The sequence below is a fragment of the Dendrobates tinctorius genome, unplaced genomic scaffold (genome assembly GCF_039654945.1).
Source record: "Dendrobates tinctorius isolate UK_male_01 unplaced genomic scaffold, ASM3965494v1 ptg000182l, whole genome shotgun sequence".
NCBI lineage: Eukaryota > Metazoa > Chordata > Amphibia > Anura > Dendrobatidae > Dendrobates > Dendrobates tinctorius.
In genome coordinates, this window is record NW_027361849.1 from 4,144 (window position 1) to 292,501 (window position 288,358).

At 45.9% G+C, this 288,358-nt stretch overlaps 1 protein-coding gene and 2 pseudogenes across 1 annotated transcript; 2 read left to right on the top strand and 1 right to left on the bottom strand.

Moving 5' to 3' along the window:
• Positions 1 to 10,896: 10,896 nt before the first annotated feature.
• Positions 10,897 to 181,810, bottom strand: EN1 (engrailed homeobox 1). Its single transcript, XM_073551888.1, has 2 exons — positions 181,356 to 181,810; positions 10,897 to 11,394 (listed from the first exon to the last, which is right to left on the bottom strand). Exons 1-2 carry the CDS (start codon positions 181,675 to 181,677, stop codon positions 11,078 to 11,080), a joined length of 639 nt encoding a protein of 212 aa, XP_073407989.1. The 5' UTR covers positions 181,678 to 181,810; the 3' UTR covers positions 10,897 to 11,077.
• Positions 181,811 to 183,892: 2,082 nt separating this feature from the next.
• On the top strand, positions 183,893 to 187,922 carry LOC141055004 (uncharacterized; annotated as a pseudogene).
• An 845-nt stretch (positions 187,923 to 188,767) lies between these two features.
• Positions 188,768 to 192,419, top strand: LOC141055005 (uncharacterized; annotated as a pseudogene).
• The last annotated feature ends 95,939 nt before the right edge of the window (positions 192,420 to 288,358 follow it).

The window sequence follows — 288,358 nt, forward strand, 5'->3', positions numbered from 1 at the left end:
TTCCTCCATTATCTCTATATATACCGGGTTATCTGTGATTATTCCTCCATTATCTCTATATATACCGGGTTATCTGTGATTATTCCTCCATTATCTCTATATATACCGGGTTATCTGTGATTATTCCTCCATTATCTCTATATATACCGGGTTATCTGTGATTATTCCCCATTATCTCTATATATACCGGGTTATCTGTGATTATTCCTCCATTATCTCTATATATACCGGGTTATCTGTGATTATTCCCCATTATCTCTATATATACCGGGTTATCTGTGATTATTCCCCCATTATCTCTATATATACCGGGTTATCTGTGATTATTCCTCCATTATCTCTATATATACCGGGTTATCGGTGATTATTCCTCCATTATCTCTATATATACCGGGTTATCTGTGATTATTCCCCCATTATCTCTATATATACCGGGTTATCTGTGATTATTCCTCCATTATCTCTATATATACCGGGTTATCTGTGATTATTCCTCCATTATCTCTATATATACCGGGTTATCTGTGATTATTCCCCCATTATCTCTATATATACCGGGTTATCTGTGATTATTCCCTCCATTATCTCTATATATACCGGGTTATCTGTGATTATTCCTCCATTATCTCTATATATACCGGGTTATCTGTGATTATTCCCCCATTATCTCTATATATACCGGGTTATCTGTGATTATTCCTCCATTATCTCTATATATACCGGGTTATCTGTGATTATTCCTCCATTATCTCTATATATACCGGGTTATCTGTGATTATTCCCCCATTATCTCTATATATACCGGGTTATCTGTGATTATTCCCCATTATCTCTATATATACCGGGTTATCTGTGATTATTCCCCCATTATCTCTATATATACCGGGTTATCTGTGATTATTCCCCCATTATCTCTATATATACCGGGTTATCTGTGATTATTCCCCCATTATCTCTATATATACCGGGTTATCGGTGATTATTCCTCCATTATCTCTATATATACCGGGTTATCTGTGATTATTCCTCCATTATCTCTATATATACCGGGTTATCTGTGATTATTCCCCCATTATCTCTATATATACCGGGTTATCTGTGATTATTCCCCCATTATCTCTATATATACCGGGTTATCTGTGATTATTCCCCATTATCTCTATATATACCGGGTTATCTGTGATTATTCCCCCATTATCTCTATATATACCGGGTTATCTGTGATTATTCCCCCATTATCTCTATATATACCGGGTTATCTGTGATTATTCCCCCATTATCTCTATATATACCGGGTTATCTGTGATTATTCCCCCATTATCTCTATATATACCGGGTTATCTGTGATTATTCCCCCATTATCTCTATATATACCGGGTTATCTGTGATTATTCCCCCATTATCTCTATATATACCGGGTTATCTGTGATTATTCCCCCATTATCTCTATATATACCGGGTTATCTGTGATTATTCCCCCATTATCTCTATATATACCGGGTTATCTGTGATTATTCCTCCATTATCTCTATATATACCGGGTTATCTGTGATTATTCCCCATTATCTCTATATATACCGGGTTATCTGTGATTATTCCTCCATTATCTCTATATATACCGGGTTATCTGTGATTATTCCCCCATTATCTCTATATATACCGGGTTATCTGTGATTATTCCTCCATTATCTCTATATATACCGGGTTATCTGTGATTATTCCCCCATTATCTCTATATATACCGGGTTATCTGTGATTATTCCCCCATTATCTCTATATATACCGGGTTATCTGTGATTATTCCTCCATTATCTCTATATATACCGGGTTATCGGTGATTATTCCCCCATTATCTCTATATATACCGGGTTATCTGTGATTATTCCCCCATTATCTCTATATATACCGGGTTATCTGTGATTATTCCCCCATTATCTCTATATATACCGGGTTATCTGTGATTATTCCTCCATTATCTCTATATATACCGGGTTATCGGTGATTATTCCCCCATTATCTCTATATATACCGGGTTATCTGTGATTATTCCCCCATTATCTCTATATATACCGGGTTATCTGTGATTATTCCTCCATTATCTCTATATATACCGGGTTATCTGTGATTATTCCCCCATTATCTCTATATATACCGGGTTATCTGTGATTATTCCCCCATTATCTCTATATATACCGGGTTATCTGTGATTATTCCCCCATTATCTCTATATATACCGGGTTATCTGTGATTATTCCCCCATTATCTCTATATATACCGGGTTATCTGTGATTATTCCCCATTATCTCTATATATACCGGGTTATCTGTGATTATTCCCCCATTATCTCTATATATACCGGGTTATCTGTGATTATTCCCCCATTATCTCTATATATACCGGGTTATCTGTGATTATTCCCCCATTATCTCTATATATACCGGGTTATCTGTGATTATTCCCCATTATCTCTATATATACCGGGTTATCTGTGATTATTCCTCCATTATCTCTATATATACCGGGTTATCTGTGATTATTCCCCCATTATCTCTATATATACCGGGTTATCTGTGATTATTCCCCCATTATCTCTATATATACCGGGTTATCTGTGATTATTCCCCCATTATCTCTATATATACCGGGTTATCTGTGATTATTCCTCCATTATCTCTATATATACCGGGTTATCTGTGATTATTCCTCCATTATCTCTATATATACCGGGTTATCTGTGATTATTCCTCCATTATCTCTATATATACCGGGTTATCTGTGATTATTCCCCATTATCTCTATATATACCGGGTTATCTGTGATTATTCCCCCATTATCTCTATATATACCGGGTTATCTGTGATTATTCCCCCATTATCTCTATATATACCGGGTTATCTGTGATTATTCCCCCATTATCTCTATATATACCGGGTTATCTGTGATTATTCCTCCATTATCTCTATATATACCGGGTTATCTGTGATTATTCCCCCATTATCTCTATATATACCGGGTTATCTGTGATTATTCCTCCATTATCTCTATATATACCGGGTTATCTGTGATTATTCCTCCATTATCTCTATATATACCGGGTTATCTGTGATTATTCCCCCATTATCTCTATATATACCGGGTTATCTGTGATTATTCCCCCATTATCTCTATATATACCGGGTTATCTGTGATTATTCCTCCATTATCTCTATATATACCGGGTTATCTGTGATTATTCCCCCATTATCTCTATATATACCGGGTTATCTGTGATTATTCCCCCATTATCTCTATATATACCGGGTTATCTGTGATTATTCCTCCATTATCTCTATATATACCGGGTTATCGGTGATTATTCCCCCATTATCTCTATATATACCGGGTTATCTGTGATTATTCCTCCATTATCTCTATATATACCGGGTTATCTGTGATTATTCCCCCATTATCTCTATATATACCGGGTTATCTGTGATTATTCCCCCATTATCTCTATATATACCGGGTTATCTGTGATTATTCCTCCATTATCTCTATATATACCGGGTTATCTGTGATTATTCCTCCATTATCTCTATATATACCGGGTTATCTGTGATTATTCCCCCATTATCTCTATATATACCGGGTTATCTGTGATTATTCCTCCATTATCTCTATATATACCGGGTTATCTGTGATTATTCCCCCATTATCTCTATATATACCGGGTTATCTGTGATTATTCCCCCATTATCTCTATATATACCGGGTTATCTGTGATTATTCCTCCATTATCTCTATATATACCGGGTTATCTGTGATTATTCCCCCATTATCTCTATATATACCGGGTTATCTGTGATTATTCCTCCATTATCTCTATATATACCGGGTTATCTGTGATTATTCCCCCATTATCTCTATATATACCGGGTTATCTGTGATTATTCCTCCATTATCTCTATATATACCGGGTTATCTGTGATTATTCCTCCATTATCTCTATATATACCGGGTTATCTGTGATTATTCCTCCATTATCTCTATATATACCGGGTTATCTGTGATTATTCCCCATTATCTCTATATATACCGGGTTATCTGTGATTATTCCTCCATTATCTCTATATATACCGGGTTATCTGTGATTATTCCCCATTATCTCTATATATACCGGGTTATCTGTGATTATTCCCCATTATCTCTATATATACCGGGTTATCTGTGATTATTCCTCCATTATCTCTATATATACCGGGTTATCTGTGATTATTCCCCATTATCTCTATATATACCGGGTTATCTGTGATTATTCCCCCATTATCTCTATATATACCGGGTTATCTGTGATTATTCCCCCATTATCTCTATATATACCGGGTTATCTGTGATTATTCCCCCATTATCTCTATATATACCGGGTTATCTGTGATTATTCCCCCATTATCTCTATATATACCGGGTTATCTGTGATTATTCCCCCATTATCTCTATATATACCGGGTTATCTGTGATTATTCCCCCATTATCTCTATATATACCGGGTTATCTGTGATTATTCCCCCATTATCTCTATATATACCGGGTTATCTGTGATTATTCCTCCATTATCTCTATATATACCGGGTTATCTGTGATTATTCCTCCATTATCTCTATATATACCGGGTTATCTGTGATTATTCCTCCATTATCTCTATATATACCGGGTTATCTGTGATTATTCCTCCATTATCTCTATATATACCGGGTTATCTGTGATTATTCCCCCATTATCTCTATATATACCGGGTTATCTGTGATTATTCCCCCATTATCTCTATATATACCGGGTTATCTGTGATTATTCCCCCATTATCTCTATATATACCGGGTTATCTGTGATTATTCCCCCATTATCTCTATATATACCGGGTTATCTGTGATTATTCCTCCATTATCTCTATATATACCGGGTTATCTGTGATTATTCCCCCATTATCTCTATATATACCGGGTTATCTGTGATTATTCCCCATTATCTCTATATATACCGGGTTATCTGTGATTATTCCCCCATTATCTCTATATATACCGGGTTATCTGTGATTATTCCTCCATTATCTCTATATATACCGGGTTATCTGTGATTATTCCCCCATTATCTCTATATATACCGGGTTATCTGTGATTATTCCCCCATTATCTCTATATATACCGGGTTATCTGTGATTATTCCCCCATTATCTCTATATATACCGGGTTATCTGTGATTATTCCCCCATTATCTCTATATATACCGGGTTATCTGTGATTATTCCTCCATTATCTCTATATATACCGGGTTATCTGTGATTATTCCCCCATTATCTCTATATATACCGGGTTATCTGTGATTATTCCCCCATTATCTCTATATATACCGGGTTATCTGTGATTATTCCTCCATTATCTCTATATATACCGGGTTATCTGTGATTATTCCTCCATTATCTCTATATATACCGGGTTATCTGTGATTATTCCCCCATTATCTCTATATATACCGGGTTATCTGTGATTATTCCCCCATTATCTCTATATATACCGGGTTATCTGTGATTATTCCTCCATTATCTCTATATATACCGGGTTATCTGTGATTATTCCCCCATTATCTCTATATATACCGGGTTATCTGTGATTATTCCCCCATTATCTCTATATATACCGGGTTATCTGTGATTATTCCTCCATTATCTCTATATATACCGGGTTATCTGTGATTATTCCCCCATTATCTCTATATATACCGGGTTATCTGTGATTATTCCCCCATTATCTCTATATATACCGGGTTATCTGTGATTATTCCCCCATTATCTCTATATATACCGGGTTATCTGTGATTATTCCCCCATTATCTCTATATATACCGGGTTATCTGTGATTATTCCCCCATTATCTCTATATATACCGGGTTATCTGTGATTATTCCTCCATTATCTCTATATATACCGGGTTATCTGTGATTATTCCCCCATTATCTCTATATATACCGGGTTATCTGTGATTATTCCCCCATTATCTCTATATATACCGGGTTATCTGTGATTATTCCTCCATTATCTCTATATATACCGGGTTATCTGTGATTATTCCCCCATTATCTCTATATATACCGGGTTATCTGTGATTATTCCCCCATTATCTCTATATATACCGGGTTATCTGTGATTATTCCTCCATTATCTCTATATATACCGGGTTATCTGTGATTATTCCCCCATTATCTCTATATATACCGGGTTATCTGTGATTATTCCCCCATTATCTCTATATATACCGGGTTATCTGTGATTATTCCTCCATTATCTCTATATATACCGGGTTATCTGTGATTATTCCTCCATTATCTCTATATATACCGGGTTATCTGTGATTATTCCCCCATTATCTCTATATATACCGGGTTATCTGTGATTATTCCTCCATTATCTCTATATATACCGGGTTATCTGTGATTATTCCTCCATTATCTCTATATATACCGGGTTATCTGTGATTATTCCCCCATTATCTCTATATATACCGGGTTATCTGTGATTATTCCCCCATTATCTCTATATATACCGGGTTATCTGTGATTATTCCTCCATTATCTCTATATATACCGGGTTATCTGTGATTATTCCTCCATTATCTCTATATATACCGGGTTATCTGTGATTATTCCCCCATTATCTCTATATATACCGGGTTATCTGTGATTATTCCTCCATTATCTCTATATATACCGGGTTATCTGTGATTATTCCTCCATTATCTCTATATATACCGGGTTATCTGTGATTATTCCCCCATTATCTCTATATATACCGGGTTATCTGTGATTATTCCTCCATTATCTCTATATATACCGGGTTATCTGTGATTATTCCTCCATTATCTCTATATATACCGGGTTATCTGTGATTATTCCCCCATTATCTCTATATATACCGGGTTATCTGTGATTATTCCCCCATTATCTCTATATATACCGGGTTATCTGTGATTATTCCTCCATTATCTCTATATATACCGGGTTATCTGTGATTATTCCTCCATTATCTCTATATATACCGGGTTATCTGTGATTATTCCCCCATTATCTCTATATATACCGGGTTATCTGTGATTATTCCTCCATTATCTCTATATATACCGGGTTATCTGTGATTATTCCCCCATTATCTCTATATATACCGGGTTATCTGTGATTATTCCCCCATTATCTCTATATATACCGGGTTATCTGTGATTATTCCCCCATTATCTCTATATATACCGGGTTATCTGTGATTATTCCTCCATTATCTCTATATATACCGGGTTATCTGTGATTATTCCCCCATTATCTCTATATATACCGGGTTATCTGTGATTATTCCCCCATTATCTCTATATATACCGGGTTATCTGTGATTATTCCTCCATTATCTCTATATATACCGGGTTATCTGTGATTATTCCCCCATTATCTCTATATATACCGGGTTATCTGTGATTATTCCTCCATTATCTCTATATATACCGGGTTATCTGTGATTATTCCTCCATTATCTCTATATATACCGGGTTATCTGTGATTATTCCCCCATTATCTCTATATATACCGGGTTATCTGTGATTATTCCTCCATTATCTCTATATATACCGGGTTATCTGTGATTATTCCCCATTATCTCTATATATACCGGGTTATCTGTGATTATTCCCCCATTATCTCTATATATACCGGGTTATCTGTGATTATTCCTCCATTATCTCTATATATACCGGGTTATCTGTGATTATTCCCCCATTATCTCTATATATACCGGGTTATCTGTGATTATTCCTCCATTATCTCTATATATACCGGGTTATCTGTGATTATTCCCCCATTATCTCTATATATACCGGGTTATCTGTGATTATTCCCCCATTATCTCTATATATACCGGGTTATCTGTGATTATTCCCCCATTATCTCTATATATACCGGGTTATCTGTGATTATTCCTCCATTATCTCTATATATACCGGGTTATCTGTGATTATTCCCCATTATCTCTATATATACCGGGTTATCTGTGATTATTCCCCCATTATCTCTATATATACCGGGTTATCTGTGATTATTCCCCCATTATCTCTATATATACCGGGTTATCTGTGATTATTCCCCCATTATCTCTATATATACCGGGTTATCTGTGATTATTCCTCCATTATCTCTATATATACCGGGTTATCTGTGATTATTCCTCCATTATCTCTATATATACCGGGTTATCTGTGATTATTCCCCCATTATCTCTATATATACCGGGTTATCTGTGATTATTCCTCCATTATCTCTATATATACCGGGTTATCTGTGATTATTCCCCCATTATCTCTATATATACCGGGTTATCTGTGATTATTCCTCCATTATCTCTATATATACCGGGTTATCTGTGATTATTCCTCCATTATCTCTATATATACCGGGTTATCTGTGATTATTCCCCCATTATCTCTATATATACCGGGTTATCTGTGATTATTCCCCCATTATCTCTATATATACCGGGTTATCTGTGATTATTCCTCCATTATCTCTATATATACCGGGTTATCTGTGATTATTCCTCCATTATCTCTATATATACCGGGTTATCTGTGATTATTCCCCCATTATCTCTATATATACCGGGTTATCTGTGATTATTCCCCCATTATCTCTATATATACCGGGTTATCTGTGATTATTCCCCCATTATCTCTATATATACCGGGTTATCTGTGATTATTCCCCCATTATCTCTATATATACCGGGTTATCTGTGATTATTCCTCCATTATCTCTATATATACCGGGTTATCGGTGATTATTCCTCCATTATCTCTATATATACCGGGTTATCTGTGATTATTCCCCATTATCTCTATATATACCGGGTTATCTGTGATTATTCCCCCATTATCTCTATATATACCGGGTTATCTGTGATTATTCCTCCATTATCTCTATATATACCGGGTTATCTGTGATTATTCCCCCATTATCTCTATATATACCGGGTTATCTGTGATTATTCCCCCATTATCTCTATATATACCGGGTTATCTGTGATTATTCCCCCATTATCTCTATATATACCGGGTTATCGGTGATTATTCCCCCATTATCTCTATATATACCGGGTTATCGGTGATTATTCCCCCATTATCTCTATATATACCGGGTTATCTGTGATTATTCCCCCATTATCTCTATATATACCGGGTTATCTGTGATTATTCCCCCATTATCTCTATATATACCGGGTTATCTGTGATTATTCCTCCATTATCTCTATATATACCGGGTTATCTGTGATTATTCCTCCATTATCTCTATATATACCGGGTTATCTGTGATTATTCCCCCATTATCTCTATATATACCGGGGTTATCGGTGATTATTCCCCCATTATCTCTATATATACCGGGTTATCTGTGATTATTCCCCCATTATCTCTATATATACCGGGTTATCTGTGATTATTCCCCCATTATCTCTATATATACCGGGTTATCTGTGATTATTCCCCCATTATCTCTATATATACCGGGTTATCTGTGATTATTCCCCCATTATCTCTATATATACCGGGTTATCTGTGATTATTCCTCCATTATCTCTATATATACCGGGTTATCTGTGATTATTCCCCCATTATCTCTATATATACCGGGTTATCTGTGATTATTCCCCCATTATCTCTATATATACCGGGTTATCGGTGATTATTCCCCATTATCTCTATATATACCGGGTTATCTGTGATTATTCCCCCATTATCTCTATATATACCGGGTTATCTGTGATTATTCCCCCATTATCTCTATATATACCGGGTTATCTGTGATTATTCCCCCATTATCTCTATATATACCGGGTTATCTGTGATTATTCCTCCATTATCTCTATATATACCGGGTTATCTGTGATTATTCCCCCATTATCTCTATATATACCGGGTTATCTGTAGTGTTTTCTGCCTCTCAGTTCTTTGTTGTCATCTTATATCACTCCATCTTTATTGATGTATCTTGGGGGCTTATATGTAATCTCTCATAACAGATTCTCATGTTTCTTTGTCGCTCACCTGACCCTACAGATGACATCAATCTCAAAAGTTTGTTTGTGTCCTCCTTTTCATTCTTTGTGGCCCTGCCACTGTCCCTTGTACCCCTTTTGCCTTGTAGCCTCGGTCCCGTGTAGCCCCTTGGAGCAGAGTCGCTCCCCAGCCTGTACATGTGACGGGGTATGGGCAGAGCAGGAAGAGGCAGCTGTGGCTGGATCCTGGTATCATGTATGGAGCTTGGAGATTATTTTGCCACATGGAATTGTGATGTCTCCCCACCCTGCTGGATTTGAGGAATCTAAAGACTGTTGTTGTGTGGTGACCTGCGAAGGGCTGTGATCTTATGCTGAGGCGAGATCCCAGTGACCGTGTGTATTTTAGAACCAGCCACGTGGGACTGTGTTGGTCCCTCACCTGCTGTATCCATTAGATTCACCCAAGGACTATTTCTATTTTCCTGGCGTTGGATGGTCGGGTGGCGCCACCGGATCTGCGCTCTTGGTGTGGACTCGTTGTGTACAAATTAAGGACGCTGCAGAATTACTATAATTTATATTGTCCAAGTTCCCGGTCCCAATAAATCTGGTTGGATTGTTTATTGGCCTGGTGTCTCTTCCTGCTCTGTTGCATACCCCATCACACCCGTTCCCTGTAGCTACTACACCCTGTGGCCTCTGTCCCGTTTAGTGTCTGTCCCTGTTGCCCCTGTCCCCTGCAGCTGCTATACCCCTGTAGCCCCTGTCCTGTGCAGCCCCTGTCCTTGTAGCCCTCTCTCCATTCCTTGCTTCAGGGTCAGTCACAATGAGATCAGGAGTCCTGGAATAATTGCTTTATTAGAAAATAAATTACAGCCTCCGATGACCGCCAGTACAATCATCTCCTTATTATCCTCCTGATCACCCTCATCATCGTCCTAATAAAATCTTTGGCTTGTTAGGACAGTTGCGCCACGAGTGGTCTCAGTCTATACAAGGTCTCTGAGCCATGGTGCCACCCTAGTCGCTGTCCTCTTTGTCCTGCACGGTGGTCGTGGAGTGGTTGTACAGCCCCTGTGCCATCAAGTGCAGTGCAAGCCCATTCTTCAGACCAGATGCTTTCTTGATCTTAGCCCGCTTATTCTGGAACCAGATCTTGATCTGAGACTCGTTGAGGTTGAGCTCTTGGGCCAAGGTCTGGCGCCGCTGCTCCGTGATATAGCGATTGGCCTGGAACTCCGCCTTCAACCGCTGCAGCTGTTCCGCAGTGAAAGCCGTGCGGGGCCGCTTATCCTCCTTATCGCTCTTCTTCTTCTTCAGCTTTCGAGTGCGAGGTCCTGTGAAAAAGAGGAGGGGGACACTGATCAAGGGTCTGCAAGAAAAGAGGGAGACATTGATGAAGGGTCTGCAAGAAAAGTGAGGGACACTGATAGGGGCTACAAAAATAGAGGGGGACACTGATGAAGGGTCTGCAAGAAAAGAGGGAGACACAGATGAAGGGTCAGCAAGAAAAGACAGATGTCATGATCCAGGACGGATTTTTGTCTTGTCTCTCCTTTCCCGGACTGGTCATGTTAGGGGTTAATTTTCAAAGCCTGGTTCCTGTGTCCGGTCTGCTGTATCTCTGTGCTGCAATCTGTGTGTATTGCCAATTATATTGCTTGCCTTTGGCGTGTGTACCTGGCTTTGGTGAGTTCCTGATCTGTCCTGCTGCATACATTTGACTCTACTCGTGTCTGGTGTCCTTCCTCCTAACCGCCCTGCTCCTTAGTTCCCTGTGTGTTTGGATTCCCTGGTATTTGACTTTAGCTCGTCCCTGACCTGATCTGTCTCTCCCTTCTGATACCTCTGCTATTGACCGGCACTGACCTTTTGTTCTCTCTACTGACTCTGCGTTTTGGATTCCCCTTTGTACTGCATTATTTCTGGTATCGACTCGGCTCTCTGACTATTCCGCTGCCATCTAGTGGTTTCTTTGCTATAATTCTGCTGGTCTGCTTCATCTCAGGATAGTCAGCTCATTCTCCACTCTGCTGCCATCTAGTGGAGTTTGTGTTACTCAGCATTAATTTTTAGTTTTACAGCGTGACATTTTAACTGGCCACACATTTTTTTTCCTCTCTCCATGGATTCCCTTTGTATTCTTGCGGATCAGATGTCGAATTTGACCCAAATGATGCAAGATTTGTCAATGGAAAATAGAGCCCTTGCCACTTCCCATAACCAACTTCAGAGGGAGCTTACGGAAGCTTTTAAATCTTTTCAGGGTGGATTCATAACTGGCTTAGTGATCGGACCCAAAGAGTGGTCGTAAATGGCTGCACATCCAGTTGGAAGAATGTCTCAAGTGGGGTACCACAGGGCTCTGTCCTGGGCCCTGTATTGTTCAACATCTTTATCAACGATTTAGATGAAGGAATTGAGGGTAAACTGATTAAATTTGCTGATGACACAAAGCTAGGAGGGATAGCTAATACTAGAGAAGAGAGAGAGAGGTTTCAAAAAGATTTAAATAAACTGGAGACGTGGGCAGCAACTAACAGAATGGTTTTTAACAGGGAGAAATGCAAAGTACTACATCTGGGCAATAAAAATGAAAAAAGCATATATAGAATGGGAGGAATAGGGCTAAGTGACAGCACATGTGAAAAAGACTTGGGTATACTAATAGATCACAGACTGAATATGAGTCAACAGTGTGATGCAGCAGCAAAAAAGGCAAATGCAATTCTAGGATGTATTAACAGAAGCATACAGTCTAGATCACGTGATGTCATTATTGCCCTCTACTCCTCTTTGGTCAGACCTCATCTGGAATATTGTGTCCAGTTTTGGGCACCACATTTTAAAAAAGACATCAACAAACTGGAGCAAGTTCAGAAAAGAGCGACCAGAATGGTGACCGGTCTGCAAACCCTGTCTTATGAGGAAAGGTTGCAGGATTTGGGATTGTTTAGTTTGCAAAAGAGAAGACTGAGAGGAGACTTAATAGCTGTCTACAAATATCTAAAGGGCTGTCACATTGTAGAAGGATCAACTTTATTCTCATTTGCACAAGGAAAGACTAGAAGCAATGGGATGAAACTGAAGGGGAGGAGACACAGATTAGATATTAGAAAAAACTTTTTGACAGTTAGAGTGATCAATGAGTGGAACAAGCTGCCACGAGAAGTGGTGAGTTCTCCTTCAATGGAAGTCTTCAAACAGAGGCTGGACAGACATCTGACTGGGATGATTTAGCGAATCCTGCTTTGTGCAGGGGGTTGGACCAGATGGCCCAGGAGGTCCCTTCCAACTCTACGATTCTATGATTCTATGACACAATCCGACCCCTTTGATATTTCTTTACACTCTCCTGAACCTCCGGCCAGGCTCCCTCATACTTTCTACGGAGAGGAAAGGTTTCATACATTCAGAGAGAACTAGTTGTAAGCTACTTTTCTCCCTTAGACCCAGATCCTCAGGAGATGAGTCAACAGGTGGGGATAATTATTTCTTTACTCTGGGAGGGTCCTCAAACTTGGGCTTTTTCTTTACCTGCTACTGCCCCTGAACATATATCTGTGGATAGATTCTTTGAGGCTTTAGGACTGATTCATGATGAACCAGACCGGGTCAGGGTGGCAGAGGACACGATCATGGGACTTTCCCAGGGTAAACTCACAACTGAAGGGTATTGTTCTGAGTTTAGACGATGGTCCACCGAGGTGTCCTGGAATGACTCTGCTCTAAGATGCCAGTTTAGGAGAGGACTTTCGGATGATCTCAAGGACACTCTGGCTCTCCATTCGCCACCCAGTTCTTTGGAGGAAGCCATGACCCAGGCCATTCGTATGGATCGAAGATTGCGGGAGAGAGGAGTAATCGAGCGAGAGGTTCCAGTATATTCTGCTAAGTCCAATGTGATGCCATATATGGAACATATGGAGGTAGGGGCCACTAACCACAAGCATAAGGAGAGGAAGCGGCGATGCGAAGGGAAATTATGCTTCTATTGTGGAAGTCCGGGACATTGGAATAAGGACCGCCTCTCTTCCCCATCAACTAACAAGTTGCCAGGAAATGCTTAAGTCTGGGTGATTGTCGAGGAGGTCACCCAGACTCTCAGGTACCGTTTTCCTCAATTCAAAAAATTCTGTTAGAGGTGAAACTTTGTTGTGGAGATTGTTTCGCACCAACTTCAGCTTTTGTGGACTGTGGGTCATCCATGAATTTTATTGACTCTGGTCTGGTGTCCAAGAGTAAGTTAGGGACAGTTAGGCTAAAGAATCCCATCCATATCATTGCCATTGATAAGACATCGTTGGCTAAAAATGTGGTGAAGTTTGTCTCAGAGGAGTTTCTCCTCAAGGAGGGTTCCCTGCACCAGGAACAAATTTCATGTTACTTCTGGATAACCTTCAAGCGGGACTGGTGTTGGGATTCCTCTGGTTACAGTTGCATAATCCTGTTATTGGCTGGGTCCTTCCCTGGAGGAAGATCTGGCTAGTCCCGTGTTTGAGACTCTTAAATGAGGCTCCATGGACTTTATTTGCATATTTGTATTTCCCAGGGAGCATTGCACCTAGGATTTCATTGATTGAGCGCCTTTGCCAGCTGCCACAGTGTTTTCTTTGACTGGTCTCCCTGAGGTCAGTGATTGTTTCGTGATGATAATCCTGTTATTGACTGGGAATCTCGTGATATTGTTAAATGGGGTCCTAATTGTTCTAATGGTTGTCTTTCTGCTGTTCTGGTGTCTTATGTTAATCTGGAGCGTATTCCGTAGTACCTGAAAGATTTTGGAGATGTGTTCTCCGAAAATGAGGCTGAGTTCTTGCTACCACATCGCCCCTATGATTGTACTATTAATCTGATTTTTGGTGCTAAATTGCCCAAGGCCCATTTGTACAATTTTTCTGGCCCGGAACGCATCGCTATGAAAAATTATATCTCAAAGTTTACGCAAAGATCACATCGGTCCCTCTGTCTCTCCTGTGGCTGCTGGATTCTATTTTTGTTAATAAGAAGGATGGTGGTTTACACCCTTGCCTCGATTTTCAGGAACAAAATAAGATTACGATGAGAAATACCTACCCCCTCCTGCTCATTCTGGATCTGTACAGCCAATTATCTGGGGCTAAGTGGTTTTCCAAGTTGGGTCGCAGGGGAGCGTATAACCTTATCCGCATTCAGGAAGGGGATGAATGGAAAACGGCATTTCTCACCTTTGAGGGTTTGTTTGAAAATTTACTCATGTCCTTTGGTCTCATGAACGCGCCTGCGGTATTTCAAAACTTCATTAATGTATTTTCTGATTTTATTGGGCGCTTTATGGTTGTGTATCTGGATGACATTTTTTTACCTGACAAAGAATCTCACATAGGTAATTTACTTGCGGTTCTTCATAGGTTACGGGAGAACTCCCTGTTCGCTAAACCTGAGAAGTGTTCATTTTGTGTCCCAAGAGCTTGCCTTTCTGGGGTTCATCCCCTCTGCCAATGGGTTTCGTATGGACCCTGGAAAGGTACAGGCCATTGTTAATTGGGTGCAACCCAGAGACCTCAAGGGTCTTCAGCGTTTTCTGTGTTTCGCCAACTATTATCACAAACATATCCAGGGGTTTTCTCAGGTGGTCAAGCCACTCACCGATCTCACTCATAAAGGGGGCTGATCTTAGTCTGGTCGTCTCTGGCAGTTGAAGCAATTACAACTTAGAAGAAGTGTTTTATGTCTGCTCCTGTGTTGGTTCAGCCCGACCCGTCGAAACCATTCTTTGTGGATGTGGACACATCGAAGGTAGGAGTGGGGGCGGTGCTGGCTCAGGGACCCGTCACTTTGACTAATTTTAGACTATGTGCCCTTTTCTTCAGGAAATTTTATCCTGCGGAAATTACAATGTTGGTAATTGGGAATTATTGGCCATAAAATTGGCTTTTGATGAATGGAGGCATTTTTTGGAGGGGGCTGTTCATAGGATCACGGTGATTACAAACCATAAGAACCTGTCCCACATTGAGTCTGCCAAACCTTTAACTCCTAAACAAGCTAGATGGTTGCTTTTTTTCACGTTTTCATTTTTCTATCACCTTTCGGCCCAGTTCCAAGAATGTCAAGGCCGATGCCTTATCTGCAGCTTGGATCTGATATCACCGCCAGAAAATCCTTCCTCTATTCTTCAGCACGGTGTGGTCATTGCTGGGGTGTCCTCCGAATTGGAGCTGGAAATTTGTGAGGCTCAGTCGCTTGCTCCTCAGTCATTGCCTGATAAGTTCTTCGTCCCAGTTCAGTATCGGTTGATAGTTCTCCGGGAGTTCCACGACTCTGCTCTCAGTGGGCACCCTGGAGTCTCGGCCATCCGGATGGCTATTGCTAGACTGTCTTGGTGGTCCTCCATGTCTTCTAATATCGCCGTGTTTGTGTCTGCTTGTTATACGTGTGCTCGTGCTAAAGTCTCCCATAACCGGCCGGCCGGGGAATTGGTGCCATTGCCAATTCCGGATAGACTCTGGACTCATTTGTCCATGGATTTTATCACTGATCTCCCTCTTTGCAATGGCAAAATAGTGGTCTGGGTAGTGGTTGACAGGTTCAGCAAACAGGCGCATTTTGTTACCTTGGCACAGGACTACCTTATGCTGAAACACTGTCTAAATTGTTTATTGAGCACATTGTACGGTTGGATGGCGTGCCTCTGAACGTGGTGCCTGACAGAGGGGTGCAATTCATGTCCAAGTTTTGAAGGGTGTTTTGCAAGAGATTGTGTATATACTTGACGTTCTCCTCTGCCTACCATTCCGAGACCAACAGTCAAACGGAGAGGACAAATCAGTCACTAAAACAGATTTTGAGGTGTCTTGCCCGTCTCAGCAGGATGATTGGTGTTCCTTGTTGCCCATGGCTGAGTTCGCATTTAATAATCGGGTTAATCAGTCCACTGGCACCTCTCCGTTTTTCTGTAGTTACGGTTTTCACCCCCATTTTGGTGAATTTTCCAGGCTGGATTCCGGATGTTCAGGGGCTGATGTGGCAGTTCAATGGTTGGGGAGGTTTGGGGTGGCTCAGAGCAGACAAACATTTTGCTGATAAGCGATGATCTGTAGGACCTAAGTTTCTGGTAGGAGATAAAGTGTGGTTGTCTACAAAGGACATAAGTCTGAAACTTCCCTCCATCAAGCTGGGTCCCAAGATTATTGATCCGTACAAGATTATTGAGGTGGACAACCCAGTTGCCTTTCGCTTACGCTTGCCTCCGTCGCTTCATATCCCCAATGTATTTCACAGGTCCCTTCTTAAATCCTTTGTACCTTCCTCTACTGAGTCTCCACATCCTGTTTCTGTGGATGGACAAACTGAGTGTGAAGTTGAACGTATTGTCGACTCTCTGATGGTTCACATTCGCTTCAGTACTTGGTACATTGGAGGTGTTACGGTCCGGAGGATCGATCCTGGGTTCCGGAGCAATCACTTCACGCTGTTCATTTGGTTCATGCTTTCCATATACGTTTTCCTGGGAAACCTGGGGGTCCGGTGGCCCACCCTTGAGAGGAGGGTACTGTCATGATCCAGGCCGGGTTTTTGTCTTGTCTCTCCTTTTTCTATCTGGTCATGTCAGGGGTTAATTTTCCCTGCCTTGTTCTGTTGTCCTGTCTGCTATATCTCTGTGCTGCAACCTGTGTGCAGTGCCAGTTATATTGCTTGCACTCGGCGTGTGTAGCTGGCTCTGGTGAGTTCCTGATCTGTCATGCTGCATACATCTGACTCTACCCGGGTCTGGTGTCCTTTCTCCTAACTGCCCCGCTCCTTAGTTCCCTATGTGTTTGGATTCCCTGGTATTTGACTTTAGCTCATCCCTGACCTGATCTGTCTGTCCCTTCTGATACCTCTGCTACTGACCGGTACTGACCTTTTGCTCTCTCTACTGACTCTGCGTTTTGGATTCCCCTTTTGTACTGCGTTTTTACTGGTATCGACTCAGCTCTCTATTCCGCTGCCACCTAGTGGTTGTTTCACTGTAGATCTGCTTCATTGTAGGATGTTCAGCTCATTCTCCACTCTGCTGCCATCTAGTGGACTTTGTGTTACTCTGCATTAATCCTCAGTATTACAGCGTGACAACAAAGACACTGATAGGGGCTACAAAAGAAGAAGGGGACACTGATGAAGGGTCTGCAAGAAAAGTGGGGGATACTGATAGTGGCTACAAAAATACAGGGGGACACTGATGAAGGGTCTGAAAGAAAAGAGGGGGACACTGATGAAGGGTCAGCAAGAAAAGACGGAGACACTGATGAAGGAGGCTGGCTACAAAAATAGAGGGGGGCACTGAATATGAGGAAAGGCTCTATTACTATAATTGTTATGTTTTTAAGATATCTACAGTTGCAATCATTTTGGCTTTTTGGGACATCACCCGTTTGCTGTGAAGTCATAGTGCCACATTTGTATTGGGCGGATTAGATATAACTTGATTATATTGTCAGCAGAGAGAAAATTCATTTATTGCAAGAAGGGTGTTTATAACATGTACGTTTATTATGTCAAAGATACAGAATCGAAGGGGTCATGGAGTATGCCACCGATATGTCACAAAAAGCCAAATCCGCTGCCTCCAATCGTCAGGACAAATACGTAATTGAGGAGTGATGGATGAAGCTGCGGCTGCTTCCACTAATAGGCCGATTAGGGAACACACAGAGAATGTATGGTATATAACACATACAGTAGTAACATAGTGAGTAAGGCCGAAAAAAGCCATTAGTCCATCCAGTTCAGCCTATATTCCGTCAGAATAAATCCCCAGATCTCCGTCCTTCTAAAGAACCTGATCACTGTAAGATACAATATTGTTACGCTCCAGGAAGACATCCAGGCCTCTCTTGAACCCCTCGGCTGAGTTCGCCATCACCACCTCCTCAGGCAGGGAATTCCAGATTCTCACTGCACTAACAGTAAAGAATCCTCTTCTATGTTGGTGGAGAAACCTTCTCTCCTCCAGATGCAGAGAATGCCCCCTTGTGGCTGTCACCTTCCTTGGTATAAACATATCCTCGGAGAGATATTTGTATTGTCCCCTTATATACTTATACAGGGTTATTAGATCGCTCCTCAGTCGTCTTTTTTCTAGTCTAAATAATCCTAATTTTGCTAATCTCTCTGGGTATTGTAGTTCCCCCATCCCCTTTATTAATTTTGTTGCCCTCCTTTGTACCCGCTCTAGTTCCATTATATCCTTCCTGAGCACCGGTGCCCAAAACTGTACACAGTCCTCCATGTGCTGTCTTACCAGGGATTTGTACAGAGGCAGTATAATGCTCTCATCATGTGTATCCAGACCTCTTTAATGCACCCCATGATCCTGTTTGCCTTGGCAGCTGCTGCCTGGCACTGGCTGCTCCAGGTAAGTTTATCATTATCTAGGATCCCCAAGTCCTTCTCCAGGTCTGATTTACCCAGAGGTTTCCCATTCAGTGTGTAATGGTGATATTGATTCCTTCTTCCCATGTGTATAACCTTACATTTATCATTGTTACACCCCATCTGCCACCTTTCGGCCCAAGTTTCCAACTTATCCAGATCCATCTGTAGCAGAATACTATCTTCTCTTGTACTGACTGCTTTACATAGTTTTGTATCATCTGCAAATATCGATATTTTACTGTGTAAACCTTCTACCAGATCGTTAATAAATATGTTGACGAGAAGAGGTCCCAACACCGACCCCTGCTGTCCCCACTGGTCACAGCGACCCAGTTAGAGAATATCCCATTTATAACCCCCCTCTGCTTTCTATCACTCAGCCAGTTACTTACCCATTACACACATTCTCCCCCAGACCCGGCATTGTCATTCTGTGTACCAACCTCTTGTGTGGCACGGGATCAAACGCTTTGGAAAAATCAAGATCTACCACATCCAATGACTCACATTGGTCCAGTCTATAGCTTACCTCTTAATAAAAACTAATTAGATTGGTGTGAACGGAGCGATTCCTCATAAACCCATGCTGATATGGCGTTACCCAGTTATTCTCAGTGAGATCATCCAGAATAACGTCCCTCAGAAACCTTTCACATATCTCACCAACCATAGAGGTTAGACTTACTGGCCTATAATTTCAATGTCACTTTTAGAGCCTTTTTGAATATTGGTACCACATTTGCTATGCGCCAGTCCTGTGGAACAGACCCCGTCGCTATAGAGTCCCTAAATATAAGAAATAATGGTTTGTCTATTCCATTACTTAGTTCTCTTAGTACTCGTGGGTGTATGCCATCCGGACCCGGAGAGTTATCTATTGTAATCTTATGTAGCCGGTTTCGCCCCTCTTCTTGGGTTAGATTGGTGACCCTTAATATCGGGTTTTCTTTGTCTCTCGGCATTTCATTTTCCATCGTGAATACCGTGGAGAAGAAGGTGGGTAATATATTCGCTTTTTCCTCGTCATCTACAACCATTCTTTCCTCACAATTCTTTAAGGCTCCTACACTGTCACTTATGATTCTCTTACTATTGATATACAGTGGGGAAAAAAAGTATTTAGTCAGTCAGCAATAGTGCAAGTTCCACCACTTAAAAAGATGAGAGGCGTCTGTAATTTACATCATAGGTAGACCTCAACTATGGGAGACAAACTGAGAAAAAAAAATCCAGAAAATCACATTGTCTGTTTTTTTTTTTCATTTTATTTGCATATTATGGTGGAAAATAAGTATTTGGTCAGAAACAAGCAATCAAGATTTCTGGCTCTCACAGACCTGTAACTTCTTCTTTAAGAGTCTCCTCTTTCCTCCACTCATTACCTGTAGTAATGGCACCTGTTTAAACTTGTTATCAGTATAAAAAGACACCTGTGCACACCCTCAAACAGTCTGACTCCAAACTCCACTATGGTGAAGACCAAAGAGCGGTCAAAGGACACCAGAAACAAAATTGTAGCCCTGCACCAGGCTGGGAAGACTGAATCTGCAATAGCCAACCAGCTTGGAGTGAAGAAATCAACTGTGGGAGCAATAATTAGAAAAAAGAAAGACATACAAGACCACTGATAATCTCCCTCGATCTGGTGCTCCACGCAAAATCCCACCCCGTGGGGTCAGAATGATCACAAGAACGGTGAGCAAAAATCCCAGAACCACGCGGGGGGACCTAGTGAATGAACTGCAGAGAGCTGGGACCAATGTAACAAGGCCTACCATAAGTAACACACTACGCCACCATGGACTCAGATCCTGCAGTGCCAGACGTGTCCCACTGCTTAAGCCTGTACATGTCCGGGCCCGTCTGAAGTTTGCTAGAGAGCATTTGGATGATCCAGAGGAGTTTTGGGAGAATGTCCTATGGTCTGATGAAACCAAACTGGAACTGTTTGGTAGAAACACAACTTGTCGTGTTTGGAGGAAAAAGAATACTGAGTTGCATCCATCAAACACCATACCTACTGTAAAGCATGGTGGTGGAAACATCATGCTTTGGGGCTGTTTCTCGGCAAAGGGGCCAGGACGACTGATCCGGGTACATGAAAGAATGAATGGGGCCATGTATCGTGAGATTTTGAGTGCAAACCTCCTTCCATCAGCAAGGGCATTGAAGATGAAACGTGGCTGGGTCTTTCAACATGACAATGATCCAAAGCACACCGCCAGGGCAACGAAGGAGTGGCTTCGTAAGAAGCATTTCAAGGTCCTGGAGTGGCCTAGCCAGTCTCCAGATCTCAACCCTAGAGAAAACCTTTGGAGGGAGTTGAAAGTCCGTGTTGCCAAGCGAAAAGCCAAAAACATCACTGCTCTAGAGGAGATCTGCATGGAGGAATGGGCCAACATACCAACAACAGTGTGTGGCAACCTTGTGAAGACTTACAGAAAACGTTTGACCTCTGTCATTGCCAACAAAGGATATATCACAAAGTATTGAGATGAAATTTTGTTTCTGACCAAATACTTATTTTCCACCATAATATGCAAATAAAATGAAAAAAAAAACAGACAATGTGATTTTCTGGATTTTTGTTTCTCAGTTTGTCTCCCATAGTTGAGGTCTACCTATGATGTAAATTACAGACGCCTCTCATCTTTTTAAGTGGTGGAACTTGCACTATTGCTGACTGACTAAATACTTTTTTTCCCCACTGTAGGTGAAGAACAGCTTGGGATTAGTGTTAAGCCCCCGTTACACACGGCGAGATCGATATCGCTGAAGCGACAACGATTTTGTGACGCAACAACGACATCGCTAGCGATCTTGCTAAGTGTGACATGCGGAAACGACCGGCGCCCTGCTGTGATGTCGCTGATTGTGTGCGAATGTTCAGGATCATTTTTTGATCGCTGGCGTCACGCTGACCAGCATGCATCGCTGTGTTTGACGCCCCTTATCAACGACGAGCGACCTCGTTGGCGACTCCGAACTCATATAGATAGCGCTGAAGGACGCCTATTCAAAGTCTGAGTCGCTATTATAGACAGTGTGTGACACGGTACCAACGATCGCCGTGGTCGTTAGTGACATCGCTGATCGCTGATGCGTCGTTATGAAGATCGGCCTGTATGACTGCTTACTAGCGATGCACAAACGATCTTAGCCAGATCGTATCGTTGTCGGAATCGTTGGTGCGTCGCTACGTGTAACGGTACCCTTACTCTCCTTTGTGCTTCTCTGTCTCCTTTTTGGCAGCTGTTATTAGTTTTTTAGATAAAGTATCTTTCTCCCTATAGTTGTTAGATCCTCAGCAGGGCCGTCCCGCTTTAGTAGTGTAAATGCTTTCTTGTTACTGGTAATCGCCCTCTTACTTCTTTGTTTAGCCACTTTGGGTTTTTCCTATTTCTTCTCCTTTTATTCCCACAAGGTATAAACCGCTTACAGCGCCTATTAAGGATGTTCTTACACATTTCCATTTATTTTCTGTATTCTTATTTCTGAGGACATTGTCCCAGTCAACACCTCCAATTCCATCACATGGAATATATACATACATATACAGTGGGTACCAAAAGAAAGACCTTTAAATTTATCACTCTGTTTCATTGCTGCCATTTGGTAAATTCAAAAAAGTTAATTTTTTCCCATTAATGTACACTCTGCACGCTATCTTAATGGAAAAAAACAGAAATGTAGACATTTTTTCAAATTTATTAAAACATAGAACCTGAAATCTCACATGGTCATAAGTATTCAGCCCCTTTGCTCATACACTCATATGTAAGTCACATGTTGTCCATTTCCTTGTGATCCTCCATGAGATGGTTCTACGCCTTCATTGGAGCCCAGCTGTGTGTAATTAAACTGATAGGACTTGATTTTTTAAAGACGCACACCTGTCTATATAAGACCTCACAGTGCATGTCACACCAAATGAGAATCATGAGGCCAAAGGAACTGGCCAAGGAGCTCAGAGACAGAATTGTGGCAAGGCTCAGATCTGGCCAAGTTAAAAAAGAATTTTTGCAATACTCAAGGTTCCTAAGAGCACAGTGGCCTCCATAATCCTTAAATGGAAGAAGTTTGGGACCAGCAGAAGTCTTCCTAGACCTGGCTGTCCAGCCAAACTGAGCAATCGTGGGAGAAGAGCCTTGGTGAGAGAGGTAAAGAAGAACCCCAAGATCACTGTGGCTGAGCTCCAGAGATGCAATAGGGAGATGGGAGATAGTTCCACAAAGTCAATTATCCCTGCTGCCCTCCACCAGTCGGGCCTTTATGGCAGAGTGGCCTGACAGAAGCCTCTCCTCAGTGCAAGACATATGAAAGCCTGCATAGAGTTTGCTAAAAAAAAACACATGAAGGACTCCCAGACTATGAGAAATAAGATTCTCTGGTCTGATGAGACGAAGATAGAACTTTTTGGTGATAATTTTAAGCGGTATGTGTGGAGAAAACCAGGCACTGCTCATCACCTGCCCAATACAGTCCCAACAGTGAAATATGGTGGTGGCAGCATCATGCTATTGGGGTGTTTTTCAGCTGCAGGGACAGGACAACTGGTTGCAATGGAAGGAAACATGAATGTGGCCAAGTACAGAGATTTCCTGGATGAAAACCTTTTCCAGAGTGCTGTGGACCTCAGACTTGGCTGAAGGTTCAGCTTCCAACAATACAATGACAGTAAACACACAGCTAAAATAACAAAAGAGTGGTATAACAGAGTCACCCCCCAGCCTGTACACGTGGACCATACCGTAATCAGGCTTACATTAGCAGTCCTTGCCCTCTATCCAGTGGGGCCATGCTTGTCTTTTTCCACTCTGCAGGGGGCATCTCCAATACACAAACCTGTACAGAGACTGCAGACAAGGTTTCTGAAATGTTCTTAGTCCTTAGAGCTATGGTTAAGGGGTGGGTGTTGGGATCAGCCCCCTTGTTGGGCAGAGTTACTAAGAGTGGTAGGACAATAAGCGACATGGTCAGTTAGTTGATGCTGTAGGCTTTGAAGGTCAGGGATCTGCAGCTGTGGCTGGATCCTGGTATCATGTATGGAGGTTGGAGATTATTTTGCCACATGGAATTGTGATGTCTCACCACCCTGCTGGATTGAGGACTGAATCTAAAGACTGTTGTTGGGTGGTGACCTGATAAGGGCTGGGATCTTATGCTGAGATGAGATCCCAGTCACCATGTGTATTGTTAGAAGCGGCCACGTGGAACTGTGTTATCCCTCATCTGCTGGATCCATTAAATTCACCCAAAGAGTATTTTTGTATTTACCTGGTGTCGGATTGCCGAGTGGCGCCCCCGGATCTGCTCCCTTTGTGTGGACTCATTGTGGACTCATTACGGACGCTGCAGAATTACTTTCATTTGTGTTGTCCCAGTTCCCTGTTCCAATAAATCTTGTTGGATTGTTTATTGGCCTGGTGTCTCTTCCTGCTCTGTCTCATACCCCATCACAAGTGGCTTCAGAACAACTCTGTGTCCATTCTTGACAGGCCCAGCCAGAGCCCTGACCTAAACCCAATGGAGCATCTCTGGAGGGACCTGAAAATGGCTGTCCACCAACGTTCTCCATCCAACCTGACGGAACTGGAGAGGATCTGCAAGGAAGAATGGCCGAGGATCCCCAAATCCAGGGGTGAAAAACTTGTGGCATCATTCCCAAGATAAATCATGGCTGCACTAGCTCAAAAGGTGCTTCCACTCAATACTGAGCGAAGGGGCTGAATACTTATGACCATGTGAGATTTCAGTTTTTCTTTTTTAATAAATTTGCAAAAATTTCTACATTTCTGTTTTTTTTTCAGTCAAGATGGGGTGCAGAGTGTACATTAATGAGAAAAAAAGAACTTTTTTGAATTTACCAAATGGCTGCAATGAAACAAAGAGTGAAAAATTTAAAGGTCATTCCGTACCCACGGTATGTATACCCCAGTACGGTCACTGCCAGCTCCACAATAACAAAATGAACTTGCTGCCATTACCAATTGTTTTATACAGGCCAAATGGACGTCCGTTACAGGTTGCGTATGGCTTCAAGGTGCGGTTTATAGAGCAAGAGGAAGAGCGCTGTTACATTTTATGTTTAATCCAGAAAGATGGACAATGTTTATAAAAAGTATATAAGAGAATAAAAAATGGGAGCCAAACGATATATACAATTACATAAAAGAGATAGCGAAGGAGAATTACTAATCCTGATGTCATGGAAAAGGCTAAAAGCTTAAAAGAGGCAGGCGCTATAATTGATAAAATAGTACGAACCGACAGCGAACTCTCAAGCACTGAGAAATTACCCAAACCCAAATAATGCTGTTTATTAGCTCAAAGTTACGCCCAGATACCTTACTGAGCACATGTGGGGACTGATGGTGGGATGTGCTGGGTCTGAGTGAATTTTATGAAATTCTCAACTTACACAATGTCTTCTCCCCCGGAGGTCCTAGGTAGGAGATATTATCATCATAATTTTTATGATGATTTTACATTTATGTAGGGATAAAACATGGAGTGGATCGCATCACATATGGGACTGTAATTAAGGGGTTCTAATGTTCCCATGGTGATGTAAATGCGTCACGTCCATACCTTCACTATGACGCCAAAAATGTAACTCCCATAATTATCAATTCGATGCAAATTCCTATGTGGACCCTGAAGATGGAATGTGTTGCTGCAATTGTTCAGTTTTCTTTCATCATAGGAATTCCTTTCTCGGGGAACCATTTTTCTCCTCCTATGTGTAAACAGATCTCAGAGTCAATGTCTGTTTTCCCCAGCAGTTATACCAGGAGGAGTGTCCAGATATATATAATGGAGAGGAGTATACAGATATATAATGAGGAGGAGTGTACAGATATATAATGAGGAGGAGTATAGAGATATAATGAGGAGGAATATACAGATATATAATGGGGAGGAGTATACAGATATATAATGGGGAGGAGTATACAGATATATAATGGGGAGGAGTATACAGATATATAATGAGGAGGAGTATACAGATATATAATGGGGAGGAGTATACAGATATATAATGGAGAGGAGTATACAGATATATAATGAGGAGTATACAGATATATAATGAGGAGGAGTATACAGATATATAATGAGGAGGAATATACAGATATATAATGGAGAGGAGTATACAGATATATAATGAGGAGGAGTATACAGATATATAATGAGGAGGAGTATACAGATATATAATGAGGAGGAGTATACAGATATATAATGAGGAGGAGTATACAGATATATAATGAGGAGGAGTATACAGATATATAATGAGGAGGAGTATACAGATATATAATGAGAAGTATACAGATATATAATGAGGACGAGTGTACAGATATATAACGGGGAGGAGTATACAGATATGTAATGAGGAGTATACAGATATATAATGAGGAGGAGTATACAGATATATAATGAGGAGGAGTATACAGATATATAATAAGGAGGAGTGTACAGATATATAATAAGGAGGAGTATACAGATATATAATGAGGAGGAGTATACAGATATATAATAAGGAGGAGTGTACAGATACATAATGAGGAGGAGTATACAGATACATAACGAGGAGGAGTGTACAGATATATAATGAGGAGGAGTATACAGATATATAATGGGGAGGAGTGTACAGATATATAATGAGGAGGAGTGTACAGATATATAATGAGGAGGAGTGTACAGATATATAATGAGGAGGAGTGTACAGATATATAAAGAGGAGGAGTGTACAGATATATAAAGAGGAGGAGTATACAGATATATAATGAGGAGGAGTATACAGATATATAATGAGAAGGAGTATACAGATATATAAAGAGGAGGAGTATACAGATATATATAACGGAGAGGAGTATACAGATATATAAAGAGGAGGAGTATACAGATATATAACGAGGAGGAGTGTACAGATATATAAAGAGGAGGAGTATACAGATATATAATGAGGAGGAGTATACAGATATATAATGAGAAGGAGTATACAGATATATAAAGAGGAGGAGTATACAGATATATATAACGGAGAGGAGTATACAGATATATAAAGAGGAGGAGTATACAGATATATAACGAGGAGGAGTGTACAGATATATAATGAGGAGGAGTGTACAGATATATAATGGGGAGGAGTGTACAGATATATAATGAGGAGGAGTATACAGATATATAACGAGGAGTATACAGATATATAACGAGGAGGAGTATACAGATATATAACGAGGAGGAGTGTACAGATATATAACGAGGAGGAGTGTACAGATATATAATGAGGAGGAGTATACAGATACATAACGAGGAGGAGTATACAGATACATAACGAGGAGGAGTGTACAGATATATAATGAGGAGGAGTATACAGATACATAACGAGGAGGAGTATACAGATATATAATGAGGAGGAGTGTACAGATATATAATGAGGAGGAGTATACAGATATATAAAGAGGAGGAGTATACAGATATATAAAGAGGAGGAGTATACAGATATATAACGAGGAGGAGTGTACAGATATATAACGAGGAGGAGTATACAGATATATAACGGGGAGGAGTGTACAGATATATAATGAGGAGGAGTATACAGATACATAACGAGGAGGAGTATACAGATATATAATGAGGAGGAGTGTACAGATATATAATGAGGAGGAGTATACAGATATATAAAGAGGAGGAGTATACAGATATATAAAGAGGAGGAGTATACAGATATATAATGAGGAGGAGTATACAGATATATAATGAGAAGGAGTATACAGATATATAAAGAGGAGGAGTATACAGATATATATAACGGAGAGGAGTATACAGATATATAAAGAGGAGGAGTATACAGATATATAAAGAGGAGGAGTATACAGATATATAACGAGGAGGAGTGTACAGATATATAATGAGGAGGAGTGTACAGATATATAACGGGGAGGAGTGTACAGATATATAATGAGGAGGAGTATACAGATATATAACGAGGAGTATACAGATATATAACGAGGAGGAGTATACAGATATATAACGGAGAGGAGTATACAGATATATAATGAGGAGGAGTATACAGATATGTAATGAGGAGTATACAGATATATAACGGAGAGGAGTATACAGATATATAATGAGGAGGAGTATACAGATATATAACGAGGAGGAGTATACAGATATATAACGAGGAGGAGTATACAGATATATAACGGAGAGGAGTATACAGATATATAACGGAGAGGAGTATACAGATATATAATGAGGAGTATACAGATATGTAATGAGGAGTATACAGATATATAATGAGGAGGAGTATACAGGTATATAATGAGGAGGAGTATACAGATATATAATGAGGAGGAGTGTACAGATATATAATGAGGAGGAGTATACAGATATATAACGGAGAGGAGTATACAGATATATAATGAGGAGTATACAGATATGTAATGAGGAGTATACAGATATATAATGAGGAGGAGTATACAGGTATATAATGAGGAGGAGTATACAGATATATAACGAGGAGGAGTATACAGATATATAACGAGGAGGAGTATACAGATATATAACGGAGAGGAGTATACAGATATATAACGGAGAGGAGTATACAGATATATAATGAGGAGTATACAGATATGTAATGAGGAGTATACAGATATATAATGAGGAGGAGTATACAGGTATATAATGAGGAGGAGTATACAGATATATAATGAGGAGGAGTGTACAGATATATAATGAGGAGGAGTATACAGATATATAATGAGGAGGAGTATACAGATATATAATGAGGAGTATACAGATATATAATGAGGAGTATACAGATATGTAATGAGGAGTATACAGATATATAATGAGGAGGAGTATACAGGTATATAATGAGGAGGAGTATACAGATATATAATGAGGAGGAGTGTACAGATATATAATGAGGAGGAGTATACAGATATATAATGAGGAGGAGTATACAGATATATAATGAGGAGGAGTATACAGATATATAATGAGGAGGAGTGTACAGATATATAATGAGGAGGAGTATACAGATATATAACGAGAAGGAGTATACAGATATATAACGGAGAGGAGTATACAGATATATAACGGAGAGGAGTATACAGATATATAATGAGGAGTATACAGATATGTAATGAGGAGTATACAGATATATAATGAGGAGGAGTATACAGGTATATAATGAGGAGGAGTATACAGATATATAATGAGGAGGAGTGTACAGATATATAATGAGGAGGAGTATACAGATATATAATGAGGAGTATACAGATATATAATGTGAAGGAGTATACAGATATATAATGAGGAGGAGTATACAGATATATAATGAGGAGGAGTATACAGATATATAATGAGGAGGAGTATACAGGTATATAATGAGGAGGAGTATACAGATATATAATGAGAAGGAGTATACAGATATATAAAGAGGAGGAGTATACAGATATGTAATGAGGAGGAGTGTACAGATATATAATGAGGAGTATACAGATATATATAACGGAGAGGAGTTTACAGATATATAACGGGGAGGAGAATACAGATATATAATGAGGAGTATACAGATATGTAATGAGGAGTATACAGATATATAATGAGGAGGAGTATACAGGTATATAATGAGGAGGAGTATACAGATATATAATGAGGAGGAGTATACAGGTATATAATGAGGAGGAGTATACAGATATATAATGAGAAGGAGTATACAGATATATAAAGAGGAGGAGTATACAGATATGTAATGAGGAGGAGTGTACAGATATATAATGAGGAGTATACAGATATATATAACGGAGAGGAGTTTACAGATATATAACGGGGAGGAGAATACAGATATATAATGAGGAGTATACAGATATGTAATGAGGAGTATACAGATATATAATGAGGAGGAGTATACAGGTATATAATGAGGAGGAGTATACAGATATATAATGAGGAGGAGTATACAGGTATATAATGAGGAGGAGTATACAGATATATAATGAGAAGGAGTATACAGATATATAAAGAGGAGGAGTATACAGATATGTAATGAGGAGGAGTGTACAGATATATATATCTGTATACTCCTCATTATATATCTGTACACTCCTCCTCATTACATATCTGTATACTCCTCCTCTTTATATATCTGTATACTCCTCCTCATTATATACCTGTATACTCCTCCTCATTATATACCTGTATACTCCTCCTCATTATATATCTGTATACTCCTCCTCATTATATACCTGTATACTCCTCCTCATTATATATCTGTATACTCCTCATTACATATCTGTATACTCCTCATTATATATCTGTATTCTCCTCCCCGTTATATATCTGTAAACTCCTCTCCGTTATATATATCTGTATACTCCTCATTATATAACGGAGAGGAGTTTACAGATATATAACGGGGAGGAGAATACAGATATATAATGGGGAGGAGTATACAGGTATATAATGAGGAGTGTACAGATATATAATGAGGAGGAGTATACAGATGTATAATGAGGAGTGTACAGATATATAACGGGGAGGAGTGTACAGATATATAATGAGGAGGAGTATACAGATATATAATGAGGAGGAGTGTACAGATATATAATGAGGAGGAGTGTACAGATAAATAATGGGGAGGAGTATACAGATATATAATGAGGAGGAGTATACAGATACATAACGAGGAGGAGTGTACAGATATATAATGAGGAGGAGTGTACAGATATATAATGAGGAGGAGTATACAGATATATAATGAGAAGGAGTATACAGATATATAAAGAGGAGGAGTGTACAGATATATAATGAGGAGGAGTGTACAGATATATAATGAGGAGGAGTGTACAGATATATAATGAGGAGGAGTGTACAGATATATAATGAGGAGGAGTATACAGATATATAATGAGAAGGAGTATACAGATATATAATGAGGAGGAGTATACAGATATATAATGAGGAGGAATATACAGATATATAAAGAGGAGGAGTATACAGATATGTAATGAGGAGGAGTATACAGATATATATAACGGAGAGGAGTTTACAGATATATAACGGGGAGGAGAATACAGATATATAATGGGGAGGAGTATACAGATATATATAACGGGGAGGAGTGTACAGATATATAATGAGAAGGAGTGTACAGATATATAATGAGGAGGAGTATACAGATATATAACGAGGAGTATACAGATATATAACGAGGAGGAGTATACAGATATATAACGGAGAGGAGTATACAGATATATAACGGAGAGGAGTATACAGATATATAATGAGGAGGAGTATACAGATATATAATGAGGAGGAGTGTACAGATATATAATGAGGAGGAGTGTACAGATATATAATGAGGAGGAGTGTACAGATATATAATGAGGAGGAGTATACAGATATATAATGAGAAGGAGTATACAGATATATAAAGAGGAGGAGTGTACAGATATATAATGAGGAGGAGTGTACAGATATATAATGAGGAGGAGTGTACAGATATATAATGAGAAGGAGTATACAGATATATAAAGAGGAGGAGTATACAGATATGTAATGAGGAGGAGTATACAGATATATATAACGGAGAGGAGTTTACAGATATATAACGGGGAGGAGAATACAGATATATAATGGGGAGGAGTATACAGATATATATAACGGGGAGGAGTGTACAGATATATAATGAGGAGGAGTATACAGATGTATAATGAGGAGTGTACAGATATATAACAGAGAGGAGTATACAGATATATAATGAGGAGGAATATACAGATATATAACGGGGAGGAGTGTACAGATATATAACGGGGGAGTAGTGCACAGATATATAACAGAGAGGAGTATACAGATATATAATGAGGAGGAATATACAGATATATAATGCGGAGCATACAGACAATACTGTATAATGAAGAAGAGTGTACAGATATGTCACGGGGTCCTTCTCGGGTATCACACAATCAACAGAGCGAGGGAAGTGTAAACAATCCCAAGACCTTTATTACAGGCAAAATTAGAAGGTCCATAAACAATCCACCACACTGAGGATACAATAGTCCAGAACATGAATGCAGTCCTGTAACAGGATAAAATGTCCAGGGAGATGAGATTCCAAAACTCTAGCACCAGAGGATAAAATGGGTCCATTCGCTTCCTTCTCTCTGACGTGCAGTCTTCACACAATGCTCTCCACACAGGAGCTGACTTGTCCAGCTGCTGTCCTCCCCACCCCCCTCCTTGTGTCCAGGGGTAGTCAGACAGGTTGGGGCATTTTGCAGGCCTCCCAGAGGAGACAAAGGAGCCTTGGGGATTAAGGAACTACAGGGGGACATCAAGAGACAGATACAGCCAGGCTATAGACATACAAGGTGTCACGGGGTCCTTCTCTGGTATCACATAATCAACAGAGCAAGCGAAGAGTGAACAATTCCAAAACCTTTATTCAGGCACAAATATGAAAAGGTCCATATTCAGTCCACCACACAAAGGATAAGATAGTCCAGAATAAGAATGCAGTCCAGTATCAGGATAAAATGTCCAGGGAAACAAGATTCCAAAACTCTAGCACCAGAGGATAAAATGGGTCCTTCTCTCTCTGAAGTGCTGTCTGTACACGATCCTGTCCACACCGGAACTGACTTGTCCAGCTGCTGTTCTCCCCACCCCCTTCCTTGTCCAGGGGTAGTCAAAACAAGGTGGGGCGGTTTCCAGGCCTCCCAGAGGAGAACAAAGGGCCTTAGGGATTAATGCACTACAGGGGGTCATCAAGAGACAGATACAGTGAGGCTGTAGACTTACAATGTAATAAGAATAACACTATGAAAATAACTGAAATAGAAAAATAGGAATATACAAAAAAATGACATCCACATAACATATCACACCATCACAACCTCTTCCCCCCCATAATAAGTGAGCATAAGGTCTACACAGACCTCTGGCCTGCTCACTTTAGTCCACATTGCTCAGTTATTTATAGTTCCTTGTACAGTGGCAGGGGTAGGTCAGCCTGGGGAGCCTATGGTTATTCTTGTCGAGACAGTCCATCGGCGTTCTGGTGTTGGCTTCCCCGCTTGTATTGGATGGAGAAGCTGTAGGGTTGTAAGAACAAGCTCCACCGCAGCAATCTTCCATTGTCCCCTGATACGCGGTTCAGCCATGTGAGGGGGTTGTGGTCTGTAACAATTGTAAAGTCTCTGCCATACAAGTATGGCTGCAATTTTTTTAGCGCCCATACGATGGCAAGGCACTCCTTTTCAATAGTGGCATAGGCAACTTCCCGATCCAGTAGTTTCCGACTGGCAAAAGCAACAGGATGTTCTTCTCCGGCGGCGTTCACTTGGCTAAGTACTGCCCCAATCCCAAAGGTGGATGCATCTGTCTGCACGAGGAACCTGCATTTATAATCCGGGGCAGCCAAGACAGGAGCAGTGACGAGGGCGGTCTTTAACGCTGAAAAGGCAACCTCGCATGCAGGCGTCCATGTCACATTCCTAGGCATGTTCTTGCGGGTCAGGTCGGTTAGGGGCTTGGCCAAGGTGCTGAAGTTAGAAACAAATTTGCGATAGTAACCCGCAGTTCCTAAAAATGCAAGTACCTGCTTTTTAGTCTGGGGCCTACACCAGTTGCTAATGGCTTCCACCTTGGCAGGCTCAGGCCTTAGGGTCCCACCCCCTACTCTATGCCCGAGGTACTGCACCTCAGCCATCCCTATTATTTGGCACTTATCAGGGCGAATGGTTAGTCCTGCAGTAAGGATACAGTCCAGCACTATGCCCAAGTGTTTAAGATGTTCCTCCCAGGTTGTGCTAAAAATGGCGATGTCGTCTAAGTAAGCACAGGCAAAGTCCTGACATTGTTGTAACAGTCGATCCACCAGTCTCTGGAAAGTAGCGGGGGCAGTTTTCATCCCAAAGGGCATTCCCAGGAACTCATAAAGCCCAAATGGAGTAATGAAGGCTGAGCGCTCCCGAGCGTCCTCCGTTAGGGGTATCTGCCAGTACCCCTTGCTCAAGTCTAACATGGTCACAAATTGGGCACTGCCCAGACGATCCAATAGATCATCAATCCTGGGCATGGGATAAGCATCACTCTTGGTGGCATCATTTAATCGTCTGTAATCAACACAGAATCGTGTTGTACCATCCTTCTTGTGGACCAGGACGACAGGAGAGGCCCAAGAACTGTGAGATGGCTGAATAACTCCCAGTTGTTTCATCTCCTCAAGTTCTTTCTTTATCATGCCTTGAACAGCCTCTGGAACCCGGTAGGCAGCCTGCTGGATGGGGCGTTGTCCGGGTGTTTCCACATGGTGGCTGGTGAGAGTAGTCTTCCCCGGCTTTGAGGAGAAAGCAGCAGCCCTCGGCCTTAGTACGGCGACAATATCGTCCTTTTGTATATCCGATAAATGGGAGCCCAGGGGCACTTGTTCCAGTGATCCTCCTGCTTGGGCAACCTGGAGGAGATCTGGGAGATACTCGTTGGCGGTATCACTAGGGGGGTGGCAGACAGCTAGAACAGGCAGAGATCGGTCGTGGTAGTCTTTCAGCATGTTAATGTGGACGGTTTTCTGTCGTCGACCGCTAGAGTCCAGGGCAATAACATAGTTAGTGTCATTAATTTTCTTGACAACCTGATAAGGGCCTTCCCACACTGCTTGAAGCTTGTTGGCAGGGGAAGCAGTAATCATGAGCACTTGCTGTCCTTCCATAAATTCCCGGGTCCTGGCATTACGGTCATTTTTTTTTATATATAACGGGGAGGAGTGTACAGATATATATAACGGAGAGGAGTATACAGATTTTATCACGGGGAGGAGTGTGCAGATATATATAATGAGGAGGAGTATACAGATATATAGCGAGGAGGCGTGTATAGATATATATACAGAGATATAATGAGGAGTATACAGATATATAATGAGGAGGAGTGTACAGATATATAATGGGGAGGAGTATAGAGATATATAACGGGGAGGAGTATACAGATATATATCGGGGAGGAGTATACAGATATATAACGGAGAGGAGTGTACAGATAGATAACGGAGAGCAGTAAACAGATGTATAATGAGGAGGAGTATACAGATATATAACGAGGAGTGTACAGATATATAATGAGGAGGAGTGTACAGATATATAATGAGGAGGAGTATACAGATATATAATGAGGAGGAGTATACAGATATATAACAGGGAGGAGTATACAGATATATAATGAGGAGTATACAGATATATAACGGGGAGGAGTGTACAGATAAATAACGGGGAGGAGTATACAGATATATAATGAGGAGGAGTATACAGATATATAACAGGGAGGAGTATACAGATGTATAATGAGGAGTATACAGATATATAACGGGGAGGAGTGTACAGATATATAATGAGGAGGAGTATACAGATATATAATGAGGAGGAGTATACAGATATATAACAGGGAGGAGTATACAGATGTATAATGAGGAGTATACAGATATATAACGGGGAGGAGTGTACAGATATATAACGGGGAGGAGTGTACAGATAAATAACGGGGAGGAGTATACAGATATATAATGAGGAGGAATATGCAGATATATAATGAGGAGCATACAGACATACTGTATAATGAAGAAGAGTGTACAGATATGTCACGGGGTCCTTCTCGGGTATCACACAATCAACAGATCGAGGGAAGTGTGAACAATCCCAATACCTTTATTACAGGCAAAATTAGAAGGTCCATAAACAATCCACCACACTGAGGATACAATAGTCCAGAACATGAATGCAGTCCAGTAACAGGATAAAATGTCCAGAGAGATGAGATTCCAAAACTCAAGCATCAGAGGATAAAATGGGTCCATTCGCTTCCTTCTCTCTGATGTGCAGTCTTCACACAATGCTCTCCACACAGGAACTGACGTGTCCAGCTCCTGTCCTCCCACCCCCCTCCTTGTGTCCAGGGGTAGTAAGACAGGTTGGGGTGGTTTGCAGGCCTCCCAGAGGAGACAAAGGAGCCTTGGGGATTAAGGAACTACAGGGGGACATCAAGAGACAGATACAGCCAGGCTAAAGACATACAAGGCAATAAGAAAAACACTATGAAAATAAGTGAAATAGAAATATACACAAAATGATATCCACATAGCATATCACACCATCACAACCTCCCCCCACTCATAATAAGTGAGCACGCCATGAGGTCTACACAGACCTCTGGCCTGCTCACTTTAGTCCATATAGCTCAATCATTTATAGATCCTTGTACAGTGGCAGGGGTAGGTCGGCCTGGGGAGCCTATGGTTCTTCTTGTCGAGACAGACCATCGGCGTTCTGGTGTTGGCTTCCCCGCTTGTATTGGATGGAGAAGCTGTAGGGTTGTAAAGACAAGCTTCACCGCAGCAATCTTCCATTATCACCTGATACGCGGTTCAGCCATGTGAGGGGGTTGTGGTCTGTAACAATTGTAAAGTTTCTGCCATACAAGTATGGCTGCAATTTTTTTACGCCCATACGATGGCAAGGCACTCCTTTTCAATAGTGGCATAGGTAACTTCCCGATCTAGTAGTTTCCGACTGGCAAAAGCAACAGGATGTTCTTCTCCGGCGGCGTTCACTTGGCTAAGTACTGCCCCAATCCCAAAGGTGGATGCATCTGTCTACAAGTGGAACCTGCGCTTATAATCCGGGGCAGCCAAGACAGGAGCAGTGACGAGGGCGGTCTTTAGCGCTGAAAAGGCATCCTCGCATGCAGTCGTACACGTCACATTCCTAGGCATGTTCTTGCGGGTCAGGTCGGTTAGGGGCTTGGCCAAGGTGCTGAAGTTAGAAACAAATTTGTGATAGTATCCAGCAGTTCCTAAAACTACAAGTACCTGCTTTTTAGTCTGGGATCTACACCAGTTGCTAATGGCTTCCACCTTGGCAGGCTCAGGCCTTAGGGTCCCACCCCCTACTCTATGCCCGAGGTACTGCACCTCAGCCATCCCTATTATTTGGCACTTATCAGGGCGAATGGTCAGTCCTGCAGTAAGGATACAGTCCAGCACTATGCCCAAGTGTTTAAGATGTTCCTCCCAGGTTGTGCTAAAAATGGCAATGTCGTCTAAGTAAGCACAGGCAAAGTCCTGACATTGTTGTAACAGTCGATCCACCAGTCTCTGGAAAGTAGCGGGGGCAGTTTTCATGCCAAAGGGCATTCCCAGGAACTCAAAAAGCCCAAATGGAATAATGAAGGCCTAGCGCTCACGAGCATCCTCCGTTAGGGGTATCTACCAGTACCCCTTGCTCAAGTCTAATGTGGTCACAAATTGGGCACTGGCCAGACGATCCAATAGGTCATCAATCCTGGGCATGGGATAAGCATCACTCTTGGTGGCATCATTTAATCGTCTGTAATCAACACAGAATCGTGTTGTACCATCCTTCTTGGGGACCAGGACGACAGGAGAGGCCCAAGAACTGTGAGATGACTGAATAACTCCCAGTTGTTTCATCTCCTCCAGTTCGTTCTTTATCATGCCTTGAACAGCCTCTGGAACCTGGTAGGCAGCCTGCTGGATGGGGCGTTGTCCGGGGGTTTCCACATGGTGGCTGGTGAGAGTAGTCTTCCCCGGCTTTGAGGAGAAAGAAGCAGCCCTCGGCCTTAGTACGGCGACAATATCGTCCTTTTGTATATCCGATAAATGGGAGCCCAGGGGCACTTGTTCCAGTGATCCTCTGACTTGGGCAACCTGGAGGAGATCGGGGAGATACTCGTCATCGGTGGTATCACTAGGGGGTGGCAGACAGCTAGAACAGGCAGAGATCAGTCGTGGTAGTCTTTCAGCATGTTAATGTGGACGGTTTTCTGTTGTCAACCACTAGAGTCCAGGGCAATAACATAGTTAGTGTCATTAATTTTCTTGACAACCTGATAAGGGCCTTCCCACACTGCTTGAAGCTTGTTGGCCGGGGAAGCAGTAATCATGAGCACTTGCTGTCCTTCCATAAATTCCCGGGTCCTGGCCTTACGGTCATTTTTTTTTTATATATAACGGGGAAGAGTATACAGATATATAATGAGGAGGAGTGTACAGATATATAATGAGGAGGAGTATACAGATATATAATGAGGAGGAGTGTACAGATATATAATGAGGAGGAGTGTACAGATATATAATGAGGAGGGGTGTACAGATATATAATGAGGAGTGTACAGATATATAATGAGGAGGAGTATACAGATATATAATGAGGAGGAGTGTACAGATATATAATGAGGAGGAATATACAAATATATAATGAGGAGGAGTATACAGATATATAATGGGGAGGAGTATACAGATATACAGTATAACGGAGAGGAGTATATAGATATATAATGAGGAGGAGTATACAGATAAATAACGGGGAGGAGTATACAGATATATAACGGGGAGGAGTATACAGATATATAATGAGGAGGAGTATACAGATATACAGTATAACGGAGAGGAGTATATAGATATATAATGAGGAGGAGTATACAGATAAATAATGGGGAGGAGTATACAGATATATAATGAGAAGGAGTATACAGATATATAATGGAGAGGAGCATACAGATATATAATGAGGAGTATACAGATATATAATGGAGTATACAGATATATAACAAGGGGAGGAACGTACAGATATATAACGGTGAGGATTATACAGATATATAATGAGGAGGCGTATACAGATATATACCGGGGGCATTTATGCACATGTAATCTAAGTACATGTATCAAAGTACTGGCAGTTATAACATGGATGAATGTGACACGCATCTCTATTCTCTTAAAACAGGTAACCAGCTCTTTCAATCTCTTTCAATCTCTGCTCTGAATCAACCTGTGTTTCTCCACTCCATTCAATGTCAGCAAGCAGTTAATCCTGAATGCTATATATGTGTTTTCAACTATGCAAGCCTATATCTGGTATATAGTTTTTTTAACTTACTCTGCTTGTCCCTTTATGTTGTGAGGTCAAGAAACTTTTCAAAGTGCTTTATGATCCATGTAGTGCTGGACATCTGTTTATTTGACCACAACGTTTTATTGGGTCCTTCTGTCTCAATTTAGTTTGATTAACCAGAAGAGCGAGAGCACAAAAAAAAAATCTAAGCCTTAGCCTCCTATATATTCATAGCTTGGGGGAGCATTTATGCACATGTAATCTAAGTACATGTATCAAAGTACTGGCAGTTATAACATGGCAGTTAGACAGGGCAGGAGACAGGTAAGACATTTATATACATCTATTCCCTGTACCTTTGGAGTACAACAAATATATACCATATGCATTTGTGTAATTTATATCCTGGCCGCTGCATTCACACACATCAACCGCCCTGGCATTAACTCTATACACTCCATCCATATCGGCCCCTCGCTCCTTTCCCCTCCTATGTATAGCACTCACGCTCTTTTCACATTGTTAAATTGCACAGATCCAGTCAATCCCACCACTCAACATCAGAGACGCTCTCACAAATCACTTAACCATCTGCTCACTTTCTATCCTCCTCCTAGTCACAGGAGACATTGCTCCCAACCCTGGTCCCCCATGTTATAGAAGGTCAAACCCCCCGACTGCTACACTCAGAAACCCCTCTAATCTTATTAATATTCCCTGCATGCCATCTGTCTCTCTTAATTGTGCACTTTGGAATTCTCGCTCAGTGTGTAACAAACTCTCCTTCATTCATGACTTTTTCCTTTCTAATTCTCTTAACCTCCTGGCTCTTACTGAAACCTGGATCCAGCAGTCAGACACCACCGCTGCTGCTCTTTCATACAGGGGACTACATTTCTCTCATACCCCAAGATCAGACAATAGAGCAAGTGGAGGCGTTGGTCTGCTCCTATCACCAAAATGTACCTTTCAGGTTATCCCTCAACTACCCTCACTAGTCTTCCCTTCTTTTGAGGTCCATGCCGTCAGACTCTACACCCCCTTCTCCATGCGAGTGGCGGTGGTGTATCGTCCTCCCGGCCCCTCCCATCAGTTGCTGGATTATTTTGCCACTTGACTTCCACATTTTCTCTCCTGTGACATCCCTACCCTCATCATGGGAGATTTCAACATCCCCATAGCTCTTCCCCTCTCCCCATCTGCTACTCACCTTTTATCTCTAACCTCCTCATTTGGCCTTTCGCAGCTTACTAATTCTCCAACGCATGAAGACGGAAACTCCCTCGACTTGGTCTTCTCTCGGCTTTGTGCAGTGGATGATTTTGCAAACTCCCCTCTCCCGCTCTCTGACCACAATCTTCTTTCATTCTCTATCAAGAACTGCCAGGCTGCTCAGGTCACCCCCATTGTCAATACTTATAGAAACATACAGGCCATTAACACCCAGAAACTTATGAGGAACTTACAGTCTTCATTGGCCCCTATCTCCTCCCTCTCATGTCCTGATTCTGCATTGAAGCATTACAATGAAACACGTCAAAGTGCCCTGGATGAATTTGCACCCTCTATAAATAGAACACCACAACACAGACGGCGACAACCCTGGCACACCCTGGAAACACGTTTCCTGCAGCGGTGCTCCAGGTGCGCCGAACGTCTGTGGAGAAAATCCAATCTACACGAAGATTTCATCCATTATAAGTTTATGCTTAGAACATACAACACTGCCCTTCACCTCTCCAAACAAACCTATTTCAACACCCTCATCACCTCACTGTCCAATAACCCTAAACGTCTCTTTGACACTTTTCATTCTCTACTCAACCCAAGAGTACAGCCCCCAACCACGGAGCTCCGAGCTGACGATCTGTCCAATTACTTCAAAGAAAAAATTGACCAGATTCGACAGGAAATTACCTCCCAATCACCTCATACCATGCACTGTCCTCCCTCCCCCACTGCATCTAGCTCACTCTCTGATTTTGAACCAGTCACAGAAGAAGAAGGAAGCAGGCTCCTTGCATCTTCTCGCCCAACCACTTGCACCAGTGACCCATTTCCGTCACATCTCCTCCAGTCCCTTTCCCCTGCTGTCACCCCTCACCTAACTAAAATATTTAACCTCTCTCTCTCTTCTGTTATCTTTCCCTCCTCATTTAAGCATGCCATCAAACATCCACTACTTAAAAAACCATCCCTCGACCAAAACTGTGCCGCTAACTATAGACCTGTCTCTAATCTTCCCTTCATCTCTAAACTCCTGGAACGCCTGGTCCACTCCCGTCTTATCCGCTATGTCTTTGATAACTCTCTTCTCGACCCTCTCCAATCCGGTTTCCGCTCTTTACACTCTACTGAAACTGCCCTCACTAAAGTCTCTAATGATCTACTAACAGCTAAATCAAATGGTCATTACTCCATGCTAATTCTCTTGGATCTCTCCACAGCATTCAACACTGTGAATCATCAGCTCCTCCTCACTATGCTCTATTCCATTGGCCTCAAGGACACCGTTCTCTCCTGGTTCTCCTGCTATCTCTCTGACCACTCCTTTACTGTATCTTTTGCCGGTTCCTCCTCCTCTCACCTTCCCCTTACTGTTGGGGTTCCTCAAGGATCGGTTCTAGGCCCCCTCCTCTTCTCCTTGTACACTGCCCCTATTGGTCAAACAATCAGTAGATTTGGTTTCCAATACCATCTCTATGCTGATGACACCCAATTATACGCTTCTTCTCCTGACATCACGCCAGCCTTTCTAGAAAGCACCGGCGATTGTCTAAATGCTGTGTCTAACATCATGTCCTCACTATATCTGAAACTGAACCTGTCAAATACTGAACTCCTGGTGTTTCCTCCCGCTACTAATGTACCTATACCCGACACTGCCATTTCCGTGTGTGGTTCCACTATTACTCCCCAGCAACATGCCCGCTGTTTTGGGGTCATACTTGACTCCGAGCTTTCCTTTGCCCCCCACATTCAATCACTGGCTCGCTCTTGTCATCTGCACTTCAAAAACATTTCTAGAATTTGACCTTTTCTTACTTTTGACTCTGCAAAAACTCTTACTGTTTCTCTTATTCATTCTCGTCTCGACTATTGTAACTCTCTTCTAATCGGTCACCCTCTTACCAAACTCTCCCCCCTCCAATCTGTCTTGAATGCTGCAGCCAGGATCATATTCCTCACCAATCGTTACACCGATGCCTCTACCTTGTGCCAGTCATTACACTGGCTACCCATCCACTCCAGAATTCTGTACAAACTTATTACCCTCTCCCACAAAGCCCTCCATGGCTCAGCACCACCCTACATCTCCTCCCTTGTTTCAGTATACCACCCTACCTGCGCCCTCCGTTCTGCTGATGACCTGAGGTTAGCATCCACAATAATCAGAACCTCCCACTCCCGTCTCCAAGACTATACACGTGCTGCATCAATTCTTTGGAATGCACTTCCCAGGTCAATACGATTAGTCCCCAATCCCCACAATTTTAAGTGTGCCCTGAAAACGCATTTATTCAGACTGGCCTACCGCCTCAACACATTAACCTAATCTATCCCTGTGTGGCACAGCCAAAAGTTTTACCATAACCAGGTTCCCTGCATCATGTTCCCACATGCTTTATGCATCCATTAGCCCTCTGTGTCTGTACTGTTACACACTTAACATTATGGCTGGTCCAAACAATCAGGGCAATTGTTACTGTGGCGCCCCTGAGGCTCAGTCGCCACAGAGGTACTGCACCTTCTCCTAAGGTGTAGTGCCCCACCATCCAGGTAGGGTGGGAACTCCCTGCCACACTCCATCACCTGCATTCCACACACAGGATAGTTCAGCAGGGACACCTAGCAGCTTCTGGCTGGGGGTAGCAGAGCACCCTTCGTGGAACCTTGCTTCGTAACACGAGATGTGCTGGGAGGTGGGTGGAGTTAGTATAAAAGACTGGGAAAGATAGAATTACAGGTCAGTCTCCCAGAGGGGAGTCGAGATAAGTCCCTTAGGGGGCCGTCAGAGACAGCTAAGACAGGCTGACAGAAGGTCAGTCGGGACGGAAGCCACTCAGAGAGGAGTGAGGGTCCCTGGAAGAAGAGAGAGAGACGTAGAACTGTAACCTGCACTTCCATAAGAGAGAGAAAGACAAGTACGGAACAAAGTGGAAGGAGAACAGAGAGGAGGAGTGGGTTGGATAGGAACCATGCCTATAGGTTCTCAGTGCACGGCCGGGGCCCGGTCCCCGAGGTTGTATGGACACTTATGGTTCTGCAGCAGACACCGGTGGAGTAGTTGGCTGTAAATGCACTACTCCCATCCAAGACTTGGGACACAACAGCAAAACGGATAGAGAGCCGGGACTCAGGAGAAGGGAGTCCCCGAAGTAGGCTACAGCTGTCTGTCATACAAGTGAGAGAGTTGTTAGGAACATCTGACAGGAGGAACTTCAGAGAACCACGGTGCTGGAGTTCTTCACACTAATAGGCGCTATAGAGGAGTCGTTCAGCAAAGGCACATGTTGGAGGGGTGCTGGCGGGGAGAGCCCTATCTTGCCTGGAGGTCGGCTGGGCCTCTGTCCCGGAGGACACGGTACCGAAGTGGGCATCTGTGTGCAATACGAACTGTGAGTAAAGCTTTGAAACTGCAAGCCCTGGCGTCCTCCATTCATTCCCGCATCAGCACCGCTACATTGGGGGTATCAACATCCACACCATTCCGTGCCCCTACTCCTCCATCGCACCTATACACGGCCCTGGGACTACAGCTCCACCTGTGGGGAGCTATACCATCTTAGCTGCATCACACCATCAGTCCCAGTGGATCTGCAAGCAGCGTTGGCTTACCATCTTACTTGCCAAATACCACGGGTGGCGTCACAAACTTTACATTACAACCAAACACCACCGCCATTGATATTGGGACCCAGGGCCACGGACTGGGTCACCGCTGCTGTGACACATCATCCCCCTGACACCGGCCCGGTACCGAGTACCCCACAGCCCTGGGTGAAGCCAGCGACGGGGCGACCCATTACCACCCACCTTTCGTGTCTACCTCTTTCCTCATAGATTGTAAGCTTGCGAGCAGGGCCCTCATTCCTCTTGGTATCTGTTATGGTCTATGTGATTATTGTTATGCTGTAATGTCTATTGTCTGTACAAGTCCCCTCTGAAATGTAAAGCGCTGCGGAATATGTCGGCGCTATAGAAATAAAATGTATTATTATTATTATAACGGAAAGGAGTATACAGATATATAATCAGGAGGAGTATACAGATATATAACGGGGAGCAGTATACAGATATATAACGGAGAGGAGCATACAGATATATAATGAGGAGTATACAGATATATAACGGGGAGGAATGTACAGAAATATAATAAGGAGGAGCGTACAGATATATAATGGAGAGGAGTATACAGATATATAACGGAGAGGAGTATAAAGATATACAGTGGGGAAAAAAAGTATTTAGTCAGTCAGCAATAGTGCAAGTTCCACCACTTAAAAAGATGAGAGGCGTCTGTAATTTACATCATAGGTAGACCTCAACTATGGGAGACAAACTGAGAAAAAAAAATCCAGAAAATCACATTGTCTGTTTTTTTTTTTTCATTTTATTTGCATATTATGGTGGAAAATAAGTATTTGGTCAGAAACAAGCAATCAAGATTTCTGGCTCTCACAGACCTGTAACTTCTTCTTTAAGAGTCTCCTCTTTCCTCCACTCATTACCTGTAGTAATGGCACCTGTTTAAACTTGTTATCAGTATAAAAAGACACCTGTGCACACCCTCAAACAGTCTGACTCCAAACTCCACTATGGTGAAGACCAAAGAGCTGTCAAAGGACACCAGAAACAAAATTGTAGCCCTGCACCAGGCTGGGAAGACTGAATCTGCAATAGCCAACCAGCTTGGAGTGAAGAAATCAACTGTGGGAGCAATAATTAGAAAATGGAAGACATACAAGACCACTGATAATCTCCCTCGATCTGGTGCTCCACGCAAAATCCCACCCCGTGGGGTCAGAATGATCACAAGAACGGTGAGCAAAAATCCAAGAACCACGCGGGGGGACCTAGTGAATGAACTGCAGAGAGCTGGGACCAATGTAACAAGGCCTACCATAAGTAACACACTACGCCACCATGGACTCAGATCCTGCAGTGCCAGACGTGTCCCACTGCTTAAGCCTGTACATGTCCGGGCCCGTCTGAAGTTTGCTAGAGAGCATTTGGATGATCCAGAGGAGTTTTGGGAGAATGTCCTATGGTCTGATGAAACCAAACTGGAACTGTTTGGTAGAAACACAACTTGTCGTGTTTGGAGGAAAAAGAATACTGAGTTGCATCCATCAAACACCATACCTACTGTAAAGCATGGTGGTGGAAACATCATGCTTTGGGGCTGTTTCTCTGCAAAGGGGCCAGGACGACTGATCCGGGTACATGAAAGAATGAATGGGGCCATGTATAGTGAGATTTTGAGTGCAAACCTCCTTCCATCAGCAAGGGCATTGAAGATGAAACGTGGCTGGGTCTTTCAACATGACAATGATCCAAAGCACACCGCCAGGGCAACGAAGGAGTGGCTTCGTAAGAAGCATTTCAAGGTCCTGGAGTGGCCTAGCCAGTCTCCAGATCTCAACCCTATAGAAAACTTTTGGAGGGAGTTGAAAGTCCGTGTTGCCAAGCGAAAAGCCAAAAACATCACTGCTCTAGAGGAGATCTGCATGGAGGAATGGGCCAACATACCAACAACAGTGTGTGGCAACCTTGTGAAGACTTACAGAAAACGTTTGATCTCTGTCATTGCCAACAAAGGATATATCACAAAGTATTGAGATGAAATTTTGTTTCTGACCAAATACTTATTTTCCACCATAATATGCAAATAAAATGAAAAAAAAAACAGACAATGTGATTTTCTGGATTTTTTTTTCTCAGTTTGTCTCCCATAGTTGAGGTCTACCTATGATGTAAATTACAGACGCCTCTCATCTTTTTAAGTGGAGGAACTTGCACTATTGCTGACTGACTAAATACTTTTATTCCCCACTGTATAATGAGGAGGAGTATACAAATATATATAACGGGGAGGAGTGTACAGATATATACCTGTATACTCCTCATTATATATCTGTGTGGCGCCCGTGAGGCTCAGTCGCCACAGAGGTACTGCACCTTCTCCTAAGGTGTGGTGCCCCACCATCCAGGTAAGGTGGGAACTCCTGACCACGCTCCAACACTCACACCCCACACAACAGTGTAGTTCAGCAAAGCCACATTGCGGCTCTTGCTTAGAGTGTAGCAGAGCACCTTTGGTGGCTCCCTGCTTGGAACACGAAAAGTGCTGGGAGGAGGGTGGAGTTAGAGTACATAAAAGAGTGGGAATATTTAGGATCTAGGTCAGTGAGTTGTCAGTCAGTCAGTCGGAGAGACTGAGGGAGGAAGTCACTCAGAGAGGAGTGAGGAAAGGAGATCCCTGAGAGAGGGATGGAGAAAGGAGTGCTGCAGCAGGCCTGAGTGACCCAGGTCTACTGGCACGGGAAAGGAAAGAAGGAGACAGACACTGAACTGAAGCGTGAGCTTCCATAGGAAAGAAAGACAAGTACGGAACGAAGGAGAATAAGAGAACACAGAGGACGTGGGTGAGGAGAGAACCCTGCCTAGAAGTTCTAAGCGCAAGGCCGGGGCCCGGTCCCCGAGGTTGTATGGACAACCTAGAATGGTGACCGGTCTGCAAACCCTGTCTTATGAGGAAAGGTTGCAGGATTTGGGAATGTTTAGTTTGCAAAGGAGAAGACTGAGAGTAGACTTAATAGCTGTCTACAAATATCTAAAGGGCTGTCACATTGTAGAAGGATCAACTTTATTCTCATTTGCACAAGGAAAGACTAGAAGCAATGGGATGAAACTGAATGGGAGGAGACACAGATTAGATATTAGAAAAAACTTTTTGACAGTTAGAGTGATCAATGAGTGGAACAAGCTGCCATGAGAAGTGGTGAGTTCTCCTTCAATGGAAGTCTTCAAACAGAGGCTGGACAGACATCTGACTGGGATGATTTAGCGAATCCTGCTTTGAGCAGGGGGTTGGACCAGATGGCCCAGGAGGTCCCTTCCAACTCTACGATTCTATGATTCTATGACACTAATGGTTCTGCAGCAGACACCGGTGGAGTAGTGGGCTGTAAATGCACTACTCTCATCTAAGACTTGGGGGCACAACAGCGACATGGATAGAGAGCCGGGACTCAGGAGTAAGGAGTCCCCGAAGCAGGCTACAGCTGTCTGTCATACAAGTAGAGTTCTTGGGAACATCAGTTAGGAGGAACTCCAGTGTAACTCAGTACTAGGAGATCTTCACACTAAAAGGAGCTATAAGAGGAGACGTTCAGAAAGGCACATGTTGGCGGAGCGTTGGAAGGGAGCTTTCCATCTTGCCTGGAGGTTGGCTGCTTCCCTGACCCGGAGGACATGGCACGGAGCTCGGCACCTGTGTGTGTACTACAGACTGTGAGTAAAGCTTTGGAACTACAGGCCCTGGTGTCCTCCATTGATTATTGCGCCAACACACTCAGCACCGCTACATCTGGTTACCAGCTTGTCACGATGCTGGTTACGAGGGCAAGAGTGGACCCACTGGACCGTGATGCCGAACTCTCCCCGAGCGAGCGCACCAGGTGGACCGACCCCTATACAGGGACCGGGAGCAGGCTCAGGAAGCTCAAACATCACTGCGGCCAGGACCAGGGGTCGGCTCAAGAGGGTGAGCAGCGGAGAGGAGGATGAGAGATCCGGGGTAACCAGGGTCCAGGGAATGGAGGTTGTTGCAGAAGGGTGAAGGAGAGCAGCGGGAACCAGACGGAAGCAGGGCACAGGGAGCTGTAAAAGGAAGACACAGGAGGGTTAGCAGGGAGACATAGGCTGAAGCAGCTACGGGAGCCGGGAGAGCGAGCGAGAGCTGGGGACCAGCAAGAGCAAGCAGGGAGAGCGAGCGAGAGCTGGGGACCAGCAAGAGCAAGCAGGGCACCTGAACGCAGCGAGGAGAACTCGATAGTCAGGCGCCTCCCCTAAGGGAGGGCGGCCTGAAATACCTGATGGTATCCCCCGATTGGCCAGGCGGTGGGTCTGGATCAGGTCAGGCCAGCGGGCGTCCATACAGCAGGGACGCGCGGTCAGGCCCCCTGGCGCGTGCGCAGAGGCACAGTGCGCGCGGCCGAGGGCAGAGGAGGAGCGCGCCGGGAGGCCGCCCGCCGGAATGGAGGACGACGGGAGGTGCGCGCTGGGAGGGAGAGGCAGGAGGAACCCGGACCGGAGGCCGAAGCAGCGGCGGTGAGTATGGGGACGGCAGGGACAGCGGGACCCGTTGTGGCGGTGCTAACAGTACCGCCTCCCTTACACCCCCCTCTACTGTGTCTGGAAAGGAACCTCTTAAGAATACATGGAGCATTGATGTTCTCGGATGGTTCCCAAGACCTCTCCTCGGGACCGAAACCCTCCCAGTCGATGAGAAAAAATGTTTTACCTCTTACCCTTCTCGAGGCCAAAATATCTCTCACCTCAAAAATATCATCAGAGCTGACTGGTGGAGGAGAAGAGTTTGGAGCTGGGTGGAAATGATTCAGGACAACTGGCTGAAGGAGAGAGACATGGAAGGTGTTGGGAACTCGGAGCGAGGCGGGTAACTCCAGCCGGTAGGACACGTTGTTGATGCGTCTGAGAATCTTGAAAGGCCCAATGTAGCGGGGTCCAAGCTTGTAAGACGGGAGCTTTAGCCTAATATACTTGGCCGACAGCCAAACTTGTTGTCCCGGGAGGTAAGTCGGGGAGTCCAAGCGCCTCTTGTCAGCATGTCTCTTCATGCGCTCCCCGGACTTCTTGAGAGCTTCTTTAGTCTCGGACCAGACCTTGGAGAATTCTATGGCCAGGGAATCCGCTGCAGGCACACCGGAAGCAGTGAATATCGGCAGTGGAATACCGGGATGCATCCCAAACACTACAAAAAATGGAGACTTAGCTGAGGACTCGCTGGAATGATTATTGTAGGAGAATTCTGCCCAGGGGAGGAGATGGACACAGTTATCCTGGTGCGCATTCGAGAACAGGCGTAAATATGAGGCTAGCACCTGAATGACACGTTCCACTTGCCCGTTGGACTGAGGGTGGTAGGCAGAAGAAAAGTCCAATCTGACCTCCAGAAGTTTGCATAAGGCTCTCCAAAATCGAGAAGTGAATTGTACACCACGATCCGAGACAATATGCTGCAGGAAGCCGTGAAGGCGGAAGATATGCTGGATAAAAATCTTCGCCAACTCTGGAGCAGAGGGCAGCGCTGGAAGAGGAACAAAATGGGCCATCTTAGAGAAGTGATCGACTGCCACCAGGATAGTCGTACATCCGGAAGAGTTAGGCAAATCGGTGACGAAATCCAATGCTATATGTTGCCACGGAACCGAGGGGATCGGCAAAGGAAGCAGAAGACCGGAGGGTGGCCGTCTAGGAACTTTGACCTTGGCACACGAGGAACAAGACGCCGTGAAGTCAACTACATCCTGACGAAGTGAAGGCCACCAATAAAAACGAGCAATGAAGTCCAGTGTCTTCTTGACTCTGACATGCCCGGAAAGTTTAGAGGAATGTCCCCAAAGCAGCACCTCTCTTCTGTCCGCCTCAGAAACGTAGGTCTTGCCTGGAGGAGGAGTGATTAGACTCACAGGAGCCACCGTGATGATCTTGGCCGGATCGATGATGTGAGTCGGTTCCTCTACCAAATCAGGAGACTGCAGAGAGCGGGACAATGCATCAGCCTTGACGTTTTTAGGTCCGGGACGAAAACGCAGCTCAAAATCAAACCGGCCAAAAAAGAGAGACCATCGGGCTTGTCGGGGATTCAGTCTGTGGGCTGACTGGAGGTATGCCAAATTCTTGTGATCGGTAAAGATGGTAAACGGGTGGACCGCTCCCTCAAGAAGATAGCGCCACTCCTCCATGGCCAATTTTATGGCTATCAACTCGCGGTCCCCGATGGAGTAATTACACTAGGCAGGGGAGAAGGCCTTCGAGAAAAACCCACAGGAAACCAGTCGTCCGGAGGAAGATCTCTCAGAGAGAACTGCACCCGCTCCTGTGGATGAGGCATCGACCTCCAAAACGAATGGCTTGTTGGCCTCGGGTCGGTGGAGCACAGGGGCTGTTGCAAAGGCCTGTTTTAACCTGGAAAAGGCCTCTTCAGCCTCGGAAGGCCAGGACGAGGAGTTGGTGCCCTTGTGAGTAAGACTGGAAATGGGTTTGATGAGAGATGAAAAGTGTGGCACAAACTGACGATAATAATTGGCGAAGCCGAGAAACCGTTGAATCGCCTTGACCCCTACCGGACGAGGCCATTGAAGAATTGCCGACAATTTCTCAGGATCCATCTCCAGCCCAGAATCCGAAACAATGTAGCCTAAGAAGGGCAACGATGACTGCTCAAAGAGGCTCTTCTCAAGCTTCGCGTAGAGGTGATTCTCCCGCAGGCGCTGCAGTACCAGACGAACACTCCTCCTGTGGGATGCCAGATCCGGAGAAAAAATAAGGATGTCATCTAGGTACACGACCACGCAGGAGTACAGCAGATCTCGGAAGATGTCATTAACGAACTCCTGAAACACCGCGGGAGCATTGCAGAGACCGAAGGGCATAACAAGATATTCATAATGCCCATCCCGGGTGTTAAAGGCCGTTTTCCATTCGTCGCCGGAGCGGATGCGGACGAGGTTGTAGGCTCCGCGCAGATCCAACTTCGAGAAGATTCGGGCTCCACGTAAGCGGTCGAAGAGTTCAGGAATGAGAGGCAAGGGGTATTTATTCTTTATCGTGATATTGTTTAATCCTCGGAAATCGATGCATGGGCGGAGCGAACCGTCCTTCTTTTTCACAAAGAAGAAACCGGCACCGGCAGGAGAAGAAGACTTCCATATGAACCCTCTGGCAAGGTTATCACGAATGTACTCGGACATGGCAGTAGTCTCAGCTGGAGTCAGAGGATAAATTCAACCCCTGGGCGGAGTAGTCCCGGGCCGTAGATCAATAGGACAATCATACGGGCGATGCGGGGAAAGTGTCTCTGCCTCTTTCTTATTGAAGACGTCCGAAAACGACCAGTATGCGGCAGGCAAGCTTGCAGGACCCGAGGAAACTGGATGAGGAGTGACAGGAAGAACGGAAGCTAGGCACCTCTCTTGGCAAGGATGCCCCCAGCGGAGAACTTCACCGGAACGCCAATCCAATACGGGTTCATGTGTCCTAAGCCAGGGGAGGCCAAGTAGCAGAGCGTGGGACAGGTTGGGTAGGACATAGAACGAGATCCGCTCCTGGTGCAATGCCCCGATGCACAGACGCACCTCTTCCGTAACCAGAGGCACCGACACTTGTAAAGGTCTCCCATCAACCGTGGCGATAACCCGTGGAGTCCTCAGAGTAATAACGGGAATCTGGTACTTCTTCACCTCCTTCAACCGGATGAAGTTCCCCGCCGCGCCCGAGTCCACATAGGCCACCTCCCAACCACATCTCTGACCAAAAACCAGCTGCACAGAAAGAGTAAGAGGATGAGAGGAGTGAGACACACCTAGGACAGCCTCTCTTACCTGGCCTAGGTGGAGGAGTTTCCCGGCTTCTCAGGACAAGAACGCAGGAAGTGAGACGCGCTGCCGCAATACAAACATAAGCCATCCGTCAATCTTTCCCTCCGGCGCTGTTCCGCTAACTTGACCCGATCTACTTGCATCGGCTCTGGCGCCGGACTGGAGGACGACCCAAGGGAACGTGGACTGGATGGCCTGTGGAGAGAAGCAGAAGGTCTAAGCGGTCTCCTCTCCCTAGCGGCCTCGCGGGTGCGTTCCTGAAACCGGAGGTCAATCCGTGTAGCCAAGGAAATGAGATCCTCTAAGGTAGTCGGGGTATCTCGTCCCGCCAGTTCGTCCTTAATCTTGCCCGAGAGACCACGCCAGAAGGCCCTGACCAAAGCCTCATTATTCCACCCCAACTCAGAGGCCAAGGTGCGGAACCGGATGGCGTATTGTCCGACCGTAAGAGAACCCTGAGTGAGGCAGAAAAGGGACTCTGTAGCGGAAGCCAACCGGCCGGGCTCATCAAAAACTTTACGAAAAGTGTCCGTGAAGGTCTGGAGACTAGAGACAATGGGGTCGTCCCGCTCCCACAGGGGATTCACCCAGGAGAGGGCCTCTCCCTCCAAATGGGACACAATGAAGGCCACCTTAGCCCAGTCAGTGGGATACTGCTGAGGCAGGAGTTCAAAATGCAACCTGCACTGATTCAAAAAACCCCTGCATAGCTTAGGGTCGCCGCCATACCGCGGCGGTTTTCCAAGCCTAGGGGATGGGACAGGATCTGGACTGCGAGACGGATCTCGTGCGGCTGCAGACTGAAGGGAGAGCAGCCGATCGTCGACCGAAGCCATATAGGACAGAATATGGGCCTGGGTATCTCGCTGTTGACCCAGCTTCTGCTGGAGACTGGCCAATTGGGAAGCGTTGCTGGGTTCTGCGGCCTGCAAGGCCGAGAGGCGGGAGTCCATAGTCTTCATAAAAGACATTATACGGGTCTGGTTCTCCCGTACGAACACTAGCTCCTTTTGGGCGGCGGCCCCAGCAGGGTCCATGGCCTGACTATTCTGTCACAATGCTGGTTACGAAGGCAAGAGTGGACCCACTGGACCGTGATGCCGAACTCTCCCCGAGCGAGGTGGACCGACCCCTATACAGGAACCGTTTGGGAGCAGGCTCAGGAAGCTCAAACGTCACGGCAGCCAGGACCAGGAGTCGGCTCAAGAGGGTGAGCAGCGGAGAGGAGGATGAGAGCTCCGGGGTAACCAGGGTCCAGGGAATGGAGGTTGTTGCAGAAGGGTGAAGGAGAGCAGCGGGAACCAGACGGAAGCAGGGCACAGGGAGCTGTAAAAGGAAGACACAGGAGGGTTAGCAGGGAGACATAGGCTGAAGCAGCTACAGGAGCCGGGAGAGTGAGCGATAGCGGGAGAGCGAGTGAGAGCTGGGGACCAGCAAGAGCAAGCAGGGCCTGAACGCAGCGAGGAGAACTCGATAGTCAGGCGCCTCCCCTAAGGGAGGGCGGTCTGAAATACCTGATGGTATCCCCCGATTGGCCAGGCGGTGGGTCTGGATCAGGTCAGGCCAGCGGGCGTCCATACAGCAGGGACGCGCGGTCAGGCCCCCCGGCGCGTGCGCAGAGGCACAGTGCGCGCGGCCGAGGGCAGAGGAGGAGCGCTCCGGGAGGCCGCCCGCCGGAACGGAGGACGACGGGAGGTTCGCGCTGGGAGCGAGAGGCAGGAGGAACCCGGACCGGAGGCCGAAGCAGCGGCGGTGAGTATGGGGACGGCAGGGACAGCGGGACCCGTTGTGGCGGTGCTAACACAGCTTCTACACCGCCTGCGCCTCTCCTCTTCCCCTCCATCTACACTGCCCTGGGGCTACAGCTCCACCTGTGGGGAGCTTCACCATCTTGGCTGCAACCTATCACCAGCCCCAGAGGATCTGCAAGCAGCGTCGGCCTAATATCTCACTTGCTGAACACCACAGGTGGCGTCACAAACTATTCCACCATACACAATTTCCCCATTACTTGGGAGCCAAGGGCCATGGTCCGGGTCACTGCTGATGTGACACATCCCCCTGACACCGGCCCTGTACCGAGCACCCCACAGCCCTGGAGGGCGACCCATCTATACACTCCTCCTCATTATATATCTGTATACTCCTCCTCATTATATATCTGTATACTCCTCCCCGTTATATATCTGTATACTCCTCCTCATTATATATCTGTATACTCCTCCTCATTATATATCTGTATACTCCTCCTCGTTATATATCTGTACACTCCTCCTCATTATATATCTGTATACTCCTCCTCATTATATATCTGTATACTCCTCCTCGTTATATATCTGTACACTCCTCCTCATTATATATCTGTATACTCCTCCTCATTATATATCTGTATACTCCTCCTCATTATATATCTGTATACTCCTCCTCATTATATATCTGTATCCTCCTCCTCATATATCTGTATACTCCTCCTCATTATATATCTGTATACTCCTCCTCATTATATATCTGTATACTCCTCCTCATTATATATCTGTATACTCCTCCTCATTATATATCTGTATACTCCTCCTCGTTATATATCTGTACACTCCTCCTCATTATATATCTGTATACTCCTCCTCATTATATATCTGTATACTCCTCCTCATTATATATCTGTATACTCCTCCCCATTATATATCTGTATACTCCTCCTCATTATATATCTGTATACTCCTCCTCATTATATATCTGTACACTCCTCCTTATTATATATCTGTATACTCCTCATTATATATCTGTATACTCCTCCTCGTTATATATCTGTATACTCCTCCTCATTATATATCTGTATACTCCTCATTATATATCTGTATAATCCTCCTCATTATATATCTGTATATTCCTCCTCATTATATATCTGTATACTCCTCATTATATATCTGTACACTCCTCCTCATTATATATCTGTATACTCCTCCTCGTTATATATCTGTATACTCCTCCTCATTATATATCTGTACACTCCTCCTCGTTATATATCTGTATACTCCTCCTCGTTATATATCTGTATACTCCTCCTCATTATATATCTGTATACTCCTCCTCATTATATATCTGTATACTCCTCCTCATTATATATCTGTATATTCCTCCTCATTATATATCTGTATATTCCTCCTCATTATATATCTGTATACTCCTCCTCATTATATATCTGTATATTCCTCCTCATTATATATCTGTACACTCCTCCTCATTATATATCTGTATACTCCTCCTCATTATATATATGTATACTCCTCCTCATTATATATCTGTATACTCCTCCCTCATTATAATAATAATAATAAATTTTATTTTTATAGCGCCGACATATTCCGCAGCACTTTACATTTCAGAGGGGATTTGTACAGACAATAGACATTACAACATAACAATAATCACATACAGTAGATTATAACAAATACCAAGAGGAGTGAGGGCCCTGCTCACAAGCTTACAGTCTATGAGGAAAGAGGGAGACACGAAAGGTGGGTGGTAACAGTTACCCTGATTGTATGGACCAGTCATAATGTTAAGTGTGTAACAGTACAGACACAGAGGGCTAATGGGTGCATAAAGCATGTGGGAACATGATGCGGGGAACCTGGTTATGGTAAAACTTTTGGCTCTGCCACACAGTGATAGGTTAGGTTAATGTGTTGAGGCGATAGGCCAGTCTGAATAAATGCGTTTTCAGGACACGCTTAAAATTGTGGGGATCGGGGACTAATCGTATTGACCTGGGAAGTGCATTCCAAAGAATTGGCGCGGCACGTGTAAAGTCTTGGAGACGGGAGTGGGAGGTTCTGACTATTGAGGATGCTAACCTCAGGTCATCAGCAGAACGGAGGGCGCGGGTAGGGTGGTATACTGAAACAAGGGAGGAGATGTAGGGTGGTGCTGAGCCATGGAGGGCTTTGTGGGTGAGGGTAATAAGTTTATACTGAATTCTGGAGTGGATGGGTAGCCAGTGTAATGACTGGCACAAGGTAGAGGCATCGGTGTAACGATTGGTGAGGAATATGATCCTGGCTGCAGCATTCAAGACAGATTGGAGGGGGGAGAGTTTGGTTAGAGGGAGACCGATTAGAAGAGAGTTACAATAGTCGAGACGAGAATGAATAAGAGAAACAGTAAGAGTTTTTGCAGAGTCAAAAGTAAGAAAAGGTCGAATTCTAGAAATGTTTTTGAGGTGCAGATGACAAGAGCGAGCCAGTGATCGAATGTGGGGGGCAAAGGAAAGCTCGGAATCAAGTATGACCCCAAGACAGCGGGCATGTTGCTGGGGAGTAATAGTGGAACCACACACAGAAATAGCAATGTCGGGTATAGGTACATTAGTAGAGGGAGGAAACACCAGGAGTTCAGTCTTTGACAGGTTCAGTTTCAGATATAGTGAGGACATGATGTTAGACACAGCGTTTAGACAATCGCCAGTGTTTTCTAGAAAGGCTGGCGTGATGTCAGGAGAAGAAGCGTATAATTGGGTGTCATCAGCATAGAGATGGTACTGGAAACCAAATCTACTGATTGTTTGACCAATAGGGGCAGTGTACAAGGAAAAGTGGAGGGGGCCTAGAACCGATCCTTGAGGAACCCCAACAGTAAGGGGAAGGTGAGAGGAGGAGGAACCGGCAAAAGAAACAGTAAAGGAGCGGTCGGAGAGATAGGAGGAGAACCAGGAGAGAACGGTGTCCTTGAGGCCAATGGAATGGAGCATAGTGAGGAGGAGCTGATGATCCACAGTGTCGAATGCTGCAGAGAGATCCAAGAGAATTAGCATGGAGTAATGACCATTTGATTTAGCTGTTAGCAGATCATTAGAGACTTTAGTGAGGGCAGTTTCAGTGGAGTGTAAAGAGCGGAAACCGGATTGGAGAGGGTCAAGAACTGAGTTTTCTGAGAGATAGCGGATAAGACGGGAGTGGACCAGACGTTCCAGGAGTTTAGAGATGAAGGGAAGATTAGAGACAGGTCTATAGTTAGCGGCACAGTTTTGGTCGAGGGATGGTTTTTTAAGTAGTGGATGTATGATGGCATGCTTAAATGAGGAGGGAAAAATACCAGAAGAGAGAGAGAGGTTAAATATTTTAGTTAGGTGAGGGGTGACAGCAGGGGAAAGGGACTGGAGGAGATGTGACAGAAATGGGTCACTGGTGCAAGTAGTTGGGCGAGAAGATGCAAGGAGCCTGCTTACTTCTTCTTCTGTGACTGGTTCAAAATCAGAGAGTGAGTTAGATGCAGTGGGGGAGGGAGGACAGTGCATGGTATGAGGTGATTGGGAGATAATTTCCTGTCGGATCTGGTCAATTTTTTCTTTGAAGTAATTGGCCAGATCGTCAGCTCGGAGCTCCGTGGTTGGGGCCTGTACTCTTCGATTGAGTAGAGAATGAAAAGTGTCAAAGAGACGTTTCTGGTTGTTGGACAGTGAGGTGATGAGGGTGTTGAAATAGGTTTGTTTGGAGAGGTGAAGGGCAGTGTTGTATGTTCTAAGCATAAACTTATAATGGATGAAATCTTCGTGCAGATTGGATTTTCTCCACAGACGTTCGGCGCACCTGGAGCACCGCTGCAGGAAACGTGTTTGCACCGTGTGCCAGGGTTGTCGCCGTCTGCGTTGTGGTGTTCTATTTATAGGGGGTGCAAATTCATCCAGGGCAGTTTGAAGTGTTTCATTGTAATGCTTCAATGCAGAATCAGGACATGAGAGGGAGGAGATAGGGGCCAATGAAGACTGCAAGTTCTTCATAAGTTTCTGGGTGTTAATGGCCTGTATGTTTCTATAAGTCTGGACAGTGGGGGTGACCTGAGCAGCCTGGCAGTTCTTGATAGAGAATGAAAGAAAATTGTGGTCAGAGAGCGGGAGAGGGGAGTTTGCAAAATCATCCACTGCACAAAGCCGAGAGAAGACCAAGTCGAGGGAGTTTCCGTCTTCATGCGTTGGAGAATTAGTAAGCTGCGAAAGGCCAAATGAGGAGGTTAGAGATAAAAGGTGAGTAGCAGATGGTGAGAGGGGAAGAGCAATGGGGATGTTGAAATCTCCCATGATGAGGGTAGGGATGTCACAGGAGAGAAAATGTGGAAGCCAAGTGGCAAAATGATCCAGGAACTGATGGGAGGGGCCGGGAGGACGATACACCACCGCCACTTGCATGGAGAAGGGGGTGTAGAGTCTGACGGCATGGACCTCAAAGAAGGGAAGACAAGTGAGGGTAGTTGAGGGATTACCTGAAAGGTACATTTTGGTGATAGGAGCAGACCAACGCCTCCACCAGCTCTATTGTCTGATCTTGGGGTATGAGAGAAGTGTAGCCCCCCGTATGAAAGAGCAGCAGCAGCGGTAGTGTCTGACTGCTGGATCCAGGTTTCAGTAAGAGCCAGGAGGTTAAGAGAATTAGAAAGGAAGAAGTCATGAATGAAGGAGAGTTTGTTACACACTGAGCGAGAATTCCAAAGTGCACAATTAAGAGAGACAGATGGCATGCAGGGAATATTAATAAGATTAGAGGGGTTTCTGAGTGTAGCAGTTGGGGGGTTTGACTTTCTATAACATGGGGACCAGGGTTGGGAGCAATGTCTCCTGCGACTAGGAGAAGGAGGATAGAAAGAGTGAGCAGATGGTTAAGTGATTTGTGAGAGCGTCTCTGGTGTTGAATGGTGGGACTGCCTGGATCTGTGCAATTTAACAATGTGAAAAGAGCGTGAGTGCTATACATAGGAGAGGAAAGAAGCGAGGGGCCAATATGGATGGAGTGTGGAGAGTTAATGCCAGGGCGGTGGATGTGTGTGAATGCAGCGGCCAGGATATAAATTACACAAATGCATATGGTATATATTTGTTGTACTCCAAATGTACAGGGAGTAGATGTATATAAATGTCTTGCTTGTCTCCTGCCCTGTCTAACTGCCATGTTATAACTGCCAGAAGTACTTTGATACATGTACTTAGATTACATGTGCATAAATGCTCCCCCTAGCTAGGTCTGAATATATAGGAGGTTAAGGCTAAGTTTTTTTGTTTTTTTTTTGGCTCTCTCTTCTCGTTAATCAATCACACTAAATTGAGACACCAGGACCCAATAAAATGTTGTGGTCAAATAAACACATGTCCAGCACTACATGGATCATAAAGCACTTTGAAAAGTTTCTTGACCTCACAACATAAAGGGACAAGCAGAGTAAGTTGAAAAAAGCTATATACCAGATATAAGTTTGCAGAGTTGAAAACACAGAGATAGCATTCAGGATTAACTGCTTGCTGACATTGAATGGAGACACAGGAGTGGATTCAGAGCAGAGATTGGAAAAGCTGGTTACAAGATATAAGTTTGCAGAGTTGAAAACATTATATTATCTGTATACTCCTCCTCGTTATATATCTGTATACTCCTCCTCATTATATATCTGTATACTCCTCCTCATTATATATCTGTATACTCCTCCTCATTATATATCTGTACACTCCTCATTATATATCTGTACACTCCTCCTCATTATATATCTGTACGCTCCTCCTCATTATATATCTGTATACTCCTCCTCATTATATATCTGTATACTCCTCCTCATTATATATCTGTATACTCCTCTCCATTATAAATCTGTTTACTCCTCCTCATTATATATCTGTATACTCCTCCTCATTATATATCTGTATACTCCTCCTCATTATATATCTGTATACTCCTCCTCATTATATATCTGTACACTCCTCCTCATTATATATCTGTATACTCCTCTCCATTATAAATCTGTTTACTCCTCCTCATTATATATCTGTATACTCCTCCCTGTTATATATCTGTATACAGATATATAATGAGGAGGAGTATATAGATATATAATGAGGAGGAGTATACAGATATATAACGGGGAGGAGTGTACAGATATATAATGAGGAGGAGTATACAGATATATAATGAGGAGGAGTGTACAGATATATAATGAGGAGGAGTATACAGATATATAATGAGGAGGAGTATACAGATATATACTACCGTTCAAAAGTTTAGGGTCACTTAGAAATTTCCTTATTTTTGGAAGAAAAGCAGTTTTTTCCAATAAAGCTAATATTAAATGATTCAGAAATACACTCTACAGCCCGCGGTCACCACATGTCTCACCCCCTAGGCAGGTAGAAGGGGGAAGGCACGCATTCAGTAGCATGCGATGGCTGTTCTGGGTGACAGGACCTTTGATGTCACAGGAGGGGGAGGCGTCAGGGGTCACATGATCAGGGGCCTCAGTGTATGCAGGACACTGCTGTCTGTGTCTGTGCTGGTTGCCATGGTGCTGCTTGAGGTAAGTTTATATGTGGGGTCAGGAGGTGTTTACAGGGTGGATGTAGCGGAGCCGTGTGTGTACGAGGTGTACGGAGCGGAGCCGCGCGTGTACGAGGTGTACGGAGCGGAGCCGCGCGTGCACGAGGTGTACGGAGCGGAGCCGCGCGTGCACGAGGTGTACGGAGCGGAGCCGCGCGTGCACGAGGTGTACGGAGCGGAGCCGCGCGTGCACGAGGTGTACGGAGCGGAGCCGCGCGTGCACGAGGTGTACGGAGCGGAGCCGCGCGTGCACGAGGTGTACGGAGAGGAGCCGCGCGTGCACGAGGTGTACGGAGAGGAGCCGCGCGTGCACGAGGTGTACGGAGAGGAGCCGCGCGTGCACGAGGTGTACGGAGAGGAGCCGCGCGTGCACGAGGTGTACGGAGAGGAGCCGCGCGTGCACGAGGTGTACGGAGAGGAGCCGCGCGTGCACGAGGTGTACGGAGAGGAGCCGCGCGTGCACGAGGTGTACGGAGCGGAGCCGCGCGTGCACGAGGTGTACGGAGCGGAGCCGTGTGTGTACAATGTGTACAGAGCGGAGCCATGTGTGTGTACAAGGTGTACGGTGCAGAGCCGTGTGTGTACATAGTAAAAGGAGAGGAGCCGTGTGTGTATGAGGTATACGTGAGGCTGATAAAGGGGGAATCTGGTTATTTGGCCTATCAAATTATATCTTGATGAAGCTAAAAGACAATAATCAAACTCTAACTGTTACCAGGTTCTCCCCTCAGACCCCTCTTGTGCCTTTAAAGCTAAACTGGACCGCCCATTGGACTCGGCATTCACCTGCAACATTATCAACACGAGGGAAAAGGAGTTTATGACGAACCACCATCCCAGGACACCGACCTTCTATATGTTACCCAAGGTACATAAATCTTTACAGGTGCCGCCTGGGCGGCCTATCGTGTCCAGGATGGGTGGTTTATTGGAACGACCGTGCATCTATGTTGACTTTTTTCTTCAGCCACTTGTGTCCTCCATCAATTCTTTTGTAAGGGACTCCACTTTTCTCATCCAACAGCTACGAGATCTTGATGTCCCTCGGAACACCTGGCTTGTAACGCTTGATGTTGAGTCATTGTATACATGTATACGGCATGACTTGGGGATCCAGGCGGTCTCTTTCTTTTTGGACCAAAATACATCGGGCGATCGAAAACATGACTCGTTCTTGCTGGACTTGTTACATTTTATACTCGATAAAAATCGTTTTGTCTCCGATCGGGTCCACTACAGGCAAGTGACAGGCACCGCGATGGGCGCACGTTGTGCGGCCGCGTATGCAAATCTGTTTTTGGGGTGGTGGGAGCTCACTAGGGTGTACTGTCTTGAGTCCTTCTCCACCCATGTCAATAGATGGTATCGTTACATTAAAGACATTTTGTTTCTCTGGACAGGCACCCTGGATGAATGTCAGCAGTTTGTTGAGACATTAAACAACAATGTTCTGAATATACGACTTACCTCCCACTTCTCCAAAACAGAAGTGGGATTTCTGGATCTGAAGCTTCGTTTGGATGGTTCCCGCATTTTGTCTACCCTATACAGTAAACCAACGGCTACTAACAGTTTACTGCATTTTACCAGTTTCCATCCACAACACCTTAGGAATGGCATCCCTAAGGGGCAGTTTTATCATGTCAAAAGGAACTGTAGCACGCAAGAGGATTTTTTGGCCCATGCACGGGACCTAACAAGGCGATTCAAGAACAGAGGCTACCCCAAAAAGGTGCTATCACGGGCCTTTATGGCAGCAAGGGATGCTGATAGGGATGATTTGCTTGTACCTCGGGTGAAGGGACCGCCTAAACCACTTGGGGTCATTACCACATATAATAACCAGTGGCGGGATATTGGAAGAATTCTTACTAAACATTGGGGGATCCTCCGAAGCGAGCCGAGACTAAAACCTCATATCTCAGCACAACCAAGTTTGGTTGCAAGAAGGGCCACTAATCTTAAAGACCGTCTGTGCCATAGTCACTTTAGATGACCGGTTACTAGATTGAAGAGGGGGGTACGCTTGACTGGCACGTACCCCTGTGGCAACTGCAACATTTGCCCATTTACAACTGGCTCGAATGTTCTTACCCTACCTGTTTTTCCATTCCAGGTCACTACACGGAGCTATTTTAATTGTAAATCTTGTAATGTGGTATATGCTCTGGTGTGCCCGTGCCCGAGGATTTATGTTGGGCAAACGACGCAGGAATTGAGGAGGAGAATACAACACCATTTCTCGGGTATTACAACAGCCAAAGAGGATTTGGAGAAGGGCAAAAGACTCACTTCGGTAGCATCGCACTATCTGGATCTGCTTAATTCTCGGTGGAATGGTACCAAAATCCTAGGACTTGAGACTGTTCAAATGGACATAAGGGAGGAGATATTACTCTTGAACTTTTGAGACGAGAATCAAAGTGGATCTTCAATCTCGGAAGTCTGACTCCTTCAGGCTTAAATGAAGACTTATTATTCACTGGCTTTTATAAACAGATCTGATCATGCGCGGTCCAGATGTCTTGTTTTTCACCCTAGTCCATGGAACCATCAATAGTATGGCCCAGGTCTAGATAACATCTACTTTATGACTACTTTTCTCTACAGGTTTCCTGTGGTGGCTACATGACAGTGGGGCGTGATTACCCATATCGATCCTTTTTCTGTCCACCCTTAAGATGTTTTAGTTTTTGACTTACTATGTGGGGCCTCTGCTTTATCAAGGTGATTACTCGCTTAGTATTCCTTACTGGCGTTTTTACTCTTTTTTGGGGGGCCCTGGGTGTGGAACTTTCATTCTTCCATGCTGTCTCGATCTTTGGGGTGTGCGTGAGAATAATAATAAAATGTGAACTGACTATGACTATATCTTACTTTTGCTTGGTCCCTTTATCCTGACTGGGACTAGCGGGACGCTCTGGTACAAGTTGGGTTCGGCTGCGCTCATTCTAATGTCGCGATCTCTATCATTTATATGTCCTTACTTGTTGTCCATAGTTGTGCACCGTGTAATCGTGCGTTTGGGGATGGGCCGTTTACTCTGTGTTCGATCAGCTTATTGAGCCACTGCCTAGTTGGTGATTTATTTCAGTTTTGAGTGATTTTTTGTGCTTGCGACTATTTCTAGTCCAGCACATATAACAATATCTGAGCGCCTGCGCACCATTGATAAGGAGTTCTTTTACCCCTTTATTTGTGGTCGCCGCTACTATAATTACTGATTGTAGCACTGGGACTAACAAAAAGGTCAACAGTTACCTTCTGGTCTCTTTTGTATAAGATTTGCATTAGTGTGTTAGCCCCGCCCACTTGGCTGAGTATAAAGATCTTTATCATTCACATACTGTAACTTTTGGTCCACACTTGCTCACGGGGTATGTGTGTGTCTAGGATAGAGAAAAAGGTCAATAGTTATCTTCTGGTACTTCTTTTATAAGATCTGTATAAGAGTGTGTTAGCTCCACCCAGTTGGCTGAGTATAAACAGTGTCCTGTGTTAGCTCCGCCCAGTTGGATGAGCATAAAGTGTCCTGTTTATTTAACTGATCATCATGGCAACTGAGCCCCGAACCAGCACGGTCTGTGTATAAGTACAGGCGCTTTAGATCACAGGTATTGCGCCTTACCATTGTTTTCTCCAGCGATGTGTGTTATGATTGAGTCACCGTAGGAGGCAAAAATAGAAATGCTAGCTAAGTCCAGAAAACCAGAGAAGTTGGCAGCTATCGGATTGCAGACCCCTGAACCTATCAACACAACTAGCAGTAGCCGTGGGGGGTTCCTACGATGCCCTAGACCCCTCGATCACAGCCGGAGAATTAAATAGGCCTAAAGAAAGAAAGGGGAAATCTAAACTGCCCCAGAGCAGACCCCAAAGCAATAGGCAGCCCCCAACATATAATGACGGTGAAGCAAGATGAAAATACTAACACAGACAGAAAGATAGACAGAGCAAAGAGGGGCCCAAGCTAACTTGATAGGAAAAGGACAGGAAGGCTGCTGTCTGCAATCCGTGAAAAACCCTATGAAAATAAGAGCCAACAAACTGACAGTGAAAAAGGCCCTGAAGAGGCTAGGCTTGAAAAAGCTATGTCAGCACTCAAGAATATACTGAAGACAGAGCTACAGGCAAAAGGAGATTCAGCTCACCCCAGCAGGGGATGGCAGAATACTGAAAAGCAAGGAAAACAAAAAACAAAACAAAAAGGCTAACAGCCAAAACAGAAAACTTAGCTTTAGGGAGCAGGAATCAGACTGGTGTCCTAGGAGTCCACAGAGAAATCACCCGCAGGGCAGAAGGGCGTCGGCAGCCTTATATCCAGTCTGTGACTCCACTCAGCCAGTCATCCTCATTAGACTCAGGTGCTTGATAATCAGGCTTACTACCTTCCTTCACCAGAAGAGGGAGTTCACCAGACCCCAGTGACGAAGGGGAAAATGAACTCACAACAGTTCCTCCCCCTTGAGGAGGGGTCACCGAACCCTCAACCACGCCACCAGGGCGATCAGGGTGAGCCCGATGAAATGCACGCACCAATCTTTTGGCATGAATATCAGAGGCAGAGACCCAGGAATTATCCTCCTGACCATAACCCTTCCACTTAACCAAATAATGGAGTCTCCGTCTAGCCAGACGGGAATCCAGTATTTTCTCTACCTCATATTCCATGTTACCTTCAACCAATACAGGGTCTGGAGGTGCCACCCCAGGAACAACTGGTTCAACAAACCTCTTCAACAAGGACTTATGGAACACATTATGGATTTTAAATGTGACAGGAAGAGCCAAATGAAAAGAGACCGGATTAATAACCTCCAAAATCTTGTAAGGTCCAATAAATCTAGGCTTAAACTTAGGAGAAGCCACCTTCATAGCAATATTTTTTGATGATAACCACACCATATCACCAATCTTAAACTGAGGACCAATGGTCCTATGTCAATTGGAAAACCGCTGGGCCTTTTCCTGGGAGAGAGATAACTTATCCACCACTTGGTCCCAGATCTGGTGCATTCTCTCCACCACAGTGTCAACACCTGGGCAGGCAGAAGGCTCCACCTGCCCTGAAGAAAATCGAGGATGAAACCCAAAGTTACAAAAAAAAGGTGACATCAAAGTGGCAGAACTAGCTCTATTATTTAAAGCAAATTCGGCCAAGGGCAAAAATGAAACCCAATCATTCTGATCAGCAGAAATAAAACATCTCAAATACGACTCCAAGGTCTGGTTTGTTCTCTCTGTCTGCCCATTGGTCTGAGGGTGAAAAGCAGAGGAGAAGGACAACTGAATTCCCAGCTTGGAACAGAAAGTCCTCCAAAATCTAGACACAAACTGAACTGCTCTGTCAGATACAATGTTCTCAGGAATCCCATGTAAGCGAACCACCTGTTGCAAAAACAGGGGCACTGTTATGATTGAGTCACCGTAGGAGGCAAAAATAGAAATGCTAGCTAAGTCCAGAAAACCAGAGAAGTTGGCAGCTATCGGATTGCAGACCCCTGAACCTATCAACACAACTAGCAGTAGCCGTGGGGGGCTCCTATGATGCCCTAGGCCCCTTGATCACAGCCGGAGGACTACATAGCCTAAAGACAGAAAGGGAAATCTAAACTGCCCCAGAGCAGACTCCAAAGCAAAAGGCAACCCCCCACAAATAATGACGGTGAAGCAAGAAGAAAGAACAAAACACAGACAGAAAGATAGACTGAGCAAAGATGGGGCCCGCGCTAGCTTAGATAGGAAAGAACAGGAAGGCTGCTGTCTGCAATCCGTGAAAAACCCTATGAAAATAAGAGCCAACCAACTGACAGTAAAAAAGGCCCTGAAGACGCTAGGCTTCAAAAAACCTATGTCAGTACTCAGGAATATTCTGAAGACAGAGCAACAGGCAAAAGGGGATTCAGCTCACCCCAGCAGGGAATGGCAGAATCCAGAAAAGCAAGGAAAACAAAACACTAATGCAAAAAGGCAAAGCAGAAATCTTAGCTTTAGATGAGCAGGAATCAGACTGGTTTCCTAGAAGTCCACAGAGAAATCACCCGCAGGCCAGAAGGGTGTCGGCAGCCTTATATCCAGTCATTAACTCCACTCAGCCAGTCATCATCATCAGCCCCAGGTGTTTGACAATCAAGCTCACTACCTTTCTTCACCAGAAGAGGGAGTTCCTCGGGCCTCAGTAGTGAAGGGGAAAATGAACTCACAACAGTTCCTCCCCCTTGAGGAGGGGTCACCGAACGCTCAACCACGCCACCAGGGCGATCAGGGTAAGCCCGATGAAAGGCACGCACCAATCTTTTGGCATGAATATCAGAGGCAGAGACCCAGGAATTATCCTCCTGACCATAACCCTTCCACTTAACCAAATACTGGAGTCTCCGTCTAGCCAGACGGGAATCCAGTACTTTCTCTACCTCATATTCCATGTTACCTTCAACCAATACAGGGTCTGGAGGTGAAACCCCCGGAGCAACAGGTTCAACAAACCTCTTCAACAAAGATTTATGGAACACATTATGGATTTTAAATGTGACAGGAAGAGCCAAACGAAAAGAGACCGGATTAATAATCTCCAAAATCTTGTAAGGTCCAATAAATCTAGGCTTAAACTTAAGAGAAGCCACCTTCATAGCAATATTTTTTGATGATAACCACACCATATCACCAACCTTAAATTGGGGACCAATGGTCCTATGTCGGTTGGAAAACCGCTGGGCCTTTTCCTGAGAGAGAGATAACTTATCCACCACTTGGTCCCAGATCTGGTGCATTCTCTCCACCACAGTGTCAACCCCTGGGCAGGCAGAGGGCTCCACCTGCCCTGAAGAAAATCGAGGATGAAACCCAAAGTTACAAAAAAAAGGAGACATCAAAGTGGCAGAACTAGCTCTATTATTTAAAGCAAATTCGGCCAAGGGCAAAAATGAAACCCAATCATTCTGATCAGCAGAAATAAAACATCTCAAATACGACTCCAAGGTCTGGTTTGTTCTCTCTGTCTGCCCATTGGTCTGAGGGTGAAAAGCAGAGGAGAAGGACAACTGATTTCCCAGCTTGGAACAGAAAGTTCTCCAAAATCTAGACACAAACTGGACTCCTCTGTCAGATACAATGTTCTCAGGAATCCCGTGCAAGCGAACCACCTGTTGTAAAAACAGGGGCACCAATTCAGAGGAAGACGGCAACTTAGGGAGTGGTACAAGATGAACCATCTTAGAGAACCTATCACAAATCACCCAAATAACAGTCATCCTTTGAGAGACAGGCATATCAGAGATGAAATCCATTGAAATATGGGTCCATGGCCTCTTGGGGACAGGCAAATGCATCAACAACCCACTAGAACGAGAACACGATTTAGACAGGGAGCACGTCCCACAGGACTGCAGAAAATACCTGACATCACGAGACAAGGAGGGCCACCAAAAAGACCGACTCACCAGATCTCTAGTACCAAAAATACCTGGATGACCAGCCAAAGCAGAGCAATGAACTTCAGACATCACTCTCTTCTTCCACTGGTCAGGAACATACAACTTTCCACTGGGACAACGCTCAGCTTTGTCCTCCTGAAACTCTTCCAGAGCACGTCTCAAATCGGGCGAGATGGCAGAAAGAACTACCCCTTCACCTAAGATGGTAGCAGGCTTGGTCACCACAGGAGAATCAGCAAAGAAGCTCCTAGAGAGGGCGTCAGCCTTGACATTCTTAGTTCCAGGAAGAAAAGAAACCACAAAATCAAAACATGTAAAAAACAAGGCCCACCTAGCCTGTCTAGGGTTCAAGCGCTTAGCCGACTCTAGGTAAATCAAATTCTTGTGGTCAGTGAGGACCACGACTTGATGCTTAGCTCCCTCCAACCAATGTCTCCACTCCTCAAATGCCCATTTCATGGCTAACAGTTCCCGATTCCCCACATCATAGTTACGTTCAGATGGGGAGAACTTTCGAGAAAAGAAAGCACAGGGATTCATTTTAGATGTTACAGGATCCTTTTGGGACAAAACAGCTCCTGCACCAATCTCAGAAGCATCCACCTCTAGCTGGAACGGAAGTGAGACATCAGGTTGCCGCAAAACCGGGGCGGAGGTGAATCTTCGCTTCAGCTCCTGAAAGGAAGAAACAGCCTCCGGAGACCAATTTAACACATCAGCACCCTTCTTAGTCAAATCAGTCAATGGCTTGGCAATACTAGAAAATTTTGCTATAAATTTCCGATAAAAATTAGCAAAACCCAAAAACTTCTGGAGGGCCTTCAAAGAAGTGGGCTGAACCCAATCGTAAATGGCATGTACCTTGGCCGGGTCCATTTCAATAGTTGACGGGGACAAAATAAATCCCAAAAAAGAAATCCTCTGTACTCCAAAAAGGCATTTAGATCCTTTGACATACAGGGAATTCTCCCTCAAGATCCGGAACACAGTCCGAATATGTTCCACATGAGAATCCCAATCCTTGGAGAATATCAAAATATCATCCAGATAGATAATCAAAAATTTATCGACAAAATCTCGGAAAATATCGTTCATGAAGCACTGGAAGACAGAAGGGGCATTAGTGAGCCCAAAAGGCATCACCAGGTACTCAAAATGTCGCTCCGGAGTATTAAACGCCGTCTTCCATTCATCCCCATGCTTAATGCGAATAAGATTATACGCCCCCCTAAGGTCAAGCTTGGTAAACCAGCAAGCACCTTTAACTCTGGAGAATAGATCCGAAATCAGGGGTAACGGATACTGATATTTAACAGTAATTTTGTTGAAAGCACGATAATCAATACAAGGTCTTAATGATCCATCCTTTTTGGCCACAAAAAAAAAACCGGCACCTAAGTGTGACGAGGATGGTCTAATATGACCCTTCTCCAATGCCTCCTTAATATAGGATCGCATAGCCTCGTGCTCGGGTACAGATAAATTGAAGAGCCGACCCTTGGGAAATTTACACCCCGGGCTCAGTTCAATAGCACAGTCATAACTCCTATGAGGAGGCAGAGACGCAGACTCATTCTCACTAAATACATCATAAAAGTCCGCCAAATAATCAGGAACATCATGCGACTGAGGAGAGGTGGAAAACACCGGAGCCTCACTAAAGGCACACCGACAACCCCAACTCACCACAGACACAGATTTCCAATCCAAAACTGGATTATGAATTTGTAACCAGGGAAACCCCAGAACAATAGTATCATGCAGATTATGTAACACCAAAATCCTGCAATTTTCTTGATGGTCTGGGGCGACCCGCATTACCACCTGGGTCCAAAACTGAGGTTTATTTTTAGCCAAAGGAGTAGCATCAATCCCCCTCAAAGGGATAGGCGTCTGCAGAGGTGTCATCGGAAATCCACAACGTTTAGCAAAATCCAAGTCCATTAGGTTTAGAGCTGCTCCCGAATCCACAAAAGCCTTGGCGGAAAATGTGGACAGGGAGCAGATCAGAGTAATAGCCAGAAGAAACTTAGGTTGAACACCACCAACAGAAAACGTGTGTGCAAGGCGTTTCTCGCATTTAGGACAGACAGAAATAATATGCGAGGCATCTCCACAGAAAAAACACAACTTATTACACCTTCTGAACTCCTGACGCTGCTCTCTGGAAAAAACTCTATCACATTGCATAGGTTCAGACATCTGTTCAACAGGTGACAACACCTCTCGTGCAGCTCTGCGTTCGCGTAAACGCTGATCAACCTGAATGGCTAAAGACATAGAATCGTCAAGACCAGAGGGAACAGGAAATCCCACCATATTATCTTTTATGGCTTCTGACAACCCCTTCCGAAAGAGAGCAGCCAAGGCATTATCATTCCAGGTAGTAAGTACTGCCCACTTTCGGAATTTTTGACAGTACAATTCTGCAGAATCACGACCCTGGTTCAATGCCAGCAGGGTCTTTTCAGCCTGATCAATGGCATTAGGTTCGTCATACAACAACCCCAAGGCCTGAAAAAAATGCGTTCACATTAGTCAGAATAGGATCATCTGGTTTCAAAGAAAACGCCCAATCCTGGGGATCGCCACGCAACAAAGAGATGACAATTTTAACCTGCTGCGCGGAGCTCCCTGACGAGTTAGGCTTCAAAGCAAAAAATTATTTACAATTATTTTTGAAATTCAAAAATTTAGACCGATCCCCAAAAAATACATCAGGTGTAGGAATCTTTGGTTCAGCAGCATGTGAATGAGCAAGGTAGGCGGAAATTCCCCGCACTTCCGCAGCGAGCTGCTCCACATGATCAGACAATTGCTTTATCTCCATTGAGAGAAGCAAAAAATTCCCCCTACGGCCTCAGAGATATAGAGGAAAAAATATACACACTTTTTTTTTTTTTTTATACAATTCTTTCCTGCTATTGAGTACCCTAGAATCTGCGGTATGGCGGGTGATTCTGTTATGATTGAGTCACCGTAGGAGGCAAAAATAGAAATGCTAGCTAAGTCCAGAAAACCAGAGAAGTTGGCAGCTATCGGATTGCAGACCCCTGAACCTATCAACACAACTAGCAGTAGCCGTGGGGGGCTCCTACGATGCCCTAGGCCCCTCGATCACAGCCAGAGGACTACATAGCCTAAAGACAGAAAGGGAAATCTAAACTGCCCCAGAGCAGACCCCAAAGCAAAAGGCAGCCCCCCACAAATAATGACGGTGAAGCAAGAAGAAAGAACAAAACACAGACAGAAAGATAGACTGAGCAAAGATGGGGCCCGCGCTAGCTTAGATAGGAAAGGACAGGAAGGCTGCTGTCTGCAATCCGTGAAAAACCCTATGAAAATAAGAGCCAACCAACTGACAGTAAAAAAAGCCCTGAAGACGCTAGGCTTCAAGAAAGCTATGTCAGTACTCAGGAATATTCTGAAGACAGAGCAACAGGCAAAAGGGGATTCAGCTCACCCCAGCAGGGAATGGCAGAATCCAGAAAAGCAAGGAAAACAAAACACTAATGCAAAAAGGCAAAGCAGAAATCTTAGCTTTAGATGAGCAGGAATCAGACTGGTTTCCTAGAAGTCCACAGAGAAATCACCCGCAGGCCAGAAGGGCGTCGGCAGCCTTATATCCAGTCATTAACTCCACTCAGCCAGTCATCATCATCAGCCCCAGGTGTTTGACAATCAGGCTCACTACCTTTCTTCACCAGAAGAGGGAGTTCCTCGGGCCTCAGTAGTGAAGGGGAAAATGAACTCACAACAGGGCACCAACTCAGAGGAAGATGGCAACTTAGGGAGTGGTACAAGATGAACCATCTTAGAGAACCTATCACAAATCACCCAAATAACAGTCATTCTTTGAGAGACCGGCATATCAGAGATGAAATCCATTGAAATATGGGTCCATGGCCTCCTGGGGACCAGCAAAGGCATCAACAACCCACTAGAGCGAGAACAAGATTTAGACCGGGAGCAAGTCCCACAGGACTTCACAAAATTCCTGACATCATGAGACAAGGTGGGCCACCAAAAAGAGTGACTTACCAGATCTCTAGTACCAAAAATACCTGGATGACCAGTCAATGCAGAGCAATGAACTTCAGACATCACTCTCTTCTTCCACTGGTCAGGAACATACAACTTTCCACTGGGACAACGCTCAGGTTTGTCCTCCTGGAACTCTTGCAGAGCAAGTCTCAAATCGGGCGAGATGGCAGAAAGAACTACCCCTTCACCTAAGATGGTAGCAGGCTTGGTCACCACAGGAGAATCAGCAAAGAAACTCCTAGAGAGGGCGCCTGCCTTGACATTCTTAGTTCCAGGAAGAAAAGAGACCACAAAATCAAAACGTGTAAAAAACAAGGCCCACCTAGCCTGTCTAGGGTTCAAGCGTTTAGCCGACTCTAGGTAAATCAAATTCTTGTGGTCAGTGAGGACCACAACTTGATGTTTAGCTCCCTCCAACCAATGTCTCCACTCCTCAAATGCCCATTTCATGGCCAACAGTTCCCGATTCCCCACATCATAGTTACGTTCAGATGGAGAGAACTTTCGGGAAAAGAAAGCACAGGGATTCATTTTAGATGTTACAGGATCCTTTTGGGACAAAACAGCTCCTGCACCAATCTCAGAAGCATCCACCTCTACCTGGAACGGGAGTGAGACATCAGGTTGCCGCAAAACCGGGGCGGAGGTGAATCTTCGCTTCAGCTCCTGAAAGGAAGCAACAGCCTCAGGAGACCAATTCAACACATCAGCACCCTTCTTAGTCAGATCAGTCAATGGCTTGGCAATACTAGAAAATTTTGCTATAAATTTCCGATAAAAATTAGCAAAACCCAAAAACTTCTGGAGGGCCTTCAAAGAAGTGGGCTGAACCCAATCATAAATGGCCTGTACCTTGGCCGGGTCCATATCAATAGTTGACGGAGACAAAATAAATCCCAAAAATGAAATCCTCTGTACTCCAAAAAGGCATTTCGATCCTTTGACATACAGGGAATTCTCCCTCAAGATCCGGGACACAGTCCAAATATGTTCCACATGAGAATCCCAATCCTTGGAGAAGATTAAAATATCATCCAGGTAAATAATCAAAAATTTATCGACAAAGTCTCGGAAAATATGGTTCATGAAGCACTGGAAGACAGAAGGGGCATTAGTGAGCCCAAAAGGCATCACCAGGTACTCAAAATGTCCCTCCGGAGTATTAAACGCCATCTTCCATTCATCCCCCTGCTTAATGCGGATAAGATTATACGCCCCCCTGAGGTCAAGCTTGGTAAATCAGCAAGCACCTCTAACTCTAGAGAATAGATCCGAAATCAGGGGTAACGGATACTGATATTTAATAGTAATTTTATTGAGGGCACGATAATCAATACAAGGCCTTAAAGAACCATCCTTTTTGGCCACAAAAAAAAACCGGCACCTAAGGGTGAAGAGGATGGTCTAATATGACCCTTCTCCAACGCCTCCTTAATATAGGACCGCATAGCCTCGTGCTCGGGTACAGATAAATTGAAGAGCCGACCCTTGGGAAATTTACACCCCGGGCTTAGTTCTATTGCACAGTCATAACTCCTATGAGGAGGCAAGGACGCAGACTCATTCTCACTAAATACATCATAAAAGTCCAACAAATAGTCAGGAACATCATGCGACTGAGGAGAGGTGGAAAAAACCGGAGCCTCACTAAAGGCACACCGACAACTCCAACTCACCACAGACACAGATTTCCAATCCAAAACTGGATTATGAATTTGCAACCAGGGAAACCCCAGAACGGCATCATGCAGACCATGCAATACCAAAAATCTGCAATTTTCTTGATGGTCTGGGGCGACCCGCATGACCACCTGGGTCCAAAACTGAGGTTTATTTTTAGCCAAAGGAGTAGCATCAATCCCTCTCAAAGGGATAGGCGTCTGCAGAGGTGTCATCGGAAATCCACAACGTTTAGCAAAATCCAAGTCCATTAGGTTTAGCGCTGCTCCCGAATCCACAAAAGCCTTGGCGGAAAATGTGGACAGGGAGCAAATCAGAGTGATTGCCAGAAGAAACTTAGGTTGAACACCACCAACAGAAAACGTATGTGCAAAGCGTTTCTCTCGTTTAGGACAAACAGAAATAATATGCGAGGCATCTCCACAGAAAAAACACAGCTTATTACGCCTTCTGAACTCCTGACGTTGCGCCTTAGACAATACTCTATCACATTGCATAGGTTCAGACGTCTGTTCAACCGGTGGCAACACCTCTCGTGCAATCCTGCGTTCACGTAAATGCCGATCAACCTGAATGGCTAATGACATAGAATCGTCCAGACCAGAGGGAACAGGAAATCCCACCATAATATCTTTTACGGCTTCTGACAAACCCTTCCGAAAGAGAGCAGCCAAGGCATTATCATTCCAGGTAGTAAGGACCGCCCACTTTCGGAACTTTTGACAGTACAACTCTGCAGAATCTCGACCCTGGTTCAATGCCAACAGGGTCTTTTCAGCCTGATCAATAGCATTAGGTTCGTCATACAACAACCCCAAAGCTTGAAAGAATGCGTTCACATTAGTCAGAATAGGATCATCTGATTTCAAAGAAAACGCCCAATCCTGGGGATCGCCACGCAGCAAAGAGATGACAATTTTAACCTGCTGAGCAGAGCTCCCTGACGAGTTAGGCTTCAAGGCAAAAAATAATTTACAATTATTTTTGAAACTCAAAAATTTAGATCGATCCGAAAAAAATACATCAGGTGTAGGGATCTTTGGTTCAACAGCATGCGAACGAGCAAGGTAGGCGGAAATTCCCCGCACTTCCGCAGCAAGCTGCTCCACATGATCAGACAATTGCTTTATCTCCATTGAGAGAAAAAAAAAAAATTCCCCCTACGGCCTCAGAGATATAGAGGAAAGAATATACACACACCTTTTTTTTTTTTTTTTTTTTTTTAAACACAATTCTTTCCTGCTATTGAGTACCCTAGGATCTGCGGTATGGCGGGTGATTCTGTTATGATTGAGTCACCGTAGGAGGCAAAAACAGAAATGCTAGCTAAGTCCAGAAAACCAGAGAAGTTGGCAGCTATCGGATTGCAGACCCCTGAACCTATCAACACAACTAGCAGTAGCCGTGGGGGGTTCCTACGATGCCCTAGACCCCTCGATCACAGCCGGAGAATTAAATAGGCCTAAAGAAAGAAAGGGGAAATCTAAACTGCCCCAGAGCAGACCCCAAAGCAATAGGCAGCCCCCAACATATAATGACGGTGAAGCCAGATGAAAATACTAACACAGACAGAAAGATAGACAGAGCAAAGAGGGGCCTGTCATGATATGTATTTTTCCCCAATACTTTGCAATGTCTTGTGTATACCTGTAACAATATGTTTCCTTTCCCCATTGCCTGTGTCTCTGGGACTATAATGTAATTATGTAAGTAACCTGTCTCCTTTCCACAAGACTTGTGTATCTAGACCATAATTGAATTCAGGCTTGGGTCAACACAGCTAGGGGAATCACCATTGTTCTCCTCAGCAGGGGGAGGACTCACAATACACATCCTTGTAGACACCTCGGAGCCGTGCGATGGACCAAACCATTGACTAGGAGGTGGGAACTTCTACTCCCCTACACTTGGGCTGATCCCAGGAGCCCAAGACAATGGACTTATGTGTGACCCAGCAGATGTGAGTTGGATGCTAAAAGAGAAGGATGAGGCTGTCTGAGGAAGCCTCAGCCTCTGTGTGATCGTGGTGGATTTCTGGGACTCTTAAAGGACTATGGTTTTGTGATCTGGCACAAGGATTGTCGGGAGGTGCCCCCGAATCAGTTTCCTGTGGACTTATTTTGGGACTCTGCAAATTACCTTCGTGTTGTTCCTGTTTTCTGGTCAATAAATCTGTTGGATCGTTCCCAGGCCTGTTGTCCCTCCTTGCTCTGGAGAATACTCCCGTCACAAACTGGTTGGCAGCGGTGGGATCAGAGCAGAAGAAATGGAGGACAACGGCCCATCAACTTCTGGAACCAGAGCCTCAGAGTACAAGAACTGGACTGCGAAGAACCTACAAACAAAGGCCCGTGAACTGGGAGTCATCTGCAAGGGACTCTCCAAGGAGCAGCTGATTGAAGCTTTGGAAGCAGTTCGCCTGCAAGATGATGCTGAGGAAGGATCCTCACAGCAAAGAGAGGAAAGACAACAGCCGGAGGAAAATACCCAAAAAAGTCAGTGGGTTGTGTGGTACGAGGAGGAGATGGCCTTGCTGGGAGAAGAAGCTACCATAGAAGATAAGAGGGAGGTCATGCGCACAGCCAAGGAGAGGCAGCGCAGGATGGAGGAGAGGGCAATGCTGGAGAGGGAGATCGCTTTGGAGGCAGCGAGAAGCTCCAGACAGACTGTACCCACAGCATCCCCCATGAGGGAACTCCCCAGAGTGTCCCACAAAGACTTCAAGCCGTTTAATGAGGCGACCGGTGACATTGAGGGCTTCTTCCTGGACTTTGAGCATCAGTGTCGATTAATGGAAGTCCCGGAAAGGGAGCGCGTCCGACATCTTGTGGGGCTCTTAGAGGGTGGAGCTGCCGCAGCCTATAGAGCTATGGACCCTCGGTGGAACTGTGAGTATGCAGAGATTAAACGGACTGTTGTAGAACATTATGCTGTGACCCCAGACACTTACAGGACCCAGTTTCGTACCTGTAATGAGGAAGTGTCTTTCAAGATGTATGCCCACAGACTCAAACAAATATGTAATCGCTGGCTGGAGGCAGAGGAGGCCTTAACCTGGAACACCTGTCTCCAGGTTATCCTAAAAGAACAATTTTTTGCCCAGTGCCCCGCTGAGATCAGGGAATGGGTGCGTGAGAGGAAACCTGCTACAGTGGAAGAAGCTGCATCTCTCGCTGATGAGGCTCTCACCATCAAGCCTCGGTGGAGAGTTCTGTTGGAGGATGGAGAGAGGCCTACCAGCTCCACAACACCGGTGGCCCCCAGTTCTTCTGTCCCCATTGTTCCCCGTTCCTCTGAGCCACCACCTCGTGTTGATACCTGTGTTAATGTGCCTCCTGTTGCTTCCACTGCGTATTCTGGAATACGACGAGGAGAGGAAGTAGCAGAGCGCGGGTGTTATGGTTGTGGGCATCCGGGGCATCTGCAGGCCTCATGTCCAGCCAGCTCATGGAGGAATCGTCCTCAAACCCCTACAGCACCTTCAGGTGGGAGCCGACCGGCAGGTTCCCTTACTCCTCGCCCAAGAGGACGCATTGGATGGAGTGAGACACAGCACAGATGCTATCGATGTGGGCAGCCGGGGCATCTGCAAGCCTCCTGCCCAGCTGTTCAAATGAGGATTGATCCTGTACCCAATCATATTATTAATTATGTACAGCCAAGTGCCATGGAGGAAGACGTGTCACCACTACGTGAGGACTGGCCTAGTGCCTCACCCACCCATGTTGCACCACTAGGAGTTTATGGTGTGCGACCCGCAGCTATGACGACCTCAGCTCATCGAGGTAAGCACTTGCAGGAGGTCGTGCTGGATGAACAAAGACTTGTTGGATTTTGTGACTCAGGGGCTTTCCTCACGCTGGCTGATCCCCGAGTGGTTCGGCCTGAGGCAATCCATAGAGGACCTGGGATTGTCATTGAACTGGCTGGTGGACAATGGAGGACTATTCCCACAGCCACTGTGGATCTGAACTTTGGTTTTGGGGTCAGGCGATGTTTGGTTGGGGTGATGGGTGGTCTGTCTGCAGCTGTTCTCCTGGGCAATGATGTGGGAAAGCTACGATGCCAATTCGTGGCTGCATGAAGCCACATGTAAGTTACGCCATGCCTGTGTGTACTTAACCAGTGACCTGTAGAGGTCCCTAGTACGTACACAAATTAGGAGGGGAAGGGATTGTCATGATATGTATTTTTCCCCAATACTTTGCAATGTCTTGTGTATACCTGTAACAATATGTTTCCTTTCCCCATTGCCTGTGTCTCTGGGACTATAATGTAATTATGTAAGTAACCTGTCTCCTTTCCACAAGACTTGTGTATCTAGACCATAATTGAATTCAGGCTTGGGTCAACACAGCTAGGGGAATCACCATTGTTCTCCTCAGCAGGGGGAGGACTCACAATACACATCCTTGTAGACACCTCGGAGCCGTGCGATGGACCAAACCATTGACTAGGAGGTGGGAACTTCTACTCCCCTACACTTGGGCTGATCCCAGGAGCCCAAGACAATGGACTTATGTGTGACCCAGCAGATGTGAGTTGGATGCTAAAAGAGAAGGATGAGGCTGTCTGAGGAAGCCTCAGCCTCTGTGTGATCGTGGTGGATTTCTGGGACTCTTAAAGGACTATGGTTTTGTGATCTGGCACAAGGATTGTCGGGAGGTGCCCCCGAATCAGTTTCCTGTGGACTTATTTTGGGACTCTGCAAATTACCTTCGTGTTGTTCCTGTTTTCTGGTCAATAAATCTGTTGGATCGTTCCCAGGCCTGTTGTCCCTCCTTGCTCTGGAGAATACTCCCATCACAGGGCCCAAGCTAACTTGATAGGAAAAGGACAGGAAGGCTGCTGTCTGCAATCCGTGAAAAACCCTATGAAAATAAGAGCCAACAAACTGACAGTGAAAAAGGCCCTGAAGATGCTAGGCTTGAAAAAGCTATGCCAGCACTCAGGAATATACTGAAGACAGAGCTACAGGCAAAAGGAGATTCAGCTCACCCCAGCAGGGGATGGCAGAATACTGAAAAGCAAGGAAAACAAAAAACAAAACAAAAAGGCTAACAGCCAAAACAGAAAACTTAGCTTTAGGGAGCAGGAATCAGACAGGTGTCCTAGGAGTCCACAGAGAAATCACCCGCAGGGCAGAAGGGCGTCAGCAGCCTTATATCCAGTCTGTGACTCCACTCAGCCAGTCATCCTCATTAGACTCAGGTGCCTGATAATCAGGCTCATTACCTTCCTTTACCAGAATAGGGAGTTCACCAGACCCCAGTGACGAAGGGGAAAATGAACTCACAACAGATGTGCGTCTATTGGTGACTATCTGCATGACTAGTAATACAGCGGTGATCTACGCCTCGCTCTGGCCGGGAGCGCCTATGGGGGAGTGGTTTTGGTCATCGCCTACTCAGATAATTACTACAGTGAATGTGCTGCATATCTTTAGAATGTCCCCTTAATTGTTTCTCCTCACCTATTGGTGACGCGCGCTTTGGTTATTATATACCGACGCTTGCGCAGATCATCATCACAGCAAGTGAGCTGTATATCTTTGAGGGTTAATCGGTCACATGACCACAAGCGTCCCCTTGATTGGTCTTTCTCATTTATTCGTGACGCGCGCTTTGTCTACTATACACCGACGCCTGCGCAGTAGGCTACTCTAGGCGCCTGCGCGGTAGCAATATTGCGCTCTCTCTCACCTCAGGATGCGTGCCTTGTCTCCCGGACACCAACGCTTGCGCAGTTGGCATTCTGTGACGTCACACGCCGCTGCCGTGAGCTGTCAGCCACAGCTATGGATCAGTGACTAACCACTGACTCTCAGGTATATTGGATGTTAACCCTGTCATGGTCAGCAGCGGCGCAGCTGCTCCCTATCTACTAATTATGAAACCCTATATATTGACACAGCTGACTGGCAATCTGTCCCCCTGACGAAGCCTCCTAGAGTGGCGACACGCGTCGGGTCTCTGGCTCTCCCTGCCCCACTTCACTTCTCATGGGTTTTGTAATGTGCTGATTTGTATGTGTGGTTATCATTTGGGGTGGTTATGGAGATTTTCTCTGTCCACTTAGACCCTCTCTAGCCCCTAATGGTCTGGCTGAGCTGGTCCTTGATGCTCCCTATGCCTGATCTTGGGCTGGGGCACCTCTACGCATATATGAGGTCTATTTAGTGGGCATTTCTGTGCACCTCATAGTGATCAGCATCTTCTTGGGTTTACATTATCCCTTGTACTGTTTTTTGTAATTTTTGGGTTGGAATTGCATCATTTGTTCATTGTATTTGTATATTCTTGGTGTTTCTGACTCCTATGCTCTATATTCCCTAGGTGTGGACTTACTAATTCTCCTATTGAGCATCCTGTGTACATGGACCTGGGGATACAGGCATCATTCTCGGTGAGGGTGATAGTTGGTAGCAGGTGGGCTGCTCTACTATGAGCATTGGATTATTTGTGTATGTGTCACATCTGTGACCATTTTTAATGTTTTTAAGAATTTCTGCTGTGTTTAATAAAATTAGTATTATATATGCTATGTCCTATTCAGGGTGATCCCCTGCTCATGGCCTATTTCTTTCTCTCCTTTTTGTCAAACATATATACTATTTAGCCATGTGCACACGATGCAGATATCTAGCGGATCCGCAGCGGATTTTACTGCACAGAAACGCTGCATATCCGCATTGTGATGTACAGTAGCATGTTAATCAATTGAAAAAAAAAACGCTGTGCAGACGCTGCAGATTTTTCTGCGCGGTTTTCTTGTGGTTCAAAATATGCAGCATGTCACTTCTTTTGTGCGGTTTTCCACCTGCTCCATTCTCCAAATCCGCAGGGGGAAATCCGCAGGGGAAAACTGCACAAAAACCGCAAGAAAAATAGAAGAAATCTGCAGGAAAAATACAGGTCATTTGACCTGCGGATTTCTTCAATTCTGTGCAGAAAAATCCGCAGGGCTAAAAAGTCCGTCTGCACTTAGCCTTTAGGTCTAGGTTGGATCCCCTTAATTATCCTTTCGGTGGTGCCCCCATTTCTTTGTGTCTCTGTACGAGGTGTACGGAGCGGAGCCGTGCGTGTACAAGGTGTACGGAGCAGAGCCGTGTGTGTACAAAGTGTACGGACTGGAGATGTGCGTGTACGAGGCGTGCTGAGTGGAGATGTGTGTGTACGAGGCGTGCCGAGTGGAGATGTGCGTGTACGAGGCGTGCCGAATGGAGATGTGCGTGTACGAGGCGTGCCGAGTGGAGATGTGCGTGTACGAGGCGTGCCGAGTGGAGATGTGCGTGTACGAGGCGTGCCGAGTGGAGATGTGCGTGTACGAGGCGTGCCGAGTGGAGATGTGCGTGTACGAGGCGTGCCGAGTGGAGATGTGCGTGTACGAGGCGTGCCGAGTGGAGATGGACGAGGCGTGCTGAGTGGAGATGTGCATGTACGAGGCGTGCTGAGTGGAGATGTGCGTGTACGAGGTGTGCTGAATGGAGATGTGCGTGTACGAGGCGTGCTGAGTGGAGATGTGCGTGTACGAGGTGTGCTGAGTGGAGATGTGTGTGTACGAGGCGTGCTGAGTGGAGATGTGCATGTACGAGGCGTGCTGAGTGGAGATGTGTGTGTACGAGGCGTGCCGAGTGGAGATGTGCGTGTACGAGGCGTGCCGAGTGGAGATGTGCGTGTACGAGGCGTGCCGAGTGGAGATGTGCGTGTACGAGGCGTGCCGAGTGGAGATGTGCGTGTACGAGGCGTGCCGAGTGGAGATGTGCGTGTACGAGGTGTGCCGAGTGGAGATGTGCGTGTACGAGGCGTGCCGAGTGGAGATGTGCGTGTACGAGGCGTGCCGAGTGGAGATGTGCTTGTACGAGGCGTGCCGAGTGGAGATGTGCGTGTACGAGGCGTGCCGAGTGGAGATGTGCGTGTACGAGGCGTGCCGAGTGGAGATGTGCGTGTACGAGGCGTGCCGAATGAAGATGTGCGTGTACGAGGCGTGCCGAATGGAGATGTGCGTGTACGAGGCGTGCCGAGTGGAGATGTGCGTGTACGAGGCGTGCCGAGTGGAGATGGACGAGGCGTGCTGAGTGGAGATGTGCATGTACGAGGCGTGCTGAGTGGAGATGTGCGTGTACGAGGTGTGCTGAATGGAGATGTGCGTGTACGAGGCGTGCCGAGTGGAGATGTGTGTGTACGAGGCGTGCCGAGTGGAGATGTGCGTGTACGAGGCGTGCCGAGTGGAGATGGACGAGGCGTGCTGAGTGGAGATGTGCATGTACGAGGCGTGCTGAGTGGAGATGTGCGTGTACGAGGCGTGCCGAGTGGATGTGTGTGTACGAGGCGTGCCGAGTGGAGATGTGCGTGTACGAGGCGTGCCGAGTGGAGATGGACGAGGCGTGCTGAGTGGAGATGTGCATGTACGAGGCGTGCTGAGTGGAGATGTGCGTGTACGAGGTGTGCTGAATGGAGATGTGCGTGTACGAGGCGTGCTGAGTGGAGATGTGCGTGTACGAGGCGTGCTGAGTGGAGATGTGTGTGTACGAGGCGTGCTGAGTGGAGATGTGCATGTACGAGGCGTGCTGAGTGGAGATGTGCGTGTATTTTGGCATGGGGGGCCCCATTTGAAAGTTTGCACCAGGGCCCATAGCTTTGTAGTTACGCCACGGCTCACGCTAGAAGAGAGGAGTGTGCCACTCCGTAGTGGCTGTGGCCCTGTGTGATGACATCCCTCTGGCGCTATGTAATGACATCACGCCAGCGCGCAGAGAGCGGAGACGTGACTTTCCCCCATTGTTGGATTTTGCAGGTGACTGTGGCTGTGCATGTACAGCGAGATGATAGCGCCGGCTCACATGCAGAGCCGAAACTATCATCCACTGAGGTAAGGGGTACATCGCAGCTGACAACCTATTTAAACGGCCATGATCGGTATTAGCACCGATTGCGGCCATTTAACCCCTTTGATACCACTATCAATTGTGACTGTATTAAGTTTGAAAGGAATGCGGCCCGCTAGCTTAAATTTTTTTTTTTATGTGCGGCCCATTTACTCTGCCGAGTTTGAGACCCCTGCTCTACAGTATACATTGTTAATGTGGTAAATGACTATTCTAGCTGCAAACGTCTTGTTTGTAATGCAATATCTTCATAGGTGTATAGAGGCCCATTTCCAACAACCATCACTCCAGTGTTCTTATGGTACTTTGTGTTTGCTAACGGTGTAAGAAGGCTAATGGATGGTTAGAATACCCTTGAAAACCCTTGTGCATGTATGTTAGCACAGCTGAAAACAGTTTGGCTGATTAGAGAAGCTATAATCCTGACCTTCCTTAGCGCTAGTTGAGAATCTGGAGCATTACATTTGTTGGTTCTATTAAACTCTCAAAATGACCAGAAGCAAAGAACTTTCATGTGAAACTCAACAGCCTATTCTTGATCTTAGAAATGAAGGCTATTCCATGCGAGAAATTGCCAAGAAACAATAGATTTCCTACAACGGTGTGTACTACTCCCTTCAGAGGAGAGCACAAACAGGCTCTAACCAGAGTAGAAAGAGAGGTGGGAGGCCCCGCTGCACAACTGAGCAACAAGACAAGGACATTAGAGTCTGTAGTTTGAGAAATTGATGCCTCACAGGTCCTCAACTAGCAGCTTCATTAAATAGTACACGCAAAATGCCAGTGTCAATGTCTACAGTGAAGAGGCGACTCCGGGATGCTGGCCTTCAGGGCTGAGTGGCAAAGAAAAAGCCATATCTGAGACTGGCTAATAAAAGGAAAAGATTAATGTGGGCAGAAGAACACCGACATTTGACAGAGGAAGATTGGAAAAAAGTGTTATGGACAGACGAATCCAAGTCTGAGGTGTTTGGAGCACACAGAAGAACATTTGTGAGATGCAGAACAACTGAAAAGATGCTGGAAGAGTGCCTGATGCCATCTGTCAAGCATGGTGGAGGTAATGTGATGGTCTGGGGTTGCTTTGGTGCTGGTAAAGTGGGAGATTTGTACAGGTGTAAGGGGGTGAAGTGTTACGATTCGGTCACCGAGGAGGATTACCGGGGAATTAGCTAAGCAACCAGGAAACCAGAAAGGTTGGCAACTTAGCGGATTGCAGACCCCTAAACCTAACAACACAACTAGCAGTAGCCGTGGAGCGTGCCTACGATGCCCTAGACGCCTCAGCACAGCCAAAGAGTTAACTAAGCCTAAAGCAAGAAAGGGGAAAGCTAAACTGCCCCGGAGTAGAACCTCAAAAGAATAGATAGCTCCCAAACATATATTGTCAGTGAGACATAATGAGTCACAAATGCAGGCAGAAAATAGAGTGAGCAAATGATGGGGCCCAAACTGTCTAGATAGGAAAGGACAGAAAAGATACTGTCTGCAATCACGCAAAAACCCTAAAAAATCCAACACGTCTGATATACAAAAACACTGAGGCCACACGACCTCTCCCCCACTAGATCAGCATTCTGGTGTGAACAGGAAGAAAAGCAAAAGATACTAATATAGCAGGGAATTAGCAATACTGAACAGAATTACATAAGCTGTGACATATGAGCGGGGTCCAGCACAAATCCCAGTAGAGAATAATGCCGAACCCACACAGCAAAGCAGAAAGCAGAGAAAGGCAAAAACTATATCAAATGCAAAATATTCAGCAAACAAATAACTTAGCTGAATGATGCAAGACCAAGGAGGGGCAAAAGCAGACTTCACAATGCACAGGAAGAGAAACCAAACCACCAGCAGCAACTGAAGAAAGCTTGCTCTCTTAAATCCTCCCAGTCAGTAACCCCTGACTTCCAATCATCGTCTTCAGGTGATAGACCTCTGTCAATACGACCAGCTCCACTAGCCGCGGCAACCACCAGAGGGAGCCCGACTCAGAAGTCAGATCAAGAGAGTTCACAACAGTGAAGCATAAGAAGGACAAGAAAGGGTTTACCTCCTCTGCTCCATGCCCGGAACCATATAGCTGTGCAGTAGGGTTGCCGGGGGAACCTGGACCGACTGCATCAGGGGCCTGTCAGTAGCAGTAGGGAGGAGGAAGTGGCTCTGCAACGGAAGGAAGCTGGGCAGAGAGCGGGAAAAGCGCGCACGCAGACCTCAGGGCAGCGGTCAGGACAGGACACAGCCGCGCTCCGGGGAGGAGAGAGAGCCCCTGTTCAGAGGGCAAATACCGGAGGACTGCACAGAAAGACTGCATCTCGTGACTACGTGGAACCGGGGTCTGCAGTGACAGTAGAGGTTCGTCCTGACCCCCGTGCAGAGATAGTGGCTAGTGCAGAGACAGCGGCCCGTGCAGAGACAGTGACCCGTGCAGAGACGGTGGCCCTTGTGCGGAGCCCCAGTGCCCACGGTGTTAGTGCAGAGCCCCTGATTCCTGTGGAGAGACTTAACTGTAGTGTTGGAGCGAAGGACTCAGAGCAGAGGGGACCCCGTTTGCCTTGTACCCCCTCTGGCTCCCACAGTAACCCCTGAGACTCCGGCTGGGGATTATTAAAGACCATAGAGTTCACAGAGACTGGAGACGACAAGTTCCGCTGTTGTTCGGCACCAATGTGGGAGAAGTTCGACCCTTCAAGCAAGTCCCTTTCAGACTGATAAGTTCTTTCCAAGAAATACCGTCTATTACTGTTTATACTGTGTGCCTGTCTGACAACCTGTTTCACTCTTCTAATACTCGCACAGTTATATTGCCAGTGTTAAACCCTGTAAATAAACCCCCATTTAACAGTTGGTCCGTCTGTTCCGTGGTGACATACCCAACACCTGCACTTTGTTACATTTGGCGTAGTCGGCAGGATGTCACACGGTGGCGTGGAAGGGGTGGACCAAGCAGTTAGGGAAGGCCCCAGGTCTATCATTCCCCTTGGAGCCATGTTGAGAGGGGGGTACTGTCATGATCTCAGTGCAGGTTTTGACCTGCACGTCAGGGGTTAATGTCTTGAGCCCAGTGCAGGCTTTGACCTGCATGCCTGGGGTTAATTATTGTGGCCTCTCTTTGGTTCAGGGAGAGCTTTTTATAGCCCTGGGAAACTCCAATCCCCGTCAGTTATACTTTTGCCTTTGGCTGAGTGTGGTGACCCCTGTGTGCCTGTGCCTGTCTTCTAGCTTGCTTATATGGTTCTGACCCGGTTCTGTCCCCTGTTGTGAGTTTGTCACTTGAATCTGCTTCTCTGGTTTCTGACTGCTGCTATGTCCTGATTATCCATTATGTCTAATCCTTTGGAACTGTCATGCTATCTCGTGCTTTGACCCCGGCCTGTTCTGTTTACGTCTCTGTCTATGCCCCTTGGCAACTTTGTCCTGTAGTTACCATTCTAGGAGTTTTCCTGCAGCTCCTAGCTCTCTGGAGTTTAGGCCATGCCCCCAGCAGTCACGTGTTTCAGGTCCTGCTGGTCTGAAGCACGCACCTTCTCTGCTGCCCGCTCCACAGGTATCTTAGAGCACAGTTTGTCTTACTCAGGACACACGCACTGGCTCAGTGAGCAAGTGCAGTGCGGTGTTCCTGACATAACTGACCATACTTTGTCTGAGCAGGTGAAATTCTTAACTCAGTCGCTGCAGAAGCTAAGTGTAAGGCTAAGTGCACACGTTGCAGAAAATTTCTGCTCAAAAACCGGAATCCCTTCCCAGAAACCGCACCTATTTTTCCGCTGCGTTTTTTGCACGGTTTTGATGCTTTTTTTTTTCCGCAGCGGTTTCTAAAGCATGGGAGAAGCCTAAACCACGGAAAAATCTGCAAAATTAATGTGCATGCTGCGTTTTTTACCGCGATGCGGTTTTTTCAAGGTGAAAAACGCATCAATGTGCACAAAAAGTGCAAAATGCATAGAAATGACTGTGCAGCTTATTTTTAGCGGTTTTATAGCAGTTTTCTAGTGAAAACCGCTGTAAAAACCGCTAAAAAAACGCTGTGTGTGAACACAGCCTTACACCCGGTCCCTGTCCTGGCACGGCGCCCAGGTCTGCTACTCTTACACCTGGTCCCTGTCCTCTTGCTGCGTCCAGGTCTGCCGCTGCTCCCCGTTCTGGGCACTCACCTCATGCCTCGCACGCTGTCCTTAAGCAGCAGTCTGCCTCCTCTGTGTCTCATGCTGCTGCTCAGCATTCAGGTTGCTCCCCTGCCTCCACCTCCTGGCGTCCTGTCGGCAGATCTGAAACTAGAGCTATTAGGGCCCACCCGCGTGCTCTCCTGTCTTCTTAAAGGGACAGTGTGCATTTTTCAAAATGTGCAACTATCCAATGGCAGCGCACTGGCTGCTATTTCTGGCCTCCCCTCCAGAGGGAGAGCACCGGAGCAACAAGTATCAATCATTGCTACATCCGGTTCTCATGCTAACCTGTCTGCACTGCGTCTGCAGTCTCTGTGCATTGTCTAATGCTATCTGTCTCCACAGAGTATCAGTATCCTGTGCTTTCTGGTTATATTGGCAACCATCTGGGTGAAAGCCATCCCGTTCCGCCAACAGCCATCCAAGTCCAAGGACTGTGTGAAGGTCACTGGAACCGACTCCTTACCAACAACCCGGATCCAGGACCCGTCTCATTACGGACTCTGCTGTAACTACTGTTATACCTTTTGGTCCCACTGGGACAGCTGCCACGTGTTCGGGGTCTAACTGGAGGTAGCATCTGTGTCCTCCGGGTATTCCATTCTGGCCCTGTCTGAGGGGCTTTACTATGGGTACCCGGGGCTCACTAGTCACGCCCCCTTCAGAGCCCCCCCGGACCGTGGTCCCGAGGTTCCACTTTAAAAATGAATGTGAACTTCCCATCTCTGCCTCGGCTTCCATATGTTACACTAAGTTTGGAACATCAAACTCTGGCCCAGTCCCAACGGCAGGTTGCGGACTCGGTTCAGGGGGTGCTTTCCGCAGGCTTTCAGCAGGTGGGGACTAGAGATGTCATTTTAGTCCCACCCGAATCCGCGGTTAAGTTACCAGATACGTTTGCTGATAGCAAAAATGAATTTAGAGTGTTTAAGGAGGGCTGTAAGCTTTTTTTTCTCTTTGAGACCCCGTTCCCCCTGGGGATGAGAAACAAAGGGTGGGGGTGGTTATGTCCCTGCTTAGGGGGGCCCCACAAGCCTGGGCATTTTCTCTTTCCTCTTCTGCCTCAGAGGGAATGACTGTGGATGCGTTTTTTGAGGCCTTAGGGCTTATTTACGATGAGCCTGATAGAGTGCATTTGGCTGAGGACAAGGTGATGAGTGTCTGTCAGGGGAAGCACTCGGCCGAGTGGTTCTCTTCTGAATTTAGACGTTGGGCAGCCGAGATTTCTTGGAGTGATGCCACCCTTCGGGGGCTGTTCCATAGAGGCCTGTGTGAACATCCGAAGGATGCCCTGGCACTCCATCCTCCACCTGACTCCCTTGAGGATGCCATGACCCAAGCGGTTCGCATGGATCGCAGACTGCGGGCAGGAGGAGTTATGCAACTTGAAACACCATTATTCTCAAGTGGAGGTGAGACCCGGACTCCTCCTGTGGCTAGGGAGGTGAGCGCTTTCATCTGTGAGGAGAAGGAAAGAAGACACCGCCGGGAGAAGCAGTTGTGCTTCTATTGTGGGGAATCTAGACATTGGAAAAAAGACTGACCCTCCTGTCCGTCATCCTCCAAGATGGCGGGAAACTACTAGGTCTGGGTAGTTGTCGAGGAGGCTACCCAGACCTTCAGGTACAATTTTCCTCACTTGCAAAAATTGTGTTTCAGGAGGAACTGGAACTTAGTGATGGTCCTGTTCAGACTACCGCCTTTGTTGACTGTGGCTCTGCTGTTAAGCCTGATTGATGCCCGGATTATGACTCTTAATAAGATAGGGACAGTTAGAGTACCGTTACACCTAGCGATGCACTAGCGATCACGACTAGCGATATGACGCTGTCAGGATCGCTGGTGCATCGCTAGGTGGTCGCAAGTGAGCTGCCACACAGGCAGATCTCACCAGTGACATCGCTGGGGACGGGGGTCGCTACTTACCTGTCAGACATGGCGATCCTGCGTCCTCCCGCCCGGCTCCATGTGTCGCTCGTCGTCACAGCAGGAAGTACCGCAGGAAGCGCCTGACGAGGAATGGTTCAGGAGCTTCTCGCGCGATCAGCGATAACCAGCGGGGGAGCCGGTCGGAGATAAGTATCACATGTAGCGATATCGGTAGCAATATCGCTGCAACGTCACAAAATCGATGACTTTACAGCGATATTGCTAGCGATATCGCAGTGTGTAACGGGGGCTTTAGGCTAGGCTTCAGGATCCTGTTAAACTTGTGGCAATTGATTCGTCCCCTCTTACCCAGGACGGTATCTGTTTCAGGTCTGAATTTTATTCTCTAAAAGCGGGTCCCACTCATGTGAAAAAACTAAGCTGTCTTGTGCTAGATAACTTGCCTGCAGGACTGGTACTGGGGTGCCTTGGCTTCAACACTATAATCCTACCATTGATTGGGTAACAGGGGAGATCACTCAATGGGGATGCAAGGATAAATGTTGTAACCTGGGACCTCCTGTTAACTCTGTTAAATTCGTATCTGTGTCGTCTGTCAGTCTGGAAGGTATTCCGGAGTACCTGAAGGATTTCGAAGACGTTTTTTCCGAAAGTGAGGCTTTGGCGCTGCCACCACAATAGACCCTACGATTGTGCCATTGAGTTAGTACCCGGGGCCAAGTTACCTAAGGCTCGGTTGTTCAATTTGTCTGGGCCTGAGCGTCAAGCCATGAAGGAGTAAATAGCTGAGAGTCTCCGCAAAGGGCATATCAGGCCTTCTGTGTCACCCGTGGCAGCAGGATTCTTCTTTGTGAAGCAGAAAGATGGTGGTTTGCGGCCGTGCTTCAACTTTCGGGACCTTAACATGATAACGGTTAGGAACACCTAACCGCTTCCCCTCATCCCAGACTTATGTAACCAGTTATCTGGGGCCCAATGGTTCTCCAAGTTGGATCTCCAGGGGGCCTATAACCTGATAAGTGTTCGGGAAAGGGACGAGTGGAAAACTGCCTTCCTCACATCAGAGGGACTCTTTGAAAACCTAGTTATGCCATTTGGGTTAAGTAATGCCCTTGCTATTTTCCAGAACTTTATCAATGTGTTTTCTAACCTGATAGGCCGCTTTGTTATCATTTTTTTGGATGACATTTTGGTGTATTCCCCGGACAGTCAGTCTCACTTGCAACACCTATGGACAGTTCTCCAGAGACTCAGGGAGAACCAATTGTTTGTTAAATTGGAAAAGTGTTCGTTTTTCGTACAGGAACTGTCTTTTTTGGGGCTGATTGTGTCCTGTGAGGGGTTTCGTATGGATCCTAAGAAGGTGCTGACGATTGCTAACTGGGTTCAGCCTCGAGATATCTAGGGGCTCCAGCGCTTCTTAGGATTTGCGAACTATTACCGGAGATTCATTAAAGGTTTCTCACAAGTGGTTAAACCACTCACAGATCTTACCCGGAAGGGGGCTGATGTAAAAAATTGGTCTGTACTCGCTAAAGAGTCCTTCTCAACTCTTAAGAAATGTTTCATGTCCGCCCCGGTGTTGGTCCAACCAGACCCGTCCAAACCATTCATTGTGGAGGTGGATGCTTCTGAAGTGGGAGTGGGGGCTATGCTGTCCCAGGGTCCGGCCACCCTTACTAATCTCAAACCCTGTGCCTTCTTCTCCAAGAAGTTCTCTTCAGCCGAGAGAAACTATGATGTAGGCAATAGAGAACTTCTTGCAGTCCAGCTGGCATTCGAAGAATGGAGGCACTTTTTGGAAGGGGCGGCTCACCCTATCTTGAAAAATAGGAAAAGGGATTTGTGCTCACCAAAAATAGTCCTGTAAGCCGGTCATGTCTATGGATCAAATGGCTTACCACCATGTGTAGCAAACATAAGAAGAGAAGGAAGATCCGGCACTGAAGACTTGATAAAATCCACAGAAAAACTTTATTCACATATTTTCATAATAAAAACAGAAAGAGGAAGAAGACCCCCACGCCTTACGTGTTTCGAACCTCACAACAGGTTCTTCTTCAGAGGCTCACCCTATCACTGTTATCAGGGATCACAAAAATTTGGCATACCTTGAATCTGCTAAGAGACTTACTCCTAGACAAGCCCGTTGGTCACTTTTTTTCACGATTTCAATTCTCCATTACTTTTCGTCCGGGGTCCAAAAATGTTAAAGCGGATGCCCTGTCCAGAAGTTTTGACCCGGTGTCTCCCCCCGAGCCGCCATCCTCCATTCTTCCCCCAGGGGTGGTAGTGGCGGGGGTCTCATCAGAGTTGGAACAAGAAATTTTGAGGGCTCAGTTCCTTGCTCCGGTGACCAGGCCAGGGGATAAATTGTTCCAGATTTATTGCTGCCTAGACTTCGGCAGGAGTTTCATGAGTCTAGGCTGAGTGCTCATCCCGGTATCACGGCCACTAGAAAGGCAATAGCCAGGGTTTTTTGGTGGCCTTCACTGGGGTCCGATGTCAAGAAATTAATTTCTGCTTGTGGTGTGTGTGCCCATTCCAAAAGCTCGCATAACCGGCCGGCTGGGGAACTCATACCTTTGCCTGTTCCTGATAGGCCATGGACTCATCTCTCCATGGACTTTATTACCGGTCTTCCACCTTCCAGGGGCTATACCATGATCTGGGTGGTGGTGGATAGGTTTTCAAAACAGGCCCATTTCATTCCCTTGGCAGCATTACCCTCAGCAGAAACATTGTAAAGGTTGTTTGTATAGCATGTGGTCCGATTGCATGGGGTACCCCTGAATGTGGTGTCTGACAGAGGTGTGCAGTTTGTGGCACACACATCTCACTCTCCTTCTCGTCGGCATATCACCCGGAGAGTAATGGTCAGACGGAACGCACCAATCAATCCCTGGAACAAATTCTCAGGTGTCTGACCTCCACGAGCCAAGAGGATTGGTGTGATGCGTTACCGTTGGCGGAATTCGCTTTTACCAACATGTCTCCATTCCTGATCAATTATGGGTTTAATCCTCATTTTGGGGAGTTTTCACGGGTGGATTCTGGTTGTCCCGGGGCAGAGGGGTCCGTTCAATAGTTGAAAAACCTCTGGGCTGAAGTCCAGCGTAATATCTCTTGGGCCCAGGGGAGGTACAAATATTTTGCTGACAAAAAGAGGGCCCCGGGACATATGTTTCAGGTGGGGGAGAAGGTTTGGCTTTCCACACGTAACATCAACTTGAAGGTACCATCAGTTAAATTGGGACCAAAGTTCATTGGTCCGTACGAGATTATGGAGATAGTCAACCCAGTGGCATATAGGTTGCGTCTCCCTGCCTCCTTAAAAATATCCAATGTGTTCCATAAATCTCTGTTGAAACCCGTGGGGTCTGTCAAGGAGGACCCCGAGTCTGTTGTTCCCCCAGTGTTGGTGGAGGGTCACTTGGAGTATGAGGTCGGACATATTGTGGACTCTCGGCGGGTTCGCCACTCCTTGCAGTACCTGGTCCACTGGAAGGGATATGGACCAGAGGATCACTCATGGGTCCCTGCTCACTCTGTACATGCAGATCGCCTGGTTCGGGCTTTCCATGCCAAATACCCAGAGGCCCTCCGTTGAGACGGGGGTACTGTCATGATCCTAGTGCAGGTTTTGACCTGCATATCAGGGGGTTAATGTCTTGAGCCCAGTGCAGGCTTTGACCTGCACGCCCGGGTTAAATTATTGTGGCCTGTCTTTGGTTCATGGAGAGCTTCTTATAGCCATGGGGAAACTCCAATCCCCGTTTGCCTTTGGCCAAGTGTGTTGACCCCTGTGTGCCTGTGGCTGTTCATTGTCTTCTAGCTTGCTTATATAGTTCTGACCCGGTTCTGTCCCCCGCTGTGAATTTGCCTGTTGATTCTGTACTGTATATCGGTTTCTCTGGTTTCTGACTTCTTGGCTACATCCTGACTATCCGTTCTGTCTAACCCTTTGGTATTGTCATGCTATCTTGTGCTTTGACCCCGGCCTGATGTTTACATCTCTGTCTGCCTTGGTAACTTTGTCCTGTAGTTACCCTTCTAGGAGTTTTCCTGCAGCTCCTATCACTCTGGAGTTCAGGCCACGCCCCCAGCAGTCACATGCTTCAGGTCCTGTTGATCTAGCACGCATCTTCACTGCTGCTGCCCTCTCCACAGGTATCTTAGAGCACAGTTTGTCTTACTCAGGACACACGCACTGGCTCAGTGAGCAAGTGCAGTGCGGTGTTCCTGACAGTGATGTTGTGAGGTTGGATGGACCGTATCTGGGGAATGATGCGATGCATCCCATGACATCAGCCCTGGAGGCAGAGATTGCATTGATGGCCCTGGAGGGGGAGGCACGGGATTCTGTCATGCATAGGTCCCCCTGGGAGAGAGATACCATGGACAAAGTATTATGGATTCTTTAAGAGACGCATAGGGATCCCACTGACGTAAGGGAGCTGCGCATGCGACTGTTTCACAAGGTACAAAGAGAGGGGGAGAGCGTGACGCAGTTTATGAATGCCCTGCAGGAACTCCATACTGCCATCATACGGAAGGACGGGATAGGTGTAGGGCCAATTGACGTTGTGCTACGAGATCAATTGGTGACGGGCTAGGGAGATGTGTTGATGAAGCAGGCCCTGTGAGAGCGCATGCGGGAAAATCCAGACAGGACTTTCTCTCAGGTTGGGAGTGAGGCACGCACGCGCGAGCAGGAGCAGGGAGTGATAGCACCAGTGGGGAAGGTATGGAGCAAGGAAGTAGCTGCCCCTCAATGGGTAGAAGACTTGAAAGAGGAGATTAAGCGGGTCCATGAGGAAATGGCTGATTATAAGAGGGCCCCTCCTGTAGAGACCGCCCCCCAATGTGAGGCTAGTGCTGCTCGGCGAAGGAGACCGTCTACATACTACAACTGCGGAGTACTCAGCCCGAATGAAGAAGAGACGGCATGGACCCAGGATTCCCGGCTGAAGATAAGAAGACACTGGAAGGAGACTGAGAGTCTGGGAGAAGCCCTTTCTGCTGTCTTGGGGACCAGCGGCATGTCCCAAGGTAACATGTGGAAGCAGACAGAGAAAGATAGAGAAGTGAGGAGCATGAAGAAGATTTCAGTGGCGTTCCCAGAGCGTAACCACATATCCTAGAGAGAAGAGCAACGATGAGAGATGCTTCCCACTGAGGTCGACGATCCAGACCAAAGCGCCCCTCAGACAGACGCATACGTGAGTGCTGGGCATGCAGAAGAGTGGGACACCTGTTCAGAAATTGCGCTACCCAAGAAAGGCGGAGTCAGAGGTCCGCTAACCCCTCTGAGGCTCCTACAAATTGGAGGGAGCGTCGCCCCTGGAGAGAATGGTACGGAAGGAGAAGGAGAGCTCCACTCAGCGCAAGACAGTGTTACGGTGTCAGACGCCGAGAAGAGGTAGAGAGGATGTCGACTGTCCATGAACAAATGTCTGTACTGTCCCGACATGTGGAGGCCGGATTAGTAGAACCCCAACCTGGGTCTAGAGGTCGCGACGGTGAGGTTTGACCCAAAGAGAAGGAAGAGACGATTGCCTGAGTAGCCCATCGAAGTAAGTTACTAATAGGCCCGCCACAAGGTACTGACAAAGGAGAAGAGGTGATAAGAGTTTCTGAGACACACGTTCCTACAGTTCTGGTCAATGAGAAGAAGGAGCCACTAGTGTCGTCTTCTGAGGTGGAGAATGTGCCAGCTGTCAGCTCACAAGATCCTGGCTGGACAGAGGAGATGGAACAGCTGAGTGAGACAGGGAGTGTAGCTGAGAAGCCCTGGGAAGTGACGCCCGCAGAGCCCGGTGCAGTTGGTGAAGGTTCCCCCTTGCATGTTCTAAATCCATCCGGTCCTAGTTTGGACGAGAGTGCCCCTGTCAAAGAGGTGGGGAGCTGTGTAGAAGAGTCACTCGTACTAAGCTTCCAGACAGAGGGACCCGAGCAAGGAACCCCTGAGGTTGTTAACAGCGACAGAGGAAGGGACGAATCGTCTACTCAAGCGGCTGCCAGCAGCAAGGCAAAAAGTTAGAGGAAAAAGAAGAAGACAAAGCCAAGTTCTTCCAAAATATTTTCCTCTGCGGCTGATGATGAGGATGAAGACGGGGATATCTTTGACCGGCCTCACTTGAAGAATTTAGAACCAGAAGAAAAAGAGGAGTTGCGAAGAATGTGGGCAGTTGTCCGTTCTTGGCAGAACATAGTGGAGTACGACGACCCCTCGCCTGTGGAATGGCGAGATTTAAGAGAGGGAGAATGTAAGGGGGTGAAGCATAAGAAAGACAAGAAAGGGTTTACCTCCTCTGCACCATGCCCTAAACCATATAGCTGCACAGTAGGGTTGCCAGGGGGAAGACTCTTGGACCTGGACCGACTGCATCATGGGCCTGTCAGTAGCAGTGGGGAGGAGGAAGTGGTGCTGCACAGGAAGGAAGCCTGGCAGAGAGCGGGAGTGGTCAGGACAGGATGCAGCCACGCTCCAGGGAGGAGAGAGAACTCCCATTCAGAGGGCAAATACCGGAGGACTGCACAGAAAGACTGCATCTCGTGACTATGTGGAACTGGAGTCTGCGGTGACAGTAGAGGTGCATCCTGACCCCCATGCAAAGACAGCGGCCCATGCAGAGACAGCGGCCTATGCAGAGACAGTGGCCCTTGTGCGAAGCCCCGGTGCCCGCAGTGTTAGTGCAGAGCCCCTGATTCCTGTGGAGAGAATTAACTGTAGTGTTGGAGCGTAGGACTCGGAGCAGAGGGGTCCCCGTTTGCCTCGTACCCCCTCTGGCTCCCGCAGTAACCCCTGAGACTCCTGCTGGGGATTATTAAAGACCATAGAGGTCACAGAGACTGGAGACGATAAGTGCCGCTGTTGTTTGGCACCAACGTGGGAGAAGTTCGACCCTTCAAGCAAGTCCTTTTCAGACTGATAAGTTCTTTCCAAGAAATACCGTCTATTACTGTTTATACTGTGTGCCTGTCTGAGAACCTGTTTCTCTTTGCTTATACTCGCACTGTTATATTGCCAGTGTTAATCCCTGTGAATAAACCCTCCTTTCACTGTTGGTCCATCTGTTCCATGGTGACATACCCAACACCTACACAAGGTAAAAGGGATTTTGAATAAGGAAGGCTAGCACTCCATTTTGCAGCGCCATGCCATACCCTGTGGACAGCGCTTGATTGGAGCCAATTTCATCCTACAACAGGACAATCACCCAAAGCCCACCTCCAAATTATGCGAGAACTATTTAGGGAAGAAGCCGGCAGCTGGTATTCTATCTGTATCGGCCAGCGCAGTCACCAGATCTCAACCCCAATGAGCTGTTGTGGGAGCAGCTTGACCGTATGGTGCGCAAAAAGTGCCCATCAAGCCAAACCAACTTGTGGGAGGGGCTTCTGGAAGCATGGGGGAAATGTCTCCAGATTATCTCAGCAAATTAACTGCTAGAATGCCAAAGGTCTGCAATGCTGTAATTGCTGCAAAGGAGCATTCTGTGACGACAGCAAAGCTTGAAGGAGAAAATTATTATTTCACATAAAAATCTGTTTTTCGAACCTTGTCAATGTCTGGACTAGATTTCACATTCATTTGGCAACTCATGTAATTAATAAAAGTATGAGTTTTCAGGGAAAACACAACATTGTCTGTGCGACCCCAAACTTTGGAACGGTAGTGTATAATGAGGAGGAGTATACAGATATATAATGAGGAGGAGTATACAGCTATATAATGGAGAGGAGTATACAGATATATAATGGGGAGGAGTATACAGATATATAATGAGGAGGAGTATACAGATATATAATGAAGAGGGGTGTACAGACATATATTGAGGAGGAGTATTCAGATACAGAATGAGGAGGAGTATACAGATATATAATGCAGAGGGGTATACAGATTTGACCCCCCTTCCTTTCCCCCTGCCTGCATTTTCACTCACAGCTTGTATCACTACATTCTTTCCTCACTCGCGCCGTCCTGTTCCCCCTCCCCACTAATGAATGCTAATTAGCCAAGAATGTTCTTTGTCTAAGCCCATGTGCTTGCATATATGTGTGGGAAATGTTAAAGAAGCCATAACTCGGACCCAATCAGTGACAGAAATATGAAATTACATATTTGGAATGTTCTTTGACGGGACTCTTTAGCCTGTGTTATTCCAAATTCTAGCTTCAGTGGAATCCGAGAAGTAGATTCCTGCGCAGCCGGGACAGCCCAATGCTTTGTGTTTGGCTTTGAATGAACGCCAGTGACAAGCTGAATAAGATGATACTATGTGCGTTTCAACACACAGTACCCTCTGCGAGATATGATTATTATAGTTTTCTTAGCCAAATTATAACTCTGAAAGCAGAGGAAGGACAGCCACAAACCAGCCCCTTTAGTGATGTCACACGTCCAGACGTATAAGTCACTGCAACTAAGCCCCCCCCAGTTAGTTCCTTCCTGGACGCTGTTGTCTCAAGACCCCCACATGCATTGGGATGCGTCGCCCATCCCCCCAGCCTGGTTTGCTTGAGATGATCTAAGTAACATGTGAGTGTTCATTTCTGTTTTAAAACTCTCTTTTATTTGTAATCACTTTGTACATAATTTAATTGTCTCATTTTGTAAAATCTTTTTATACCTTCTGTAAACACTGCCTACCTTTTTTTGGAGTAAAATATAAAATTAAAAGTCTCGTATCTCCTTGCTCTATAACGAACTTTCACGTGCCTAGAAGTTTATTGCTCTACTAATTTGAGTTGGCTTCGTACCCGTTTATTAATTTAAATATTGATAGAGAAATCAGAAGCTGGTGGCAGCGAAGTGTGCTCTGGGCTAGGTGGGCTAGCTGGCAGTGATGGAAGGGGTTTTATACGCTAATTGTCAGGCTGCAGCCAGAGCCTTTATTCCCTCACTGCGATGTGCCTAATAGCCAGTGCACAACAAGTGGCCCGTCCAGCGACTACTTATCCTAGGTGAAGTTCCCTGACTGACCTGAAAGTAAAGGGGGAGTGGGAGAGCTGCACGTTCCAAAGCAGAACCAGAAAGTGGGATATACATAAAACCCGGCAGTTTGTAACACAGTGTTAGCAGCGGTGGGATATTGATAGGTCAAGACTAGCTTGCTGTTTTCATCACATTGTGGCAGCAGTGGGATAACTAAGATAAGCCCCCCTATACATGTGATAGCCGTGTGCGGCCAAAGGTCTAAAACCCCATATCGTGAAATATTGGTGGCAGCGGTGGGATCATAGAGCATTAGTGATCTGGTTTGAGCAATCATTCCTCTCACTAAAGACTTGCACAGTTCTTCCGAGGACCCTGCAGCAAAAGTTTTGGAGAACGAACTCGGTGTTTATTAGTCCTGAGACAATTGTTTGTACTTGCAATTACCCCCTCCCTTCTCTTTGTTTTTCTAGCCTATCTTTTATTTGGCAACCATGGCTATGATGGGAGCAGAGTGGTATAAGCAGCATAAGAAGGACGCTCTTATTGCGGGTTGTGGCAGATCGACAACACGAACAAAATCAAAGACCAACTGATCGCGGCTCTGGTGCAACGGGAAAACGACCAGAGCCCAGCGAGCGAAGAAGCCGGCCCCAGCGACAGTGGTGCTGCAGCAGAGGCTCCACCCCTGAACACTGACCCACTTACACCCAGGGCAGATTGGACCCCTACCTAGATAGACATCTGCAGCTGATCATGCAAGCTCAAGAGAGAGCTGAGCACCAAGCACAGGCTGAGAGAGCCGAGTGGGAGGCTGAAAGAGCCAAGCGAGAAGCCCAGCATCTGGAGGCCCAAGCTCAGAGAGACCATGAACTGAAGATGGCCCGGCGGGGGGAAATACCCTCCACAGCCCGGAACCGTGAGCCCAAAATGCTCCGATGCCGAAGCCCCGGCCAGAGCATTTTCCCGTGATGGAAAAGGACGGGGACTTGGACATTTTTCTGCGGGCCTTTGAAAAAGCCTGCAGACAGTACCAGCTGCCTATGGACCAATGGGTCAGGTACTTGACCCCAGGGCTAAAAGGCAAAGCTTTGGAGGCGTTTGCTTCTCTCCCGCCAGAACGAAATAGCAACTATGACGCCATCAAGCAGGCCCTGATCGCCAAATACTGGCTGACCCTTGAGGTGTACCGCAAGAAGTTCCGAAACCTCCAATGTGGCCCACACGACAGTTATAGTGATGTGCAAGGACTCAGGAACCACTTTGACCAGTGAACACCTTTGAACTGCTGAGAGACCTGATGATCAAAGACCAATTCTTACATCTTTGCCCAGCTGAGGTCCAACAGTTCATACTGCACCAAGAGCCAATGAATGCGGACAAAGCAGTGCAGATCGCCGACACCTATGAGGCCAAATGGAGACACGGAAGCCAGTCACGGCCAGCTGGAGAGGAGGTAAGCCTGAAACCAACCCCAGTGCCCCTGCCAGCTGTCCCTCCAGAGGCCCTGTCTCTTTTGCCAACCCCAGGCCTACTTCAGACACTCGCAGGTGTTTTTCCTGCAATCGGACTGGTCATATCAGTGCCACCTATCCGGAGAGGCAGAAGAACCCCCCAGCCAAGGCCCCCGGGCCCAACGCCTCTGTTCTTTTGGTGGGTGGGGTGGTTGGGGGGAATGATGACAAGGTGCAGCACGTCCGTGTGGGGACCAGTCTCACTAGAGGCCTCAAGGACACTGGGGCCAAACGAACCCTCATCTAACCTGGACTGGCGACCCGTGAAGAGATGATTGATGGAAAAACCCTAACCGTTACCAGGATTGGGGCCGTCCACTGCCCCTTGCCGATGGCCCGGGTTTTTCTTTTTTGGGGTGCCGGGAGAAGGGAAGTGGGGGTATCCGAAAACCTGCCCATGATGTTTTATTGGGGACTGATTTGGGAAGGATGGTTGCATACTATGTCCTTGACACCCCTCCCCAATCTGATAATAAGGGTAACGTTAACCCTGTTGATGTTGATGATGGGAAACAGAATGTGTTACCTGACAATGCTTTATCAAATAATGATGCATCTGATGACCATTTTTTCCCTAAGAATAATGCTGATAATGATGTATCTGTACCAACTGAACCTGATAACCATTTTTTTGAAATGATAGATGTGTCCACAGGTACAGGAGTGCTCAGCTCTGTCGCTCTGCGGAGAGAGACGGCTGAGGAACCCCTAGCAGGAGCAAGTGTCGGTGCTACAGGAAATGGGGAGGTGCATGGGAACCGTGAGGAAGGTGATGCCATGCCACTGACCAGTTCTACCAAGAAAGGTAACTGGCCCATAAGTAGCCCTGCTCCTGAAGTGTTGGGGGTAGATGGAGAGATAACGCCCATAGCAGCACCAGCTGATGGGTCTGTAGAAATCCCCGGGGAGACAGCCTACGTAGCCGCTGTCACCCGCACTCAGGTAGTGCCCTGCCTTCTGGACACTCCTCCGCTACAGGAGTGACTGAACCAGAGTTGTACCCAGAGCAGGTCCCAGGGAGGAGGGGACCTTGTCGTCACTTCTGGCTGCCTCCATAAAATCATAGAATCCAGCCAGGAGTTCCAGGCCGCTTAGCGCTCAGATGCGAGCCTGAAGAAATTGAGACACCTCGCCGAGGCGGCCACCTCCACGACTGATAAGGAGAGAGTGTTCTGGGAGCAAGGAAGGTTGTACTGGGAGACAGTACCCGGAGAATCCCAAAAGGAGTGGTTGAGGGAAAGACAGTTGGTCATCCCCTATCAGTTTAGGGCTGAGTTGTAACGGATTGCCCATGAGATTCCACACTTGGGGATCAGCAAAACTAATGCCCGGCTGTCTCAACACTTCTATTATCCCAAGATGGGGACAGACGTGACCCAATACTGCCGCTCCTGTGTCACCTGTCAAAGAGTGGGGAAGGCGGAGCCTGCTCTTAAGGCTTCCCTGATCCCTTTGCTAGTGATAGAGGAGCCTTTCCAGAGAATCGCGGTGGACATTGTGGGCCCGCTGGCCATCCCCAGCAGATCTGGAAAGCGATACATTCTCACCGTGGTAGACTACACTACCCGGTACCAGAGGCAGTAGCTCTGTCTTCAACCGGGGTGGATAAGGTGGCGGATGCACTGGTGACCATGTTTTCAAGGGTAGGATTTCCCAGGGAATGCATACTGATCAAGGGACCCAATTCATGTCTTGCCTAATGGAAGCTCTCTGTAAGAAAATGCAGGTGACGCAGCTGGTATCGAGTGCGTATCACCCACAGACCAATGACTTGTGTGAATGCTTTAACGGTACCCTCAAACAGATGCTCCGCATGCTGGTTGAGACCCAAGGGCGCAACTGAGAGCGGTACCTCCCACACCTGCTATTCGCTTACAGAGAAGTTCCGCAGGCCTCGATGGGGTTCTCCCCCTTCGAGCTCCTGTACGGCAGGCGAGTCTGTGGACCCCTTGGGTTGGTAGGAGAATCTTGAGAAGATGAGCCGAACCCTTCTGAAGTGTCCATCATGAATTATGTCATGCGCTTCCGTGACAAGATCCAGACCTTGATGCAGTTGGTGCATGACAACATGGTGCAAGCTCAGGCTGACCAGAAGCACTGGTACGACCAGAACGCCCGGGAGGGGACCTACCAGGTGGGTCAAAAGGTGTAGTTGCTGGTCCCCGTACCAAAGGATAAGCTTCAGACAACCTGGGAAGGCCCGTACGTCATCCAACAATAGCTCAAACCGGTCACCTACGTGGTCACGTTTGACCACGCTCGGGGTAGGCGCAAGGCCTTTCATGTCAACATGATGAAGGCCCATCACGAACGTGAAGCCTGTGTCCTACCGGTCTGCAACCTGCCCGAGGATGGGGAGGAAGACCCCGTCCTGGACATGCTGGCCCAAGCCAAGGCCAGTGGGTCCATCGAGGACATGGAGGTAAGCAACTTGTTAACCGTTCCCCAGCGTTCGCAGTTGTTGACCACATTGAAACTCTTCCGGGCGCTGTTCTCCAACCGCCCCGGGTGGACTGAGTTAGCGGTCCACGAGGTGGACACCAGGAATCACGCCCCACTATGACGAACACCTTATCGGATCTATGAGGAGGTGCAGCAGGTTATGCGCCAAGAGATCGATGAGATGTTACAGCTGGGGGTTATTCAATGATCCAAGAGCACGTGGGACTCACCTGTAGTCCTCATGCCCAAAAAGGATCGGAGCACCCGGTTCTGTGTGGACTACAGGGGGCTTATCGCCATCACAACCTCTGATGCACACGATGCCGCGCATGGAGGATCTGCTTGATGGATTTGAGTCGGGGATACTGGCAGATTCCCCTGAGCCCTGCGGCGCAGGAGAGATCAGCCTTTATCACCCCCCTTTTCACTGTACGAGTCCACGGTCATGCCCTTCTGCATGAAAAATGCCCCTGCCACTTTCCAACGGATGGGCAACCACCTGCTTTGGGGACTGGAGAAGTACACCGTGGCATTCCTGGTCGACATTGCCGTCTTCAGTTCCACCTGGGAGGAACACCTTCAGCATCTCCAGAAGGTGCTCAAGCATATTCACCAGGCATGAGCAAGGTCCACTACTAGGCAGGGGTTCCATGAGTCCAGAGCCGGAGAAAGTGGACGCAATCGTGTCCTGGCCTACCCCCAGGACCTAGAAACAGGTGATGTCCTTCTTGGGGACTGCAGGGTACTATAGGCAGTTTGTACAGGACTATAGCACCCTTGCAAGACCCTTGACGGACCTCTCCAAACGGAAGCTACCCCTAACAGTCAGCTGGACAGACGGCTGTGAGGTGGCCTTCCGAGTTTTGAAAACTGCCCTGTGCAACTCTCCAGTGTTGAAAGCAGTCGACAGCAGTCGCCCACTCCTGGTACAGACCAACGCCAGTGAGTTTGGCCTCAGTGCTGTGCTCAGCCAGGTCGACTCGGGGAACCAAGAGCACCCCGTGTTGTACCTGAGCCAGAAACTTCTGCCGAGGAAAGTGGCATACTCCACCATCGAGAAGGACTGCCTGGCCATGGTCTGGCTGCATACAGTGTCCGGAACCAACGGAAGGTTGCTACGCTGGAGCCTTGCCCTCCAGCAGTACGACTTTACCGTACAACACAAAAAGGGCAGTGAGCATGGAAATGCCGAAGGGTAGTCCCACCAGGGTGAACCCGCTGAGGTGCGCATGGACGAGTACCAATAGGTCCTGCCTCCGCAGCGTACATCAAAAGGGGGAGGTGTCACAATAATGGAAAATATGACGTAAGATTTCCCTGATTATCACATTTTCTAGAACATTCCAGACTTTTCTATTCACACTTACACACGCTGCAGATTTGACCCCACCTTCCTTTCCCCCTGCCTGCATCTTCACTCACAGCTTGTAATACTACACTCTTTCCTCACTTGCTCCTTCCTGTTCCCCCTCCACACTAAGGAATGCTAATTAGCCAAGAATGTTCTTTGTGTAAGCCCATGTGCTTGCATATATGTGTGGGAAATATTAAAGAGGCCACAGCTCAGGACCAATCAGTGACAGAAATATGAAATTACATATTTGGAATATTCTTTGATGGGACTCCTTAGCCTGTGTTTTCCAAATTCTAGCTTCAGCGGAATCCGAGAAGTGGATTCCTGTGCAGCCGGGGCAGCCTGATGCTTCGTGTTTGGTTTTGAATGAACGCTAGTGACAAGATAAATAAGATGATACTATGTGCGTTTCTATACGATTTACCCTCTGCGAGATATGATTATTATAGTTTTCTTAGCCAGATTGTAACTCTGAAAGCAGGGGGAGGACTACCACAAACCAGCCCCTTTAGTGATGTCACAAGTCCAGACGTATAAGTCACTGCGACTAAGCTCCCCCAGTTAGATGCTGCCTGGATGCTGTTGTCTCAAGACCTCCACATGCATTGGGATGTGTCGCCCATCCCCCCCAGCCTGGTTTGCTTGAGATGATCTAAGTAACATGTGAGTGTTCATTTCTGTTTTAAAACTCTCTTTTTTTTGTAATCACTTTGTACATAATTTAATTGTCTCATTTTGTAAAATCTTTTATACCTTCTGTAAACACTGACTACCATTTTTGGAATAAAACATAAAATTTTAAGTCTCATATCTCCTTACTCTAAAACGAACTTTCACGTGCCTAGAAGTTAATTGCGCTACTAATTTGGGCTGGCTTTGTACCCCTTTATTAATTTAAATATTGATAGTGAAATTGGAAGCTTGTGGCAGCGAAGTGCGCTCTGGGCTAGATGGGTTAGCTGGCAGTGACGGAAGGAGTTTTATAAGCTGATTGTCTGGCTGCGGCCAGAGCCTTTATAATTCCCTCGCTGCGGCGTGCCTAATAGCCAGTGCACAACAAGTGGCCCGTCCGGCGACTAATTATCTTAGGTGAAGTTCCCTGACTAACCTGAGGGTAAAGGGGGTCGCCGGAGACCTACAAGTTCCAAAGCGGAACCAGAAAGTGGGATATACATAAATCCCGGCAGTTTGTAACACAGTGTTGGCAGCGGCAGGATAACTAAAATAAGCCCCCCTGCGGTAAATTGATAGGTCAAGACTAGCTTGCTATTTTCATCACATTGTGGCAGCGGTGGAATACCTAAGATAAGCCCCCCTGTACACGTGATAACCGTGTGCGGCCAAAGATCTATAACTGTGTATCGCAACATAGACATATGATGAGTAGGAGTGTACAGAAATATAACGGGGAGGAGTGTACAGATATATAATGAGGAGGAGTATACAGATATATAATGAGGAGGAGTATACAGATATATAACGGGGAGGAGTATACAGATATATAATGAGGAGGAATATACAGATATATAATGAGGAGGAGTATACAGATATATAATGAGGAGGAGTATACAGATATATAATGAGGAGTATACAGAAATATAATGAGGAGGAGTATACAGATATATAATGAGGAGGAGTATACAGATATATAATGAGGAGTATACAGATATATAGCGGGGAGGAGTATACATATATATAATGGAGAGGAGTATACAGATATATAACGAGGAGGAGTATACAGATAAATGATTAGGAGGAGTGTACAGATATATAATGAGGAGGAGAATACAGATATATAATGGGGAGGAGTGTACAGATATATAATGAGGAGGAGTATACAGATATATAATGAGGAGGAGTGTACAGATATATAATGAGGAGGAGTATACAGATATATAATGAGGAGGAGAATACAGATATATAACGGGGAGGAGTATACAGATATATAAAGAGGAGTATACAGATATATAGCGGGGAGGAGTATACAGATATATAATGAGGAGGAGAATACAGATATATAATGAGGAGGAGAATACAGATATATAATGAGGAGGAGAATACAGATATATAATGAGGAGGAGTGTACAGATATATAATGAGGAGGAGTATACAGATATATAATGAGGAGGAACATACAGGTATATAATGAGAAGGAGTTTACTGGTATATAATGAGGAGGAGTATACAGATATATAATGAGGAAGAGTATACAGATATATAGCGGGGAGGAGTATACACATATAAAACGAGGACGAGTATACAGATATATACTGAGGAGGAGTGTACAGATATAAAATGAGGAGTACACAGATATATAATGAGGAGGATTATACAGATATATAATGAGGAGTATACAGGTATATAAAGAGGAGGAGTGTACAGATATATATTGAGGAGGAGTATACAGGTATATAATGAGGAGGAGTAAACATATATATAATAAGGAAGTGTATGCAGATACATAATGGGGAGGAGTATACAGATGTATAATGAGGAGGAGTATACAGGTATATAATGAGGAAGTGTATGCAGATATATAATGAGGAGGAGTATACAGATAAATAATGAGGAAGAGTTTACAGATATATAATGAGGAAGAGTATACAGATAAATAATGAGGAGGAGTGTGCAGATATATAATGAGGAAGAGTATACAGATAAATAATGAGGAGGAGTGTGCAGATATATAATAAGGAGGAGTATACAGATATATAATGAGGAAGAGTATACAGATAAATAATGAGGAAGAGTTTACAGATATATAATGAGGAAGAGTATACAGATAAATAATGAGGAGGAGTGTGCAGATATATAATGAGGAAGAGTATACAGATATATAATGAGGAAGAGTATACAGATAAATAATGAGGAAGAGTTTACAGATATATAATGAGGAAGAGTATACAGATAAATAATGAGGAGGAGTGTGCAGATATATAATGAGGAGGAGTATACAGATATATAATGAGGAAGAGTATACAGATAAATAATGAGGAAGAGTTTACAGATATATAATGAGGAAGAGTATACAGATAAATAATGAGGAGGAGTGTGCAGATATATAATAAGGAGGAGTATACAGATATATAATGAGGAAGAGTATACAGATAAATAATGAGGAGGAGTGTGCAGATATATAATGAGGAAGAGTATACAGATAAATAATGAGGAGGAGTGTGCAGATATATAATAAGGAGGAGTATACAGATATATAATGAGGAAGAGTATACAGATAAATAATGAGGAAGAGTTTACAGATATATAATGAGGAAGAGTATACAGATATATAATGAGGAAGAGTATACAGATAAATAATGAGGAAGAGTGTACAGATAAATAATGAGGAGGAGTGTGCAGATATATAATGAGGAAGAGTATACAGATATATAATGAGGAAGAGTATACAGATAAATAATGAGGAAGAGTGTACAGATAAATAATGAGGAGGAGTGTGCAGATATATAATGAGGAGGAGTATACAGATATATAATGAGGAAGAGTATACAGATAAATAATGAGGAAGAGTTTACAGATATATAATGAGGAAGAGTATACAGATAAATAATGAGGAGGAGTGTGCAGATATATAATAAGGAGGAGTATACAGATATATAATGAGGAAGAGTATACAGATAAATAATGAGGAAGAGTTTACAGATATATAATAAGGAAGAGTATACAGATATATAATGAGGAGGAGTATACAGATATATAACGAGGAGGAGTATACAGATATATAACAGGGAGGAGTATACAGATATATAACGGGGAGGAGTATACAGATCTATAATGGGGAGGAGTATACAGATATATAATGAGGAGGAGAATACAGATATATAACGGAGAGGAGTATACAGATATATAATGAGGAGGAGAATACAGATATATAACGGGGAGCAATATACAGATATATAATGAGGAGTATACAGATATATAATGAGGAGTATACAGATATATAATGAGGAGGGGCAAACAGATATATAACGAGTAGGAGTGTACAGATATATAATGAGGAGGAGTATACAGATATATAATGAGGAGGACTATACAGATATATAATGAGGAAGAGTATACAGATAAATAATGAGGAGGAGTGTGCAGATATATAATGAGGAGGAGTATACAGATATATAATGAGGAAGAGTATACAGATAAATAATGAGGAAGAGTTTACAGATATATAATGAGGAAGAGTATACAGATAAATAATGAGGAGGAGTGTGCAGATATATAATAAGGAGGAGTATACAGATATATAATGAGGAAGAGTATACAGATAAATAATGAGGAAGAGTTTACAGATATATAATAAGGAAGAGTATACAGATATATAATGAGGAGGAGTGTACAGATATATAATGAGGAGGAGTATACAGATATATAACGAGGAGGAGTATACAGATATATAACAGGGAGGAGTATACAGATATATAACGGGGAGGAGTATACAGATCTATAATGGGGAGGAGTATACAGATATATAATGAGGAGGAGAATACAGATATATAACGGAGAGGAGTATACAGATATATAATGAGGAGGAGAATACAGATATATAACGGGGAGCAATATACAGATATATAATGAGGAGTATACAGATATATAATGAGGAGTATACAGATATATAATGAGGAGGGGCAAACAGATATATAACGGGGAGCAATATACAGATATATAATGAGGAGTATACAGATATATAATGAGGAGTGTACAGATATATAATGAGGAGGAGTATACAGATATATAATGGGGAGGAGTATACAGATATATAACGGAGAGGAGTATACAGATATATAACGAGGAGTAGTATACAGAAATATAACGAGGAGGAGCAAACAGATATATAACGGTGAGGATTATACAGATATATAACGAGTAGGAGTGTACAGATATATAATGAGGAGGAGTATACAGATATATAATGAGGAGGAGTATACAGATATATAACGGGGAGGAGTATACAGATATATAACGAGGAGGAGTATACAGATATATAATGAGGAGGAGTATACAGATATATAATGAGGAGTATACAGATATATAATGAGGAGGAATATACAGATATATAATGAGGAGCGTACAGATATATAATGAGGAGGAGTATACAGATATATAACGGGGAGGAGTATACAGATATATAACGGGGAGGAGTATACAGATATATAATGGGGAGGAGTATACAGATATATAATGAGGAGGAGTGTACAGATATATAACGAGGAGGAGTATACAGATATATAATGAGGAGGAGTGTACAGATATATAATGAGGAGGAGTGTACAGATATATAATGAGGAGGAGTATACAGATATATAACGAGGAGGAGTGTACAGATATATAATGAGGAGGAGTGTACAGATATATAATGAGGAGGAGTATACAGATATATAATGAGGAGGAGTATACAGATATATAATGAGGAGGAGTATACAGATATATAATGAGGAGGAGTATACAGATATATAATGAGGAGTATACAGATATATAATGAGGAGCGTACAGATATATAATGAGGAGGAGTATACAGATATATAACGGGGAGGAGTATACAGATATATAATGGGGAGGAGTATACAGATATATAATAAGGAGGAGTGTATAGATATATAACGAGGAGGAGTATACAGATATATAATGAGGAGGAGTGTACAGATATATAATGAGGAGGAGTGTACAGATATATAATGAGGAGGAGTGTGCAGATATATAATGAGGAGGAGTGCACAGATATATAATGAGGAGGAGTGTACAGATATATAATGAGGAGGAGTATACAGATATATAATGAGGAGGAGTATACAGATATATAATGAGGAGTATACAAATATATAATGAGGAGGAGTGTACAGATATATAATGAGGAGGAGTATACAGATATATAATGAGGAGGAGTGTACAGATATATAATGAGGAGGAGTGTACAGATATATAATGAGGAGGAGTGTACAGATATATAATGAGGAGGAGTATACAGATATATAATGAGGAGGAGTATACAGATATATAATGAGGAGGAGTGTACAGATATATAATGAGGAGGAGTGTACAGATATATAATGAGGAGGAGTGTACAGATATATAATGAGGAGGAGTGTACAGATATATAATGAGGAAGAGTGTACAGATATATAATGAGGAGTATACAAATATATAATGAGGAGGAGTGTACAGATATATAATGAGGAGGAGTATACAGATATATAATGAGGAGTATACAAATATATAATGAGGAGGAGTGTACAGATATATAATGAGGAGGAGTGTACAGATATATAATGAGGAGTATACAAATATATAATGAGGAGGAGTGTACAGATATATAATGAGGAGGAGTATACAGATATATAATGAGGAGTATACAGATATATAATGAGGAGGAGTGTACAGATATATAATGAGGAGGAGTGTACAGATATATAATGAGGAGGAGTGTACAGATATATAATGAGGAGGAGTGTAGAGATAGATAAAGAGGAGGAGTATACAGATATATAATGAGGAGGAGTGTACAGATATATAATGAGGAGGAGTGTACAGATATATAATGAGGAGGAGTATACAGATATATAATGAGGAGGAGTGTACAGATATATAATGAGGAGGAGTGTACAGCTATATAACGAGGAGGAGTATACAGATATATAACGAGGAGGAGTGTACAGATATATAACGAAGACGAGTGTACAGATATATAATGAGGAGGAGTATACAAACATAAAACGGGGAGGAATATACAGATATATAATGAGGAGTGTACAGATATATAATGAGGAGGAGTATACAGATATATAACAGGGAGGAGTATACAGATCTATAACGAGGAAGAGTATACAGATATATAATGAGGAGGAGTATACAGATATATAATGAGGAGGAGTATACAGATCTATAACGGGGAGGAGTATACAGATCTATAACGGGGAGGAGTATACAGATATATAATGAGGAGTATACAGATATATAATGAGGAGTGTACAGATATATAATGAGGAGGAGTGTACAGATATATAATGAGGAGGAGTATACAGATCTATAACGGGGAGGAGTATACAGATCTATAACGGGGAGGAGTATACAGATATATAATGAGGAGTATACAGATATATAATGAGGAGTGTACAGATATATAATGAGGAGGAGTGTACAGATATATAATGAGGAGGAGTATACAGATCTATAACGGGGAGGAGTATACAGATCTATAACGGGGAGGAGTATACAGATCTATAACGGGGAGGAGTATACAGATATATAATGAGGAGTATACAGATATATAATGAGGAGTGTACAGATATATAATGAGGAGGAGTGTACAGATATATAATGAGGAGGAGTATACAGATATAAAATGAGGAGGAGTATACAGATATATAATGAGGAGGAGTGTACAGATATATAATGAGAAAGAGTGTACAGATATATAATAAGGAGGAGTATACAGATATAAAATGAGGAGGAGTATACAGATATATAACGAGGAGGAGTATACAGATATATAATGAGGAGGAGTGTACAGATATATAATGAGGAGGAGTGTACAGATATATAATGAGGAGTATACAGATATATAATGAGGAGTATACAGATATATAATGAGGAGGAGTGTACAGATATATAATGAGGAGTATACAGATATATAACGAGGAGGAGTATACAGATATATATTGAGGAGGAGTATACAGATATATAATGAGGAGTATACAGATATATAATGAGGAGTATACAGATATATAATGAGGAGGAATGTACAGATATATAATGAGGAGGAGTGTACAGATATATAATGAGGAGGAGTATACAGATATATAACGAGGAGGAGTATACAGATATATAATGAGGAGGAGTATACAGATATATAATGAGGAGGAGTGTACAGATATATAATGAGGAGGAGTGTACAGATATATAATGAGGAGGAGTGTACAGATATATAATGAGGAGGAGTGTACAGATATATAATGAGGAGGAGTATACAGATATATAATGAGGAGGAGTGTACAGATATATAATGAAGAGGAGTGTACAGATATATAATGAGGAGGAGTGTACAGATATATAATGAGGAGGAGTATACAGATATATAATGAGGAGGAGTGTACAGATATATAATGAGGAGGAGTGTACAGATATATAATGAGGAGGAGTATACAGATATGTAATGAGGAAGAGTATACAGATATATAATGAGGAGGAGTATACAGATATATAACGAGGAGGAGTATACAGATATATATTGAGGAGGAGTATACAGATATATAACGAGGAGGAGTGTACAGATATATAACGAGGAGAAGTGTACAGATATATAACGAGGAGGAGTATACAGATATATAACGAGGAGGAGTGTACAGATATATAATGAGGAGAAGTGTACAGATATATAACGAGGAGGAGTATACAGATATATAACGAGGAGGAGTGTACAGATATATATCGAGGAGGAGTATACATATATATAATGGGGAGGAATATACAGATATATAATGGTGAGGAATAAACAGGTATATAATGAGTAGTGTACAGATATATAATGAGGAGGAGTATACAGATATATAACGAGGAACAGTATACAGATATATAATGAGGAGTATACAGATATATAACGAGGAAGAGTATACAGATATATAACGAGGAGGAGTATACAGATATATAACGAGGAAGAGTATACAGATATATAACGGGGAGGAGTATACAGATCTATAACGGGGAGGAGTATACAGATATATAATGAGGAGGAGAATACAGATATATAACGGAGAGGAGTATACAGATATATAACGAGTAGGAGTGTAGAGATATATAATGAGGAGGAGTATACAGATATATAATGGGGAGGAGTATACAGATATATAACGAGGAGGAGTGTACAGATATATAACGGGGAGGAGTATGCAGATATATAACGAGTAGGAGTATACAGATATATAATGGGGAGGAGTATACAGATATATAATGAGAAGGAGTATACAGATATATAACGGTGAGGATTATACAGATATATAACGAGTAGGAGTGTACAGATATATAATGAGGAGTGTACAGATATATAATGAGGAGGAATATACAGATATATAATGAGGAGTGTACAGATATATAATGAGGAGGAGTATACAGATATATAATGAGGAGTGTACAGATATATAATGAGGAGGAGTATACAGATATATAACGGGGAGGAGTATACAGATATATAATGAGGAGGAGTGTACAGATATATAACGGGGAGGAGTATACAGATATATAATGAGGAGGAGTGTACAGATATATAATGGGGAGGAGTATACAGATATATAATGAGTAGGAGTATACAGATATATAATGAGGAGTGTACAGATATATAATGAGGAGGAATATACAGATATATAATGAGGAGTGTACAGATATATAATGAGGAGGAGTATACAGATATATAACGGGGAGGAGTATACAGATATATAATGAGGAGGAGTGTACAGATATATAACGGGGAGGAGTATACAGATATATAATGAGGAGGAGTGTACAGATATATAATGGGGAGGAGTATACAGATATATAATGAGGAGGAGTGTACAGATATATAATGAGGAGGAGTATACTGATATATAATGAGGAGGAGTGTACAGATATATAATGAGGAGGAGTATACAGATATATAACGGGGAGGAGTATACAGATATATAATGAGGAGGAGTGTACAGATATATAACGGGGAGGAGTATACAGATATATAATGAGGAGGAGTATACAGATATATAATGGGGAGGAGTATACAGATATATAATGAGGAGGAGTGTACAGATATATAATGAGGAGGAGTATACTGATATATAATGAGGAGGAGTGTACAGATATATAACGGGGAGGAGTGTACAGATATATAATGGGGAGGAGTATACAGATATATAATGAGGAGGAGTATACAGATATATAACGAGGAGGAGCAAACAGATATATAACGGGGAGGAGTATACAGATATATAATGAGGAGGAGTATACAGATTTATAATCGGGAGGATTATACAGATATATAACGTGGAGGAGTATACAGATATATAACAAGGAGGAGTATACAGATATATAACGAGGAGGAGTATACAGATATATAATGAGGAGGAGTATACAGATATATTATGAGGAGGAGTGTACAGATATATAATGAGGAGGAGTGTACAGATATATAATGAGGAGGAGTATGCAGATATATAAGGAAGAGGAGTATACAGATATATAACGAGGAGGAGTATACAGATATATAATGAGGAGGAGTATACAGATATATAATGACGAGGAGTATACAGATATATAACGATGAGGAATATACAGATATATAATGAGGGGGAGAATACAGATATATAACGAGGAGGAGTATACAGATATATAATGAGGAGGAGTGTACAGATATATAATGAGGAGGAGTATACAGATATATAGCGGGGAGGAGTATACAGATATATAATGAGGAGGAGTATACAGATATATAACGAGGAGGAGTATACAGATATAAAATGAGGAGCGTACAGATATATAATGAGGAGGAGTTTACAGATATATAACAGGGAGGAGTATACAGATATATAACGAGGAGAAGTATACAGATATATAATGAGGAGGAGTGTCCAGATATATATAATGGAGAGGAGTATACAGATATATAATGAGGAGGAATATACAGATATATAATGAGGAGTGTACAGATATATAATGAGGAGGAGAATACAGATATATAACGAGGAGGAGTATACAGATATATAATGAGGAGCGTACAGATATATAATGAGGAGGAGTATACAGATATATAACAGGGAGGAGTATACAGATATATAACGAGGAACAGTATACAGATATATAATGAGGAGTATACAGATATATAACGAGGAAGAGTATACAGATATATAACGGGGAGGAGAATACAGATCTATAACGGGGAGGAGTATACAGATATATAATGAGGAGGAGAATACAGATATATAACGGAGAGGAGTATACAGATATATAACGAGTAGGAGTGTAGAGATATATAATGAGGAGGAGTATACAGATATATAATGGGGAGGAGTATACAGATATATAACGAGGAGGAGTGTACAGATATATAATGAGGAGGAGAATACAGATATATAACGAGGAGGAGTATACAGATATATAATGAGGAGGAGTATACAGATATATAACGAGGAGGAGTATACAGATATATAATGAGGAGCGTACAGATATATAATGAGGAGGAGTATACAGATATATAACAGGGAGGAGTATACAGATATATAACGAGGAGAAGTATACAGATATATAATGAGGAGGAGTGTACAGATATATAATGAGGAGGAGTATACGGATATATAATGAGGAGGAGTATACAGATATATAATGAGGAGGAGTATACGGATATATAACGAGGAGGAGTGTACAGATATATAATGAGGAGGAGTATACGGATATATAACAAGGAGGAGTATACAGATATATAACGGAGAGTAGTATACAGATATATAATGAGGAGGAGTACACAGATATATAATGGGGAGAAGTATACAGATATATAATGAGGAGGAGTATACAGATATATAGCGAGGAGAAGTGTACAGATATATAAAGAGGAGGAGTATACAGATATATAATGAGGAGGAATATACAGATATATAACGAGGAGGAGTATACAGATATATAACGTGGAGGAGTATACAGATATATAATGAGGAGGAGTATACAGATATATAACGAGGAGTATACAGATATATAATGAGGAGGAGTGTACAGATATATGATGATGAGGAGTATACAGATATATAATGAGGAGGAGAATAAAGATATATAATGAGGAGGAGTATACAGATATATAATGAGGAGGAGTGTACAGATAAATAATGAGGAGGAGTATACAGATATATAACGAGGAGGAGTATACAGATATATAATGAGGAGTTTACAGATATATAATGAGGAGGAGTGTACAGATATATAATGAGAAGGAGTATACAGATATATAACGGGGAGGAGTATACAGATATATAACGGTGAGGATTATACAGATATATAACGAGTAGGAGTGTACAGATATATAATGAGGAGGAGTATACAGATATATAACGGGGAGGAGTATACAGATATATAACGAGGAGGAGTATACAGATATATAACAAGGAGGAGTATACAGATATATAACGAGGAGGAGTATACAGATATATAATGAGGAGGAGTATACAGATATATAATGAGGAGGAGGGTACAGATATATAATGAGGAGGAGTATACAGATATATAATGAGGAGGAGTGTACAGATATATAACGGTGAGGAATATACAGATATATAATGAGGAGCGTACAGATATATAATGGGGAGGAGTGTACATATATATAATGAGGAGGAATATACATATATATAATGAGGAGCGTACAGATATATAATGGGGAGGAGTGTACATATATATAATGAGGAGGAATAAACAGATATATAATGAGGAGGAGTATACAGATATATAATGAGGAGGAGTGTACAGATATATAAAGAGGAGGAATATACAGATATATAACGAGGAGGAGTATACAGATATATAACGTGGAGGAATATACAGATATATAATGAGGAGGAGTGTACAGATATATAAAGAGGAGGAATATACAGATATATAACGAGGAGGAGTATACAGATATATAACGAGGAGAAGTATACAGATATATAATGAGGAGGAGTGTACAGATATATAATGAGGAGGAGTATACAGATATATAATGAGGAGGAGTGTACAGATATATAATGAGGAGGAGTATACAGATATATAATGAGGAGGAGTATACAGATATATAACGAGGAGGAGTATACAGATATATAACGAGGAGGAGTATACAGATATATAACGAGGAGAAGTATACAGATATATAACGAGGAGAAGTATACAGATATATAATGAGGAGGAGTGTACAGATATATAATGAGGAGGAGTATACAGATATATAATGAGGAGGAGTGTACAGATATATAATGAGGAGGAGTATACAGATATATAACGAGGAGAAGTATACAGATATATAACGAGGAGGAGTATACAGATATATAACGAGGAGGAGTATACAGATATATAACGAGGAGAAGTATACAGATATATAACGAGGAGGAGTGTACAGATATATAATGAGGAGGAGTATACAGATATATAATGAGGAGGAGTATACAGATATATAACGAGGAGGAGTATACAGATATATAACGTGGAGGAATATACAGATATATAATGAGGAGGAGTGTACAGATATATAATGAGGAGGAGTGTACAGATATATAATGAGGAGGAGTGTACAGATATATAACGAGGAGAAGTATACAGATATATAACGAGGAGGAGTATACAGATATATAACGTGGAGGAATATACAGATATATAATGAGGAGGAGTGTACAGATATATAATGAGGAGGAGTGTACAGATATATAATGAGGAGGAGTATACAGATATATAACGAGGAGAAGTATACAGATATATAACGAGGAGGAGTATACAGATATATAACGTGGAGGAATATACAGATATATAATGAGGAGGAGTGTACAGATATATAATGAGGAGGAGTGTACAGATATATAATGAGGAGGAGTGTACAGATAAATAATGAGGAGGAGTGTACAGATATATAATGAGGAGGAGTGTACAGATAAATAATGAGGAGGAGTGTACAGATAAATAATGAGGAGGAGTGTACAGATATATAATGAGGAGGAGTATACAGATATATAATGAGGAGGAGTGTACAGATATATAATGAGGAGGAGTGTACAGATAAATAATGAGGAGGAATATACAGATATATAACGAGGAGGAGTATACAGATATATAACGTGGAGGAGTATACAGATATATAACGAGGAGGAGTGTACAGATATATAATGAGGAGGAATATACAGATATATAACGAGGAGGAGTGTACAGATATATAATGAGGAGGAGTATACAGATATATAATGAGGAGGAGTGTACAGATAAATAATGAGGAGGAGTGTACAGATATATAATGAGGAGGAATATACAGATATATAATGAGGAGGAGTGTACAGATATATAATGAGGAGGAGTGTACAGATATATAATGAGGAGGAGTGTACAGATAAATAATGAGGAGGAATATACAGATATATAACGTGGAGGAATATACAGATATGTAATGAGGAGGAGTGTACAGATATATAATGAGGAGGAATATACAGATATATAATGAGGAGGAGTATACAGATATATAATGAGGAGGAGTATACAGATATATAATGAGGAGGAGTACACAGATATATAATGGGGAGGAGTGTACAGATATATAATGAGGAGGAATATACAGATATATAATGGGGAGGAGTATACAGATATATAATGAGGAGGAATATACAGATATATAACGAGGAGGAGTATACAGATATATAACGTGGAGGAGTATACAGATATGTAATGAGGAGGAGTGTACAGATATATAATGAGGAGGAATATACAGATATATAACGAGGAGGAGTATACAGATATATAATGAGGAGGATTATACAGATATATAATGAGGAGGAGTATACAGATATATAATGAGGAGGAGTATACAGATATATAATGAGGAGGAATATACAGATATATAATGAGGAGGAGTATACAGATATATAATGGGGAGGAATATACAGATATATAATGAGGAGGAATATACAGATATATATTGAGGAGGAATATACAGATATATAATGAGGAGGAGTATACAGATATATAATGGGGAGGAGTATACAGATATATAATGAGGAGGAGTATACAGATATATAATGAGGAGGAGAATACAGATATATAATGAGGAGGAGAATACAGATATATAATGAGGAGGAATATACAGATATATAATGAGGAGGAGTATACAGATATATAACGTGGAGGAGTATACAGATATATAACGGGGAGGAGTATACAGATATATAACGAGGAGGAGTATACAGATATATAATGAGGAGGAGAATACAGGTATATAATGAGGAGGAGAATACAGATATATAATGAGGAGGAATATACAGATATATAACGAGGAGGAGTATACAGATATATAATGAGGAGGATTATACAGATATATAATGAGGAGGAGTATACAGATATATAATGGGGAGGAATATACAGATATATAATGGGGAGGGGTATACAGATATATAATGAGGAGGAATATACAGATATATAATGAGGAGGAATATACAGATATATAATGAGGAGGAGTATACAGATATATAATGAGGAGGAGTATACAGATATATAATGAGGAGGATTATACAGATATATAATGAGGAGGAGTATACAGATATATAATGAGGAGGAATATACAGATATATAATGGGGAGGGGTATACAGATATATAATGAGGAGGAATATACAGATATATAATGAGGAGGAGTATACAGATATATAACGAGGAGGAGTATACAGATATATAACGAGGAGGAATATACAGATATATAATGGGGAGGAGTATACAGATATATAACGAGGAGGAGTATACAGATATATAATGAGGAGGATTATACAGATATATAATGAGGAGGAGTATACAGATATATAATGAGGAGGAATATACAGATATATAATGGGGAGGAATATACAGATACATAATGGGGAGGAGTATACAGATATATAACGAGGAGGAGTATACAGATATATAATGAGGAGGATTATACAGATATATAATGGGGAGGAGTATACAGATATATAACGAGGAGGAGTATACAGATATATAATGAGGAGGAATATACAGATATATAATGGGGAGGAGTATACAGATATATAACGAGGAGGAGTATACAGATATATAATGAGGAGGAATATACAGATGTATAATGGGGAGGAGTATACAGATATATAACGAGGAGGAGTATACAGATATACAATGAGGAGGATTATACAGATATATAATGGGGAGGAGTATACAGATATATAACGAGGAGGAGTATACAGATATATAATGAGGAGGAGTATACAGATATATAATGAGGAGGAGTATACAGATATATAACGAGGAGGAGTATACAGATATATAATGAGGAGGAGTATACAGATATATAATGAGGAGGAATATACAGATATATAATGGGGAGGAGTATACAGATATATAACGAGGAGGAGTATACAGATATATAATGAGGAGGATTATACAGATATATAATGAGGAGGAGTATACAGATATATAATGAGGAGGAGTATACAGATATATAATGGGGAGGAGTATACAGATATATAATGAGGAGGAGTATACAGATATATAATGAGGAGGAGAATACAGATATATAATGAGGAGGAATATACAGATATATAACGAGGAGGAGTATACAGATATATAACGTGGAGGAGTATACAGATATATAATGGGGAGGAGTATACAGATATATAATGAGGAGGAATATACAGATATATAATGAGGAGGAATATACAGATTTATAATGAGGAGGAGAATACAGATATATAATGAGGAGAATACAGATATATAATGAGGAGGAATATACAGATATATAACGAGGAGGAGTATACAGATATATAACGTGGAGGAGTATACAGATATATAATGGGGAGGAGTGTACAGATATATAATGAGGAGGAGAATACAGATATATAATGAGGAGGAATATACAGATATATAACGAGGAGGAGTATACAGATATATAATGGGGAGGAGTATACAGATATATAACGTGGAGGAGTATACAGATATATAATGAGGAGGAGTGTACAGATATATAATGAGGAGTAGTGTACAGATATATAATGAGGAGTAGTATACAGATATATAATGAGGAGGAATATACAGATATATAACGTGGAGGAGTATACAGATATATAATGGGGAGGAGTATACAGATATATAATGAGGAGGAGAATACAGATATATAATGAGGAGGAATATACAGATATATAACGTGGAGGAGTATACAGATATATAATGAGGAGTAGTGTACAGATATATAACGTGGAGGAATATACAGATATATAATGAGGAGGCGTATACAGATATATAACGTGGAGGAGTATACAGATAAATAATGAGGAGGAATATACAGATATATAATGAGGAGGAGTATACACATATATAATGGGGAGGAATATACAGATATATAATGAGGAGGAATATACAGATATATAATGAGGAGGAATATACAGATATATAATGGGGAGGAGTATACAGATATATAATGAGGAGGAATATACAGATATATAACGAGGAGGAGTATACAGATATATAACGAGGAGGAGTATACAGATATATAATGAGGAGGAGTATACAGATATATAAAGGGGAGGAGTATACAGATAAATAATGAGGAGGAATATACAGATATATAATGAGGAGGAGTATACAGATATATAATGAGGAGGAGTGTACAGATATATAATGTGGAGGAATATACAGATATATAATGAGGAGGAGTGTACAGATAAATAATGAGGAGGAATATACAGATATATAATGAGGAGGAGTATACAGATATATAATGAGGAGGAGTGTACAGATATATAATGTGGAGGAATATACAGATATATAACGTGGAGGAGTATACAGATATATAATGGGGAGGAATATACAGATATATAATGAGGAGGAATATACAGATATATAATGAGGAGGAATATACAGATATATAATGGGGAGGAGTATACAGATATATAATGAGGAGGAATATACAGATATATAACGAGGAGGAGTATACAGATATATAACGAGGAGGAGTATACAGATATATAATGAGGAGGAGTATACAGATATATAAAGGGGAGGAGTATACAGATATATAATGAGGAGGAGTATACAGATATATAATGAGGAGGAATATACAGATATATAATGGGGAGGGGTATACAGATATATAATGAGGAGGAATATACAGATATATAAAGAGGAGGAGTATACAGATATATAATGAGGAGGAGGGTACAGATATATAATGAGGAGGAGTATACAGATATATAATGAGGAGGAATATACAGATATATAATGATGAGGAGGAGTATACAGATATATAATGGGGAGGAGTATACAGATTTATAATGAGGAGGAGTGTACTGATATATAATGAGGAGTATACAGATATATAATGAGGAGGAATATACAGATATATAATGAGGAGGAGTATACAGATATATAATGAGGAGGAGTATACAGATATATAATGAGGAGGAGTATACAGATATATAATGAGGAGGAGTATACAGATATATAATGAGGAGGAGTATACAGATATATAACGAGGAGGAGTATACAGATATATAACGTGGAGGAGTATACAGATATATAATGGGGAGGAGTGTACAGATATATAATGGAGAGGAGTATACAGATATATAATGGAGAGGAGTATACAGATATATAATGAGGAGGAATATACAGATATATAATGGGGAGGAGTATACAGATTTATAATGGAGAGGAGTATACAGATATATAATGAGGAGGAATATACAGATATATAACGAGGAGGAGTATACAGATATATAACGTGGAGGAGTATACAGATATATAATGGGGAGGAGTGTACAGATATATAATGAGGAGGAATATACAGATATATAATGGGGAGGAGTATACAGATATATAATGAGGAGGAATATACAGATATATTATGGGGAGGAGTATACAGATATATAACGAGGAGGAATATACAGATATATAACGAGGAGGAGTATACAGATATATAACGTGGAGGAGTATACAGATATGTAATGAGGAGGAGTGTACAGACATATAATGAGGAGGAATATACAGATATATAACGAGGAGGAGTATACAGATATATAATGAGGAGGATTATACAGATATATAATGAGGAGGAGTATACAGATATATAATGAGGAGGAATATACAGATATATAATGAGGAGGAGTATACAGATATATAATGGGGAGGAGTATACAGATATATAATGAGGAGGAGTATACAGATATATAATGAGGAGGAGTATACAGATTTATAATGGAGAGGAGTATACAGATATATAATGAGGAGGAGAATACAGATATATAATGAGGAGGAGAATACAGATATATAATGAGGAGGAGTATACAGATATATAATGAGGAGTATACAGATATATACTGAGGAGGAGTATATGGATATATAACGAGGAGCAGTGTACAGATATATAACGAGAAGGATTATACAGATATATAATGAGGAGTATACAGATATATACTGAGGAGGAGTATACAGATATATAACGAGGAGCAGTGTACAGATATATAACGAGGAGGAGTGTACAGATATGTAACGAGGAGGAGTATACAGATATATAATGAGGAGGAGTATACAGATATATAATGAGGAGGAGTATACAGATATATAACGAGGAGCAGTGTACAGATATATAACGAGGAGGAGTGTACAGATATGTAACGAGGAGGAGTATACAGATATATAATGAGGAGGAGTATACAGATATATAGCGAGGAGAAGTATACAGAAATATAATGAGGAGGAATATACAGATATATAACGAGGAGGAGTGTACAGATATATAATGAGGAGGAGTATACAGATATATAACGGGGAGGAGTATACAGATATATAATGAGGAGGAGTGTACAGATATATAATGAGGAGGAATATACAGATATATAATGGGGAGGAGTATACAGATATATAATGAGGAGGAGTATACAGATATATAATGGGGAGGAGTATACAGATATATAATGAGGAGGAGTATACAGATATATAATGAGGAGGAGTATACAGATATATAATGAGGAGGAGTATACAGATATATAATGAGGAGGAGTATACAGATTTATAATGGAGAGGAGTATACAGATATATAATGAGGAGGAGTATACAGATTTATAATGGAGAGGAGTATACAGATATATAATGGGGAGGAGTGTACAGATATATAATGAGGAGGAATATACAGATATATAATGGGGAGGAGTATACAGATATATAATGAGGAGGAGTATACAGATATATAATGAGGAGGAGTATACAGATATATAATGAGGAGGAGTATACAGATATATAATGGGGAGGAGTACACAGATATATAATGGGGAGGAGTATACAGATATATAATGAGGAGGAGAATACAGATATATAATGAGGAGGAATGTACAGATATATAATGGGGAGGAGTGTACAGATATATAATGAGGAGGAGTATACAGATATATAATGGGGAGGAGTGTACAGATATATAATGAGGAGGAGTATACAGATATATAACGGGGAGGAGTATACAGATATATAATGAGGAGGAGTGTACAGATATATAATGAGGAGGAGTATATGGATATATAACGAGGAGCAGTGTACAGATATATAATGAGGAGGAGTATACAGATATATAGCGAGGAGGAATATACAGATATATAATGAGGAGGAATATACAGATATATAGCGAGGAGAAGTATACAGATATATAACGAGGAGGAGTGTACAGATATATAATGAGGAGGAGTGTACAGATATATAATGAGGAGGAGTGTACAGATATATAATGAGGAGGAGTGTACAGATATATAATGAGGAGGAGTATACAGAAATATAATGAGGAGTATACAGATATATAACGAGGAGGAGTGTACAGATATATAATGAGGAGGAGTATACAGATATATAATGAGGAGGAGTATACAGAAATATAATGAGGAGTATACAGATATATAACGGGGAGGAGTATACAGATATATAATGAGGAGGAGTGTACAGATATATAATGAGGAGGAGTATACAGATATATAACGGGGAGGAGTATAAAGATATATAATGAGGCGGAGTGTACAGAAATATAATGGGGAGAAGTATACAGATATATAATGAGGAGTATACAGAAATATAACGAGGAGGAGTGTACAGATATATAACGGGGAGGAGTATACAGATATATAATGAGGAGGAGCGTACAGATATATAATGGAGAGGAGTATACAGATATATAACGCGGAGGAGTATACATATATATAATGAGGAGGAATATACAGATATATAACGGGGAGGAGTATACAGATATATAACGAGGAGGAGTATACACATATATAAAGGAGAGGAGTATACAGATCTATAATGGGGAGGAGTATACAGATATATAACGAGGAGGAGTATACAGATATATAATGGAGAGGAGTGTACTGATATATAAAGAGGAGGAGTATACAGATATATAATGAGGAGGAGTATACAGATATATAATGAGGAGGAGTATACAGATATATAATGAGGAGGAGTATACAGATATATAATGGGGAGGAGTATACAGATATATAATGAGGAGGAGAATACAGATATATTAAGAGGAGAAGTATACAGATATATAATGGAGAGGAGTATACAGATATATAACAGGGAGGAGTATACAGATATATAATGAGGAGAAGTATACAGATATATAAAGGAGAGGAGTGTACAGATATATAATGAGGAGGAGTATACAGATATATAATGAGGAGAAGTATACAGATATATAAAGGAGAGGAGTGTACAGATATATAATGAGGAGGAGTATACAGATATATAATGAGGAGGAGTATACAGATATATAATGGAGAGGAGTATGCAGATATATAATGGGGTGGAGTATACATATATATAATGAGGAATATACAGATATATAACGGAGAGGAGTATACAGATATATAATGAGGAAGAGTGTACAGATATATAACGAGGAGGAGTATACAGATATATAACGAGGAGAAGTATACAGATATATAATGAGGAATATACAGATATATAACGGAGAGGAGTATACAGATATATAATGAGGAGGAGTGTACAGATATATAACGAGGCGGAGTGTACAGATATATTATGAGGAGGAGTATACAGATATATAACGGAGAGGAGTATACAGATATATAATGAGGAGGAGTGTACAGATATATAACGAGGCGGAGTGTACAGATATATTATGAGGAGGAGTATACAGATATATAATGAGGAGGAGTGTACAGATATATAATGAGGAGGAGTGTACAGATATATAATGAGGAGGAGTATACAGATATATAATGAGGAGGAGAATGCAGATACATAATGAGGAGGAGTATACAGATATATAATGGAGAGGAGTATACAGATATATAACGGGTAGGAGTATACAGATATATAATGAGGAATATACAGATATATAACGGAGAGGAGTATACAGATATATAATGAGGAAGAGTGTACAGATATATAACGAGGAGGAGTATACAGATATATAACGAGGAGAAGTATACAGATATATAATGAGGAATATACAGATATATAACGGAGAGGAGTATACAGATATATAATGAGGAGGAGTGTACAGATATATAACGAGGCGGAGTGTACAGATATATTATGAGGAGGAGTATACAGATATATAACGGAGAGGAGTATACAGATATATAATGAGGAGGAGTGTACAGATATATAACGAGGCGGAGTGTACAGATATATTATGAGGAGGAGTATACAGATATATAATGAGGAGGAGTGTACAGATATATAATGAGGAGGAGTGTACAGATATATAATGAGGAGGAGTATACAGATATATAATGACGAGGAGTATACAGATATATAATGAGGAGGAGTATACAGATATATAATGAGGAGGAGGGTACAGATATATAATGAGGAGGAGTATACAGATATATAATGAGGAGGAGTATACAGATATATAATGACGAGGAGTATACAGATATATAATGAGGAGGAGTATACAGATACATGATGAGGAGGAGTATTCATATATATAATGAGGAGAAGTATACAGATATATAATGAGGAGTATACAGATATATAATGAGGAGGAGTATACAGATATATGATGAGGAGGAATATACATATATATAATGAGGAGGAGTATGCAGATATATAATGAGGAGTATACAGATATATAACGACGAGGAGTGTACAGAAATATAACGGGGAGAAGTATACAGATATATAGCGAGGAGGAGTGTACAGATATATAATGAGGAGGAGTATACAGATATATTAAGAGGAGAAGTATACAGATATATAATGGAGAGGAGTATACAGATATATAATGAGGAGGAGTGTACAGATATATAATGAGGAGGAGTATACAGATATATTAAGAGGAGAAGTATACAGATATATAATGGAGAGGAGTATACAGATATATAACAGGGAGGAGTATACAGATATATAATGAGGAGAAGTATACAGATATATAAAGGAGAGGAGTGTACAGATATATAATGAGGAGGAGTATACAGATATATAATGAGGAGGAGTATACAGATATATAATGGAGAGGAGTATGCAGATATATAATGGGGTGGAGTATACAGATATATAATGAGGAGGAGAATACAGATATATAAAGAGGAGAAGTATACAGATATATAATGAGGAGGAGAATACAGATACATAATGAGGAGGAGTATACAGATATATAATGGAGAGGAGTATACAGATATATAACGGGTAGGAGTATACAGATATATAATGAGGAAGAGTGTACAGATATATAACAGGGAGGAGTATACAGATATATAATGAGGAGGAGTATACAGATATATAACGAGGAGGAGTGTACAGATATATAACGAGGCGGAGTGTACAGATATATTATTAGGAGGAGTATACAGATATATAATGAGGAGGAGTATACAGATATATAATGACGAGGAGTATTCATATATATAATGAGGAGGAGTATACAGATATATAATGAGGAGTATACAGATGTATAACGAGGAGGAGTGTACAGATATATAATGAGGAGGAGTATACAGATATATAATGAGGAGGAGTATACAGATATATAATGAGGAGTATACAGATATATAACGAGGAGGAGTGTACAGATATATAATGAGGAGGAGTATACAGATATATAATGAGGAGGAGTATACAGATATATAATGAGGAGGAGTGTACAGATATATAATGAGGAGGAGTATACAGATATATAATGAGGAGGAGTATACAGATATATAATGAGGAGTATACAGATATATAACGAGGAGGAGTGTACAGATATATAATGAGGAGGAGTATACAGATATATAATGAGGAGGAGTATACAGATATATAATGAGGAGGAGTGTACAGATACATGATGAGGAGGAGTATTCATATATATAATGAGGAGAAGTATTCAGATATATAATGAGGAGTATACAGATATATAACGAGGAGGAGTGTACAGATATATAATGAGGAGGAGTGTACAGATATATAATAAGGAGGAGTATACAGATATATGATGAGGAGGAGTATACATATATATAATGAGGAGGAGTATGCAGATATATAATGAGGAGTATACAGATATATAACGACGAGGAGTGTACAGAAATATAACGAGGAGGAGTATACAGATATATAGCGAGGAGGAGTGTACAGATATATAATGTGGAGGAGTATACAGATATAAAACGAGGAGGAGTATACAGATATATAGCGAGGAGGAGTGTACAGATATATAACAGGGAGGAGTATACAGATATATAGCGATGAGGTGTGTGCAGATAATTAATGAGGAGAAGTATACAGATATATAACGAGGTGGAGTATACAGATATATAGCGAGGAGGAGTGTACAGATATATAATGAGGAGTATACAGATTTAAAACGAGGAGGAGTATACAGATATATAATGAGGAGGTTATGCAGATATATAACGGGGAGGAGTATACAGATATATAATGAGGAGGAGTATATAGATATAAAACAGGGAGGAGTATACAGATGTATAATGAGGAGGTTATACAGATATATAACGGAGAGGAGTATACAGATATGTAATGAGGAGGAGTATACAGATATATAATGAGAAGGTTATACAGATATATAACGAGGAGGAGTATACAGATATATAATGAGGAGTATATAGATATATAACGAGGAGGAGTATACAGATATATAACTAGGAGGAGTGTACAGATAGAAAATAAGGAGGAGTATACAGATATATAACGGGGAGGAGTGTACAGATATATAATCATGTAATGTAAATCATACACCTCAGAGATATAATAACCATATAATTGCGTAGGCAGCAAAACCAGCTTACCAATCCCTAATTTTCATGATCCTAATCCCTCCAGAAACTGAGATATGGATTGCTCCCAAATGGAGTGTCTTAATTATGGCATGATTGGTGTTGGTGGATTCTATTCAGTAAGTCACAAACAATGATGCCCTATGTGTGTTGGTACGGGCTTTTCTCGTTTAGATATAGTTATTCTAAGTTTTGTAGCCAAATCATAACTTAGAGAAAGGGGGGTTGGACCTCACCAGACCGCCCATTTCGTGAGGTCACAGACCCTAGGCTATAAGGCATTCCCTACCAAATTCCAGTCAGTTGGAGCTGCAGAGTCCATGCTGACAACAAACCCAGATGAGTGGGGATGTTTGGCTAAGCGGCTCATACCCCGAGCCACATGGTCTGCCTCATACCACCTAAGCACATGTAAGTGTTACTCTGTTTTTTTAATCCTTTTGTTTTATACTGCATTGTACATACTTAATGTCTAAACTTTTTAGCAACTTTTATCTATGCAATCACTGCCCATTTGGGAAATAAATGATAAAATTATTTAGTCTGCCTTCATGCTCTAAGAAACGAACTATGCGCCTTTTTTTAGATAATTACGCTACTGTTCGGGTTGGCTTTGAACCCCTCCATTAAGTCTATAACTTAAGTGGGGAAACCAGGAGCTGGTGGCAGCGTGGTGTGTGCGGTTGGTTAGGCTGGTTGCCAGTCCAGAAGGGTCTTATATTGCTGAATGAGTGGTTGAGGCCACAGCATTGATAATTCCCTTACTGCAGTAGTCTAATTGGTCGTGCACAACAAGCAGCCCGTCCGGCGACTAATTATCCTAGGTGCAGTTTCCTGACTGACCTGAGGGTAAGAGGGGCACCGGAGACCTGCGAGTTCCAAAGTGGAACTATGAAAGTGGGATATACATAAATCCCAGCAGTTCTTGGAAGGTTGTTAGCAGTGGTGGGGCATCCAAAATACCCCCCTGCGGTAAATTGTTAGAGCAAGATTAGCTTGCTGTGTTTTGGTCACATGGTGCCAGTGGTGGGATAACTAAGATAAGCCCCCACTATGCCTGTGATAGCCGTGTGCCGGCAGTGTGTCACTCCCCTCCATCCGCTGACAAACCCATGTCAGTGGTGGGATCGTGACGTATTGGTGGCACCGGCCGTGCTGTTCGTCACAATTTGGTGGCAGAGCGGTGGGATGATCATAGAGCATTAGTGATTTGGTTTGAGCAATCATTCCTCTCACTAAAGACCTGCACGGTTCCTGCGGGAATCCTGCATCATAGGTTTTGGAGAACAGATTCAGTGGTTACTAGTCCGGAGACATTTGTGTGTACGTGCGAGTATTCCCTCCCTTTCTCTTGGTTTTTCTTTTTTATCTTTTATTTGGCAACCATGGCTAAGATGGGAGCAGAGTGGTATAAGCAGCAAAGGAAAGGCACTCTTATTGCCCTCTGCGGAGTGTGGCGGATCGACACCACGGGCAAAAACAAGGCCCAAATGATCGCGGCTCTGGTGCAACGGGTAAACGACCAGAGCCCAGCGGGTGCAGAAGCGGGCTCAAGTAACAATGGAGCTGCAGCAGAGGCTCCACTCCTCAGTGCTGGCTCCACATACAATCCGGACAGATTGGACCCCTACCTGCAAGCGGCCTTGGACGAACTCCCCGCCGAAGACAGTGAGGGACAAGTGAGGCTGATCCAGCAATATTGGCAGGAGGCCCGAGCCAAAAGAGAGGCTGAATGAGAGGCTGAGAGAGCTGAGCGCCAAGTGCAGAGGGCCCATGAACTGGAGGTGCTCCAGCGAGGGAGGAATGCCCCCCCAGCCCGAAGCAGTGAGCCCAGCAGCGTCCAGACTCCTAAACCCCGGCCAGAGCATTTTCCCATGATGGAAAAGGACGGGGACTTGGACACGTTTCTGCGAGCCTTTGAGAAAGCCTGCAGACAGTACCATGTTATGGATGGGTCACCGAGGAGGAAAAAAAAACAACAAGCTAAGTCTCAGAAAACCAGAGAGGTTGGTAACTATGCAGATTGCAGATCCCTGATCTTAACCACACAACTAGCAGCAGCCGTGGAACGTTCCTACAATGGTCCTAGACGCCTCGTCACATCCGGAGAGCTACATAAGCCTAAAGCAGGTAAAGAGGAAAACTAACTGCCCCAGAGCAGACCCCAAAGGAAAGACAGCCCCCACATGTATTGACGGTGAAACAAGATGAAAGCACAAACACAGGCAGGAAAATAGGCTGAGCAAACGATGGGGACCGACTAACTAGAAAGGACAGGAAAGGAAAGCCACTGTCTGCAATCTGCCAAAAAACCCTACCAAAATAATGTCCAACACATCTGATAGCAAAATTAACCCTGAAGTCACTAGACTTCTCCCATTATATCAGCACTCTGAAAGATTCTGAAACAGAGCAAAAAGAGGCCAATCTAATAAGGGACAAAAAAGGCAAATTGGCAAATACAGACAAATAGAAGTGGAAGTTCAGCATAGCCCCAGCAGGGGCAGGCTGACCACACAAGAAACTGAATTGACCAACAAGCGCAAGTGTGAACATTTGCAAAAAACAAACTTAACTTGAGAAGACTGGAAGAGAGCTGAAGTCCAAGACCTGAGAAGCAGACTGAATCACCAGCACCAGGATAGGGCATCGGCTGTCTTATATCCAGTCTGATACTCCAGAGATCCAATCATTATCCTCCTCATCAGGTGGCAGATCACTACCACTTAAACCAACCTCACTACCTCCTGTCACCACCAGAGGGAGAACGGAAGGAGAACTCTCAACTGGTGGAGCAGAAAATGAGTTCATAAGAGTACCCCCCCTTGAGGAGGGGTCACCGAACCCTCATCCATGCCACCAGGCCAATCAGGATGGGCCCGGTGAAAAGCACAAACCAATTTATTGGCATGAATATCAGAGGCAGAGTCTCAAGAATTATCCTCCTGGCCATAACCCTTCCATTTGACCAAATACTGGAGTCTCCGTCTAACCAAACGAGAATCCAATATTTTCTCTACCTCATATTCCACATTGCCTTTAACCAATACAGGGTCAGGAGATGCCGCCACAGGAACTACTGGCTCAACAAACCTCTTCAACAGTGACTTGTGAAATACGTTATGGATTTTGAACATAACTGGAAGAGCCAATCGAAAAGAAACAGGATTAAGAATCTCCAAAATCTTATAAGGTCCAATAAACTTGGCTTAAATTTTGGAGATGCAACCTTCATAGGAATATTCTTAGATGACAACCAAACCATATCACCCACTTTAAACCGGGGACCAATGGTCCTATGCCGGTTGGAAAAACGCTGGGCCTTGTCCAGAGAGAGTGACAACTTATCCACCACTTGGTCCCATATCTGCTGCATTCTCACAACCACAGTGTCCACACCTGGGCAGTACGAAGATTCCACTTGCCCTGAAGAGAATCGAGGATGAAACCCAAAATTACAGAAAAAGGGTGACATCAAAGTGGCAGAACTAGCTCTATTGTTCAGCGCAAATTCGGCCAAGGGCAAGAATGAGACCCAATCATCTTGATCAGCAGATATAAAACATCTTAAATAAGACTCCAGGGTCTGGTTTGTTCTCTCAGTCTGCCCATTGGTCTGGGGATGAAACATGGAGGAGAAGGACAACTGAATTCCCAGATTGGAACAAAAGGCTTTCCAGAATCTGGAAACAAACTGGACCCCTCTATCGGACACAATGTTCTCAGGAATCCCGTGTGTCACGTGGTCCTTCTCTGGTATCACACAATCAACAGAGCAAGCGAAGAGTGAACAATTCCAAGACCTTTATTCAGGCAAAAATACGAAAAGGTCTATATTCAGTCCACCACACAAAGGTTAAGATAGTCAAGAATAAGAATGCAGTCCAGTATCAGGATAAAATGTCCAGGGAAGCGAGATTCCAAAACACTCTAGCACCAGAGGATAATAATGGATCCTTCTCTCTGAAATGCAGCCTTTTCACCATCTTGTCTCTACCGGAACTGACTTGTTGTCCAGCTGCTGTTCTTTCCCCCACTGCCTTCCTTGTCCAGGGGTAGTCAAACAAGTTACCTCCCAGAGGAGAACAAAAGGCCTTGTTAAAAATAGGAATATACAAAAAATGACATCCACATAACATATCACACCATCACAACCGTGTAACCGAACCACCTGTTGTAAAAACAAGGGTACCAACTCAGCGGAAGATGGCAACTTTGGGAGTGGTGCAAGATAGACCATCTTCGAAAGTCTATCACAAATCATGCAGATAACAGTCATTCTCTGAGAGACATGAAGATCAGAAATAAAATCCATTGAGATATGGGTCCATGACCTCTTGGGCACCGGCAGGGGCATCACCAACCCACTAGAACGAGAACAGGGTTTAGACCGAGACCAAGTCCCACAGGACTGTACAAAATTCCTGACATCACGAGATAAGGCAGGCCACCAAAACGACCGACTCACCAAATCTCTGGTACCAAAAATACCTGGATGACCAGCCAATGCGGAGCAATGGACTTCAGACATCACTCTCTTTCTCCACTGGTCAGGAACATACAATCTTCCCATAGGGCAACGTTCAGGTTTATCCTCCTGAAATTCCTCCAGGGCGCGTCTCAAATCGGGCGAAATACCCCCTCACCTAGGATAGTAGTAGGCTCGGTCACATTAAGAGAATCAGCAAAGAAACTCCTAGAAAGGGCGTCTGCCTTAACATTCTTAGTGCCCGGAAGAAAAGAGACCACAAAATTAAAACGTGTGAAAAACAAGGCCCATCTAGCCTGTCTAGGATTCAAGCGTTTGGCCGACTCCAGATAAATCAGATTCTTGTGATCGGTGAGGACCACAAATTGATGTCTACCTCCCTCCAACCAATGTCTCCACTCCTCAAATGCCCATTTCATGGCCAACAATTCCCGATTCCCCACATCATAGTTGCGTTCAGATGAGCAAAACTTTCGAGAAAAGAAGGCACAGGGATTCATCTTAGAAGTCACAAGGTCTTTTTGGGACAAAACAGTTCCTGCACCAATCTCAGAAGCGTCTACCTCCACTTGAAATGGAAGTGAGACATCAGGTTGCCGTAAAACTGGAGCTGAAGTAAATCTCCGCTTAAGCTCCTGAAATGCTGAGACAGCCTCAGGAGACCAATTCAGCACATCAGCTCCCTTATTGGTCAGATCAGTCAGTGGTTTGACAATACTAGAAAAATTACCTATAAATTTACGATAGAAATTAGAAAAACCCAAAAACTACTGGAGAGCCTTCAAAGAAGTAGGCTGAACCCAATCATAAATGGCCTGTACCTTGGCCGGGTCCATTTCAATAGTCGATGGAGACAAAATAAATCCCAAAAAAGAAATCCTCTGTACAGCAAAGAGGCACTTCGATCCCTTAACAAACAGGGAATTCTCCCTCAAAATCCGGAACACAGTCCGGACATGTTCCACATGGGAATCCCAAGTGGTAGAAAATATCAAAATATCATCCAGATAGATGATCAAAAACTTATCCACAAAGTCTCGGAAAATATCATTCATAAAGGACTGGAAGACAGAAGGGGCATTAGTGAGCCCAAAAGGCATCACCAGGTACTCAAAATGTCCTTCCGGAGTATTAAACGCCGTCTTCCATTCATCCCCGTGCTTGATGCGAATAAGATTATACGCCCCCCTGAGGTCAAGCTTAGTAAACCAGCAAGCACTCTTAACTCTGGAGAATAAATCAGACATCAGAGGTAACGGGTACTGATATTTAACCGTCATCTTGATAAGGGAACGAATCAATACACGGTCTTAATGAACCATCATTCTTGGCCACAAAAAAAAACCAGCGCCTAAAGGTGACGAGGATGGTCTAATATGACCCTTCTCCAACGACTCCTTAATATAGGATCGCATAGCATCATGCTCGGGTACAGATAAGTTGAAAAGTCGACCCTTGGGAAATTCACACCCTGGCATCAACTCAATTGCACAGTCATAACTCCTTTGAGGAGGCAAAGACGCAGACTTACTCTCACTAAATACATCAGAACAATCGGCTAGATAATCAGGAATATCATGAGACTGAGGAGAGGTGGAGAAAACAGGAGCGTCCCTAACACACTGACAACCCCAACTCACCACAGACCCAGATTTCCAATCCAAAACTGGGTTATGAGTTTGCAACCAGGGGAACCCCAGAACAATAGTATCATGCAAATTATGCAGCACCAAAAATTTACAATTTTCTTGGTGGTCTGGGGCAACTCGCATTATCACCTAGGTCCAAAACTGAGGTTTATTCTCCGCCAAAGGAGTGGCATCAATACCCCTCAAAGGAATAGGCGTCTGCAGAGGCGTCATGGACAAACCACAATGTTTAGCAAAGTTCAAATCCATCAGATTCAGAGCTGCTCCTGAATCCACAAAAGCCTTAGTGGAAAACGTGGATAAGGAGCAGATCAGAGTAATTGCCAAAAGGAACTTAAGTTGTATACTGCCCACAGCAAATGTGTGTGCAAAACGTTTCTCTCGTTTAGGGCAGACAGAAATAGTATGAGAGGCGTCTCCAAGCTTATTACGCCTTGTAAACTCCCGACGTTGCGCCCCAGACAACACCCCATCACATTGCATAGGTTCAGACGTTTGTTCAAAAGGTGGCAGCGCCTCCCGTGTAGTTTTACGTTCACGTAAACGCCGATCAACTTGAATGGCTAATGACATAGAGCCATCCAGACCAGAGGGAACAGGAAATCCCACCATAACATCTTTTACGGTCTCTGACAAACCTTTCTGAAAGAGAGCTGCCAATGCACTATCATTCCACGTAGTAAGGACCGCCCACTTTTGGAATTTTTGACAGTACAACTCTGCAGGATCCTGACCCTGGTCTAATGCCAACAGAGTTATCTCAGCTTGATCAACGGCATTAGGTTCATCATACAACAACCCCAAGGCTTGAAAAAATGCATCCACATTAGTCAGAATAGGATTTTCAGGTGTCAGAGAAAAAGCCCAATCCTGGGGATCGCTGCGCAGCAAGGAGATGACAATTTTAACCTGCTGCACAGAGCTCCCCGATGAGTTAGGCTTCAAAGCAAGAAATAATTTACAATTATTCTTAAAATTCAGAAATTTAGACCGATCCCCAGAAAACACATCAGGAGTAGGGATCTTAGGTTCAGCAGCATGTGACTGAATGAGGTAGGTGGAAATTCCCCGCACTTCAGCAGTGAGCTGCTCCACACGATCAGACAATTGCTTAATCTCCATTAGGAAAATATATATATATCCTCCTACGGCCCCAGAGAAAAAGAGGAAAAAATATAAATTAAAAAAAAAAATTCTGACACCTTTTTTTTCTTTTTCTCTAACAATTCCTTCCTGCTTTTGAGTACCCTAGAATCTGCGGTATGGCTGGTGATTCTGTTATGAATGGGTCACCGAGGAGGAAAAAAAAACAACAAGCTAAGTCTCAGAAAACCAGAGAGGTTGGTAACTATGCAGATTGCAGATCCCTAATCTTAACCACACAACTAGCAGCAGTCGTGGAGCGTTCCTACAATGGTCCTAGATGCCTCGTCACAACCGGAAAGTTACATAAGTGTTACGTGTTACAGAACCACAGAGGATGCTTTCAGAGAGACCGGGGTACACTCGCCTGGCACAACACAATGTTGAGACCCAGGATCAGACCCCCCTACGACAAAACCCCTTCTGCGTCCCTGAGTCTGTACGAGAGGGGATGCGACAAGAGATACAAGAGATGCTGCGTTTGGGGGTCATTGAAGAGTCAGATAGTCCTTGGGCATCCCCTGTAGTGTTAGTGCCCTAGAAGGATGGGACTACACGGTTTTGTGTAGACTATCGTAAGCTCAATGGGAAAACAGTGACGGATGCATACCCCATGCCGCGTGTGGATGAGTTGTTAGACCGGCTGGCGGGGGCAAAGTATTTGACCACCATCGATCTATGCAAAGGCTACTGGCAGATTCCCCTTAGTCCTGACGCTAATCCCAAGTCGCATTTGTCACCCCATTTGGCTTATTCCAGTTTCGAGTTATGCCATTCGGGATGAAGAATGCCCCGGCGACCTTCCAAAGGCTGGCTGACCGGCTTCTGGATGGTCTCCAGGACTATGCTTGTGCCTACCTGGACAACATCGCCATCTACAGTGCGACATGGGAAGAGCATCTAAATCACCTAGAGACAGTATTGGACAGGATCCACCAGGCCGGAATCACCCTGAACCCAAACAAGTGTCACGTGGGCAAAGCAGAGGTTCAGTATTTAGGGCATTGGGTGGGAAGTGGGAAACAGCGACCAGAACCAGCCAAGATTGAGGCCATAGCCAAATGGCCCATCCCACGCACTAAAACCCAGGTCATGGCATTTCTAGGGACAGCGGGGTATTACAGGAAATTCATTCCCAATTACAGCAGCGTAGCCAAGCCCCTCACTGATCTGACCCATAAGAACCAACCCAGCCAGGTAATCTGGACCTCAGAGTGTGTGGAAGCCTTCCGCCAACTAAAGGACGCCCTCACCAATACCCCTATATTGGCCGCACCCGATTTAACTAAACGATTCCTGGTTCACACAGACGCTTCTATGTTTGGATTGGGGGCAGTACTGAGCCTAGTCGGTCCGGACGGCCAAGAACACCCGGTAGCTTACCTGAGTCGGAAACTACTGCCCCGTGAAGTAAGCTATGCGGCCATCGAGAAGGAGTGCCTGGCGGTAGTATGGGCACTCAAGAAGTTGCAACCATATTTGTATGGATGACAGTTTTCCCTCCTAACGGACCATAATCCCCTAGTCTGGCTTAATCGGGTCTCCGGAGACAACACCAGATTGCTGCGGTGGAGTTTAGCCCTACAACCTCTGGACTTCACCATCCACCACAGACCCGGCAAACAATACGGTAATGCCGATGGACTAAGTCGACAAACGGAACTTGTACCAACCCCATAAACTTCGGTCATCCCCAAACCGATCCTTTGATGATCAGACTGTGTATGCCGATCGCGTCGCTGAAAAGGGGAGCCGTGTTACGTGTTACAGAACCACTCAGCACCTAGAATATGTTGTGCAGTTATATGTATGTATAATAGGTTCTATGTGAGATGCATGTTCCTAATGCATCAGCCCACAGGCTGCCCCCCTGCGCAGAGGGGACACGATATTCTCCTTTTGTCCCCCCTCCCCCCACCTTTGTAATTCCCACAGTAAACATTGGCAGGCTCCGGCCACCTGCGGCTTTTGTAATGCATTTCTGGCCTGCCGCTTTTCTATTGGCTTGCCCTCTGTATCTGTGTGATATATTCTGTGTCCTGTGAGTAAAGTGTTGTCAGACTGGAAATACGTGGAGAAGCAGTGATCTTTTATATGCGCCCATGTAACCAAGGAATTCCAGCCAGAGTCATTCATTCAGACTCCAACCAACGCAGAGCGGACCTCCAAAAACACAGGGTGGTACTGAAAGAGGTACTCCAGCTTGTGAGACCCCGTTACAATAAGCCTAAAGCAGGAAAAGAGGAAAACTAACTGCCCCAGAGCAGACCCCAAAGGAAAGACAGCCCCCCACATGTATTGACGGTGAAACAAGATGAAAGCACAAACACAGGCAGGAAAATAGGCTGAGAAAACGATGGGGCCTGACTAACTAGAAAGGACAGTAAAGGAAAGCCACTGTCTGCAATCTGCCAAAAAACCCTACCAAAATAATGTCCAACACATCTGATAGCAAAATTAACCCTGAAGTCACTAGACTTCTCCCATTATATCAGCACTCTGAAATATTCTGAAACAGAGCAAAAAGAGGCCAATCTAATAAGGGACAAAAAAGGCAAATTGGCAAATACAGATAAATAGAAGTGGAAGTTCAGCATAGTCCCAGCAGGGGCAGGCTGACCACACAAGAAACTGAATTGACCAACAAGCGCAAGTGTGAACATTAGCAAAAAACAAACTTAACTTGAGAAGACTGGAAGAGAGCTGAAGTCCAAGACCTGAGAAGCAGACTGAATCACCAGCACCAGGATAGGGCGTCGGCTGTCTTATATCCAATCTGATACTCCTGAGATCCAATCGTTATCCTCCTCATCAGGTGGCAGATCACTACCACTTAAACCAACCTCACTAACTCCTGTCACCACCAGAGGGAGAACGGAAGGAGAACTCTCAACTGGTGGAGCAGAAAATGAGTTCATAACAGTACCAGCTGCCTAGAGACCAATGGGCCAGGTACTTGACCCCAGGGCTAAAAGGCAAAGCTCTGGAGGCGTTTGCTTCTCTTCCGTCAGAAGACGACGACGACTATGATGCCATAAAGCAGGCCCTGATCACCAAATACCGGCTGACACCTGAGGTATACCGAAAGAAGTTCTGGAACCTCCAACGTGGCCCACACGATAGCTATAGTGATGTGGTGCAAGGACTCAGGACCCACTTTGGACTGTCAGTGAACACCTTTGAGCTGCTACGGGACCTGATGATCAAAGACCAGTTCCTGCATCTCTGCCCAGCTGTGGTCCGACAGTTCATCCTGGACCGCGAACCAACGAATGTGGACAAAGCGGCGCAGATCGCCAACAACTATGAGGCCAACCGGAAGCCAGAGACGCGGAGGCCAGTCACCACCAGCTGGAGAGGGGATAAGCCTGCAACAAACCCCAGTGCCACAGCTATCCGTCCCTCCGGAGGCCCTGTCCCTGTTGCCAAAACCAGGCCTACTACTGACAGTCGCCTGTGTTTCAACTGCCAGCGGCCTGGTCACCTCAGTTTCAACTGTCCAGAGAAGCCGAAGAACTCCCCAGCCAAGACCTTTGGGCCCAACACCTCTGTTCTTTTGGTGGGAGGTGTGATTGGGAGGATTGATGACAGCGTTCAACCCGTCTAGGTGGGGGCCGGTCTTGCTACAGGCCTAAAGGACACCGGGGCTGAACGAACCCTCATCCGTCCTGGACTGGCAGCCCCTGAAAAGTTTGTCGAGGGGAAAACCCTGACTGTCACCGGGATGGCAGGAACCCGTTGTCCCTTGCCAGTGGCCTGGGTTTTTCTTGATTGGGGTCCTGGGAGCGGGGTGAGGGAAGTGGGTGTGTCTGAAAACCTGCCCACTGATGTTTTATTGGGGTCTGACTTGGGGAAGATGGTTGCATACTATGTCCCTGACACCCCTCCCCAATCTGATATTAAGGGTAACGTTGACCCTGATTATGATGATGATAATGTATCTGTGCCAACTGAACCTGTTAACCATTTCTTTGAAATGGTAGATGTGTCCACAGGTACTGAAGTGCTCAGTCCCGTCACTCTGCGGAGTGAGACGGCTGAGGAACCCCTGGCAGGAGCAAGCAACGGTGCTCAAGGAAATGGGGAGGTGCATGGGGACCATGAGGAAGGTAATGCCATGCAACTGACCAGTGCCACCGAGTAAGGTAACTGGCCCATAAGTAGCACTGCTCCTGAAGTGTTGGGGGTGGATGGGGAGGTAGAGCCCATAGCAGCACCGACTGGTGGGTCTGTAGAAATCCCCAGGGAGACAGCATACATAGCAGCTGTCACACGCAGTCAGAGTGCCCAGATCGCAGGTAGCGCCCTGTCTTCTGGACCCTCTGCTGCTACCGGAGAGACTGAACCAGAGGTGACCCCAGAGCCGGTTCCAGAGGGTCCCAGTAAGGAAGGAACCCTGACGTCACTTCTGGCAGCCTCCAGCCAGGAGTTCCAGGCTGCTCTGCACTCAGATGCGAGCCTGGAGAAATTAAGAGGCCTTGCCGAGACGCCCACCTTCGAGTTTGATAAGGAGAGGGTGTTCTGGGAACGGGGAAGGTTGTACCGGGAGACAGTACCTGGAGATTCCCAAAAGGAGTCCCCCTACAGTTCAGAACTGAGTTGTTGCGGATTGCCCATGAGATTCCACTCGCTGGACACTTGGGGATCAGCAAAACAAAGGCACGGCTGTCTTGACACTTCTATTGGCCCAAGATGGGGACAGATGTAACAAACTACTGCGGCTCCTGTAAAACCTGTCAAAAAGTGTGTAAGGCAGAGCCTGCTCTTAAGGCTCCCCTTATTCCTTTGCCGGTGATAGAGGAGCCTTTCCAGAGAATCGCGGTGGACATTGTAGGCCCACTGGCCGTCCCCAGCAGCTCCGGAAAGCAATACATTCTCACCATGGCAGACTATGCTACCCGGTACCCAGAGGCAGTAGCTCTGTCTTCAACCGGGTAGATAAGGTGGCTGACGCACTGGTGACCATCTTTTCAAGGGTAGGATTTCCCAGGGAGATGCTTACCGATCAAGGGACCCAATTCATGTCTCGCCTAATGGAGGCTCTCTGTGAGAAAATTCAGGTGAAGCACCTGGTATCGAGTGCGTATCACCCACAGACTAATGGTTTGTGTGAACGCTTCAACGGTACCCTCAAACAGATGCTCCGCATGCTGGTTGAGATCCAAGGGCGCGACTGGGAGCGGTACCTCCCACACCTGCTGTTCGCTTACAGAGAAGTTCCGCAGGCCTCGACCGGGTCCTCCCCCTTCGAGCTCCTGTATGGCAGGCGAGTCCAGGGACCCCTTGGGTTGATAAGAGAATCCTGGGAAGATGAGCCAAACCCCACAGAAGTGTCCATCGTGGATTATGTCATGCGCTTCCGTGACAAGATGCAGACCTTGACGCAGTTGGTGCATGACAACATGACGCAGGCTCAGGCTGACCAGAAGCACTGGTACGACCAGAAGGCCCAGGGGCGGACCTACCAGGTGGGTCAAAAGGTGTGGGTGCTGGTCCCCGTACCAACGGATAAGCTTCAGGCAGCCTGGGAAGGCCCATACGTCATCCACCAACAGCTCAACCCGGTCACCTACACGGTCACGCTTAACCATGCTAGGGGTAGGCGCAAGGCCTTTCACGTCAACATGCTGAAGGCGCACTATGAACGTGAAGCTTGCATCCTACCGGTCTGCAACCTGCCCGAGGAAGGGGAGGAAGATCCCCTCCTGCACATGCTGGCCCAAGCCAAGGCCAATGTGTCCATTGAGGACTTGGAGATAAGTGGTTTCTAACCGTATCCCAGCAGTCACAGTTGGTGGAAAGCCTGGAACCCGACCTGGGAGTATGGAGTTAGCGGTTCATGAGGTGGACACCGAGAATCACGCCCCACTACGGCGAACACCTTATCGGATCTCTGAGGAGGTGCAACAGGTCATGCGCCAAGAGATCGATGAGATGTTAAGGCTGGGGGTGTTTTGACGGTCAAAAAGCGCGTGGGCTTCACCTATAGTCCTCGGGCCTAAAAAGGATTGAACCACCCGGTTCTGCGTGGACTACAGGGGGCTTAACGCCATCACAACCTCTGATGCCCACCCGATGCCGCGCATCGAGGATCTTCTCATGGATTTGAGTCACGGATACTGGCAGATCCCCCTGAGCCCTGAGGCGCAGGAGAAATCCAACTTTATCACCCCCTTTGGACTGTACGAGTCCACGGTCATGCCCTTCGGCATGAAAAATGCCCCTACCACTTTCCAGCGGATGGTCAACAACCTGCTCCGGGGACTGGAGGAGTACGCGGTGGCGTACTAGGACGACATCGCCATCTTCAGTTCCAGCTGGGAGGAACACTTTCAGCATCTCCAGGAGGTGCTTTAGTGTCTTCACCAGGCAGGTCTGACTATCAAGCTGGGAAAGTGTCAGATGGGCATGAGCGAGATCCACTACCTGGGGCACCGGGTAGGCGGGGGTTCCATGAGTCCGGAGCCAGAAAAGGTGGACGCAATCGCGTCCTGGCCCACCCCCAGGATGAAGAAACAGGTGAAGTCCTTCTTGGGCACTGCAGGGTACTATAGGCAGTTCGCACAGGACTATGGCGCCCTTGCAAAACCCTTGACCGACCTCACCAAGCAGAGGCTACCCCAAACAGTCAACTGGACAGATGACTATGAGGTGGCCTTGCAAGCTTTGAAAGCAGCCCTGTGCAGCTCTCCAGTGTTGAGAGCAGTCGACAGCAGTCACCCGTTTCTGGTACAGACCGACGCCAGCGAGTTTGGCCTCGGTGCTGTGCTTAGTCAGGTCGACTCGGGGAACCAGGAGCACCTCGTGTTGTACATGAGCCGGAAACTTTTGCCGAGGGAAGTGGCATACTCGACCATCAAGAAGGAGTGTCTGGCCATGGTGTGGGCACTGAAACGTTTGCAGCCCTACCTGTACGGGCGCACCTTCACAGTGGTTACCGATCACAACCCTCTGAGCTGGTTGCACACAGTGTCCGGAACCAATGGAAGGTTGCTCCGCTGGAGCCTTGCCCTTCAACAATACGACTTTACTGTACAACACAAAAAGGGCAGCGAACATAGAAATGCTGATGGGTTGTCCCGCCGGCGCGAACCCACTGAAGTGCGCATGGCCGATTACCGTCAGGTAATGCCTCCGTAGCACCCTCTAAAAGGGGGAGGTGTAATGTAAAATGTCTATAAAGTATGATGTTTTCTGTAATCTTCTAGAATCCTCCATTCTATGAGAAAGTAGCCTGTCAGATTTTGCAGCTCCCTCCTTCCCCCCTCCTTAACAGCTCTGTGCCTGCATTTGGTAACAGGACACCGATCATTTCTTGTGAGCTAGGAATGTTAATTAAGCTGAGTGGAGAGCATGTCTTTGTTTAAAACCAGGGGTTTGAATGCAGCTATGGGAAGTATTAAAACAAATCATATTGCAAAAACCATACACCTCAGAGATATAATAACCATATCACTGCGTAGGCAGCAAAACCAGCTTACAAATCACTAATTTTCAAGATCCTAATCCCTCCAGAACCTGAGATATGGATAGCTCCCAAATGGAATGTCTTAATTATGGCATGATTGGTGTTGGTGGATTCTATTCGGTAAATCACAAACAATGATGCCCTATGTGTGTTGGTACAGGCTTTTCTCGTTTAGATAGTTATTCTAAGTTTTGTAGCCAAATCATAACTTAGAGACAGGGGGGATGGACCTCACCAGACCACCCATTTCATGAGGTCACAGACCCTAGGCTATAAGGTATTCCCTACCAAATTCCAGTCAGTTGGAGCTGCAGAGTCCGTGCTGACAAGAACCCCAGATGAGTGGGGACGTTTGGCAAAGCGGCTCATACCCCGAGCCACATGGTCTGCCTAATACCACCTAAGCACATGTAAGTGTTACTCTGTTTTTTTAATCCTTTTGTTTATACTGCATTGTACATACTTAATGTCTCAACTTTATAGCAACTTTTATCTATGTAATCACTGCCCATTTGGGAAATAAATGATAAAATTATTCAGTCTACCTTCATTCTCTAAGAAACAAACTATGCGCCTTTTTTAGATAATTACGCTACTGTTCGGGTTGGCTTCGAACCCCTCCATTAAGTCTATAACTTAAGTGGAGAGACCAGGAGCTGGTGGCAGCGTGGTGTGTGCAGTTGGTTAGGCTAGTTGGCAGTCCAGAAGGATCTTATATTGCTGAATGAGTGGTTGAGGCCACAGCATTGATAATTCCCTTACTGTAGTAGTCTAGCGGGCCTTGCACAACAAGCAGCCCGTCCGGCGACTAATTATCCTAGGTGCTGTTCCCTGACTGACCTGAGGGTAAGGGGGCACCGGAGAGCTGCGAGTTCCAAAGTGGAACTGAGAAAGTGGGATATATATAAATCCCCGCAGTTCTTGGAAGGTTGTTAGCAGTGGTGGGGCATCCAAAATACCCCCTGCGGTAAATTGTTAGAGCAAGATTAGCTTGCTGTGTTTTGGTCACATGGTGCCAGTGGTGGGATAACTAAGATAAGCCCCCACTGTGCCTGTGATAGCCGTGTGCCGGCAGTGTGTCACGTCCCTCCGTCCGCTGACAAACCCGTGTCAGTGGTGGGATCGTGACGTATTGGTGGCACCGGCCGTGCTGTTCGTCACAACAGATATATAATGGAGAGGAGTATACAGATATATAATGAGTAGTATACAGATATATAACGGGGAGGAGTGTACAGATATATAATGAGGAGGAGTATACAGATATGTAATGAGGAGTATACAGATATATAACGGAGAGGAGTGTACAGTTGTATAGCGGAGAGGAGTGTACAGATATATAACGGGGAGGAGTGTACAGATATATAACGGGGAGGAGTATACAGATATATAATGAGGAGGAGTATACAGATATATAATGAGGAGGAGTATACAGATATATAACGGGGAGGAGTATACAGATATATAACGGAAAGGAGTGTACAGATATACAACGGGGAGGAGCATACAGATTTATAATGAGGAGGAGCATACAGATATATAATGAGGAGTATACAGATATATAATGAGGAGGAGTATACCAATATATAATGAGGAGGAGTATACAGATATATAATAAGGAGGAGTATACAGAAATATAATGAGAAGGAGTGTACAGATATATAATGAGGAGGAGTATACAGAAATATAAAGAGGAGGAGTATACAGATATATAATGAGGAGGAGTATACAGATAAATAATGGGGAGGAGTATACAGATATATAATGAGAAGGAGTATACAGATATCTAACGGAGAGGAGCATACAGATATATAATGAGGAGGAGTATACAGATATATAATGAGGAGGAGTATACAGATATATAATGAGGAGGAGTATACAGATATATAAAGAGGAGTGTACAGATATAGTATATAAAGAGGAGGAGTATACAGATATATAAAGAGGAGTATACAGATATATAATGAGGAAGAGTATACAGATATATAATGAGAAGGAGTGTACAGATATATAATGAGGAGGAGTATACAGATATATAATGAGGAGGAGTATACAGATATATAATGAGGAGGAGTATACAGATATATAATGAGGAGGAGTATACAGATATATAATGAGGAGAATACAAATATATAATGAGGAGGAGTGTACAGATATTTAATGGGGAGGAGTATACAGATTTATAATGAGGAGGAGTATACAAATATATAATGAGGAGGAGTGTACAGATATATAATGGGGAGGAGTTTACAGATATATAATGAGGAGGAGTATACAAATATATAATGAGGAGAAGTGTACAGATATATAATGGGGAGGAGTATACAGATTTATAATGAGGAGGAGTATACAGATATATAATGAGAAGTGTACAGATATATAATGGGGAGGAGTGTAATGTAAAATGTCTATAAAGTATGATGTTTCTAGAACCTTCTAGAAATCTCCCACTTCACTCTGATGAGAAATTCAGCCTGTCAGCTCCTACAGCTTCCCTCCTTCCCCCTCCTTAACAGCCTGTGTCCGCACTGGTAATAGGACACTTCCCCTATAGCATTTGGCCCATCTCCACAGAAAGGAATGTTAATTAGTTAAGCTAAAGGAAGTCCTTTGTTTTCTGGGACGTGTCTGAAATAAAACTATGAGAGATATAAAAATAGGCTACCATGGGCTCCAATCGCAACAGAAAAACGAAACGGACATTTCTGTGATCTGCGCGGACCAAGCTTCCCTACGGTGGCTCTTGCAAAGTTCTATCACCGCCAGAACCTGAGATATGGATTGCTCCCAAATGGAGGGTCTTAATTATGGCATGCTTGGTGTCTTCGGATTCTATTCAGTAAATCACAAACAATGATGCCCTATGTGTGTTGGTACGGGCTTTTCTCATTTAGATATAGTTATTCTAAGTTTTGTAGCCAAATCATAACTTGGAGAGAGGGAGGTTGGACCTCTCCAGACCGCCCATTTCGTGAGGTCACAGACCCTAGGCTATAGGTATTCCCTACCAAATTCCAGGCAGTTCAGCTGGAGTCCTCCTGCCAGAGAGACGTGCCGATGAGTGGGGACGTTTGGTTCAGCGCCCCTCCCCCAGCCACATGGTATGTTTAATACCAACTACGCACATGTGAGTGTTACTTTCTGTTCTTTCATCTACTTTGTTCTATATTTGTATCGTACATATGTAATGTCTCAACTTTATAGCAACTTTTATCTATGTAATCACTGCCCGTATTCTTTTGGGAATAAATTATAAAATCTATTAGCTCTGTCTCCATGCTCTAAGAAACGAACTATGTGCCATTTTTAGATAATCGCTACTAATTTCAGGGGTTTGCCGCGGACCCTCTTAATTAACTCTTTGATTAATTAAAGCGTGGCTGGTGGCAGCGTGGTGTGCACGGCTGGCTAGGCTAGCTGGCAGTACAGACGGGTATTACATGCTGAATGAGGGGCTGTGGCCACAGCATTGATAATTCCCTTACTGCAGTAGTCTAGTTGCCCGTGCACAACAAGCAGCCCGTCCGGCGACTAATTATCCTAGGTGCAGTTCCCTGACTGACCTGAGGGTAAGGGGGGCGCCGGAGAGCTGCAAGTTCCAAAGTGGAACTAAAAAAGTGGGATATACATAAATCCCCGCAGTTCTTGGAAGGTTGTTAGCAGTGGTGGGGCAACCAAAATACCCCCCTGCGATAAATTGTTAGAGCAAGATTAGCTCACTGTGTTTTTGTCACATGGTGCCAGTGGTGGGATAACTAAGATAAGCCCCCACTGTGCCTGTGATAGCCATGTTCCGGCAGTGCGTCACGTCCCTCCGTCCATTGACAAACCCGTGTCAGTGGTGGGATCGTGAGCTATTGATGGCACAGGGTCCGCTGTCCGTCGCAATTTGGCGGCAGCGATCCGCCTGTTCCTCACATATTGGTGGCAGAGCGGTGGGATAATCCTAGAGCATTAGTGATTTGGTTTGAGCAATAATTCCTCTCACTAAAGACCTGCACGGTTCCTGCGGGAATCCTGCATCATAGGTTTTGGAGAACAGACTCAGTGGTTACTAGTCCTGAGACATTTTTGTGTACGTGCGAGTATCCCCTCCCTTTCTCTCCGTTTTTCTTTTCTATTTTTTATTTGGCAACCATGGCTACAATGGGAGCAGAGTGGTATAAGCAGCATAACAAGGCATCTCTTATTGCCCTCTGCGGTGTGTGGCGGATCGACACCATGAACAAAAACAAAGCCCAACTGATCGCGGCTCTGGTGCAACGGGAAAACGACCAGAGCCCAGCGGACGCAGAAGCGGGCTCAAGTAACAATGGGGCTGCAGCAGAGGCTCCATTCCTGAGCGCTGGCTCCACATACAATCCGGACAGATTGGACCCCTACCTGCAAGCGGCCTTGGACGAACTCCCCGCCGAAGACCGTGAGGGGCGGGTGAGGCTGATCCAGCAATATCGGCAGGAGACCCAAGCCGAGCACCAAGCGCAGAGGGCCCATGAACTGGAGATGCTCCAGCGGGGGTGGAATGCCCCCACAGCCAGAAGCAGTGAGCCCAGCAGCGTCCAGAGTCCTAAACCCCGGCCAGAGCATTTTCCTGTGATGGAAAAGGACGGGGACTTGGACAGGTTCCTGCAAGCCTTTGAGAAAGCCTGCAGACAGTACCAGCTGCCTAGAGACCAATGGGCCAGGTACTTGACCCCAGGGCTAAAAGGCAAAGCTCTGGAGGCGTTTGCTTCTCTTCCGTCAGAAGACGACGACGACTATGACGCCATAAAGCGGATTCTGATCAGCAAATACCAGCTGACACCTGAGGTATACCGAAAGAAGTTCTGGAACCTCCAACGTGGCCCACACGATAGCTACAGTGATGTGGTGCAAGGACTCAGGACACACTTTGACCAGTGGATCCATGGACTGTCAGTGAACACCTTTGAGCTGCTACAGGACCTGATGATCAAAGACCAGTTCCTGCATCTCTGCCCAGCTGAGGTCCGACAGTTCATCCTGGACCGCGAACCAACGAATGCGGACAATGCGGCGCAGATCGCCGACAACTATGAGGTCAACCGGAAGCCAGAGACGCGGAGGCCAGTCACCACCAGCTGGAGGGGGGGTAAGCCTGCAACCAACCCCAGTGCCCCAGCTGGCCGTTCCTCCGGAGGCCCTGTCCCTGTTGCCAACACCAGGCCTACTACTGACAGTCGCCTGTGTTTCAACTGCAATCGGGCTGGTCACTTCCGTCACACCTGTCCCGAAAAGCCAAAGAACCCCCCAGCCAAGGCCTCTGGGCCCAACGCCTCTGTTCTTTTGGTGGGAGGTGTGGTTGGGAGGATTGATGACAACGTTCAATCTGTCCAGGTGGGGGCCCGTCTGGCTACAGGACACCGGGGCTGAGCAAACCCCCATCCGTCCTGGACTGGCAACCCCTGAAGAGTTTGTTGAGGAGAAAACCCTGACTGTCACCGGGATCGGGGGTACCCACTGTCCCTTGCCAGTGGCCCGGGTATTCCTTGATTGGGGTGCTGGGAGCGGGGTGAGGGAAGTGGGAGTGTCTGAAAACCTGCCCACTGATGTTTTATTGGGGACTGACTTGGGGAGGATGGTTGCCTACTACGTCCCTGACACCCCTCCCCAACCTGATAATAAGGGTAACGTTAACCCTGATGATGATGATGATGATGATGATGATGATGATGGGAAACTGAATGTGTTACCTGCTAATGACGTGATGAGTAATGATGCAACTAACAACCATTCTTTCCCCAGGAATGATGCTGATGGTGATGTAAATGTACCAAAGAAACCTGATAACCATTCTTTTCCTAGGAATGATAATGATGATGTATCTGTGCCGACTGAACCTGTTAACCATTTCTTTGAAATGGTAGATGTGTCCACAGGTACCGAAGTGCTCAGTCCCGTCACTCTGCGGAGTGAGACGGCTGAGGAACCCCTGGCAGGAGCAGGCAACTGTGCTAAAGGAAATTGGTAGGTGCATGGGGACCATGAGGAAGGTAATGCCATGCAGCTGACCAGTACCACCGAGGAAGGTAACTGGCCCATAAGTAGCACTGCTCCTGAAGTGTTGGGGGTGGATGGGGAGGTAGAGCCCATAGCAGCACTGACTGGTGGGTCTGTAGAAATCCCCATGGAGACAGCATACATAGCAGCTGTCACACGCAGACAGGGTGCCCAGATCGCAGGTAGCGCCAAGTCTTCTGGACAATCTTCTGCTAAAGGAGAGACTGAACCAGAGGTGAACCCAGAGCAGGTTCCACAGGGTTCCAGTAAGGAAGGAACCCTGACGTCACTTCTGGCTGCCTCCAGCAAGGAGTTCCAGGCAGCTCTGCACTCAGATGCAAGCCTGGAGAAATTGAGACACCTCGCCGAGACGCCCACCTCCGAGTCTGATAAGGAGAGGGTGTTCTGGGAACGAGGAAGGTTGTACCGGGAGACAGTACCCGGAGATTCCCAAAAGGAGTGGTTGAGGGAAAGACAGCTAGTCGTCCCCCTACAGTTCAGAACTGAGTTGTTGCGGATTGCCCATGAGATTCCACTCGCTGGACACTTGGGGATCAGCAAAACAAAGGCACGGCTGTCTCAACACTTCTATTGGCCCAAGATGGGGACAGATGTCACGACCTACTTACCCACTTTTTGACAGGTGTTACAGGAGCGGGCTCCTGTAACACCTGTCAAAAAGTGGGTAAGGCGGGGCCTGCTCTTAAGGCTCCCCTTATTCCTTTGCGGTGATAGAGGAGCCTTTCCAGAGAATCACGGTGGACATTGTAGGCCCGCTGGCCGTCTCCAACAGCTCTGGAAAGCGATACATTCTCACCGTGGTAGACTAAACTACCCGGTACCCAGAGGCAGTAGCTCTGTCTTCAACCAGGGCAGATAAGGTGGCTGACGCACTGGTGACCATCTTTTCAAGGGTAGGATTTCCCAGGGAGATGCTTACCGATCAAGGGACCCAATTCATGTCTCGCCTAATGGAGGCTCTCTGTGAGAAAATTCAGGTGAAGCACCTGGTATCGAGTGCGTATCACCCACAGACTAATGGTTTGTGTGAACGCTTCAACGGTACCCTCAAACAGATGCTCCGCATGCTGGTTGAGGCCCAAGGGCGCGACTGGGAGCGGTACCTCCCACACCTGCTGTTCGCTTGCAGAGAAGTTCCGCAGGCCTCGACCGGGTTCTCCCCCTTCGAGCTCCTGTATGGCAGGCGAGTCTGGGGACCCCTTGGGTTGATAAGAGAATCCTGGGAAGATGAGCCAAACCCCATAAAAGTGTCCATCGTGGATTATGTCATGCGCTTCCGTGACAAGATGCAGACCTTGACGCAGTTGGTGCATGACGACATGACGCAGGCTCAGGCTGACCAGAAGCACTGGTACGACCAGAACGCCCGGGAGCGGACCTACCAGGTGGGTCAAAAGGTGTGGGTTCTGGTCCCCGTACCAACGGATAAGCTTCAGGCAGCCTGGGAAGGCCCATACGTCGTCCACCCACAGCTCAACCTGGTCACCTACGTGGTCACGCTTGACCATGCTCGAGGTAGGCGCAAGCCTTTCACGTCAACATGCTGAAGGCGCACTATGAACGTGAAGCTTGCATCCTACCGGTCTGCAACCTGCCCGAGGAAGGGGAGGAAGATCCCCTCCTGCACATGCTGGCCCAAGCCAAGGCCAATGTGTCCATTGAGGACTTGGAGATTAGTGGTTTGCTAACCGTATCCCAGCGGTCGCAGTTGGTGGAAACCCTGGAACCATTCCGGGCCGTGTTCACCAACCGACCTGGGAGGACGGAGTTAGCGGTTCATGAGGTGGACACCGGGAATCACGCCCCACTACGGCGAACACCTTTTCGGATCTCTGAGGCGGTGCAACAAGTCATGCGCCAAGAGATCGAGGAGATTTTAAGGCTGGGGGTGATTCGACAGTCGAAAAGCGCGTGGGCTTCACCTGTAGTCCTCGTGCCTAAAAAGGATCAAACCACCCGGTTCTGCGTGGACTACAGGGGGCTCAATGCCATCACAACCTCTGATGCCCACCTGATGCCGAGCATCGAGGATCTGCTTGAGCGATTGGCAAAAGCAAGGTACATATCCATCATGGATCTGAGTCGGGGATACTGGCAGATTCCCCTGAGCCCTGAGGCGCAGGAGAAATCCACCTTTATCACCCCCTTTGGTCTGTACGAGTCCACAGTCATGCCCTTGCCACTTTCCAGCGGATGGTCAACCACCTGCTCCGGGGACTGGAGGAGTACGCAGTGGCGTACTTGGACGACATCGCCATCTTCAGTTCCACCTGTGAGGAACACTTTCTGCATCTCCAGGATGTGCTCAAGCGTCTTCACCAGGCAGACCTGACTATCAAGCCGGGAAACTGCCAGATGGGCATGAGCGAGATCCACTACCACCAGGTAGGCGGGGGTTCCATGAGTCTAGAGCCAGAAACGGTGGACGCAATCTCGTCCTGGCCCAACCCCAGGACCAAGAAAAACAGGTGAAGTCCTTCTTGGGCACTGCAGGGTACTATAGGCGGTTGGTGCAGGACTATAGCGCCCTTGCAAAACCCTTGACTGACCTCACCAAGCAGAGGCTACCCCAAACAGTCAACTGGACAGATGACTGTGAGGCAGCCTTCCAAGCTTTGAAAGCAGCCTTGTGCAACTCTCCAGTGTTGAGAGCAGTCGACAGCAGTCACCCGTTTCTGGTACAGACCGACGCCAGCGAGTTTGGCCTCGGTGCTGTGCTCGGCCAGGTCGACTCGGGGAACCAGGAGCACCCCGTGTTTTACCTGAGCCGGAAACTTTTGCCGAGGGAAGTGACATACTCGACCATCGAGAAGGAGTGTCTGGCCATGGTGTGGGCACTGCAACGTTTGCAGCCCTACCTGTACAGGCGCACCTTCACGGTGGTTACCGATCACAGCCCTCTGAGCTGGTTGCACACAGTGTCCGGAACCAATGGAAGGTTGCTCCACTGGAGCCTTGCCCTTCAACAGTACGACTTTACAGTACACCACAAAAATGGCACCGAACATGGAAATGCCGATGGGTTGTCCAGCCGAGGCGAACCCTCTGAGGTGCACATGGCTGATTACTGAGAGGTAATGCCTCCGTTGCAACCTCTAAAAGGGGGAGGTGTAATGTAAAATGTCTATAAAGTATGATGTTTCTAGAACCATCTAGAAATCTCCCACTTCACTCTGATGAGAATTTCAGCCTGTCAGCTCCTACAGCTTCCCTCCTTCCCCTCCTTAACAGCTTGTGTTCGCACTGGTAATAGGACACTTCCCCTATAGCATTTGGCCCATCTCCACAGAAAGGAATGATAATTAGTTAAGCTAAAGGAAGTCCTTTGTTTTCTGGGACATGTGTCTGAAATAAAACTATGAGAGATATTAAAATAGGCTAGCATGGGCTCCGATCGCGACTGAAAAACGAAACGGAGATTTCTGTGATCTGCGCGGACCCGGCTTCCCTACGGTAGCTCTTGCAAAGTTCTATCACCGCCAGAACCTGAGATATGGATTGCTCCCAAATGGAGGGTCTTAATTATGGCATGCTTGGTGTCTTAGGATTCTATTCGGAAAATCACAAACAATGATGCCCTATGTGTGTTGGTACAGGCTTTTCTCGTTTAGATATCGTTATTCTAAGTTTTGTAGCCAAATCCTAACTTGGAGAGAGGGAGGTTGGACCTCTCCAGACCGCCCATTTCGTGAGGTCACAGACCCTAGGCTTTAGGTATTCCCTATCAAATTCCAGGCAGTTCAACTGGAGTCCTGCTGCCAGAGAGACGTGCCGACGCGTGGGGACGTTTGGTTCAGCGCCCCTCCCCCAGCCACATGGTCTGTTTAATACCAACTACGCACATGTGAGTGTTACTTTCTGTTCTTTCATCTACTTTGTTTTATATTTGTATTTGTACAAATGTAATGTCTCAACTTTATAGCAACTTTTATCTATGTAATCACTGCCCGCATTCTTTTGGGAATAAATGATAAAATCTATTAGCTCTGCCTCCATGCTCTAAGAAACGAACTATGCGCCTTTTTTAGATAATCGCTACTAATTTCAGGGGTTTGCAGCGGACCCTCTTAATTAACTCTTTGATTAAGTAAAGCGTGCTGGTGGCAGCGTGGTGTGCGCGGCAGGCTAGACTAGCTGGCAGTACAGACGGGTCTTACATGCTGAATGAGGGCCTGCGGCCACAGCATTCATAATTCCCTTACTGCAGTAGTCTAGTTGCCCGTGCACAACAAGCAGCCCCTCCGGCGACTAATTATCCTAGGTGCAGTTCCCTGACTGACCTGAGGGTAAGGGGGTGCCGGAGAGCTGCGAGTTCCAAAGTGGAACTGAGAAAGTGGGATATGTATAAATCCCCGCAGTTCATGGAAGGTTGTTAGCAGTGGTGGGGCAACCAAAATAACCCCCCTGCGGTAAATTGTTAGAGCAAGATTAGCTTGCTGTATTTTTGTCACATGGTATCAGTGGTGGGATAACTAAGATAAGCCCCCACTGTGCCTGTTATAGCCGTGTGAGGGCAGTGCGTCAAGCCCCTCTGTCCGCTGACAAACCCGTGTCGGTGGTGGGATCGTGACCTATTGGTGGCACAAGGTCCGCTGTCCGTCGCAATTTGGTGGCAGCGGTCAGCCCGTTCCTCACAAGGAGTATACAGATATATAATGAGGAGGAGTATACAGATATATAGTGAGGAGGAGTATACAGATATATAACAGAGAGGAGTATACAGATATGTAACAAGGAGGAGTATACAGATATATAATGAGGAGTATACAGATATATAATGATGAGGAGTATACAGATATATAATGGGGAGGAGTATACAGATATATAATTGGGAGGAGTGTACAGATATATAATGGGGAGTATACAGATATATAATGAGGAGTATACAGATATATAATGAGGAGGAGTATACAGATATATAATGAGGAGGAGTGTACAGATATATAATGAGGAGTATACAGATATATAATGAGGAGGAGTGTACAGATATATAATGAGGAGGAGTGTACAGATATATAATGAGGAGGAGTATACAGATATATAATGAGGAGAAGTGTACAGATATATAATGAAGAGGAGTGTACAGATATGTAATGAGGAGGAGTATACAGATATATAATGAGGAGGAGTATACAGATATATAATGAGGAGGAGTGTACAGATATATAATGAGGAGGAGTATACAGATATATAATGAGGAGAAGTGTACAGATATATAATGAAGAGGAGTGTACAGATATGTAATGAGGAGGAGTATACAGATATATAATGAGGAGGAGTATACAGATATATAATGAGGAGGAGTATACAGATATATAATGAGGAGGAGTGTACAGATATATAATGAAGAGGAGTGTACAGATATGTAATGAGGAGGAGTATACAGATATATAATGAGGAGGAGTATACAGATATATAATGAGGAGGAGTGTACAGATATATAATGAGGAGGAGTATACAGATATATAATGAGGAGAAGTGTACAGATATATAATGAAGAGGAGTGTACAGATATGTAATGAGGAGGAGTATACAGATATATAATGAGGAGGAGTATACAGATATATAATGAGGAGGAGTATACAGATATATAATGAGGAGGAGTATACAGATATATAATGAGGAGGAGTGTACAGATATATAATGAGGAGGAGTATACAGATATATAATGAGGAGGAGTGTACAGATATATAATGAAGAGGAGTATACAGATATATAATGAGGAGGAGTATACAGATATATAATGAAGAGGAGTGTACAGATATATAATGAGGAGGAGGAGTATACAGATATATATAATGGTGAGGAGTGTACAGATATATAATGAGGAGGAGTATACAGTTATATAATGAGGAGGAGTATACAGATATATAATGAGGAGGAGTGTACAGATATATAATGAGGAGTATACAGATATATAATGAGGAGGAGTATACAGATATATAATGAGGAGGAGTATACAGATATATAATGAGGAGGAGTATACAGATATATAATGAGGAGGAGTGTACAGATATATAATGAGGAGGAGTGTACAGATATATAATGAAGAGGAGTATACAGATATATAATGAGGAGGAGTATACAGATATGTAATGAGGAGGAGTGTACAGATATATAATGAGGAGTATACAGATATATAATGAGGAGGAGTATACAGATATATAATGAGGAGTATACAGATATATAATGAGGAGGAGTATACAGATATATAATGAGGAGGAGTATACAGATATATAATGAGGAGGAGTATACAGATATATAATGAGGAGGAGTATACAGATATATAATGAGGAGGAGTATACAGATATATAATGAGGAGGAGTATACAGATATATAATGAGGAGGAGTGTACAGATATATAATGAGGAGGAGTGTCCAGATATATATAACGGGGAGGAGTGTACAGATATATAATGGGGAGGAGTATACAGATATATAATGAGGAGGAGTGTACAGATATATATAACGGGGAGGAGTGTACAGATATATAATGAGGAGGAGTGTACAGATACAGTGGGGCAAAAAAGTATTTAGTCAGTCACCAATAGTGCAAGTTCCACCACTTAAAAAGATGAGAGGCGTCTGTAATTTACATCATAGGTAGACCTCAACTATGGGAGACAAACTGAGAAAAAAAAATCCAGAAAATCACATTGTCTGTTTTTTTTTTTCATTTTATTTGCATATTATGGTGGAAAATAAGTATTTGGTCAGAAACAAAATTTCATCTCAATACTTTGTGATATATCCTTTGTTGGCAATGACAGAGGTCAAACGTTTTCTGTAAGTCTTCACAAGGTTGCCACACACTGTTGTTGGTATGTTGGCCCATTCCTCCATGCAGATCTCCTCTAGAGCAGTGATGTTTTTGGCTTTTCGCTTGGCAACACGGACTTTCAACTCCCTCCAAAGGTTTTCTATAGGGTTGAGATCTGGAGACTGGCTAGGCCACTCCAGGACCTTGAAATGCTTCTTACGAAGCCACTCCTTTGTTGCCCTGGCGGTGTGCTTTGGATCATTGTCATGTTGAAAGACCCAGCCACGTTTCATCTTCAATGCCCTTGCTGATGGAAGGAGGTTTGCACTCAAAATCTCACGATACATGGCCCCATTCATTCTTTCATGTACCCGGATCAGTCGTCCTGGCCCCTTTGCAGAGAAACAGCCCCAAAGCATGATGTTTCCACCACCATGCTTTACAGTAGGTATGGTGTTTGATGGATTCAACTCAGTATTCTTTTTCCTCCAAACACGACAAGTTGTGTTTCTACCAAACAGTTCCAGTTTGGTTTCATCAGACCATAGGACATTCTCCCAAAACTCCTCTGAATCATCCAAATGCTCTCTAGCAAACTTCAGACGGGCCCGGACATGTACAGGCTTAAGCAGTGGGACACGTCTGGCACTGCAGGATCTGAGTCCATGGTGGCGTAGTGTGTTACTTATGGTAGGCCTTGTTACATTGGTCCCAGCTCTCTGCAGTTCATTCACTAGGTCCCCCCGCGTGGTTCTGGGATTTTTGCTCACCGTTCTTGTGATCATTCTGACCCCACGGGCTGGGATTTTGCGTGGAGCACCAGATCGAGGGAGATTATCAGTGGTCTTGTATGTCTTCCATTTTCTAATTATTGCTCCCACAGTTGATTTCTTCACTCCAAGCTGGTTGGCTATTGCAGATTCAGTCTTCCCAGCCTGGTGCAGGGCTACAATTTTGTTTCTGGTGTCCTTTGACAGCTCTTTGGTCTTCACCATAGTGGAGTTTGGAGTCAGACTGTTTGAGGGTGTGCACAGGTGTCTTTTTATACTGATAACAAGTTTAAACAGGTGCCATTACTACAGGTAATGAGTGGAGGAAAGAGGAGACTCTTAAAGAAGAAGTTACAGGTCTGTGAGAGCCAGAAATCTTGATTGCTTGTTTCTGACCAAATACTTATTTTCCACCATAATATGCAAATAAAATGAAAAAAAAACAGACAATGTGATTTTCTGGATTTTTTTTTCTCAGTTTGTCTCCCATAGTTGAGGTCTACCTATGATGTAAATTACAGACGCCTCTCATCTTTTTAAGTGGTGGAACTTGCACTATTGCTGACTGACTAAATACTTTTTTGCCCCACTGTATATAATGAGGAGGAGTATACAGATATATAATGGGGAGGAGTGTACATATATATAATGAGGAGGAGTATACAGATATATAATGAGGAGGAGTATACAGATATATAATGAGGAGGAGTATAAAGATATATAATGAGGAGGAGTATACAGATATATAATGAGGAGGAGTGTACAGATATATAATGAGGAGGAGTATACAGATATATAATGAGGAGGAGTATACAGATATATAATGAGGAGCGTACAGATATATGAGGAGGAGGATACAGATATATAATGAGGAGGAATATACAGATATATAATGAGGAGGAGTATACAGATATATATAACGGGGAGGAGTGTACAGATATATAATGAGGAGGAGTGTACAGATATATAATGAGGAGGAATATACAGATATATAATGAGGAGGAGTATACAGATATATATAACGGGGAGGAGTATACAGATATATAATGGGGAGGAGTATACAGATATATAATGAGGAGGAGTATACAGATATATATAACGGGGAGGAGTGTACAGATATATAATGAGGAGTGTACAGATATATAATGAGGAGGAATATACAGATATATAATGAGGAGGAGTATACAGATATATATAACGGGGAGGAGTATACAGATATATAATGGGGAGGAGTATACAGATATATAATGAGGAGGAGTGTACAGATATATAATGAGGAGGAGTGTACAGATATATAATGAGGAGGAGTATACAGATATATATAACGGGGAGGAGTGTACAGATATATAATGGGGAGGAGTATACATATATATAATGAGGAGGAGTGTACAGATATATAATGAGGAGGAGTGTACAGATATATAATGAGGAGGAGTATACAGATATATAATGAGGAGGAGTATACAGATATATATAACGGGGAGGAGTGTACAGATATATAATGGGGAGGAGTGTACAGATATATAATGCGGAGGAGTATACATATATATAATGAGGAGGAGTGTACAGATATATAATGGGGAGGAGTGAACAGATATATAATGAGGAGGAATCAACAGATATATAATGGGGAGGAGTATACAGATATATAATGAGGAGGAGTATACAGATATATAATTGGGAGGAGTGTACAGATATATAATGAGGAGGAGTATACAGATATATAATGGGGAGGAGTGAACAGATATATAATGAGGAGGAGTCAACAGATATATAATGGGGAGGAGTGTACAGATATATAATGAGGAGGAGTATACAGATATATAATGGGGAGGAGTTTACAGATATATAATGAGGAGGAGTATATAGATAAATAACTAGGAGGAGTGTACAGATATATAATTGGGAGGAGTATACAGATATATAATGAGGAGGAGTATACAGATAAATAACTAGGAGGAGTATACAGATATATAATGGGGAGGAGTATACAGATATATAATGAGAAGGAGTATACAGATATATATAGCGGGGAGGAGTGTACAGATATATAATGGGGAGGAGTATACAGATATAAAGAGGAGGAGTATGCAGATATATATAACGTGGAGGAGTATACAGATATATAATGAGGAGGAGTATACAGATATATAACGGGGAGGAGTATACAGATATATAATGAGGAGGAGTGTACAGATATATAATGAGGAGGAGTGTAGCGATATATAATGAGGAGGAGTATACAGATATATAATGAGGAGGAGTGTACAGATTTATAATGGGGAGGAGTATACAGATATATAATGAGGAGGAGTATACAGATATATAACGAGGAGGAGTATACAGATATATAATGAGGAGGAGTGTACAGATATATAATGAGGAGGAATATACAGATATATAATGAGGAGGAGTATACAGATATATATAACGGGGAGGAGTATACAGATATATAATGAGGAGTATACAGATATATAATGAGGAGGAGTATACAGATATATAATGAGGAGGAATATACAGATATATAATGAGGAGGAGTATACAGATATATAATGAGGAGGAATATACAGATTTATAATGGGGAGGAGTATACAGATATATAATGAGGAGGAATATACAGATATATAATGAGGAGGAATATACAGATATATAATGAGGAGGAGTATACAGATATATAATGAGGAGGAGTATACAGATTTATAATGGGGAGGAGTATACAGATATATAATGAGGAGGAGTGTACAGATTTATAATGGGGAGGAGTATACAGATATATAATGAGGAGGAGTGTACAGATTTATAATGGGGAGGAGTATACAGATATATAATGAGGAGGAGTATACAGATATATAACGAGGAGGAGTATACAGATATATAATGAGGAGGAGTGTACAGATATATAATGAGGAGGAGTATACAGATATATAATGAGGAGGAGTATACAGATATATATAACGGGGAGGAGTATACAGATATATAATGAGGAGTATACAGATATATAATGAGGATGAGTATACAGATATATAATGAGGAGTATACAGATATATAATGAGGAGTATACAGATATATAACGAGGAGGAGTATACAGATATATAATGAGGAGTATACAGATATATAATGAGGAGGAGTATACAGATATATAATGAGGAGGAGTATACAGATATATAACGAGGAGGAGTATACAGATATATAATGAGGAGGAGTGTACAGATATATAATGGGGAGGAGTATACAGATATATAACGAGGAGGAGTATACAGATATATAACGAGGAGGAGTATACAGATATATAATGAGGAGGAGTATACAGATATATAATGAGGAGGAGTATACAGATATATAACGAGGAGGAGTATACAGATATATAATGAGGAGGAGTATACAGATATATAATGGGGAGGAGTGTACAAATATATAATGAGGAGGAGTGTACAGATATATAATGAGGAGTAGTATAGAGATATATAAAGAGGAGGAATATACAGATATATAATGAGGAGGAATATACAGATATATAATGAGGAGGAATATACAGATATATAAGGAGGAGGAGTATACAGATATATAAGGAGGAGGAATATACAGATATATAATGAGGAGGAATATACAGATATATAATGAGGAGGAATATACAGATATATAAGGAGGAGGAGTATACAGATATATAATGAGGAGGAATATACAGATATATAATGAGGAGGAATATACAGATATATAATGAGGAGGAATATACAGATATATAATGAGGAGGAGTATACAGATATATAATGAGGAGGAATATACAGATATATAATGAGGAGGAATATACAGATATATAATGAGGAGGAGTATACAGATATATAATGAGGAGGAATATACAGATATATAATGAGGAGGAGTATACAGATATATAATGAGGAGGAGTATACAGATATATAAGGAGGAGGAGTATACAGATATATAATGAGGAGGAGTGTACAGATATATAATGAGGAGGAGTATACAGATATATAATGAGGAGGAGTATACAGATATATAATGAGGAGTATACAGATATATAATGAGGAGGAATATACAGATATATAATGAGGAGGAGTGTACAGATATATAATGAGGAGGAGTATACAGATATATAATGAGGAGGAATATACAGATATATAATGAGGAGGAATATACAGATATATAATGAGGAGGGGTATACAGATATATAATGAGGAGGAGTATACAGATATATAATGAGGAGGAGTATACAGATATATAATGAGGAGGAATATACAGATATATAATGAGGAGGAATATACAGATATATAATGAGGAGGAATATACAGATATATAATGAGGAGGAGTATACAGATATATAATGAGGAGGAATATACAGATATATAATGAGGAGGAATATACAGATATATAATGAGGAGGAGTATACAGATATATAATGAGGAGGAATATACAGATATATAATGAGGAGGAATATACAGATATATAATGAGGAGGAATATACAGATATATAATGGGGAGGAGTATACAGATATATAATGAGGAGGAATATACAGATATATAATGAGGAGGAGTATACAGATATATAATGAGGAGGAGTGTACAGATATATAATGAGGAGGAGTGTACAGATATATAATGAGGAGGAGTATACAGATATATAATGAGGAGGAATATACAGATATATAATGAGGAGGAGTATACAGATATATAATGAGGAGGAATATACAGATATATAATGGGGAGGAGTATACAGATATATAATGAGGAGGAGTATACAGATATATAATGAGGAGGAATATACAGATATATAATGAGGAGGAATATACAGATATATAATGGGGAGGAGTATACAGATATATAATGAGGAGGAATATACAGATATATAATGAGGAGGAGTGTACAGATATATAATGAGGAGGAATATACAGATATATAATGGGGAGGAGTATACAGATATATAATGAGGAGGAGTATACAGATATATAATGAGGAGGAATATACAGATATATAATGAGGAGGAATATACAGATATATAATGGGGAGGAGTATACAGATATATAATGAGGAGGAGTATACAGATATATAATGAGGAGGAATATACAGATATATAATGAGGAGGAATATACAGATATATAATGGGGAGGAGTATACAGATATATAATGAGGAGGAGTATACAGATATATAATGAGGAGGAATATACAGATATATAATGAGGAGGAGTATACAGATATATAATGAGGAGGAGTATACAGATATATAATGAGGAGGAATATACAGATATATAATGAGGAGGAATATACAGATATATAATGGGGAGGAGTATACAGATATATAATGAGGAGGAATATACAGATATATAATGAGGAGGAATATACAGATATATAATGAGGAGGAGTATACAGATATATAATGAGGAGGAGTATACAGATATATAATGAGGAGGAATATACAGATATATAATGAGGAGGAGTGTACAGATATATAATGAGGAGGAATATACAGATATATAATGAGGAGGAATATACAGATATATAATGAGGAGGAGTATACAGATATAGAATGAGGAGGAGTATACAGATATATAATGAGTAGGAATATACAGATATATAATGAGAAGGAGTATACAGATATATAATGAGGAGGAGTATACAGATATATAATGAGGAGAATACAGATATATAACGTGGAGTAGTATACAGATATATAAAGAGGAGGAGTATACAGATATATAATGGGGAGGAGTATACAGATATATAATGAGGAGGAATATACAGATATATAATGAGGAGGAGTATACAGATATATAATGAGGAGGAGTATACAGATATATAATGAGGAGGAGTATACAGATATATAATGAGGAGGAGTATACAGATATATAATGAGGAGGAGTATACAGATATATAATGGAGAGGAATATACAGATATATAATGAGGAGGAGAATACAGATATATAACGTGGAGTAGTATACAGATATATAAAGAGGAGGAGTATACAGATATATAATGGGGAGGAGTATACAGATATATAATGAGGAGGAATATACAGATATATAATGGGGAGGAATATACAGATATATAATGGGGAGGAGTATACAGATATATAATGAGGAGGAGTATACAGATATATAATGAGGAGGAATATACAGATATATAATGAGGAGGAGTATACAGATATATAATGAGGAGGAATATACAGATATATAATGGGGAGGAGTATACAGATATATAACGTGGAGTAGTATACAGATATATAAAGAGGAGGAGTATACAGATATATAATGGGGAGGAGTATACAGATATATAATGAGGAGGAATATACAGATATATAATGAGGAGGAGAATACAGATATATAACGTGGAGTAGTATACAGATATATAAAGAGGAGGAGTATACAGATATATAATGGGGAGGAGTATACAGATATATAATGAGGAGGAATATACAGATATATAATGGGGAGGAATATACAGATATATAATGGGGAGGAGTATACAGATATATAATGAGGAGGAGTATACAGATATATAATGAGGAGGAATATACAGATATATAATGAGGAGGAGTATACAGATATATAATGAGGAGGAATATACAGATATATAATGGGGAGGAGTGTACAGATATATAATGAGGAGGAATATACAGATATATAATGGGGAGGAATATACAGATATATAATGGGGAGGAGTATACAGATATATAATGAGGAGGAGTATACAGATATATAATGAGGAGGAATATACAGATATATAATGAGGAGGAGAATACAGATATATAACGTGGAGTAGTATACAGATATATAAAGAGGAGGAGTATACAGATATATAATGGGGAGGAGTATACAGATATATAATGAGGAGGAATATACAGATATATAATGGGGAGGAATATACAGATATATAATGGGGAGGAGTATACAGATATATAATGAGGAGGAGTATACAGATATATAATGAGGAGGAATATACAGATATATAATGAGGAGGAGTATACAGATATATAATGAGGAGGAATATACAGATATATAATGGGGAGGAGTGTACAGATATATAATGAGGAGGAATATACAGATATATAATGGGGAGGAATATACAGATATATAATGGGGAGGAGTATACAGATATATAATGAGGAGGAATATACAGATATATAATGAGGAGGAATATACAGATATATAATGGGGAGGAGTATACAGATATATAATGAGGAGGAATATACAGATATATAATGGGGAGGAGTATACAGATATATAACGTGGAGGAGTATACAGATATATAATGGGGAGGAATATACAGATATATAATGGGGAGGAGTATACAGATATATAATGAGGAGGAGTATACAGATATATAATGAGGAGGAATATACAGATATATAATGAGGAGGAGTATACAGATATATAATGAGGAGGAATATACAGATATATAATGGGGAGGAGTATACAGATATATAATGAGGAGGATTATACAGATATATAATGAGAAGGAGTATACAGATATATAATGAGGAGGAGTGTACAGATATATAATGAGGAGGAGTGTACAGATATATAATGAGGAGGAGTGTACAGATATATAATGAGGAGGAGTATACAGATATATAATGAGGAGGAATATACAGATATATAATGAGGAGGAGTATACAGATATATAATGAGGAGGAATATACAGATATATAATGAGGAGGAGTATACAGATATATAATGAGGAGGAGTATACAGATATATAATGAGGAGGACTATACAGATATATAATGAGGAGGAGTATACAGATATATAATGAGGAGGAGTATACAGATATATAATGAGGAGGAATATACAGATATATAATGAGGAGGAGTATACAGATATATAATGAGGAGGAATATACAGATATATAATGAGGAGGAGTATACAGATATATAATGAGAAGGAATATACAGATATATAATGGGGAGGAGTGTACAGATATATAATGAGGAGGAATATACAGATATATAATGAGGAGGAGTATACAGATATATAATGAGGAGGAGTATACAGATATATAATGAGGAGGACTATACAGATATATAATGAGGAGGAGTATACAGATATATAATGAGGAGGAGTATACAGATATATAATGAGGAGGAATATACAGATATATAATGAGGAGGAGTATACAGATATATAATGAGGAGGAATATACAGATATATAACGAGGAGGAGTATACAGATATATAATGAGGAGGAATATACAGATATATAATGAGGAGGAGTATACAGATATATAATGAGGAGGAATATACAGATATATAATGAGGAGGAGTATACAGATATATAATGAGGAGGAGTATACAGATATATAATGAGGAGGAGTATACAGATATATAATGAGGAGGAGTATACAGATATGTAATGAAGAGGAGTATACAGATATATAATGAGGAGGAATATACAGATATATAATGAGGAGGAATATACAGATATATAATGAGGAGGAGTGTACAGATATATAATGAGGAGGAGTATACAGATATATAATGAGGAGGAGTATACAGATATATAATGAGGAGGAGTATACAGATATATAATGAGGAGGAGTATACAGATATATAATGAGGAGGAATATACAGATATATAATGAGGAGGAGTATACAGATATATAATGAGGAGGAGTATACAGATATATAATGAGGAGGACTATACAGATATATAATGAGGAGGAGTATACAGATATATAATGAGGAGGAGTATACAGATATATAATGAGGAGGAATATACAGATATATAATGAGGAGGAGTATACAGATATATAATGAGGAGGAATATACAGATATATAATGAGGAGGAGTATACAGATATATAATGAGAAGGAATATACAGATATATAATGGGGAGGAGTGTACAGATATATAATGAGGAGGAATATACAGATATATAATGAGGAGGAGTATACAGATATATAATGAGGAGGAGTATACAGATATATAATGAGGAGGACTATACAGATATATAATGAGGAGGAGTATACAGATATATAATGAGGAGGAGTATACAGATATATAATGAGGAGGAATATACAGATATATAATGAGGAGGAGTATACAGATATATAATGAGGAGGAATATACAGATATATAACGAGGAGGAGTATACAGATATATAATGAGGAGGAATATACAGATATATAATGAGGAGGAGTATACAGATATATAATGAGGAGGAATATACAGATATATAATGAGGAGGAGTATACAGATATATAATGAGGAGGAGTATACAGATATATAATGAGGAGGAGTATACAGATATATAATGAGGAGGAGTATACAGATATGTAATGAAGAGGAGTATACAGATATATAATGAGGAGGAATATACAGATATATAACGAGGAGGAATATACAGATATATAATGAGGAGGAGTGTACAGATATATAATGAGGAGGAGTATACAGATATATAATGAGGAGGAGTATACAGATATATAATGAGGAGGAGTATACAGATATATAATGAGGAGGAGTATACAGATATATAATGAGGAGGAATATACAGATATATAATGAGGAGGAGTATACAGATATATAATGAGGAGGAGTATACAGATATATAATGAGGAGGAGTATACAGATATATGTCAGCGTGTTCCTGCTCTTAGATATTTTCCAAATAAACGATCACAATATAGATCTGCTGGAATAACCGATCACAATATAGATCTGCTGGAATAAACGATCACAATATAGATCTGCTGGAATAAACGATCACAATATAGATCTGCTGGAATAAACGATCACAATATAGATCTGCTGGAATAAACGATTACAATATAGATCTGCAGGAATACACGATCACAATATAGATCTGCTGGAATAAACGATCACAATATAGATCTGCTGGAATACACGATCACAATATAGATCTGCTGGAATAAACGATCACAATATAGATCTGCTGGAATAAACGATCACAATATAGATCTGCTGGAATAAACGATCACAATATAGATCTGCTGGAATACACGATCACAATATAGATCTGCTGGAATAAATGATCACAATATAGATCTGCTGGAATACACGATCACAATATAGATCTGCTGGAATAAACGATCACAATATAGATCTGCTGGAATACACGGACACAATATAGATCTGCTGGAATAAACGATCACAATACAGATCTGCTGGAATACATGATCACAATATAGATCTGCTGGAATAAACGATCACAATATAGATCTGCTGGAATAAGCGATCACAATATAGATCTGGTGGAATAAACGATCACAGTATAGATCTGCTGGAAAAAACGATCACAATATAGATCTGCTGGAATAAACGATCACAATATCGATTAGCTGGAATAAGCAATCACAGTATAGATCTGCTGGAATAAACAATTGCAATATAGATCTGCTGGAATAAAGGATCGCAATATAGATCTGCTGGAATAAACGATCACAATATAGATCTGCTTGAGTAACCGATAACAATATAGATCTGCTGGAATAAACGATCACAATATAGATCTGCTGGAATAAATGATCACAATATAGATCTGCTGGATTAAATGATCACAGTATAGATCTGCTGGAATAAATTCACAATATAGATCTGCTGGAATAAACGATCACAATATAGATATGCTGGAATAAGCGATCACAATATAGATCTGGTGGAATAAATGATCACAGTATAGATCTGCTGGAAAAAACGATCACAATATAGATCTGCTGGAATAAACGATCACAATATAGATTAGCTGGAATAAGCAATCACAGTATAGATCTGCTGGAATAAACGATCACAATATAGATCTGCTGGAATAAAGGATCGCAATATAGATCTGCTGGAATAAACGATCACAAAATAGATCTGCTGGAATAAATGATCACAATATAGATCTGCTGGATTAAATGATCACAATATAGATCTGCTGGAATAAATTCACAATATAGATCTGCTGGAGTAACCGATCACAATAAAGATCTGCTGGAATAAACGATCACAATATAGATCTGCTGGAATACACGATCACAATATAGATCTGCTGGAACAAATGATCACAATATAGATCTGCTGGAATAAACGATCACAATATAGATCTGCTGGAATAAACGATCACAATGTAGATCTGCTGGAATAAACGATCACCTTCTTTTTCTTCCTCCAGCCTTTGTTCTGGGATCTGCGGACGCGAGGATCGTTATAGTGAGGGAGAGCACTGGTGATGGGGGAGAGCACTGGTGATGGGGGAGAGCACTGGTGATGGGGGAGAGCACTGGTGATGGGGGAGAGCACTGGTGATGGGGGAGAGCACTGGTGATGGGGGAGAGCACTGGTGATGGGGGAGAGCACTGGTGATGGGAGCACTGGTGGTGGGGGAGAGCACTGGTGATGGGGGAGAGCACTGGAGATGGGGAGAGCACTGGTGATGGGAGCACTGGTGGTGGGGGAGAGCACTGGTGATGGGGGAGAGCACTGGAGATGGGGAGAGCACTGGAGATGGGGAGAGCACTGGTGATGGGGAGAGCACTGGTGATGGGGAGAGCACTGGTGATGGGGGAGAGCACTGGTGATGGGGGAGAGCACTGGTGATGGGGGAGAGCACTGGAGATGGGGAGAGCACTGGAGATGGGGAGAGCACTGGTGATGGGGAGAGCACTGGTGATGGGGAGAGCACTGGTGATGGGGGAGAGCACTGGAGATGGGGGAGAGCACTGGTGATGGGGAGAGCACTGGAGATGGGGAGAGCACTGGTGATGGGGGAGAGCACTGGTGATGGGGGAGAGCACTGGTGATGGGGGAGAGCACTGGTGATGGGGAGAGCACTGGTGATGGGGGAGAGCACTGGTGATGGGGGAGAGCACTGGTGATGGGGGAGAGCACTGGAGATGGGGAGAGCACTGGTGATGGGGAGAGCACTGGTGATGGAGGAGAGCACTGGTGATGGGGGAGAGCACTGGTGATGGGGGAGAGCACTGGAGATGGGGGAGAGCACTGGTGATGGGGAGAGCACTGGTGATGGAGGAGAGCACTGGTGATGGGGGAGAGCACTGGTGATGGGGGAGAGCACTGGAGATGGGGGAGAGCACTGGTGATGGGGAGAGCACTGGAGATGGGGAGAGCACTGGTGATGGGGGAGAGCACTGGTGATGGGGGAGAGCACTGGAGATGGGGAGAGCACTGGAGATGGGGAGAGCACTGGTGATGGGGGAGAGCACTGGAGATGGGGAGAGCACTGGTGATGGGGAGAGCACTGGAGATGGGGAGAGCACTGGTGATGGGGAGAGCACTGGAGATGGGGAGAGCACTGGTGATGGGGGAGAGCACTGGTGATGGAGGAGAGCACTGGAGATGGGGAGAGCACTGGTGATGGGGGAGAGCACTGGTGATGGGGGAGAGCACTGGTGATGGGGGAGAGCACTGGTGATGGGGGAGAGCACTGGAGATGGGGAGAGCACTGGTGATGGGGGAGACCACTGGTGATGGGGAGAGCACTGGTGACAGGGGAGAGCACTGGTGACGGGGAGAGCACTGGTGGTGGGGGAGAGCACTGGTGATGGGGGAGAGCACTGGTGACGGGGGAGAGCACTGGTGACGGGGGAGAGCACTGGTGACGGGGGAGAGCACTGCTGACGGGGGAGAGCACTGGTGATGGGGGAGAGCACTGGTGATGGGGGAGAGCACTGGTGACGGGGGAGAGCACTGGTGATGGGGGAGAGCACTGGAGATGGGGAGAGCACTGCTGACGGGGGAGAGCACTGGTGATGGGGAGAGCACTGGTGACAGGGGAGAGCACTGGTGGTGGGGGAGAGCACTGGTGACGGGGGAGAGCACTGGTGACGGGGGAGAGCACTGCTGACGGGGGAGAGCACTGGTGACGGGGGAGAGCACTGGTGGTGGGGGAGAGCACTGGTGACGGGGGAGAGCACTGGTGATGGGGGAGAGCACTAGTGGTGGGGGAGAGCACTGGTGACGGGGGAGAGCACTGGTGACGGGGGAGAGCACTAGTGGTGGGGGAGAGCACTGGTGACGGGGGAGAGCACTGGTGATGGGGGAGAGCACTAGTGGTGGGGGAGAGCACTAGTGGTGGGGGAGAGCACTAGTGGTGGGGAGATACCGGCTCTCAGGTTGGAGCGGACAGGACTATAACTAACAGTAACAATGAGGAGAAGGATCACACCCGTCATCACCGTCATTATCGTTATCATTATTGTTACTGTTCTTCTTTTCGCCCCTTTCCTCATTCTGAGCACTGACCCCGCTCCCTCTGCTTTTAGTGCTGCTGCTGCTGCTGCTGGCGGCGGCCGCGCTATTCCGAGGTTCTCCTGCTCTGGGCGGCGGCGGAGTCTCCGGATTATTCCCTGGCCTCCGTGTAATACCGCGTTATACTGGGGTGTGTGCACCGTACGTGCAGTGGGTCAGTGCTCTGCTCATTCTCATCTCCAGGGCTGTGATGTTCGGGGTCGCGATCCTCTTCGTTATACCGCGCACAGCGGCTCAGTGAATTATAATGTAACGAGATCGGATTATTATAAAAGGTAAAAGAAAACAATCAGCGACCTGAGGAGATTATGAACCCCCAGCCCCGGTATAACGCACCAGGACCCGCCCGTATACAACCCGAATACAGTCCTCATATACCGCTGTGTATATAGAGAAGCCGGCTATACCGCTGTGTATATAGAGAGGCCGGATATACCGCTGTGTATATAGGGAGGCCGGCTATACCGCTGTGTATATGGAGAGGCCGGCTATACCGCTGTGTATATAAAGAAGCCGGCTATACCGCTGTGTATATAGAGAGGCCGGCTATACCGCTGTGTATATAGAGAAGCCGGCTATACCGCTGTGTATATAGAGAGGCCGGATATACCGCTGTGTATATAGAGAAGCCGGCTATACCGCTATGTATACAGGAAGAGCCGGCTATACCGCTGTGTATATAGAGAGGCCGGCTATACCGCTGTGTATATAGAGAAGCCGGCTATACCGCTGTGTATATAGGGAGGCCGGATATACCGCTGTGTATATAGAGAAGCCGGCTATACCGCTATGTATACAGGAAGAGCCGGCTATACCGCTGTGTATATAGAGAAGCCGGCTATACCGCTGTGTATATAGAGAAGCCGGCTATACCGCTGTGTATATAGAGAGGCCGGCTATACCGCTGTGTATATAGAGAGGCCGGCTATACCGCTGTGTATATAGAGAGGCCGGATATACCGCTGTGTATATAGAGAGGCCGGCTATACCGCTGTGTATATAGAGAAGCCGGCTATACCGCTGTGTATATAGAGAAGCCGGCTATACCGCTGTGTATATAGAGAGGCCGGCTATACCGCTGTGTATATAGAGAGGCCGGCTATACCGCTGTGTATATAGAGAGGCCGGCTATACCGCTGTGTATATAGAGAAGCCGGCTATACCGCTGTGTATATAGAGAGGCCGGCTATACCGCTGTGTATATAGAGAGGCCGGCTATACCGCTGTGTATATAGAGAAGCCGGCTATACCGCTGTGTATATAGAGAGGCCGGCTATACCGCTGTGTATATAGAGAGGCCGGCTATACCGCTGTGTATATAGAGAGGCCGGCTATACCGCTGTGTATATAGAGAGGCCGGCTATACCGCTGTGTATATAGAGAGGCCGGCTATACCGCTGTGTATATAGAGAAGCCGGCTATACCGCTGTGTATATAGAGAGGCCGGCTATACCGCTGTGTATATAGAGAAGCCGGCTATACCGCTGTGTATATAGAGAGGCCGGCTATACCGCTGTGTATACAGGAAGAGCCGGCTATACCGCTGTGTATATAGAGAGGCCGGCTATACCGCTGTGTATATAGAGAGGCCGGCTATACCGCTGTGTATATAGAGAAGCCGGCTATACCGCTGTGTATATAGAGAGGCCGGCTATACCGCTGTGTATATAGAGAGGCCGGCTATACCGCTGTGTATATAGAGAAGCCGGCTATACCGCTGTGTATATAGAGAAGCCGGCTATACCGCTGTGTATGAAACGGCGAAATGTTATAATATACAGGGACAGGATCGTTATAATATACAGGACAGGATCGTTATAATATACAGGGACAGGGTCGTTATAATATACAGGACAGGATCGTTATAATATACAGGACAGGATTGTTATAATATACAGGGACAGGGTCGTTATAATATACAGGACAGGATTGTTATAATATACAGGGACAGGGTCGTTATAATATACAGGGACAGGATTGTTATAATACACAGGACAGGATTGTTATAATATACAGGGACAGGATTGTTATAATACACAGGACAGGATTGTTATAATATACAGGACAGGATTATTATAATATACAGGGACAGGGTCGTTATAATATACAGGGACAGGATTGTTATAATATACAGGACGGAATTGATATAATATACAGGGACAGGATCGTTATAATATACAGGGACAGGATTGTTATAATACACAGGACAGGATCGTTATAATATACAGGGACAGGATTGTCATAATACACAGGACAGGATTGTCATAATATACAGGACAGGATCGTTATAATATACAGGGACAGGATTGTTATAATACACAGGACGGAATTGATACAATATACAGGGACAGGATCGTTATAATATACAGGGACAGGATCGTTATAATATACAGGGACAGGATTGTTATAATACACAGGACGGAATTGATATAATATACAGGGATAGGATCGTTATAATATACAGGGACAGGATCGTTATAATATACAGGACAGGATCGTTATAATATACAGGGACAGGATCGTTATAATATACAGGGACAGGATCGTTATAATATACAGGACAGGATCGTTATAATACACAGGGACAGGATCGTTATAATACACAGGACAGGATCGTTATAATACACAGGGACAGGATCGTTATAATATACAGGACAGGATCGTTATAATATACAGGACAGGATAGTTATAATATACAGGAACAGGATCGTTATAATATACAGGAACAGGATTGTTATAATATACAGGACAGGATAGTTATAATATACAGGGACAGGATCGTTATAATATACAGGGACAGGATCGTTATAATATACAGGGACAGGATAGTTATAATATACAGGAACAGGATCGTTATAATATACAGGAACAGGATCGTTATAATACACAGGACAGGATCGTTATAATATACAGGACAGGATCGTTATAATATACAGGGACAGGATTGTTATAATATACAGGACAGGATCGTCATAATATAAAGGTACAGAATCGTTATAATATACAGGGACAGGATCGTTATAATATACAGGACAGGATCGTTATAAAATACAGGGACAGGATCGTTATAATATACAGGGACAGGATCGTTATAATATACAGGGACAGGATCGTTATAATATACAGGACAGGATCGTTATAATATACAGGACAGGATCGTTATAATATACAGGACAGGATCGTTATAATATACAGGGACAGGGTCGTTATAATATACAGGGACAGGGTCGTTATAATACACAGGGGCAGGATCGTTATAATATACACGGACAGGATCGTTATAATACACAGAACAGGATCGTTATAATACACAGGGACAGGATCGTTATAATATACAGGACAGGATCGTTATAATATACAGGACAGGATCGTTATAATATTCAGGGACAGGATCCTTATAATATACAGGGACAGGATCGTTATAATATACAGGGACAGGATTGTTATAATATACAGGACGGGATTGTTATAATATACAGGGGCAGGATAGTTATAATATACAGGTGCAGGATCGTTATAATATACAGGACAGGATCGTTATAATATACAGGGACAGGATCGTTATATTATTCAGGGACAGGATTCTTATAATATACGGGGACAGGATCGTTATAATATAAAGGGACAGGATCGTTATAATATACAGGGACAGGATTCTTATAATATACAGGGACAGGATCGTTATAATATACAGGACGGGATCGTTATAATATAAAGGGACAGGATCGTTATAATATACAGGACGGGATCGTTATAATATACAGGGACAGGATTCTTATAATATACAGGGACAGGATCGTTATAATATACAGGACGGGATCGTTATAATATACAGGGACAGGATTGTTATAATATACAGGACGGGATTGTTATAATATACAGGATTGTTATAATATAAAGGGACAGGATCGTTATAATGTACAGGGATAGGATTGTTATAATACACAGGACAGGATCGTTATAATATAAAGGGACGGGATCGTTATAATATACAGGGATAGGATTGTTATAATATACAGGACAGGATTATTATAATATACAGGATTGTTATAATATACAGGGACAGGGTCGTTATAATATACAGGGACGGGATTATTATAATATACAGGGACAGGATTGTTATAATATACAGGACGGGATCGTTATAATATTCAGGGATAGGATCGTTATAATATACAGGGACAGGATCGTTATAATATACAGGGACGGGATTATTATAATATACAGGGACAGGATTGTTATAATATTCAGGGATAGGATTGTTATAATACACAGGACAGGATCGTTATAATATACAGGACAGGATTATAATAATATACAGGATTGTTATAATATACAGGGACAGGATTGTTATAATATACAGGGACAGGATTGTTATAATATACAGGACAGGATCGTTATAATATACAGGGACAGGATTGTTATAATATACAGGACAGGATTGTTATAATATACAGGACGGGATCGTTATAATATACAGGGACAGGATCGTTATAATATACAGGACGGGATTGTTATAATATACAGGACGGGATTGTTATAATATACAGGGATAGGATTGTTATAATATACAGGACGGGATTGTTATAATATACAGGACAGGATTGTTATAATACACAGGACAGGATTGTTATAATATACAGGGACAGGATTGTTATAATATACAGGGACAGGATCGTTATAATATACAGGGACAGGATTATTATAATATACAGGATTGTTATCATATACAGGGACAGGATCGTTATAATATACAGGGATAGGATTGTTATAATATACAGGGATAGGATTGTTATAATATACAGGACAGGATCGTTATAATAATATACAGGGACGGGATTGTTATAATACACAGGGACAGGATCGTTATAATATACAGGGACAGGATTGTTATAATATACAGGACGGGATTGTTATAATATACAGGACAGGATTGTTATAATACACAGGACAGGATTGTTATAATATACAGGGACAGGATTGTTATAATATACAGGACCGGATCGTTATAATATACAGGACAGGATCGTTATAATATACAGGGACAGGATTGTTATAATATACAGGACAGGATTATTATAATATACAGGATTGTTATCATATACAGGGATAGGATTGTTATAATATACAGGACAGGATTATTATAATATACAGGGACAGGATCGTTATAATATACAGGGACGGGATTGTTATAATACACAGGACAGGATCGTTATAATATACAGGACAGGATTATTATAATATACAGGATCGTTATAATATACAGGGACAGGATTGTTATAATATACAGGGACAGGATTGTTATAATATACAGGACGGGATTGTTATAATATACAGGACGGGATCGTTATAATATACAGGAACAGGATTATTATAATATACAGGACAGGATTGTTATAATATACAGGAACAGGATTGTTATAATATACAGGAACAGGATTGTTATAATATACAGGACAGGATTGTCATAATATACAGGGATAGGCTTGTTATAATATACAGGGATAGGATTGTTATAATATACAGGACTGGATCGTTATAATATACAGGACAGGATCGTTATAATATACAGGGACAGGATCGTTATAATATACAGGACAGGATTGTTATAATATACAGGAACAGGATTGTTATAATATACAGGACAGGATTTTTATAATATACAGGACAGGATCGTTATAATATACAGGACAGGATCGTTATAATATACAGGGACAGGATCGTTATAATATACAGGGACAGGATCGTTATAATATACAGGGACAGGATCGTTATAATATACAGGACGGGATCGTTATAATATACAGGACGGGATCGTTATAATATACAGGAACAGGATTGTTATAATATACAGGGACAGGATCGTTATAATATACAGGACAGGATTGTTATAATATACAGGAACAGGATTGTTATAATATACAGGACAGGATTTTTATAATATACAGGACAGGGTCGTTATAATATACAGGACAGGATTGTTATAATATACAGGGACAGGATCGTTATAATATACAGGGACAGGATCGTTATAATATACAGGGACAGGATTGTTATAATATACAGGGACAGGATTGTTATAATATACAGGACGGGATTGTTATAATATACAGGACGGGATCGTTATAATATACAGGAACAGGATTGTTATAATATACAGGACAGGATTGTTATAATATACAGGAACAGGATTGTTATAATATACAGGACAGGATTGTTATAATATACAGGACAGGATTGTCATAATATACAGGACAGGATCGTTATAATATACAGGACAGGATTGTTATAATATACAGGGACAGGATTGTTATAATATACAGGAACAGGATTGTTATAATATACAGGACAGGATTGTCATAATATACAGGGATAGGCTTGTTATAATATACAGGGATAGGATTGTTATAATATACAGGGACAGGATTGTTATAATATACAGGACAGGATTGTCATAATATACAGGGATAGGCTTGTTATAATATACAGGACAGGATCGTTATAATATACAGGACAGGATTGTTATAATATACAGGGACAGGATCGTTATAATATACAGGACAGGATTGTTATAATATACAGGGACAGGATTGTTATAATATACAGGAACAGGATTGTTATAAAATACAGGACAGGATTGTCATAATATACAGGGATAGGCTTGTTATAATATACAGGGATAGGATTGTTATAATATACAGGACAGGATTGTTATAATATACAGGACAGGATTGTCATAATATACAGGGATAGGATTGTTATAATATACAGGACTGGATCGTTATAATATACAGGACAGGATCGTTATAATATACAGGGACAGGATCGTTATAATATACAGGGACAGGATCGTTATAATATACAGGACAGGATCGTTATAATATACAGGACAGGATTTTTATAATATTCAGGGACAGGATCGTTATAATATACAGGACAGGATCGTTATAATATACAGGACAGGATCGTTATAATATACAGGACAGGATCGTTATAATATACAGGGATAGGATCGTTATAATATACAGGACAGGATCGTTATAATATACAGGACAGGATCGTTATAATATACAGGACAGGATCGTTATAATATACAGGACAGGATCGTTATAATATACAGGACAGGATCGTTACAATATACAGGGACAGGATCGTTATAATATACAGGACAGGATCGTTATAATATACAGGGACAGGATCGTTATAATATACAGGACAGGATCGTTATAATATACAGGACAGGATCTTTATAATATACAGGGACAGGATCGTTATAATATACAGGGACAGGATCGTTATAATATACAGGACAGGATCGTTATAATATACAGGACAGGATTGTTATAATATACAGGACAGGATTATTATAATATACAGGGACAGGATCGTTATAATATACAGGACAGGATCGTCATAATATACAGGGACAGGATCGTTATAATATACAGGGACAGGATCGTCATAATATACAGGGACAGGATCGTTATAATATACAGGACAGGATCGTTATAATATACAGGACAGGATCGTTATAATATACAGGACAGGATTGTTATAATATACAGGACAGGATTGTTATAATATACAGGGATAGGATTGTTATAATATACAGGAACAGGATTGTTATAATATACAGGGACAGGATTGTTATAATATACAGGAACAGGATTGTTATAATATACAGGGATAGGATTGTTATAATATACAGGGATAGGATTGTTATAATATACAGGAACAGGATTGTTATAATATACAGGGATAGGATTGTTATAATATACAGTACAGGATTGTTATAATATACAGGACCGGATTTTTATAATATTCAGGGACAGGATCATTATAATATACAGGGACAGGATCGTTATAATATACAGGACAGGATCGTTATAATATACAGGACAGGATTGTTATAATATACAGGACAGGATTTTTATAATATTCAGGGACAGGATCGTTATAATATACAGGGACAGGATCGTTATAATATACAGGACAGGATTGTTATAATATACAGGACAGGATTGTTATAATATACAGGGACAGGATTGTTATAATATACAGGACAGGATTGTTATAATATACAGGACAGGATTTTTATAATATACAGGGACAGGATTGTTATAATATACAGGACAGGATTATTATAATATACAGGACAGGATTGTTATAATATACAGGGACAGGAATGTTATAATATACAGGGACAGGATTGTTATAATATACAGGACAGGATTGTTATAATATACAGGACAGGATCGTTATAATATACAGGGACAGGATCGTTATAATATACAGGGACAGGATTGTTATAATATACAGGGACAGGGTCGTTATAATATACAGGGACAGGATTGTTATAATATACAGGACAGGATTGTTATAATATACAGGACAGGATCGTTATAATATACAGGGACAGGATCGTTATAATATACAGGGACAGGATTGTTATAATATACAGGAACAGGTTCGTTATAATATACAGGACAGGATCGTTATAATATACAGGACAGGATCGTTATAATATACAGGAACAGGATCGTTATAATATACAGGACAGGATCGTTATAATATACAGGGACAGGATCTTTATAATATACAGGGACAGGATCGTTATAATATACAGGGACAGGATCGTTATAATATACAGGACAGGATCGTTATAATATACAGGGACAGGATCGTTATAATATACAGGACAGGATCGTTATAATATACAGGACAGGATCGTTATAATATACAGGGACAGGATTGTTATAATATACAGGATAGAATTGTTATAATATACAGGACGGGATTGTTATAATATACAGGACGGGATAGTTATGATATACAGGGACAGGATCGTTATAATATACAGGGACAGGATTGTTATAATATACAGGACAGGATTATTATAATATACAGGACAGGATCGTTATAATATACAGGACAGGATCGTTATAATATACAGGGATAGGATTGTTATAATATACAGGACAGGATTATTATAATATACAGGACAGGATCGTTATAATATACAGGACAGGATCGTTATAATATACAGGGACAGGATCGTTATAATATACAGGACAGGATCGTTATAATATACAGGACAGGATCGTTATAATATACAGGGATAGGATTGTTATAATATACAGGACAGGATTGTTATAATATACAGGACAGGATCGTTATAATATACAGGGACAGGATCGTTATAATATACAGGACAGGATCGTTATAATATACAGGACAGGATCGTTATAATATACAGGACAGGATCGTTATAATATACAGGACAGGATTGTTATAATATACAGGGGCAGGATAGTTATAATATACAGGGACAGGATCGTTATAATATACAGGGACAGGATTGTTATAATATACAGGACAGGATTATTATAATATACAGGACAGGATTGTTATAATATACAGGACAGGATTGTTATAATATACAGGGACAGGATAGTTATAATATACAGGGACAGGATCGTTATAATATACAGGGACAGGATTGTTATAATATACAGGACAGGATTATTATAATATACAGGACAGGATTGTTATAATATACAGGACAGGATTGTTATAATATACGGGACAGGATCGTTATAATATACAGGGACAGGATCGTTATAATATACAGGGACAGGATTGTTATAATATACAGGACAGGATCGTTATAATATACAGGGACAGGATCGTTATAATATACAGGGACAGGATTGTTATAATATACAGGACAGGATCGTTATAATATACAGGACAGGATCGTTATAATATACAGGACAGGATCGTTATAATATACAGGGATAGGATCGTTATAATATACAGGACAGGATCGTTATAATATACAGGGACAGGATTGTTATAATATACAGGACAGGATTGTTATAATATACAGGACAGGATCGTTATAATATACAGGGACAGGATTGTTATAATATACAGGGACAGGATTATTATAATATACAGGGACAGGATCGTTATAATATACAGGGATAGGATTGTTATAATATACAGGGACAGGATCGTTATAATATACAGGACAGGATCGTTATAATATACAGGACAGGATCGTTATAATATACAGGACAGGATCGTTATAATATACAGGGATAGGATCGTTATAATATACAGGACAGGATCGTTATAATATACAGGGACAGGATTGTTATAATATACAGGACAGGATTATTATAATATACAGGACAGGATCGTTATAATATACAGGGACAGGATCGTTATAATATACAGGGACAGGATTGTTATAATATACAGGACAGGATTGTTATAATATACAGGACAGGATCGTTATAATATACAGGACAGGATCGTTATAATATACAGGGATAGGATCGTTATAATATACAGGACAGGATCGTTATAATATACAGGGACAGGATTGTTATAATATACAGGACAGGATTGTTATAATATACAGGACAGGATCGTTATAATATACAGGGACAGGATTGTTATAATATACAGGGACAGGATTATTATAATATACAGGACAGGATCGTTATAATATACAGGGGTAGGATTGTTATAATATACAGGACAGGATCGTTATAATATACAGGACAGGATTGTTATAATATACAGGGATAGGATTGTTATAATATACAGGGACAGGATCGTTATAATATACAGGGACAGGATTGTTATAATATACAGGACAGGATTGTTATAATATACAGGACAGGATTGTTATAATATACAGGACAGGATCGTTATAATATACAGGGATAGGATTGTTATAATATACAGGACAGGATTGTTATAATATACAGGACAGGATCGTTATAATATACAGGACAGGATTGTTATAATATACAGGGATAGGATTGTTATAATATACAGGACAGGATCGTTATAATATACAGGGACAGGATTGTTATAATATACAGGACAGGATCGTTATAATATACAGGACAGGATCGTTATAATATACAGGGATAGGATTGTTATAATATACAGGACGGGATTGTTATAATATACAGGACAGGATCGTTATAATATACAGGGACAGGATTGTTATAATATACAGTGATAGGATTGTTATAATATACAGGACAGGATTATTATAATATACAGGACAGGATTGTTATAATATACAGGACGGGATTGTTATAATATACAGGACAGGATCGTTATAATATACAGGGACAGGATTGTTATAATATACAGGGATAGGATTGTTATAATATACAGGACAGGATCGTTATAATATACAGGACAGGATTATTATAATATACAGGACAGGATTGTTATAATATACAGGACGGGATTGTTATAATATACAGGACAGGATCGTTATAATATACAGGGACAGGATTGTTATAATATACAGGGATAGGATTGTTATAATATACAGGACAGGATCGTTATAATATACAGGGACAGGATTGTTATAATATACAGGGACAGGATTGTTATAATATACAGGACAGGATCGTTATAATATACAGGGACAGGATTGTTATAATATACAGGACAGGATCGTTATAATATACAGGGGTAGGATTGTTATAATATACAGGACAGGATTATTATAATATACAGGACAGGATCGTTATAATATACAGGACAGGATCGTTATAATATACAGGGACAGGATTGTTATAATATACAGGGACAGGATTGTTATAATATACAGGACAGGATCGTTATAATATACAGGGACAGGATTGTTATAATATACAGGACAGGATTGTTATAATATACAGGGGTAGGATTGTTATAATATACAGGACAGGATTATTATAATATACAGGACGGGATCGTTATAATATACAGGACAGGATTGTTATAATATACAGGGATAGGATTGTTATAATATACAGGACAGGATCGTTATAATATACAGGACAGGATCGTTATAATATACAGGACAGGATTGTTATAATATACAGGGACAGGATTGTTATAATATACAGGACAGGATCGTTATAATATACAGGGACAGGATTGTTATAATATACAGGACAGGATTGTTATAATATACAGGGGTAGGATTGTTATAATATACAGGACAGGATTATTATAATATACAGGACGGGATCGTTATAATATACAGGACAGGATTGTTATAATATACAGGACAGGATCGTTATTCTTTCTCTGGGGATCGGTGCGATCTGATCGGGCGATCCCGGTTGCCTCTCACCTGAGGACGGTCGGTCGGAGTAGCGGGTGCAGTACACCCAGGCGGGCCACACCATGGGGTCGCTCTTGTGTGCCGGGGGTCCCGGGTTGGGGTCGCTGCCCCTGGAGCTCTCCGAGGTGGAGTCGGAGTCCGGGCTGGGCGCCGGGTTGCGCTGCCGGGTGTGCAGGGGGCTCACCGCCTCCCGCCCGGGGGTCTCCTTCCTGCAGCCGAAGTCGGGGCGTAGGATATTGTCTATGAAGAAGTTGGTGGTCCGGTGCGCGGGCGGCGGGGAGACCCCGGAATCCGCCTCACTGGGGGCTCCGGGCTCCGTCTGATCCTCCATGGGGGCCCCGGAGCCCACCCGGCGGGGACCCCGAGGAGAGACTGTGCCCTGAGCGCGCTACAGCCGGGAGCGCCGCATCACCGGCCGCCCCCGATCACTGGTCCCCGGCAGCGGCAGCGCGATCTCTGCGTCTTCTCTGCTGTTCTCCCCACTGGCGGAAGCGCCAGAGAACAAGTACACGTGTGGCCGACCAATCAGAGGCCGACATTCTGCCAGCGACCAATCTGAGGCTCCGATCCCACACCGAAGAGTCGCGACCCAGAAACACCTCTGTCCCCGAACTCAGAAGAAGAAGAGGAAGAAGAGGAAGAGGAGGAAGAAGAGGAGGAAGAAGAGGAGGAAGAAGAGGAGGAAGAAGAGGAAGAGGAAGAAGAGGAGGAAGAGGAAGAAGAGGAAGAAGAAGAGGAGGAGGAAGAAGAGGAGGAAGAGGAGGAAGAAGAGGTGGAAGAAGAGGAGGAAGAGGAAGAAGAGGAGGAAGAGGAAGAGGAGGAAGAAGAGGAGGAAGAAGAGGAGGAAGAAGAGGAGGAAGAAGAGGAAGAGGAGGAAGAAGAGGAAGAGGAAGAGGAGGAAGAAGAGGAAGAAGAGGAGGAAGAAGAGGAGGAGGAAGAGGAAGAGGAAGAGGAGGAAGAAGAGGAGGAAGAAGAGGAAGAGGAAGAAGAGGAGGAGGAAGAAGAGGAGGAAGAGGAGGAAGAAGAGGAGGAGGAAGAAGAGGAGGAAGAAGAGGAAGAGGAAGAGGAGGAAGAAGAGGAGGAAGAAGAGGTGGAAGAAGAGGAAGAGGAAGAGGAGGAAGAAGAGGAGGAAGAAGAGGAGGAAGAGGAGGAAGAAGAGGAGGAGGAAGAGGAAGAGGAGGAAGAAGAGGAAGAGGAAGAGGAGGAAGAAGAGGAGGAAGAAGAGGTGGAAGAAGAGGAAGAGGAAGAGGAGGAAGAAGAGGAGGAAGAAGAGGAAGAGGAAGAAGAGGAGGAGGAAGAAGAGGAGGAAGAGGAGGAAGAAGAGGAGGAGGAAGAAGAGGAGGAAGAAGAGGAAGAGGAAGAGGAGGAAGAAGAGGAGGAAGAAGAGGTGGAAGAAGAGGAAGAGGAAGAGGAGGAAGAAGAGGAGGAAGAAGAGGAAGAGGAAGAAGAGGAGGAGGAAGAAGAGGAGGAAGAGGAGGAAGAAGAGGAGGAGGAAGAAGAGGAGGAAGAAGAGGAAGAGGAAGAGGAAGAGGAAGAAGAGGAGGAAGAAGAGGAGGAAGAGGAGGAAGAAGAGGAAGAGGAAGAGGAGGAAGAAGAGGAAGAGGAAGAAGAGGAGGAAGAGGAAGAGGAGGAGGAAGAAGAGGAGGAAGAGGAGGAAGAAGAGGTGGAAGAAGAGGAAGAGGAAGAAGAGGAGGAAGAGGAAGAAGAGGAGGAAGAAGAAGAAGAGGAGGAAGAAGAGGAGGAAGAAGAGGAAGAAGAGGGGGAAGAAGAGGAGGAAGAAGAAGAAGAAGAGGGGGAAGAAGAAGAAGAAGAAGAGGAGGAAGAAGAAGAGGAAGAAGAGGAGGAAAAAGAAGAAGAAGAAGAAGAAGAAGAAGAAGAAGAAGAGGAAGAAGAGGGGGAAGAAGAGGAGGAAGAAGAAGAAGAAGAGGAAGAAGAGGGGGAAGAAGAAGAAGAAGAGGAAGAAGAGGAGGAAGAAGAAGAGGAAGAAGAGGAGGAAAAAGAAGAAGAAGAAGAAGAGGAAGAAGACGGGGAAGAAGAGGAGGAAGAAGAAGAAGAGGAAGAAGAGGGGGAAGAAGAAGAAGAGGAAGAAGAGGAGGAAGAGGAGGAAGAAGAAGAGGAAGAAGAAGAGGAGGAGAAGGAAGAGGAAGAGGAGGAGGAAGAGGAGGAGGAAGAAGAGGAAGAAGAGGAGGAAAAAGAAGAAGAAGAGGAAGAAGAGGAGGAGGAGGAAGAGGAGTAGGAAGAAGAAGAGGAAGAAGAGAAGGAAGAAGAAGAGGAGGAAGAAGAGGAGGAGGAGGAAGAGGAAGAGGAGGAGGAAGAAGAGGAAGAAGAAAAGGAAAAAGAAGAAGAAGAAGAGGAAGAGGAGGAAGAAGAGGAGGAGGAAGAGGAGGAGGAAGAAAAGGAGGAGGAAGAAGATGAAGAAGAAGGAAAGGATGAGTTAGAAGAAGTAGAACAAGAAGAGGAAGAAGAAGAACAAGAAGAGGAAGAAGAAGAAGGAGAAGAAGAAGAAACGGAAGAAGAACAAGAAGAGGAAGAAGAAGTAGAGGTCGATGAAGAAGGAGATGAGGAAGAATAGGACGGAGGACGAAGAAGAAGTAGAAGGAGGAGGAGAAGACGGAGAAGAGGAAAAAGGAGAAGAAAAAGAAGGAGAAGAAGAAGAGGAAGAAGAAAAAAAACAAGGAGAACAAGATGAAGAAGGAGAAGAGGACGAAGAAGAAGAATGAGAAGAATGAGAAGAAGAAGAAGGAAAAGAAGAAGAAGAACGAGAGGAAGGAGAAGAGGACGAAGAAGAAGAAGACGATGGAGAAGAAGACAAAGAAGGAGAAGGAGAAGAAGAGGACGAAGAAGAACAAGAAGGAGAAGAAAAAGAGGATGAAGAAGATGAAGGAGAAGAACGAGAAGAAGATGAAAAAAAGGACAAAGAAGAAGAGGAATAATAACAAGAAGTAGGAGATGAAGAAGAAGGAGAAGAAGAGGAAGAAGAAGAACTAGAAGAAGAAGAAGAGGACAAAGTTGAAGGCGAAGGAGAGGACGAAGAAGAAGAACGAGAAGAAGGAGAAAAAGAGGATGAAGAAGAAGGAGAAGAAGAGGAGGACGAAGAAGAAAAAGGAGAATAAGAAGATGAAGACGAAGAAGGAGAAGAAGAAGAAAAAGAGGATAAAGAAGAAGGAGAAGAAGAGGATGAAGAAGAAGAAGGAGAAAAAGAAGAGGAAGAAGAAGAACGAGAAGAAAAAGAAGAGAAAGACGGAGAACAAGAAGAAGGAGAAGAGGACGAAGAAGAAGGAGAGGAGGAAGAAGAAGTAGAACAAGAAGAGGAAGAAGAAGAAAAAGGAGAAGGAGAAGGAGAAGAAGAAGAAGAGGAAGAAGAAGAAGAACGAGAAGAGGAAGAAGAAGGAGAAGAAGAAAAGGAAGAAGAAGTAGAGGTCGATGAAGAAGGAGATGAGGAAGAATAGGAAGAAGGCGAAGAAGAAGTAGAAGGAGGAGAAGAAGGAGAAGAGGAAGAAGGAGAAGAAGAAGAAGAAGGAGAAGAAGGAGAAGAAGACGAAGAAGAAGAAGAGGAAGAAGAAGAAAAACAAGGAGAACAAGATGAAGAAGGAGAAGAGGACGAAGAAGAAGAATGAGAAGAATGAGAAGAGGAAGAAGGAGAAGAAGAAGGAAAAGAAGAAGAAGAACGAGAAGAAGGAGAAGAGGACGAAGAAGAAGAAGACGAAGAAGAAGGAGGAGAAGAAGAGGGCGAAGAAGAACAAGAAGGGAAAGAAAAAGAGGATGAAGAAGATGAAGGTGAAGAACGAGAAGAAGAAGAAAAAAATGACAAAGAAGAGGAATAATAATAATAATAAGAAGGAGATGAAGAAGAAGGAGAAGAGGAAGAAGAAGAACGAGAAGAAGGAGAAGAGGACAAAGTTGAAGGAGAAGAAGGAGAAGGAGAGGACGAAGAAGAAGAAGAACGAGAAGAAGGAGAAAAAGAGGATGAAGAAGAAGGAGAAGAAGAGGATGATGAAGAAGAAGAAGAAGAAGAAGAAGGAGAAAAAGAAGAGGAAGAAGAAGAAGAACGAGAAGAAAAATAAGAGAAAGAAGGAGAACAAGAAGAAGGAGAAGAAGATGAAGAAGAAGGAGAGGAGGAGGAAGAAGAAGTAGAACAAGAAGAGGAAGAAGAAGGAGAAGGAGAAGAAGAGGAAGAAGAAGAACGAGAAGAGGAAGAAGAAGAAGGAGAAGAAGAAAAGGAAGAAGAAGAGGAAGAAGAAGTAGAGGTCGATGAAGAAGGAGATGAGGAAGAATAGGTAGAAGACGAAGAAGAAGAAGAATGAGAAGAATGAGAAGAGGAAGAAGGAGAAGAAGAAGGAAAAGAAGAAGAAGAAGAATGAGAAGAAGGAGAAGAGGAAGAAGAAGAAGAAGAAGAAGAAGACAAAGAAGAAGGAGAAGAAGGAAAAGAAGAGGACAAAGAAGAACAAGAAGGAGAAGAAAAAGAGGATGAAGAAGATGAAGAAGGAGAAGAATGAGAAGAAGAAGAAGAAAAGGACAAAGAAGAAGAGGAATAATAATAAGAAGGAGATGAAGAAGAAGGAGAAGAGGAAGAAGAAGAACGAGAAGAAGGAGAAGAGGACAAAGTTGAAGGAGAAGAAGGAGAAGGAGAGGATGAAGAAGAAGAAGAATGAGAAGGAGAAAAAGAGGATGAAGAAGAAGGAGAAGAGGAGGACGAAGAAGAAAAAGGAGAATAAGAAGATGAAGAAGAAGACGTAGAAAGAGAAGAAAAAGAGGACAAAGAAGGAGAAGAAGAGGATGAAGAAGGAGAAAAAGAAGAGGAAGCGGAAGAAGAACGAGAAGAAAAAGAAGAGAAAGAAGGAGAACAAGAAGGAGAGGAAGAACAAGAAGAAGGTGAAGAGGACGAAGAAGAAGGAGAAGGAGAAGAAAAATAAGAGGAGGAGGAGAAGAAGAAGAAGAGGAGGACGAAGAACGAGAAGAAGAAGAAGAAGAAGAGGAGGATGAAGAAGGAGAAGAAGAACAAGAAGGAGAAGAAAAAGAAGAACTAGAAGAAGGAGAAGAGGACGAAGAAGGAGAAGAAGAAGAAGAGGAAGAAGGAGAAGGAGAAGAAGGAGAAGAGGAAGAAGGAGAAGAAGAGGAAGAAGAAGAACAATGAGAAAAGGAAGAAGAAGGAGAAGAAGAAGAACAACAATGAGAAAAGGAAGAAGAAGGAGAAGAAGAAGAAGAAGAAAAGGAAGAAGCGGAAAAAGATGAAGAAGAGGACGAAAAAGTAGGAGAAGAAGAAGAGGAAGAAGAAGAAGAACAAGAAGAGGAAGAAGAAGTAGAAGGAGAAGGAGAAGAAGTAGAAGAGGAAGAAGGAGAAGAGGAAGAAGAAGAACAAGAAGGAGAAGAAGAAGAACAAGAAGGAGAAGAAGAAGAAGAAGAAGAAGAAGAAGGAGAAGAAGGAGAAAAAGAAGGAGAAGAGGGAGATGAAGAAGGTGGAGAAGATGGAGGAGGAGAAAAAGAAGGAGAAGGAGGAGAAAAAGGAGAAGAAGGAGGAGAAGTAGAAGAAGGAGGAGGAGAAGAAGCAGGAAAAGAAACAGGAGATGAAGAAGGAGAAGAAGAAGAAGAAACAGGAGAAGAAGAAGAAGAAGAAGAAGAAGAAGAAGAAGAAGAAGGAGAAGAAGGAGAAGGAGAAGAAAAAGGAGAAGAAGAAGGAGAAGAAATAGAAGGAGGAGAATAAACAGGAGATGGAGAAGAAGAAAACGGAGAAGAAGGAGAAGAAGGAGAAGAAGGAGGAGAAGAAGGAGAAGAAGAATGAGAAGAAGGAGAAGAAGGAGAATAAGAAGGAGAAGAAGGAAGAGAAGAAGGAGAATAAGAATAAGAAGAAACAGGAAAGAAACAGGAGATGAAGACGGAAAAGAAGAAGAAACAGGAAAAGGAGAAAAAGGAAAAGGAGAAGAAGAACGAGAAGAATGAGTAGAAGAAGAAAGAGAAGAAACAGGAGAAGAAGAAGGAGAATAAAAAGAAGGAGAAGAAATAGAAGAAGGAGAAAAAGAAGGAGGAGAAGAAACAGGAGAAGAAGGAGGAGAAGAAGGAGAAGAAACAGGAGAAGAAGGAGACGAAGGAGAAAAATAAGAAGGAGAAGGAGAAGAAGGAGGTGAAGAAAGAGAAGAAGAAGGAGAAAAAGAAGGAGGAGAAGAATGAGGAGAAGGAAAAGAAGGAGGAGAAAATGAAGGCGGAGAAGAAGAAGGAGAAAAAGGAGGAGGAGAAGAAGAAGGCGAATAAGCAGGAGGAGAAGGAGAATAAACAGGAGAAGAAGGAGGAGAAGAAGAAGGAGGAGAAGAAAGAGAGAAGGAGGAGAAGAAGGAGAAGTAGAAGGAGGAGGAGAAGAAGGAGAAGAAGAAGGAGAAGGAGAAGAAATAGAAGGAGGAGAATAAACAGGAGATGGAGAAGAAGAAAACGAAGAAGAAGGAGAAGAAGGAAGAGAAGAAGGAGAATAAGAATGAGAAGAAACAGGAAAAGAAACAGGAGATGAAGAAGGAAAAGAAGAAGAAACAGGAAAAGGAGAAAAAGGAAAAGGAGAAGAAGAAGAAGAAGAAGAAGGAGAAGAATGAGGAGAAGAAGAAAGAGAAGAAACAGGAGAAGAAGAAGGAGAAAAAAAAGAAGGTGAAGAAATAGAAGAAGAAGGAGGAGAAGAAGGAGGAGAAGAAACAGGAGTAGAAGGAGGAGAAGAAGGAGAAGAAACAGGAGAAGAAGGAGAAGAATAAGAAGGAGAAGGAGGAGGAGAAGAAGGAGAAGAAAGAGAAGAGGAAGAAGGAGAAAAAGAAGGAGAAGGAGGAGAAGAATAAGGAGAAGGAAAAGAAGGAGGAGAAAATGAAGGCGGAGAAGAAGAAGGAGAAAAAGGAGAAGGAGGAGAAGAAGAAGGAGAAAAAGGAGGAGGAGAAGAAGAAGGAGAAGAAATAGAAGAATAAGGAGGGGAAGAAACAGGAGAAGAAGGAGGAGAAGAAGAAAAAGAGGACAAAGAAGAAGGAGAAGAAGAGGATGAAGAAGGCGAAAAAGAAGAGGAAGAGGAAGAAGAACGAGAAGAAAAGGAAGAGAAAGAAGGAGAACAAGAAGGAGAAGAAGAACAAGAAGAAGGAGAAGAGGACAAAGAAGAAGGAGAAGAAGAAGAAAAAGAAGAGGAGGAGGAGGAGAAGAAGAAGAAGAGGAGGACGAAGAACGAGAAGAATAAGAAGAAGAAGAAGAAGAGGAGGATGAAGAAGGAGAAGAAGAACAAGAAGGAGAAGAAAAAGAAGAACTAGAAGAAGGAGAAGAGGACGAAGAAGGAGAAGAAGAAGAAGAGGAAGAAGGAGACAGAGAAGAAGAAGGAGAAGAGGAAGAAGGAGAAGAAGAGGAAGAAGAAGAACAATGAGAAAAGGAAGAAGAAGGAGAAGAAGAAGAAAAGGAAGAGGCGGAAAAAGATGAAGAAGAGGACGAAAAAGTAGGAGAAGAAGAAGAGGAAGAAGAATAAGAACAAGAAGAGGAAGAAGAAGTTGAAGGAGAAGGAGAAGGAGAAGAAGTAGAAGAGGAAGAAGGAGAAGAGGAAGAAGAAGAACAAGAAGGAGAAGAAGAAGAAGAAGGAGAAGAAGGAGAAAAAGAAGAAGAAGGAGATGAAGAAGATGGAGAAGATGGAGGAGGAGAAAAAGAAGGAGAAGGAGGAGAAAAAGGAGAAGAAGGAGGAGAAAAGAAGGAGGAGAAGAAGGAGGAGAAGAAGAAGAAGGAGGAGGAGAAGAAGCAGGAAAAGAAACAGGAGATGAAGAAGGAGAAGAAGGAGAAGGAGAAGAAAAAGGAGAAGAAGAAGGAGAAGAAATAGAAGGAGGAGAATAAACAGGAGATGGAGAAGAAGAAAACGGAGAAGAAGGAGAAGAAGGAGGAGAAGAAGAAGAAGAATGAGAAGAAGAAGGAGAAGACGGAGAATAAGAAGGAGAAGAAGGAAGAGAAGAAGGAGAATAAGAATAAGAAGAAACAGGAAAGAAACAGGAGATGAAGACGGAAAAGAAGAAGAAACAGGAAAAGGAGAAAAAGGAAAAGGAGAAGAAGAACGAGAAGAATGAGTAGAAGAAGAAAGAGAAGAAACAGGAGAAGAAGAAGGAGAATAAAAAGAAGGAGAAGAAATAGAAGAAGGAGAAGAAGAAGGAGGAGAAGAAACAGGAGAAGAAGGAGGAGAAGAAGAAGGAGAAGAAACAGGTGAAGAAGAAGAAGAAGGAGAAAAATAAGAAGGAGAAGGAGAAGAAGGAGGTGAAGAAAGAGAAGAAGAAGGAGAAAAAGAAGGAGAAGGAGGAGAAGAATGAGGAGAAGGAAAAAAAGGAGGAGAAAATGAAGGCAGAGAAGAAGGAGAAAAAGGAGAAGGAGGAGAAGAAGAAGGAGAAAAAGGAGGAGGAGAAGAAGAAGGCGAATAAGCAGGAGGAGAAGGAGAATAAACAGGAGACGAAGGAGGAGAAGAAGAAGGAGGAGAAGAAAGAGAGAAGGAGGAGAAGAAGGAGAAGTAGAAGGAGGAGGAGAAGAAGGAGAAGAAGAAGGAGAAGGAGAAGAAATAGAAGGAGGAGAATAAACAGGAGATGGGAGATGGAGAAGAAGAAAACGAAGAAGGAGAAGAAGGAGAAGAAGAAGGAGAAGAAGGAAGAGAAGAAGGAGAATAAGAATGAGAAGAAACAGGAAAAGAAACAGGAGATGAAGAAGGAAAAGAAGAAGAAACAGGAAAAGGAGAAAAAGGAAAAGGAGAAGAAGAAGGAGAAGAATGAGGATAAGAAGAAAGAGAAGAAACAGGAGAAGAAGAAGGAGAAAAAAAAAAGAAGAAGGTGAAGAAATAGAAGAAGGAGGAGAAGAAGGAGGAGAAGAAACAGGAGAAGAAGGAGGAGAAGAAGGAGAAGAAACAGGAGAAGAAGGAGAAGAATAAGGAGAAGGAGGAGGAGAAGAAGGAGAAGAAAGAGAAGAGAAAGAAGGAGAAAAAGAAGGAGAAGGAGGAGAAGAATAAGGAGAAGGAAAAGAAGGAGGAGAAAATGAAGGCGGAGAAGAAGAAGGAGAAAAAGAAGAAGGAGGAGAAGAAGAAGGAGAAAAAGGAGGAGGAGAAGAAGAAGGAGAAGAAATAGAAGAATAAGGAGGGGAAGAAACAGGAGAAGAAGGAGCAGAAGAAGAAGGAGAATAAACAGGAGAAGGAGAATTAACAGGAGAAGAAGGAGGAGAAGAAGAAGGAGAAGAAGGAGGAGAAGAAGAAAGAGAGAAGGAGGAGAAGAAGGAGAAGTAGAAGGAGGTGGAGAAGAAGGAGGAGAAGAAAAAGGAGAAGAAGAAGGAGAAGAAGAAGGAGGAGAAGAAGAAGAAGGAGAAGAAGAAAAAGAAGGAAATGAAGCAGAAGAAAAAGGAGGAGTTGAAAAAGAAGAATGAGATTAAGTAGAAGAAGAAGAAGAAGAAAAAAAAGAAGAGCAAAAAGGAGGGGATGAAAAAGAACGAGATGAAGAAGAGGAAGAAAAGGGATAAGAAAAAAGGAGATGAAGTAGGAAAAGAAGGAGAGGAAAGAAAGAAGAAAACGTAATAATAGAATCAATGTCAGTGATGATTTTGTGCACGCCCTGCCCCGGCCCCTGCCTCTACCCCTCCCCCTGTCCCTGCCTCTGCCCCAGCCCCTGCCTCCTTTCCTCTATCACACGCTGTCTTCCCGTCAAAAGCCCCGTTGTGGCGCGCCCCGTCCATTTTATCTCAGACCCGCCCCCGATGGTAAGGGGCAAAGGTCTCTTCCTGTCATAAAGTCCCTTTCCCAGCAACAATGGTGACAGTCCCGACAGTTCCAGCCCTGACCTGAGAGAGATATCACTAGCCCAGTCCATCTCCCTACATTCTCCTGTAATATAACGTGCAGGTGCTGAGTATGTCACCACAGAACAGAGACAGACCAAAAGTTAAAGGGTTTATTTACAGGGAACCATATCTCCTCGCAGGGAGAAGCAGGGGGGATGAAACTGACAAAGTAATGACGTTTTAACGAGATACTATAACTAAGCAGAGTTATCAAACAGTAAAGCAGTTCAACAAAGATTAACCGGTATTTTTGCAACTTATCAGTCTGATGAAACCTTGATTGAAGGGTCGTCTTCTCCAACGTAGGCACCGTCAACAGCAGCACTTGTAGTCTCTGTAGGCTCTGTAGTCTCTCTTTGAAGGTAACCAGGATATCCGGGGTTAATGCGGGAGGCAGGAGGGATGCTGTGTAACTAAGTCTCCCCTGCTCTGAGTCTCTGCTTTAAAACTAAGTCTCTCCACAGGAACAATGTTGCGTATACTGTAAAGTCTCTCAGCCACAGTCAGGGGCTCTGTCCCGTCGCTGAGTGCACGGGTCACCGTCTCTGCACTGTCAGGGGTTAATCCTCCTCTGATCACTGGGGATTCCACATTCACGTGCTCACAGACAGCGCTATCTATGTCACGTCCTTCTGTCTTAGCTCTCTGACCGGGGGTGCTGTTTCTCTTGGAGCGCGGTGCTGCAGCCTGCTCTCTCTGTGGCACACTCTGCTCTGCCGCCTGCGTGCTCTGCCTACGCGCTCTCAGCCTGCACACCTTCTGGTCCACTGCCCCTTTAGCTTCCCCACAGCTCCTGACAGTCACATGATGCAGACGGGCCAAGTCAAAAAGTCCTCCCCCGACAACCCTGATGCCCCATCTGGTTCCGGATACGGAGTAGAGGAGGTAACCCCTTGCTGGTTCTTCTTGTGCTTCACCCCCTTACATTCCTCCTCTCTTTTTGCTTGCCATTCCATGGGCGAGAGTTTCTGTAGTTCTCGTTGACAGTCTTCCAATCCCTGCACAATCTGCTGCCAGACGAACTGATCTTGGTTACGAGCAGGGAGCACACCTGCCGTTGAACGTTCAGAGCGTCGCAAATCAGAAGGAGCAGCGGTGTCAGCTGTTGTGGGAGGAACGGGAGTCGGGGTTACTCCCGCCATGTTGGTAGGTTCAGGAACCGGCCCTGTTTCTGTATTCCCCAGGGGAAGTTGGGAGTCTTCCTCGTCCTCAAGATCAACATCTACCACTGGACCAGCCAGTGGGGTCGCTTGTACTGCTTGTACTGGTTCAGGATCTTGAGACAAACATGGCCGCAACATACTTCAATGCAGCGTGCGAGTGGGGACCCCTTCCTCTGTTTCCGGCTGAACCTCATAGACAGGACCTTTGTTACCAAGTCGCCATTTCACCCGGTACGGGCTTTTCTCCCACCGGCACTCCAATTTTTTTCTGGGGGCGTTTTGCTCTCACCAGGACTCGGTCTCCAGGCTGTAGAGCTGTCCCCTTTTGAGGAGTGATTTGAGGATGTTCCAACTCCTGTAGCCGGTTCTGCATCACTCGATGCAGGGTCTGTAGCTGATGATGATGTTCTCTAACCCAGGAGTACACCCTTGTCTGTGGGTAGTCCTCCTCGGGCTCTAACTCCAACTCCGTCATCTCTTTCCCGGGTTGTTCGAAGAGCAGAGAGTAGGGTGTAAAGCCAGTGGTGCTGTGTTTCCGGTTGTTATACACCCACACCAATTCAGGGATAAATTCAGTCCACAGTGCCTTTTGGTCCTCTTCCAGGGTCTGCAGCATTTGGATAAGGGTGCGATTAAATCTATCACAAGCTCCGTTCCCCTGTGGATGATAAGGAGTTGTCTGGGACTTATCGATCTTAAACAACTGGTGTAGTTCCTCCATCGCCTTTCCGAGGAAACAGGCCCTCTGATCGGAGTGGATACGTTTGGGGCACCCATACACCTGTATGAAATGCTTGCAGATGGTGTGAGCAGCAGACTCGGCAGTCTGGTCCCATGTAGGCGTGACAACGACAAATTTCGTAAAGTGGTCTATCATCACTAGACAGTGCTCATAGCCTTGATGCGCTGGCCCGATCATCAGGTAATCTATGGCCAGCAAATCCAAAGGTCCAGATGCCTTCACAGTCTCTGTGGGAGCCTGCTATTCGGGTGGTTTGACCAGCTCACAACTCCGGCAATGCTGACAGACTCTTTCCACGACGTTACTCAGATTGGGATGGCAAAACAAGCGCTGCAACCATTGGAAGGTTTTTTCTGGACCAAAATGTGCTCCTTTTTCATGTGCTTCCATAGCCGCCTGGTCTATCAAGGATGAGGGAATCACCATCTGCCAGACAATGCTGAGTTCCGATTGGAGGAACAACTTCCGATACAGGATACCATCTCTCAACCGAAGCCCTTCCCAATGACGCAGCATTTTCAGCATTTCGGGTGAAGCAGTCCTCCTCTCGTGATGGCTGGGCGCCTGTTTAGACACGGACCACTGTCTCAGTTGGGCTTTCTCCTGATCCTCCTGCTGCATTTGGACCCACTCATCGCGGGGTTGCTCCAGTAATCTCACACGAGTCGCCTCCTGATCTGTTTCCTGCGTAGCTGCCACCATCCTGGCAGTTTCTCCAAACTCTGGTATTTCCACCACTTCCAGCTCTTCATCCCGACTGGGCGCTAGCTTGTGATAATTCACCCAAGAAAGGGCATCAGCATGAGTATTCTCTGCTCCCTTCTTGTAGGAGATCCTGTATTGGAACTTTGCCATCCGGGCTAGCCGGCATTGTTCTAGGGCCCCTAACTTTGCGGTCTCCAGATGAGCCAATGGATTGTTATCTGTACACACGTGAACTTCTGAGCCGGCCAGCATGGTAGTAACTTGGGAGCCGGTGTCTACTAGGCACTGCACTGCTCTTCCATTGATTTCGGCCCAGACCAAGAGGCACATCGAAGCAAGGCTGGTGGGACTTTTGTTACTCCTCCTCCAATTGTCACGCTCCAGGTGACGTCCCTCAGGCTCAGAGCCATCCAAGTTTAATGGATGTCGTGGGGATGGTCAGCTCTGCTGGGGAATGTGGCCAGGTTCTCTGCAGGCATAACACGCAGGGGGGCCTCTTCACCGGGTGGCACCAATCTCATGTCGGGGGTCAACTTCTCTGTCTCACATCAGAGAGCCAGACTCTACCGCCAGGGTTCTTTTTGCCATCGTCATCTCTTCATGGACCTGTCTAATCTCCTTCTTCAGATCTTCCACCCATTGAGGGACAGTGTCTGTGGTGGCAGTTACCTTCCCACTCTGTACCTTCCCCACTGGCACTATCACTCCCTGCTCTTGCTTAAGTGCCTCACTGCCGACTTCAAAGAAAGTCATATCTGGCTTTACCCGCATGCACTCCCGCAGGGCCTGTTTCATCAACATGTCACGCAAGCTTGTCACCAGCTGATCTCGTAGCACAACATCAACTGACGCTAATCCAACACTGTCCTTCTGTATGATGGCAGTATGGAGTTCTTGCAGGGCATTCATAAATTGCGTTATGGTCTCCCCCTCTCTTTGTACCCGGTGAAACAGTCGCATGCGCAGTTCTCCTACGCCAGTGGAGTCTCCATACGTCTCTTCCAGTATGCGTAGAACTTTGTCTAGGGTATCTCTCACCCCGGGGGACCTAAGCATAACAGTGTCCCATGCCTCCCCCTCCAGGGCCATCACTGCAATCTCTGCCTCCAGGGCCATCATGGTATGCATCCGCATCATTCCCCGGTTGCGCTCTGTCCAACTCCTCAACATCACATTGCTCCCAGAAAACTTTGGCAAATTATTTAACATGGCTCCCAGGGAAATGCTAGACCAGAGGCCTCCCCCAACTGCTTGGTCTGCCCCCTCTGCGCTACCATGTGACATCCTGCAGACTACGCCAAATGTAATAACGTGCAGGTGCTGAGTATGTCACCACGGAGCAGAGACAAACCAAAAGTTAAAGGGTTTATTTACAGGGAACCGTATCTCCTCGCAGGGAGAAGCAGGGGGGATGAAACTGACAAAGTAATGGTGTTTTAACGAGATACTATAACTAAGCGGAATTATCAAAGAGTAAAGCAGTTCAACAAAGATTAACGGGTATTCTTGCAACTTATCAGTCTGATGAAACCTTGATTGAAGGTTCGTCTTCTCCAACGTAGGCACTGTCAACAGCAGCACTTGTAGTCTCTGTAGGCTCTAGTCTCTCTTTGAATGTAACCAGGATATCCGGAGTTAATGCGGGAGGCAGGGGGGACGCTGTGTAACTAAGTCTCTCCTGCTCTGAGTCTCTGCTTTAAAACTAACAGTCTCTCCAAAGGAACAATGTTGCATATACTGTAAAGTCTCTAAGCCACAGTCAGGGGCTCTGTCCCGTCGCCACGGACACAGGGGCTGCGTGCATGGGTCACCGTCTCTGCACTGTCAGGGTTTAATCCTCCTCTGATCACTGGGGATTCCATATTCACGTGCTCACAGACAGTGCTATGTCACGTCCTTCTATCTTAGCTCTCTGACCGGGGGTGCTGTTTCTCCTGGAGCACGGTGCTGCAGCCTGCTCTCTCTGTGGCACACTCTGCTCTGCCGCCCGCGCGTTTTGCCTTTGCGCCCTCAGCCTGCACACCTTCCGGTCCACCGCCCCTTCAGCTTTCCCACAGCTCCTGACAGTCACATGGTGCAGATGGTCCAAGTCAAAAAGTCCTCCCCCGGCAACCCTGCTGCCCCATCTGGTTCCGGACACGGAGTAGAGGACCCCTTGCTGGTTCTTCTTGTGCTTCACCCCCCTTACACTCCCACCCCTTTTGTTTACCATTCCACGGGTGAGGATTCTTGTGAAACACATGGCCGACTAAACAGAGCAAATTCACTATCTTCTTGTAACCAGAACCACTCATCCCGGGATCGCCCCAAGACGCCTTCCCAAGTCAAAGCTTGCATCTGGTCCTGCGTAGCCACCATCGTCCTGGTGGGGTCTAGGAACCTGTGGATCTCCTCTTTTTCTAACTCTTCATCTCTATTTCACCCACGTTTAGCATGTTTCATCCTGGATAGGGCATCAGCATGAGTGTTTTCAGCTCCTCTTTTGTAAGCAATCTTATACCGAAACGTTGCCATTCTGGCCACCCATTGTTGCTCCAGAGCTCCCAGCTTCGCATTCTCCAGATGAGCCAACGGATTGTTGTCAGTGCGCACTAATACTTCAGACCCAAATATTCCCTGAACCTCTCTGTCATAGCCCACACCAACGCCAGCAGCTCTAACTTGAAGGAACTGTAATTGTCTGGATTACGTTCGGAATCATGAAGGGAACGACTTGCATAAGCGATCACCTTCTCTCTCCCGTCTGGTATCTGCAGCAACACAACCCCAAGTCCATGTGAACTCCCGTCAGTGTGGAGAATAAACGGTTGAGAAAAGTCAGCATAAGCCAACACAGGAGCTTCTGTCAATGCCTTCTTCGGGTCTTGGAAGGCTTTTTCCTGTTGTTCCTTCCACCGAATAGTCGAGTTCTTTGCACCCGATGGCACTCCCTTCAGCAGTTCTAGCAGCGGTTTCGCTATGTGGGCAAAATTCTTCACGAAATGGCTGTAATACCCGGTCAGTCCCAGGAATGCTCGAACATTTTTCACCGTCTCTGGAGTGGGCCAATCCTGTATCACAGCAATTTTCTCTTGAGATGGTTTCACTCCTTCAGCAGAGATCACATGGCCCCAAGTACTCAATCTGGGTGCGGAACAAATGGCATTTTGGGGCTTCACTTTCAGAACGTGTTCTTGAAGGCAACTTAACACCTGTTCTAATCTTTGGAGATGATCCTCAAATGAAGCAGCATAGACTATGATGTCGTCTGAGGGTGTGTGCACACGTGCGGATTCTGCTGCGGATCCGCAGCGGTTTTGGTCCTGCGGATCTGCAGCAGTTTCTACTGTGGTGTACAGTACCATTAAGATCAATGCAAAATGAAAACCGCAGTGCACACGGTGCTGATTTTTCTGCGCGGATTTGCTGCGGTTTCAAAACCGCAGCATGTCAATTCTTTCTGCTGCGGTTTGGCACCTGCTCCATTGCTAAACCGCAGAAAAGCTACAGATAAACCGCAGGTCTGTTGACCTGCGGATTTACCTGCGGTTTTTGACAAATCCGTGCGGATAAACCCGCAGGATAATCTGCAGCCTGTGCACACAGCCTAAATATATGAGCATAGCTTCAAAGTTCAAATCACCTAAACACCTCTCCATAAGACCCTGAAAGTACCAGGAGCATTGGCTAGGCCAAACGGCATACGGTTGAATTCAAACAGGCCCATTGGTAGTATAAAGGCGGTCTTTGCCCAGTCCTATCTTGACATCAGTACTTACCAATAGCCACTGGCAAGGTCTAATGTTGAGAAGAATTTGGCTTTTCCCAGTGCAGACAAGGATTCTCCAATCCTGGGTAATGGGTATGAATCTCTCACAATACAGGCATTTAGTTTACGATAATCCACACAAAAATGCAGAGTGCCATCCTTCTTCCTAACTGCTGAGGAGCTGCTCTCTGTGGTCAGGAGGAAGGAAGTTAGTTGGTGCAGAGAGAGGGAAGAGTGTGGATGTGTGGAGACGAGCTGGGGACTAGAGCTAGAGCAGTGCTCATCCCTAAGCTGAAGCGCAAAGGCCAGACCCCGGAGTCCAAGGCTGTGTGGATACTAAAGTTCCCACAGCAGAAACCGCAGGAACAAGAGGCTGTAAATGCTCTGTTCCCAACTGAGACTTGACGACACAGCAGCAACGGATGTGAGCCAGAGAGAGAGAGGGCTACAGCTGCCTGTCATGCGAGTGGAGTTCTAAGTAAGAGCAAGCAAGAGGAACTTGAGTGTAATTCGTAACTGCAAGTACTTCAGAATAGCACTAGAAACGGAGACATCACAACCCATCTGCATAGAGAGATTCCCAAGTTGCTTCCAGGCTGACTAACTCCTGTACCATCTGTAATCTGAATCCTGGACTGTACCTACAAAGCACAGTAAAAGGTAAAAGAAACTGCACTCTGTTGTGTCCTTTCAATTCTCCCTGCATCACCTTCTCAGCACTGCTAAGTCCTTGCTTCACACTACATCCTCCTCCACCTCTCAACATCTTTCTCATCTGCCCTGGGACAACAGCTCTGCCTGTGGAGAGCTATTCCAACACTGCTGCATCATACCATCTGTCCCAGAGGATCTGCACTGCAGCGCTGGTCCCTTCTGACCAGATACCACAGGTGGCGTCACAAACTCTTATCTTCATCATCCCCTGTAAATAACTTCCCTTCATTGGACGCCCAGGGTCATGGACCGGGTCACCGCCGCTGTGACACTGCCCCTTTAAGGAAGTGGCCCGGTACCGATTACCCCACCAGCTCTGGAGGCCAACCATTTTGGCATCACGAACAGGATAGCGAAGCCCGGTATCACGGTCCTGTGTGCCAGAGACTGCACTGTGTGCCATAGACTGTGCTGAAATTGTACAATTGCCGCCATTACCCCGCCACACGGAGCACGCGGGAAGCCGAAGGGGCGTGCCGTCGTGGGCGGAGCCTGGAGAGATTGCGAAAAGTGAGGTGCTGTGCGCGAAGATATCAGCTGGCGGGAAGTGAGGAACTGAGGCCTGCAGTCCCGGCGTGTCCCGTTCATCCAGCCTGCGGAGCTACAGCCTGGTAAGCAGGCCCGGATTGGCAATATAACCAACCGGGCATTTTCCCGCTGGGCCGCTGTCACGTGGGCCGCGGGCGGCAGCGCCCGATCATCTGGCCGCTTGCCAGCTGCTGCGGCCACTGTTGCTCCTGACGCTGGCCCTCTGCGGGCACGGCGGTGATAGTTTCAAGTCCCTCCCGCACTGCAGGGAGATAAGCCGCCACGCCCCCCCCCCCACGTACCCCATCCTCGCCTTAGCATGAGACCCCCTCCCCCCGCAGCCACTCACAGCGTTGCACTCGCTTGCCTGCTCGCTCTGTTCGCAGGACCTGTGATGAGGTCACAGGAGGGGAGGAGTCAGGGGGTCACACGATCAGGAGCCTTTGTCCAGACCCCCGATCATGTCACCCCTGACTCCGCCCCTCCTGTGACCTCATCACAGGTCCTGTGCGCTCAGCCTTGCCTCTACCCTCTGCAAGACTCTGCTTTGCTGTTGTCATGGTGCTGGTTGAGGTAAGTATGTGTGGGGTCAGTATTTACAGTGTGGATGTAGCAGAGCCGCGTGTGTACGAGGTGTACGGAGCGGAGCCGCGTGTGTACGAGGTGTACGGAGCGGAGCCGCGTGTGTACGAGGTGTACGGAGCGGAGCCGCGTGTGTACGAGGTGTACGGAGCGGAGCCGCGTGTGTACGAGGTGTACGGAGTGGAGCCGCGTGTGTACGAGGTGTACGGAGCAGAGCCGCGTGTGTACGAGGTGTACGGAGCGGAGCCGCGTGTGTACGAGGTGTACGGAGCGGAGCCGCGTGTGTACGAGGTGTACGGAGAGGAGCCGCGCGTGTACGAGGTGTACGGAGAGGAGCTGTGTGTACGAGGTGGACGGAGAGGAGCCGCGTGTGCACGAGGTGGACGGAGAGGAGCCGCGTGTGTACGAGGTGTACGGAGCGGAGCAGTGTGTACGGAGAGGAGCCATGCGTGTACGGAGAGGAGCCATGCGTGTACGAGGTGTACGGAGAGGAGCCGTGTGTACGAGGTGTACGGAGAGGAGCCGTGTGTACGAGGTGTACGGAGAGGAGCCGCGCGTGTATGAGGTGTACGGAGAGGAGCCATGTGTGTACGGGATGTACGGAGCAGAGCCGCGCGTGTACGAGGTGGACGGAGTGGAGCCGTGTGTGTATGGAGTGGAGCCATATGTGTACGGGATGTACGGAGCGGAGCCAAGTGTGTACAAAGCATACAAAGCGTGCTTTTCCCACGGACACAGGAGTACACGGCGGAGCCCCGAGGAGCATTTTAAAACACACACATGACGTTCCACCTGAAGTGATGTGCTGGAAGCTGACCGGAAATGAGATAATTTCTTGAGGAGATTGTGACGGAACCAGGAATGCTTCAGATCCATCACCGTGTCCTCCTCCGACAGCGCAGACAGCAGGATCGCCTTGGAATCGGGGATGCCGGCCATGTGAGCGGATCATGATATGTCCTGTACCGGGAGGCTCAGGTGGGCACTACAATGGGAGCCGGGCTGCTATAGTATCTTTATAGAATCTTTCTTTATTTCTTTCTCTTTCTCTGTTCTGTCTTTCCCTCATTTTCTTTCTCTGTTCTTTTTCTCTCTCTAATCTTTCTTTTTTCTCTCTGTTCTTTCTTCCCCTCTTTCTTTCTTTTTCTTTCCTCTCTTTCTCTGTTCTTTCTTTCCCCTCTTTCTTTCTCTCTCTGTCTCTCACTGTTCTTTCTTTGTCTCTCACTGTTCTTTCTTTCCCCTTTCTTTCTCTCTGTTCTTTCTTTCCTTTACTTCTTTCTTTCTCTCACTGTTCTTTCTCTGTCTCTCTCTGTTCTTTCTTTCCCCTTTCTTTCTCGCTCTGTTTTCTTTTTTCTCTCTCTCTGTTTTCTCTCTTCCTTAGTGCCAGTCAGTGTGCCCATAATGCCAGCCACTGTGCCCTCAGTACCAGTCAGTGTGATCAGCAGTGCTAAATGGGTGCGATTAGGTGTGGACATGGGTGTGACTAGTTGTGAAATGGGTGTGGCCAAAATTTGCAGCGGCGCGCTGCAGTATTTCTCCATCTTTCCCTCCTTCAAAAGTTGGGAGGTATGATAGGGGCGGCTATGACCAGGGGGTCTGGTTGCCCAATAAAGAGCAGTTCTGCCAGGAATTCTGTAATCATGCATACAAAAGGGGACAGAGCTTTGGGAGGAGTACTGTACCTAAAAGCAATAAATAGGACTGAGCTGAAATACTGGGCACAGCTGTGACTACATGTTATACAGTATAGTCGTGTTAATCTCCTCTCACTTCTTGTAAACTACAAGTGTACAAAGATATTATATAGTCACCATGTGACTAGTGGGCCTGTGTAACTTCAAATGCCAGGGCTGAATTTTAGTCCCAGTCCGGCCCTGCTGGTAAGCCAGTGGAAATACACAGCCTGGCCAACATTAACTAGGGTGGGGAGAGAATGTCTGATGCAGGAGAAGATGTAGCGGTGGATGCCACCATACCCCTCACAGCGCCGCAAGATGCAGGGGCAAGTGCAGCTGCAGCTTCAATAGCGCTGCAGAATCCAGCGGCCGGTGCCGCTTCCAGAGTGCAGCAAGATCAAGCGACCGCCGCCGCAGTACCCATAATGCCTCTGTCCATGCCCTATATACCGGGAGCAGCCTGGCTACCGCAATACACGGGGGGGTCACATACCCTGAGCGATTTCAAAGTGAGACTGTTCAGTTTGTTTGATGTATATCCTCTGTCTGAAAGCGAAAAAGTGAACATCCTTATTGGGCAGCTAACTGGTGCAGCACAAAGAGAAGTAAAAGCCTGGCAAGACACTGATAAAGAGAATGTTAAGCAAGTTCTGTCTAGGCTGAGGAGCACCTTTGACACCCGCACTGCAGCTGAAATAAAAATGAGATTCTTTGGATGCAAACAAAGGGTGCAGGACAGTATACGGGACTATGCTCTTAACCTGCAGGAGGCGAGCCATAAAGCAGATTGACCCAGACTGCGTGAGGAACGGAGACAAATTGTTAAAGGAGCAATTTATTGAGGGACTCCTATCCAGTACCCACAGAGCACAGCTGCGTATCTTATTCCTACAAAACCCTGATCTGGGCTTTACAGACTTTAAAGACAGGGCTATCCGGGTGCTGCATGAACCAAATGTCAGCCGTCCAGCGCCCCCTAGGTGCCCAGCGATCACATACCACCAAGAAGCAGCATCTTTTCCTCCCAGCCCTTATGGGGGCTGATGTACAGACTCTGGATAATGATCCATCTACAGAACTGCGCCTTCAGGTCCAAGAGCTGGCCAAAAACATGGCTGCACTTGCCAAAACTGTGCAGTCCCTGCAGGTGTCATCAAAAGAGAAGATCCAGCTGGCCTCCAGTCCGGAGAATGTCCTGTGGCTACGGAAGAAGAGGATCCTGCCACTCCGAGGGAGAGACAACGATCGCTATGACCTGGATGGACATCCCATCTGTCGTCACTGCCACAAGGCAGGCCACATCGCAAGATTCTGTTATTTAAACGAGCTACCCCTGGGCCCCCAGGAGTAGGACCACAAGACCCAAAGAACTTGTGAGCCAAGTATGTTGGAGGGAGACCAGTCCTCCCAGTGGTGATTGACGGCATCACCATGAACGCTTTGCTGGACACTGGCTCTCAGGTGACAACTATGCCATATATCCTTTACAAGCGGTATTGGGCTGACTCTGAACTTACTCGCGGCCCAAGTGATGAACTCACAGTAGTTGCCAGCAATGGTCAGTCTTTGCCGCAAGTAGGATGTAAAGAGATTACTATTAAAGTGGGGCGAGTAGAGTTAAAATCTCAAGGTCTGATAGTTGTAGACATTGATCGACGAGAATGTAATCCAATGATGACCTTAGGTACTAATGTGATTGAAAATTGTCTTGCCGAGGTTATTGTTTTGTTACAACACGTGGCTGAGACTGCTGGTTCCAGTGAACAACGAGTCCTGCAGAAGGAGATCAAGGCCCTGTTGCAAAGACAACAGGTAGAACTCTCTGCCGGAGAAATTGGCAGTGTCAGAGTGAGTGATCCTTTCCCCATCTGCGATACCCCCAGATGTGAAATGTTGGTTTGGTGTCGGGCAGCCATAGGTCTCAGGGGAAAAGATTACTAGGCATTGGTAGAGCTAGTGTACTCTGATAGCAGGCCCACTATCCTGACAGCCAGAGGGGTGGTTGATGTCCGCAAAGGGGAGAGTACCTGTATGCCTCTTGAATTGTGGGGAGGAGGAGGCCACAATACCTCGGTATGCCACAGTTGCTAAGCTGCTCACTGTTAATAACAACTCTTTGCAGGCAGCAGAGCCCTTGGTCTCATCTGACCAGGTGGAGGACAATGGCTCTGTAAAGCAGCTGGAGGAGTGGTGTCAGCAGTTGCAGGTGGGAACTGACTCCACACCTTCATACCAAAAGAGTGGGGTTTACAGAATGGCTCAGGAATATGAGCGGGTATTCAGTAAACACCCTCTAGACTTTGGGAAGGCAAAAGGGGTTCAACACCATATCCCCACTGGAGATCATCCACCCATTAAAGAAAGGTACCGGCCTATACCCCCAACACAATACCAATGTGCCAAAAGTATGTTGCGGGAAATGAAGGAGGCTGGGGTGATCAGAGACAGTTGTAGCCTCTGGGCAGCCCCAATAGTCTTTGTGAAAAAGAAAGATGGTACCATGAGAATGTGTGTTGATTACCGAAAAATTAACAGCATTACACATAAGGATGCCTACCCATTACCCAGAATTGAGGAGTCATTAGCCTCACTTAAAACTGCTAACTATTTTTCCACCTTAGATCTCACTAGTGGGTATTGGCAGGTTCCCGTGGCAGAGGCAGACAAGGAGAAAACAGCATTTACCACTCCAATGGGTCTCTGCGACTTCAACTCCATGCCGTTCGGGCTCTGCACTGCCCCAGGGACATTTCAACGGCTGATGGAGTGCTGCCTGGGACACAAGAACTTCGAGACGGTTCTGTTGTACCTTGATGATGTCATTGTTTTCTCCAAGACCTATGAAGACCATCTGAAGCACCCGGCTGAGGTGTTTGAAGCCTTGTCCAACTTTGGCCTGAAAGTGAAGACATCCAAATGCCACCTCCTGAAACCCAAGGTGCAGTACCTCGGGCATGTAGTGAGTGCAGAAGGTGTGGCACCGGATCCTGACAAAGTCACTGTCATGTGGGACTGGCAGAAGCCCAGCAACCTCCATGAGGTACGTCAATTCCTCGGGTTGGTAGGCTACTACCGAAGGTTCATCAAAGGCTTCACTGAGATAGCCACCCCTATGCAAAAGCTTCTAGTGGGCCAGCCCAAGAAGCCCAGAAAGAAGAGTCCTACATTTGAATGGAATGAGGAACTGGAAAGGTCCTTCACTCAACTGAAAATGGCTCTCACGGGAGATGAAGTTGTTCTTTATACTGATGCCAGCAACGTGGTACTGGGAGCAGTACTGTCACAGGTACAGAATGGCAAAGAAAGAGTGATCTCCTACGCTAGCAGGAAGCTTCGTCCCACTGAAAGGAACCCTGACAACTACAGTTCCTTCAAGCTGGAGTTCCTTGCCATAGTCTGGGCTGTGACTGAATGATTCAAGCATTACCTAGCTTCAGCCAAGTTTATCATCTTCACAGACAACAACCCGCTGACTCACTTGGAAACTGCAAAACTAGGTGCACTGGAGCAGCGATGGATGGCTCGGCTGTCTAACTATGAATTCACCATCAAGTGGGTCACCCTCCCAGGGCTGTGGGGTACTCGGTATCAGTGGGATGTGTCACAGCAGCAGTGACCCGGACCGTGGCCCTGGGCACCCAAGTAATGGGGAAAATGGGAATGGTGGAATATAGTTAGATGAATAGATAATGACGCCACCCGTGGTGTTCGTCAAGGGAGGTGTTAAGCCGACGCTGCATGCAGATCTGCTGGGACTGATGGTATGGTGCAGCAGAGATGTAAAAGCTCCCCACAGGTGAAGCTGTAGTCCCAGGGCAGTGTAGATGTGGTTGGCACGGGGATGTAGCGGTACCGGAAAGGTAGGAAGCAGTCAAGGCACAGCGGGGTGCAATTTCTGTACCTTTACTTGATAAACGCAGTCCAGGGTCCTGATTACAGATGGTAACGGAGCAGGCTAGCCTGGAAGCAGCTCAGGGATTCTCTCTCAGCAGATGGGCTGTGCAGTCTCCTTCCTAGCGCTTACTTAAGGGATCTCCAGTACTGAGTTACACTGAAGTTCCTCTCAATTCTCTTCTACTCTCACTCCTCGTATGGCAGAAAGCTGTAGCTGCTATTCCTCTCTTGGCTCACTCCGTGCTGTTGTGCCTCCGAGTCTTAGATGGGGGTAGGGCATTTACAGCCCACTACTCCACCGGTGTCTGCTGTAGGATCATTAGCATCCATACAACCGTGGAGACCAGGCTCCAGTTCATGCGCTCCTGTGAGAGATGAGCTCTTCCTCTCAGCTCTATCTCAGCGCTCCTTCCACACATCTGCACACTCCACCCTCCGCAGACTAACTAACCACTCCTTCCTCTTGGCCCTCAGAGAGCACTCCTTCCCTTAATTCCGGTTCAGAGCTCCCCCTGTTGGCCTGGAGTGGAACTGTGTTGCATGCATAGATTGACTGCGAGAGAGACCCGTCATTGCCTCCAAGCCTGGCATTACCCTCCCTGGAGGAAGGCAAAGCCACTGTGTCGGCCATGCTACTGGGGGCGCCACATTCCCCCTTGTGCAAGTCAGCACTCCTGGGCTGAACAAAACATGAAAACATATAAACAGTTAAGCAATAATAATTGTACAAGATTTAAAAAAAAAATGAAAAAGTTACAAAAACCAAGGGCTTCATAAATGGTCCTATGATGATAAGTCCAAGCATCAATGTCCATGGTCCATTCCTGGGCAATTGGTGAACTATGTACAAAGGTACTGACCACACAAGTCCTGTGGTCCAATGTCCATCAAAACATGAAACAAGAACTTCAAAAAGGCGTCTTACAGATTATCTGTAGGCACAAAACTTGAGAACAGTTACATTTATACACAATTTCAACATTCACATTGTCTATACATGATATCTGATGGGCGGTGTCACGGGGTCCTTCTCTGGTATCACACAATCAACAGAGCAAGCGAAGAGTGAACAATTCCAAGACCTTTATTCAGGCAAAAATACGAAAAGGTCCATATTCTGTCCACCACACAAAGGATAAGATAGTCCAGAATAAGAATGCAGTCCAGTATCAGGATAAAATGTCCAGGGAAACGAGATTTCAAAACTCTAGCACCAGAGGATAAAAATGGATCCTTCTTTCTGAAATGCAGCCTTTTCACCATCATGTCTATACCGGAACTGACCTGTCCAGCTGCCGTTCTTCCCCCCACCCCCTTCCTTGTCCAGGGGTAGTCCAACAAGTTGCCTCCCAGAGGAGAACAAAAGGCCTTAGGGATTAATGCACTACAGGGGGTCATCAAGAGACAGATACAGTGAGGCTGTAGACTTACAATGTAATAAGAAAAACACTATGAAAATAACTGGAATTGTTAAAAATAGGAATATACAAAAAATGACATCCACATAACATATCACACCATCACAACCTCTCCCCCCCCATAATAAGTGAGCACGCCATGAGGTCTACACAGACCTCTGGCCTGCTCACTTTAGTCCACATTGCTGTTATTTATAGTTCCTTGTACAGTGGCAGGGGTAGGTCGGCCTGGGGAGCCTATGGTTCTTCTTGTCGAGACAGTCCATCGGCGTTCTGGTGTTGGCTTCCTCGCTTGTATTGGATGGAGAAGCTGTAGGGTTGTAAGGACAAGCTCCACCGCAGCAATCTTCCATTGTCCCCTGATACGCGATTCAGCCATGTGAGGGGGTTGTAGTCTGTAACAATTGTGAAGTCTCTGTCATACAAGTATGGCTGCAATTTTTTTAGCGCCCATACGATGGCAAGGCACTCCTTTTCAATAGTGGCATAGGCAACTTCCTGATCCAGTAGTTTCCTACTGGCAAAAGCAACAGGATGTTCTTCTCCGGTGGCATTCACTTGGCTAAGTACTGCCCCAATCCCAAAGGTGGATGCATCTGTCTGCACGAGGAACCTGCGTTTATAATCCAGGGCAGCCAAGACAGGAGCAGTGACAAGGGCAGTCTTTAACGCTGAAAAGGCATCCTCGCATGCCGTCGTCCACTTCACATTCCTAGGCATGTTCTTGCGGGTCAGGTCGGTTAGGGGCTTGGCCAAGGTGCTGAAGTTAGAAACAAATTTGCGATAGTAACCAGCAGTTCCTAAAAACGCAAGTACCTGCTTTTTAGTCTGGGGTCTACACCAGTTGCTAATGGCTTCCACCTTGGCAGGCTCAGGCCTTAGTGTCCCACCCCCTACTCTATGCCCGAGGTACTGCACCTCAGCCATCACTATTTGGCACTTATCAGGGCGAATGGTCAGTCCTGCAGTAAGGATACAGTCCAGCACTATGCCCAAGTGTTTAAGATGTTCTTCCCAGGTTGTGCTAAAAATGGCGATGTCGTCTAAGTAAGCACAGGCAAAGTCCTGACATTGTTGTACAGTCGATCCACCAGTCTCTGAAAAGTAGCGGGGGCAGTTTTCATCTCAAAGGGCATTCCCAGGAACTCATAAAGCCCAAATGGAGTAATGAAGGCTGAGCGCTCCCGAGCGTCCTCCGTTAGGGGTATCTGCCAGTACCCCTTGCTCAAGTCTAACGTGGTCACAAATTGAGCACTGGCCAGACGATCCAATAGATCATCAATCCTGGGCATGGGATAAGCATCAATCTTGGTGGCATCATTTAGTCGTCTGTAATCAATGCAGAATCGTGTTGTACCATCCTTCTTGGGGACCAGGAAGACAGGAGAGGCCCAAGAACTGTGAGATGGCTGAATAACTCCCAGTTGTTTCATCTCCTCCAGTTCGTTCTTTATCATGCCTTGAACAGCCTCTGGAACCCGGTAGGCAGCCTGCTGGATGGGGCGTTGTCCGGGGGTTTCCACATGGTGACTGGTGAGAGTAGTCTTCCCCGGCTTTGAGGAGAAAGCAGCAGCCCTCGGCCTTAGTACGGCGACAATATCGTCCTTTTGTATATCCGATAAATGGGAGCCCAGGGGCACTTGTTCCAGTGATCCTCCTGCTTGGGCAACCTGGAGGAGATCTGGGAGATACTCGTCGTCAGTGGTATCACTAGGGGGGTGGCAGACAGCTAGAACAGGCAGAGATCGGTCGTCAGCATGTTAATGTGGACGGTTTTCTGTCGTCGACCACTAGAGTCCAGGGCAATAACATAGTTAGTGTCATTAATTTTCTTGACAACCTGATAAGGGCCTTCCCACACTGCTTGAAGCTTGTTGGCAGGGGAAGCAGTAATCATGAGCACTTGCTGTCCTTCCATAAATTCCCGGTTCCTGGCATTACGGTCATACCAGGTTTTTTGTCTGGACTGGGCCATTCGCTGATGTTCTTTAGCGAAGGTAGCTAGCTGGGCGAGACGGTCTCTGAGCTCTAGAACAAAGGGAACGATGGGCATTCCGGTATCTGAGATGTCTCCCTCCAAATGTTCTTTCAGAAGAGTGAGAGGCCCATGGACCTTTCGGCTAAACAGTAGTTCGAAGGGAGAGAACCCTGTGGACTCTTGGGGAACCTCCCGATAGGCAAAGAGGAGATGTGGCAGGTACTTTTCCCAGTCTTTTTCAACGTCAACAAAAGCCCTCAGCATATTTTTTAGGGTTCCATTAAAGCGTTCACATAGTCCGTTGGTCTGCGGGTGGTATGGGGTGGTGCGAATGGCTCGAACACCACAGGTATGCCATAGGGACTGGACCAGATCTGACATGAACTGAGTGCCTTGATCCGACAATATTTCACTAGGAAACCCTACCCGGGTAAAGATGGCAACAAGGGCCTCGGCTACCTTTACTGCTGTAATACTGGACAGGGCCACAGCTTCAGGATACCTAGTGGCATAGTCCACCACGGTCAGGATATATTTTTTCCCTGACCTGCTGGTATCACACAATCAACAGAGCAAGCGAAGAGTGAACAATTCCAAGACCTTTATTCAGGCAAAAATACGAAAAGGTCCATATTCTGTCCACCACACAAAGGATAAGATAGTCCAGAATAAGAATGCAGTCCAGTATCAGGATAAAATGTCCAGGGAAACGAGATTTCAAAACTCTAGCACCAGAGGATAAAAATGGGTCCTTCTCTCTGAAATGCAGCCTTTTCACCGTCTTGTCTCTACCATAACTGACTTGTCCAGCTGCCGTTCTTCCCCCCACCCCCTTCGTTGTCCAGGGGTAGTCCAACAAGTTGCCTCCCAGAGGAGGACAAAAGGCCTTAGGGATTAATGCACTACAGGGGGTCATCAAGAGACAGATACAGTGAGGCTGTAGACTTACAATGTAATAAGAAAAACACTATGAAAATAACTGGAATTGTTAAAAATAGGAATATACAAAAAATGACATCCACATAACATATCACGCCATCACAGGCGGTATACCTTGTGTAGTACGGGTAGACCTGCGTAACTCTAGTGGGGGTAAACTAGGTAGTATTCTCCTATGGACCCTTAGTCTCACCATGGGTATGGCAGATTCACCACTGGCAGGGCAAGGGTTCTCTGGCTCCACTGCTGATATGGCATCTGCTACCTGAACTTCCTGATTTTCAGAGTTCTCATGAGTCACTTCTTCTTGTACTACCAGTTGGGGAAATGTCAACACTGGCACCACTATAGCATCATTTACTTTAGTCCAATTCGCAGAGAATTCTCCAAGTATTGTGCTGACCTTCTCTTATTCCTCTATGGGTTGGATGTTATCTGGTTCTTCCACTCTTTCCTTCAACAGGTCAGGACACAGTTTCAGGTGATCTCTCGATATTGATGCTGAGGTTTCTCCTCCATCTTTGTTAATAAGGCATACCTTAGTATTATCAAAGTTTGAGGGCAGAAGGGTATAAGGTTCAGCTTCCCATTGATAATCCAATTTGTGCAATCTTCTCTTCCTCTTGAGAACTTGTTCTCCCGGCGACAAAGGAATGGCAGGTGCATTTTGATTGTAGAGCTTCTCCTGCTTTCGTCTTGCCTGAGCTAGACTCTTTTCCACGCATTCTTGAACTCTTCTGTACTGTTGTTGTCTTTCTGTATCCCAGTCAGCATCTGGTGACGTTACTTCGGGCGTAAGGACTCCCATGTCCAAATCAATAGGCAGTTCACCAGGTCTTGCTCTCATTAAGTAGGCTGGGGTACAGTTAGTGGAATTCACTGGAATATGGTTGAAGAGGTCCACCAGACCTGGCAACTTCTCTGGCCATAGATTTCTCTCCTCCAAGTGCAAAGTCTTCAGGAGGTCAATCACCTCCTGGTTCATCTTCTCACACATGCCATTGGTCTGGGGGTGGTACGGTGTTGTCCGGATCTTCTTACAGCCATACAAGTTACAGAATTCCTGGAACACTTCTGAAGCACTCTTTCAGGATATCCATGTGGTCTACAGAAGTGCTGTTGGAATGCTCTGGCTGCTGTCTTGGCTGTTTGATCTTTGACAGGCACAACTACCAGGAATCTTGAGTAGTGATCCACGATGGTAAGAGCATAGATGTAGCCTGACCGGCTTGGAACCAGCTTCACATGGTCCAGGGCTACCAACTCAAGGGGCTGTTTGGTGATGATTGGCTGTAGAGGAGCTCTCTGGCTGTTTCGATCCTTTCTGTGCAGGTTACATTGTCCACACTCCCGGCACCACCTCTCAATGACTTTCCTCATACCAGCCCAGTAGAACCTCTCCCGGAGCAAGGCTTCCAACTTCTTCCATCCGAAGTGTCCAGCTCCATTGTGGTATGCTTCCAGGACCATTGATGCCTCTCTCTTTGGGACTATCACCTGCCAGACCAGCTCATGAGTGCGGGCATTGATACTCATCCGACACAGCTTTCCTTCATAAATGAACAGTCGGCCTCTTTCCTTCCACAACAGCTGGGTTTCCTCAGGAGCGTCCGACTCTGGGCGTGAGTCAGCTTGGGACAGCAGCTCCTTCACCAGGCGGACTGCCGGGTCACTATCTTGCGTTTCTGCCCAGTCATGATGGGGCAATGGATTCAGGGTTACCTCCTTCATGCCAGACCGTCGGTTTCTCACTCCTTGGGCACGTTGGGCCGCAATTGGCCGGTGGAAGGGAAGAAGCTCTATTTCTTCAAGAGCCTCAGGGTCTTCTCCTGCATCAGGCAGACTAGGCATCCTAGACAGCACGTCAGCATTGACATTGTGCCCTGCTCTGTACTTGATGGTGATTTCATAGTTAGACAGCCAAGCCATCCATCGCTGTTCCAGTGCACCTAGCTTTGCAGTTTCCAAGTGGGTCAATGGATTGTTGTCCGTGAAGATAGTAAACTTGGCGGAGGCTAGGTAATGTTTGAACCTTTCGGTGACAGCCCAGACTATGGCAAGGAACTCCAGCTTGAAAGAACTGTAGTTGTCAGGGTTCCTGTCGGTGGGACGCAGCTTCCTGCTAGCGTAGGAGATCACTCTTTCTTTCCCATTCTGTACCTGCGACAGTACTGCTCCTAGTCCCACGTTGCTGGCATCAGGGTACAGCACAAAGGGTTTGTCATAATCTGGGTAGGTCAGAACTTCGTCACCTGTGAGAGCCATCTTCAGCCGAGTGAAGGATCTCTCCAACTCTTCAGTCCATTCAAAGGTGGAATTTTTCTGTTTGGTCTTCTTGGACAGCCCCACCAGAAGATTTTGCATAGGGGTGGCTATTTCAGTAAAGCCTTTGATGAATCTTCGGTAGTAGCCTACCAGTCCAAGGAATTGGCGTACTTCATGGAGGTTGCTGGGCTTCGGCCAATCCCGGATGACTGTGACTTTGTCAGAATCTGGTGCCACACCTTCTGCACTGACCACATGACCGAGGAACTGTACCTTGGGCTTCAGGAGGTGGCATTTGGAAGGCTTCACCTTCAGGCCAAAATTGGACAAAGCTTCAAACACTTCAGCCAGGTGTTCCAGATAATCTTCATAGGTTTTGGAGAAAACAATGACATCATCCAGGTACAACAGGACCGTCTCAAAGTTCATACGTCCCAGGCAGCACTCCATCAGCCGTTGAAATGTTCCTGGAGCGGTAAGAGCCCGAATGGCATATAATTGAACTCACAGAGACCCACTGAAGTGGTAAATGCGGTTTTCTCCTTGTCTGCCTCTGCCACAGGAACCTGCCAGTAGCCACTGGTGAGATCCAAGGTGGAAAAGTAGTTAGCAGTTTTAAGTGCAGCTAATGACTCTTCAATTCCGGGTAATGGGTAGGCATCTTTATGTGTGATGCTGTTAATTTTCCTGTAATCAACACACATTCTCATGGTACCATCCTTTTGCTTTACAGACACTATTGGAGCTGCCCAGGGGCTACAACTGTCTCTGATGACCCCAGCCTCCTTCATCTCCCTCAACATACTCTTAGCACATTGGTATTGTGTTGGGGGGAATAGGTCTGTACCTCTCCTTTATGGGTGGATGGTCTCGAGTGGGAATATGATGTTGAACCCCCTTTTGCCTGCCCAAAATCTAGTGGGTGTTTGCTGAATACCCGCTAAACTCTTGCGTCACTCTGTAAACCCCATTTTTCTGGTATGAAGGTGTAGAGTCAGTCCCCACATGCAGTTGCTGGCACCACTCCTCCATCTGCTTCACAGAGCCATTGTCCTTCACCTGATCGGATGAAACCAAGGGCTCTGCTGCCTGCAAAGAGTTGTTATTAACAGTGAGCAGCTTAGCAACTGTGGCGTACCGAGGTATTGTGGCCTCCTCCTCCCCACAGTTCAAGAGGCGTACAGGTACTCTCCCCTTTGCGGACATCAACCACCCCTCTGGCTGTCAGGACAGTGGGCCTGCTATTGGAGTATACTGGTTCTACCAATGCCTAGTAATCTTTCCCTCTGAGACCTATGGCTGCCCGACACCAAATCAACATTTCACATCTGGGGGGTATTGCAATGGGGAAAGCATCACTCACTCTGACGCTGCCAATTTCTCTGCCAGAGAGTTCTACCTGTTGTCTTTGCATCAGGGCTCTGATCTCCTTCTGCAGGACTCATTGTTCACTGGAACCAGCAGTCTCAGCCACCTATTGCAACAAGACAATAACCTCGGAAAGACAATTTTCAATTACATTTGTACCAAGAGTCGTCATGGGATTACATTCACGTCGATCAATATCAACAACTATCAGACCTTGAGATTTTAGCTCTACCCGACCCACTTTAACAGTAATCTCTTTACATCCCACTTTTGGTAAAGACTGACCATTACTGGCAACTACTGTCAGTTCATCAGTTGGGCCATGGGTAAGTTCAGAATCAGCCCAATACCTCTTGTAAAGAATGTTCGGCATAGTGGTCACCTGAGAGCCAGTGTCCAGCAAAGCGTTCATGGGGATACCGTCAATCACCACTGGAAGGATTGGTCTCCCTCCAACATACTTGACTCTCCAGTTCTTTGGGCCTGGGGATTCTATTCCTGGGGGTTGGCCCTCTGCCCCAGGGGTTGCTCGTTTAAAGGACAGAATCTTGTGGGTTGCCCCCGTCCCAGGGCTGTGGGGTACTCGGTACCGGGCCGGTGTCAGGGGGACGTGTCGCGGCAACGGTGACCTGGTCCGTGGCCCTGGGTGCCCAATATCAATGGTGATGTTTGTGGTTTAATGTAATAGTAGTTTGTGACGCCACCCGTGGTGTTTGGCAAGTAAGATGTTGAGCCAACGCTGCTTGCAGATCCACTGGGACTGATGGTGTGACACAGCAAAGATGGTGTAGCTCCCCACAGGTGAAGCTGTAGTCCCAGGGCAGTGTAGGTGCAATGGATGAGGAGAGGCCCTGTAGACGCGGATACCCAGATGTAGCGGTGCTGATGCAGGAATGAATGGAGGACACCAGGGCTTGCAGTTTCAAAGCTTTACTCACAGTTCGTAGTGCACACAGGTGCCCGCTTCAGTACCGTGTCCTCCGGGGCAGAGGCCCAGCCAACCTCCAGGCGAGATAGGACTCTCCCTGCCAGCACCCCACCAACATGTGCCTTCCTGAACGACTCCTCTGTTGCGCATTTTAGTGTGAAGAACTCCAGTACCGTGGTTCCCTGAAGTTCCTCCGGTCAGATGTTCCTAGAACTCTACTTGTATGACAGACAGCTGTAGCCTGCTTCGGGGACTCCCTTCTCCTGAATCCCGGCTCTCTATTCGTTTGCTGTTGTGTCCCAAGTCTTTGATGGGAGTAGTGCATTTACAGCCAACTACTCCACCGGTGTCTGCTGCAGAACCATAAGTGTCCATACAACCTCGGGGACCGGGCCCCGGCCTTGCGGTGAGAACCTATAGGCAGGGTTCCTATCTGACCCACTCCTCCTCTCTGTTCTCTCTCCTCTTTGTTCCGTACTTGTCTTTCTCTCTCTTATGGAAATGCAGGTTACAGTTCTACGTCTCTCCTTGTCCTTCCTTTCCCGTGCCAGCTGGCTCAGGTCACTGAGGCAGCTGCAGCACTCCTTCCTCCATCCCTTCTTCCAGGGATCCCCCACTCCTCACTGAGTGGCTTCCTACTCTGCCGACCTTCTGTCAGACTAGCCTAAGACTGAACTGAACTCTAAATCCTATCTTTCCCCTTCTTTTATATTAACTCCACCCACCTCCCAGCACATCTCGTGTTACGAAGCAAGGATCCACGAAAGGTGCTCTGCTACCCACTAAGCATTGAGCTGCAATCTGGTCCTCTGCTGAACTATCCTGTGTGTGGGATGCAGGTGTTGGAGTGTGGCAAGGAGTTCCCACCTTACCTGGATGGTGGGGCACTACACCTTAGGAGAAGGTGCAGTACCTCTGTGGCAACAGAAGCCTCAGGGGCGCCACACTTGCAAGATGACCTGCCTTATAGCAGCGACGACAGAAGGGACGTCCGTCCTGGTCATAGCGATCGTTGTTCCTTCCTCGATGTGGCGGGGCTCTCCTCTTCCGGAGCCACGGGACATCCTCTGGACTGGAAGCAAGCTGGTTCTTTTCTTTGGAGGACACTTGCAGGGACTGCACGGTTTTAGTAAGTGCAGCCATTCCATTGGTCAACTCCTGGACCTGAAGACGCAGCTCTTCAGTTGGATCTTTATCCAGAGTCTGTGCATCAGCCTCCACAGGGATGGAAGGGAAAGACGTTGTTTCCTGGTGGTAGGTGATCGCTGTGCACCTCAGGGGCACTGGACAGCTGTCAGTGGGTTCCTGCAGTACCCGTATAGCCCTGTCCTTTAAATCAGCAAAGTCCAGATCAGGGTTTTGCAGGGTTATGATGCGCAAATGTCCTCTGTGTGTACTGGATAGGAGTCCTTCAATGAACTGCTCCTTTAACAGTTTATCTTCCTCCTTCACACTGTCAGGATCAACTTGCTTAACTGCTCACAGCGCCTCCTGCAGGTTGAGAGCATAGTCCCTTATACTGTCCTGCGCCTTCTGTTTACAGCCAAAGAACCTCATCTTGATTTCAGCTGCAGTGCGGGTGTCAAAGGTGCTTCTCAGCTTGGCCAGGATCTTTGCAACAGTCTCTTTATCATTGTCCTGCCAGGCTTTCACTTCTCTCTGTGCTGCACCCGTTAGCTGTCCAATCAGGATATTCACTTTCTGGCTATCAGACAGAGGGTAGACATTAAACAAACTGCACAGTCTCTCTTTAAATTCACTCAGGGTGTGTGACTCACCCGAGTACTGCGGTAGCCAGGCCGCTCCCGGTATGTAGGGCATGGACAGCGGCATTATGGGGACCGCTGCGGTGGGCGCTCCTCCTTGCGGTGCTGCGGGGTTGGCAACGGCGTCCGCCGCTGCATTGCCGCTCGGCGCGGACATTCTCTTCCCCCCCTAGTTAACGTTATCCAGGGCTGGGGGTTGTATGAGCTCACCGGCGGCCGCTTCGCAGGCCTGATGCTCCGGGCTGTAGGCCTCAGCTCCTCCCCTTCTCGCGCATTGTCCTCTCTTCCCGCGTGGCACTTCACTTCTTCGCGCTCTGTGGAAGGCTCCGCCCACGATGGCCTGCCTCTTTTGGTTCCCGCGCGCACCAAGCAGCGCGGCAGTGGCGGCAATTGGCGCCGATTTCACACACAGTTCTTTTACACCAACACAATCTATGGCACACAGGACCTGGGGGGGTACCGGGCTCCGTAATCCTGTTCGTGACGCCAAATTGGGTCCCCCTCCCAGGGCTGTGGGGTACTCGGTACCGGGCCGGTATCAGTGGGATATGTCACAACAGCAGTGACCCAGACCGTGGTCCTGGGCGCCCAAGTAATGGGGAAAATGGGAATGGTGGAATATAGTTAGATGAATAGTTCGTGACGCCACCCGTGGTGTTTGGCAAGGGAGGTGTTAAGCCGACGCTGCATGCAGATCCGCTGGGACTAATGGTATGGTGCAGCAGAGATGTAAAAGCTCCCCACAGGTGAAGCTGTAGTTCCAGGGCAGTGTAGATGTGATTGGCACGGGGATGTAGCAGTGCCGGAAAGGTAGGAAGCAGACAAGACATAGCGGGGTGCAATTTCTGTACCTTTACTTGATAAATGCAGTCCAGGGTCCTGGTTACAGATGATAGCGGAGCAGGCTAGCCTGGAAGCAACTCAGGGATTCTCTCTCAGCAGACAGGCTGTGCAGTCTCCTTCCTAGCGCTTACTTAAGGGATCTCCAGTACTGAGTTACACTGAAGTTCCTCTCAATTCTCTTCTACTCTCACTCCTCGTATGGCAGACAGCTGTAGCCGCTATTCCTCTCGTCTCACTCTGTGCTGTTGTGCCTCCGAGTCTTAGATGGGGATAGGGCATTTACAGCCCACTACTCCACCGGTGTCTGCTGTAGGATCATTAGCATCCATACAACCGTGGAGACCAGGCTCCAGTTCATGCGCTCCTACGAGAGATGAGCTCTTCCTCTCAGCTCTATCTCAGCGCTCCTTCCACACGTCTGTGTAGGGAAGGTGACCTGACGGACGGACGGACTAGTCTGAGTGAAGAAGGAAAGGTTTGCCCAGTGTAGGTAGGTGTCGGTTATTACAGTGGGGAAACAGCTAGGAAAGTGTAGTGGACGTGCAGTACCTTGGGTTGACCATAAGATGGCAGGGAGGAGTGTGAGCAAAGGACTTAACATCAGCTTAGGGCTTTAGAAACCGTTGGTCATGGGGGGCGTGGTGACAGTGACAGTTTCAAGGAACCGAATGTTTTTTGTTTTTTTTTTAAATTCTGTTTATTAAATTTAATATAACAGTACATATAAACCGTACATTTAAGTAAATCAAGTAACAATAACCATGAACTTCATGTTTCCCAGGTACCCTAACCCCCCCTAATCCCCCCTACCTTTCTCTGCGTGCAACTGTTGTTTGAGATATACTATGGAATCGATGTATGACCATTGGGTATTCTCAAATTGAGCTCGTAGTTTTTCTTTGATCCCTGAAGGAAGAGATGGAATAAAGAGAGACCATTTGTTTAAAAATGTCCCCGCCAATCTTTCTTTACTGGTCAGCGTATCCAGCCAATCCATTCTGAAAAGGAACATAATCTTAGGATGTATAAGGGATTGTGGTGGTATAGCCGGGCTCAACCAGTAATAATAATAGTAATAATAATAATAAATGTTATTTCTATAGCACCGACATATTCCGCAGCACTCTACATTTCAGAGGGGACTTGTACAGACGATAGACATTACAGCATAACAATAATCACATAGATCATAACAGACACCAAGAGGAGTGAGGGCCCTGCTCGCAAGCTTACAGTCTATGAGGAAAGAGGGAGACACGAAAGGTGGGTGGTAACAGTTGCCCTGATTGTATGGACCAGCCATAATGTTAAGTGTGTAACAGTACAGACACAGAGGGCTAATGGAGGCATAAAGCATGTGGGAACATGATGCGGGGAACCTGGTTATGGTAAAACTTTTGGCTGTGCCACCCAGGGATAGATTAGGTTAATGTGTGAATAAATGTGTTTTCAGGGCACGCTTAAAACTATGGGGATTGGGGACTAATCGTATTGACCTGGGAAGTGCATTCCAACGAATTGGCGCGGCACGTGTAAAGTCTTGGAGACGGGAGTGGGAGGTTCTGACTATTGAGGATACTAACCTCAGGTCATCAGCAGAACGGAGGGCGCGGGTAGGGTGGTATACTGAAACAAGGGAGGAGATGTAGGGTGATGCTGAGCCATGGAGGGCTTTGTGGGTGAGGTTAATAAGTTTATACTGAATTCTGGAGTGGATGGGTAACCAGTGTAATAACTGGCACAAGGTAGAGGCATCGGTGTAACGATTGGTGAGGAATATGATCCTGGCTGCAGCATTCAAGACAGATTGGAGAGGGGAGAGTTTGGTAAGAGGGAGACCGATTAGAAGAGAGTTACAATAGTCGAGACGAGAATGAATAAGAGAAACAGTAAGAGTTTTTGCAGAGTCAAAAGAAAAGGTCGAATTCTAGAAATGTTTTTGAGGTGCAGATGACAAGAGCGAGCCAGTGATCGAATGTGGGGGGCAAAGGAAAGCTCGGAATCAAGTATGACCCCAAGACAGCGGGCCTGTTGCTGGGGAGTAATAGTGGAACCACACACAGAAATGGCAATGTCGGGTATAGGTACATTAGTAGCGGGAGGAAACACAAGGAGTTCAGTCTTTGACAGGTTCAGTTTCAGATATAGTGAGGACATGATATTAGACACAGCGTTTAGACAATCGCCGGTGTTTTCTAGAAAGGCTGTCGTGATGTCAGGAGAAGAAGCGTATAATTGGGTGTCATCAGCATAGAGATGGTACTGGAAACCAAATCTACTGATTGTTTGACCAATAGGGGCAGTGTACAAGGAGAAGAGGAGGGGGCCTAGAACCGATCCTTGAGGGACCCCAACAGTAAGGGGAAGGTGAGAGGAGGAGGAACCGGCAAAAGATACAATAAAGGAGCGGTCAGAGAGATAGGAGGAGAACCAGGAGAGAACGGTGTCCTTGAGGCCGATGGAGCGGAGCATAGTGAGGAGGAGCTGATGATCCACAGTGTCGAATGCTGCAGAGAGATCCAAGAGAATTAGCATGGAGTAATGACCATTAGATTTAGCTGTTAGTAGATCATTAGAGACTTTAGTGAGGGCAGTTTCAGTAGAGTGTAAAGAGCGGAAACCGGATTGGAGAGGGTCGAGAAGAGAGTTATCAAAGAGATAGCGGATAAGACGGGAGTGGACCAGGCGTTCCAGGAGTTTAGAGATGAAGGGAAGATTAGAGACAGGTCTATAGTTAGCGGCACAGTGGTGCAATATGCTTTTCCTAGTGGCCGAGGCCCAAATCGTGAGAGTAGATTTAATATGTTTAGGTAATTTGCATTGTGTTTCTTCCAGAATATTAAAAATAGCCCACTGTGGTGTGAGTGGAAAGGTAATCCCACACATCTTCTGTAGCTCCGCATGTATAACACCCCATAACTCCTGAATTTTTGACCAGCTCCATAAATGTTGGTATATATCAGTGTTTCGTGTTTTGCATTTAGAACAGGAATAGAGAGTTGAAGGAGAAATTTTAGATTGGTTACATGGGGTTATATGTGCCCTGTGTAATATCAATAGAGCCATATCTGTATAGCTACTATACGCTAATATCTTTCTCTGTGCTGCAGTGGCACCAAGGAAGTCACCCATCTCAGAACCTGGAATGTCCTTTGACCATTTTGCTAATCCTGTATCTCTCCTCTCCCATGACCACTTTTTGCGTAGCAAGGAGTAAATACTACTACTTTCAGGAAAGCTTACAGCCTGCAATGACCATTCTGCCGCCTCACCACCGCCCGAGCTGCTGCACCCCCGACCTTCTGTCTCTTCCCCACTATCCCGTAGAATGTAAGTCCGCAAGGACAGGGTCCTCTCCCCTCTGTACCAGTCCGTCATTGTAAATCTGTTTACTGTTACCGATATCTATAACTTTGTATGTAACCCCTTCTCATGTACAGCACCATGGAATTAATGGCGCTATATAAATAATAATAATAATAATAATAATAATAATAATAATAATAATAATAATAATAATAACCGGGTTAGCTATAAATACTGAGGGAGGGTTCCAGAAAGTTCCAGTCCCCAGGGCGAGCTCCAGTGACAGGAGGACTGCTACAGTCGGTGCGCTGTGAGGTGAATCCAGACCAGGGGGACTGAGGAGAGAGGACGTCAGGGGGGTGGTCCTGACAGATATACCGCAACCGAGACGAGTTAAAGAGAATAGGCACACCGTGTAAAGAACGACGTTTTGACCAGTGAAAGGACTGTTGGTGATTAGGCCTAGGGCAGCCACAGTGTCGGAAGCTGTCAGTGCGTCAGGAAAGGAAAAAGGACAGGACGTATATATACGTCCCAGGCGAGAAACACGGTGTGTGAAGCGGCTCTGGATACAGAGGGCCATGAGTGAGAGAGAGATATTGCGGTGTGCTGCGAGGGCCGTCAGGCGGACGGCGAGCGAAAATAAACTTGGACCTGTTGCACCCAGAATCTGCCTCCATTTCGTCTCTGTTTCGTCTCTGCGCGGTAAGAAGAGGGACCACCCCCCAGCTCGCCCAACCAACCCTACATTTGCACACTTCACCCTCCGCAGACTAACTAACCACTCCTTCCTCTTGGCCCTCAGAGAGCACTCCTCACCTTAATTCCGGTTCAGAGCTCCCCCTGCTGGCCTGGAGTGGAACTGTGTTGCATGCATAGATTGACTGCGAGAGAGACCCGTCATTACCTCCAAGCCTGGCATTACCCTCCCTGGAGGAAAGCAAAGCCACTGTGGCGGCCACGCTCCTGGGGGCGCTACACAAGTACCGAGCGGGGCACAAGAATGCCAATGCTGATGCACTGTCCAGGATGCCCAATCTGCCAGATGGGGAAGAAGATCCTGAGGCACTCAAAGAAATTGAGTTACCTGCCTTTCACCAGCCAATTGCAGCCCAACGCGCTCAAGGAGTGAAAAACAAGCGCTACATCGTGAAAGAGGCCACCCTAAACCCATTGCCTCATCAAGAGTGGGCAGAAATGCAGGATAGTGACCCAGCAGTCCGCCTGGTAAAAGAGCTAGTGACACAAGCAGACTCGCGCCCTGGCCCAGATGCTCCTGAAGAAACCCAACAGTTGTGGAAGGAGAGGGGCAGACTGTTCATCTATAAGGGAAAGCTGTGTCGGAGGAGTATCAATGCCAGCACTCACGAGCTGGTCTGGCAGGTGGTAGTCCCAAAAGGGAGGCCTCAATGGTCTTGGAAGCGTACCACAATGGAGCAGGACACTTCGGATGGAAGAAGTTGGAGGCCTTGCTCCGGGAGAGATTCTACTGGGCTGGTATGAGGAAGGCCATTGAAAATTGGTGCCGGAAGTGTGGACAATGCAACCTGCATAGGAAGGACCGTAACAGCCAGCAAGCCCCATTACAGCCAGTAATCACCAAACAGCCACTTGAGTTGGTAGCCCTAGACCATGTGAAGTTGGTCCCAAGCTGTTCAGGCTATGTTTATGCTCTCACCATGGTTGACCACTACTCAAGATTACTGGTAGTCGTGCCTGTCAAGGATCAAACAGCCAAGACAGCAGCCAGAGCATTCCAACAGCACTTTTGTTGACCACACGGTTACCCCAAGCGAGTGCTTACAGATCAAGGTCCAGCCTTTGAGGCAGAAGTGTTCCAGGAATTCTGCAACTTGAATGGCTGCAAGAAAATCAGGACAACACCATATCATCCACAGACCAATGGCATATGTGAAAAGATGAACCAAGTGGTAATTGACATATTGAAGACCTTGCCCTTGGAAGAAAGAAATCTGTGGCCAGAAAAGTTGCCGGATCTGGTAGAGCACTACAATCACATTCCTGTAAACTCCTTCATTTGTACTCCAGCCTATTTGATGAGAGGAAGACCTGGCAAGTTACCCATTGACTTGGAGATGGGAGTCCTGACACCTGAGGTGACATCACCAAATGCAGACTGGGATACAGAGCGGCAGCAACAGTACCGTAAAGTGCAAGAGTGCGTAGAGAAGAGTTGAGCTCAGGCAAGACAGTATCAGGAAAAGAACTACAACCAACATGCACCTGCAGTTCCCTTGTCGCCAGGAGAACAAGTCCTAAAGAGAAAGAGGCAGATGCACAAATTAGATGACCAATGGGAGGCTGAACCCTACACCGTCCTACCTTCAAGTTTTGATAATACTAAGGTATGTCTCATACGTAAGGATGGAGGAGAAACCTCATCTGAAGCCGTGCCCTGACCAACTAAAGGAAAAGATGGGAGAGCAAAACAACCTTCAGCCCATAGAAGAAGAAGAAAAGGTCAACACTGCACTTGGTGAATTCCCTGCAAATTGGACTAGAGTGAATCAAACTATAGTAGTGCCAGTTTTGACCTTTCCCCAAATGGTAGTGCAAGAAGAAGATGTAACTCAAGACCACCCTGAAAATCTACAAATACAGGCAGCGAATGCCACACCAGCAGTGGAGCAATAGAATCCTCGCCCTGCCAGTGGTGAATCTGTCATGCCCACAGTGTGTAGAAGTGGTCCTAGGAAATAAAGTATCCCTGTGCTACGCAGAGTCACCAGTAGTGTAGCCAGTAAAGAATGCACTACACCAGTGGTAGCTAACATAAGGAATCCAGTAAGGTCACCACAAACACCAGTGCTACGCAGGTCTACCCGTAGTACCCAAGGTATACCACCCAAAAGATTCCCTATATAAATAAGTTATGTAAATGTAAATGGTAAATGTAAATATGTAACTTTCAAGAATTTGTGCCTACAGAGACTCTGTAAGAACTGTTGAACAATCCTATTTTGTTTTGATGGACAATTGGGCCACAGGACTATGTGTGGTCGGGACTATACTTGTATATAGTTACCAATTTGCTCAGGAATGGACCATGGACAATGTCGCATGGACTAATCATCACAAGGACTATTTTAGATCTATGGTTTTAGCAATTTTTCATTTTTGAAAACTTGTAACAGTTATAATTGTTCATTTGTTTATATGTTTTCTTATGTTTCCGCAGTCCGGGAGTTCTGAATTGCACTAGAGGGGAATGTGGCGCCCCCAGGAGTACGGTCGCCACAGTGGCATTACCTCCCTCCTAGGCACCATTTGATAAAACCAGCAAGCTAGTCTTGCCCTAACAATTTATCGCAGGGGGGTTATTTTGGATGTCCCACCACTGCTAGCAATCTTCCACGAACTGCGGGGATTTATGTATATCCCACTTTTAAGTTCCACTTTGGAACTCGCAGCTCTCCGGTGCCCCCCTTACCCTCAGGTCAGTCAAGGAACTACACCTTTGATAATTGGTCGCTGATTGGCTGCCTCAATGAGGTCTGGCCACCCGGCATGCTGCAGTGAGGGAATTATAAATGCTCTGGCCGCAGCCACCCAATTAGCTTATAAAATCCCTTCTGTCACTCTCAGCAGTGCCCAGATCACACTTTGCCGCCACCAGCTCCAGATTTCTCATGGAACCTCTGCCTACCCAGTGCCCCAGGTAGTGGACCTCGCTCATGCCCATCTGGCACTTTCCCAGCTTGATGGTCAGGCCTGCCCGGTGAAGACGCTTGAGCACCTCCTGGAGATGCTGAAGGTGTTCCTCCCAGGTGGACCTGAAGACGGCAATGTCATCGAGGTACGCCACCACATACTTCTCCAGTCCCCGGAGCAGGTGGTTGACCATCTGCTGTAAAGTGGCAGGGGCATTTTTCATGCCGAAGGGCATGACTGTGGACTCGTACAGTCCAAAGGGTGTGATAAAGGCGGATTTCTCCTGTGCCTCAGGGCTCAGGGGGATCTGCCAGTATCCCCGACTCAAATCCATGTTGGATATGTATTTTGCTTTTGCTAACCGCTCAAAGAAGATCCTCGATGCATGGCATCAGGTGTGCATCAGAGGTTGTGATGGCGTTGAGCCCCCTGTAGTCCACAAAGAACCAGGTGGTCTGATCCTTTTTAGGCACGAGAACTACAGGTGAGGCCCACGCGCTCTTGGACCGTCGAATCACCCCCAGCTGTAACATCTCATTGATCTCCTGGAGCATGACCTGTTGCACCTCCTCAGAGATCCAATAAGGTGTTCGCCATAGTGGCCTTGGCTTGGGCCAGCATGTCCAGGAGGGGTCTTCCTCCCCATCCTCAGGCAGGTTGCAGACTGGTAGGACGCAGGCTTCACGTTCGTGGTGTGCCTTTAGCATGTTGACGTGAAAGACCTTGCGCCTACCTCAAGCATGGTCAAGCGTGACCACGTAGGTGACCGGGTTGAGCTGTATGGGCCTGCCTGAAGCTTATCCGTTGGTACGGTGACCAGCACCCACACCTTTTGATCCACCTGGTAGGTCCGCTCCCGGGCGTACTGGTCGTACCAGTGCTTCTGGTCAGCCTGAGCCTGCGTCATGTTGTCATGCACCAACTGCGTCAAGGTCTGCATCTTGTCACGGAAGTGCATGATGTAATCCACGATGGACACTTGAGAAGGGTTTGGCTACTCTTCCCAGGATTCTCTTATCAACCCAAGGTGTCCCCGGACTCGCCTGCCATACAGGAGCTCGAAGAGGGAGAACCCAGTTGAGGCCTGCAGAACTTCTCTGTAAGCGAATAGCAGGTGTGAGAGGTACCGCTCAAAGTCGCGCCCTTGGGTCTCAACCAGCATGGGGAGCATCTGTTTGAGGGTACCGTTGAAGTGTTCACACAAACCATTGGCCTGCGGGTGATACGCACTCGATACCAGGTGCCTCACCTGCATTTTCTCACAGAGAGCCTCCATTAGGCGAGCCATGAATTGGGTCCCTTGATCGGTAAGCATCTCCCTGGGAAATGCTACCCTTGAAAAGATGGTCACCAGTGCGTCAGCCACCTTATCTGCCCTGGTTGAAGACAGAGCTACTGCCTCTGGGTACCGGGTAGCGTAGTCTACCACGGTGAGAATGTATTGCTTTCCAGAGCTGCTGGGGACGGCCAGCGGGCCCACAATGGCCACCGTGATTCTCTGGAAAGGCTCCATCACTGGCAAAGGGATAAGGGGAGCCTGAAGAGCAGGCCCCGCCTTACCCACTTTTTGACAGGTGGCACGAGAGCGGCAGTATTGTGTCACATCTGTCCCCATCTTGGGCCAATAGAAGTGTTGAGACAGCCGTGCCTTAGTTTTGCTGATCCCCAAGTGTCCAGCGAGTGGAATCTCATTGGCAATCCGCAACAACTCAGTTCCGAACTGATATGGGATGACCAGCCGTCTTTCCATCAACTACTCCCTTGGGATTCTCCAGGTACTGTCTCCCGGTACAACCTTCCTCGTTCCCAGAACACCATCTCCTTACCAGTCCTGGAGGTGGGCGTCTCGGCGAGGTGTCTCAATTTCTCCAGGCTGGCATCTGAGTGCAGAGCAGCCTGGAACTCCTTGCTGGAGGCAGCCAAAAGTGGCGTCAGGGTTCCTTCCTTACTGGGACTCTCTGGAACCTGCTCTGGGTTCACCTCTGGTTCAGTCTCTCCTGTAGCGGGAAAGGGTCCAGAAGGCAGGGCGCTACCTGTGATCTGGGCACTCTGATTGTGTGTGACAGCGGCTATGTATCCTGTCTCCCCGGGGATTTCTACAGACCCACCAGCCGGCGCTGCCATGGGCTCTACCTCCCCATCCACCCCCACCACTTCAGGAGCAGTGCTACCTATGGGCCAGTTACCTTCCTCGGTGACACTGGTCAGTTGCATGGCATTACCTTGGGTCGCCCTCGCACACACAGGGCAGCGGGGTACTCGGTACCGGGCCGGTGTCAAGGCGGGAATGTGTCACAGCAGCGGTGACCTGGTCCATGGCCCTGGGCGCCCAATATCAATGGCGGCGATGTTTATGGTGTTAAAGTTTATATGAATAGTTCGTGATGCCACCCGCGGTGTTTGGCAAGTAAGGTGTTGAGCCAACGCTGCATATAGATCCGCTGGGACTGATGGTGTGGTGCAGCAGAGATGGTATAGCTCCCCAGAGGTGGAGCTGTAGTCCCAGGGCAGTGTAGGTGCAATGGATGAGGAGAGGCGCAGAATGGTATGGAGGCTGGTACCCAGGTGTAGTGGTGCGGGAATAACTGGAGGACACCAGAGTATGCGGTTCCAAAGCTTTACTCACTGTCTGCAGTTCACTCAATTGCCTGCCTCCGTACCGTGTTCTCCAGGTCAGGGCTCCAGCCAACCTCCAGGCAGGATAGGATTCTGCCTTCCACACTCTGCCAACATGTACCTTACTGAACGACTCCTCCAATGCGCCTTTAGGTGCAAAGCACTCCAGTACTTAGTTACCCTGGAATGCCTCTCTCTAGGTGTTCCTAGTCTTTACTTGTTTGACAGACAGCTGTAGCCTGCTTCGGGGACTCCTCTCTGCGTCCCGGCTCTCTATTCAGTTGCTGTTGTGTCCCAAGTCTATGATGGGAGCAAGGCGTTAGTGGCTCACTACTCCTCCGGTGTCTGTTGCCGGACATAAAGATCCAATCAATCTCGGGGACTGGGCCCCGGCCTTTGCGCTCTCTGGACTGGAAGGGTTCTCTCTCTTTCTCAACCTGCTTCCCACCGTCCTTCTATTCTCCTTCGTTCCGATCTGTTCTATCTCTCTTATGGAAGGTTAGGTTATCAATCTTATCAGTCTCTTTCTCTGGTTTTTCTCGTGCCAGCAGCCCAGATCACTGGGACCTGCTGCAGCACGTCCCTCAGACACCCATCTTCTCTCGTCTCTCTCCTCTAACCAACTAACCACTAATTCTCACTCTTCCCTCTCTTTTATATCTAACTCCACCCGCCTCCCAGCACCTCTCGTGTTACGAAGCCAGGGACCACAAAAGGCACCCTATGACCTTTCCAGCATAAAGCATGGATGGGTCCCTGCTGAACTATCCTGTGTGTGGGGTGCAGGTGTTGGAATGCGGAAAGGAGTTCCCACCCTACCTGGATGGTGGGGCACTACACCTTAGGAGAAGGTGCAGTACCTCTGTGGCGACTGAAGCCTCAGGGGCGCCACATACATCCCGTTAAACACAGCATGTCCGCGGGCTGTAAGACAACAAAAGGTACAATACAGGAACACACAAAAATTTTAAATGCTATTCAACAATACTTATCTAATCTTCCTAATGTAGGAGGCACATTTCTTAAATGTTACAAACAGGCTAACTTCCTATCTTAGTATCAAAAATTTACTTAAGTGCAATTCTTAATTCAAAGTGCTATACTCAACACATTTTCTTTAGCACATTTTCTATCAATTATTCTCTTTTTCTTTCTTCTACAGGACGCAAGACACTGACCATCTACGCTTGGCGTGTCACCTGTCACTTTCAATTCTTCAGTCTTTATTCAATTCTCACATTCTATCTCAAAACTTTTCTAATTCTCTGTATCAAATATTCTATAAAAGACATTTACTTTTCATAAGACACAACATTATCAAATACGTTATCATAAAACATTCAAAGATTCTTGTAAGGTGCTGAACACTGCTCCCAGCCGGGCTTTCTTGCAGTGTCCTTTGAGGTAGACATCATTCTTCGAAAAGTGTCCATGCAAAAACATAATCTTCACAAAGTGTCTTTATATGTAAAACCAAGAAAGGGCACCTAAAGAGGTGCAAACTATTTACAATAAAAGTTTTTGGATCAATCAGCGTCTATGATCTCCACAGTTCCATTTCAAAAACAATGCTGCCAATAAATGAACAAAAAGGCAAAGGCACAACTGGTGCAACAAACCCTCCTGGGTAACGAGATTTAAATTTTTAGTGCTGTTCCCCTCCTGGGGTTCGGGAAGCAGAACTGGAACTGTTTTCAGAGTGCCCCCTGCTGGATCATTAGATCATTAGCTGCTCTGCTCCTCTCCCTGCTCTTTTCTCTTACTGTGGTGTAGAGAGCCCCCTGCTGGACCATTAGCTGCTCTTCTCCTCTCCCTGCTCATTTATTTTACTGTGTGTAGAGCGCCCCCTGCTGGATCATTAGCTGCTCTTCTCCTCTCCCTGCTAATTTCGCTTACTGTGTTGTAGAGCGTCCCCTCTTGGATCATTAGCTGCTCCTCTCCTCTCTCTGCTCATTTCTCTTACTGTGGTGTAGAGCGACCCCTGCTGGATCATTAGCTGCTCTTCTATTCTCTCTGCTCATTTCTCTTATTGTGGTGTAGAGCGCCCCCTGCTGGATCATTTGCTGCTTCTCTTCTACTCTGCTCATTTCTCTTACTGTGGTGTATAGCGTCCCCTGCTGGATCATTAGCTGCTCTTCTTCTCTCCCTGCTCATTTCTTTTACTGTATTGTAGAGCGCCCCCTGCTGGATCATTAGCTGCTCTTCTCCGCTCTCTGCTCATTTCTCTTACTGTGTTGTGGATCGCCCCCTGCTGGATCATTAGCTGCTCTTCTCTCTCTGCTCATTTCCCTTACTGTGGTGTAGAGCGCACCCTGATGGATCATTAGCTGCCTTTCTTCTCTCTCTGCTCATTTCCCTTACTATGGTGCAGAGCGCCCCCTGCTGGATCATTAGCTGCTCTTCTCTCTCTGCTCATTTCCCTTACTGTGGTGTAGAGCGCCCCCTGCTGGATCATTAGATGCTCTTCTCCTTTCGCTGCTCATTTCTTTTACTGTGGTGTATAGCACCCCCTGCTGGATCATTAGCTGCCTTTCTTCTCTCTTTGCTCATTTCCCTTACTATGGTGTAGAGCGCCCCCTGCTGGATCATTAGCTGCTCTTCTCCTCTCCCTGTTCATTTCTCTAACTGTGGTGTAGAGCGCCCCCTGCTGGATCAGTAGCTGCTTTTCTTCTCTCCCTGCTCATTTCTCTTACTGTGTTGTGGAGTGCCCCCTGCTGGATCAGTAGCTGCTCTTCTCCTCTCCCTGTTCATTTCTCTTACTGTGGTGTAGAGCGCCCCCTGCTGGATCAGTAGCTGCTCTTCTCTCCCTGCTCATTTCTCTTACTGTGTTGTGGAGCGCCCCCTACTGGATCAGTAGCTGCTCTTCTCCTCTCTCTGCTCATTTCTCTTAATGTGTTGTAGAGCGCCCCCTGCTGGATCATTAGCTGCTCTTCTCCTCTCCCTGCTCATTTATCTTACTGTGGTGCAGAGCGCCCCCTGCTGGATCATTAGCTGCTCTTCTCCTCTCGCTGCTCATTTCTCTTACTGTGTTGTAGAGCGCCCCCTGCTGGCTCATTAGCTGCTCTTCTCTCTCTGCTCATCTCTCTTCCTGTGTTGTAGAGCTGCCGCTGCTGGATCACTAGCTGCTCCTCTCCTCTCTCTGCTAATTTCTCTTATTGTTTTGTAGAGCGCCCCCTGCTGGATCATTAGCTGCTCTTTTCTCTCTGCTCATTTCTCTTACTGTGGTGTAGAGCGCCCCCTGCTGGATCTTTAGCTGCTCTTCTCCTCTCTCTGCTCATTTCTCATACTGTGGTGTAGAGCGCCCCCTGCTGGATCTTTAGCTGCTCTTCTCCTCTCTCTGCTCATTTCTTTTACTGTGGTGTAGAGCGCCCCCTGCTGGATCTTTAGCTGCTCTTCTCCTCTCTCTGCTCTATTCTCTTACTGTGGTGTAGAGCGCCCCCTGCTGGATCATTAGCTGCTCTTCTCCTCTCACTGCTCATTTCTCTTACCGTGGTGTAGAGCGCCCCCTGCTGGATCATTAGCTGCTCTTCTCCTCTCTCTGCTCATTTCTCTTACTGTGTTGTAGAGCGCCCCCTGCTGGATCATTAGCTGCTCTTCTCCTCTCTCTACTCATTTCTCTCACTGTGGTGTAGAGCGCCCCCTGCTGGATCATTAGCTGCTCTACTCCTCTCTCTACTCATTTCTCTTACTCTGTTGTAGAGCGCCCCCTGCTGGATCATTAGCTGCTCTTCTCCTCTGTCTGCTCATTTCTCTTACTGTAGTGTAGAGCGCCCCCTGCTGGATCATTAGCTGCTCTTCTCTTCTCTCTGCTCATTTCTCTTTCTGTGGTGTAGAGCACCCCCTGCTGGGTCATTAGCTGCTCTTTTCCTCACTCTACTCATTTCTCTTACTGTGGTGTAGAGCGCCACCTGCTGGATCATTAGCTGCTCTTCACCTCTCTCTGCTCATTTTTCTTACTGTGGTGTAGAGCGCCCTCTGCTGGATCATTAGCTGCTCTTCTCCTCTCTCTGCTCATTTATCTTACTGTGGTGTAGAGTGCCCCCTGCTGGATCATTAGCTGCTCTTCTCCTCTCTCTGCTCATTTATCTTACTGTGGTGTATAGCGCCCCCTGCTGGATCATTAGATGCTCTTCTCCTCTCTCTGCTCATTTATCTTACTGTGGTGTAGAGCGCCCCCTGCTGGATCATTAGCTGCTCTTCTCCTCTCTCTGCTCATTTATCTTACTGTGGTGTAGAGCGCCCCCTGCTGGATCATTAGTTGCTCTTCTCCTCTCTCTGCTCATTTCTCTTACTGTGGTGTATAGCGCCCCCTGCTGGATCATTAGCTGCTCTTCTCCTCTATCTGCTCATTTCTCTTACTGTGGTGTAGAGCGCCCCCTGCTGGATCATTAGCTGCTCTTCTCCTCTCTCTGCTCATTTCTCTTACTGTGGTGTATAGCGCCCCCTGCAGGATCATTAGATGCTCTTCTCCTCTCTCTGCTCATTTATCTTACTGTGGTGTAGAGCACCCCCTGCTGGATCATTAGATGCTCTTCTCCTCTCTCTGCTCATTTCTCTTACTGTGGTGTAGAGCGCCCCCTGCTGGATCATTAGCTGCTCTTCTCCTCTCTCTGCTCATTTCTCTTACTGTGGTGTAGAGCGCCCCCTGCTGGATCATTAGTTGCTCTTCTCCTCTCTCTGCTCATTTCTCTTACTGTGGTGTATAGCGCCCCCTTCTGGATCATTAGATGGTCTTCTTCTCTCTCTGCTCATTCCTCTTACTGTGGTGTAGAGCGCCCCCTGCTGGATCATTAGCTGCTCTTCTCCTCTCTCTGCTCATTTCTCTTACTGTGGTGTATAGCGCCTCCTGCTGGATCATTAGCTGCTCTTCTCCTCTCTCTGCTCATTCTCTTACTGTGGTGTAGAGCGCCCCCTGCTGGATCATTAGCTGCTCTTCTCCTCTCTCTGCTCATTTCTCTTACTGTGGTGTAGAGCGCCCCCTGCTGGATCATTAGTTGCTCTTCTCCTCTCTCTGCTCATTTCTCTTACTGTGGTGTATAGCGCCCCCTGCTGGATCATTAGATGCTCTTCTCCTCTCTCTGCTCATTTCTCTTACTGTGTTGTAGAGCCCCCCCTGCTGGATCATTAGCTGCTCTTCTCCTCTCTCTGCTCATTTCTCTTACTGTGGTGTAGAGCGCCCCCTGCTGGATCATTAGTTGCTCTTCTCCTCTCTCTCTGCTCATTTCTCTTACTGTGGTGTAGAGCGCCCCCTGCTGGATCATTAGCTGCTCTTCTCCTCTCTCTGCTCATTTCTCTTACAGTGGTGTATAGCGCCTCCTGCTGGATCATTAGCTGCTCTTCTCCTCTCTCTGCTCATTTCTCTTACTGTGGTGTATAGCGCCCCCTGCTGGATCATTAGCTGCTCTTCTCCTCTCTCTGCTCATTTCTCGTACTGTGTTGTGGAGTGCCCCCTGCTGGATCATTAGATGCTCTTCTCCTCTCTCTGCTCATTTCTCTTACTGTGGTGTAGAGCGCCCCCGGCTGGATCATTAGATGCTCTTCTCCTCTCTCTGCTCATTTCTCTTACTGTGGTGTAGAGCGCCCCCTGCTGGATCATTAGCTGCTCTTTTCCTGTCTCTACTCATTTCTCTTACTGTGGTGTAGAGCGCCCCCTGCTGGATCATTAGCTGCTCTTTTCCTGTCTCTACTCATTTCTCTTACTGTGGTGTAGAGCGCCCCCTGCTGGATCATTACCTGCTCTTTTCCTGTCTCTACTCATTTCTCTTACTGTGGTGTAGAGCGCCCCCTGCTGGATCATTAGCTGCTCTTTTCCTGTCTCTACTCATTTCTCTTACTGTGGTGTAGAGCGCCCCCTGCTGGATCATTAGCTGCTCTTCTCCTCTCCCTGCTCATTTCTCTTACTGTGGTGTAGAGCGCCCCCTGCTGGATCATAAGCTGCTCTTCTCCTCTCTCTGCTCATTTCTCTTACTGTGGTGTAGAGCGCCCCCTGCTGGATCATTAGATGCTCTTCTCTTCTCTCTGCTCATTTCTCTTACTGTGGTGTATAGCGCCCCCTGCTGGATCATTAGATGCTCTTCTCTTCTCTCTGCTCATTTCTCTTACTGTGGTGTATAGCGCCCCCTGCTGGATCATTAGCTGTTCTTCTCCTCTCTCTACTCATTTCTCTTACTGTGTTGTAGAGCACCCCCTGCTGGATCATTAGCTACTCTTCTCCTCTCTCTGCTCACTTATCTTACTGTGGTGTAGAGTGCCCCCTGCTGGATCATTAGCTACTCTTCTCCTCTCTCTGCTCACTTATCTTACTGTGGTGTAGAGTGCCCCCTGCTGTTTCATTAGATGCTCTTCTCCTCTCTCTGCTCATTTCTCTTACTGTGGTGGAGAGCGCCCCTGCTGGATCATTAGCTGCTCTTCTCCTCTCTCTGCTCATTTCTCTTACAGTGGTGTAGAGCGCCCCCTGCTGGGTCATTAGCTGCTCTTCTCCTCTGTCTGCTCATTTCTCTTACTGTGGTGTAGAGCACCCCCTGCTGGGTCATTAGCCGCTCTTCACCTCTCTCTGCTCATTTTTCTTACTGTGGTGAAGAGCGCCCCCTGCTGGATCATTAGCTGCTCTTCTCCTCTCTCTGCTCATTTCTCTTACAGTGGTGTAGAGCGCCCCCTGCTGGATCATTAGCTGCTCTTTTCCTCTCTCTGTTCATTTATCTTACTGTGGTGGAGAGCGCCCCCTGCTGGATCATTAGCTGTTCTCCTCTCTCTACTCATTTCTCTCACTGTGTTGTAGAGCGCCCCCTGCTGGATCATTAGCTGATCTTCTCCTCGCTCTGCTCATTTCTCTTACTGTGTTGTAGAGCGCCCCCTGCTGGATCATTAGCTGTTCTTCTCCTCTCCCTACTCATTTCTCTTACTGTGTTGTAGAGCGCCCCCTGCTGGATCATTAGCTGCTCTTCTCCTCTCTCTGCTCATTTCTATTACTGTGGTGTAGAGCGCCCCCTGCTGGATCATTAGCTGCTCTTCTTCTCTCTCTGCTTATTTCTCTTACTGTGGTGTAGATTGCCCCCTGCTGGATCATTAGATGCTCTTCTCCTCTCTCTGCTCATTTCTCTTACTGTGGTGTAGAGCGCCCCCTGCTGGATCATTAGCTGCTCTTCTCCTCTCCCTGCTCATTACTCTTACAGTGGTTTAGAGCGCCCCCTGCTGGATCATTAGCTGCTCTTCTCCTCTCTCTGCTCATTTCTCTTACAGTGGTGTATAGCGCCTCCTGCTGGATCATAAGCTGCTCTTCTCCTCTCTCTGCTCATTTCTCTTACTGTGGTGTAGAGCGCCCCCTGCTGGATCATTAGCTGCTCTTCTCCTCTCTCTGCTCATTACTCTTACAGTGGTTTAGAGCGCCCCCTGCTGGATCATTAGATGCTCTTCTCCTCTCTCTGCTCATTTATCTTACAGTGGTGTATAGCGCCTCCTGCTGGATCATAAGCTGCTCTTCTCCTCTCGCTGCTCATTTCTCTTACTGTGGTGTAGAGCGCGCCCTGCTGGATCATTAGCTGCTCTTCTCCTCTCTCTGCTCATTACTCTTACAGTGGTTTAGAGCACCCCCTGCTGATTCATTAGCTGCTCTTCTCCTCTCTCTGCTCATTTCTCTTACAGTGGTGTATAGCGCCTCCTGCTGGATCATTAGCTGCTCTTCTCCTCTCTCTGCTCATTTCTCTTACTGTGGTGTAGAGCGCCCCCTGCTGGATCATTAGATGCTCTTCTCCTCTCTCTGCTCATTTCTCTTACTGTGGTGTAGAGCGCCCCCTGCTGGATCATTAGCTGCTCTTCTCCTCTCTCTCTGCTCATTTCTCTTACTGTGGTGTAGAGCGCCCCCTGCTGGATCATTAGCTGCTCTTCTCCTCTCTCTGCTCATTTCTCTTACAGTGGTGTATAGCGCCTCCTGCTGGATCATTAGCTGCTCTTCTCCTCTCTCTGCTCATTTCTCTTTCTGTGGTGTAGAGCTCCCCCTGCTGGATCATTAGCTGCTCTTCTCCTCTCTCTGCTCATTTCTCTTACAGTGGTGTAGAGCGCCCCCTGCTGGGTCATTAGCTGCTCTTCTCCTCTGTCTGCTCATTTCTCTTACTGTGGTGTATAGCGCCCCCTGCTGGATCATTAGCTGCTCTTCTCCTCTCTCTGCTCATTTCTCTTACTGTGGTGTATAGCGCCCCCTGCTGGATCATTGGCTGCTCTTCTCCTCTGTCTGCTCATTTATCTTAATGTGATGGACAGCGCCCCCTGCTGGATCATTAGCTGCTCTACTTTTCTCTCTGCTCATTTCTCTTACTGTGGTGTAGAGCACCCCTTGCTGGATCATTAGCTGCTCTTTTCCTCTCTCTGCTCATTTATCTTACTGTGGTAGAGAGCGCCCCTTGCTGGATCATTAGCTGCTCTTTTCCTCACTCTACTCATTTCTCTTACTATGGTGTAGAGCGCCCCCTGCTGGATCATTAGCTGCTCTTTTCCTCTCTCTGCTCATTTATCTTACTGTGGTAGAGAGCGCCCCCTGCTGGATCATTAGCTGTTCTTCTCCTCTCTCTACTCATTTCTCTCACTGTATTGTAGAGCGCCCCCTGCTGGATCATTAGCTGCTGTTCTCCTCGCTCTGCTCATTTCTCTTACTGTGTTGTAGGGCGCCCCCTGCTGGATCATTAGCTGTTCTTTTCCTCTCCCTACTCATTTCTCTTACTGTGTTGTAGAGCACCCCCTGCTGGATCATTAGCTGCTCTTCTCCTCTCTCTGCTCATTTATCTTACTGTGGTGTAGAGCGCCCCCTGCTGGATCATTAGCTGCTCTTCTCCTCTCTCTGCTTATTTCTCTTACTGTGGTGTATAGCGCCCCCTGCTGGATCATTAGATTCTCTTCTCCTCTCTCTGCTCATTTCTCTTACTGTGGTGTAGAGCGCCCCCTGCTGGATCATTAGCTGCTCTTCTCCTCTCTCTGCTCATTTCTCTTACTGTGGTGTAGAGCGCCCCCTGCTGGATAATTAGCTGCTCTTCTCCTCTCTCTGCTCATTTCTCTTACTGTGGTGTAGAGCGCCCCCTGCTGGATCATTAGCTGTTCTTCTCCTCTCTCTGCTCATTTCTCTTACTGTGGTGTAGAGCGCCCCCTGCTGGATCATTAGCTGCTCTTCTCCTCTCTCTGCTCATTTCTCTTACTGTGGTGTAGAGCGCCCCCTGCTGGATAATTAGATGCTATTCTCCTCTCTCTGCTCATTTATCTTACTGTGGTGTAGAGCGCCCCTTGCTGGATCATTAGCTGCTCTTCTCCTCTCTCTGCTCATTTATCTTAATGTGATGGACAGCGCCCCCTGCTGGATCATTAGATGCTCTTCTTCTCTCTCTGCTCATTTCTCTTACTGTGGTGTAGAGCGCCCCCTGCTGGATCATTAGCTGCTCTTCTCCTCTCTCTGCTCATTTATCTTAATGTGATGGACAGCGCCCCCTGCTGGATCATTAGATGCTCTTCTTCTCTCTCTGCTCATTTCTCTTACTGTGGTGTAGAGCGCCCCCTGCTGGATCATTAGCTGCTCTTCTCCTCTCTCTGCTCATTTCTCTTACTGTGGTGTAGAGCGCCCCCTGCTGGATCATTAGCTGCTCTTCTCCTCTCTCTGCTCATTTCTCTTACTGTGGTGTAGAGCGCCCCCTGCTGGATCATTAGCTGCTCTTCTCCTCTCTCTGCTCATTTCTCTTACAGTGGTGTATAGCGCCTCCTGCTGGATCATTAGCTGCTCTTCTCCTCTCTCTGCTCATTTCTCTTTCTGTGGTGTAGAGCTCCCCCTGCTGGATCATTAGCTGCTCTTCTCCTCTCTCTGCTCATTTCTCTTACAGTGGTGTAGAGCGCCCCCTGCTGGGTCATTAGCTGCTCTTCTCCTCTGTCTGCTCATTTCTCTTACTGTGGTGTATAGCGCCCCCTGCTGGATCATTAGCTGCTCTTCTCCTCTCTCTGCTCATTTCTCTTACTGTGGTGTATAGCGCCCCCTGCTGGATCATTGGCTGCTCTTCTCCTCTGTCTGCTCATTTATCTTAATGTGATGGACAGCGCCCCCTGCTGGATCATTAGCTGCTCTACTTTTCTCTCTGCTCATTTCTCTTACTGTGGTGTAGAGCACCCCTTGCTGGATCATTAGCTGCTCTTTTCCTCTCTCTGCTCATTTATCTTACTGTGGTAGAGAGCGCCCCTTGCTGGATCATTAGCTGCTCTTTTCCTCACTCTACTCATTTCTCTTACTATGGTGTAGAGCGCCCCCTGCTGGATCATTAGCTGCTCTTTTCCTCTCTCTGCTCATTTATCTTACTGTGGTAGAGAGCGCCCCCTGCTGGATCATTAGCTCTTCTTCTCCTCTCTCTACTCATTTCTCTCACTGTATTGTAGAGCGCCCCCTGCTGGATCATTAGCTGCTGTTCTCCTCGCTCTGCTCATTTCTCTTACTGTGTTGTAGGGCGCCCCCTGCTGGATCATTAGCTGTTCTTTTCCTCTCCCTACTCATTTCTCTTACTGTGTTGTAGAGCACCCCCTGCTGGATCATTAGCTGCTCTTCTCCTCTCTCTGCTCATTTATCTTACTGTGGTGTAGAGCGCCCCCTGCTGGATCATTAGCTGCTCTTCTCCTCTCTCTGCTTATTTCTCTTACTGTGGTGTATAGCGCCCCCTGCTGGATCATTAGATTCTCTTCTCCTCTCTCTGCTCATTTCTCTTACTGTGGTGTAGAGCGCCCCCTGCTGGATAATTAGCTGCTCTTCTCCTCTCTCTGCTCATTTCTCTTACTGTGGTGTAGAGCGCCCCCTGCTGGATCATTAGCTGTTCTTCTCCTCTCTCTGCTCATTTCTCTTACTGTGGTGTAGAGCGCCCCCTGCTGGATCATTAGCTGCTCTTCTCCTCTCTCTGCTCATTTCTCTTACTGTGGTGTAGAGCGCCCCCTGCTGGATAATTAGATGCTATTCTCCTCTCTCTGCTCATTTATCTTACTGTGGTGTAGAGCGCCCCTTGCTGGATCATTAGCTGCTCTTCTCCTCTCTCTGCTCATTTATCTTAATGTGATGGACAGCGCCCCCTGCTGGATCATTAGATGCTCTTCTTCTCTCTCTGCTCATTTCTCTTACTGTGGTGTAGAGCGCCCCCTGCTGGATCATTAGCTGCTCTTCTCCTCTCTCTGCTCATTTATCTTAATGTGATGGACAGCGCCCCCTGCTGGATCATTAGATGCTCTTCTTCTCTCTCTGCTCATTTCTCTTACTGTGGTGTAGAGCGCCCCCTGCTGGATCATTAGCTGCTCTTCTACTCTCTCTGCTCATTTCTCTTACTGTGGTGTAGAGCGCCCCCTGCTGGATCATTAGCTGCTCTTCTCCTCTGTCTGCTCATTTCTCTTACTGTGGTGTAGAGCGCCCCCTGCTGGATAATTAGCTGCTCTTCTCCTCTCTCTGCTCATTTCTCTTACTGTGTTGTGGAGTGCCCCCTGCTGGATCATTAGATGCTCTTCTCCTCTCTCTGCTCATTTCTCTTACTGTGGTGTAGAGCGCCCCCTGCTGGATCATTAGCTGCTCTTTTCCTATCTCTACTCATTTGTCTTACCGTGGTGTAGAGCTCCCCCTGCTGGATCATTAGCTGCTCTTCTCCTCTGTCTGCTCATTTCTCTTACTGTGGTGTAGAGCGCCCCCTGCTGGATAATTAGCTGCTCTTCTCCTCTCTCTGCTCATTTCTCTTACTGTGTTGTGGAGTGCCCCCTGCTGGATCATTAGATGCTCTTCTCCTCTCTCTGCTCATTTCTCTTACTGTGGTGTAGAGCGCCCCCTGCTGGATCATTAGCTGCTCTTTTCCTATCTCTACTCATTTGTCTTACCGTGGTGTAGAGCGCCCCCTGCTGGATCATTAGCTGCTCTTCTCTTCTCTCCCCGCTTATTTCTCTTACTGCGGTGTAGAGTGCCCCCTGCTGGATCATTAGATGCTCTTCTCCTCTCTCTGCTCATTTCTCTTACTGTGGTGTAGAGCGCCCCCTGCTGGATCATTAGCTGCTCTTCTCCTCTCTCTGCTAATTTCTCTTACAGTGGTGTAGAGCGCCCCCTGCTGGATCATTAGCTGCTCTTCTCCTCTCTCTGCTCATTTCTCTTACTGTGGTGTATAGCGCCCCCTGCTGGATCATTTGTTGCTCTTCTCCTCTCTCTGCTCATTTCTCTTACTGTGGTGTATAGCGCCCCCTGCTGGATCATTAGCTGCTCTTCTCCTCTCTCTGCTCATTTCTCTTACTGTGGTGTATAGCGCCCCCTGCTGGATCATTAGCTGCTCTTCTCCTCTGTCTGCTCATTTATCTTAATGTGATGGACAGCGCCCCCTGCTGGATCATTAGCTGCTCTTCTCTTCTCTCTGCTCATTTCTCTTTCTGTGATGTAGAGCACCCCCTGCTGGGTCATTAGCTGCTCTTTTCCTCACTCTACTCATTTCTCTTACTGTGGTGGAGAGCGCCCCCTGCTGGATCATTAGCTGCTCTTTTCCTCTCTCTGCTCATTTATCTTACTGTGGTGGAGAGCGCCCCCTGTGGGATCATTAGCTGTTCTTCTCCTCTCCCTACTCATTTCTCTTACTGTGTTGTAGAGCACCCCCTGCTGTATCATTAGCTGCTCTTCTCCTCTGTCTGCTCATTTATCTTAATGTGATGGACAGCTCCCCCTGCTGGATCATTAGCTGCTCTTCTCCTCTCTCTGCTCATTTATCTTACTGTGGTGTAGAGCGCCCCCTGCTGGATCATTAGCTGCTCTTCTCCTCTCTCTGCTTATTTCTCTTACTGTGATGTATAGCGCCCCCTGCTGGATCATTAGCTGCTCTTCTCCTCTCTCTGCTCATTTCTCTTACTGTGGTGTAGAGTGCCCCTTGCTGGATCATTAGCTGCTCTTCTCCTCTCTCTGCTCATTTCTCTTACTATGGTGTAGAGTGCCCCCTGCTGGATCATTAGCTGCTCTTCTCCTCTCTCTGCTCATTTCTCTTACAGTGGTGTATAGCGCCTCCTGCTGGATCATTAGCTGCTCTCCTCTCTCTGCTCATTTCTCTTACTGTGGTGTAGAGCGCCCCCTGCTGGATCATTAGCTGCTCTTCTCCTCTCTCTGCTCAATTCTCTTACAGTGGTGTAGAGCGCCCCCTGCTGGGTCATTAGCTGCTCTTCTCCTCTGTCTGCTCATTTCTCTTACTGTGGTGTATAGCGCCTCCTGCTGGATCATTAGCTGCTCTTCTCCTCTCTCTGCTCATTTCTCTTACTGTGGTGTATAGCGCCTCCTGCTGGATCATTAGCTGCTCTTCTCCTCTCTCTGCTCATTTCTCTTACAGTGGTGTAGAGCGCCCCCTGCTGGATCATTAGCTGCTCTTCTCCTCTCTCTGCTCATTTCTCTTACAGTGGTGTATAGCGCCTCCTGCTGGATCATTAGCTGCTCTTCTCCTCTCTCTGCTCATTTCTCTTACTGTGGTGTAGAGCGCCCCCTGCTGGATCATTAGATGCTCTTCTCCTCTCTCTGCTCATTTCTCTTACTGTGGTGTAGAGCGCCCCCTGCTGGATCATTAGCTGCTCTTCTCCTCTCTCTGCTCATTTCTCTTACTGTGGTGTAGAGCGCCCCCTGCTGGATCATTAGCTTCTCTTCTCCTCTCTCTGCTCATTTCTCTTACTGTGGTGTAGAGCGCCCCCTGCTGGATCATTAGCTGCTCTTCTCCTCTCTCTGCTCATTTCTCTTACAGTGGTGTATAGCGCCTCCTGCTGGATCATTAGCTGCTCTTCTCCTCTCTCTGCTCATTTCTCTTACTGTGGTGTAGAGCGCCCCCTGCTGGATCATTAGCTGCTCTTCTCCTCTCTCTGCTCATTTCTCTTACAGTGGTGTAGAGCGCCCCCTGCTGGATCATTAGCTGCTCTTCTCCTCTCTCTGCTCATTTCTCTTACTGTGGTGTATAGCGCCCCCTGCTGGATCATTGGCTGCTCTTCTCCTCTGTCTGCTCATTTATCTTAATGTGATGGACAGCGCCCCCTGCTGGATGATTAGCTGCTCTTCTTTTCTCTCTGCTCATTTCTCTTTCTGTGGTGTATAGCGCCCCCTGCTGGATCATTAGCTGCTCTTCTTTTCTCTCTGCTCATTTCTCTTACAGTGGTGTATAGCGCCTCCTGCTGGATCATTAGCTGCTCTTCTCCTCTCTCTGCTCATTTCTCTTACTGTGGTGTAGAGCGCCCCCTGCTGGATCATTAGCTGCTCTTCTCCTCTCTCTGCTCATTTCTCTTACAGTGGTGTAGAGCGCCCCCTGCTGGGTCATTAGCTGCTCTTCTCCTCTGTCTGCTCATTTATCTTAATGTGATGGACAGCGCCCCCTGCTGGATCATTAGCTGCTCTTCTCCTCTCTCTGCTCATTTATCTTACTGTGGTGTAGAGCGCCCCCTGCTGGATCATTAGTTGCTCTTCTCCTCTCTCTGCTCATTTCTCTTACTGTGGTGTAGAGCGCCCCCTGCTGGATCATTAGCTGCTCTTCTCTCTCTGCTCATTTCTCTTACTGTGGTGTATGGCGCCTCCTGCTGGATCATTAGCTGCTCTTCTCCTCTCTCTGCTCATTTCTCTTACTGTGGTGTAGAGCCCCCCCTGCTGGATCATTAGTTGTTCTTCTCCTCTCTCTGCTCATTTCTCTTACTGTGGTGTAGAGCGCCCCCTGCTGGATCATTAGATGCTCTTCTCCTCTCTCTGCTCATTCCTCTTACTGTGGTGTAGAGCGCCCCCTGCTGGATCATTAGCTGCACTTTTCCTCTCTCTGCTCATTTCTCTTACTGTGTTGTGGAGTGCCCCCTGCTGGATCATTAGCTGTTCTTCTCCTCTCTCTGCTCATTTCTCTTACTGTGTTGTGGAGTGCCCCCTGCTGGATCATTAGCTGCTCTTCTCCTCTCTCTGCTCATTTCTCTTACTATGGTGTAGATTGCCCCCTGCTGGATCATTAGATGCTCTTCTCCTCTCTCTGCTCATTTCTCTTACTGTGGTGTAGAGCGCCCCCTGCTGGATCATTAGCTGCTCTTTTCCTCTCTCTACTCATTTCTCTTACTGTGGTGTAGAGCGCCCCCTGCTGGATCATTAGCTGCTCTTTTCCTATCTCTACTCATTTGTCTTACTGTGGTGTAGAGCGCCCCCTGCTGGATCATTAGCTGCTCTTCTCCTCTCCCTGCTCATTTCTCTTACTGTGGTGTAGAGCGCCCCCTGCTGGATCATTAGCTGCTCTTTTCATCTCTCTGCTCATTTCTCTTACTGTGGTGTAGAGCGCCCCCTGCTGGATCATTAGCTGCTCTTCTCTTCTCTCCCCGCTCATTTCTCTTACTGTGGTGTAGAGTGCCCCCTGCTGGATCATTAGATGCTCTTCTCCTCTCTCTGCTCATTTCTCTTACTGTGGTGTAGAGCGCCCCCTGCTGGATCATTAGTTGCTCTTCTTCTCCTCTCTGCTCATTTATCTTACTGTGGTGTATAGCGCCCCCTGCTGGATCATTAGCTGCTCTTCTCCTCTCTCTGCTCATTTCTCTTACAGTGGTGTATAGCGCCTCCTGCTGGATCATTAGCTGCTCTTCTCCTCTCTCTGCTCATTTCTCTTACTGTGGTGTAGAGCGCCCCCTGCTGGATCATTAGCTGCTCTTCTCCTCTCTCTGCTCATATCTCTTACTGTGGTGTAGAGTGCCCCCTGCTGGATCATTAGCTGCTCTTCTCCTCTCTCTGCTCATTTCTCTTACTGTGGAGTAGAGCGCCCCCTGCTGGATCATTAGCTGCTCTTCTCCTCTCTCTGCTTATTTCTCTTACAGTGGTGTATAGCGCCTCCTGCTGGATCATTAGCTGCTCTTCTCCTCTCTCTGCTCATTTCTCTTACTGTGGTGTAGAGCGCCCCCTGCTGGATCATTAGCTGCTCTTCTCCTCTCTCTGCTCATTTCTCTTACAGTGGTGTAGAGCGCCCCCTGCTGGGTCATTAGCTGCTCTTCTCCTCTGTCTGCTCATTTCTCTTACTGTGTTGTAGAGTGCCTCCTGCTGGATCATTAGTTGCTCTTCTTCTCCTCTCTGCTCATTTATCTTACTGTGGTGTATAGCGCCCCCTGCTGGATCATTAGCTGCTCTTCTCCTCTCTCTGCTCATTTATCTTACTGTGGTGTAGAGCGCCCCCTGCTGGATCATTAGTTGCTCTTCTCCTCTCTCTGCTCATTTCTCTTACTGTGGTGTAGAGCACCCCCTGCTGGATCATTAGCTGCTCTTCTCCTCTCTCTGCTCATTTCTCTTACTGTGGTGTATGGCGCCTCCTGCTGGATCATTAGCTGCTCTTCTCCTCTCTCTGCTCATTTCTCTTACTGTGGTGTATAGCGCCCCCTGCTGGATCATTAGTTGCTCTTCTCCTCTCTCTGCTCATTTCTTTTACTGTGGTGTAGAGCACCCCCTGCTGGATCATTAGCTGCTCTTCTCCTCTCTCTGCTCATTTCTCTTACTGTGGTGTATAGCGCCCCCTGCTGGATCATTAGCTGCTTTTCTCCTCTCTCTGCTCATTTCTCTTACTGTGGTGTAGAGCGCCCCCTGCTGGATCATTAGATGCTCTTCTCCTCTCTCTGCTCATTCCTCTTACTGTGGTGTAGAGCGCCCCCTGCTGGATCATTAGCTGCTCTTCTCCTCTCTCTGCTCATTTCTCTTACTGTGTTGTGGAGTGCCCCCTGCTGGATCATTAGATGCTCTTCTCCTCTCTCTGCTCATTTCTCTTACTGTGTTGTGGAGTGCCCCCTGCTGGATCATTAGCTGCTCTTCTCCTCTCTCTGCTCATTTCTCTTACTATGGTGTAGATTGCCCCCTGCTGGATCATTAGATGCTCTTCTCCTCTCTCTGCTCATTTCTCTTACTGTGGTGTAGAGCGCCCCCTGCTGGATCATTAGCTGCTCCTCTCCTCTCTCTGCTCATTTCTCTTACTGTGGTGTAGAGCGCCCCCTGCTGGATCATTAGCTGCTCTTCTCCTCTCCCTGCTCATTTCTCTTACTGTGGTGTAGAGCACCCCCTGCTGGATCATTAGCTGTTCTTTTCATCTGTCTGCTCATTTCTCTTACTGTGGTGTAGAGCGCCCCCTGCTGGATCATTAGCTGCTCTTCTCTTCTCTCCCCGCTCATTTCTCTTACTGTGGTGTAGAGTGCCCCCTGCTGGATCATTAGATGCTCTTCTCCTCTCTCTGCTCATTTCTCTTACTGTGGTGTAGAGCGCCCCCTGCTGGATCATTAGCTGCACTTCTCCTCTCTCTGCTCATTTCTCTTACAGTGGTGTAGAGCGCCCCCTGCTGGATCATTAGCTGCTCTTCTCCTCTCTCTGCTCATTTCTCTTACTGTGGTGTATAGCGCCCCCTGCTGGATCATTAGTTGCTCTTCTCCTCTCTCTGCTCATTTCTCTTACTGTGGTGTATAGCGCCCCCTGCTGGATCATTAGCTGCTCTTCTCCTCTCTCTGCTCATTTCTCTTACTGTGGTGTATAGCGCCCCCTGCTGGATCATTAGCTGCTCTTCTCTGTCTGCTCATTTATCTTAATGTGATGGACAGCGCCCCCTGCTGGATCATTAGCTGCTCTTCTCTTCTCTCTGCTCATTTCTCTTTCTGTGATGTAGAGCACCCCCTGCTGGGTCATTAGCTGCTCTTTTCCTCACTCTACTCATTTCTCTTACTGTGGTGTAGAGCGCCACCTGCTGGATAATTAGCTGCTCTTCACCTCTCCCTGCTCATTTTTCTTACTGTGGTGAAGAGCGCCCCCTGCTGGATCATTAGCTGCTCTTTTCCTCTCTCTGCTCATTTATCTTACTGTGGTGGAGAGCGCCCCCTGCTGGATCATTAGCTGTTCTTCTCCTCGCTCTGCTCATTTCTCTTACTGTGTTGTAGAGCACCCCCTGTGGGATCATTAGCTGTTCTTCTCCTCTCTCTACTCATTTCTCTCACTGTGTTGTAGAGCGCCCCCTGCTGGATCATTAGCTGCTCTTCTCCTCGCTCTGCTCATTTCTCTTACTGTGTTGTAGAGCCCCCCCTGCTGGATCATTAGCTGCTCTTCTCCTCTCCCTACTCATCTCTCTTACTGTGTTGTAGAGCACCCCCTGCTGTATCATTAGCTGCTCTTCTCCTCTGTCTGCTCATTTATCTTAATGTGATGGACAGCTCCCCCTGCTGGATCATTAGCTGCTCTTCTCCTCTCTCTGCTCATTTATCTTACTGTGGTGTAGAGCCCCCCCTGCTGGATCATTAGCTGCTCTTCTCCTCTCTCTGCTTATTTCTCTTACTGTGGTGTATAGCGCCCCCTGCTGGATCATTAGATGCTCTTCTCCTCTCTCTGCTCATTTCTCTTACTGTGGTGGAGAGCGCCCCCTGCTGGATCATTAGCTGCTCTTCTCCTCTCTCTGCTCATTTCTCTTACAGTGGTGTATAGCGCCTCCTGCTGGATCATTAGCTGCTCTTCTCCTCTCTCTGCTCATTTCTCTTACTGTGGTGGAGAGCGCCCCCTGCTGGACCATTAGCTGCTCTTCTCCTCTCTCTGCTCATTTCTCTTACAGTGGTGTATAGCGCCTCCTGCTGGATCATTAGCTGCTCTTCTCCTCTGTCTGCTCATTTCTCTTACTGTGTTGTAGAGTGCCTCCTGCTGGATCATTAGCTGCTCTTCTCCTCTCTCTGCTCATTTCTCTTACAGTGTTGTAGAGTGCCTCCTGCTGGATCATTAGCTGCTCTTCTCCTCTCTCTGCTCATTTCTCTTACTGTGGTGTAGAGTGCCCCCTGCTGGGTCATTAGCTGCTCTTCTCCTCTGTCTGCTCATTTATCTTAATGTGATGGACAGCGCCCCCTGCTGGATCATTAGCTGCTCTTCTCTTCTCTCTGCTCATTTCTGTTTCTGTGGTGTAGAGCGCCCCCTGCTGGGTCATTAGCTGCTCTTCTCTTCTCTCTGCTCATTTCTCTTTCTGTGTTGTGGAGCGCCCCCTGCTGGATCATTAGCTGCTCTTTTCCTCACTCTACTCATTTCTCTTACAGTGGTGTAGAGCGCCTCCTGCTGGATCATTAGCTGTTCTTCTCCTCTCTCTACTCATTTCTCTCACTGTGTTGTAGAGCGCCCCCTGCTGGATCATTAGCTGCTCTTCTCCTCTCTCTGCTCATTTATCTTACTGTGGTGTAGAGCGCCCCCTGCTGGATCATTAGCTGCTCTTCTCCTCTCTCTGCTCATTTCTCTTACTGTGGTGTAGCGCGCCCCCTGCTGGATCATTAGATGCTCTTCTCTCTCTGCTCATTTCTCTTACTGTGGTGTAGAGCGCCCCCTGCTGGATCATTAGCTGCTCTTCTCCTCTCTCTGCTCATTTCTCTTACAGTGGTGTAGAGCGCCCCCTGCTGGATCATAAGCTGCTCTTTTCCTCTCTCTGCTCATTTCTCTTACAGTGGTGTAGAGCGCCCCCTGCTGGATCATAAGCTGCTTTTTTCCTCTCTCTGCTCATTTCTCTTACTGTGGTGTAGAGCGCCTCCTGCTGGATCATTAGCTGCTCTTCTCCTCTCTCTGCTCATTTCTCTTACTGTGGTGTAGAGCGCCCCCTGCTGGATCATTAGCTGCTCTTCTCCTCTCTCTGCTCATTTCTCTTACTGTGGTGTAGAGCGCCCCCTGCTGGATCATTAGCTGCTCTTCTCCTCTCTCTGCTCATTTCTCTTACAGTGGTGTAGAGCGCCCCCTGCTGGGTCATTAGCTGCTCTTCTCCTCTCTCTGCTCATTTCTCTTACAGTGGTGTAGAGTGCCCCTTGCTGGATCATTAGCTGCTCTTCTCCTCTCTCTGCTTATTTCTCTTACTGTGGTGTATAGCGCCCCCTGCTGGATCATTAGCTGCTCTTCTCCTCTCTCTGCTCATTTCTCTTACAGTGGTGTAGAGCGCCCCCTGCTGGATCATGAGCTGCTCTTCTCCTCTCTCTGCTCATTTCTCTTACTGTGGTGTAGAGTGCCCCCTACTGGATCAATAGCTGCTCTTCTCCTCTCTCTGCTCATTTCTCTTACAGTGGTGTACAGCGCCTCCTGCTGGATCATTAGCTGCTCTTCTCCTCTCTCTGCTCATTTCTCTTACAGTGGTGTATAGCGCCTCCTGCTGGATCATTAGCTGCTCTTCTCCTCTCTCTGCTCATTTCTGTTACAGTGGTATAGAGCGCCCCCTGCTGGGTCATTAGCTGCTCTTCTCCTCTGTCTGCTCATTTCTCTTACTGTGGTGTATAGCGCCCCCTGCTGGATCATTAGCTGCTCTTCTCCTCTCTCTGCTCATTTCTCTTACTGTGGTGTATAGCGCCCCCTGCTGGATCATTGGCTGCTCTTCTCCTCTGTCTGCTCATTTATCTTAATGTGATGGACAGCGCCCCCTGCTGGATCATTAGCTGCTCTTCTCTTCTCTCTGCTCATTTCTCTTTCTGTGGTGTAGAGCACCCCCTGCTGAGTCTTTAGCTGCTCTTTTCCTCACTCTACTCATTTCTCTTACTGTGGTATAGAGCGCCACCTGCTGGATCATTAGCTGTTCTTCTCCTCTCTCTACTCATTTCTCTCACTGTGTTGTAGAGCGCCCCCTGCTGGATCATTAGCTGCTCTTCTCCTCGCTCTGCTCATTTCGCTTACTGTGTTGTAGAGCGCCCCCTGGTGGATCATTAGCTGTTCTTCTCCTCTCCCTACTCATTTCTCTTACTGTGTTGTAGAGCACCCCCTGCTGGATCATTAGCTGCTCTTCTCCTCTCTCTGCTCATTTATCTTACTGTGGTGTAGAGCGCCCCCTACTGGATCATTAGCTGCTCTTCTCCTCTCTCTGCTTATTTCTCTTAATGTTGTGTATAGCGCCCCCTGCTGGATCATTAGCTGCTCTTCTCCTCTCTCTGCTCATTTATCTTACTATGGTGTAGAGCGCCCCCTGCTGGATCATTAGCTGCTCTTCTCCTCTCTCTGCTCATTTCTCTTACTGTGGTGTAGTGTGCCCCTTGCTGGATCATTAGCTGCTCTTCTCCTCTCTCTGCTCATTTATCTTACTGTGGTGTAGAGCGCCCCCTGCTGGATCATTAGATGCTCTTCTCCTCTCTCTGCTCATTTCTCTTACTGTGGTGTAGAGCGCCCCCTGCTGGATCATTAGCTGCTCTTCTCCTCTCTCTGCTCATTTCTCTTACAGTGGTGTATAGCGCCTCCTGCGGGATCATTAGCTGCTCTTCTCCTCTCTCTGCTCATTTCTCTTACTGTGGTGTAGAGCGCCCCCTGCTGGATCATTAGCTGCTCTTCTCCTCTCTCTGCTCATTTCTCTTACAGTGGTGTAGAGCGCCCCCTGCTGGGTCTTTAGCTGCTCTTCTCCTCTGTCTGCTCATTTCTCTTACTGTGGTGTATAGCGCCCCCTGCTGGATCATTAGATGCTCTTCTCCTCTCTCTGCTCATTCCTCTTACTGTGGTGTAGAGCGCCCCCTGCTGGATCATTAGCTGCTCTTCTCCTCTCTCTGCTCATTTCTCTTACTGTGGTGTAGAGCGCCCACTGCTGGATCATTAGCTGCTCTTCTCCTCTCTCTGCTCATTCCTCTTACTGTGGTGTAGAGCGCCCCCTGCTGGATCATTAGCTGCTCTTCTCCTCTCTCTGCTCATTTCTCTTACTGTGTTGTGGAGTGCCCCCTGCTGGATCATTAGCTGCTCTTCTCCTCTCTCTGCTCATTTCTCTTACTGTGTTGTGGAGTGCCCCCTGCTGGATCATTAGCTGCTCTTCTCCTCTCTCTACTCATTTCTCTTACTGTGGTGTAGAGCGCCCCCTGCTGGATCATTAGATGCTCTTCTCCTCTCTCTGCTCATTCCTCTTACTGTGGTGTAGAGCGCCCCCTGCTGGATCATTAGCTGCTATTCTCCTCTCTCTGCTCATTTCTCTTACTGTGTTGTGGAGTGCCCCCTGCTGGATCATTAGCTGCTCTTTTCCTCTCTCTACTCATTTCTCTTATTGTGGTGTAGAGCGCCCCCTGCTGGATAATTAGCTGCTCTTTTCCTCTCTCTACTCATTTCTCTTACTGTGGTGTAGAGCGCCCCCTGCTGGATCACTAGCTGCTCTGTTCCTCTCTCTACTCATTTCTCTTACTGTGGTGTATAGCGCCTCCTGCTGGATCATTAGCTGCTCTTCTCCTCTCTCTGCTCATTTCTCTTACTGTGTTGTGGAGTGCCCCCTGCTGGATCATTAGCTGCTCTTCTCCTCTCTCTACTCATTTCTCTTATTGTGGTGTAGAGCGCCCCCTGCTGGATCATTAGCTGCTCTTCTCCTCTCTCTACTCATTTCTCTTACTGTGGTGTAGAGCGCCCCCTGCTGGATCATTAGCTGCTCTTCTCCTCTCTCTGCTCATTTCTCTTACTGTGTTGTGGAGTGCCCCCTGCTGGATCATTAGCTGCTCTTCTCCTCTCTCTGCTCATTTCTCTTACTGTGTTGTGGAGTGCCCCCTGCTGGATCATTAGCTGCTCTTCTCCTCTCTCTACTCATTTCTCTTATTGTGGTGTAGAGCGCCCCCTGCTGGATAATTAGCTGCTCTTTTCCTCTCTCTACTCATTTCTCTTACTGTGGTGTAGAGCGCCCCCAGCTGGATCATTAGCTGCTCTTTTCCTCTCTCTACTCATTTCTCTTACTGTGGTGTATAGCGCCCCCTGCTGGATCATTAGCTGCTCTTCTCCTCTCTCTGCTCATTTCTCTTACTGTGGTGTATAGCGCCCCCTGCTGGATCATTAGATGCTCTTCTCCTCTCTCTGCTCATTTCTCTTACTGTGGTGTAGAGCGCCCCCTGCTGGATCATTAGCTGCTCTTTTCCTCTCTCTACTCATTTCTCTTACTGTGGTGTATAGCGCCTCCTGCTGGATCATTAGCTGCTCTTCTCCTCTCTCTGCTCATTTCTCTTACTGTGGTGTATAGCGCCTCCTGCTGGATCATTAGTTGCTCTTCTCCTCTCTCTGCTCATTTCTCTTACTGTGGTGTAGAGCGTCCCCTGCTGGATCATTAGCTGCTCTTCTCCTCTCTCTGCTCATTTCTCTTACTGTGGTGTATAGCGCCCCCTGCTGGATCATTAGATGCTCTTCTCCTCTCTCTGCTCATTCCTCTTACTGTGGTGTAGAGCGCCCCCTGCTGGATCATTAGCTGCTCTTCTCCTCTCTCTGCTCATTTCTCTTACTGTGGTGTATAGCGCCCCCTGCTGGATCATTAGCTGCTCTTTTCCTCTCTCTACTCATTTCTCTTACTGTGGTGTAGAGCGCCCCCTGCTGGATCATAAGCTGCTCTTCTCCTCTCTCTGCTCATTTCTCTTACTGTGGTGTAGAGCGCCCCCTGCTGGATCATTATCTGCTTCTCTTCTCCTCTCTCTGCTCATTTCTCTTACTGTGTTGTGGAATGCCCCCTGCTGGATGACTAGCTGCTCTTCTCCTCTCTCTGCTCATTTCTCTTACTGTGGTGGACAGCGCCCCCTGCTGGATCATTATCTGATCTTCTCCTCTCTCTACTCATTTCTCTTACTGTGTTGTAGAGCGCCCCCTGCTGGATCATTAGATGCTCTTCTCCTCTCTCTGCTCATTTCTCTTACTGTGTTGTAGAGCGCCCCCTGCTGGATGTTTAGCTGCTCTTCTCCTCTCTCTGCTCATTTCTCTTACTGTGGCGTAGAGCGCCCCCTGCTTGATCATTAGCTGCTCTTCTCCTCTCTCTGCTCATTTCTCTTATTGTGGTGTAGAGCTCCCCCTGCTGGATCATTATCTGCTCTTCTCCTCTCTCTGCTCATTTCTCTTACTGTGGTGGAGAGCGCCCCCTGCTGGATCATTAGCTGCTCTTCTCTCTTTGCTCATTTCTCATACTGTGGTGTAGAACGCCCCCTGCTGGATCATTAGCTGCTCTTCTCCTCTCCCCGCTCATTGCTCTTACTGTGGAGTAGAGCGTCCCCTGCTGGATCATTAGCTGCTCTTCTCCTCTCTCTGCTCTTTTCTCTTACCGTGGTGTAGAGCTCCCCCTGCTGGATCATTAGCTGCTCTTTTCCTCTCTCTACTCATTTCTCTTACTGTGGTGTAGAGTGCCCCCTGCTGGATCATTAGCTGCTCTTTTCCTCTCTCTACTCATTTCTCTTACTGTGATGGACAGCGCCCCCTGCTGGATCATTAGCTGCTCTTCTCCTCTCTCTCTGCTCTTTTCTCTTACCGTGGTGTAGAGCACCCCCTGCTGGATCATTAGCTGCTCTTCTCCTCTCTCTGCTCATTTCTCTTACTGTGGTGGAGAGTGCCCCCTGCTGGATCATTAGCTGCTCTTCTCCTCTATCTGCTCATTTCTCTTACTGTGGTGTAGAGCTCCCCCTGCTGGATCATTAGCTGCTCTTTTCCTCTCTCTGCTCATTGCTCTTACAGTGGTGTATAGCGCCCCCTGCTGGCCCATTAGCTGCTCCTCCTCTCCCTGCTCATTTCTCTTACTGTGGTGTAGAGCGCCCCCTGCTGGATCATTAGATGCTCTTCTCCTCTCTCTGCTCATTTCTCTTACTGTGGTGTGGAGCGCCCCCTGCTGGATCATTAGCTGCTCTTTTCCTCTCTCTACTCATTTATCTTACTGTGGTGTAGAGCGCCCCTTGCTGGATCATTAGCTGCTCTTCTCCTCTCTCTGCTCATTTCTCTTACTGTGGTGTAGAGCGCCCCCTGCTGGATCATTAGCTGCTCTTCTCCTCGCTCTGCTCATTTCTCTTACTGTGTTGTAGAGCACCCCCTGCTGGATCATTAGCTGCTCTTCTCCTTGCTCTGCTCATTTCTCTTACTGTGTTGTAGAGCGCCCCCTGATGGATCATTAGCTGCTCTTCTCCTCTCTCTGCTCATTTCTCTTACTGTGTTGTAGAGCGCCCCCTGCTGGATCATTAGCTGTTCTTCTCCTCTTCCTGCTCATTTCTCTTACTGTGGTGTAGAGCGTTCCCTGCTGGATCATTAGCTGCTCTTCTTCTCTCTCTGCTCATTTCTCTTACTGTGTTGTAGAGCGCCCCCTGCTGGATCATTAGCTGCTCTTCACCTCTCTCTGCTCATTTTTCTTACTGTGGTGTAGAGCGCCCCCTGCTGGATCATTAGCTGCTCTTCTCTCTCTCTCTACTCATTTCTCTCACTGTGTTGTAGAGCTCACCCTGCTGGATCATTAGCTGCTCTTCTCCTCTCTCTACTATTTTCTCTTACTGTGTTGTAGAGCGCCCCCTGCTGGATCATTAGCTGTTCTTCTCCTCTCCCTACTCATTTCTCTTACTGTGTTGTAGAGCGCCCCCTGCTGGATCATTAGATGCTCTTCTCCTCTCTCTACTATTTTCTCTTACTGTGTTGTAGAGCGCCCCCTGCTGGATCATTAGCTGCTCTTCTCCTCGCTCTGCTCATTTCTCTTACTGTGTTGTAGAGCCCCCCCTGCTGGATCATTAGCTGTTCTTCTCCTCTCCCTTCTCATTTCTGTTACTGTGTTGTAGAGCCCCCCCTGCTGGATCATTAGCTGTTCTTCTCCTCTCTCTGCTCATTTCTCTTACTGTGGTGTAGAGCGCCCCCTGCTGGATCATTAGTTGCTCTTCTCCTCTCTCTGCTCATTTCTCTTACTGTGTTGTAGAGCTCCCCCTGCTGGATCATTAGATGCTCTACTCCTCTCTCTGCTCATTTCTCTTACTGTGGTGTAGAGCGCCCCCTGCTGGATCATTAGCTGCTCTTTTCCTCTCTCTACTCATTTCTCTTACTGTGGTGTAGAGCGCCCCCTGCTGGATCATTAGCTGCTCTTTTCCTCTCTCTACTCATTTCTCTTACTGTGGTGTAGAGCGCCCCCTGCTGGATCATTAGCTGCTCTTCTCCTCTCCCTGCTCATTTCTCTTACTGTGGTGTAGAGCGCCCCCTGCTGGATCATTAGCTGCTCTTTTCCTCTCTCTACTCATTTCTCTTACTGTGGTGTAGAGCGCCCCCTGCTGGATCATTAGTTGCTCTTCTCCTCTCTCTGCTCATTTCTCTTACTGTGTTGTAGAGCGCCCCCTGCTGGATCATTAGCTGCTCTTTTCCTCTCTCTACTCATTTCTCTTACTGTGGTGTAGAGCGCCCCCTGCTGGATCATTAGCTGTTCTTCTTCTCTCTCTACTCATTTCTCTCAATGTGTTGTAGAGCTCACCCTGCTGGATCATTAGCTGCTCTTCTCCTCTCTCTACTATTTTCTCTTACTGTGTTGTAGAGCGCCCCCTGCTGGATCATTAGCTGCTCTTCTCCTCGCTCTGCTCATTTCTCTTACTGTGTTGTAGAGCGCCCCCTGCTGGATCATTAGATGCTCTTCTCCTCTCTCTACTATTTTCTCTTACTGTGTTGTAGAGCGCCCCCTGCTGGATCATTAGCTGCTCTTCTCGCTCTGCTCATTTCTCTTACTGTGTTGTAGAGCCCCCCCTGCTGGATCATTAGCTGTTCTTCTCCTCTCCCTTCTCATTTCTCTTACTGTGTTGTAGAGCCCCCCCTGCTGGATCATTAGCTGTTCTTCTCCTCTCTCTGCTCATTTCTCTTACTGTGGTGTAGAGCGCCCCCTGCTGGATCATTAGTTGCTCTTCTCCTCTCTCTGCTCATTTCTCTTACTGTGTTGTAGAGCTCCCCCTGCTGGATCATTAGATGCTCTACTCCTCTCTCTGCTCATTTCTCTTACTGTGGTGTAGAGCGCCCCCTGCTGGATCATTAGCTGCTCTTTTCCTCTCTCTACTCATTTCTCTTACTGTGGTGTAGAGCGCCCCCTGCTGGATCATTAGCTGCTCTTTTCCTCTCTCTACTCATTTCTCTTACTGTGGTGTAGAGCGCCCCCTGCTGGATCATTAGCTGCTCTTCTCCTCTCCCTGCTCATTTCTCTTACTGTGGTGTAGAGCGCCCCCTGCTGGATCATTAGCTGCTCTTTTCCTCTCTCTACTCATTTCTCTTACTGTGGTGTAGAGCGCCCCCTGCTGGATCATTAGTTGCTCTTCTCCTCTCTCTGCTCATTTCTCTTACTGTGTTGTAGAGCGCCCCCTGCTGGATCATTAGCTGCTCTTTTCCTCTCTCTACTCATTTCTCTTACTGTGGTGTAGAGCGCCCCCTGCTGGATCATTAGTTGCTCTTCTCCTCTCTCTGCTCATTTCTCTTACTGTGGTGTAGAGCGCCCCCTGCTGGATCATTAGCTGCTCTTTTCCTCTCTCTACTCATTTCTCTTACTGTGGTGTACAGCGCCCCCTGCTGGATCATTAGCTCCTCTTTTCCTCTCTCTACTCATTTCTCTTACTGTGCTGTAGAGCGTCCCCTGCTGGATCATTAGCTGCTCTTCTTCTTGCCCCGCTCATTTCTCTTACTGTGGTGTAGAGCGCCACCTGCTGGATCATTAGCTGCTCTTCTTCTCGCCCCGCTCATTTCTCTTACTGTGGTGTAGAGCGCCCCCTGCTGGATCATTAGCTGCTCTTCTTCTTGCCCCGCTCATTTCTCTTACTGTGCTGTAGAGCGTCCCCTGCTGGATCATTAGCTGCTCTTCTCCTCTCCCTGCTCATTTCTCTTACTGTGGTGTAGAGCGCCCCCTGCTGGATCATTAGCTGCTCTTCTTCTCGCCCCGCTCATTTCTCTTACTGTGGTGTAGAGCGCCCCCTGCTGGATCATTAGCTGCTCTTCTTCTCGCCCCACTCATTTCTCTTACTGTGGTGTAGAGCGCCCCCTGCTGGATCATTAGTTGCTCTTCTTCTCGCCCCGCTCATTTCTCTTACTGTGGTGTAGAGCGCCCCCTGCTGGATCATTAGCTGCTCTTCTTCTCGCCCCGCTCATTTCTCTTACTGTGGTGTAGAGCGCCCCCTGCTGGATCATTAGCTGCTCTTCTCGCCCCGCTCATTTCTTTTACTGTGGTGTAGAGCGCCACCTGCTGGATCATTAGCTGCTCTTCTCCTCTCCCTGCTCATTTCTCTTACTGTGGTGTAGAGCGCCCCCTGCTGGATCATTAGCTGCTCTTCTTCTCGCCCCGCTCATTTCTCTTACTGTGCTGTAGAGCGCCCCCTGCTGGATCATTAGCTGCTCTTCTTCTCGCCTCGCTCATTTCTCTTACTGTGGTATAGAGCGCCCCCTGCTGGATCATTAGTTGCTCTTCTCCTCTCTCTGCTCATTTCTCTTACTGTGGTGTAGAGCGCCACCTGCTGGATCATTAGCTGCTTTTCTCCTCTCCCTGCTCATTTCTCTTACTGTGGTGTAGAGCGCCCCCTGCTGGATCATTAGCTGCTCTTCTTCTCGCCCCGCTCATTTCTCTTACTGTGCTGTAGAGCGCCCCCTGCTGGATCATTAGCTGCTCTTCTTCTCGCCCCGCTCATTTCTCTTACTGTGGTGTAGAGCGCCACCTGCTGGATCATTAGCTGCTCTTCTCCTCTCCCTGCTCATTTCTCTTACTGTGGTGTAGAGCGCCCCCTGCTGGATCATTAGCTGCTCTTCTCCTCTCCCTGCTCATTTCTCTTACTGTGGTGTAGAGCGCCCCCTGCTGGATCATTAGCTGTTCTTCTTCTCTCCCCGCTCATTTCTCTTACTGTGGTGTAGAGCGCCCCCTGCTGGATCATTAGCTGCTCTTTTCTCTCTGCTCATTTCTCTTACTGTGTTGTAGAGCGCCCCCTGCTGGATCATTAGCTGCTCTTCTCTCTCTGCTCATTTCTTTTACTGTGGTGTAGAGGGCCCCCTGCTGGAAAATTAGCTGCTCTTCTTCTCTCCCCGCTCATTTCTCTTACTGTGGTGTAGATCGCCCCCTGCTGGATCATTAGCTGCTCTTCTCATCTCTCTGCTCATTTCTCTTACTGTGTTGTAGAGTGCCCCCTGCTGGATCATTAGCTGCTCTTCTACTCTCTCTGCTCATTTCTCTTACTGTGGTGTAGAGCTCCCCCTACTGGATCAGTTGCTGCTCTTCTCCTCTCCCTATTCATTTCTCTTACTGTGTTGTAGAGCGCCCCCTGCTGGATCATTAGCTGCTCTTCTTCTCGCCCCGCTCATTTCTCTTACTGTGGTGTAGAGCGCCCCCTGCTGGATGACTAGCTGCTCTTCTCTCTCTGCTCATTTCTCTTACTGTGGTGTAGAGCGCCCCCTGCTGAATCATTAGCTGCTCTTCTCTCTCTGCTCATTTCTCTTACTGTGGTGTAGAGCTCCCCCTGCTGGATCATTAGCTGCTCTTCTCCTCTCTCTGCTCATTTCTCTTACTGTGGTGCAGAGCGCCCCCTGCTGGATCATTAGCTGCTCTTCTCCTCTCTCTGCTCATTTCTCTTACTGTGTTGTAGAGCGCTCCCTGCTGGATCATTAGCTGCTCTTCTTCTCGCCCCGCTCATTTCTCTTACTGTGGTGTAGAGCGCCCCCTGCTGGATAACTAGCTGCTCTTCTCCTCTCTCTGCTCATTTCTCTTACTGTGGTGTAGAGCGCCCCCTGCTGGATCATTAGCTGCTCTTCTCCTCCCTCTGCTCATTTGTCTTACTGTGTTGTAGAGCGCCCCCTGCTGGATCATTAGCTGCTCTTCTCCTCTCCCTTCTCATTTCTCTTACTGTGGTGTATAGCGCCCCCTGCTGGATCATTAGCTGCTCTTCTCCTCTCTCTGCTCATTTCTGTTACAGTGGTATAGAGCGCCCCCTGCTGGGTCATTAGCTGCTCTTCTCCTCTGTCTGCTCATTTCTCTTACTGTGGTGTATAGCGCCCCCTGCTGGATCATTAGCTGCTCTTCTCCTCTCTCTGCTCATTTCTCTTACTGTGGTGTATAGCGCCCCCTGCTGGATCATTGGCTGCTCTTCTCCTCTGTCTGCTCATTTATCTTAATGTGATGGACAGCGCCCCCTGCTGGATCATTAGCTGCTCTTCTCTTCTCTCTGCTCATTTCTCTTTCTGTGGTGTAGAGCACCCCCTGCTGAGTCTTTAGCTGCTCTTTTCCTCACTCTACTCATTTCTCTTACTGTGGTATAGAGCGCCACCTGCTGGATCATTAGCTGTTCTTCTCCTCTCTCTACTCATTTCTCTCACTGTGTTGTAGAGCGCCCCCTGCTGGATCATTAGCTGCTCTTCTCCTCGCTCTGCTCATTTCGCTTACTGTGTTGTAGAGCGCCCCCTGGTGGATCATTAGCTGTTCTTCTCCTCTCCCTACTCATTTCTCTTACTGTGTTGTAGAGCACCCCCTGCTGGATCATTAGCTGCTCTTCTCCTCTCTCTGCTCATTTATCTTACTGTGGTGTAGAGCGCCCCCTACTGGATCATTAGCTGCTCTTCTCCTCTCTCTGCTTATTTCTCTTAATGTTGTGTATAGCGCCCCCTGCTGGATCATTAGCTGCTCTTCTCCTCTCTCTGCTCATTTATCTTACTATGGTGTAGAGCGCCCCCTGCTGGATCATTAGCTGCTCTTCTCCTCTCTCTGCTCATTTCTCTTACTGTGGTGTAGTGTGCCCCTTGCTGGATCATTAGCTGCTCTTCTCCTCTCTCTGCTCATTTATCTTACTGTGGTGTAGAGCGCCCCCTGCTGGATCATTAGATGCTCTTCTCCTCTCTCTGCTCATTTCTCTTACTGTGGTGTAGAGCGCCCCCTGCTGGATCATTAGCTGCTCTTCTCCTCTCTCTGCTCATTTCTCTTACAGTGGTGTATAGCGCCTCCTGCGGGATCATTAGCTGCTCTTCTCCTCTCTCTGCTCATTTCTCTTACTGTGGTGTAGAGCGCCCCCTGCTGGATCATTAGCTGCTCTTCTCCTCTCTCTGCTCATTTCTCTTACAGTGGTGTAGAGCGCCCCCTGCTGGGTCTTTAGCTGCTCTTCTCCTCTGTCTGCTCATTTCTCTTACTGTGGTGTATAGCGCCCCCTGCTGGATCATTAGATGCTCTTCTCCTCTCTCTGCTCATTCCTCTTACTGTGGTGTAGAGCGCCCCCTGCTGGATCATTAGCTGCTCTTCTCCTCTCTCTGCTCATTTCTCTTACTGTGGTGTAGAGCGCCCACTGCTGGATCATTAGCTGCTCTTCTCCTCTCTCTGCTCATTCCTCTTACTGTGGTGTAGAGCGCCCCCTGCTGGATCATTAGCTGCTCTTCTCCTCTCTCTGCTCATTTCTCTTACTGTGTTGTGGAGTGCCCCCTGCTGGATCATTAGCTGCTCTTCTCCTCTCTCTGCTCATTTCTCTTACTGTGTTGTGGAGTGCCCCCTGCTGGATCATTAGCTGCTCTTCTCCTCTCTCTACTCATTTCTCTTACTGTGGTGTAGAGCGCCCCCTGCTGGATCATTAGATGCTCTTCTCCTCTCTCTGCTCATTCCTCTTACTGTGGTGTAGAGCGCCCCCTGCTGGATCATTAGCTGCTATTCTCCTCTCTCTGCTCATTTCTCTTACTGTGTTGTGGAGTGCCCCCTGCTGGATCATTAGCTGCTCTTTTCCTCTCTCTACTCATTTCTCTTATTGTGGTGTAGAGCGCCCCCTGCTGGATAATTAGCTGCTCTTTTCCTCTCTCTACTCATTTCTCTTACTGTGGTGTAGAGCGCCCCCTGCTGGATCATTAGCTGCTCTGTTCCTCTCTCTACTCATTTCTCTTACTGTGGTGTATAGCGCCTCCTGCTGGATCATTAGCTGCTCTTCTCCTCTCTCTGCTCATTTCTCTTACTGTGTTGTGGAGTGCCCCCTGCTGGATCATTAGCTGCTCTTCTCCTCTCTCTACTCATTTCTCTTATTGTGGTGTAGAGCGCCCCCTGCTGGATCATTAGCTGCTCTTCTCCTCTCTCTACTCATTTCTCTTACTGTGGTGTAGAGCGCCCCCTGCTGGATCATTAGCTGCTCTTCTCCTCTCTCTGCTCATTTCTCTTACTGTGTTGTGGAGTGCCCCCTGCTGGATCATTAGCTGCTCTTCTCCTCTCTCTGCTCATTTCTCTTACTGTGTTGTGGAGTGCCCCCTGCTGGATCATTAGCTGCTCTTCTCCTCTCTCTACTCATTTCTCTTATTGTGGTGTAGAGCGCCCCCTGCTGGATAATTAGCTGCTCTTTTCCTCTCTCTACTCATTTCTCTTACTGTGGTGTAGAGCGCCCCCAGCTGGATCATTAGCTGCTCTTTTCCTCTCTCTACTCATTTCTCTTACTGTGGTGTATAGCGCCCCCTGCTGGATCATTAGCTGCTCTTCTCCTCTCTCTGCTCATTTCTCTTACTGTGGTGTATAGCGCCCCCTGCTGGATCATTAGATGCTCTTCTCCTCTCTCTGCTCATTTCTCTTACTGTGGTGTAGAGCGCCCCCTGCTGGATCATTAGCTGCTCTTTTCCTCTCTCTACTCATTTCTCTTACTGTGGTGTATAGCGCCTCCTGCTGGATCATTAGCTGCTCTTCTCCTCTCTCTGCTCATTTCTCTTACTGTGGTGTATAGCGCCTCCTGCTGGATCATTAGTTGCTCTTCTCCTCTCTCTGCTCATTTCTCTTACTGTGGTGTAGAGCGTCCCCTGCTGGATCATTAGCTGCTCTTCTCCTCTCTCTGCTCATTTCTCTTACTGTGGTGTATAGCGCCCCCTGCTGGATCATTAGATGCTCTTCTCCTCTCTCTGCTCATTCCTCTTACTGTGGTGTAGAGCGCCCCCTGCTGGATCATTAGCTGCTCTTCTCCTCTCTCTGCTCATTTCTCTTACTGTGGTGTAGAGCGCCCCCTGCTGGATCATTAGCTGCTCTTTTCCTCTCTCTACTCATTTCTCTTACTGTGGTGTAGAGCGCCCCCTGCTGGATCATTAGCTGCTCTTTTCCTCTCTCTACTCATTTCTCTTACTGTGGTGTAGAGCGCCCCCTGCTGGATCATAAGCTGCTCTTCTCCTCTCTCTGCTCATTTCTCTTACTGTGGTGTAGAGCGCCCCCTGCTGGATCATTATCTGCTTCTCTTCTCCTCTCTCTGCTCATTTCTCTTACTGTGTTGTGGAATGCCCCCTGCTGGATGACTAGCTGCTCTTCTCCTCTCTCTGCTCATTTCTCTTACTGTGGTGGACAGCGCCCCCTGCTGGATCATTATCTGATCTTCTCCTCTCTCTACTCATTTCTCTTACTGTGTTGTAGAGCGCCCCCTGCTGGATCATTAGATGCTCTTCTCCTCTCTCTGCTCATTTCTCTTACTGTGTTGTAGAGCGCCCCCTGCTGGATGTTTAGCTGCTCTTCTCCTCTCTCTGCTCATTTCTCTTACTGTGGCGTAGAGCGCCCCCTGCTTGATCATTAGCTGCTCTTCTCCTCTCTCTGCTCATTTCTCTTATTGTGGTGTAGAGCTCCCCCTGCTGGATCATTATCTGCTCTTCTCCTCTCTCTGCTCATTTCTCTTACTGTGGTGGAGAGCGCCCCCTGCTGGATCATTAGCTGCTCTTCTCTCTTTGCTCATTTCTCATACTGTGGTGTAGAACGCCCCCTGCTGGATCATTAGCTGCTCTTCTCCTCTCCCCGCTCATTGCTCTTACTGTGGAGTAGAGCGTCCCCTGCTGGATCATTAGCTGCTCTTCTCCTCTCTCTGCTCTTTTCTCTTACCGTGGTGTAGAGCTCCCCCTGCTGGATCATTAGCTGCTCTTTTCCTCTCTCTACTCATTTCTCTTACTGTGGTGTAGAGTGCCCCCTGCTGGATCATTAGCTGCTCTTTTCCTCTCTCTACTCATTTCTCTTACTGTGATGGACAGCGCCCCCTGCTGGATCATTAGCTGCTCTTCTCCTCTCTCTCTGCTCTTTTCTCTTACCGTGGTGTAGAGCACCCCCTGCTGGATCATTAGCTGCTCTTCTCCTCTCTCTGCTCATTTCTCTTACTGTGGTGGAGAGTGCCCCCTGCTGGATCATTAGCTGCTCTTCTCCTCTATCTGCTCATTTCTCTTACTGTGGTGTAGAGCTCCCCCTGCTGGATCATTAGCTGCTCTTTTCCTCTCTCTGCTCATTGCTCTTACAGTGGTGTATAGCGCCCCCTGCTGGCCCATTAGCTGCTCCTCCTCTCCCTGCTCATTTCTCTTACTGTGGTGTAGAGCGCCCCCTGCTGGATCATTAGATGCTCTTCTCCTCTCTCTGCTCATTTCTCTTACTGTGGTGTGGAGCGCCCCCTGCTGGATCATTAGCTGCTCTTTTCCTCTCTCTACTCATTTATCTTACTGTGGTGTAGAGCGCCCCTTGCTGGATCATTAGCTGCTCTTCTCCTCTCTCTGCTCATTTCTCTTACTGTGGTGTAGAGCGCCCCCTGCTGGATCATTAGCTGCTCTTCTCCTCGCTCTGCTCATTTCTCTTACTGTGTTGTAGAGCACCCCCTGCTGGATCATTAGCTGCTCTTCTCCTTGCTCTGCTCATTTCTCTTACTGTGTTGTAGAGCGCCCCCTGATGGATCATTAGCTGCTCTTCTCCTCTCTCTGCTCATTTCTCTTACTGTGTTGTAGAGCGCCCCCTGCTGGATCATTAGCTGTTCTTCTCCTCTTCCTGCTCATTTCTCTTACTGTGGTGTAGAGCGTTCCCTGCTGGATCATTAGCTGCTCTTCTTCTCTCTCTGCTCATTTCTCTTACTGTGTTGTAGAGCGCCCCCTGCTGGATCATTAGCTGCTCTTCACCTCTCTCTGCTCATTTTTCTTACTGTGGTGTAGAGCGCCCCCTGCTGGATCATTAGCTGCTCTTCTCTCTCTCTCTACTCATTTCTCTCACTGTGTTGTAGAGCTCACCCTGCTGGATCATTAGCTGCTCTTCTCCTCTCTCTACTATTTTCTCTTACTGTGTTGTAGAGCGCCCCCTGCTGGATCATTAGCTGTTCTTCTCCTCTCCCTACTCATTTCTCTTACTGTGTTGTAGAGCGCCCCCTGCTGGATCATTAGATGCTCTTCTCCTCTCTCTACTATTTTCTCTTACTGTGTTGTAGAGCGCCCCCTGCTGGATCATTAGCTGCTCTTCTCCTCGCTCTGCTCATTTCTCTTACTGTGTTGTAGAGCCCCCCCTGCTGGATCATTAGCTGTTCTTCTCCTCTCCCTTCTCATTTCTCTTACTGTGTTGTAGAGCCCCCCCTGCTGGATCATTAGCTGTTCTTCTCCTCTCTCTGCTCATTTCTCTTACTGTGGTGTAGAGCGCCCCCTGCTGGATCATTAGTTGCTCTTCTCCTCTCTCTGCTCATTTCTCTTACTGTGTTGTAGAGCTCCCCCTGCTGGATCATTAGATGCTCTACTCCTCTCTCTGCTCATTTCTCTTACTGTGGTGTAGAGCGCCCCCTGCTGGATCATTAGCTGCTCTTTTCCTCTCTCTACTCATTTCTCTTACTGTGGTGTAGAGCGCCCCCTGCTGGATCATTAGCTGCTCTTTTCCTCTCTCTACTCATTTCTCTTACTGTGGTGTAGAGCGCCCCCTGCTGGATCATTAGCTGCTCTTCTCCTCTCCCTGCTCATTTCTCTTACTGTGGTGTAGAGCGCCCCCTGCTGGATCATTAGCTGCTCTTTTCCTCTCTCTACTCATTTCTCTTACTGTGGTGTAGAGCGCCCCCTGCTGGATCATTAGTTGCTCTTCTCCTCTCTCTGCTCATTTCTCTTACTGTGTTGTAGAGCGCCCCCTGCTGGATCATTAGCTGCTCTTTTCCTCTCTCTACTCATTTCTCTTACTGTGGTGTAGAGCGCCCCCTGCTGGATCATTAGCTGTTCTTCTTCTCTCTCTACTCATTTCTCTCAATGTGTTGTAGAGCTCACCCTGCTGGATCATTAGCTGCTCTTCTCCTCTCTCTACTATTTTCTCTTACTGTGTTGTAGAGCGCCCCCTGCTGGATCATTAGCTGCTCTTCTCCTCGCTCTGCTCATTTCTCTTACTGTGTTGTAGAGCGCCCCCTGCTGGATCATTAGATGCTCTTCTCCTCTCTCTACTATTTTCTCTTACTGTGTTGTAGAGCGCCCCCTGCTGGATCATTAGCTGCTCTTCTCCTCGCTCTGCTCATTTCTCTTACTGTGTTGTAGAGCCCCCCCTGCTGGATCATTAGCTGTTCTTCTCCTCTCCCTTCTCATTTCTCTTACTGTGTTGTAGAGCCCCCCCTGCTGGATCATTAGCTGTTCTTCTCCTCTCTCTGCTCATTTCTCTTACTGTGGTGTAGAGCGCCCCCTGCTGGATCATTAGTTGCTCTTCTCCTCTCTCTGCTCATTTCTCTTACTGTGTTGTAGAGCTCCCCCTGCTGGATCATTAGATGCTCTACTCCTCTCTCTGCTCATTTCTCTTACTGTGGTGTAGAGCGCCCCCTGCTGGATCATTAGCTGCTCTTTTCCTCTCTCTACTCATTTCTCTTACTGTGGTGTAGAGCGCCCCCTGCTGGATCATTAGCTGCTCTTTTCCTCTCTCTACTCATTTCTCTTACTGTGGTGTAGAGCGCCCCCTGCTGGATCATTAGCTGCTCTTCTCCTCTCCCTGCTCATTTCTCTTACTGTGGTGTAGAGCGCCCCCTGCTGGATCATTAGCTGCTCTTTTCCTCTCTCTACTCATTTCTCTTACTGTGGTGTAGAGCGCCCCCTGCTGGATCATTAGTTGCTCTTCTCCTCTCTCTGCTCATTTCTCTTACTGTGTTGTAGAGCGCCCCCTGCTGGATCATTAGCTGCTCTTTTCCTCTCTCTACTCATTTCTCTTACTGTGGTGTAGAGCGCCCCCTGCTGGATCATTAGTTGCTCTTCTCCTCTCTCTGCTCATTTCTCTTACTGTGGTGTAGAGCGCCCCCTGCTGGATCATTAGCTGCTCTTTTCCTCTCTCTACTCATTTCTCTTACTGTGGTGTACAGCGCCCCCTGCTGGATCATTAGCTCCTCTTTTCCTCTCTCTACTCATTTCTCTTACTGTGCTGTAGAGCGTCCCCTGCTGGATCATTAGCTGCTCTTCTTCTTGCCCCGCTCATTTCTCTTACTGTGGTGTAGAGCGCCACCTGCTGGATCATTAGCTGCTCTTCTTCTCGCCCCGCTCATTTCTCTTACTGTGGTGTAGAGCGCCCCCTGCTGGATCATTAGCTGCTCTTCTTCTTGCCCCGCTCATTTCTCTTACTGTGCTGTAGAGCGTCCCCTGCTGGATCATTAGCTGCTCTTCTCCTCTCCCTGCTCATTTCTCTTACTGTGGTGTAGAGCGCCCCCTGCTGGATCATTAGCTGCTCTTCTTCTCGCCCCGCTCATTTCTCTTACTGTGGTGTAGAGCGCCCCCTGCTGGATCATTAGCTGCTCTTCTTCTCGCCCCACTCATTTCTCTTACTGTGGTGTAGAGCGCCCCCTGCTGGATCATTAGTTGCTCTTCTTCTCGCCCCGCTCATTTCTCTTACTGTGGTGTAGAGCGCCCCCTGCTGGATCATTAGCTGCTCTTCTTCTCGCCCCGCTCATTTCTCTTACTGTGGTGTAGAGCGCCCCCTGCTGGATCATTAGCTGCTCTTCTCGCCCCGCTCATTTCTTTTACTGTGGTGTAGAGCGCCACCTGCTGGAACATTAGCTGCTCTTCTCCTCTCCCTGCTCATTTCTCTTACTGTGGTGTAGAGCGCCCCCTGCTGGATCATTAGCTGCTCTTCTTCTCGCCCCGCTCATTTCTCTTACTGTGCTGTAGAGCGCCCCCTGCTGGATCATTAGCTGCTCTTCTTCTCGCCTCGCTCATTTCTCTTACTGTGGTATAGAGCGCCCCCTGCTGGATCATTAGTTGCTCTTCTCCTCTCTCTGCTCATTTCTCTTACTGTGGTGTAGAGCGCCACCTGCTGGATCATTAGCTGCTTTTCTCCTCTCCCTGCTCATTTCTCTTACTGTGGTGTAGAGCGCCCCCTGCTGGATCATTAGCTGCTCTTCTTCTCGCCCCGCTCATTTCTCTTACTGTGCTGTAGAGCGCCCCCTGCTGGATCATTAGCTGCTCTTCTTCTCGCCCCGCTCATTTCTCTTACTGTGGTGTAGAGCGCCACCTGCTGGATCATTAGCTGCTCTTCTCCTCTCCCTGCTCATTTCTCTTACTGTGGTGTAGAGCGCCCCCTGCTGGATCATTAGCTGCTCTTCTCCTCTCCCTGCTCATTTCTCTTACTGTGGTGTAGAGCGCCCCCTGCTGGATCATTAGCTGTTCTTCTTCTCTCCCCGCTCATTTCTCTTACTGTGGTGTAGAGCGCCCCCTGCTGGATCATTAGCTGCTCTTTTCTCTCTGCTCATTTCTCTTACTGTGTTGTAGAGCGCCCCCTGCTGGATCATTAGCTGCTCTTCTCTCTCTGCTCATTTCTTTTACTGTGGTGTAGAGGGCCCCCTGCTGGAAAATTAGCTGCTCTTCTTCTCTCCCCGCTCATTTCTTTTACTGTGGTGTATAGCGCCCCCTGCTGGATCATTAGCTGCTCTTCTCATCTCTCTGCTCATTTCTCTTACTGTGTTGTAGAGTGCCCCCTGCTGGATCATTAGCTGCTCTTCTACTCTCTCTGCTCATTTCTCTTACTGTGGTGTAGAGCTCCCCCTACTGGATCAGTTGCTGCTCTTCTCCTCTCCCTATTCATTTCTCTTACTGTGTTGTAGAGCGCCCCCTGCTGGATCATTAGCTGCTCTTCTTCTCGCCCCGCTCATTTCTCTTACTGTGGTGTAGAGCGCCCCCTGCTGGATGACTAGCTGCTCTTCTCTCTCTGCTCATTTCTCTTACTGTGGTGTAGAGCGCCCCCTGCTGAATCATTAGCTGCTCTTCTCTCTCTGCTCATTTCTCTTACTGTGGTGTAGAGCTCCCCCTGCTGGATCATTAGCTGCTCTTCTCCTCTCTCTGCTCATTTCTCTTACTGTGGTGCAGAGCGCCCCCTGCTGGATCATTAGCTGCTCTTCTCCTCTCTCTGCTCATTTCTCTTACTGTGTTGTAGAGCGCTCCCTGCTGGATCATTAGCTGCTCTTCTTCTCGCCCCGCTCATTTCTCTTACTGTGGTGTAGAGCGCCCCCTGCTGGATAACTAGCTGCTCTTCTCCTCTCTCTGCTCATTTCTCTTACTGTGGTGTAGAGCGCCCCCTGCTGGATCATTAGCTGCTCTTCTCCTCCCTCTGCTCATTTGTCTTACTGTGTTGTAGAGCGCCCCCTGCTGGATCATTAGCTGCTCTTCTCCTCTCCCTTCTCATTTCTCTTACTGTGGTGTATAGCGCCCCCTGCTGGATCATTAGCTGCTCTTCTCCTCTCCCTGCTAATTTCTCTTACTGTGGTGTAGAGCATCCCCTGCTGGATCATTAGCTGCTCTTCTCCTCTCTCTGCTCATTTCTCTTACTGTGGTGTAGAGCGCCCCCTGCTGGATCATTAGCTGTTCTTCTCCTCTCTGCTCATTTCTCTTACTGTGTTGTAGAGTTCCCCCTGCTCTATCATTAGCTGCTCTTCTTCTCTCCCCGCTCATTTCTCTTACTGTGGTGTAGAGCGCCCCCTGCTGGATCATTAGCTGCTCTTCTCTCTCTGCTCATTTCTCTTACTGTGTTGTAGAGCGCCCCCTGCTGGATCATTAGCTGCTCTTCTCCTCGCTCTGCTCATTTCTCTTACTGTGGTGTAGAGCGCCCCCTGCTGGATCATTAGCTGCTCTTCTCCTCTCCCTGCTAATTTCTCTTACTGTGGTGTAGAGCATCCCCTGCTGGATCATTAGCTGCTCTTCTCCTCTCTCTGCTCATTTCTCTTACTGTGGTGTAGAGCGCCCCCTGCTGGATCATTAGCTGCTCTTCTCCTCTCTGCTCATTTCTCTTACTGTGTTGTAGAGTTCCCCCTGCTGGATCATTACCTGCTCTTCTCCTCTCCCTACTCATTTCTCTTACTGTGGTGTAGAGCGCCTCCTGCTGGATCATTAGCTGCTCTTCTCTCTCTGCTCATTTCTCTTACTGTGGTGTAGAGCACCCCCTGCTGGATCATTAGCTGCTCTTCTCCTCTCTCTGCTCATTTCTCTTACTGTGGTGTAGAGCGCCCCCTGCTGGATCAGTCGCTGCTCTTCTCCTCTCCCTACTCATTTGTCTTACTGTGTTGTAGAGCGCCCCCTGCTGGATCATTAGCTGCTCTTCTCTGCTCATTTCTCTTACTGTGCTGTAGAGCGCCCCCTGCTGGATCATTAGCTGCTCTTCTCTTCTCTCTGCACATTTCTCTTACTGTGTTGTAGAGCGCCCCCTGCTGGATCATTAGCTGCTCTTCTCTTCTCTCTGCTCATTTCTCTTACTGTGTTGTCGAGCGCCCCCTGCTGGATCATTAGCTGCTCTTCTCTCTGCTCATTTCTCTTACTGTGTTGTAGAGCCCCCCCTGCTGGATCATTAGCTGCTCTTCTCCTCTCTCTGCTCATTTCTCTTACTGTGTTGTAGAGCGCCACCTGCTGGATCATTAGCTGCTCTTCTCCTCTCTCTGCTCATTTCTCTTACTGTGTTGTAGAGCGCCCCCTGCTGGATCATTAGCTGCTCTTCTCCTCTCCCTGCTCATTTCTCTTACTGAGTTGTAGAGCGCCCCCTGCTGGATCATTAGCTGCTCTTCTCTTCTCTCTGCTCTTTTCTCTTACTGTGTTGTAGAGTGCCCCCTGCTGGATCATTAGCTGCTCTTCTCTCTCTGCTCATTTCTCTTACTGTGTTGTAGAGCGCCCCCTGCTGGATCATTAGCTGCTCTTCTCCTCTCTCTGCTCATTTTTCTTACTGTGGTGTAGAGCGCTCCCTGCTGGATCATTAGCTGCTCTTTTCCTCTCTCTACTCATTTTTCTTACTGTGGTGTAGAGCGCCCCCTGCTGGATCATTAGCTACTCTTCTCCTCTCTTTGCTCATTTCTCTTACTGTGGTGTAGAGCGCCCCCTGCTGGATCATTAGCTGCTCTTCTCCTCTCTTTGCTCATTTCTCTTACTGTGGTGTAGAGCGCCCCCTGCTGGATCATTAGCTGCTCTTCTCTTTTTGCTCATTTCTCTTCCTGTGGTGTAGAGCGCCCCCTGCTGGATCATTAGCTGCTCTTCTCCTTTCTCTGCTCATTTCTCTTACTGTGTTGTAGAGTGCCCCCTGCTGGATCATTAGCTGCTCTTCTCCTCTCTCTGCTCATTTCTCTTACTGTGTTGTAGAGCGCCCCCTGCTGGATCATTAGCTGCTCTTCTCTCTCTGCTCATTTCTTTTACTGTGGTGTAGAGCGCCCCCTGCTGGAAAATTAGCTGCTCTTCTTCTCTCCCCGCTCATTTATCTTACTGTGGTGTAGATCGCCCCCTGCTGGATCATTAGCTGCCCTTCTCATCTCTCTGCTCATTTCTCTTACTGTGTTGTAGAGTGCCCCCTGCTGGATCATTAGCTGCTCTTCTCTCTCTGCTCATTTCTCTTACTGTGGTGTAGAGCTCCCCCTGCTGGATCATTAGCTGCTCTTCTACTCTCTCTGCTCATTTCTCTTACTGTGGTGTAGAGCGCCCCCTGCTGGATCAGTCGCTGCTCTTCTCCTCTCCCTATTCATTTCTCTTACTGTGTTGTAGAGCGCCCCCTGCTGGATCATTAGCTGCTCTTCTTCTCGCCCCGCTCAATTCTCTTACTGTGGTGTAGAGCGCCCCCTGCTGGATGACTAGCTGCTTTTCTCTCTCTTCTCATTTCTCTTACTGTGGTGTAGAGCGCCCCCTGCTGAATCATTAGCTGCTCTTCTCTCTCTGCTCATTTCTCTTACTGTGGTGTAGAGCGCTCCCTGCTGGATCATTAGCTGCTCTTCTCCTCTCTCTGCTCATTTCTCTTACTGTGGTGCAGAGCGCCCCCTGCTGGATCATTAGCTGCTCTTCTCCTCTCTCTGCTCATTTTTCTTACTGTGTTGTAGAGCGCCCCCTGCTGGATCATTAGCTGCTCTTCTTCTCGCCCCGCTCATTTCTCTTACTGTGGTGTAGAGCGCCCCCTGCTGGATAACTAGCTGCTCTTCTCCTCTCTCTGCTCATTTCTCTTACTGTGGTGTAGAGCGCCCCCTGCTGGATCATTAGCTACTCTTCTCCTCCCTCTGCTCATTTGTCTTACTGTGTTGTAGAGCGCCCCCTGCTGGATCATTAGCTGCTCTTCTCCTCTCCCTTCTCATTTCTCTTACTGTGGTGTAGAGTGTCCCCTGCTGGATCATTAGCTGCTCTTCTCCTCTCTCTGCTCATTTCTCTTACTGTGGTGTAGAGCGCCCCCTGCTGGATCATTAGCTACTCTTCTCCTCGCTCTGCTCATTTCTCTTACTGTGGTGTAGAGCGCCCCCTGCTGGATCATTAGCTACTCTTCTCCTGCTCTCTGCTCATTTCTCTTACTGTGTTGTAGAGTTCCCCCCTGCTCTATCATTAGCTGCTCTTCTTCTCTCCCCGCTCATTTCTCTTACTGTGGTGTAGAGCGCCCCCTGCTGGATCATTAGCTGCTCTTCTCTCTCTGCTCATTTCTCTTACTGTGTTGTAGAGCGCCCCCTGCTGGATCATTAGCTGCTCTTCTCCTCGCTCTGCTCATTTCTCTTACTGTGGTGTAGAGCGCCCCCTGCTGGATCATTAGCTGCTCTTCTCCTCTCCCTGCTAATTTCTCTTACTGTGGTGTAGAGCATCCCCTGCTGGATCATTAGCTGCTCTTCTCCTCTCTCTGCTCATTTCTCTTACTTTGGTGTAGAGCGCCCCCTGCTGGATCATTAGCTGCTCTTCTCCTCTCTGCTCATTTCTCTTACTGTGTTGTAGAGTTCCCCCTGCTGGATCATTACCTGCTCTTCTCCTCTCCCTACTCATTTCTCTTACTGTGGTGTAGAGCGCCTCCTGCTGGATCATTAGCTGCTCTTCTCTCTCTGCTCATTTCTCTTACTGTGGTGTAGAGCTCCCCCTGCTGTATCATTAGCTGCTCTTCTCCTCTCTCTGCTCATTTCTCTTACTGTGGTGTAGAGCGCCCCCTGCTGGATCAGTCGCTGCTCTTCTCCTCTCCCTACTCATTTGTCTTACTGTGTTGTAGAGCGCCCCCTGCTGGATCATTAGCTGCTCTTCTCTGCTCATTTCTCTTACTGTGTTGTAGAGCGCCCCCTGCTGGATCATTAGCTGCTCTTCTCTTCTCTCTGCACATTTCTCTTACTGTGTTGTAGAGCGCCCCCTGCTGGATCATTAGCTCCTCTTCTCTTCTCTCTGCTCATTTCTCTTACTGTGTTGTCGAGCGCCCCCTGCTGGATCATTAGCTGCTCTTCTCTCTGCTCATTTCTCTTACTGTGTTGTAGAGCGCCCCCTGCTGGATCATCAGCTGTTCTTCTCCTCTCTCTGCTCATTTCTCTTACTGTGTTGTAGAGCGCCACCTGGTGGATCATTAGCTGCTCTTCTCCTCTCTCTGCTCATTTCTCTTACTGTGTTGTAGAGCTCCCCCTGCTGGATCATTAGCTGCTCTTCTCCTCTCCCTGCTCATTTCTCTTACTGAGTTGTAGAGCGCCCCCTGCTGGATCATTAGCTGCTCTTCTCTTCTCTCTGCTCTTTTCTCTTACTGTGTTGTAGAGCGCCCCCTGCTGGATCATTAGCTGCTCTTCTCTTCTCTCTGCACATTTCTCTTACTGTGTTGTAGAGCGCCCCTTGCTGGATCATTAGCTCCTCTTCTCTTCTCTCTGCTCATTTCTCTTACTGTGTTGTCGAGCGCCCCCTGCTGGATCATTAGCTGCTCTTCTCTCTGCTCATTTCTCTTACTGTGTTGTAGAGCGCCCCCTGCTGGATCATCAGCTGTTCTTCTCCTCTCTCTGCTCATTTCTCTTACTGTGTTGTAGAGCGCCACCTGCTGGATCATTAGCTGCTCTTCTCCTCTCTCTGCTCATTTCTCTTACTGTGTTGTAGAGCTCCCCCTGCTGGATCATTAGCTGCTCTTCTCCTCTCCCTGCTCATTTCTCTTATTGAGTTGTAGAGCGCCCCCTGCTGGATCATTAGCTGCTCTTCTCTTCTCTCTGCTCTTTTCTCTTACTGTGGTGTATAGCGCCCCCTGCTGGATCATTAGCTGCTCTTCTCTCTCTGCTCATTTCTCTTACTGTGTTGTAGAGCGCCCCCTGCTGGATCATTAGCTGCTCTTCTCCTCTCTCTGCTCATTTTTCTTACTGTGGTGTAGAGCGCTCCCTGCTGGATCATTAGCTGCTCTTCTCCTCTCTCTGCTCATTTTTCTTACTGTGGTGTAGAGCGCCCCCTGCTGGATCATTAGCTGCTCTTCTCCTCTCTTTGCTCATTTCTCTTACTGTGGTGTAGAGCGCCCCCTGCTGGATCATTAGCTGCTCTTCTCCTCTCTTTGCTCATTTCTCTTACTGTGGTGTAGAGCGCCCCCTGCTGGATCATTAGCTGCTCTTCTCCTCTCTTTGCTCATTTCTCTTACTGTGGTGTAGAGCGCCCCCTGCTGGATCATTAGCTGCTCTTCTCCTCTCTCTGCTCATTTCTCTTACTGTGTTGTAGAGCGCCTCCTGCTGGATCATTAGCTGCTCTTCTTCTCTCCCTGCTCATTTCTCTTACTGTGGTGTAGAGCGCCACCTGCTGGATCATTAGCTGCTCTTCTCCTCTCTCTGCTCATTTCTCTTACTGTGGTGTAGAGCGCCCCCTGCTGGATCATTAGCTGCTCTTCTCCTCTCCCTGCTCATTTCTCTTACTGTGGTGTAGAGCGCCACCTGCTGGATCATTAGCTGCTCTTCTCCTCTCTTTGCTCATTTCTCTTACTGTGGTGTAGAGCGCCCCCTGCTGGATCATTAGCTGCTCTTCTCCTCTCTCTGCTCATTTCTCTTACTGTGTTGTAGAGCGCCTCCTGCTGGATCATTAGCTGCTCTTCTCCTCTCCCTGCTCATTTCTCTTACTGTGGTGTAGAGCGCCACCTGCTGGATCATTACCTGCTCTTCTCCTCTCTCTGCTCATTTTTCTTACTGTGGTGTAGAGCGCTCCCTGCTGGATCATTAGCTGCTCTTCTCCTCTCTCTGCTCATTTTTCTTACTGTGGTGTAGAGCGCCCCCTGCTGGATCATTAGATGCTCTTCTCCTCTCTTTGCTCATTTCTCTTACTGTGGTGTAGAGCGCCCCCTGCTGGATCATTAGCTGCTCTTCTCCTCTCTTTGCTCATTTCTCTTACTGTGGTGTAGAGCGCCCCCTGCTGGATCATTAGCTGCTCTTCTCCTCTCTTTGCTCATTTCTCTTACTGTGGTGTAGAGCGCCCCCTGCTGGATCATTAGCTGCTCTTCTACTCTCTTTGCTCATTTCTCTTACTGTGGTTTAGAGCGCCTCCTGCTGGATCATTAGCTGCTCTTCTCCTCTCCCTGCTCATTTCTCTTACTGTGGTGTAGAGCGCCCCCTGCTGGATCATTAGATGCTCTTTTCCTCTCTCTACTCATTTCTCTTACTGTGGTGTAGAGCGCCCCCTGCTGGATCATTAGCTGCTCTTCTCTCTCTGGTCATTTCTCTTACTGTATTGTAGAGCGCTCCCTGCTGGATCATTATCTGCTCTTCTCCTCTCTCTGCTCATTTCTCTTACTGAGTCGTAGAGCGCCACCTGCTGGATCATTAGCCGCTATTCTCCTCTCTCTGCTCATTTCTCTTACTGAGTCGTAGAGCGCCACCTGCTGGATCATTAGCTGCTCTTCTCCTCTCTTTGCTCATTTCTCTTACTGTGGTGTAGAGCGCCCCCTGCTGGATCATTAGCTGCTCTTCTACTCTCTTTGCTCATTTCTCTTACTGTGGTTTAGAGCGCCTCCTGCTGGATCATTAGCTGCTCTTCTCCTCTCCCTGCTCATTTCTCTTACTGTGGTGTAGAGCGCCCCCTGCTGGATCATTAGATGCTCTTTTCCTCTCTCTACTCATTTCTCTTACTGTGGTGTAGAGCGCCCCCTGCTGGATCATTAGCTGCTCTTCTTCTCTCTCTGCTCATTTCTCTTACTGTGTTGTAGAGCACACCCTGCTGGATCATTAGCTGCTCTTCTCCTCTCTCTGCTCATTTCTCTTACTGAGTCGTAGAGCGCCCCCTGCTGGATAATTAGCTGCTCTTCTTCTCTCTCTGCTCATTTCTCTTACTGTGTTGTAGAGCGCCCCCTGCTGGATCATTAGCTGCTCTTCTTCTCTCCCTGCTCATTTCTCTTACTGAGTCGTAGAGCGCCCCCTGCTGGATCATTAGCTGCTCTTCTTCTCTCTCTGCTCATTTCTCTTACTGTGTTGTAGAGCGCCCCCTGCTGGATCATTAGCTGCTCTTCTTCTCTCTCTGCTCATTTCTCTTACTGAGTTGTAGAGCGCTCCCTGCTGGATCATTATCTGCTCTTCTCCTCTCTCTGCTCATTTCTCTTACTGAGTCGTAGAGCGCCCCCTGCTGGATCATTAGCCGCTATTCTTCTCTCCCTGCTCATTTCTCTTACTGTGGTGTAGAGCGCCCCCTGCTGGATCATTAGCTGCTCTTCTCCTCTCTCTGCTCATTTCCGTTACTATGGTGTAGAGCGCCCCCTGCTGGATCATTAGCTGCTCTTCTTCTCTCTCTGCTCATTTCTCTTACTGTGTTGTAGAGCACCCCCTGCTGGATCATTAGCTGCTCTTCTTCTCTCCCTGCTCATTTCTCTTACTGAGTCGTAGAGCGCCCCCTGCTGGATCATTAGCTGCTCTTCTCCTCTCTCTGCTCATTTCTCTTACTGTGTTGTAGAGCGCCCCCTGCTGGATCATTAGCCGCTATTCTTCTCTCCCTGCTCATTTCTCTTACTGAGTTGTAGAGCGCTCCCTGCTGGATCATTAGCTGCTCTTCTCTCTCTGCTCATTTCTCTTACTGAGTCGTAGAGCTCCCCCTGCTGGATCATTAGCCGCTATTCTTCTCTCCCTGCTCATTTCTCTTACTGTGTTGTAGAGCGCCCCCTGCTGGATCATTAGCTGCTCTTCTTCTCTCCCTGCTCATTTCTCTTACTGTGTTGTAGAGCGTCCCCTGCTTGATCATTAGCTGCTCTTCTTCTCTCTCTGCTCATTTCTCTTACTGAGTTGTAGAGCGCCCCCCGCTGGATCATTAGCCGCTATTCTTCTGTCCCTGCTCATTTCTCTTACTGTGTTGTAGAGCGCCCCCTGCTTGATCATTAGCTGCTCTTCTTCTCTCTCTGCTCATTTCTCTTACTGAGTTGTAGAGCGCCCCCTGCTGGATCATTAGCTGCTCTTCTTCTCTCCCTGCTCATTTCTCTTACTGTGTTGTAGAGCGCTCCCTGCTGGATCATTAGCTGCTATTCTTCTCTCCCTGCTCATTTCTCTTACTGTGTTGTAGAGCGCCCCCTGCTGGATCATTAGCTGCTCTTCTTCTCTCCCTGCTCATTTCTCTTACTGTGTTGTAGAGCGCTCCCTGCTGGATCATTAGCCGCTCTTCTTCTCTCCCTGCTCATTTCTCTTACTGTGTTGTAGAGCGCCCCCTGCTGGATCATTAGCCGCTATTCTTCTCTCCCTGCTCATGTCTCTTACTGTGTTGTAGAGCGCCCCCTGCTGGATCATTAGCCGCTATTCTTCTCTCCCTGCTCATTTCTCTTACTGTGTTGTAGAGCGCTCCCTGCTGGATCATTAGCTGCTCTTCTTCTCTCCCTGCTCATTTCTCTAACTGTGTTGTAGAGCGCCCCCTGCTGGATCATTAGCTGCTCTTCTCCTCTCTCTGCTCATTTCTCTTACTGAGTCGTAGAGCACCCCCTGCTGGATCATTAGCTGCTCTTCTCATTTCTCTGCTCATTTCTCTAACTGTGTTGTAGAGCGCCCCCTGCTGGATCATTAGCTGCTCTTCTCCTCTCTCTGCTCATTTCTCTTACTGAGTCGTAGAGCGCCCCCCTGCTGGATCATTGGCTGCTCTTCTTCTCTCCCTGCTCATTTCTCTTACTGTGGTGTAGAGCGTCCCCTGCTGCATCATTAGCTGCTCTTCTTCTCTCCCTGCTCATTTCTCTTACTGTGATGTAGAGCGTCCCCTGCTGGATCATTAGCTGCTCTTCTCCTCTCCCTGCTCATTTCTCTTACTGTGGTGTAGAGTGCCCCCTGCTGGATCATTAGCTGCTCTTCTTCTCACCCCGCTCATTTCTCTTACTGTGGTGTAGAGCGCCACCTGCTGGATCATTAGCTGCTATTCTTCTCTCCCTGCTCATTTCTCTTACTGTGGTGTAGAGCGCCCCCTGCTGGATCATTAGCTGCTCTTCTCCTCTCTCTGCTCATTTCTCTTACTGTGGTGTAGAGCGCCCCCTGCTGGATCATTAGTTGCTCTTCTCCTCTCCCTGCTCATTTCTCTTACTGTCGTGTAGAGTGCCCCCTGCTGGATCATTAGCTGCTCTTCTTCTCGCCCTGCTCATTTCTCTTACTGTGGTGTAGAGCGCCACCTGCTGGATCATTAGCTGCTATTCTTCTCTCCCTGCTCATTTCTCTTACTGTGGTGTAGAGCGCCCCCTGCTGGATCATTAGCTGCTCTTCTCCTCTCTCTGCTCATTTCTCTTACTGTGGTGTAGAGCGCCACCTGCTGGATCATTAGCTGCTATTCTCCTCTCCCTGCTCATTTCTCTTACTGTGGTGTAGAGCGCCCCCTGCTGGATCATTAGCTGCTATTCTCCTCTCCCTGCTCATTTCTCTTACTGTGGTGTAGAGCGCCCCCTGCTGGATCATTAGCTGCTCTTCTTCTCGCCCCGCTCATTTCTCTTACTGTGGTGTAGAGTGCCCCCTGCTGGATCATTACCTGCTCTTCTTCTCTCCCTGCTCATTTCTCTTACTGTGGTGTAGAGCGCCCCTTGCTGGATCATTAGCTGCTATTCTCCTCTCCCTGCTCATTTCTCTTACTGTGGTGTAGAGTGCCCCCTGCTGGATCATTAGCTGCTCTTCTTCTCGCCCCGCTCATTTCTCTTACTGTGGTGTAGAGCGCCACCTGCTGGATCATTAGCTGCTATTCTTCTCTCCCTGCTCATTTCTCTTACTGTGGTGTAGAGCGCCCCCTGCTGGATCATTAGCTGCTCTTCTCCTCTCTCTGCTCATTTCTCTTACTGTGGTGTAGAGCGCCACCTGCTGGATCATTAGCCGCTATTCTTCTCTCCCTGCTCATTTCTCTTACTGTGGTGTAGAGTGCCCCCTGCTGGATCATTATCTGCTCTTCTCCTCTCTCTGCTCATTTCTCTTACTGAGTCGTAGAGCGCCCCCTGCTGGATCATTAGCTGCTCTTCTCATTTCTCTGCTCATTTCTCTAACTGTGTTGTAGAGCGCCCCCTGCTGGATCATTAGCTGCTCTTCTCCTCTCTCTGCTCATTTCTCTTACTGAGTCGTAGACCGCCCCCTGCTGGATCATTAGCTGCTCTTCTCCTCTCCCTGCTCATTTCTCTTACTGTGGTGTAGAGCGCCCCCTGCTGGATCATTAGCTGCTCTTCTCCTCGCTCTGCTCATTTCTCTTACTGTGGTGTAGAGCGCCCCCTGCTGGATCATTAGCTGCTCTTCTCTTTTCCCTGCTCATTTCATGTATGTGGAAACGCACGCGATTCCGCAAAATTAATGAACATTCTGCGTTTTTTACCTCTAAGCGATTTTGCAGCAATAAAAAAGCCCACCATTAGCACAACATGTGCGCAATCAATGATAACATGGGATGATTTTTTTTAAGCGTTTCCTCGGCAGAATCGTGCGTTTAAAATCGCCGCAGAAATGTTTGAAAAGCGCAATATGGGCAGACAGCCTTAGTATTTAGGTTTTGGTTACAAATGCTGAGAGAAAATACTGAATGTGTGCATATGGCCTAAGACACAATTAAACAGCGGAATAGTGACTGCAGCTCTGGAGGTAACTGGAGGGTAAGACATTTTACTCATAGAATCATAGAATCATAGAATGGTAGAGTTGGAAGGGACCTCCTGGGCCATCTGGTCCAACCCCCTGCTCAAAGCAGGATTCGCTAAATCATCCCAGTCAGATGTCTGTCCAGCCTCTGTTTGAAGACTTCCATTGACGGAGAACTCACCACTTCTCGTGGCAGCCTGTTCCACTCATTGATGACTCTAACTGTCAAAAAGTTTTTTCTAATATCTAATCTGTGTCTCCTCCCATTCAGTTTCATCCCATTGCTTCTAGTCTTTCCTTGTGCAAATGAGAATAAAGTTGATCCTTCTACAATGTGACAGCCCTTTAGATATTTGTAGACAGCTATTAAGTCTCCTCTCAGTCTTCTCTTCTGCAAACTAAACATTTCCATGCTCTGGAGGTGACTGGAGGATAGAGCACGCCCAGGAAGAGGAGGAGCATCTGTGCTGAGCATCTGCAGGCTAGGGCCTTGCTAAGCTCCTGGGAAAGGAGGTTTTTTCCTGCAAGGACTTTTCATCTGCCCCCTTCCCAGGAAAGAGGACTTTCCCTGGGACTGAGCGCCGGGGCTGTGCCCCTGGCTCCCACCCTCCGGCAAGCCAGCTGGGGGTGGGGGGCCTCAGCACCATCCGGAGGCCAGGGTGCAGCCAGCCAGTCCCAGGGAGATGGGGAAGAGACGGAGCCAGGAGAGAGGGGGTCGCAGGACCCAGGAGCCCCGGGACACCGGGCCCCCCGAAGCTGGTACCGTGGCGGCTCCTCCTCCCGGAGGAGTGGCGGCCCAGAGCAGAGGTGCAGTGGCAGAGCCCCCCAACATCTGGGGCTCCAGAGCTGAGGGAGAGCCATCCACCATCTACGCCTCCCGCATCCATGCGCACCTCTGCGAATATGAGGAGGCCGCCAAACAGCTGAGAAAACTCCGGGAGGAGTTAAGGGGAGCACGAGCGGTGGCTAAGAACCGGCTCCCCGCCTCGAGACGAGCTGAGGTCTCCGCCACGGTGGAGAGGCTGAAGGGGGCTATCAGGGCCTTGGAGGAGATACGGGCGGCTATCCTGAGTGGGAGCGGCCCCTTCGCAGAGAAACTGAAAAACGATGACCGGTTTAGAGCCATGACCGGAGGGTCTCCTGGGGGGTCGGGAGGCCCCTGCCAGGTGGAGGGCCAAGAGGAGGAGGATGGCGGAACATCTACGCCTGCCCCACCTGAAGGCCTGGTGAGCAACAACACCCAGGTAACATGCAGCGGGGTGGCCCCTGAGCAAGTGGCTCTCCCACCGGACTCCAGTTACTCGGAGGAAAGTGGGGGCGAGGGGGAGGCTGGTGGGAGTGGGGACAGTAGTAGTGGGGGGGGCTGCCTCGTCCTACAACAGGTGAGGCAGATCGAGTCCCCAGAGCGGTTTGGCACACTGCTCTTTGGGGATGAGGTCTGCCCTGAGGACGAGGCAACCGGAAAGAGGAAAAAGAAAAAAAACAAGCGCAAGCCAAAAAACACCGTGGCTGACAAACTTATGTTTGTCCCTCTTTCCGGGGCCCCTCTGTCCCGCTGTATGGAACCCGCTGCCCACCCCGGCTCGGGCCCTGTGGTGGGTCCGCAGCGGGGGCGCAGGCAGAGTGATGTGTGCCTGGACCTTACCGTCACATCTGGTGGTGAGGGTTCAGGCAGCGACATGGAGGTCGGTGCTGGTGCCAGTGGTGTAACAGCCGCTGGCGGTATTGGCAGTAGTGGTGTCCGGGCTCAGTCCCCGGTGGCAGGGGGGGCTGGCCTGGCGCTCAGCACGGGTACAGCCAGGACCGCACCTCCGGCGGTGAGTGCTGGGGTCTCTGGATCCCCCACGCACGGGTCCGTTAAGTCTGGTCCACTTATGGGGGTCCAGAGACCTAGAAAGGGCGTGGAGGCTGCTGTGAAGCAGCAGCTAAAAAAATGCAAGGGGCTGGTAGCTCCTCTGACGGCGCCCGTGGCAAGAGCGGGGTCCCCGGCGCGTAGACCCAAAAAGGGGTCCGTGCTGGGGGCACCGCCGCCGCTGGGCGATGAGGGGGAGTGGCCAGCCCTGCCAACATCAAGTGGTGGGTTCAGGGGCGCAGTGACAGTCCGTGAGGGGGGCGTGGCCTCCCCGAGTGTTGCCCAGCCTGCAAAGGCTGCGGCATGCGGGGGGGGCGTGTCCTCCTCGGCCGCTGTCCCGCCCGCTGTGCCCGCGTCACCTGGGGAGGGCGTGGCCTCGCAAGGGGTCACTGCTCTGCCCGGGGTGGCTGCGGCCGGCGGGGGGGGCGTGGCCTTGGCGGGCCCACTGCCTCCTGTCCCGCCTACCCCCTCAAGCAGCATAGTGCCCCCAAAAGTCGGTAGGGAGTTGTCGGGGTCCCCAGCCCGCTTACCTCCATCTGGTGGTGCGGGGGCTCTGGCGCTCCTTGGGAAGCCGGCGGGGGCGAACAGCAGAGGGCAGGGTGCGGTGGCAGTGGCCGTCCCTGTCCTCAGTGCAAAGACACCGCAAAAAGGAAAAAAAGTGGAGCCAGAGAACCCAGGAGCTGCTGCTGCTCCCAGGCTCGGGCAGGGCGTACTGAGTGCGCTCTGCTCGGAGGTATTTAAAGGGGCAGCGGCACTCTTGGACAAGAGTTGGAGCAGTGCCAGCAGCTCCAAGGAGCAGAGCACTGGCCAGTCAGGGCCCCCAGCAGGCAGGCAGGGGTACTGCAACACCAAGTCTGCTAATGTAAATAGTGGTCTATCTGGAAGTGAGAGTGGGAGTGAGATAGGAGATATTTTTGAAGAGCTGTTTGAGGACATAAATGGTGATGTGAGCGATATGGATGAGGGAGTGAGTGCGAGTGTGAATGTGGCAGTAAATGCTGGAGTGAGTGCCGGAGCGAGTGGAAATAATAAAAGAGTGAACGGGAGAGTGAATGAGGGTGCTGGCACAAGTGGTGGTAGTGGTGGGAGGGCTGGCCCGTCCGCCCCCCCAGCCGCGAGGCCCCAACGTAATTATGCGGGGGTCGCGGCTGGGGGTCGGGGTGGTTCCGGGGGGGTCTCCTCGCCTCCGGGCTCCGGGGACGGCGGTTTGCACCGCCGTTTCCTGGAGGCCCTCCAAAGGGGAGAAAGATCGATCATGGTAGAGGGGAGGACAGTGGACCTGTCTTTCTGGATAGAGAGACATGGCCTAGCAGCCTTCCAAAATCAAAGGGAGGGAGGGACTGTTTGGTCTCTCCCCACAGCCGGGCAGGGGCCGCCAAGAAGGAATGTGGTCCGTCTTAGGTGGGGGGGCAGTGAAGCTTGTCCACCTAGGAGCAAGGTGGTGGAGCTCCTCCTTAAGATGGGCTTCGGGGCGAATGACATCTTTGCCCTGATACACCCTTCGGCGTCCCGCTTCTTCGACGTCAGCTTCGTGCGGCCAGAGGGGCTTGAGCTCTTCTGGTCAAACTACGAGCTGGTGCGAGAAGAGCCCGGATGGCGAGACTTCGTGGCTCAAGCGGTGTCTCGCCAAAATTCCGTCAAGCGAGTGACCGTGGTTACATGTAACGAGTCACTCGCAGGCGTGGACATCATGACGTGGCTTTCCCGTTACGGGGAGGTCACCGAGGTCCCAAAAAAGAACAGGGACGAGTTTGGCATCTGGTCGGGGGGCTGGACCTTCATGGTCAAATTGAAGGTTTCCGGCGGCACGGTCACCCACATCCCTTCCTCGGCGTTCCTGGGAAGGGACAGGATCCTGGTCTTCTACCAGGGGCAACCGAAGGTCTGCCACAAGTGCGGCGACCCCACTCACTTCAGCGCCAACTGCAAGGTGCAGAAGTGCGCGTTGTGTGGTGGGGTAGGTCACCTGGCTGCCTTGTGCAAAGACATTCGGTGCCACCTGTGTGGTGACCTGGGTCACCCTCTCAGCCGCTGCCCTCGCTCTTTCTCTAATGCCGCCACAGGCCCGGTGGGGGGAGACCGCGGGGGGGCAACCCCCGGTGGCGCTGCTTCTGCTGTGGCAGGTGGTGGCGAAGGGGGAAGGGCTGAGGGGCCAGTGAGGAAGGGCAATGCTGCAAGGGGCCCCGCGTACCAGCGGAGGCAGGAAAAACGCCAGGGAGGTAAGGGACAGGTGGAGCCTCGGGCAACCGGGGTGATGCCTGCTCCTCCCTCCAGGCCCGTGGCCAAAGCCTCTGAGGCCCTGGGGGAGAGTGCGGTGAGTGAGGAGATCAGGAGGATGGAGAGAGAGGAGAAAGCGGCTGACTCGGACAATTCCTCTCAGTATGAAAGTGTTGATGAGGATGTCCAAGAGCAGCCTACAGCACCAGGTGGCAAAACCAGGCGTGCCAAGCGCAAAGCGGTGGGGAGGAAGGCTGACAAGCCTTCAAAGTCCCCCCCGCCCCCGACCACAAGGGTGCATACGGAAGGGCCCGCTGACCCCCCTCTGATCAGACTCTCCAACCGGTTCAGCGCCCTCGGGGGTTCAGATGATGAACCGCAAGACGAGGGTACTGGGCCGGGGGTAACACCGGAGGGTCCTTCGGGGGATGGCGGAGTCCGTCCCTCAGGGGGCATTGCTCCTCCTGAGGGGGGGACAGACCTGGAACCCGGGGGCGAGGACACCGGGGGGGGTGGGATGGACACGTCGGGAGCTTCCCTGAAAAGGAAGGTGTCTGACCCCTCCCCAGGAGGAGGTAATAGCGGGGTAGGGAAGAAATTGGCCATCCAACTCGATCACCCATGATGGCTGAACTCGCCCCGTTGACGCTGGCGTCTATTAATGTCGCCAGCATTAAGTCAGATGCGGCTCGCTTCACGGCCTTTGATTTTTTCTCCCGGATTGAGGCAGAAATTTTATTCTTGCAAGAGACCAGACTAACAGACATGGGGGCCATCTATAAATCACGGAGGGAGTGGAGGTGCGGGCCCTCATACTGGTCTCTTGCGGCCGAGCCGTATAGCGGGGTGGCAGTCCTTTTTAAGACTGCAGCAGTTGAATGCCGACGGGTTACTGAGTTGGAAATGGGGAGGTGCCTGATCCTAGATGTCTTCATGAGGGGACAAGAGCTCTGGCTCATCAACATCTACGGCCCGCAGTCCAAGTGGGACCGCAAATGTCTCTTCCTGAGGATCAAGCCCTTTCTTTTTACGAGCCGACAGGTGGTCTTCGGTGGGGACTTCAACACCATTACGAGGTCCCGTGACCGGGGGGGTCCCGGAGATCGCCTGGCTTATGATAGCGTCGCGTTGAATAGCATAGCCAGTGAAGCTCGCCTGGTGGATGCCCACATCCGGCACACCCCAGGTCACGGAGGTTTCACCTACCATAGGGGCAGCTGTAGGTCTAGAATAGACAGGTTTTTTTTGAAGGAGGACGCCATCTTTTCTGCTGTGTCCGCCGTTGAGGTGGAGTTCTCCGATCACTGTCTAATTTTCTTTTCTCTGAATGTTGCAGAGACTCCTCGGATGGGAAGAGGGCTGTGGAAGCTCAATTCGTCCCTGCTGGAAGAAGCGGAGGTGAGACAATCCTTTGAGGATTTTCTTCAGAGCCAGGTACCGCTGTTGGATCTCTGTAGTAGTAAGTCAGAGTGGTGGGAGATCTTCAAAAAGCGGGTGGCGGGGTTCTTCCGTCAGCTCTCGAGCCTCAGGAGTCTGAACAGGCACCGCTTGTACCAGGCTCTGGGGAGGAAACTCGAGCAGCTTGTCTCGACTGGAGGTGACCGAGAGGAAATCTCCAGAGTGAAATCTTTGCTCAAGAGGTGTCAGTATGATAGGCACACATCTTTGGTTTTTGAGAGGGACTTCGGGAAGTACCGCTCGCCCGACCCTTACAGAAACTGTAAGATGTCAGTGAATTGTAAGATGGTGACAGGACTGATCGACAGTACGGGGTCCCTGAACAGATCCAAATCAGGGATCCTGGAGGTGGTCAGATCCTTCTACTCACACCTCTTGGAAAAGAAGGATCTGGATCGGGACAGGATGTCGGCTTTCCTGGCTGAAGCCGTCCCTGAGCCAGGGGGTGACCCCTCTCTTGGTGTTTTGGCAGAAGAAATCAGGGAAGAGGAAGTGAGACTGGCCATTGATGGGCTTCGGCTCAAGAAATCGCCAGGTCCGGATGGCTTAACATCTGAGTTCTATAAGACTTTTAGGGACTCCTTGGTCCCCCTCTTGACAGGGGTCTTTAATGAGTGTCTCTCCTCGGGCACTCTTCCCGGCTCAATGAGGAAGTCAGCCCTCATTATTCTGTCAAAGGGTAAGGATCCGTCCCGAATCGAGAACTGGCGTCCCATAGCGCTTCTCGATACGGACCGGAAGGTTCTGGCCAAGGTGCTGTTTAATCGGCTGGTGAAGTTTGCACCCCGGCTCCTTTCAGGGGCCCAGCATTGCTCTGTTCCAGGCCGCAGTACTTTTAGTGCTGTGCTCTGTGTCCGAGAGGCAGTGGAGCAGGGTAGGGCAGGTCACTGGAAGGGGTACTTGCTGTCATTAGATCAAGCGAAAGCCTTTGACCGGGTCAACCACGAGTACCTCTGGTCCGTCCTTTTGAGGTATGGTCTGCCTGGGAGGTTTGTAAAATGGTTAGAGATCTTGTACCAAGGGGCTGAGACTTTTCCGCTGGTGAATGGTTGGTCAGGTCGTCCTTTTGAGGTGGGTTCTGGGGTCCGTCAGGGCTGTCCGCTGAGCCCGCTTTTATACGTGTTCGCGATCGATCCCTTCTTAAGGAGGGTAGATCGTGGACCGTTGGCGGGAGTCGGGATGGACCGGGCGGGCTCTGGCTCCTCTCTGAGGGTGGTGGCGTACGCCGATGATGTTTCCCTGTTCGTATCCTCGAGAGGGGAGGCGGACTGGGTCATGTCGGAGGTAGTGCGCTACTCGGAGGCATCCGGGTCCATGATCAACCGGGATAAGTGTGAAAGTCTCTGGCTGGGAGGGGGAGATCCTAGTTTTGATCTCCCGGACACCCTTCCAGGGCCCCAGGCCACCGCCAAAATTCTAGGCATCGAATTTGGCCCCGGGGACTACCCCCAGCAAAATTGGGAGGGCAGACTTAAGATCGCCGCCCAAAAGGTGGACCAATGGAAGGGTTGGTCTTTAACCCTGAGGGAAAGGGTTGCCCTGGCTAAAGGCTATCTGCTACCTTTATTGATATACCTGGGCAGTGTGTGCATCTTGCCGGAACCTCTCTGGACGCGGGTCTATAGCCTGTTCTTCCAATTGTTATGGGGGAATAGGCTTAACCTAATCAAGAGGGAGGTTACATACCGTACGAGGAGACTAGGCGGGTTGGGTATGGTCAACCCGGTGGTGTTTCTAGTAAACACCTTTCTTAAGACTAACATCTCCAACCTCTGGCTAGAGAGGGCTCCTCCGTGGGTAGTCTCCTGCAAGGGTTGGCTTTGGCCTTTCTTCCAGGAATGGGAGACAGGAGGGCGGGTGAAGGACCTACGCACACCTCATGGGCATCTTCCGGCTTACGCTACCCCGGTTCTGAAGGTGATCCGCCGGTGGGGTCTGGGAATGTGGGAAATCAGGACCATGTCGAGGCAGTGCCTTGACAGGAGGGTCCTGTTGACCCATTTCCAGAAGCCCCTGGCCCTTAAGGATTGCCCAGGCCGGGATCTGGAGGTCGGGCTGGGGCTTTTAAATTCTAAGCGGATCCCCATGAAGTTTTGGGACTTGACCTGGCGTTGCTTCCACGGGAGGCTGTATGTAAGGGACAACTTGAAGTGCAGGAACTCCGATGACCGGGGTTGCCCTCGTGAGGAGTGTGGCGACGTGCTGGAAAGCATGGAGCACTTCCTGCTTCATTGTCCCTTTAATGCAGAGGTTTACAACAGGGTGGGTGCCTCCATACGTTGGCCGCGGCTGGCGTCCCTCTCCTACGCTGAATGGGCCTATGGAGCGTTCAGATCCCTGGGTGGCCGGGACCCGTGCACTTTATTCCTAGTCAGTGCAGTGGTTAGGTTCCACACTTGGAATGCACGGTGCCTAGTTACGACGCGGAAAAAAACCCTCCCAAGGGATGAGGTGGTAGGAAACATCTTGGGTGACCTGGTGAAGGTCCGTTCTTTGGAGTTCGAAAGGTTGGGTGTGAGGAAGGCCTCTTGGCTTTGGAGAGGCCTCTCCTTTTAAAAACGCACTCAAGGGAGAGCTAGCTCCGTGTGAATGAGGGTAGGGATAGCATAAGTTTCACTGGGTGTGTTAGGGACAGAAGTAGGGGCAGATAGGGACAGGAAGGGACAGGCACTGAGGGACAGATAGAGAGTTAGTTATGATAAGTTAGGTAGAGTAGGGGCAGGTAGGGACAGATAGGGACAGGTTTCTTTTTTTAGGGACAGAAGTAGGGACAGTCTTAGTTCTTGAGGGATAGGATGAATGTGTTAGTGAGGGATGGAGCCTCTAGAACCCCGTTTTCCTGGTGGTGGGCTGGTGCATGCCACCTTAGCTTTTTGTTTTAAAAACAGGACATATAATGGATATTGGGCTTACAGGTGCCAAACTTGGGCCTTGGGTATGTAAATGCTGTGTTTAGTTTGTATATTAATGCATAAGTAGATGGGATGGTATTGAGAGTTTTGGAAAATGTCTTTTGGTTGTGCTTTGGTAAAAGGAAAAACATATAACACACGTTTTTTTTGTTTTTTTAGTTAGAATGTGTGGATGGGGTGTAGTCAGGTTGGGAGGGGGGTGCATGGGGGGTGGTGGATGGATGACCGGATGCCAAGAGCAACATGAAGGAGCAGAGGAGCAGGGCAGGAGAAGTAGACTCTGCGGACCCTGGAAATAATTTTTGTGTGGAATCAAAAGGCCATAAACTTTCGTGGACCAGATTTTGCAGTGACAAGGCTACAAACTTGTAGGACCTGCGGTGCAAGGTGGTGGGAAAAAAAAGGCTGCGAACTTGTTGCCATGTGTGGGAGAGGAAAAAAAAAAAAAAAAAAAAAAAAAAAAAAAATCTTTGCTGTGTAATAGGAGGTAAGGTTTGTCGGCCAAAGTGGCAGAGTTCTTGTTTTTTTCAAGGCGGAGGGCCAGGAAAGGGTTATTTTCATTTGGTTTTTGTAAATAGTAAAATTGTAAACAGTAAACTAGTAAAATCGGTGAGGTGTGAATGGGGGTGAATGGGGGTGAATGGAGTGAGAGTGGGGAGAGGGGTTTATGTTTCTTTGTATTTTCTTTTAAGTGGATTCCTGCTGGGGGACCCTAAGCTGCCGAGCTCAGTGGAGGACAAGGAAAGGATTTGGACTTTCAGTTGTTTGCGCATGTTTTGCACATTTTATGTCTGTCTATGTTGGTTTTCTTTAGTTTATGTATTGTGGTTTGTTTCTGAGTGTAATTTTGATAATTTTGTAAAATAAAAGAGTTGGAGGATAAGACACGATGTAACAGCAGAATACTGACTGCCAATACCACTGAACGCCCGCTCTCTCTCCTCGTGGGCAGAACACTACTCAGACAACAGGGTGAGGGTTAACGAGTGTGGCAATACTTTAACAATAATCTTTATTTTTATATAGCGCTAACATATTCCGCAGCGCTTTACAGTTTGAACACATTATCATCACTGTCCCCGATGGGGCTCACAATCTAGTGCAGGGGTGGGGAGCCTCAGGCCCCAGGGCCATTTACGGCCCTCGATGACCTTTTTTCAGGCCCCCGAGCAGATTCTCAGCGACCGCATTCTTGGGCAGGGAGCTGTATTTTGATTGCCACAATGTCATTAATTTCTTCTTGATCTGTTAGCACACACACGCAGTGTTCACTACTGAACACAGAAGCGCATGCAATGAAAGATTACGTCCTGACACCAGTGCCACAATCAGGATGTAATTTGTGGGCGGAGTTTATACGGCCTCCGAAGGATGGAATAAATATCCAAATGGCCCTTGGCAGAAAAAAGATTCCCCACCCCTGATCTAGTGGATCAGTATGTCTTTGGAATGTGGGAGGAATCCGGAGAACCCGGAGGAAACCCACCCAAACACGGGGAAACCCCATACAAACTCCTTGCAGATGTTGTTCTTGGTGAGATTCGAACTCAGGACTCCAGCGCTGCAATGCTAACCACTGAGCCACCATGCTGCCTTTATTGAGCCACCAGCACAGTATAGCAAACAGAACAGTCCCAGCAATTACCCCAGATGGTGCAAATTACAGTCTCACCCATCCACTGACTCACCGGGATTAGAGCTGCTTCCAGGGCTGAGTAACCCCACCAGTGGCTCCCCACTTTTGGCGGGCCCCCACAGTGAGGAGGTGACGGCAAGCTTAGGAAGCTAACCCAGAGCAGTGAGGTATGTGGCCAGGTGACCCGATTGTCCCAACCTGGATTCTGTAAGACGTCTCTGGGGTTTCAGTGATGGTCAATGAAGCAGACCTGTGTCTTCCAGCCGGGTCCGTAGTCCCCTAAGCTGATCTCCTGTAGAGTCACACGGATGAAGAGAAAAAGGTCTCTTTATATAGTCACAACTGGCCTTCAACCAGCATCAAGAGGTCAGAGAGAGATGTGAAGGAGGCCACCCTGCATTGTTTGATTATGTCATCTATTTGCATAGTTTTTCCTCTGTTTGGGAATACCAGCAAACTGTCTACTGTATGTAATCAACATATTAATATTATTATTATTCATTTTTATAGCGCCATTTATTCCATGGCGCTTTACATGTGAAAAAGGGGTCACATATAGGCAAGTACAATAAACATGAGCAATACAAGACACACATAGGTACAGAAGGAGAGCGGACCCTGCCCACGAGAGCTCACAGTCTACAGGGGATGGGTGAGGATACAGTAGGAGAGGGGAGAGCAGGTCGTGCGGTGGATCATTAGACTGAGGATCACTGCAGGTTGTAGGCTTGCCGGAAGAGGTCAGTCTTCAGGTTCCTTCTGAAGGATTCTGTGGTAGGCGAGAGTCTGATGTGTTGCGGCAGAGAGTTCCAGAGTAGGGGGGAAGCACGGGAGAAGTCTTGTATGCGGTTGTGGGAAGAAGAGATAAGGGGGGAGTAGAGAAGGAGATCTTGTGAGGATCGGAGGTTGCGTGCGGGTAGGTACCTAGAGACCATGTCACAGATGTATGAAGGACACAGGTTGTGGATGGCTTTGTATGTCATAGTTAGGGTTTTGAACTGGAGCCGCTGGACGATAGGAAGCCAATAAAGGGCTTGGCAGAGAGGAGAGGCTGGGGAATAGCGGGGAGACAGGTGGATTAGTCAGGCAGCAGAGTTTAGGATAAATTGGAGTGGTGAAAATGTGCTAGAGGGGAGGCCAGAGAGTAGGAGGTTGCAATAGTCAAGGCGGGAGATGATGACGGCATGCACAAGTGTTTTTGCAGTTTCTCGGTCAAGGAATGTACGGATCCGGGAAATGTTTTTGAGTTGGAGTCGGCAGGAGGAGGTGAGGGCTTGGGTATGTGGCTTGAAAGAGAGGGCAGAGTCGAGGATCACCCCGAGGTACCGAGCGTGCTGGACTGGGGAAAGTCAGCAGCCATTGACATTGATGGATAGGTCTGGTGGAGGGGTAGAGTGAGATGGGGAGAGATGATGAATTCTTCTTTGTACATGTTCAGTTTTAGAAAGTGAGCAGAGAAGAAAGATAAAATAGTGGGCAGGCATTGTGGAATTTTGGTCAGTAAGGAGGTGATGTCAGGTCCAGATAGGTAGATCTGCGTGTCATCGACGTAGAGATGATTTTGCAAACTGGGATTCCATGAGCTGTCCCAGGCCGAAGGTGTAGATGGAGAAGAGTAGGGGTCCTAGAACTGAGCCGTTGGAAACACTGACAGACAGGGGGCGAGGTGAGGAGGTGGTATGCGAGAGGGAGACACAATGTCCGGTCTGTTAGATACCAAGAGATCAGGATAGGGCCAAGTCTTTGATACCAAGAGATGAGAGAATCTGTAGCAGGAGGGAATGGTCCACGGTGTGGAAGGCAGAGGACAGGTCCAGGAGAAGGAGGACAGAGTAGTGTCGCTTGCTCTTGGTGGTTAGTAGGTCATTGGTGACTTTAATTAGGGCAGTTTCAGTTTAGTGATGCGGTCGGAAGCCGGATGGTAAGCGGTCAAAGAGGGAATAAGAAGAGAGGTGGGAGGACAGTTCAAGATGGACATGTTGTTCCAGCAGTTTTGAGGCTAAGGGAGAAGTGATATAGACAATAGCTAGACACAGAGGATGAGTCGAGGTATTGCTTTTTGAGGATGGGTGTGACTGTGGCATGTTTGAAGAATGAGGGGAAGACACCATTTGCAAGTGAAAGGTTAAAGAGATGGGTTAGGGTTGGGATGAAGACTGTGGCAAGGTTAGGGATGAGGTGGGACGGGAGCGGGTCAAGCGTGCAAATGGTGAAATGTGATCTTGACAGAAGGGTGGAGAGCTGATCATCTGTCATGGTGGAGAAGCTGGTTTTGGAAGAGCAGGGCTGAGCAGATAAGAGGGGCAATGGGGGCTGCGGGACAAAGCTTTCTCTGATGTTATCGATCTCCTGCTTAAAGAAAGAGGCAAAGTCTTTAGCAGCAATAGGAGGAGAGGGAGGAGGTGCTGGGGTACGGAGTAGAGAATTGAAAGTGTTGAAAAGCTGTTTAGGGTTGTGAGAAAGAGAGGATATGAGAGAAGTAAGTTTGTTTTGCGGCAGTAAGCATGGACTTGAAGCTGGCGAGGGACTGCTTGTGTGCGATAAAGTACTCGGCAGAACGGGATCTCTTCCATCTCCGCTCAGCGACCCTGGACGCCCGTCTCAGTTCTTTGGTCAGGCTGGTCAGCCAGGGCTGCCTGTTGATTGTACGAGTTTTGCTGTGCATGAGGGGGGCGGCCGAACCGAGTGCTGCTGTTCTTGTGGTGTT

What these genes read in the sequence shown, in the direction of transcription:
- EN1 (XM_073551888.1), bottom strand. Translation starts at nt 181,677, where the DNA reads ATGGAGGATCAGACGGAGCCCGGAGCCCCCAGTGAGGCGGATTCCGGG. An exon ending in CTCCGACCGACCGTCCTCAG is followed by an intron (nt 11,395 to 181,355) that starts GTGAGAGGCAAC and finishes TCTTTTTCACAG; the next exon opens with GACCTCGCACTCGAAAGCTG.